The following is a 236548-nucleotide window of genomic DNA, read 5'->3' as shown; positions in this document are numbered from 1 at the left end:
CTTGCTTGCTGGCTTGCTGGCTTGCTGGCCGGCTGGCTCGCTGGCTCGCTCGCTCGGTCTGGCCCGGCCTGGCCCGGCCTGGCTTGCTTGCTTGCTTGCTGGCCGGCTGGCTCGCTGGCTCGGTCTGGCCCGGCCTGGCCTGGCCTGGCTTGCTTGCTTGCTTGCTGGCCGGCCGGCCTCGCTGGCTCGCTCGCTCGGTCTGGCCCGGCCTGGCCCGGCCTGGCTTGCTTGCTTGCTTGCTGGCCGGCTGGCTCGCTGGCTCGCTGGCTCGGTCTGGCCCGGCCTGGCCTGGCCTGGCTTGCTTGCTTGCTTGCTGGCCGGCCGGCTCGCTGGCTCGCTCGCTCGGTCTGGCCCGGCCTGGCCCGGCCTGGCTTGCTTGCTGGCTTGCTGGCCGGCAGGCTCGCTGGCTCGCTCGCTCGGCCTGGCCCGGCCTGCTTGCTTGCTTTCTCGCTTGCCCTCACTTGGCCTTGCTCGCTCGCTCGCCCTCGCCTGGTGGTATATTAAATCCCCATGTAATTTCTGTGTGGTAGTGGGTACAAGGGCCCGTGTAATTTCTGTGTGGTAGTGGAACCAGTTTTCACGTAATTCCTGTGTGGTAGTGGAACCAGTTTTCACGTAATTCCTGTGTGGTAGTGGAACTAATAATGTAGGAAAAAGAAAACAGAAAAAAAAGTAGAAAAGGAAAAAAATAAAACTTAATGTAACTATATTAAAGAAACAAATTCAAAACCCTGACACCTGCCTACAAAACAGCAACTAAAACTGCACCCCCTTACCTGAACTCCCTCATCCAGGTCTACCCCCCGTCCTGCTCACTACACTCCACCAATGTAAGATGCCTGATTCGCCCACCACAACGCGGCCTGCGGTCGTTAGCTAGAATTTTCCAGTTAGTGGTGGAACGAGTTACCAAACTCTGTTCAATGGGCAAAGTCCCTTTCAGTCTTTAAGAGAAGCCTGAATTTTACTTACTCTCACTGTGTGAAAAATGATTTTCTGAAAAATAGCTGGTAGATTCAACTATTCTTTTTAGTGCAGTTATTATGTAAGATGTACATTCACACAGCTAAAACACATGACAATGTATCAACCTGTTGCTGCTCTGATGGTTGTTTTCACCCTTTGAACAGTGGTGCTGAAGCCCATTGTAGAAGCATCTTTATTTAGCTGTATGTGTTGTTTGCTCGCTCTTTTCTCTTTGCTTGTTAAAGGTGCACTGAGGTATTTTAGGGGGACAGTATCCAGCTCATTGTTGTGAGGTGAGAGGCGCGGATGTGGCCTACCCACCATTCACCTTCTTAGGCAGGGGTCTGGGAATAGCATTGTATGGCTGTTTTATATGGTTAGGGAGAGGAGGGGGGGGCTTTGTACTGTGTAGTCGATGGCCCCACATCAGTGTATGATAGGATTTCAAGCTGCACAGATTCAGTTGGATGTTTTTTGGCGTAGTTTCAGAGGTTTCCTGAATTAATTAATGCTTCTTTTCCAGTGATTAATGACGTGTTTTGCAGCTCTGTTTGCTTTGGGAAGAAGCTGTGGAAGAGCGAGAGGAGGGGAGAGGTCATTTTCATAAATTCAATTGTTAAATGAGGGAAACAAAAACAGACGGCACCGTGGGTGTGGTACTGGATACAAACAGAACACTTCTGATTGTTTTACCTTTGCACTCTGTGACTTCGATCCTGACTGATCATATCCTGCAGAGGAGATCCCTCCGCTGATGCTTTCCCTGAGTTTTTTTTTTTTCCTATTGAAGTTTATTTTTTGTGCAGTTTTTTTTCTATGGATACAGGTACATGAAGCCCTGGCAAATTTATGATTTTTGACTTTAGCCTATATAATTAAAAACAGACTTCACTAAAGTCTTATATAAACCAGTAAAAATAACTTACTTTAAACCAAACACAAAATTTGTCACATTCCTCGTTGACGCACATCCTGTTCTCGCCTCTCCTGGCAACACATTTATATCTTCACATGTTTCATTAGTAATCCTTCTGATCACAGAACAATGATGAGAAGGTATCTTGGTCATGTCATTGCAATTTTCTTTAAACTTCTTTGTTCAGTGGTGTTTATTTCCCATTTGGTGACTTGTTTTATTTATTTATCACACGGACACAATTAGAGGATAGACTCACAGGTTTTTTGTCTTTTTTTTTTTTTTTTTTTTATTTGAAGAGATGGTGTGAATTTTTTTTTTTTTTAAGTGAGGTTGTATGAGGTACTTATCAATTCCCAGTATATTAACTACAGTGGATGCTGGTCAACACACCCCTAGTTTTGAGAAGTGTGGAAGATGAACAAATTTGATGAATAATCAATGTACTAATTTAAAGGAATGATTGAATCAGCACTGTTACGGAATCAGCAACTGTTGGTTTTGTATATATGGCAAGACGCTTTGTAACCTTTGTGACCTTCAGGAGAACACTGTGCTCGAGTCTTCTCTCCATGCTGCATGAAGTAAAGAGATCTGATTCATCACACCGTCTTGGTAATTCTTCAGAGAACTAGCAACTCTTACTCTGTAGACAAAGAATTTTTTCCATATTTTTGGTGACGAAGATGGGATGGACGTTCCGCTGATCAGCTCCTGGATCTGTACTGAAGGTTAATGCCGGCAGGGAAAGTTCCGCTCCGACAAACGGAGGACAGGATCCCGCCTGACGTCGGGAACGGGAGGTGAACAGCGGACGCTCCATCTATTTGATAAGTAAGTACGGTGTTATGAATCATTTGCTCTATTGAACCTAGGTCATGTCATGTAATTCCTGTGTGGTGGTGAATATTAAGTCCCCATGTAATTCCTGCGTGGTAGTGGAACCAGTTTTCACATAATTCCTGTGTGGTAGTGAAACTAAGTTTCATGGTGGTATTGGAACTAATAATGTAGGAAAAAAAACAGAAAAAAAAGTAGAAAAGGAAAAAAATAAAACTTAATGTAACTATATTATAGAAAAAAGGTCAAGGGGACCTAAAATGTGTGTGTGTGTGTGTGTGTGTGTGTGTGAGAGAGAGAGAGAGAGAGAGAGAGTATGTAAGGCGCCAGTCAGATGTAGCAAAAAGGGTTAACTGTAGACCTATCAAGGTGTTTAGTATTTTCGTTGATGTCTAGTATATGTGGTAAACATTACAAATGTGTGTTGCTGAGAGTGAATGTGTCATAGAAACCACGTGGTTGTAATCAAAAGTAGAGGGTGCATGATGAAACAATTCGAGTATGTGTTAGTATGGTAAAATAATAGTGTCTTTAGAATTTGAATGTGTGGTAAAAAAAAAAAAAAAAACATCGAAAGTTAAAGCACACCTATACCAATAGCTCAGTAGAAAATATGGGGAACAAAACGGGGAAGTTAAAACCCTTACCAGACCCACTTACAGGCCCTGCTAAAATAATGGCAGCAAAATGGGGTAAAAGTGTGGTTGAGGATGTTCCACTTTGGCACAATATAACACAGGAAGTTTTTCCCTTAATAGGTACACTGAGCACAGATTGTTTAAAGCGATGTAGAATAATGTTGGAAGAATCTAATGTAAAGAAAGTAGGGGCAAAATCTATGGCAGGTTTGATGGTAAAACAGGAAATAGAAGAAGAAGAAGAAGCATGTATGAATGAGAAAAATACGGAAAGGAAACAACGTAGGGCCAGAGATAGGGCTCTACCTCCTCCATATGCTGTCCCTATGCCTTCAACCCTTCATCCACCAAAGACTCTTCCTCCACATCCAGCAGATACCACCTCTGAAGCTAACCAACCCCAGAAAGACTCTGACAGCGGGGAGGAGGGGAAATCACTGTACCACGACCTGTCCAGTATCTCTCAGACTATCATAACAGAGACTGTGAAAAAGATCCCAAGTAACCTTGCTTCTCCCAGACATTCTTTGTCTCCAATAGCAGCTTCTTTTGACTACTGGTTAAGGAGCCAAGGGGAAAGGAAGGATGTGCACCATATGCCCATGATGACGTTTCCCAATCCCCAGCCACGACCGACGGGTGAACATGCACATGCCCACTGGGATCCAGAGGTGTCTGTGTACAGACCGTGGCAGCCTGATGAATTAAGGGAGGTTTGAAAGCATTCCTTTATAGCATTTCTTCACACCTGCCTAAAACTTTTGCACAGTCCTGTATACATATTTGCTGCAGCTTTACTCACTATCATTTAACTTTTAGACTGTACTGCATTCAGCTTAAATTTGTGTATGTTGCTTGACATTTGAATTTTACTTGAATAGTTAAAGTTTAGCTTCCCTTATATATTATTATTTTCTATTCTTAACCACCTCTGATTTCAAGCTTGCTTGCTCGGCCTTGCTTGGTCGTGCGCGCGCTCGCTCGCTCGGTCTGGCTTGGTCGTGCGCGCTCGCTCGCTCGGTCTGGCTTGGTCGCGCGCGCTCGCTCGCTCGGTCTGGCTTGGTCGCGCGCGCTCGCTCGCTCGGTCTGGCTTGGTCGCGCGCGCTCGGTCGTTCGGTCTGGCTCAGTCGCGCTCGGTCTGGCTCGGTCCGGCTCGGTCCGGCTCGGTCCGGCTTGCTCGCTCGCTCGCTCTGGCTCGGTCCAGCTCGCTCGCTCGCTCGCTCTGGCTCGGTCCTGCTCGCTCGGTCTCGCCTGGCCCTGCTGGCTCGCTCGCTCGGTCTCGCCTGGCCCTGCTGGCTCGCTCGCTCGGTCTCGCCTGACCCTGCTCGCTCGCTCGCTCGCCCTCGCCTGGCCCTGCTGACTAGTGATAATGGTTCTCACTTTGTAAATAATGTAATTCAAAACCTTTCAGAAAGCCTGCAGATAAACCTAAAAACACACTGTGCCTACCACCCAGCAAGTGGAGGGGCAGTGGAAAGGGCTAACCAGACCTTGAAGACCAAACTAATAAAGTTAATGGCTGAAACAAACCTGACATGGGTTGAGGTTTTGCCCCTTGCATTGATGTTTATGAGAGGTCGCCCACATAAGACAACTGGACTTTCTCCTTATGAGATAATTACTGGGCGCCCCATGCAAATGATTAACACCCCTTTTCCTCAAAATAGGTTAACTTTGACAGGGATGGATGATGACATGTTAAGATATTGTTGTGCACTTAACCATGCTTTGAAGCTTATCTTCCCTAAGGTAAAAGCTGTCCTTCCTGAGCCTGCGTCAGCACAACTCCACACCATCCAGCCTGGCGACTGGGTAGTGATCAAGGACCTCAGAAGGAAGCACTGGCATCATCCACAGTGGACAGGACCATACCAGGTGCTGCTGACGACTCCAACTGCCATCCGCATAGCTGAGAGGGACACATGGATCCATGCATCCCAGTGCAAACCTTTCCCCGGTGATGCTTCTTCTAAAAGATAGACGACCTAAGGCAGGAAGACTGGCTGAGGAATTCTGTTGCAAGGTCTTGATTCCCATCTTCATCATTGGATTGATCAACACAGTTGTTGGAGTTCAATACTGGCCATCAGGTCAGCAACAAGATGACAGTGCTTACAGAACCAACAGCTGTCAACACATGGACTCACCGAGGGCGCAAGAAGACACAGAGGGGAGAAGTGGCATTGGCATGCCACCAACGCAGGGTGGAGAAGCCCCAGAAGAGGATGACATCAGAAGTGGCATTGGCATGCCACTTACACAGAGTCAAATGGCCCCAAGAGAAGATGCCACCACAACAGCCACAACCAAGCTGTTAATGAGGAAAAAAAGACAGTTGTTTGAACAAAATGAATGGAAGCTTTGGGGATTTGAAAAATGGGGTATTGGCTTATTCCCTTGGTATGGTGTTACATTATTGGCTGATCACATTGACAACATTACCTATTCAATGTCGGCTTTTGCTAATGAAACTATAAAAGGTTTTCAGTATTTGGCTGCTAATGATACGTCCCATAGACTAACTCTGCTGAGACATGAAATGGCCCTTGACTATATTTTGGCAAAAACTGGAGGTCTGTGTAAAAGACTTAAACTTAACGGGTGAAGCGTGTGTTACTCTTTTCCCTGACAACGCAGACAATATTACAAGTGTGATCACAACACTGGGAAAGATTCATGATGCATTTGGCCCTTCTGATTCAGCAGGTTTCAGTTTCAATGACTGGTTAACTGACCAGTTTGGCCCTTGGGGTGCTATGATCCTGCATATATTTATACCCGTTCTGACTGTATTTGGTATTACTTTATGTTTTTGTACTTGTGCTCTTACTTGTATGCGAGCTTTTCTTTAGGGATGGATAACTGGAATAGTTGGAGAAGAGAAAACACCATTTTATGTTAAAATACCACTGCATAGATACAATGATAGTCTGTCAGAGTTACAGATGTTGGAATGGGCTCCTGGAAACGCATACAACGAAAGCAATTCATATGGGGATGGGGAAATGGTATGATTAAATTTTCTTTGGTAAAAAAAACTCATATAATTTGTGTAGATAAAAACAGTGTACTAAGTATTATGTTGTAATATGCTAAAAGTCACTATCAGTAATCAATATTGTTTTGTTAATCACTGAAAGTTTAAGAAATTATGATGAGAAATTCCCAATATAGTGTGTTGACACTTGGTGTCAAAAATGTGGAAGATGAACAAATTTGATGAATAATCAATGTACTAATTTTGTGAGCCTCTGTATTTAAGTTGTGAAATAGGAAGGTGACTGTAAGCCTGAGTGAACAATCAATCAATCAAATCAGTGGAACAGTTTACTCAGGAAGACTAGTGTGCCTACACATTGTTAAAGGAATGATTGAATCAGCAACTGTTGGTTTTGTATATATGGCAAGACGCTTTGTAACCTTTGTGACCTTCAGAGAACACTGTGCTCGAGTCTTCTCTCCATGCTGCATGAAGTAAAGAGATCTGATTCATCACACCGTCTTGGTAATTCTTCAGAGAACTAGCAACTCTTACTCTGTAGACAAAGAATTTTTTCCACAGAAGCAGCAGCTGTCTCAGTGTAGGAAGCTGACAATGTACAGTTTTGCTGCAGGACAGGATCAGCAGAAAAAAAAACATTTTAGCTACCTCAAAAATCAGTTAGTTTTTGTCTGTGTTATTGTTTGACTTTGGAGAATCCAAAGAAACCCTTTAAAACACCACACTCAGAAAATGTGTTTATGTGCAAATGGAAGAAATGGATTACCTATGACAAAAAGGAAAATGTGCATGGACTTATTGATACCTAAACCTTAAGATGATGAACTATGCCCTTTTTAGACTACAGACACCTATAACCGTGACTGTTATGGTTTTATTTTTGTTTATTGTGTTTCTATTTTTCTGTAAGTGTTACTTATTTTCTTTCTCTTTGTGAAAAAGTCAGTAGTTGACATTCTCAATTTGTGGGGTTGACTGTTCAAACAACAACAAAAACCAATAAACACTAAAGTTTCAAAAATAAAACACCACACTCACACAATAACACAAACTAGCTAACCGATCGAGGCAGCGGTGGACCAGCAGTTCCTGTATTCAGCAAGATAAACTTAAGTAAAGTACCTCCAAATTGTACTTGAGTATTTCCTTTTTATGCCACTATATACTTCACTACATGTAAGGGAGAAATATTGTACTTTTTACTCTTTGCTACTTTAATAAACTCTCAGCAGAGCTTTCACTCACTATCATCAGTGTTGATGTCAGGCACTGTGGCCCCTCAGGAAAGGATCATGCCAGACCTCACTCTTCTGCCCGTGTGGAAAAATACTGTGTGTCGGTGTAGTCACACAAACCTGTTTGTTACCAAAAGAAAAAAAAAAAAAACATGACAGTCAAGAATACCCTCCCCCTCCAACATCCTTCCCCTGTTTGTTTGTATCTCATATTCTGGAAATAGGCGGAGGTTGTTGGTGCGGGTGTAATGTTGTGCCCTGCGCTCACCTTACAGTAAACAGAGTAAATCCTATGAGGACAAGCGGAGACAGTCCAGGACCCAACCTGTCTTGTGGGTGCGTGTGGTCCCCTCTGACACACCCAGTGCTGGTAAGCAGGGCCACCGCGCTCCCATAGGAAGCCGTGTGTGTGGCGTCCTCCGGTCGTGACCAGGATGATTAAGAGTTCCTTCCTTTCCTGCTCAGAGGCCATTGTCAGACAGGCTGCCGACACCTTGTCCTGGAGAAGGAAGTGAGTCTCTCACAGTCCAAGGAGCAACAGACGGGCTGGACACTGAAGCTCAGTCCAAAACAGACTTCTTCATTCAGGTTCAATAATTCAAATGGGAATTTGATTCTGTGAATCAACTCATTTGGTTAAGAATAGTTTGAAGCCTCCAGTCAAACTTGCTTGTGCCAGAGGTTCCCAAAATGAGGGTTGGGGACCTTCTATGAGGCTGCGGGATAAATCTGTGGGACCAAGGGATGATTTAACCTCTGCAGACCCAAGCTTTTGTTTGGTATGCATTTTTAATTTCTATGAGCTATTTGGGATTTATAGGACCTGATAAGTATGAAAACTAAGCATTGTCTTTGAAGAGAAAGTAGTTTTTGCAAGAAATGACATCCTCATATGAACAATGGGTTTATTTTACTGTATAACACAGAAGGTTGTGACAAAGTATAAACTGTTTTTTTTTTTTCAATGCCTCGCTTTTACAAGAACAAAAGGATTACAAACAGTTCTACACATCTAAAAACCTTGTGATGTTGTCAGTTTTGTAACTTTCTTGCTCCATGCTCCAAATTATTGTTGCATTTCGCAATGTTTCTGCCCTGGACAGAAAAATGCCTTGAAAATGTATCACATAAAAAAAGAAATCAATGTCGCACCACATGGAAAATCTGTTTAAAGCCTAAAGTGCCCTTCACCTCTCGGTTACTTCCCAAATATGTTTCTTGAATTTTACTTTGCAGGATCAGTTAGCATTATAAAGTCCTCAAATGAGGACTTCTGAATTAGCAGTGTCCTAGCTTTTTACTATTCCTAAAATTTGTCAGATATGTATGACACAATACAAATGTTACTAAGCACAAATAACCAAGTTTCCACCATAAAATCTGATGAGGTTTTGTTCCTGTTCCACTTTTATCTTTGTCTCGACTGTACGCTGTTTTCAAAGAGATCAGCGCCATCTTGTTTTTACACTGATAAATGTATTGTGCTTTGGCTCCCACTAGATGGTACAACAGAGTCCTCCAATGAGGTCAACAGGTCAAAGTTAAACAGAATGAAGCCTGTGGTTTAGAAAGCTCAAACACATGGTCTCAGGAGGTTAAAGGACAGGAAGGGAAAAAATTCAACACATTCTGTTTTACTTATTTTTTGATCGTAAACAACTGGATAAATCTACCATTTAAAACGTCTAAAAACAGTTCAAATACAAAAACTTGTCAAAGGAGGATAATTTTTTGGTTGTACTGCTGGAAATGTAACGTGATAAGGGACCACTGGTTTGCATTTCAAGTATAACATCAGTCATATTGTGGCTTTTACTTTATGGCCAACATAATATGTTATATATTCTACATTACACAGTTGAGTGCTGTTACATGCCAGTCTTGTTTATCCCTCCTGTCTAGCCCCCCCCCCCCCCCCCCCTTTGTCTCCAGGTGATTAAGGCTTCATGAGGGATCACCTGTGAAGACGTGGACAGGCTCCCCATTGGTCCCCTAAACTTGGAGCTGTCCAATAAGGAGTTAGAGCAGGCAATAAGGAGGACCAGCCTGAGAAGCTCAGGTCTCTTCTTTCTCTGCTGCACTGAGCCTGCCTGCTGCTGCCTGTGGCCTTGTTGAGGAGATTAGTCTGTGTGTTTGTAACAAGGTATGTGGTGGGAGTCTGTGGACATTAGGTGAGTTGGGGTACCCCTGTACATTTTTACACGTAGCTGTTGCTTGTTAGAAAACACTAGGTTTAGTGGTTGGTGCCACCCTTGTTGTTTTGATGAAGCCATTTTATTAGACTAGATAGTTAGGACTTTTGTTTGTTTGTTTTTGGAGGTAGCAAAGAGCTAGGCCTAGTTTTGTTATATTTCTTTGTTTTGTTTGGCACAACCCTCCTGTCCCAGCTCCCCCACATTTTTGAAAACCTTGTCTATGTAAATACTAAAAACATGATGTAAATAAACCCCTCTAAGTTTGCCACTTCTATTCTGACTCATCAAATTCTTGGTTGTTGTGTTACTGTCTTTCTCTGGCAAGGGTATGTAACAAGTGCATTTGCAAAAACAGATAAACGCCATTCTTAAACTGAATAAACGGCACAGCTTTGATTGATAATCCCCAGACTTCACAAAATCAGAGTGACAACGGAGCGACAACATGGTTATATCCTAACAAGACTCTACAGCTGTGTTATCAGCTTTGTGTGATGCTTAAGAAAACCAGGCTGGTTTGTATTGTAACTTTTTTTGAAAACACAATTTATTGTGTTTAAAACTTTATAAAACATAACTGAGTACTTCTACTGTGTCTTATGTGTGTAACAGGATTATGTCGTGCGTATACAAAAAAGGTAACTAACCCATTACAGTAATAACAGTAAATACAGTAAATGGGGATTATTAGTAGGATTACAATTTTAAAATAAAGAATTGTACACTACAATGCACAGTGTGCACACAGCTGCAAATACATTATCACGGCCACTCATGAAAAAATGCTTAATTGGGTGAAAATTTGTCTTTCAATCAATCAGTCCATCAGTAAAAGTAAGTAAAGTAACAGAGTGTAGTACCTGTTAAGAATTACCATGTTTTCCTCATAAGTTTTTTAATCAATTATAAGCCAGACTGCAAGTAATGTATAAATATATAGATCTTTATTCATTTATTTACTTCATACGCTCAGTTAACAGTGTTGGGGTACAATACTTTCATCAAAACTAACTTGTTACACTACATGAACAAAACAGAAAAATCTCAGAGGATGTTTTAGCTGCTGCAGGTCTTATTACTCATTGTTATCTCAGAAGACTTGAAATAAAATCCAAACACATTTGTCTTTGCACTCAGGTTTAAACCGTTGAATGTAAGTGTGAATGCAGTAACTAAAATGACATTTAAATATAAGAAATATAAGAAGTGAAGATACTCTGTTATGATGTTAGATTGGCATGAAATAATATAACAAATACTGTAAATGTTAATTTCCTACTATGTAAAGAGTTAAATAAAAAACAAATCAGAAATCTTTTTAACATGTGACCCTCAACACTGTTTTATAATGATATACCTTAAGAATACAAAAATTATACTTGATATAAAGTATCAGTGCATAATCACTTCCTCTCCACATAAACAAAACAAAGTGGTCACAAACAAAACAACATTTGGAAAAACACAGGACTTCAAAATATCCACTTAATACTGTAGTTTAATCACTGAGAGTCTGTTCAGACCTGGTGTTAAATGTGTGATCTGATCATAAGTGGACAGCTCTGAGTACAGGTGTGAACAAAGCCAGGACGCATTTGAGATATGGTCCGACCACATTCTGAGGTGTCCTCGGCTGTACGTCTGTCCAGGGTTTCTGCAGGTTTCAACACGTTAAATTTAAAACTTTTTACAACCACTATGAATGCAATTTAATTTTAATTTCAAGCCAGTACTGGCAATTTATAAGACCTGACAAAGTCATATTTATAATGTTTTAATACATGTTAGGTCTTAAAAGACAGATTATTGGATTTTAGACTTTCTAAGACTTTTTAAGGACCCGCAGAAACCCTGGTGTCCTGGGCCACATCGAAGGAACGCCTAATCAAATGACAGCCTGTAAGAAACATTTGGTTCACTCTAATGCAAATTAAATGTTTGGGCTATTTACCTGCTGGGATTAGCAGCAGATATTTGCACACTTGTAACTGCAATATCCCCCAGAATCCCTTTTAAAAGTACAATTTTGAGAGTTGCTGAGCGAGGAGAAACCTCATAAACTTTGTGAAACATTGTCTATGACAAATTCTTATTTATTTAGGCCTTCTCCATGTAAAAAAGATTGTGGCCGTTTGTCCCAGCATGTTAACAGCTACTAATGTAGTTCCCTTAAAAACAATGCATTTTGCAGACATGTTTATTTGCATAAAGAGCGGGAAGTGAAACAGTTATAGCAAATTTAAAATAATTAGTGCCTTTTTGTAACTCTGATTATGCTTCAGGGTGCAATGGGACGCACAGTTTTACTTTATCTCTCTGTCATTAATGCCTTTCTTTGTCATGTCAGATGTGGAAACAGCTTTCCACACAGTCAGAAGAAATAAAAGTGTGCATCGTCCTAATCATAGTTTAGTCATAAAATCCAAGAGCATCTCTCCTGTCAGGTTGCTGACAGCACCGGTAAAACGAGAGGCTCATGTAGGCTGATATAGGAGTTTAGGGTAGCGCTTACCTAAAATAAAAAAAAAAAAAAAAAAAAAAAAAAAAGGAACGGAACTAGTAGACATTCAACCGACCTTATTTGCATATAGAGCAGGGACGTGAGATCACATAAGATGCACATTAATAACAGGTCTGAACAGCCTCTGACAAATACTGGTTTCTTTAGTGGTCAACAAGTACAATCTAGCCACATTTCTACAGGGAGTGTGTACAATAACACAAGTGTGAACAAACGTTTGGTCCACAGTACTTTCAATACATCTGGTAAGACAGATAAGATGCTGTTAAAACAAGCAGATTTTACATGTTAACAAATAATATAACAATGAACCAGAGCAGACTGGTGCTAAGTTTTTTGTTGCCTGCCCTGCAAGCTTTATTAACACTTAGCACGAGACGAAGGACTGGAGAATATCCACATAGGTGTGTCCACGGGAGCACACTCCCTCAGCTTTTACTATACGTGAATACAGCAGCACAAACAGCATATACACCTGGAGTGAAATGATGGGATATTACATGTTGACATCAAAAAGACTGAGCTGGAAAATCCTTTGGTTAATGTTTAAATATGCATCTAGATGAACAAACAGAAGTGGATTACTAAGTAACAGTGTTTACAATCTAAATAAATACACAATCTATTTTACTAGTGCTTTTTGAATAAACTGTTCCTATGAAGTATTGTTCTAATCTCATGTTTCTAACTCAACAAGATGGTTCTTGCCTCACTTTGTTTTCTCTTTGACCAAAGAAAAATAAATCAGTTTCTTTAATACAAGGCTGGGGCAGGAGGAGGACTCTACAGTACATGTTCGGTAACTTCTCGTTTAAATGCTTTCATGGTCGAGCTGTAATGTTAAATCTGAAGCCGTCTGCTCTTACTCTCAGCTCTACCCTGTTTCCTCCATTAACCTCCATTAACATGTGATTTTCCATAGGCAGGAGAGCTTAAAACAACCATCCGACAGAGCACTTCTCTCCTCTGGTTCAACCTGAGTTAGCTGAGTTAATCTTTTTATGAAATTTCAAGAGCAAGGACATCTCAAATAAGAGACTTTTCATGACAAATAATCATTGTTATATTGTTTCCATCTGCAAAGCTGAACTTTAGCTGACCTTCATATAAGCAGACGTCACCACATTACAACTTCAAACTCTAACTTTTTTGATTTCCAGTTTTCACTTTTTGAATAAAATTAAAACAGATATAGAAATTCTCATTATAAACTTGGCTATCTCTTTTTTTCTGCATGTTTATTATCTTCAGAGGCTGTAGTTTATTCAGATCTGTGGTGAAAGCTGGAATCATTGTGGTTTGTTTTCACAGTAGATGAAAGAAATACCTGAGCCTATTTTCAGCTGTTTGATATATCACAGTGAATGTGGAACGAACCAGCAGCATTAACGTCAGCCTATGTCTGAACACTGGAAAGGAAGCAACAGTTTGCAGGTTTCCTTCTTGTTGCACAGTAGAGGCCCTGGTAGTCAGAAGATGTAGAGGTTACAGTCGAGTAGATTCATGATTGAACACTTTACGAGGGAATGTCACGTGTTTTCCTCTCAAACTTTGCTACAGAACAGTCCAGAGATAAGAGTCAAAACAGAGGAAAACAAAAGCAAAAGGCCTCAAGGCTGCCAGTCAGGTTTTCCTCCAGGGTCGGAGCAGGAGGTTACACAGGTGGGGTGGAGTAGCGCACCACATAGTTGTAGTCAGGCGGGGGGCTGTGACACTCAAGACCGGCGTCCAGTGCCGAGTCGTCCAGACTGAAGTCCAGAGAGGGGACTGTGGGTGGGAACTTCTCCTTCTCTGAGTCACTCAGCACAGACTCTTTACTCTTACTCACTGCCTTCATCCTGAAAACACAAAGAGACGCAAAATGAATACAACGGTGCAATACCACCACACTAAGGCTGCTACACAACTCAATTCATAATCAAACATACTCCCTCAAGAACCAACAAAGAGAGGAAAAAAAACAGCAATAAAGAAAATCAAATTCCATTTAAGGCAACGATATCTGAGATAAGCTGGCATTGTGGTCCCCACCGTTCCTCCAGGACTTTGAAGTAATCTTATCAAAGTATTTATCCTGTTGAACTGGAGGAAAAAGAAGATCGGGCCTTTTTGCTTCCAGTGACAAAATGAATTATTAACCCAGATATTCTCTGACATTTTTGTAACATTTTGTCTTGTTTGTAAAGCTTTAGTTATAGGTTGGTTTTCTATTTGACTTGCTTCTGTTGATCTCAACTGGACAGCTCAACTTCCTTGCATCCAAGTTCTAACAGACTGAGCTTATGCTGCCAAATAATAATTGGTCCAGAATTTAATGAACACATTTTTCTTAAGACAGGGAATTTGGCAACTACTTTGATAAACAAATAATGTTTTTTCAAGTAATTGTTAAGCAAAAACAGAATATTCTCTGGTTTCAGCTTCTCAAATGTGACAATGAAAAGTTTTCTTCTGCTTTATATAATTGGAAATGGAATATTCTTTGGGTTGGTTGGACATTTGAAGACATCTTTAGATTGTGACGGCTATTTTCAAGCTTTTCTCACATTTTATAGATGAAAAATTAATTGATAATGAAAATAACCATTACTTAGAGCTCTAATATCCATGAGTTCCAGCTACTGCTTCATTCTCTCCATGAAAACAACAATGCTGCAATATAAGTGGATAATGGCCACATTCTCACCAGCCTTGTACAATAAACAGACTTTCCTAATTGCAACAACAGACACAACAAATCAGTGTGGCGTGACAGGATGATCAGTTAACATCCTGACCAAGAAATGACACAGGACCCAAATGCTCCTCAGGGCTTTTCTCTCAGGGAGGAAATATGAGCAGTTAATGGGTAAATAACCAGCTACACATAATATCAAGCTCTTATTTCTTTTTACAAGTTTTTTTTTTTAAGACAGCTTGATTCACAACAGAGGCCTGTTTTTATACTCTTTGATTAAAAAAAGCCCCCTGTGAAGCTGTACAACATGACAAACCTCTGCTTATTCGAATATGATGTAATCAATCATCTTGAGTCTTTCTGCTTCAGTTGATGCTCTGAATATGAGTAATTGCCTTTTATTGTCTTTGGAAGTTGCTAAGGGTTTCCAGAGCTCTTCTCTCGAGGCCAAAAGGTCAGCACCCAGCGGGGGTAAGTGACGCCGCTGTACTGGAATGTTGCCCCGATGAATAAACTACCTGCTAAACCAGGGATCAAAAATAGTCAACAATAGAACAGGGTTGCCTTGCCAATACCAGGCCACGGGTACCTTTGGCAATTGAGCAACAGGAAAAATAATGAGTCAGGGCAGGTTTTTTACTTTTCATAGTCTTTTATGATAGTAAAATAAGTACCTTTGAAATTTAGACTCTTCCTATTACAAACCAGTACAAGCTTTTGCAGTTTTATCTATGTCAGCTTCCTTTGCCACATTGTTCCATCAAAGTTGTGCTGTTTGTTCCTGGCAAAAAAGAAAAAGTTAGGCTAGAAGAGTGGTGAAGGCCAAGGGAGCAACAGGTGGACCTCAGCTAAACAAAGGGAGCACAGCGCTAAAGCTAACAGGGGAGGCCCTTGTAAACCCTCCTAAGTTCAAAGGTGGCAGTGATTGAGTGGTTGCCCAGCAAGGAAGTCCTCCCCTCAAAATACAGATCATTCCCTGCACGCCAGGGCTGATTCTTTCTTCCACGCCGAGGCCCTGATGACATGAGCAGGCCTGTAAATGAGTCTCAGCAGCTTTGACTTGGACTGGGTTCTAATCAGTGCCTTGTTAACTTTTTCATAGCTGCAATTCTAAGTATTCTCAGTAGGATTCGGCCTCTTTCTAAATGTGAGTTCAGCTGGTGATATACCTGGAGCAGAGCCTCTCAAAAGGCCAGTTTCTGACTGTTAAAACATTTCCAATAACAAAAAATTGGGAAAAAACAATTATGCCATCATGAATCCAAATTTAATCTATCCAGGGTTGTGATTGGCGTGGGGATAATCCAAGTAACTGCCCATTGAAATAGATTTCATTTGTTTCATTTGTAAATTTTTCATAATAGAGGATATAATTAGTTGCCAGAATATTTCTCATGACAGACAGAAAAAGAATATATGTGAGTGATTTGCTTTCTTTTTGCCACAGCTTGCCTGTTTTGATGTATTTTTGTTGTTGTAATGAGTCTTGTGTAAATCATCCATGAGTTATCCCTCCAGTAGTTTTAGAATTTATTGTTTTATGTATGCCTTCATATGTGTTTTCCCAGTCTTCCTCTTTTAACTGTACACCTTTGATCTTATTATATCTTGTAGCCTAATATTATCCTCTTGTATTTAAGATACTTTAAGAAGTGTATTCTTGCTGTCCATATTATAGTTTTTTATTATAAATTGATGGGGGTGCTGTTCTTGGTTGCCTTCTTTTGTACATATTTATACAAGTAAAAAAAAATAATAATGGGCTGGATCAAATCTATGTGATATGCCTTTGTAGGTATTAACCTCATTCTGAGTATTTGTGAAGATAAAGTCCTTCTGATAACCAAACTTTTAACACATTGTCCATTTTGTTTGGTTTTAATTGAGGGTCCCGTGTCATTTCTGGCATTTTATTCCTTGATTTTTTTTACAACTTTGCATCCAACTATACAGAAAGTTTTGAGATCTTAAAGACATTGTGAGTGGGTGTGGTTGTTTGCAGAAGTGAGCTTGAGTTTGAGCTGTGAATTAATTACAGTAAATTAAGTTGTTTACCATCTTCCCTCTTAATTTATATGAGCTTTAATATTGTTTTACACTCTTTCCTCTTCAATTTAACAGAGATTTGGGAAACATTTGAAGATTTGCTTTAGGACAATTTACTTTACTGCTGTTTCTCCTTTAATTCTTTTAATTGGATGCCACAATGCTTTGAAAGAGTATTAATAGTTGCTACTGTGAAGCGAACAGCAAAATAATACCACATGGTTTAAAGTGTAATTACTGAGTTCAGAGGTTTGACCCTGTAAATTAACCCTGCCACTGAGCTGCTGTAAATTTAGTATGTAAGCCTTAAGACACCTGCAGAGACCCTCATAAGAAATAGATTTACAGAAATTTGACTCCGATTTGACTTTATCCTTAAATAACTCCTAAAGTGAGAACATATTGTCACAGTGTTTTTCTTCTTTATGACAGTTTTAATATACTTGCACTGGCAGGATCCACATCTTAAAGTCATCAAACAATCCAAAGAATTTTGGAGTACAGACTTTAACCCAAGGTCACTCCTCTGAGATCATGTGTGTTTGTTACTTAGCATCGACAGCCATGACTCATACGTTAAATCCATCTGGGAGGTATCTCATTCAGGACGATTTAGTGAAAACAAAGGGGTTTTAGTGTGCGCTCTTAAACCAGCCAAACCTCAAATTACGCAGCCACTCTGCTTTTGTGCTCAGCCCTTCAGTTTGTCACCTTAAAGCTTTTTCCCTCCCACTTCTTCTTTGTGCCCACGTCCCTCCTGCACGGCTTCTCCAGACAAAAGGGGAAAACTAGCTGCTGATGGTCTTTTAAAGCAGAAGAAACCTGTGTCTATGACAGTTATAGCGTCTACATTCCAGCACAGTGGGGAGGTTTCCAAGCAGGTATTATGCAGTCTCTTCCAGTGTGTTTGTGTGTGCTGATTTGTCACTTGTGTGTGTAGGGGCGCTGCATGTGTGTGCAGTGTACATACGCCAGAGCCATGATGCTCAGAGGTCGGCCTGCCAATGATTCAAGGCGCTTCAGAGTCTGCATGTTGTCGGACGACAGGCCCATCCCACTGTCTGACTGGCCGCCCTGTTGATGATGCAAAGACAGACAGAAAGTGAATAATTAAAACCCCAAATGTGATCTTTCCTTCTTTCCATGTGATAAGTTAAAAATCCCTATACAGGTGTTTTTAGGGGTCATTTTCACGTTTATTTGATACATAACCATTTAGCTATGAGGATGTTCCTTAAATATGGACTCAGCTGATCAGCTGAGTGAGGGAGACTTTGTTCCACAGTGTTGGAGCTAAAACAGCACGATGAGTTAAAAGATCAGAAACATGTAGAAATGTGAAGCCAAACCACTGAGGTCTTTAAGAGTAATCAACAAAATCTAAATTGGAATCTAAAATGAATACAGAGACAGTGTAATTCAGCCAGGACTGTAGAGATCCGTTTTCTGTGTTGAGTGTTTATCAGAAGTCTTGCTGCTACATTTTGTTCCAATTGCTGCATCAGTGCCTCTGGCAATATATCTGATTTGAAGATAATAAAATTGAACAAAACTCTAAATATTATGATTGAAATTGAAGCATTACTGAAAACCAACACCTAGATTTCTGAATGTTAGCCAGCAGTGGTCCGGGGGGGATTGGTTCTGTTAAAAACATGAGTAGGACCGATCAGAATTCAGCTGGAAATAGCTGCAAAAAAAGGACAGCCAGTCTTTCATGGTAGCAGTGCAGAGAACCCAGATTTTTAAGATTTTCATGACTGAATGAGACATTTCATTGGAAGAAAATAGTAGGTGACAGTGTTGAAGTACCATTTAATATGGCCAAATGGTAGCAGATACAAACTGATTAAAATCGCGCCAAGTATAGAGCCTTGTGGGACTCGATACGACATGACAGCCAAGAAATAAATAAAGTTATCACCTCTGAATACTCTGTTTGATAGATAATTTTAAAATTCACTCTGCATGAAAATTTGTTAAATTGTTAAATCCTCTCATAGAGTTTAATTGGGCCAGTACAAATAAAGACGTGTTTCAGGGTGACATTTCTAGCTAACTGTCAAATATCTGTCATCTAAATAATTGCCTGGCTTAGGATAAGTCGGATCTAGCTTTAGTTTTCTTGGGACAAGTTCGATTGCAGTGTTTGTCTCTGATTTAGTTCCAGAATTAATAACTCACCCCGTGGTTCTCATTCGTTCCATTCTCCATGGTAACCTCGTCGAAGGTTTTCACACTAGCAGGGCGGATCTTGATGTTCCTGGCAAGGAAATATTTCCAGCGTAAGTCCTCAGAATACGTTAAAATATTCTTTGATTACACTGGAGCCAAGAGGCAAAGTTCAGCAGCAAAACCGCAGGAACTTAATCACTTAAATCAACAATGTGCAGCATCTATGACATTGTACTTTGAAAACACACCTTGTTTACTTTGCATTTCAACACTCAGAGGCTAAAACGACTGCTTAATTTTGCTCAGGGGCTAACTGTCATGACTGCTTTTCAACACCTCCTCAATAAACACACTTGAAGGACCTGTGAAAACCCAAGAGCTCAACAAATATTATCTTAAGTGGACAGAAATCTGGACGCTGGCTTTATGGTTTTTGTTGAAATTCCTCACAGGAGCCACCATACTGAAAGCCCTCTGTCCAGCAAGCTTCTGTGTGTACATTTCTTATCATGTAGCAATCAGGTCCTTCATTGTCCTCAGGTCAGAGCTTAATGTTCTCCTGGTCGAGTTTAGTCTGAGCGCTACAGGAACACTAATTGTTTTGGATATTATTCAGTGCAAAGTGGGAAAATGATTTGGGCATTTCCTTTGAAAAACAGACTCAGCACTGCTGGCCTTTAACAACCTGAGTATAAGCTTACATGTCTTTAAGATAAGGTGATTTATTTCCTTTGAATGCCTTAAGTTCAAAGCAGAGTGAAACAGAATTGAACCAACAAGGTTAAGAGTCCACAGCCAAGCTGGCGGCTCTGCGATGCTGTACGCACAGCAGTGATTTGGGTTAAATGCTAACATCAGCATGGTTAACATGCTGACTTTGGCAGGTGTAATATTTACCAACTTATCTGATGGAGAGGGTCACAAAACAAAGTATTAGAAAAGTTAGAATTTTGACAAGATGATGGTGCTAGATGAAAAGTTAAGGGATCACCAAAATTATTACAATTCATCCTGAGAGCAACATGAATGTATGTGCCAGATTTCATGGCAACACATCAAATCGGAGTTGAGTTGAGTATTTCACTCAAAACCACAAATGCCAAACTCATGGTGGCGCTAGAGGAAAAGTCAGAGGATCATTAGACCAGTGGTTCTCAAACTTTTTCTAGAATTCAGCAAAAAAAAAAAAAAAAAAGACACCGCACATTTCTTTTTAAAATCAATTATTAACAACAATAGAGGCAGCAACTAATAAAAAAAGAATCCAAGTTGAATTGAAGAGTTCATTTTCAAATAGAAGCCTTGATGACGTTCCCTTGAGTGCACAAAAATGTTGTCATGTATTAAAAAAATAGCTAAAATGAAAACTGTCTGTGGACTACTTGATTTCTACTAATATTTGTATAAGAATGATTCTATTCAAATCATTTTGTTCACAACATGCAGTTTGCACTCAATCTTTTTTTTTTTTGTAAATGAACTCTTCCGTTTTATTGAAATAAAGGTCAGCACTGTTGTAACATGGCTCCTGTGGCTAAAAAACAATTCAGGACTAGGGGGAATAATTATAATAGCAACGTCTGTCCAAGTACAGAAGAGGTTTGTATGTATATTGATCTGTGTTCTCACCAGGTGCTCCCTGAGTCTCGGTGTGAGACGGGTCGGGTGGGCGTCTCCTCTGACAGCACAGTGTTGGACGGGTCTCCCACCTTAGCCAGCAGGGCTGTGTTGATAGGTATGTAGTGCTTCCCCTCCTAAATCAACCAAACAGAGATTTAAGACTACAATCTTATACGTCCATGATGCAAAGTATGAGGAAGCTGAAGTAAGTCGATGCCGTGTGCATGTTATACAAACACACACATCTACAGGTTGAGGCGAGCAGCCAAAGAAAGTAAAGTCATGCCTAATAAATCCAATACAATGCTTAAGAAGTTGACGGAGGTGGCAGAGACCGTGACGAGCTTTCCTGCACTGTAACAATAGCTTTATTAATAAGAGTCAAACTCTTCCATTGTTTTTTTTTGTTCAGTCTGAACTGGTTCTCATGGAGATAACTTTCACAGACTCATTTGTAATGCAACGTTCTGTAGTTTTCATTTGACCTCTTATCATTTTACTAGATAATCTACAGTCCTGTGTAGTCTCTGCAGAAGTGGTGAAACACAACTCTCTTTCTGCATATGTGTGTCTGTCTGCAGTAATGTACAATCTGGACAAGAAGCCTGCTCTCTTTAGGGGCTGGAAGTGAAAACATGACTATGGGCATCTGGTAGATCCTGGTGATGGAAAATTATTTCTTCTTCGGCCTCTGGCAAATTTCCTGTCACTGATAGTTATTGCTACAGTAAGTGCCCCATTTTCCATCCACATTTTTCAAAAAGATTGTTTCAGCATTGTTTAAAATTTCAGTGGCTCATTAAAGCTGCATTTCCACTGATGTGAGCAGTGTGACCAACTTGACTCAACTCGCTTTTTTTTGGTTGTCCATTACAGATAGTGTAGGATTGTTTCATCATGGTCCAGTTCCAAGCGAAGTGAGCTGATAGTACAAGACACAAGATGTCCTGCACAAACCCAACATTTTAAAATAGTCAAGCTACAATCAATTAAACCGCATTTTTTTAGAGACCAAAGCACCTGTGTGTTATATTTCCCAACTGCTGAAATAGCGTTACTATGACGATCAGCTCTGCCTATGCTGAGGAAGTACTATATGCAGTGGAAGAACAAGGTAGAAGAACCAAAAGCGAGTAGAATTGAGAGTTGAGTGCAGCTTACATTGCACTGTACAGAATACAGTACTTACATACTTAACTTATTTTTTGCTACAGGGAGATGATGATGAGAGTGTCAAATACAGTGTTCACATTTATTTGAATGGAGAATAGCACTATAGGTGTCAAGGCTCCACCTGATCTAAAACAAAAACCCTGAAAAACTTAGCCATACCAAGGTTTACTTGCACTTCAAACCTCCATTTAGTTTCAAAAACATTTTTCTTCTATGATAATAATGACACACAATGTGATTAGAGCACAGATTAGCACAGTGGATCCACTTGTATTAGACATACTGACACACAGACCCAAGACTAGGCTTGGAACTGCATGAGATTTTCAATGTATGATAAACATCTCAGAAAGTATCATAATTTTTTGGTTGAGCAAAGACTTTATTAGAATTTCACAAAATATTATGTCCTGACAGACATGAAACTTGACATAAACTTGAAATATGATATGATAACTGTCAATTTTCAAACCACAATATACCATGATATTGGTATATATACCAGAGACCCTATCTGACCACATTAGGACAAGGATATTGTTGCTTGATTTTCATCCCCACGTTAAACATGAAAGAATGAGATGAGGTACTCAGGTTCTGGGCTAGAAAATAGCATCAACATTATGCACGAATTCACAGATAAGTGAATATAATTTGGACCGAGCCTGACTTAGGTCAGGGATCAAATCTCACTTAGCCATGAAGATCTCTAAAAATCAGAATGGTCTACTGGCCTCCGTCAGGTGTAAACATAATATTCAAATACTGATTTTCCTCTTGTGCATATTTGTTAGCCTGATTAGAACAAAGAGCTGTTAAACTTTCTGACAGTCTTGTAAAATCTACAAACATCCAGCGGGTTGTGACATTTCACCGCATTCATGCCAGACAATGTTATGCTGCATCACATTGACAATTACACTGCTTTTCCATGTGTTTTGAAGTGTGGTTCCTCTTACGAGACTGATGGTGCCATTTCAAAGGCAGGCCAAGTGTTTGTGTTGAGTGTTACTTCCCCTCTCAGTTACTCTGAGCACCCCCCTGGGCGAGACGGCACTCTTCTTTTGCCTGCTTCCTGAATATTTGCAGTATTTGTCACTCATTCTGCAGAGTGAGTGAGTAATATTGTTAAAAGTCTGCTGTTAAAACCACAATATGGTCATGATTCCCAAAGTATGTGGGGATTGAAATATTGAAATATAAATTTAGTTTGTCAGTTGCTGTGAAAACATTTCCATAAATCTCTTTAGTGTATCACTTTAAGTTTGAATCTATACCAGAGCTCAACAGATGCTGATCATAAACTATCCAGTCCTGCTTCTCACACTGAAGCTTGACTTCTATCATATGCAGTGTTCTTTATTGTCAATCTTACCTGTTGCACACTGGCCTGAAGCAGGTCTCCAAGCCTTTCCACCAGCTCAGTGAAGGTCGGTCGCTCCAGCGGCTCCCCCTGCCAGCAGTCTAACATGGTCTGATATCTAAAAGCAAAGAATACTCCACTTAACACAAACTGCAAGATGAAAGCCTTCAGCATACTGGATGAACACTCCTAATGCTATATTTTAAAGCAACACTGTGTAACACTTTTACTTTAAAATAACAGCTTCAAAATCATTTTGACAGTATACTGACTTGTAATAGGGAGACTGGTGCCTCATTCACTCCCACTCTGCATCCTGAATGTCTGTTTCTATGTAACTTGGGTTGCTAGGTCAGAAGAGCTGCATCACGCTTTACGACACTTATGTCACACACCGCCAACTATGTCACTTGTTTATGTAGAAAAGGTTTTCTGGTTTCCCCTCTGACGTCCTCTGGCTGCTTTGTTCAGCTCTCAGTGATTTAAAAAAGTTGCCTGGTGACAGATAGCTTTATTTGTTGCTAAAGTCACTGCTAACTGATGCTAACTGTAGTTGTCATTAGCTAATTAGCTCAGAGGGCAATGGGCTTAGTAGCCTCCATGGTTGTGGCAAAGAGACTGAAGAGGATGTTTATGGTTAGGCCTAAGAAGAGAAAAAGAGAGTGACTGAGCATCACGCTGGACAAGAATAATGGTGTGTTCACTTTGAATTGGGAAGTTCCCAGTTGGTGTCTCATTAAATCAGTACACACAGTACTGTCCGACTTCTATCTCTGGACATGTTGCTGTGGTGTTTGTAGGCACGAAATACCACATAAAGCATTGTTATCAAGCACAGAAAATTCCTATTGGAATGCAGTCAACACTGGTGTGACATAATTCGCAGCTCCAACATCCCACCTCCAAGGTGAATGCAACACATCATCAATCTCAAACTGGTTTTTTTTATTTTTTGGTGAGAGCTTTGTGAAATACAACGCTGCAAGACAGCCGGGCCTTCTTGATGTTGGACTATGAAGTCTATGAAGTAATCATAACTGGCTCGATGTCTAGTGTTGTTGCACTTGCTTGATGTTTGGCTGTGTTAGCTAAGTTTTTAAACTCACTAGTTTGTTTTTGTCTATATATATAACAGTGGTCACCCAGTGATATTTAAATCCACAAAGGAGTTGCCAATTTGCAAAAAAATACCAATTTTTGCATTATGTTGTTTTAACACTAAAATTGGGGTTATTGTTGGTCTTTGCCTTTTCATCTTTAATCCATTGACTTTTTTGGCATTAAGCCTCTAAATTGAATGTCACCGAGACATTCATACATGCCCTGTTTTCTATTTTCAGGTGCTCCTAAGCCTCTCTGGTTGTATCTGATTCTCTCTAGGTTTTGGGTGTGAAGACCAGTGAGAGCATACAGCCTCGATCAGGTCTCTGACAAGCTGTCAGCGTCTCTGTCCATGTGGGAAGACTCAGAACCTTCGTGTGAGTTTCCATCACAGAGGCCTGTCTCATTTTATGAAGGAATTCCGAAACAGAGCACCATGGCTATGTTCACAGCATGTTACTGATTGGGACTGGCCGGTGATGGATCCCTATCCTGTTTCTGTTGCAACAGCCACCACTCTCCCCCTGAAACTTTATGTAACTAGAACTATTATGACTCCCATTTGGCATCATTTAGTCAATCTTAAGTTTAAGGATTTGGGAGATCAGAGCATTGCTTCTCATGCTTCTGCATGCTTCTCTCAGTAGCGTCGGCTCCAGCTGAAAGAAGCTGAGCGGCTGTGATTCCCACGTTAATGAACGTAGAGTACAGGTGGTAGCCCTCTAAATGGGGACAGGATGTGGAGAGCATGATCACAGCCTTTATGCATTTTATTGAAGGGGGGGTCAGACACATTGTATGACTTCACAATTTAAACCACATTTCCTGCCTGTTCCGCAATGAGAATAAATAGCTTGCCCCCGCATGTTTTGGGTCTTGAGGGAGTGTGGTGTTTCTGCGGGGGCAGGGGGGATTCTGTAGAACTGAGCTACTCTGTCCGGTTGGGCAAGTGTGGTAGGATGGGAAGTAAGCATCCTTTTTATTGTCCTCCCACTCTCTGAGCAGCATCCGCTAAATTCCTCTGCAATGCATAAGGACAGCGGATCTTATTAGCAGACATTCCTGATGAATCAGCGGGGAGGTGGCACAGATTAATTTCTAACCGCAGCCTGCGACCTCATGTGCTTTTCATCATTTATATATTAAGAGTTTGGGAATAGGGTCAAGGTGTCAAAACCTGGGCTTACAGACACATGTGATCAACTGCAGACCTCTGCGGGGGATCACCCCACTGACTTTCAGTGCATTACTGTGCATCCCATTTGAACTGATATCAGCAGGTTTTATCTCAGCTTTAAATTAGTGACAGGCCTCACATAAGCATGCAAATATATATAATGTGGCAGTTCTGTTTCCATCAAAGCACTGCCTGGAACGAGATGGAAAGTACAAGAGATTCTTGGCACCAGCAGGTCTGCATCTACAGCTCCTCTGCTCCGACTGAAAACTACAGTCTGGATTAGATTTTATGTATCATTTCCAATCACTGTCTCCTTTAGCAAAGCTGATGAATTCATTCAGTTAGCTTTACTTGGCACAAGCTGCTGTAAAACTCTGGACCTTTTGATATCACATCATTATTAAGCAGAAGTGCAGCATTATGCTTTCAAAACAAATATGATTTCTGGACTATATGAGTCATTTTTAAATCAAAACCAGACACAACGTATGCACACATGCTAAAGTGAGACTGCAGACTGTGTTCGCTTGGTCTGGGTCAGCTGCACGTTGGATTGAAGTCTCAAAGTGTTCTTATGACAAAAAAAAAACAAAGTTGGTATAGCTGCATCACTGACTGACAGCTCTGATACCAAAGAAGAGGACTCTCTGTTCTCCCACAGATATTTATGTCCTGCACCATCCATGAGTACCCTGGGCAAAAAAAATCTACAGTCTCTGGCTCTCATCATTGGAGGGAACTTGGACTCCAGACATTGCATTTAATTGTTGCGCTCGGTTACATCTGTGCCACTGTCAGCCACAAAATGCTATCAGAAGCTAGTGTTTCTCCCTGAAACATTCAGAGCAGGATTACCCATGATTCTTATCAGGCACCCCTGACCTGCTGGTGCAACCACAAAGAGGGAGAAAGACACAGTGTCTCCTCTTAGTAGTATATCGATATGGGAACCTTTTACTTGCTGGTTTTATTTTCTTGGCATCAGGCTGGCTGGGAAAAACAAGACTTTTCTAGCTGGACAAAAGTCATAAAATAGAATGACAGTTCAGTAGCAAATCAGGCCTTGTTCTCATTGCTTAAAGTAACTGATATATTTGTGTTTTCTCACAACTAAGTGCAAACAATAAGAAATAACTGCAAGATATATAAAGTCAAGATAATACTATCAAAACCAGTTCCCTGTTTTCTTGAGGTGGAAGGTATGTGGGTACTTAAATTTGTTGTTTACTGAGGAATAGTTAAAAGGAATTCTCACATTTCAGAGGAAGAGTATTCTGGTGCTCTCATTCTGGTCCCCTCTTTCAGCCTGCAGCAAAATTCTTCGTCAATTTGGACACCAGGGTACGGGGAGGCACCTGGAGGAGGAAAGAGGGGAGAGCTTCATTACAGAGATATTTGTTGAGCACAAAAATGCCATGCACGGTCCAGTTGTATCTTAACATGATGAGAAACATGGAGGGCCTGAATGATGCATGTTACCATTTGCATTATTATTTGAGTTTAAAATTCAAAGATTTCTTTTGAGAAATTTAAATTTGCAGTCTGTGTTCAGTCACTTAATTACTACATTTTTTCCATACATAGATAAAGAGTTGAGGTAAGGCTGCAGTAAATCCTTAGGGTGCCATTATTCATAAAGCTCAATCTAAATAAAGTACATTTCAAACAGCTGACTTATAAAGGATGAAAAAGTGTTGGCAGAATGGAGAAAACTACTCTGAAAAAACAAAAGCTGCCACTCTTTACTCATATTCTTTACAATGATATCAATATGATCAGCATACTCTGAGTGATTGAGACGTTACAGTTTTAAAGGATTATTATGCACAATGTGCAGTTACAAAGACAACATCTGCCCAGTCTCATTAAACACCCTTCACTGGTGTGAGCAAGCAGTTGTCCAACTCCAATAAACTTCATGAAAATATCTCGCAGATTTGTTTACAAGCTCTTGCAGATTGCGTAACAGTCTCTGTATATGTACATACATGTTTACCAAACAAATTGCTACAAAAAATTAAATATGAGGGCTTATTGATTAGATGTGGTTGTATTATGTAATTATGCTCCACTCAAGACATGCCGTAAATATGTAACGTTGTTATATTTAGATTGCTGAGTCATGAACCTGTCAATTGTATTACTCAATAACCAAAACCAACACTAACTTTATTTGCTTTTGAACCGTTGTGATGATAATAAAATTTGAATTTGGAGCCAAAAACTTCTCCATGCTCAGTCCTCTGTGAAAACATACGGTCGTACACTGAACGGACATGTATCCAATATCCAATTTTGTTGTTTTTGGAAAGTAAAGCCAGTTCCATGTTATCAAAACAATTTCCTGAGTCATTAAAAATTATTTTTATTTTCTTGAATCCCCACACACTATAAAATATCATCTTTGTGGCTGCACAAATTTGCAGGGAAACTGCAGATTCAGCTGGACAAAGTGTTCAAACACTTCTAAGGAAATAAGGCTTACATAAGTAAAAGACACGATGGGTGATTTGTGTTGGAAAAACATTTTAAATCCTAACTCTCACTCTCATAGGGTCTATAGTCTATAGTAGTTGAGTCTAGCCTCACATTAACTGACATTAACCTGAGCACTAAGGGTTAACTAGGGATGGGAATCAAGAATGATCCATTGGAATTGTATGCCTCCAAACTTATCAGTTCCTTTTATTCATGTTTTTGCAAAGCAATGATGCAGCTGGACAGTTACAATGAGAAGCAGTCATGGCATAGAGCCTTTTTTCTAAACTGTTGTGTTCAGAGATAATGCAACACTTGTATTGATGGAACTGTAGCACCTATGTAGGATTGTAATTTTTTCCACACAGAAGACTGATCAGGAATCAGTGTGGGAATCGATAAAGAATTGGACCGATTAGCAGAATCGATAATGGTATTGGTTTTGATAAAATCTTAAACATTCCCATCACTATAGTTAGTATTTTACTTTTTAGTACTTTTAAAGTCCCAAAATCAATCTAAAATTTGCATATACATCTATGAGAGTATGTTCCCTAATCTGAAAGCTTTACGTGACTTTTTTTTATCATCTAATTGTAGCATTCCCTTTTCTGTGTTATTATATCTCTTTCTTTATTCTTGAAATTGACAGTGTTATTGTAAATGAGTGCTTCAATTCAATGATGTCTAAAGTACAAATAAAGGTTGAATGAAATAGTCTTTTTCAACATGTTGTACTGACAATGACGCACATCTTGTATGACAAACACCCTGCAGGCGTGGTTCAACACTACACTAACAAGCTTTGGATATTTAAACCCACAAAACGGAACTGACACACTTTTGGTTCACAGAGAAACAGAACAACACGCTTGGGTTACACTGAAACTTTTGACCTCCCAACATGATCGGGTTGCAAAGCTCACTTCTTTGCCATTTTTCTTGGTCATTTTGTATCCTTGTTTCCTGATTTATTTTTCTGAAGCCCAGCCGCTAACACCACCCAGATGTGTAAGTGTTTCTTCAACGGAAAATGTGGTGAGAATGTGTCAAGAGTGAAGAAGAGGGTGAAAGAGAACAAGAGAAAGAAGAAAAGACAAAGGAGAAAGTGTCATAATGACGTCAGTGTGCTGTGCTTTACATTTAAAAGAATATGCAATTTGACACACTTTTCTTTCAACAGCAGTGGGTGACGACACGGTATGGCAATGATTCAACAGCAGCACAGTCAAAAAGTACAGAATAGCTATACATCCATCTTTGGTTCTCTGCTTTTTAACACCTACTCTTAAGTTTCCAATGCTTCCCATGGTGACATTTAAACATACAATATTTCACCTTGAGTCTCACTATAGAAACGTGTGGGGAGCTCTGTGCCACGGTGCACAGGCAATCATGGACCGACACACAATGCTTTCTTAAAGGCTGCAGTGGTTTCACAGCAGGAGCACACTTTTACACTGCTTGGTTACAGTGAGTTTGTGTTACCCGCTGGGAAGAAAAGGATAACTTAAATAGGAGGTGTTCTCTCGTTTTGGTGTCCCATGCCCGCACTAAAAATCATAGTCTAACTTCACTTTAACACACACTTTAACGTTTTTTTTTTTTTTGCATGAGTGGCATGAAAATAGTTCTCTCAGGCTGACAATGTGGGCCTGGGCTCTTTGTCCCACAGGCACAGTTACACAGTAAAAGAAGACAGTTATTACCCAGTGCATCTGGTGAGGCTGTAGAGCCGAGGGGCACCGAGCGGGTCCTCCAAACTCTCACTGAACATCTCTGATAGCAGAAGCTCATGTTTGAGATGCCAGGCTTTATGCATATGTGGAGATATGGAGAATAAATACACACTACCAGTACATATGAATTGGGAATCCTTCAGTTAGAGGCACCTTATATGTGTGTTGTACTTAAGGTATGCAAAATACTGCATGTGGGAGAAAATATTTGCACACTTGCGGCCATGATGCAAAGGAACATATTCATTATTTTATTTTATTTTATTTATTTTATTGAAGGACAAAACTTTGGGGCCCAGACCCAGAGGCTACCCTGAAGAATTTTAGTGAATATCCTCCCTCTGACTAATCATGAAAAACTTTGAAGAAAATAAATAACCTCTGCAACACTGCTATAAAAAGGGGTAATGTTTACCTTTTTATTTGTCCAAACCTTATACAGTATGCTATTGTATGTCTATGTGCTTGTTTCAGTAAGGCATTGTGATGGGCCCAACCCTATCGGTTTGAGTAATTTTATAGGAAAAAAATTCTAAATTCTCTGATTCCAGCGATCAAATGTGAATATCTTCTGGTTTCTTTACTCCTCTATGAGAGTAAATTGAATATCTTTGGGTTATGGACAAAAGAAGACCTTTCAGGATGTTGTCTTGGTAATGGTCTTGCTAAATAGTGTGAACTATAAAAAATAAGGTGCTCAAGCTTGAGCCATGACACTTACCCAGAGAGAAGATCTCCCACATGAGAACACCAAAGGACCAAACATCACTCTGGGTTGTGTAGATTTTGTCAAAAATGGCCTCAGGTGCCATCCACTTGAGTGGCAGTCTAGCCTGTACAAGTAAAGAAAATCATTTACTTCTTTATCTCACTTGTGTGGACATCTCACTAATTGCACTGTCACATCTGTAGAGAGCCAACAGTTTAAACTGTGTCAGCAGGTGCTGCTTTTGACTGTCTCCCTTTGTGTCTCTTTATCTCGTATTAAAACAAACACACTGATCTCATTTATTTGTTGAGACATTTTCAAGAACTGCTGAGTTTGTTCCTCCTTTTTTATTCCAAGTCAGTGGCAGATTACTGTTTTGCATGTGTTGTATTAATGAAACTGCTTTTGAGATGTTTTTTTCTGTAAGACAATAAATACCAGACAGCTGAAAAACAATTCTAGAGTTCAATTAACTTACATCTCCTTTGCGCACATAATCTGGGTCTTTGTAGATATCTCTGGCAAGTCCGAAGTCACAAATCTTCACAACATTATTCTCAGAAAGCAGGATGTTTCGTGCAGCCAAATCACGATGTATGCACTAATAAAAAAAAAAAAAAGGGCAGAAATGAAACCATATTCATTGCGACATAAGTTCAAGTTTTCTGCATGCAATTGACTTCACCATGGTACTCTGTGTGCTGTAGAGAATGTCTGCTGGCAGAGAAACACATGGTCAAGTCATCAGTGATATTACAATAGGAGGTGATTTGTTCCATACCCAGGCTAAGAAACGGTCTGCAACAGGCTATTTACAACAATGGTTTCATTCTCTAATCAGTCCCATCCGGCCCCTCCAAAATTATGAATGACTTGAAAAATGAATGAGTTTAAGACTGTTTTAAAAAACACCGGAGAAACAGGGTCAAGATATGAAAACAAACCAATTAATGGCTGAGTAAAGTGGGTTATAGTAGAAGCAAAATGGTTCACACTTAAATTTAAGAGAAGCCCTCTTCGTCTTTGAAGTTGTTGTTTGCTGCACATTTATTCATTTACAGAGCTGTGTGCACACAACTTTAAAAGGCCTGACCTCTCTTAAGAGTACTTGGCATGTAAATCAGTTTGCTCCCACTTGGACATTGTTGATTTTTCTGGTTTAAACACACCAGTTAAAGCAGGGTGAGCACACTGATCCTTCACCATACTAAGTAAAACGTGTCCAAATTTAAATCAAAATAACACAGTCTTTAAATAAAAAACAGAACATCTCCAACATAAATTTAAAAAAAAGTACCTTGCGTGAAGCCAAGAACTCCATGCCTTTTGCGACTTGGAAACTGTAGCAAATTAAATCTTCCAACGTCAGGACTCTCTTATATAAATCCTCAGATTCTGTGAAACAAAAGAACATAAAGCTTTCCCAGTGAGACTCATTTTTCAAATTGGATGGATGTATATGGCCTTTAAATTATGGACAATTATCTTGCTGATGTATTTTTTTAATGCAGTGAGTGTAATCAGCCACTCTCTGCACCTGTCAGATAAATCAGACAGGATGAAACAGGAACAATCCTCATGGGGGAAACTGTAGATGAAAAGCCCCAGACTAAAACACCCCATCTCATCAATCCGTCCTGTCACGTGTGCGTCTCGTCCTACACACTCTGACTTTAAAACATCCTTAACACACAAGAGATAAAAACAAATTACAATTCCTCCTACGTTTCAGATGTCAGGTGAAACGTGTAGTTATGGGAGCACTGTGCTGGTCGGGGGTATCAGAGAGGAACTCAAAAAGAATCCTTCCAGTGGCCCACCTGAGTAAACAGCTAATCAAACCAGAAATAACAAATCGGGAACAACATGGCCGCCAAGAGCAGAGCAACACGCAGGTCAGGACAGGAAATAAACAGACGCCTCCCCAGACTCAGTGGGGTGACGGTGGCTCCTGCTGCAGTGATTGTACTGCTGAACGGGAGGAGGAAACGTCCCATCAGTCTCGGAGCTAGAGAACAATCTGAGGGGAGCTTTCATTCCTGAGCGGGAGGGGTGGAGCAGAGGTGAGAGGGGAGGGAGACAGCAGGAGGGACAAACAGAAGGGGGGGAGGGGTGCGGCGGGGGTTGAAGGGAAGCAAGACGTGCTTGGCCTTTACCTTCTTCCTCTTCCTCTGAGTCGCAGTAGCTCTTATCTTCGATGAAGCCGGAGCTGGCTGAGCTTCCGGTGCTGGCCACACTCTCCAGGCGGCGCTTCATCAGCTCGCTCAGCTCGCAGCCCGATCCTGATGACACCACCTTACCATCCTGGCTCTGACAGGCACACAAATATCCAGTTAAATGAGATGAGGTTAAATGCTGCTGCTGACATGCATGGGGCTTTCCTATATGGTTGTCAAAACAGTCACTCCCTCCTCACACTGCTGACCAGGTTGTAGCCAGAATGAGAAAGTTTAAATCATGCAACTTGTCGTGACTCACCTTGTAGACAATGAAGTCGTCTCTCTTGCCCCTCAAATAGTTGGACAAGTTGCCATATTTGCAGAACTCCACTATCATCATCAATGGGCCTGTTAAGATGGTATATTTCTTATGATTATTCTTACTGCAAGTGATAGTTCACAATAGAGAAAGCCCAGAACGACAGAGATATTTGACTTCAAAGGGATAGTCTGGATTATTTGAAGTGGGGTTGTATGAGGTACTTATTGATAGTCAGTGTATTACCTACAGTAGATGGCTGTCGGCATACCCCCCGTTTGGAGAAGTAGCAAGAGTACCAGCACAGAGGCTAAGCTGATCTACCGCTGCCTCAATATGTGACTTGGGTGTTTTCAAAGCATAGTTTGGATTAATCAAACTCACACAATAACACAAACAAACAAATTGAGACAGTGGAGGACCACCGACTTTATGCGTCGTAAAATGACTGATTTTCCTTATGGAGTTTGGTTGGTTTGGAGAAAACGGTATTTGGCTTGTGAAGAGTAAATCTGATTTCCTGTCTGAAAACAAGGTAAAGCTCTGAAAAATATTCTAAATATAGCATACCCTCACACCCTCAAAATGATATGGATTTTTTTTAGATGGGCCTTTTTTAGTGGCTAAAATACCTATTGTTTCTGACCCCATCCACAGTAGCTCATTGCTTAGCTGCCCTGCTGATACTCCTCTCTGCTTCTCTTAACTGGCGGTGTGCCGACTGCCATCAACACACTATTGATAAGTACCTCACACAACACCACATCAAATACTCTGAACTATCCCTTTAAACTTAAACTGTCAATTTCATGGCAAATGAACAGTAATTTAACATCTGATCTTATAAATTATATTTTCTATACCCAAAATATCAATCAAGGATTATATCTTTTAACTCCTTCAGTAATAAAGCTCACCTCCAGGCTTTGTGCAGGCTCCCAGCAGGTTGACCACGTTCAGGTGATGGCCAATGTGGATTAGGATCTTTAGCTCTGACATCAGAGCTTTCCGCTCGTTTGACGTAGCACCCCCTGTAATAATGTAAACGCATGTCAAACTTGTTTAGCGTTGGTTAATCATTAAACATCCTAAATAGAACGATATACATTTTTACACTAAATTAGATCATCATGTGAGGTAGTTTTAATTTTGTTTTTAGATCATTCCGATGTTACATTCATGTATGCTTGGAATCCAAACTCCTTTAAAAAATAATAAGAAACAGATTTCCTCTTAATACAGTAAAGATGGAAGACAAGACCTTTTCATTAAACAAAATAAACCCCCCCTCACAAGAAAACTCAGTTAAGATCACATACAAAGATAATGGTATGAAAAAGAAACAAGCGTACGTGGCTCTGATCTCATGTTGAAAACGTACTTTCATACACAGGAGGGAACAAACTTCAGATCTCACACTCAAACACACGACATGGAATCAATATTGTGGTGAACATGAATACAGTGGTGAACATTTTGACAGTTTCCTGAAATCCTTTTTACCTGTATCAGGATTGTTTTCCAATAATACAAAATCCCCAATGAAAATCTCAATATAAAAATGGCATCTGCAGTGAAACACTCAACTATCTGTTCTTTTTACTTTGGGAGACATTTGGTGCATAATACTACTCTTAAAATGTTTTATTCTTGGGTCTACCATGTAAAGCACTTTGCAAGATTGTTTTGAAAGTGCCGTGTGAATAAAGTGTATTATTATTATATTATTAAAAATGTTTGTATTAGATTATTGTTTAAATTACCAACCCTAAAAACTCATATGTTTCATACAGTATGACAACAACAGAACGTTATAGTAAAATGTGAACATATAAAACCTGAGGATCCAGATAATGAAATTCTTTCAGCCTTGCTTTACATTTCAAACAGATTTTTGTCTTTGCAGTTTGCAAATATAGACAGAAACTCGTATTAAAGCCTGAATACTGGTGGCTGAATTATTGGGGAAATTTCATTCTGAGAGTTCATTACACATGATAGAAAAATTATATTGCTTTTAGGCCCAAAATAAAATGGGAGATGCTAACATTACATACCTAATCTTCACCTTGAATTATGAAAATCAAGATTTAGAGGTTGCTTTATGTTGCTTCAACCGACTAGATATTTATGAGTTAGAAGGTAAAGCAGCCAGGGAGTCTCGAGCTAAACCACGGTCAATTTGAGGAGACCTGCTGCTTTCCATTAAGTTTGACCTACAACTAACAACAGCCAAAGAGCCTGTTCCTCTCAGACAGCCTGTGATTTATGCTGAGACATGATAAATGGTATGACAGTGACTACTACGTCGAACCAACAGGCCTATTTTTCATCCTCGCTGATACATCATCCTCATATCATCATTCACTGATAGGTCTGCTTCTCTAGTGATGCAAACAAAGCTGGATTTTTTTGAGAATTAGATGTTTTTTCACACATAAAGCTGTGGTGAATGAAATATTTGCACATCTGCAGTCAAACCTCTTTTTAGCTTGTTGGTTTTCCTGTTTTAGCTTTGATCCATTTATGGTTTTAATGTAAATATTTGGAATAACTTTGTAATGGGATTGTAAATAATTCATGTTAAAAATCAAGACTGGAGACAGAGGATAGTTTACAGATGTTAGAATCTCTACAATGTGTTAAAACAGATTTTTATTGTTCATCTTGAACTTGAAGCTTACACTTTTGAACTCATCTTCACCTATAGATTTTGGACATTGTGATCCGAGCTGTCAGCTCTGCATACTCTCAATCTCTTCATCAAGGACAGGGTTAGAGGTCTTAGCCTCTACCTCTGACTGCACTTTGTGAGGAACAGACATTGCATGCTTTGCTTTGAACAAACATTAATTGCAGTCACATGTGGTGCTGTAGCTCATGAGTCTGTAATGTGCTCAAGAAATAAATCCTCTGCAGAAATGACAGAGAGCTGTTACTCATCTGATACCCACACAACAGCAGATACTGTGTTAATGCTGGCCTAGAGTGGCACCTCTAGGATGAACCAGAGGGGCTACACTTCTGTAAAAAAAAGGGATTTTTGTATACAAAAGCCCATTTTTAATATTATTAAATATTAATCACAATTTGAAAATTAATATAATTTTTCACATCCTACCTTTCAGCATTTTGACAGCAACAGTCTTGCAGGTTGAGAGCTTGTCGATCCCAAAGGCAGAGGCCTCCACCACTTTTCCAAAAGCTCCGTGGCCAAGAGTTTTGCCTGGCAAAGGAAGAAGGTATTTGATAAGTGGGACGACATTAGCATTTCCTGTCCCCCAGGCAGAAAATCGGACTGGATTCCCTGTCAGTCAGGCAATGGGTCTGTGATTAAAACAACATGCTGCGGCTCTGATAACCGGGCAGTTTTTCTAGCGATTGTATAGTACACTCAAGACTGGATTCCCTGCACTAATGTGGCTCTGTATATCCTTACCATGAATCACTGTTAAAATGAGCTTTTAACCAAAAACAAAACATTTTTTGTCATTTGCAAACTGTCATGTCTGGTTTGGCTTGATAAGTTAGATATAAAACACAAATTAGTTACAAGTTATTTTTGTTTTGAAAAATCTGGCATTAATTCTTCACCACAAATAGCATATCATCAAGGATATTATAAACCTAGGGTTGGTAAGGTAGGGCTGCACAATTAGTTGAAATATTATCAGAATCACAATATGGGCAAGTGTAATATCCAAACTACAGAAGCTGCAATATTTGGATGAATTAAAAAAAATGTGATAAGTGTGACAAAAACAGCATTATAATGAATTACTGTAGAGAATGCTAAATTTTGTTCTGCAGAAGAAAACATGCTTGGTTGGTACAGACCTCTACAAATGTTACATCATCATTATTTTAATAGGTGTTTTCAGTGAAAATGGAAATTGTGATGAAAAAATTATGAATCATATTGCTATATTTGTCAGAATAATCACAGAAACCAGCAAGATTAAACTAGATTTAGAAAGTATCCATGATATCCAATCTGAGTCACTGATCGCCTACTTCAAACTACCTCTTGTCTCATTCATATTAAAGAAAACACCAAACTTTGTCATAATGAATCTAAGCAAAGCTATTCTTAGTACTTTCTTAGAGCATTTTATTTTTTGATTGCTGTCGGGATGTAAAAAGAATTTCGACAATCCTAACAAAAAATGCAACTCTAGCTTTAATAATATTTCTCTAACAGTGTGAGCAAGCATGCCTCTGGATGTTCTGTTGTTATTTAATAACTACATGTGGACAGTTATGGATTTCAGTTTAATGTGAATTATGCATTAAACCTCCAGAAAACATACTGTCCTAATTAAACTGATTGTGTCAAAAAGAAACATTTGGTTTGGTAGGATTGCACAGTGCTCACCTAGTCGCAGGCGGTCACGGGGAAACTCCCACTTGCTGCTGTCATACTGAAGAAGATCATTCTGCTCCTCGAGGGGACACTCATCAGGGTCAATGATGATAGACGGACCCATCTTATAGTGTGCAGGTTGCTGAAGGTAAAACACAGTGTTGAACTCATTGTTCATTTTAAGTGATCAGTAAGTAGTGAAAATGTAATTATACATACTTAAAAAAGTTCTTTTTTTAGCCTGAGCACACTGTGTTCCCTACACACAAACATGATCTTTGCACTCTCCAATTGTCAGGAAATGTGGAAATCATAAACACCCGCTAAATTTACCCTCCCATTAAACTGTTTCACAAGAGACATGAGTCAGCCGCTTCCATAAAGTCCCTGGAGTCGAATTCGTAGAAACAGATCCACCAAAATTTCACAGATGCAATGTCGCTTTTTGGACAGTTTGAACTTTCCACATCCTGACAAAATGCTAATTTTATGTGGTTTCTGAGAATAAGAAGTAATGAAACTTCTTACCTTCCTTAGCTTGCGGATGAACAGGATAAGCATGAGCCAGAGGAACGTGGCTGCAGCTCCTGTGCACACCAAAATGATTACCTCAACGTTTGGCTTCCCTTCATCCCCTGGAATGAGAAGAACTGTTGTAAACTACCGGATCACAAAATATCACTGTGTACTTTTCATGATCTCATAAGTTGTCACATTATTTTGACAAAGCTTTGTGAAGAATTGTGATCAAAAGGAAGCAATCTGTTACAAATTTGCAAATGAGCCTGTTTTTGACTAGAGAGACATTCATTACTTTTTATTTCTTTGAGACACTGTATACAAAAAGGAAGTGGAAACACACATATGTGTTTATTTCTGGTTTGTTTGGGACATGAATACCGTGCTTTTTCCTATAGTGTTTTCTTCCAAACACTGTTCTTCTAACCATCCATGTCGACACTCTGAAAGCTAATATCCTTTGAATCTGCAGAAAGTTTTTCTGGCTCTTATTTCATGTGATCTTTAACTAAAAAGTCAAAGCAGAACATGTGTTTAGCTGGTTGTTGGAATATCTTTTTGGTGAAGATGGAATGGATAATAATAACTTAAAAGTCAGAGAACATCAAGTTCAGCGTAATAAGAGTCTATTTAAGTGCGTAGACATGGACAAAACTTACTTACACTGCCATCCTCAGCTTCACATGTCAACGTGCAATTCATTTTTACATGTTAAGTACACAGGCACACATGCGTTAAGAGACTCCAATTATCTACAGTGTGTTTCCAGTCCCTTGGCTGTTGTAGCAGTCAATCTCTTTGCACTCATTAGTGGACCTCTTAACACTTCACTGAGGTCATGTCCTCAAGGTAAGGACCCTCAGCCAGAGCCTTGATCATAAAACCCAAGAAGGAATTCACTTGGCATTCCTGGCAGCCACAGATTTTCTGTTAGGGGAAACATTTCATACTGAAGTCTGACCAGAGCCAAGAGGGTCTCTGAGACATTTTGATTGGACATGCAGAAAATGCACTGATGATAAATGTTTATGATGTGATTTGTAGCCACATACAAATGGCTCAATAGTAAGAAAACAGTAGTGTAGATGCATCAGGTTGGAGTGTTGATCTTTCTTGATGGTTAGGTATTTTATACCTTCAGATGTCTAAATGACTTACCGAGCACAGTAACAACAGCACTTGTTTTCACAAAACCGTCAGCATTGCTGGCGACACACTCGTACAGACCCTCATCATCTTTCTTCACCCTCTCAATGGTCAGAACCCCGTCCTCTCCCAGTGTGATACCTGCAACACACAACCTCTCAGTCAAACCGATGTGGCATTTTCTCAGCAGAAGAAATGCTGTTTTTTTTTGTTTCTTTTCAGGCACTTGAGCTTGTAAAAACTATGGCAACTAGAACAATTTCTCTGCAATGTTTGAGCAAAACTTCAAACACCATTAGCCAGAAATAATACTTTCTATGGGAGGGAGTTAGCATGTTTATTTTCTCACAGTATTTAGAGTTGTGGGATTAATATGTGCATTTAAATTTTCATTTATTTATTTATTAATTTATTGGTTTATTTAACAGTGTACACTGTACAATAAATGTAATGCAATAGATTTAGCAAAAGGCTAATTTCCGTCTGTTGTGCCTGGGTTTGTATACAATATACAAACATACTGAATTAAAATATAAAAATTGACTTCATATGGCATACATAAATACTCCTGAAGGACAAGCCAGTTTATATTCAGAGAGGTATTACCAAACTTAAATGACAGCATGACTCTCTTTCAACCAATTTTGATTAGTTTTAGTTTTAGTTAGAGCGAATGTAAATACTAACTACTTGAATGCAGCTTTGTTTATGCAACAGGCCATAATAATGTAAATAATTCTACGGTAATAAAAGCAATTACATGTAACTGACAAATGTCTTTTAAAATACATAAAGTCACTGGAGCCAAATCTGTTGAAACAGATCCACAAAGATTTTATAAACAAAATGTTTGACTTTTTTGACTGCACAAATGTCTGTTATAATAACTTTGTGCTAATTACTATACAAAGGACCCCTGGTGTCTCAGAAATGTATATTCACCTTAAAGAGGGGAAATGACAAATTGTTTTCTCTGAAGAAACATTGCAGTGACCTTTGAATCACTGGAGAGCTGATAGCAGCTTTCAGAATGAATGATAGTTCCATGTGCTGATTATGTGTTTCCACTAATAATGAAACTTACTCCTTTCTTCCAGCCCGTAACCCACTGTGTAAAGCTTCAGGATTGCATTTGATCAAGTCATTAGCAAAACTGCAAAAAGTATGAGAATCACTTATTATCATAGCACGGAATAGTATTCTCAAGTTACCTGGGCCTTCTTCCACTGGAACGTAATTTTTGTACCATGTGATGTTGGGACGAGGAACTCCCTGGGCAAAGCAAGTCAGCGTCAGGGTGCTGCTACTGTTCACCTCTTGATTAGTCAGATTTTGACTCAGCCAGGGACGTTTTCTTGCTGCAGCAGATAAAAAAAAAAAGAGTTTCAACAAGAGGTGCTGTTGCTGCTCTGTCACTTTCATGTTTAGTAAGAAACTCATCAGATGTTGAAATATTTTTTTCTGTTTTACTGTGTGAGTCAATCCTACATGACATCACTACACTTCTACAGAAAGACTAATTTTATTTCAGTACATCAGCTGACTGCTTAGTAACAGATATAATTTGTGGAAATTGTGTTGCAATCAGTAACAATTATAGCAGGAATTATTGCCATATCTTCCTCTAACTTACCCTCCACAATAAGAGCAGCTCTCTTGAGTTCAACCCTCTTGAGGAGCTTGTATGCTTGGCACTTGTAACCTGTCGTGCTGTTTTGGGACACATTATGCAGACGGAGGGAACGAGAAATGGAGTAGTTGCTGAGCTGGAGACTGGACACGTTGGAAGTGATTGTTTGATTGAAAGAATCCAACCACTGTAGGTCTGTGTAGAGGTAGCGAACTGCGCGACAGGTCAGAATGACGTTGTCCCCCTCGATGGCGGCTCGAGGTTCGGTGGTAATTTCCTCAGTGTGATCTAGGGTGACAAAGTACAGGCCATATTATTTGTTTTACACATACGGAGAGAGACACGTATCCTGCTGGCCCAAGATAGTATTTTGGACAATAGTTTTGGACACAAAGCTGCTCATCGCAAGGCCAGGAATGTCAAATTTGCAGTTATTTCCTGTTTCATCACTGCTAATTGGAAGCACGTTGCCGGTGGACTGCATCGCTGATGGCACTCCTGCACTCATCCAATTGGAGAGAAGCTGAGTCTGAGCCCCAGGGGAACCAGACTGTGCTTGTTTATTCAGATTGCTGGAAAGCATTCTGTGTTCCGTAAGAGAGGACAGCTGTTATTACAATTCTGTCCTCTTTTCTAGCAACATTCCTTCATTCTCCGTTTTCCTCACCTCTGGAAGAGAGCATGATTCCTCTTGGGAATTTTCCCACTCTGGGAGGCTAATTTTTGATACTTGGCATCTGTTCACTTAAAGGTTCACCTACATTCGGCAGATGTGATTCACTCAGTTTTTAAAGAAATGTGATTCACTTTGTTGCAAAGTGAACTGTGCTCATATGCAGTGACACCTCATCCCCACTATTATTACATAACTGTCTCAATGGATATTCATTATGGGAACATTTGGAAATGCTCAGCGGCACATAAAAAGTAAATTCTCATAGCAGAAGGCTCACTGAGAAAGAGGAATGACCTGCTGGCACCGGAGCAGGAATGCAGTTATTCATAGCTGTTTTTAAACGCGTGCCATTATAGCACTCCATATGGCTCAGGACATGTTTGCCTCTCTTCCGCCCTGAAGCCGCTCAGCTACAGTGGAAGATGGTTTCAATTAATGCCCCCCTCTGGTTTCTTTATTGCACAATACAATCTGCACATTCCTTTGCTGTTCTTGCAATTCATTACAGCGTGTACTGTACGTGTAGATCATTTGAAAAAATCCACTGTATGGTATAGCGCTCTCTGCAGTTATTGCAATAAAACTCAACAGAGAATTTCTGCGTGCATACAGTTACAGAGACAGTTTAGATTATCTGATATACCTATCAATAGTGTATTACCTGCCGTAGATGGTGGTCAGCATACCTCCATTTTGAAGAAGCGGGAGAGGAGTACAAGCACGGAAACCAATCAGACTCAATGGGCAAAATCAGACATCTTACCTTGAACATGGCAGTTGCTGTTCTACCATTTCCTCAATCTGTTAGTTCGTTTGTGTTATTGTGGAACTTTGGTGTTTTAAATGGATAGTTTGGATTCACAGAAGAAATAAGAAATCGGGGCAATAGTAGACCAGCATCTCCCATATTCTGCAAGGTCCAATTACTGACTTTCAGCTACGGAGTTTGACTGGTGAGGAAAGAATGATATTTGCCTTGTCTACTACTAAATGTTGTGTACACTTCAACTGATGGTGATTTTTTTTAGGTGAACCTTTTTTAAGTGGTTATAATCTATTTTTGCAGACCCTGTCCACAGCTGTACATTGCTTAGCTTCTGCATAGGTGCTCTCTGCTTCTCTTAATTGGGGGTGTGTCAACCAGCATCTACTGTACATAATACACTGACTATTAATAGATAGATAAAAAATTAAAACATTGAAATTTCAGCAGTCATATGGTGGTGACCCACTTACCGTCAACATAGAAAGGGATCGTCATTGCGCTGTTGCCATTTTCGTTCCTGGCCTCACAGGAGTACTTTCCTGATACGGTAGCCTCTCTGATCACCAGGGTACTCGCGGTCTAAATGAGATCAGTAAGGAAATTATTACTGATTATTAAAAGCAGAAAAGAACAAATCACAATGTTTGTTCACAATAACATCTGGGTAGAATACCCCTGTCACATATATACACTTTAATGGCAGCAAGATGTTGAATGTTTTCTTTTTTCATGATGTTATTTCTAAGTGTATACATCTCATTCATCTAAAATGTATGCTTTATGCTGTCATATTTCATTAATAAAAACACTTTCACTAATGTTTGGTTGGAGGCCTAACTGTTGGGTCACAAACTAAAGAAAACAACATATTTTGTTTACCCTAAACTAGCAAAACTGTCAATGTTGGGTGGTTTACCAAAGATGCTAGTAAAGTAACACAGTACATAAAATAAACACAGCAGACATGTCAGATAGGTCCAACTAACTATATATTTACTTGGTTACATTTTCAGATTTTACACATATCAGTTCAAATTAACTGGCAGTAGTTTACCCAGAAGTGAGGGTTATTAGTGTTTCCATCTATAAATCAGGGTGAGATAAACAACAAATGCTAAATATCACGACTCACTTCCCTGTGACTTTCAGTGTGATTTATCCTTGGAATTTCAATCACCATCAGAGCAGCGAGTCGCTGTTAACAGGCAGGTGAGAGGCCTGGACTGAGCCTGGTCTGTTTTTTACTCTCGAGTTCGTCACATTAATGAAAGGATACATCTGGGTTTAAAGCCCACTGAGTCTCCCTCAGACCTGCGCTATAGATCTAGTGCCGCAGCTCTATGTCCATTTCCTGGAAAGCACTTCTAATGCCACACTTGATTCTGTCACCGCACCGGTTAAACATTTTAATGGCTTAAATAGACAAAATAATAAGTGAGACTTGGCTGAGGGCCAGACTGTGTGGGGTTCTGTTTAGTGTTCGTAGTGACATCTGTTTTTTTGGGGGGCAGTCAGCTCCATCAAAGAGAGTGAATGATGTGGGTGTATTGTCTGGGTGTATATTGGACTAAACTTCCTGGGCTTATAGAAGCTATTGTGTGGACTCTGAGAACACACAGCTGTAGCCATGACACAGTTTCAGTCTCTCTTACAATACTTACAATGTTCGCCACTCAAACATTCAACTAGTAAAATAGTAAGTGTTAAAAAGTTATATCATATTGTCCATTTCATGCTGCTCTGATATTTGTCAAAACACTGATGGCGTGGCCTTATGGTATTATGTTACAGCTATTACTCTCCATAATGTAACCCGAGCTCAAAAACAGTCATTTAAACGATTACACACAGTCCCAAAGAGGTGACCTGACCAGACGCACTGTGACCTCTGTGCCCACGTCTTCCCCCTGTGTTTTCCCTATATCATGACCCCAGCCAGTGTCCCTCTCAACTGGGCCTTCTGGGGAGCCGCTCAGAGGCCCGGCCCTGACTACTTTCTTATTCACGGGCCAACACGATTTATGTGGGGTGACAGAGAGGAATTTACTTCCAACAAATCCCTCTTCTTTTAAATTGCTGCTTGTTATCATTGACCCTTAGTCCTAACCCCAATAAAGTACCAGCGTTCAGCCACAAGTACTTGTAAATAAGTGGTGCCTCCCTATTTATGTCAAAGACATATTAGAACTGATGCCCTGTGAAAATGGCCAAATTTACAGTTACTTGGTCAGCAAAGAGTTGATGTGATTATGTGTTTCTTTCTGTGTTTAATCAGACAGCAGAAGGAGTCAATAAATCACCCAGTTATGCAGCAGAAACACAGGTGAAAACAGTGAACAAAACAGGTTTGGCTTGAGAATGATCACTGCACATCAATGAATTTGTGCCCTAATTTGACCCAGATTGCATGCTGTAATGGGTTTCTTTAGCCTAATACTAGAGACAAACTGTCGCAATGCAGCAGAGGCCTGCTTTTAATTATGTTTGGGGTGAACAGTTTTAGTAACAGGCTCCCACAGGACATTTGAAGAAATGTCTACAATTCCACATTGAGTGGCATGTTTTGGGGTTTGCATGGTAATATGTGTTTGACGTTTTCTATGAAAAGCTGCTGGACTGATAGATCCCACAGTAATGGCTTAGTGTTCATTTTTCAGACAATATTTTGAGACGTAGGCCAACTAAAACTGCTTAAATTCATAGGCGTGATGAAGATTATCTCTTCCTTCTCTCTTGACTTTTTTTGTTACTGAATATTTTATTTTCAAATTTCAGATTTAAAAAGACATACAGAACGCACACATGAAAAAAAAAAGTGGCTCCAAATCCTCTCACTGCCCCACTCACATACAAACTAAAAGAGGACTATGCTGAAAAGGAGAGGGTAGTAGTCAAATTAAAATTGAAAAGAAAGGAAAGAAAAAATTAAATAAAAACATAAATAAATCAAATATAAGATAACCAGAATCAATGTTAAAAGCTTATTCAAATGACTAATAGTGTATCAGTTCTGGTAACATTATATCAAATCTTGATCTTTTCTATAACTACATTATGTACAATTACAGCAGCATAAGCTTATATAACAAAAGCACAATTCCAACTTTTTAGTATGTATTGTGGCTCATCTTGACAGGTAATGGTGTTGGGTAGAATCTGTAAAAGTGTTCTCAGTTCTTGGCATATGCATGGCGAAAGATATATAGCTTTGTACCATTTATGAGGATAAGCTCAAAGAGTCTCAACAGCCGAAAAGATGAACTGGTGTCAGAATAAATGATGCGAATTTGGCAAGGCCCAGCATGAAGCTACAGCTGCTTTATTTACAGGTGTTTTTCATATGAAAAGGCTGTGAAATTGAGGGTGTATTTCACTCCAGTAAGGACAAATAAATGTCAGTTATGGGTGCAACATATCAGAAGAGTGGGCCCCATAGGGCAGGAATGCTCTGTAGAGATCGTGCTCCTTATAGGAAGGCCTTTGTACTAAGGGAAAATAAAATATGTTAGCTCTTCAAACTGTGTAGCAAATGTCCAGTATTGATCAATGTAGAATCTTCTTTTTCAGATGTGGCGCATCATAAGCATGACAACAAGTGATTTTCCCATATTTTCCTGGTTGCTTATTCCAAGACATCCTTCAATCCATTTTGTGTGCAGCATTGAAGAACAAAACTGATTTGTTTAAAGGGACTGCTGAGGGTCTATTCATGAGTTTCGGTCACAGTTACACAAATCAAAGCTAATGCAGACAAAATGAATCATTTTCAGCTAAGAGAAGTACTGCATCACTGCCAATTGGAGGAAAATTGTCAGATTTATGGATTTCAGATGTTGAATCTGACTTTCAAGCCCCAGTCACAGGAGATTTCTACTCTAATCTGACCGAGCTATTGGCTACTCTGTGGATCTCTAGACATCTTTTTGATCCAATGCTCATAAATCCTGCTGTTGAGTTGATCACTGCTATTTGTCAAGCACATTTCATGGTGAACAAAGCATGCTGCAAGTGCACTGTTTAAAAGACACAAAATGAAACCACATACCTTGTTTTTTCCTTTAACCAGTTCAGGCTTGATGTTTATGCTCTTAATCCAATTTTGGGAGTTTCCCTGATCACCAACATTGACCTGGACCGGCTTGCTGTCAACAATGCAACTGCAGGACAGAAAAAATGCAATAAGACTGACCATGTAGTCATGCTGACAGTATGAGAGAGAGATGGTCATAAGTTGGCACTTTGATAATATAACATAGAAGAAGAAAAACTTTCATGTGTTTTTAATTGGGAATCTTTGTGTTCATATCACACAATTATGGTGTACAACTTGCTTTCCTAATTCTAAAAGACTGAAGTTATTTTAACAGACGACTGAGTGATCTGGGTAGAGTCCAGGTCTAGACCAGCCTGTCTGGCTTATAAAACCTAAAGAAAGCCTTGATTTGACTCCCACCCCCAAACCCTTCACCGCCCATGGTGGGGAACAATCAGCCTGATGAGAGGAGAGGCAGAGGAGGAAACAGCAACAGCGACAGGAAGGGCTGTGCTGTGCGTCACCTCGTACAGGAAACCCCCCCTCACGTTCTGGCCAGAGGAGATAAGGTTGATCCTAAGACCTTGACGGTCAACAAGGGACAGCTGATAACTTCTCAACCTGGTGATAAAGACACCCCCATATTTCTGCCCCCTTCACTATCAGCCTTATTGAGTAAGTTTCCCCTCACCTCTACACCCTCCCCACACTCCGCGTTTCCCCTCCTCTCCAAACTCCCAAAGATTTAGATGAGATATGATCTTGAAGGGTTACGTGTTGGATTTACAGTGACAGGTACTTTACAGGGTCAGGGCTGTATAAAACAAACATTTTGCACAATTGGCCTCCCACCAGGCTATAGCTGTTTCTCTGTCTCATTAGCTGCCTGCCACTGTTCCTAGTGCCAGCCCTGATTATCTTTAGGCCTGCAGAAAGAGTTGCTTTGACCTAACTAATTATTTATCATAAATCTGACAAGTAGAACTAGGTGTCAGTGTGATAATTCAATGAATAAAATAATAGTGAATTAACACCATTGAACACGTAGTCTCCTTTCTTGCGCAGCAGTCCACACAGTGTTGTTTTTGTTAGTGGTGTTGGGGCCTGATAACCCAAGGGTAATGGCCCATTGTTTTCCTGATCTTACGACTCGCAGGTCTCCTGCTGTCATTGACGAGCCAGGATCTCAGGGAATGTTCATCTTGTTTGTGGGTTCACTAACAGGCCGGTATTCCTGCACAGTCACTCATACATTCACTTCTATTTGGCTCTGTAACAGCTTGGGGAATCTGAGATTAATATATCTCCCCTGTGTTTCCCTGTCAGTCTATACAGCCACTGACCACAAATGAGAGGGCAGTTCTCGAGGGCTGCGTATCTTTGATTAATGTGTTACATTCTGGGCCAGAGTCAATTCAGTCAAAAAAGATCTGTTTTATAGTGGGATCCCCAGGATGGACTGGTGCCTCTGAACCAAACACTTTTTCACTCTTAAGTAAGTGTGTGCATTTGTGAGTGTAACTCTAGTACTGAGGCAGTACTTAAAAGGAAAATTCACCATATTTTACATGGATGTTCAGTTAGTGTTGATGGTAAATGTATGACAGATAACAGCGGTACTGTCAAATGGTTAGATTAAAATTATTAATATTATTTTTTGTAATTTACAAAGCTAGATATTTTTATATCTAAATTTGCTTAAGAATGCAAATAAATAAAATAAAAATTGTCAAATTAAAATGCATAACTTCAATGACCAGTTGCTTTTAAATATCACGATTTCCCACTGTTAGCTAGCTAATGTTCCCCTGATGCAGTGGCAACAAATGGAACATTTTTTAAGATCAAAAAGTGATGTGGGAACCAGTAAAAGCTCCAAGATGTGTGGTGAGGAAATATGACTGTGAATAAATTAAATCTGGATTCATAATGGCAGCAGTGATGCTGAGCTAAAAGCACAGTGTGTTGAATATGTTGAAATTCTGTCACAGCCCAGTTTATTCTTTTTTAATCCTTTATTGTCTTTTTTTTTTTATTTATTAGGGAACGAGCACCTTGGAAATTTAAAAAAAAATCTGATGTGGGCCTGAAGTTACAAAACACTGAGAACCCCTCTATTAACCTACAGCTATTGTCTATAAGTCTATATTGCCCCCTGGCTACCTAGAGATGGAGACAGGAAACTCAAGCTGAAAGAGCCTGTAGTTCTTCTTTAACACCAACAACATCACTGTGACATCACTGGATGCAGGAGGAACAACAAATTTTGCAGCAGGAGAACTTAGCTTTTTCTGTCAAAATAGCATACACTGAGGAATTTATTGCTTCTATTGTATTGAGTACATTTATCATCAACACTGGACACCAACATAAAACTCTGACACATTTGTACAATTAGTGCAAATGCTGTGCAATAAAAAAAAAATCATAGATAAATTTACATGATTTAATTTTTTTAAGCAGATAATAAACATGAAAATCTATGTAAACAGTTGTCTGGACAAAGAGAAACTTCAGGAGTAACCTGAATAGTTCCATCTTCATCAGGTAACTGAGTTAAATACCGCACTCATTACAGGAAGACAACATGGTGACATGTAACTGATTCTGAATCAAGTTATATTGGGTATAAGATCAGGAAAAGTTTCCCTGATATGCTTTCAATTCTTCAAGATTAAAGGAAGTTAACATAGCATGAATGCAGAATATCTAGTTTAAACATTTTGATGGTTGGAACACAGCATGATGGTGACTCACTCTTTAAGCGTGGGGTCTGAGTGACACGGCTGCCAGAACCAATTGATGGTTGGCAAGGGCAACCCGTAAGCTGTGCAGGTTAGCTGATGCTGCTTGCCAAACGTGTAGGGCTGCACGTCCACAGAGGCGAGCTCCGCCTCCGAAATAGTTGGCTTCACTGTGACAGGGAAGTGTACATGAACACACACAAACACATGTGCACACACACACACACACACAAAATACAGGAGGAGGGATAGAGAGATAAAGAGAGAGACAAAGACAACAGGTTAGATCAACCATTTGCCAGCCCCATCGACTGTGGAATCTCATAATGTGTTTATAATGAGGGGTGACACTCATGATGGATAGCCATGAAAAGGGTGCCACTGACACCGGTTATCCTTTAGATACTGTGTACGAGAAGTATGGCAAGATGATTGGCTAGCTCAGGGCTGGAGGTCAAAGAATGACCCCAGTATGGCCCATGCCCAGGTCAACAAATCAACCACGTCAACAGATCCTTGTGCCACCTCAGGAGGTAGTCTACATCACTTTGCCTTTCCTCTCCACTTTGAACAGCTGAAATAGTTGAGCTACACACAGGCACACAGCACACCACAAAAACTGCAACCCAACACCAGCACTCAAAATTAAGGATAGTCCTGGGGTTAACGAAAATACCACTTGGGACACAAAGATACAGTTTCTGGGACAGTACAGACAAATTAAATTATTATGTTAATGCATCATGGGATACAGGCTTATTTCATTTGAATTTTTAGATGTTCAAATTAGAAAAAGACTGTACATTGTCACATGTACACTTGGCTTACCTTGCTGTATATCAATCAGATGCAGGTTTACATTTTTACTGCAGTTTATAGTGATGTGTGATCAAACTGCAGGGATCAGATGATTGATCACGTTATCTTTTGAGGTTTTTCCAATGGCAGAGAACCAAATAGCAATGACTTCTAGCTGTTTACTAGCTAGGTTTGAGTTCAGTGGAGAGGACACTCCCACAGAGTTGTGTAATTGTGACCTCATGACATTTCATAAAATTTTGAAAACAGTATAAACTTAATATTAACAGAGACAGTGGCCAGTTTTAGGCAGCTGGAGGAACATTATAAGCCAAAATCAAGACAGCTGCTCGTTAGTCCACTGTGCAGCAAGTTTGAGATCAGAACTGCCACACGGTCAGAAACATGGAAAGCAGATAAAGACATCACATTTATTTTTCACTTGCATGATCAGATAGTTGAATGAGGCATTCCCGAACACACAGTTTACTTGTAATGGGCAAGTGGAAAAGAGTTAATGTTGAACCCTGTATTAGAATAATGAAAATGATGAAATAATTGTGGCTAAACACCTAGGTTAATTTCATGTTTTTTATTCAGTGCAGGGAAGACTAGCAGAACTTTCATGGCAAACCAGAATGAGTAAATGAAGTAAATGAAGTTACTAAAACAAGGTTATTAAAATAGATTTATGTAGAATGAATAAAATAATTTCAATTTGGGACACTTGAGAGTAGAATTCAAGACAGTTTTGGGAAACTGAGGAAAAAAGTTAATTTTTAAGCCCTGTTTGACACACACACACACACACACACACACACACACACACACACACACACACACCATCACGTAGAACACATTCATAATCTAGTGCACCATGACAGCTCTAAACAACTGATGTACAAAGTTTAAAATAGTTCCCTAATTGATACCAGAATTCTCTCTTTATTTTGTTTGTTTGTGTCTGTAAGTTTTGTGAAGTGGGACAGTCAAGGGCCATAAATAAAGCTTAAACAACTCTGAAGGGGGTAGGTTTTTCCACTTTTTGGCACACTATTAGGATTCCTAGATAATGTTTAAAGAATGCACTGAAAATAGCTCTGCCCCCTGTGGTAAGCTGACACACTCCTCTGTTCTTGATAGCAAGCAGACTTCATTAAAGTTTACACCTAAAAACTTTATAACCTCAAATGTTAAAAGTTATCAGTATTATTTTCAAACTCACCATAACAATGAATTGCATGTTCAGTCCTTATTTTCCTCAAGCTCTGCACATATTGTATAGAACACGTTGTTTACATGGGCTGCACTGTATAAACACATGGTGAGGATGCAAATAAATGGGAACTAGGGGGGGGTCTGAAGCGGCTGGAGTCTGCGTGCAGAATAGAGCCCAGGCCATTTACACACTGCGCCAAGCCCCTTCAAAAGAGCCCCAATAATCAACAACAGCTGCCCCTGCTACGTCAATCCAGCCCTGGAATCAACAAGCCCCCAAATTCCTCTCATACTAGAGCTGCTACCTGCCGTCCAGTGAACTGTACTGAAAGCAGCCACAGCGCTGAGGCAGCCTCTGTCCACAGCCTACGCACTGCTTCATTTCCTCTGGATCAGCAGTCATTATCAGGTTCATGGCAACAGCTTACCGTGTACGACCAGAGTGTAGCTCAGATTCTTGTACAAGCCCTTCGCTTGGTTGCCCAGGCTTATGGTGTAGACCCCAGCATGCTTCTCCTCCACATCTGTGATGATCAAGCTGTGTCCAGACATCTTGTAACAGGTGGAATTCTTCTGGATAGGAACCCTGTCTTTGTACCTAAAAATTGGAGGTGTGGAAAGTTTTTTTTTACCCACAGATAAATTATCAGTGAAAAAAAAGTAAATGGAAAATCGACTTCCAAAGTTACTAATTAAGTTAGTAATTCAGGGTTTACCACAGAATTTTATGGAGGAGTTCATTAGTGTAGTGGTACTCTCAAGACCACTTTTTAAAGGTCCTTTTCTCGTCTTTGAATCAACCACAATTTTACTGAGTCTTGTCTCTGTCTTGGACAAAGAGGACTCCAGATTTTATTTCAAACCCAGTCAAGACACCAACTGCAGGGATATCACTGAACTGCCTGTTCATTGTTTGATTTATTTGTTCACATCATTACTTTGATAGGATGTAAAACGTTCTACTTCAGATGTCACCAATAACTTGACTCATTCAAAATTTTGAAATTCCAGGTGCTCCCATAGCTCAGTTGGTAGAGTGTTTGCCCCATGTACTAAGGCTGTTGGTCCTCTGCAGCGGTCGCTGGTTCAGTTCCTGCCTGTGGCCCATTTGCCCCTCTCTCTATCCCCTTTCCTGTCATATCTTCAGCTGCCCCTATCCAAATAAAGCCCAAAAAATAATCTTAAAAAAATAAATAAATAAATAAATAAAATGAAATTACAGTTACAAGCTGCCACTCCTCTGCTCCTCAGCTGCCCCCCTTCACATACACCCCAAGAAAGTGAATGTGGGAGACAGGAGAAGAAGCCATGGATGTTTGGGAGGAGATGTCATCCAAATCTTCTGTAATAAAATTTGGCTGTCTAAACTAAAAAGAATAAAAATATAATAGCATCCAAAAGAAAACACACAGCAGTGTGTAATTTCTGCAATGCAACACTTAACAAGATGGCTGAGACTAGATCAAACATTTATCTGCACTTGGAAAGGAACCATAAAGAAAGCTGGCCTAAGTGATGCTGGCAAATCTAGCAAGGTAAGGTATGTTTTTGCTTATGATAAACAATGGTGAGACAGACCACTTAAAGGTGTGTAGCTAATATAATAACATTGCATCAGTGTTAAGTAATGTCAGGTCCAACGTAAATGCTACCTGCCACAGTACCTCTCTCTCTCTCTCTCTCTTACTTCGATAACAGAACTACAGATATGACAGCACTAGGTCTTGACCATTGACGTACAGTATAGAGATGGACAACATGAGAGCACCCAAAAACAGAGGCCAAATCAACTGTAGCCCCTCCATTTTAGTAGACAGGACATGGGCCAAACTAAAACACCACAGTCCATGTCAAGTTTTCCACCTTTACTGATGTAAATGTCTTAACTCAGTCTGCTGACGTCTTTATCTTGACTTGATCTCTCTTTTTTTCTGTTTTACTTGATATTTTTTTCAGATACATACAACTATTGTACAAATTCTTTTCCTTACAGACTGTTCCTTTGTCAGCAAAACAGTGAGAAACACAAAAAAGAAAGAAAACATGACCAGACACATAGACTTAGTATCATAATTAATAACTACAGAGATGTGTGCAAACATAAACAGGACAACATAAAAGCAATCCACACACACACACACACACAAAAAAAATAAAAACAATAAAACAAAACTCATTCTTGATAGACTCTGGTGTTGGTCATGACTTGGCCTTGGTTAGATGGTCTTGACTACAACACTAGTGCTGGTGCACCCAATACTCAGTACATAATGTAAACCATTACTTACCATACTGTGATGTCTGGTCGTGGCAGAGCGTTGACCTTGGGTTCAAACACAAGCTTCTTTCTACCTTCTATTACAATCACTGTACTGGACCACTCATCCTTATAGGAGACATTGAGGAATGGATCTGGAACAAAACATTAATGACAGCCATTAATATTGATATAAAGTTACCATCATCTTGCTATAAAATTACCACAGTGACACAATTATTTAGATGTTAAAATGCTTCCTTTGTGTCATCATTTAGTTGCAGTTTTATAGTTTGTGAACCGAAGTATACTCACCAAAGACCACCGAGACTTTAACTGAGGCGCTCTTCTGTTTTGTGGGCTCAATCTCAGCTTTGCAGCGATACACCCCCTTATCCGCCATGGTAATGTTTGGCAAGGTTAAAGCGTTGCTCATCCCAAGAATCTTAGCAGGGGCATCTCTGGTCTTGTTTGTTTGATGCCGATTTTCCTGAAGACAAAGGAAATACCATAAACCAGGGTTTCCGCAGCAATTTTTAAGACCTTTTAAAAATGCAATTTAAGACTTATTTAATGTTTTTACTGGCAAAAAGTACATACACAATTAATAAGTGGTTATCGGCTCAATGTTTCATTTCTTTTCATTTTGTAGCTGTCACAGCATGATCAATAACCTATAATCTTTTCCCAAAAGCACACTTAAGTTGCATCCAACTACAACATCAAAAATATATTTTTTAGACATGTTAAAATTACATTTAAAATATTTTAAGACATTTTAAGGTCTAAAACCCACATTATTGGATTTCAGTATTTTTAAGGACCCATAAAAACGCTGATAATCTCCACTGCTACTACCTACCACTACAATGTCAACCTTAACTTACTTTCTTCCTCGGAAATTCCCATGTGAAGTTGATTCTTCCATTAAAGGTGGTCTCACCAGTACAGGTAAGGACAAGGGTGTCTCCAACCAACACTTTGACACGATCAGGGGTGATCTTTACATTTTTAAGAACATTTGCTGCAAATTAAGAAAACAGATATAATGAAACTGAAATGCTCAAGGAAACAGAGAAATCAGCACTTTTATTTGTCAGTGAGCAAGCTTGGCCAGAAAGACAACAAACTCACTCTGTCTGTTAGGGATGAACATTGATTCGAACTCCTGGTCATTGACCACGGTCTTACAGGTGAGCAGATTATATGCAGTGTAGGGCCCATAGGGAATCCTGAACCCCACCTTTGAATCCCATACCATTTCCTTGAGAATCTTGTCTGATAAACGAGGGAGCTGCAATGAAAGAGAGTAGAGCAGAGATGTTTTATCAGCACTCATAGATATTTTTAGTGACACTTGTGGTGTTCATTAGCCAGGCCGACTGAAGTGTAATGCACTCAACTTCATTTAACATGTATCTCATGCTCTGCTGGGCTCAGCTGGGGACAGACATCTGTTAGAGTGAAAGTCTACTCAGATTTTTTTTATTGTTTTGTGGAGTGTAATCTCTGCAATTATTTAAGCAATGGAGCACAAAACATTGCGAACTCGGAAAAGGATGTACGTGTGTGCTGATGTTTGTTCTCATGCCAGAAGTGGCATGACTGGGAGAGGAGGGAAGGGAAGGGAAGGAAGGAAGGGGAGCAGGAAGGAGGAGTGCATTGAATTACCAATAGCAGGAAGGTCACACAACCACTATCTATGCCATCTGAGTCAGAAGTGTGGGCACTATGTCACATGGTTGTATATCAATGCCACAGTTATGACAAAAAGCACCCTCCTTTGTGGTTGGCATGGGAACACAAATACTGTGCAACAACATGACTGAAGGAGCTCTTCTCCACTGACATCTTTTACTGCATTCTGGTATCAGATGTTACACTCCTCATGATAAGTTACCTGTTGTTTCCTGAGACTGGACACAGTGTGCACTGTTTTTCTACTGCATTTCCTGATGTTTGTAAGAGTAGGGAAACTAAATTTAGTCTGCGAGTCTATTCTGAGAAAACCACTCTTGGAGCACCTTCCTGCTCTTACAGGAAGCAGACAGAGTGACTCCCTTCGCCGCCCCTGAGCTTCCCTCTGACACGCCACTGTCCCTGGTCTGTCTCTGTGCTATAGCGATTTAACACACAAAGGGTGTGAGAACCAGCAAAATGCCTAAAGCACAGAGTGGAAACACTTTTTTTCAAAGACAACACATAAGGACACTCTGCTGTGGTATTAATAGAAATCTCGCTTTCTTAGATGATGTGTGTGGTAATTTCCTTCAAAGTCCACATCCAACCAGGTCTATGGAACAAATACGGTGTATAATTATATGTTAAAATGGTTAATTACATTTATTTGTCATATATACAGTCATACAAGAACAATATGAATAAAGCACATTCTCTGCATTTGACCTATCCCCTCAGGGTTTCTGCAGGTTTCACCAAGTTAAATTTACAGTACGACTTTTTAGATCCTTTTACCCTTGTAATTTAAGATCTATTTCACGTCCATACATACAAAAAAGTACTGTTGATTTGTTTTGTATTTGTTACAGTATGACCACGTCGATTTTTTTTCCCAAAAAAGCAGTTTAACAGACTTGACAATAAAACTTTATAAAAGTTAATTTCATTAGTCCAATTAAATTCTAAGACCTGTCAGAATTATATAAGGCATTTTAACACATTTCAAGGCCTACAACTCAGATAATTGGACTTTAGACATTTTAAGACATCCTCTAAGTATTAGGAGCTGTGTAGACTCATAAGACAGTCTCTAAACACTTGTTGTTAAATCTGGGTGGCAACAGTTAAAAGTTAAAAAAAAAGAAGAAAAGAAAAAAAGAAAAAAAATTGAGGCCAACCATTTTGGAAATCAATTCATCTTTTCAGTCATTATTAAAGCAAAAATGTCAAACATCTGGTGATCCAGCTTCTTAAATGTGAGGATTTTCCTTGTCCCCTATGATACAGTTTTTTGGGTTATGGACTGTTGGTTGGACAAAAGAAGCAACATGAAGATGCCATGTTTTTGACATTTTATACACTAAACAATTAAGCGTAAAAATAATCAGATTAATTGATAATGAAAATAATTGATAGTTGCAGTCCTATTGTGGAACTAATCCAGAGTCTTTAGATGAGCCCTTTATAATGGGCAATGACAGGCAGCTGTTGTGTGCTTACTGAGGAGAAAGGCGGGAGAGCATCGTTTCTGTTGAGGCGTATCCTTGAAAAAAATGTAAAGGTCATAAGTTTGTTGGTTTGTCAAAATCCTCCAGATAAGAGCTCAGATTGTCTGGTATCTGACTAGGAGCAGTGGGTGCAGGCCAACTCCTTGCCAGTGCAAGGGGTGGGTCCTTGACCAAGGCATTGGTCAAGGGCACTGACAGGAGAAATGAACCCAACATACATGTTTTAGATATATAGTACAATAAAACAACTCAACCTACAGATGAAAGGCACAAGCAGAAGGTGTGAAATGATTGCCTTTGGGAGGTCTTACCCCTGTCAGTGTTACACGAGTATCAGGAGCGGATGTTCTGCAGGGGACCACAAGGCTTGACTCATGCCTATGGATGCCCAGGATTTTAGGTGTATGAGAATGGGGCTCCACAAAAGGTTGCTCGGGATCTGGGGAACGAAAAAAAACAAACAAACTCCAAAATGAGTGAGATCTGAAATGCAGGTTGTTTCAAAGCAAATGTGGCCCCTTATATTTGTCCATTGGGTGAACAATGTTTTGTATCAAATTTACAGCTGTTATGCACAGACCGAAATTAGAAACGCAATTGAATCAGGGCGATGTGAGTGCATCAAAACAAAGAACACATCTCGGATCAGTTCACTCTGACCGGATAAGACAGCAGAGCACAGACACAGCAATCCAGCTAGTGGTGTGTTCCTACTGGGCTACCAGGAATCACATGGCTGCTGTGGGAACTTCAGGGTTCCACAAATAGTCTACAATTGGTGTGAGGTCAAGCAGTAGTGGTGTGGTAAAGGACAATTATTTGAAAAGTAAGCGTGGAAAATTATGTAATAAACAGCTGAGGGGCTTTGAAAAGAGAGCGTCAGACTAAACACAGGCACAGCAGGCTGCCTGATAGTCAGACAAACTGGGAATCACATTCACAGAAGCATCAAGAGAAGTGCAAGTATATATTTTGTGATTTTATATTTACTTAAACCAACTGTTTCAATGTCTAAAAACATACACATCTAGGAGGAGTTTAGGTGAAATGGCTGAGGCTGACTTAGTGCTCGAAGTTTGCCCTCATTATACTGCCCAGCACAATCTGGAATGATACTGGAACTGCAACTGGTGCCATGTGACACTTTAGGGGAGACTTAGGAAAACAGTAGCCGGAGCAGGAAATCACAGTCAATGACCAGAGCTTCCCGTGCAATCACGCTCACCCTTCCACCTCCAAAAGAAACCACAGTACCAAAGAAACCACTTCCCCTTTCTGTCTCTCCCTGAGAAGGAGCGCTGTGGCTCTTGAAGCCAAAGAGATTAAAGTCAGCTTCCTATATGTAGGAAACGACTGTAGTCAAACATAATGCATACAATTGCAAAATTCAGTCTTTTTATTTTTCTCCTTCCCCCTTTCTGACTTACTGTCTTCCTTTTTTCAGTGTTTTTCTTTCGCTTTTCTTCCATTTTTGCTGACTAAATCAGTGCTTTCCAGCTTTTAAAATATCAGATTGCTCTTTAAGCATTTTATTCTGTCCATTAAGTGCCACTTTTTGTGAGCACTGGTGTCAGCAGATAAAATCACCTTGTGAAAACTTTTTTTTTCATATTGCTCCCATAAGTTTATGCCAAATTAATCAGAGCACAAACTGCCTTTTAAGTTTCCATATGACGGGTTGCTGACAAGCAAAATGGCCTCCGGCGCAGTGCTTATTCCACATAAACCACACTGGGCTACATTATATCCCTTCCAGCAAACTTTATGGAGAACAACAAGGCCAAAACAGCATCACTGATCTGTTTTAACTTAGCAAAAAACACCAGAACATCAAATTCTTCACTGCATTAGCATGTCGCTTATAATGTTGTTTAACTCAAACTCTTTAAGAAGTAAATATTCTACACTGGCATGTTAGCAAAGTGTCAAATTTGAATCATAGAGGTCTCACCTTTGACATAGACGTAGGTCGAGGTGATGTGTTCTGACTCATCTTTTGAGTAGTTACAGCTGTACCTTCCTGTGTCATTGGCAGTCAAAGATGTAACGGTCAGTCTACTACAGTGTGAGTGAGGATGACGTCTGGAATCACACTGCTCCACCTTCACCCCCTCTGATGAGATCGATCGACGGGGATCACCAAGTGTCCAGTGCAGCAGGCCGTGTCCTCTGACAGAAGACAGAGAGGGACAATATTAGATGAACCCTAAGACAATATTGCTTAACCAAATTACTGTTAATCTGTTTTTTCCAGGAAAAAAAATGTACTGGATTCAATACATGGATCTATTTTGAGGAAAAGTGTCACAGCTGGCAATGAGCTCACAATCTTTTTTAGTTTAGGATGGCAGCCGCTGCTTCTCCCCTTGGGACTTTTTTACTTGATGTTCATTTTAAGTTTATTTTGAGTTAATCTCAAGTCATCCAATAACTTGAACTTTCGCATGGGAACATGTTTCTGTTGAATGATGCGCTCAGCTAACACATTCTTTCCACACAACATCCATTTTAAAACTCTCATTAAAGAGATCCCAGAGGAGCATCAAACATGTCTTGCATACCACTGCCTTTGCCTGCAGAATTTTGGGTCAAGCAACCTCCAGCTCTCATCCAGTGACAGAAAACAAGACAGTGCTGTATGTGCTCAGCGTCTTAGCATATGGCCTTGTAGGGAAGCATTACATTAGATAGACACGAGTTCCTGAACATTCCTTACAGTCCAACAAAATGATGCAAGACTCTCTAAATTCTTAACAAATGAGAATGCGGCACACTTGGGTCCCACCATCCCTAAAGGAAAACGCAAGAGGCTGATAAATGTGGACCACCATCACTGGTTCCTGTTCAGGATTGTCCCAGCTTCTTTGTAGCCAGCCAGCAAGTGTCCTGAGGCACAGGCAGGCATGTCCCATTTATTTTCCCCCTGGCCTTTGTGTCATGTAGTTAGAGCAGAGTTTAAACTTTACGGCTACAGTGACAGCTCAGAAACAGACTCCTCCTCTCTTGACTGACCTCTGACAATTAAGGAAGAGAGAAATTGTGGCCACAAACTTGGTTAATTATCAGAAAAGCTGATGTTAAGGAGTTCCTGCGCAACAAACTTACCTTTGCCATTATGATTAGGAATTTACACAGTCATGTCATGTCTTTATAACTGTATAGAGCAAGACAGATATATCGGTTGACTGATATTGACCCAGCACAGCTATAGCAATAAAGCAATTTTTATTTTACAGGAAACATTTTATATAAATTTGATCCTTTCTGTGTTTTTGAAATTTATAGTTATTTATAATTATTAGAAATTATAATTAAAATCTTCTGTTTCAGTGCCTCGATGTCGTTCTGAGTTTGATTTATTATTTTATAATTTTTTTTATACAAATAAAGAATATCAGATGATATAATGATATTGGATTTTTTTTCCCCCTCTCTAAGATCTATATATGTATTGGCATTGCCCCAAAAAAACATCAGTTAGGCTCTACTACTGAACTTAAGGTCCAGATAAAACTACACTTCAAGAGTACAGTCTCCATAATGTGACATTTCCAAATGAAACACGACAAGCACGCAGGACAAAATGTTGGAAGGAATTTGATTTTAATGTTACAAAGCTTAGCTCTGTGCTGCTAAAAAGTTGAAGATTGATTAATGGGTGGATTTCATGATGTTTTTGGTTGGAATTGGTTGGTTCTAGCCTATGTAAACACATGTCAGGTTTTGCTTTATGGGAAGAAAATGTCAGATTTTGATATATGAATACAAACATGTTTTTTTAGGTTTTTCTTGGCATATATTGTTAAAAACGTGCACAATATTACTGAGGCTGTGATCTACAAGAATTAAAAAAGCATTTTTCATTTAATCTCGACTCAAAAGTAAGTACTCAACACAGTTTTATACAATCATGTTATATTGTTGGAGTGTTGTTATTGATGCATTAACATGTAAGGAGGATTTCAATTTAGTAGCTAGTTCAGGTGGAGCCACCTTTAATATTTTATATACTGTTGGGTAGTTTAATCTGTAACAAGGCATTATATTTTGTAAGTTTGTCATGTTATGTAAATATATATATATATATAAAGTAACTAGTGACTAGCTGTCAAATAAAGGAAGTAAAAAGAAAAGGTTCCTCTTGTGACCAGTTCCACTACTGGCTACGTGTAAGGGATAATGTGGGTGAGCCATTATAATAATATATTAGTCATAGTAAAGGTGACTCAAGACAAGCTCTGTTCCACTGAGTCAGGGTTTTACATTATCCCACTTATCACATGGCTACTTCCTTAAAGAAATCAATAATATTAAATAGAAAATAATTAAAAAATATTAATTTAGAAACTATTTCATTTATCTAAAAATTACTCATTCTTCCCTCTCAGACCTTAGAACGTTGTACTTGACAAATCAGAACTGAGTGTCTTAAAAAGCCATGCAATAAGTTACATTTAACACTGATTGTATTTAAATGTTGTTATGGTTAACTAGGCTTGACACAGATAAATGTGTTACATACCTGCATGTGAGGTTTAACAAATCACCCTTATGGAGAATCTGGGTATTCCCAGATGGCAGAATCTTAGGTGAGTGCTCTCTTGCCACATGTCCTGCTGAATATACAGACACACACAAACAGGCAATTAGAGACAAAGGCCAACAAACCTGCACATTTACTGTATCTCATTAATGGTGTTTGTCAGCCACTATCACACAAAACAACAGAAACAACATTGTTGGAATTACTTCAGTGCTTGGCATCATTATGAAAGTGAGAGTGCTGTGAGAGCACTGGGGGTGCTTCCGGTGCCGGGAGGGGCAGGTTGTTGAATGAATAGTGGTCTGGGATGAGCAGAAAGAAAGAAAGTGAGAAGGTTGAATAGAGGGAGGAAGGGGACGATATGGGGAGCAGCTGTGCCACTTTGCAGGAAAGGTCAGACCTGTCAGAATCACAGAGAACCGAGGCAGACCACGATGAGTGTCTTTGCATGCATAATGGTTACTCCCTTCCTCTCTTTTAGTAACAAGTACTTTTTTCATTTACCATTGACCTTGCACTCTAAATGTTATTGTTACATTATCACGGGGGAAAATATGAGGTTTGATGCAAAGGTGGCCTCTACTTGGTGCACAGCCAACTGCATCTGTTGAGAGGTCCCTTTAGCAAGTGATCAACATAGGAAACACTATGAATCTCCCTGCTGTCCTGGAGGTGTCACGGTCCCATATGTGGTTTCCTTCTTTTCACTGAGCTCCCAGAACAGCTTGTCACTGTGGTCAGAAAACAAGTGTATAAAGTTGACCCTCCACATGTTACAGTCTTCAGGGAAACCTTTATTTGCAGCACATAATCAAGAAAGACAATGGAGGAGTTACACAACAGCTCACTGGCAGGCTGGCATGCTGACACATGATGAATATATGCACACATACACATGGAAACCCACACACATACACATGTACACCTGCACTTTGAAATGCAAACACATACACAGAAAAACACACGCTCACACACAGTCTACTAGAATTTGTTGTATTATTCAGAACAGCTGTTGTGCGAAGAATGAGCTGACGGTGCCAGTGTTGGCAGCGGGACTCAATATTGACTTCCTCACAAAATATTAGAACATCATTGTTTAATTGTCCAAGGTTATGCAGAGGGGAAGGGATGTGGCTCATGCTCCTTCATGTGGTGATACCCTGTGCTTTCAGCTGTATAAGAATCAAGGTTCCTGACCTTAAAGGGACAGTGTGGATTTTTTGAAGAAGAGTTGTTTGAGATACTTAGCCATAGTGTGTGTGTTAGCTAGACTAGTTGGCGGTCAGCACACCTCTGTTTTGGAGAAGCAGAGACGGCATGGAAGCTAAGCAATGTACTGTTGTGGACAGGGTCAGAAACAAAATGTATTTTTTTATCTAAAAACATCAAAATCACTTTGATAGCATGCTATATTTAGAATATTTTAAAGATATTATAACAGGAGTCTACAACATGTTTCAAACTATGAATCCAATAGCTGATAGAAAGATGGAGCAAGGACCTCTGACTACATATATTGCATTGAATATTTTCAGGTCTTCTCTCATCTGCGCTTACTTGTAGCTGCTGAGTCAGCAGCAGTTGTACATGGCTAATGTTAGGTACGTTAATCTCACCTTCTGCACTTTCCGGTGGTTTTTGAGGTGAAGGATATGTCATAGTCTCTTGGTTGTGAAGTTAGAAAACAATCCATTGTGGCTCAAGAGTCACTCACTCACTACTTTGTATAGTATTACAACTAAATGGCCAAAATATTTCAATAATATGTAGCTCACTAATTTACTGTTATGGGTAGATGCCAGAGATTAATTTAACAGTGACTTATCAAACAATAATTTGGAGCAGTAACTCTGAGGACCCCCACTGGTGTTCTGTGAGGTAAAATTACTGTTTTTGCTGTTTTTGCTAGCTTGATATTTGGCTCAGAAAAAGGCTGTTTGATGGCAAGGTAAATCAGTGAAAATATTGTAAATATAGCATACATTTAAACTGATATCAATTTTGTTAAGCAGGCCTTTTTAAGGTGGCTGAAATACATTTCATTCCAGACCCTGCCCACAGCAGTACATTGCTTAGATTTCATGCTGGTACTCCTCTCTGCTTCTCTAAACTAGGGGCGTGTCAAGCGCCATCTACTGTAGGTAATACTCTGACTATGGAAAAGTACTTCATACAATCCCACTACAAAGAATCCAAAAAACAATCACAGAATCTAAAATTCTCAAGTGAATAACTATCTGTTCATTTCTCCTTGGCTGTGACACAAATTTCCCTAAGACTGTTCTAATTTGGGTTCTTTTTGCGTCACATCTGTATATTGGCAACACACCATCCAACTGAATTGCTGGAAATGAGAACTTTGCAAATAATCCAACAGAATTTGGCCCTTAGGACTCGTCAAATACAAAGGGCAAAATAAAATGTAGTATAACCATGTGCTGTCTGCAAGACATATTTTTGCATGTTCAACTTGTCAGTTTTTTGACTTATGTGCTGACAAAAAAGCAAGACTTTATGAATGCTGGCGTCTACTTGCACACATAACACCAATAACAACAACTGAAAACATAAGCCTGACCTTGAAATGCACTGGTAGGCAGTTTATGTCTTAAAACTAGTCAATTTTCCCCCATTCTTCCCAGTAACACACTACAGATGGATGAATCAGCAGGGGCCCAAAGCAGCTCACAAAAAAAAAGAGCGAGAGAGAGAAAATCCATGGTTGTCTCTCTACACCCACACCCTCAAAACTCCCACCTGCCCCAGTGCCTGCCTGACGCTGACCTCAGCAAGCGTCCCAACACCCCTAACCCCCTGTAACAGCTGTGTGCTGCATTCCTCCAGCAGAGTGCCTGAAAAATCCCTGAAATTGTGCTTATTGTGTTGGTTCAAAGAGCCCTGAAGCTGGTTCTTATTAAGAGCCATTAAGAAGAGGACAGGCATGGAACAAACAGAGTCAGGGAGAGGGAGAGGGAAGCTAGGAAGTGGCTTCTGGTTCAGTTTCTCAAACAACAGATGATGGGTTCTTGAGCCAGTAACACAGTGTCAAACTGATCACTGACATACGACCAGGTTAACTAAGATGAGACCAGTATCACATTTGTACGTCCTTGTCCTCACTTGGCATTGATGAAGGGAAGTGGCACAGGACATAGTGTTTGGAAAACATTTGTGGAAGGTTCACTAGCAGTCAGGAAATAAAGACTAAAGATTCAAACACTGCTGGATTCCAGGATCTACTCTACAATATCCTGAAATGTTTGTGGTCCAGAAAATGCTATTTAAATATTTAGTCTGAAAGAACAGCCAAACAATGACAAAAACTGAAAAAAGTTTTTAAATTAATCTAAGCCAGAGGTTCAGCAATGTAACTGAAATTGTTCACCCCAGATAACCTGAATATCTTACCAAATCCTTTTAAACATCCATTATGTAAGATCTACAGGGTTTATTTATTGACAGAATATGTCGGAATGGAAAATAATATACATATGAACGCCCACCTCCCATTTTGAAAACTTCTGCCTTAGAATGAGCAGTTACAGACTGAGCAGGTCCTCTTCCACAGAGGTCACTATGTTTCACTGCCATGTTTCTGTCGTAGTCCAGAATGGACAAACCTAATACTGGCTCTAAATTCAGCCTTTCAAATTTTGCACAAGTTTCGCAGCAGCCATAGATTCTCAGGAAAAGGGAAGGGGAGAGTGCAGTATTTTGGTACTAATCCAATAACTGCCACTTTACAACAACTTTACAAAACAGAAGGTTGAGGATACAACAATCTGTTATAGACAAGAGTAATGTGTGAACAACAATAAAGCATCTGAGAGGAAAGTGTGACAGGAAAGTTCTGTAGCAGCACGGCGCCTCTAGCTCGTGCTTGATGTTGCATAATAAAAATCACTATTACTGTATGAGATGACTGTACTATGACTGAATTAAACGGGAAACCCCTAGTCACAGCCCTTTAAGTGCGGGAAATAATATGCGGAATTCCCTTCTCTTTTGCCGAGGGTACACTTCAACTCCCTGTACTTCCCGTCCCGTCACGAAACAACGTGCCTATCTTGAGAGTCAGAGAAAGGACGTCTTTTTTGGATGTTTTCAAGGCAAAAGTAACAATGCAGACTGACGATGAGCCTGGTTTAACCTTGCCACTTTATTCCTTGTACTTCTGTGCCAACAATGGCAACAAAGACAGAACGGGTGGAGAGTGAATTATTGTTTAACGAAAGAGTGCAGGGTCACTCTTTGTGAGTCATCTTCATGTATCTGCTGCAGCCACTGAGATGAGAGATGGCACACAACCTGTTCAGCCTGTTAATAGTCTAATAATTGAAAACCATTGCAACATATTACACATAAAGTTGTTTTATATATAATTCTCTCTCAATGATTGTTCAGAGTTATTATCTCAAATGGAGATACACTACCATGCCACTATCTGTTAAGGAACTGGACTGAAACTTAGAATTTATATCCATTAGTGTTGTAGTACTCAAGACCGGTCTTGGTCTCGAGACTGGTCTCATGACCACTCTTTGAAGTTGTCTTGGTCTCTGTCTTGGTCTGCACCACCTTTTTAGTCACACAAGACCACAATTGCAGGGATATCACTTCATGGCTGGTGCAATGTCTGATTTCTTTTTTAACATCATTGATTGGATGCAAAACTTCCTGCTTCAAATGTATCGAATAACTTGACTCTTCCCTGATTTGAAATTTTTGTGACAGTCGCCGGCTGTCACTGCTAACAGCTGTCCCTCCCTGTTTAGTCTGGGTCATGTCTTGGTTTTGCCCTGCCTTGGTCTTGACTTGGTCTCAACCCCTTAAAGTCTTGGTATTGGCTTGGTCTTGATACACTCTGATCTTGCCTGTGCAAGAAATTATTTTTTTAAGATCATTGATTGGATGTAAAATGTCCTGTCATTGCCAACAGCTGTCCCTCCTATCCGGTCTTGGTCTTGTCTTGGTCTTGCCCTCTCTTTGTCTCAACCCCTTAAAGTCTTGTTCTTGTGTTGGTCTCCATACATTCTAGTCTTGGTTATGTCTTGGTCTCAGTTTAGGTGCTCTTGCATGCAACACTTATATTGACTACATCCAAGTTTAGCAAGTTAAAGAATTACTCCCTTGCACAGTGTCTTTGCTTCATTGTGGGGCAGTGCAGCTTTAATACCTTGTGTTTTGTGTCAGTGACATTTCATGGTAAGTTGCCTTTAGGTTAAGATTCTCAAGACAAACAAGGAGGCAAATTCACAAAAGGCTCAACACTGTGGGGGAAGACTTTTGACACAAAGTTGAAACCCTGACAAAACACCTGCCAAAATACGGAGTAGCTACCACTACTCTGACTGTGTTACATGGTATGTGTGTCCTGGAGTATTCTCTCCCATAAAGCCCTCCTGAAATCCCTCCACTTTGCCAACTGCAAGGTTAAGACAACAGTTAGGGAGAGTGCCTTTTTTATTAGCCGTATATTAGCCTTTGGAGATTTGGAGGCAAGATGCCCCAGACTCCTCTTAAAAAAGCAAAATAGTGGAACATCTGGCCATGATGGGTGGCCATTCTAGGTTATATAAAGTTGAAAAGAGCCAACAAACAGGAATCGCCTGCATGAGAGCCCAAAATAGCAAACCTAGAGGATTCCTGTTCCATAATGTGTGATTAAAACTAGCAGGCAGACAGAAGCTCCTCGAAATTGAAATCTCATGCAGGATTTAAACAAAATATATTGCTGGCTCAGGATGGATATGCCTAGTATGGACCAGATGCTGCAATCATCCTATAAGAACAGCTACACAGAGCAATTTGCAAAGTTAAATATCCCTGTGTAAGGGAATTACTGCTTCTGCTTTGCTGGTAAGTCTCCCGATTGAGGTGAGTGTGTGCGTATGGATGTGTTTTTTGACCCAGACGTACTGCCGGTGAGCAACGAGCCCCCGCTGCACTGGGCTGACCTCTCATCACTCCCATTTTCCACTCCATCTCAAGTGTCTCAGCAGGAAAGAAAAAATGACTCAAAAACAAATTAGACACAACATCAACCCCCTCTCTGCTAGAAAGAAAAAAAAAATCATTGTGGAACAAGAGAGGTTTGACCAATACAGCAAATTGTAACAGAGATAACAGAGAAGAAAGTAACAAATAACAAGGCAGCTTCCAGGTTCAACATCAGTCATTTTATCTTTCAATTATCACTTTGCTTCACTTGGTTCTCCACAAATTGGCCTGTGACCTAAAAAAACACTGACTAAAATAATGTAAATCTACACACAGTACTTGTTCTCTTGGTTTTGTCTCACATTTCCACTACAAATTCACCTGAACAACACAAGACACTATTTTAGTGAACTACCAGAAACAGTGATCAAAAAGCCTGAAGAATCATTCCTATACAAACGCTGTTAATAATTTGCTCAAAATAATCAATCAGTCCACTTTCACACATGATAACATGTGGAAAAAACATGATAATTCTACTCCCATGATGCTTTGTCTTGCATCTAACCTGTAATCCTGTAACCTGTAAAATGTAGTGTTCTTGAAGTTTATGGCAAACTGCCATAAACAAGTCAAGGAGATGCAGCAGAGAAACTTGATGTTCCTTTGGTTACCTTGTGCAGTCTGCTCAAACAAAGAGAAACAGTCTGCTAGTGATGGAGACAGAAAATATAATGTGCATGGGGAAAGCACCTTTGGTTGAATCTCGGTCACATAATACCTTCATATTCATGTGATAAATATACAGATGTCAATTGGATGGTTAATATCTTCATGAGAAATAAAGAGAAAGAAGCAATTTGTTTATTTGCACAAACAATAAAATAACGGTGGAATTGTTTTGCCAGTTTTCATGACATGGCTTTATTTTTTGCACCAACTTATGGAGAGTAGTATCAATAAGTTTCATATTGACAAGAACTATCTGTAACAGCATCAGTATCAATAAAATCCAAATAATTACTAACACTAACAATTACTCAGACCTACTGAAATAGATCTGAAATGCAGAAAGCTGCAAAAAGCTTCTCTCCTTCTGTCTGAGCAGTTATGCTGCATTTAAACTGGTGTCATAAGGTCACGAATCAATGCACGCCACCAGTGCTCATTTTTGAATAAATAGTAGCTACAAATTTAATATTAGCAAATTACCAAATAAGTCTAATCTTTTAGCAAGAGCGTTTACCTTTCAGTTACTGATAAAATCACAGTAAAAGTCTCTAAATGCCTCTCTGTGACATAATTATAATCTTAGGTTTTTGACACTGACAGTATGCAACATGAATCTGAATTTTGGTGGTTAAGCGTGAATTCACTGCATCTGTGCCTTTTTTCCCTGTTACACACCTCAGCATGAATAGAAAGAACTTGATGCACAATTGATAACTAATGGCTCTACCAGTCAGTGGCTCCTATGCAGAAACAATACCCTCCCTTCCTCCCTGCCATTGTCCTGTGGATGGAGCTTGACATAGCTCAACATGAGCACAAGGAGCTCCGGGAAGAAATCTTTGCTCAGGTAGCGTGTCACATTTCCGTGACCTTTACTGGCCAGAACAATTCCAGGCCGCCTCTTGCCCCTACGTCCGCTTCCTCCTTGTGTCTTTCCCACGCTTTGTGTGTGGACAGTGAAGGAAATCTACTCAAAAACATCGTAGACAAAGCTCATTGGGCTGAAAGTCTGTATAAGTGTGTGTGTGTGTGTGTGTGTGTGTGTGTGTGTGTGTGTGTGTGTGTGTGTGTGTGTGTGTGTGTGTGTACGTGTGTGTGTGTGTCTGTGTGTATGATGGGGGTGAACATGAACAGTATTTCCTTTGTTTGGATGGGCTGTTTATTTGGAAATGGTGAGGAAGGACCACTGTGTATCTCTGTGGCACACTAGACCTGGCACAAGGTGGAGGAACATCCACTTTTTATACACTATCTTGTTTTCGTGGAGTGACACTGAGACAATGAAGCTGATTGTACTGTCAGGAGAAACACGCACTCTCTCCCCAAAATGTTTAATCCTGTTCACTCACTGATAACAATTGCTGGAATAAACGTTGTTCATAATAAAGAACAAAAGGCTCATTTGTAATATCTCCAGACTATCTAGGAAAGCAAATCCCAAAACAAAATTTCATCACTAAAATCAGTCTTATACTAAAACATAAATTCTATCCATCTGTTTCAATCACCTGTTAGAGTCAACACATTTTATTAACTTGTTAATAATCACCCAATTACAACGGGACAAGGCTACCTCTAGTGGTGTAAATGAGAACTACAAATCCAATGACAGCCTTAAACTTAACTGCTGGCACATAATTTTACTAAAACATGCAAATTGAAACCTCTCCTGTTGTATCCATGCTCCGTAAAAATGTTCCACAAAAGTTAAAAGATAAAAACGTGGCCAAAAAGCCAACAGTTCGTTTCAGCTCAATTAAAAATAGGAAGCATACGATTATTCTTTTATTAAGAAAATAAAAGAAAGCCGGTCTCAGCACTTCCACTTACTAACAGATACATTCAAAGCAATATGCATTCAGCCATTCATTGAAACCAATCGGACTGTGAGATGTTTAAAGTCTGATCTCTCATGCATAAAACTCCACTACGCGTAAATAACGGATCTGTATGAGCATGAATGATTTCTTACCATTTGTGAGTGATGAACAGCACAATATGACAACGACCAATTTGAAGCAGTCGGGTGACACCATCCTGCCAACTCTCAGCGAGATCCAAAGCGTGCGTAAGAAATAAAGTAATAGTCCCGGGGAGAGGAAATAATTCCGTGTGACTGACAAAAGTTTCTTCTAAAAGCGAGTCAATCAAAGAAAAGTCTTATTTTTCTTTGCAGTAAATCCACAAAAGCCCTCAGGTGTGCATGCAAAAAGCGGCAGTGATTCTCCCGTATCCCATGACGCGTTTCGCAGGGGAGCTCTCCTGCGCAGCTGGCTACTCCAACTCCCGATCCCGCACTGAGGACACGGATGTACCGCTGTATCCTCGGGGCAGGTGCTCTCCAACAAAAAAGTTAGATTAATTAAGTTTAATGAATGGAGGAAGATAAAAGTTTAATGAGTGGTGTATCAGTCTCTAACTGGTGTCTCTTATAGCTCTAAAGAACACTAGATCAGTCAGCTCCTGCCTTTCATGCGCGCCTTGGACAATCTCTCCTCCCTCTCGCCTCCTCTGTGTAAAGCCTCCATGCGTGAGGCACGTTTTATGGAGACAGAGGAAGGACGCAACGTCACTTTTTTGGGGGGGGAACAAACTTCTTACTTGAGGCTACTGAGGAGGCGATCACTTCTGAGAAAAAAATATTGCGCATATCTATGGGAATCCTGCAGACCAACATGATGGATAACTGCTCGGGCTCGGTGGTATATCAATATTATTATATGAGACTTAATATCATCTTAGATTTTGTATGTCATTACATCATAATATGGCATAAGTGTTGCCTTTCTCTTGTTTTAAAGGCTACATTACAGTAAATTATATTTTCTGAACTTACCAGAAAGTTCTAGCTCAGTCAATAATTTGCCTTTACTCACTTAGTCATTATATCTACATTACTGATGATTATTTATTAACATTGAGTTAATGTTTTGTAAAAGCACCAATGTCTATATCGTCCAGCCCTAACCAACGGGTGTATGAAAATATCGATACAGTTGAGTATTGCGATATTATGTTTTGTGATACTTTATTGATTCTCAAAAACACTGTATCGTGATGTTGTGACACATGTAAAGGTTTGTGGCTATATTCATTTAGTCTTGTGTTTAAATCTCCAACTGCTAGACAGCAGTGTTATCTGTCTTCAGACAGCAATAAAACACGTCACTTACAGTATAGAAATATATTGCAATATAGTGAATTTTAGCCCCTGTAACTTAATATATATCGTATCGTGGGATTCTTGCCAATACACAGCACTATTATATACTGCTGGGTAGTTTACCTTACAGCAAATGCATCATATCCTATAAGAGCACCACATGGTTGCTCATTTGAGAATTCACACTTTATTCTTTTAGAGACAAAATGTATATTTCAAGATATATATCATATATCCAAGAATAGCCTAAAAAAAATCAAGATATTATTTAAAAGATATATTTCTCAGCCTTATTAACTGCTACAAATGATACAGGTGTGTGTTTTAGATGTTTTAATGCCAGCGTTTAATAAAACCAAACATTCTGAATCAAAACATTGTCAGTACAAAATTACAAGTAAGGCAAAAGGACAATAACTGGTTGAGTTAAAGAAAATTATATATCTGTCAGACGATATTATTGGCCGACATTATATTGATATTAGCCTATCATAACAATATCAGTCCTATATCAGTATCAGCATATGTTGTATGTTATGTGCAAACATGGAAAACATAACACAGATTGTTTTTCATTTGTTAAGTTTATAGGCAGCATGTTATGTTTATTTGATCCTTTCTCTCAATTAAAGTTTAATATAATTATTAAAAATATTGGGGAAAGTTTACGGTTTCACTACCCTGATATAATTTTGGAAGTTTATTGTTAAACTGCAAAATATCCATTACATATCTTTGTCACAAGTGATTGATAAACACAGGGATCTCTGCAAAAAAATGTGTGTTAATGTATATATTCTATATTCTGTATGTTATATTCTGTATTAAGAATTTTGGCCACTATATCAATATCTGAATTTTTACTTCCTAATATCAGTATCCCCTATAGTCCAAATACATTTATCAGTGGGAAAAAATAGATTTGAAAATATGCAAAATATACATTTCAATCATGGTAAAAGGACTGATAAGTCTGATTAATATCAACAATACCTTACAGATCTGTGGTCAGAGAACATTTCTAAATAGCAGGTTTGAAGTTACATGATAAAGTAGATCATTAAACTGACCTTTGCGTGTAACAGAGTCTTTGATAAAATCAACCTACTGTGTAACTGAGGTTAAAGGTAACAGCAGTTATCTTGTCTCAGGAGGAAAATGAGTAAAACGTAAACAATCACTGTGATATCAGATCAAATCTATCTGCCTAAGTGCTTCAGATAAATATTTGCTGGATTTATTTTTAACTTCAGAAACAGGATACACTGCTTTTTATATCAATGTAAATAATCCTCTTTTGTCTAGCAGTACCCTGCAGTGCGTGGATGTGCTACAGACTGTTTTTTTTTATCACTACAACAATTACACTGCTGCTGCAGGTCACAGTAGCAGGCACTGTAAATAAGAACATCCTGCCCTCACCTTTCCGCCCACATCAGGACTGAATGGCCACCACCTTGGAGACTGGATCTTGAGTGGTGGTATGTCCTAGGTGAGGCACAGCACAAGTGGAGAATCACTCTTCCATCCATATAGTGGGAAAACAGTAAAAAAAAAAAAAAAAAAAAAAAAGGGGACAAGAGAACATGGGAAAAAATTTGTAACATCCCAGTCATGGACAAGGAAGCTTAACTCTTATTTTAGTTTCTTTGATTATGGGCGCCTTTTTTTGCTTTCTGCCATTCTGAGACCAAACAGTCACAGCTCAAGAATTCAAAGATTTCACTAGTAGTTTAGTTTCACGGTTTATTTGTATGTTGTTGTTTTTTTCATGAAATCAGTCATGGAAATCACAAAGTAATGCCTATATTTGGGTGGCTAGAAAGAATGTACACAAAAAGTTGTTTCTCTTCAGCACAATTTATTCCAAAAAAGGATACATTATAGGCTTATAGGCCATTGGGCTACTTCACTTCTTTTCCAGCACCTTACAGCTGTTGTAAATGACACATTTATATAAATACTCAAAATGATTATTTTATTTATCAAAAATTAGCTTTTGGGAAACATAAGGAAAACACAGTTTAATGTTTTAAAATGCTTCACTCGTCTATATTCTATGTAACATGGCCAAATTTATTTCTTTATCTAAAAAGTGAATGTGTCCGTAAGGTAACATTTTATCATGAAAGTGATGCAATTAAAAATTTCAAGCAATTTCAAGCACTTTATCCAAAATCTTTCCAATTCCAAACTTGAATTTTAACATAGTGTTTTCAAGGATTACGAGCACCCTGAGAAGTGCTGCGCTGCAGAGACACCCTGGCCTACAAATCTTGCTCTCCAGATATGAGAAAACATGTTTGTTTGGTACAAACAGACCCCAACAGATGTCACATCATAACAATTTAAATAGTTTTTTTTCTTTCAGTTAAAATTATGCAAAATGATCATTTCTATTAATCATGAATCATGTCACAACTGCAGTATCTTTTTTTTTTAACATATTGTGCAGCAATATTTGGGAATGAACTCTACTTAATGTTAACACTGACAAGACTCTCAAATAGCAATAATCTAAAGAAACTGGCTACAAGACGGGCTATATGTCTGACTGGTGACACGTTTGTAAAGATGATATACTATAGGTTTACATTTTTTAAGTGAACTATAGCAGCTCACTTAATGAGCAAGGAAGAGTTAAGATTTGCAGAAACTGTCTTGTCTACTATAACAGTTTCCTTAGCGTGTGTTCACATTCAAGTCTTCAGTAAAGGAGACATTCCTCTTGGGCCAAGAGGGCAGCAGATAAGTCTCTTGATGAACAATTGCTGGAAGTTGCTAGCCGAGTGGGGTGGATTTTAGGTGTTTTATTTTAGAATCTGGTGTTCAAAACACACTATGGGGGACTAACTGGTTCTACACACACAGCATGCACTCTTCCTTTTGCCTCAACCACAAAGTCTTCTTGGGTAAATGAACCAGTAGAAATAAAGTCTTTCTTCAGCAGAGGAGTGGAGGGGGTCTGACTGCCTGCCCTGTTTATCAAATAACTGTAGTCAGTCTGAAGTGGAAACAATGCCACAGTCTCCAGACCCCACTCATCCTGCTGCTCTGGACACACGGAATATAATTTTATGGAGAAACTTTTGGTGGGCAAAATAAGATTTATGGTGCACAATGTTAACAAAACATTTATTGCAAGACAGCCACATTATAAATTGTAGTTTTGCATGCCAGGATCATGGACAGAAATCTGAACTAGTCGGAAAAACTAAAGATTTCTGGAAACCAATCATGCATCAAATCTGACATACAAGTATCTGGCCCATGGTTCAAGATTTAGGCTTTCTGCAATAGACTGTAAAATTATCTGATATAATAGATTCTTATTAAATATTTCCTGATCTATCTTCCCATTGTTGGATGACGAACAAAATTATATAAAATCGACAATATGAAAATATTGTGATTTGGATTATTGTATTGATGATTCAGAACTAACCCTTTAAAACACAGAGGTCATACAATAACACAAAATAACTGATCAAGGCAGCAGTAGTCAAGCAACTCTCACGTTCCATGAGATAAAATTACTATTTTGACCAAAGGAGTCTGGTGGCTTTGGAGAGAGTGACATTTGACATATAATAATGGTTGATTCCCATCAGAAACAGCAGTCTCACAACAAGGTAAAGGGCTAAAAATCTAAATATAGCGTACGCTTAAACTGATATTTTTTTGAGGTGGCTAAAATATGTCCACAGCTAACCCTGTCCACAGCTGTACATTGCTTAGCTTCCTACACCGGTACTCCTGCTGCATCTCCAAACAGAGGGTGTGTTAACTGCCATCTACAGTAGGTGACACACTGACTATGAATACGTACCTCATACAACCCTACTTAAAAAAATCTGAAATATCCCTTTAAGGTACATCTGAGAGTCCTGTTTTAGAGCAGAGGTTTTTCTTAACAGATTAAATGTGGATGCCTGCTGTGACTACTCGGCTGTTTGTGGGAGTGGAAAGTTCTCAGGTTAAGTCATGCTGATCACACTATCTGGTTACTTTTGTTAAATGGGCCTGTAACGGCTGAATAAAAATAGGGTATTGGTTTCCAAAAGTAGTGGAGCACAAGTAGTACATGTTGTAAATGTAGACCCACAGTACAATGAAATGCACCAAAGACAGAGATGGTGTATAAGAAATTAACACTTACCGGTAGGTCTTTAGTTTTTGTTTGTTTGATGCTGCATTGTAATGTTAAAAGTGAGATTGAGAGATGAGATTTTCTGACATTTCATAGGCAAACAACTATTGATCGATTAACTGAGAAAATAATCCAATTAATCGACTATGAAAATAATCGTTAGTTGCAATCCTAATGTCACCAGAAATGATATTCTGGTTCTTTTAACTTCATTTTACAGAAAAAAGTAAAGGTATAACTAATACAGTTAACAATGACAGTTGCCTCCATACCACCAGGATACTGACACTAAATGTAGTGCATCCATAATAAGATTATTTGCTGCAGCTCTGTTTATCAAGACAACATGAACTATGTGTACGTTAAACTCTATTTCTGTAATCCATGAAAATTAAAAAAAAGAAAATCAATATGTCATAGTTACATTTAAGTAGTTTATGGCATAATGAAACATACCTAAGCTAACAGCAAAATAAACTAGGAAAATTAAATTGTTGCATAACTTAGCTTAATGCTAACTGTAACTTAGGTTAACTCACCCAAATATTAGAACCAACATTCAACACCAATATTAAACATTCACGAACAGGTAACTACACGACGTTTTTAAGATTGATCTCTAATCCAGTTTAGATTTTTTTTTTTTTTTTGTTACCTTCAAGGTCTTCCTCCTGGACAAATTTCGCGGGCATTTGTGACAGCTGTCAATCAAGCCCGATGCCTGCTGCGTTGAAGAGAAGCTATCCTGAGTCTTTTTTCAGTGGTGAAACCGAAAACATGGAACGATTTGTTTTAACTGTTAAATGTGAGTAAAAAAATATCCTGTTCACTTACTCTAACTACTATTTGTTAGATCGAGTATTGGATAAACGTACTCTTTCGGCTACAAAAGGTGGTGGCAGTAAAGTTAGCAAACGGTTACTAAACTTCCAACCTAGCTAGGTCTCTAACCGTTGCTAGGCAACCTAAGCGGAGAGGTTAACTGGCTAACGAGGTTTTAGTTAGTAACGTTAATGCAGCTTCTGCGTTAACTTCTTCTGATTCATGTCCTTTACCTGCTTACCATATGACAAAATTAATTGAAGTGGATTCTTTTTCTTTCTGAGTAAAGCCATATCTAGTATAACGTATACTATTATGGTAAGCCAATATATCTTACTTGACGTCACTAACAGCTAGCGTGAACCTGAATTTCGACTCTAATGAGTAATAAACTCAAGGAAGGCGCAACTTACTGAAGAAATAATTGCTCTTTGTACACAAAATTGGCTATTTAAGGAGAATATTTATTAAGTAATCTTCATATATAAACCATTACTGATTACAATGGATGCACGATAAATATCTGGGTTGATAAATTATTGGCAGATAATCGGAAATGTAGCTCAATAAATATTTTACAGATTATGTCAAAGCATGCAATTTGAACTCTGGCAAAAGTCTCTACCTCTGGTTATGTAAGAGCTGTGGAATATTAAATCATGCATCTTTTTTTCACAACACCTTAACCTGTCTTACCCTCAGGTGTTCATAAACTACAAATTACAAACACTTCTTTCAAAATACAAAAAAAGTGAAATTATCAGTTTCTTATTGGTATCAGCCTTGAGAGACAGGTAATTACTGGTTATTGATATCAGCTGGAAAAAAAAACACATTTTGCATCCCTACATGTTATAGCTTATAAACTTTTGAAAAACTGTTAACTTTACATGTTGTTGAATACTTTGGGAATTGAGAACTTGTGTTGCAAATGTGATGTTAGACTAATTGAAGAATCATAAGTCAGCATTAACGTAACATAATGTTTTGTAAATGTGTGTCAGCGTAACAATGAGCTACAGCAAAATATCAAATGATCTTAACAAATTTCCACAAAGGATGCAAAATGCTTAGGGGTTATGTTAATTGCTTTGTGTTATTTTTGAATGTAACCAAAAGCTAATGATGAGATAACAGATTATGTTCTCTCATATTGAAAGGACGGTTTGCTATCAATGTAGCCGGCAAAACAATACTGTGACGTGTGCTTTGTTGTGCCAGACATCACTGACCACCAGCGTAAATGATGTGCCTTGTTCGTGTCCTGTTAACTGAATTTGCCTTTGTACATACACAGGTCTCACAGAGAACCTGCTGGAGAAAGAGTCGACAGATTATGATGAGGTGATAGACAAACTCTACTCTGAAGTCTCCAGCCTGGAGAATTTCCCCAAAATACCAGAACCACAGGTAGATACAAGTGTATTTGAGAGTTTCACTATAGTTTTGCTGTAGCAACAAAAAAAATCAACAGCCAGCATTTATTAATCAGCAAACAATCAGAGATTAAAATACAATTTCACATAGCTATCACTCTTGTAATGCAGGACTTAACATATGTGATACCAAAATCTCTACTTGGCTTGGCTTGTCTTTTGTTTTTGTTTTGTTTTTTTACTTGAAAAGTGAGATAATTTAAGTCATCATCACCTTTATGACTACAAAGTTGTCAGAATTTGTAACGTGCATGCACATTTCTTTTCTTGCTAATATTGCAGCTTGAGGAGTGTGCCATCCAGCTGTGGAACTGGGCAGTTACTAAAAATGTTGACACGACTATGAGTAAAAATCAGAAAGCCAAAGGTACGCTTCTAGTTGAATTATCCAATTATGTGATCATTTTACTGATGATTGTGATACTTGAAAATACTCAGACACATCATCTGAAATGTTGACACGATGTAGGGATTGCAAGCAGAGGTAGTCATGGTCACGTCACGTCACATTCACATGTTCTCACCATCCTCACAGTGCGCCATGTCGCATGCAATCTGCTGTACTGCTGTGAGCCTGAGAGTCCAACAGAGGGCATCCTCCGCAAGCAAATCCTGGTAAGAAATACTGTACCCTCTGTACTCTCTGTGAGTGTGTTCAGCATTTCAGGTGGAAAGGGTCTGTTTGTCAGTGTCTAATCTTTACAGATGGCCAGCAAAACAGGAAGAATCTGGCTGGACTGCAAAAATCCCCAGATGGCAGATGACTTCTTAAAACTTGCAGTCAAGGTGAAGAAAAAAACAAACACTCAAACTAAAGAGAAATATGGTGTCTTTACAAATTATTCAACATACAATATCCCCAGAGTCTGGAGACCCTCTATGGCCACCTAATGTCCAGAGGTGACGGAGGAGCTGACATCACTTCCTCCAAGGGGGATGTAGAGAAGGATCTGCTTCGAATCCTCTCATGGAAGGCAGAATCGGTGAGCTGTGGCGCATGTGATGTTCAACACCTTCAATGTGAATATTTGTTCTTGTGATATTTGGCAGCTGAGGAAGTGCTATTTTGACAGACTTGCAGTGTGAAGTGTGAGACAGATAAAATGTGAACTGAGAAACAATGACAAGGGGAAATTTTATTCTGTGCTAATAGGCAATGTTATATTGTTTGCTGACATTTGATGCGAAGTCTCTTTTTTGCAGGCCTTAAATCAGGGGAATAACGATGAGGCTGTGGCCTATATGCAGCGCTGTAAAGACATGCTGCTTCGCCTACCAAAAGATGTAAATAATTATCACTACAACACTATATATTGTTGTTTCACATTTACAGCACATATTGTTATTGAAAGTGTGTAGGATGTTAACTGCGAATATGTATTTTATTTTATTTTTTATGCAGACTTTGTACCTCTCTCTTATGTGCTACAACTTTGGAACAGATACTTACAGTGTAAGAAAGTTTGAGGATAGTGCATTCTGGTTGAGGTAAATATAATATTTACAGTAATTTCCACAGAATTTCTTTGAAACAATTCAGAGGGAACTGATGTTCTTCTTCTTTTTTCAGCCAAAGCTATGACATTGGAAAAATGAATGTGAAATATGCCCCTACAGCTGAAGTTCAGGTAAGACAGTGCAATGCAATTTTAGTACAAGCACCGGGTACAAATTCAAATCGTAATTTTTTATTTATTGTACTGTCTTCAATTTCCCTCACAATAGGCCAGGATTTTGAGGCTCCTTGCCACCGTTTATTTGGAGTGGGACTGTCAGAGGTTTCAGGAGAAAGCTCTTCATGCTGTCAGCTTAGCCAACAAGGTGGGATATAAGAAATTGTTTTCACATGGTAATTTACACATTAGTCTACTGGAAACTCCTATATGGTCTATATAAAACCTAGCATCGTTGTTTCCTGTGAACGTTTATGATTAAAATATAAAACATATGATATTGAGCTCGGTTTCCAAGACTTGCATGTTGGGCAGTTTTAGTATTTAGCATAATGAGGCAATAAAGCTAGAGATTACTTCAGTTTTGCTTTAAGTTAACTTAGAATGGAAATCTAAGAATCTAAGTCCGTGTTTGTGATGTCCAGAAATCACAGTGCTCAGAATGTGTCATAAAATGTTGGAAATTTTATTTTATGGTTATATGGTTATATTTAATGTGGTGTTAGTAATGATTAATATACCAATAAAGGCATGACCATGGGGATAGAAATGTTTTCTTATATTTTACATGCTCTGTGCAGTTCATTAACATTAAAATAATCTCACCTCATAATGGGCTAATTACTGATATTGCCCAACATGCAACTCTTAACAGCCAAGTCGAATTTCATCTGCTAGGCCTAGAGATGACATTTCAATCATTAAAATTTCAGAGGAAACACCCGTACTGGGTCCGAGAAATTTCCCGTAGACCGTATGCATTTTGAAGCATTAACTTACCAAAAAAAGCTGCTCTGTACCTAATGGCACTGTGCAATTTTCCAGGAATGTGTGAGTGACTCTGGGCTGTACTTAAAGATCAGAATACTCGTGAGATGTGGGGCCTCAGATGATCATATCAGAGCAGGTTAGTCATTACCCAACCTCATTCAATTATTTATACAGAACTTCATTAACATAGGCAGCAGTGGGGTGTCAGTGGCTGAGGGGTTAGAGAAATTGATTCAAGAATGAGATGTCTCAAAAATGTCTGCTGATGAGTTTAATTGCTCCAGAAATATTACTGTAACTACTCCCTAGGCTTTTACAAGTTAGGTCAGGTGTTCCAGTAGAGCTGCTCACTTTTGGAAGGTTTCCAAAAGTACTGACACTTCAATATTTTTTCTGTTCCACATGTTGAAAATGATACAGTATCTGTTAATTATAGTATTGAAAGTACCAAAGCTATGAAAAATGATAAGTGCTTGTTCAAAACCTCAGTTCCTGAAATTTATCTTGTAGGAAAACCAGTGACTTTCAATGTCTGCCTCTGAACCAATACTGTGTGCAGGTTGTGAATTTAAAAAAAAAGGAAAACATATTTTATTTTGTGTGCCTATGACTTTTTTCTTTTTGCTGTGGTATTATAAGAGGTATCAAATATTTTTTTTCTCCAAGTTTAAAAGTCTGGTATCGTGACAACTCTATAAGTTTGTGTACTGGCACAGTCCGAAGTGTTACTGTGTGTGTTAAATGCACATTTTAAAGCATTAGCATATGTTTTCAGAACTTAATGAGATGCTGGAAGCCAAAGTTTCTCTTGAAGTGTGTCTGAGGACAGTGAAACTACTCATGTCTGAAGACAGGTAAAAGCGTCTTACTTAGTTGTTGTAAAAAAATCCGTCAGATACACACATAACTTCACATTAACATAATAGACACATTTTCTTTGGATTTTCTTTCAATGATTGCCCAGTCACGCACTTGTCAACTCTGAATAATATCTGTTTTGAATTTTCTAGAGAAGTGCTGGCATTTGAGTATTTGAGATGTGTGTGTCAGCACTTTGAGTCGTCCCCTGACCTGGGAACTGCACTCGTCTTGCACGTTGAGCTACTGCTGCAAAGAGGCAAGGAGCTGCTGGGCAAACAGAAGATCGAGGATATCATCACTGGTACTTTATTTTGCCTTCCTGTCCTAAAAGTTTGATTTTAATTGAAATGACATGATCAGTCTTTTTGCATTGCACTGTATGTTTGCCTCTGCATAAGTATTTCTATTTTTAGTATTATTATTTTGCACCCACACAGGCCACTATACAGGAAAACAGCTGACTCCACAGGCCCTCACATGTCTGAATGTCATGCTGTGGGATAGAGCGTCCAAACACTTTGAGGTATGCCAAACACAGCCTTATTTAACCATAATTCACAAGTTATTTTATAGCATATATACATGTGCAGTTATCAGCAGTGTTTCTTCATAGCAGGATGGCTGGTGGGCCGTTGTTGGTCCACCTACCTCTGTGAACCGTGCATGTTTTCTCTGTGTTTGTGTGGGTTTGCTTTGGGTGCTATGGTTTCCTTTAGGGATGGCTCAGTACCACTTTTTATATCTCATAACAGCAATCTTGAGTATCTGCCAGCCATCTCAATACTGTCTTCCCCTCTCTTAAACAACTAAGCTATTATTAATACATTTGTATGGATGCATTTTCTATAACCTAACCATCTAACAAACAACATGCTCAAACTGTGAAACAAATATTCTATTCCTATGAAGTATGAAGGATGAAGCACACAACATGACAAAGTCGTACAATACAGCTGCTTCTTTTTATTTAAACTTCTTCACAAACACACACAACTTTTAGCAAATTTTTGAATAGTCAGCACCATTCAATTTATTTAACCAATTTATTAACCAATTAGTTCTAGACTGTTAATAAATTAATTGCCAGCTGCTTTGATAATCAGTCAATAGGCTTGAGTGATTTTTTAAGAAAAACTTTCCAATTCCTTGATTCCGGCTTCCTAAATGTGAATATTTTATGGTTTCTTCACTTCTCATGGACAGTAAATTAAATATCTTTGGGTTGTGGGCAAAAGAAGACATTTGAGGACTTAATCTTGGGCTTTGGGGAATAATGATCTGCATTTTTTATCACTTTCTGACATTTTAAACACCAAATAAGTAATTATTAATCGAGAAAATGATCAACAGATTAATTAACAACGAAAATAATTGTTAGTTGCAGCCCTAGCTCCACACAGCTGACACTCACTCACGTTCTAGGTACTGTTTATGTGACACATGCTGTCCACCTGTGTTACTCATGACACAACTTCTTTATGTTAGGCTAACCTATGTTTTAGGCTAATGGATTGTACCAGATTACACTCTTCCCCCTGATTTCCGATCCAGTAATTTTGGCCCCTATCAAACTGATAAAGAGTATCAGATCAGCATATCTATAGTTTCCTTAAAACCCAAAGACACACATGTCAGGAAAACTCCTGTTCTGCTTTTGAACAAGGTACTAGCCTCTGAACTAGAGGTAGTTGCTGATCAATGCGTTGTGGCTGTCCACTGCCCCTAAATAGTTATGATAGGTACAATGCAGAGGTTTAATTTCACCACAGGGAGAAATAAAGGATAACCTAATGTTCCATCTTTACTCCCAGGCCAGGAACTACTCTGAGGCTCTTCAGTGGTATAACTACTCCCTGAGTTTCTTTAAGGCGGGTCAGATGGAGCCCAACTCAGCCAAACTGCAGAGGAACAGAGCTTCCTGTTTCTTGCAACTGAAGCAACTGGAAAAGGTGAGACAGCTTGAACTGTAACAGCATGTCAGGGAAATAAATGTGTTGTCCAGTGGCTGCAGTGGGTGGTGTGTGTGTCACAACTCACCAGGTAGTTTGTCTGTCACCTGCTCTTGCCACAGCTTATGTATGCATGTATGAAAATGTTTGTGTTTATCAGGCAAAAGAAGCCATTAAGGAAGCAGAGAGATGTGATGCTGACAGCATTTTCACTCAGTTCAGCATTTACAAGATTGCTGTGCAGGAGAACAATGTGGAGAAAGGTATTTACAAAACATTAGCTGTGCGATAAATACGAAAAAAATAAAAGGATGTGTGGTTATAGTGTTGCAATTTGATTTTCAGCATATTCTTTGTTGTGATGATGACACTGTTTATTTGCACCAGCTGCAGAGGCAGTGAATGCGATGGGACTTCTGTCCAAGAGTCCTGTGGCCAGTGAGGACAGACTGCTGGTGTCTGAGAATGCTGCTTCCAATCTCCTCAGTCTGGCTGCTCAGATCGCTTTAGAGGTGGGACTCATCACAGGACTCGTTAATTGGTTCCGTACACCATTCGTAAAATTTGTGCAATGTATGAGAAAAGTCTGGTGGAATAATTGCTGTATTTTCCAGTCCTGTGGAATTGTTGTGTGGGTATAGAGCATCAAAAATCTGGGTTTAGCCCTGAACAATACTTGCAGCTTGGACAGATGCTCAGTTTAACACATTTGGCAGAGTTTGCGCTTGGAAAGCTGATGCAGGATCATGTCCTTGTCACTGTAGTCATACTGGTTGGTGAGGGCGCCTGTGCAGGAGGGGCTGGGATCAGCAGAGAATAGCATGATGCAGCAGATGTTTGGGCATGTTACAATTTTCCAGGAAAAATCCACACTTTCACTGTTGGGTAAAAAGCAGAGATGCACCATCTGCAATTTTCTTGGCCAATTCAGATTTTTTTTTTTTAAGTGTGACCTCTCAATTCCAAATTCTTTCAAATAACTAGAATTGAATGGAAAATGGAAAATTAAATAGCATGTTTATAATAAAATATTGACTTTTCTCTCTCCCTCTCCTTTTACTTTTTCCAACCTTTGTTTTCCCCTCTCCTCTCTTCCTGTCTTCTCTCACATTTTCTTACCCTCTCTACTCATGTCCTCCTGTATTTCTCCCTCTCCTTTCCCTAACTCATCTCTTTATCCTGTTCTTGGAGTCTATCATTCCTGTTAACACTGACAACATGTGCGTGTGTCAGGCTGTGACCAGCGCCGTTGAATAAAGCTGTGACATTACCGCACGTGTCGCTATGAGGTGACTCATCGTGTGGCGCAGGCATGTAAATTTGACCTGCACAAAATCGGATTCTAACACTGATTGGCTGGTCAACCAAGCTGAAAACCGACAAATTTATCGGTGCATCTTTAATAAAAAGAATAGATGTATCGGATCAGAAATAAAGCATTACTGTCGGCCACTGCCCCAGGTTTATTGCAGATAAAAATATAAATAAGTATAGACCTGTTCAGCTTTAATATTTACATCATATTGTTTTACAAATAGACAGGGTTTCTTGTAATTGTGATCTTTATGAGATATAAAAATAAATAAAAACAACTTAGTGGACATTGCCATTCCCAAGCTGCAATCAGCAAACATACTGGACAGCAAGTACCTATTATGTGAGGGTAAGGTCTAGAAAATGTTTTCATATTAATAGAAAATGTGTGGGAATCCTATCTTTAGTATACTGTGTGATTGTGATGAATATGACTGGTGGGTGGTGGTATTAAGGATGATGAGGATGTTTGTTCCCCTGTGACAGAATGAACAGCAGGAAACTGCCATGAAGGCACTGGAGAGTTTGTGCGAAACTTCCAAAGATGAAGCTCAGGTTCTGACTGCTCTCAGGTCTGTGCCAGCTGGAATATTAAAATGAAAAGTTTAAAGGTCCAGTGTGTAAGATTTATGGGGACCTAATGGCAGAATATGGCAGAAACAGAATATAATCTTCACAAGTATGTTTTCATTAGTGTACACCAAGTGGCAACCACTGGGGTTGAAAAATTAAGACAATGCATGATTGCAAAAACCTGTGGTTCCTTGAATGGCCACTTGAGGTTGGCTCCAAAAGTGAATCAATACTAATAGACCCCCATATTCAAATGTCCAAATTAACAGAGGAAGTAAACATGTTCACAGCCTGGTACAGAAAACGATTTTGGTCTGTATAGTTGATTACACCTGCTTTGAGTAAGAGGTGGGTGCCATTACAGGTGGCTAGCCGGGAGGAGGCCACTTCCTTCTGTTCGCCTCAGCTCCACGTCTTTGTCCATTTTTTGATTAGCCGGGAGATAAACGTGGTCAGGCACTGCCAAGACAGGGTTTTTGTGGCTCCTTAAAAAGTTAAAAATCCAAAAATCTGAATTTTAGGCCTTAAAATATCTTAAAATGTGTTAAATATGTGTTTTTTGGGGAAAAATTACATTGATCACGCTGTTCCAACTACAAAAGAAATCAGCATGGATTCTTCATGACTCCTCGATTTTCCTTCATATCCTTCATAGTTTTTTGCCGGTATGGATGTGAAGTAGGTCTTAAATTGCATTCATAATGGCCTTAAAAAGTCTTACATTTAACTTGTGGAAACCTGCAGAACTCTGAGCACACTGAGCTTCAGAATGGACAAACCAAACACTGACTTTAGTTATGGCCTTTCACCTTTTGTACAAGTTTCGTAGCCACCACAGGTTCTCCTAAATGCTTGGAAAAGGAGAGTGAGATTGAGGTATTAGATGCCATTAAATTCTACACACTGGTCCGTTAATACCAAAACAAAATAATTTATTCGTCAATTCGGATAAAATATATCTGACATCAAAGCTATAAAGGAGTGGGAAACAAGCAAAATGCATTGCTTTGAGAAGTCCCTGATTTTTAGAAAGCATAACAGACAGGGCTGTGAGGGACATGGACACATGAACATTGTAGTGATCAATGTTTTTACCAATTAGGCTTTTTCATCTACAGGTTGGTTACCTTATCCTTCGTAGCTTTGTAGGCCTTTTTAGGGCAACCACTAAATTTGCTTACAATTACAATACTGCACTTTTATTTCACTTATTTCGAAGCATTCAGCGTTCGTGTGTTGAGTGTAAACAAAACATGATGGTGGCGTTTCACACATAAAGTGACAACATTTAGTAGAGATGGCTTATGTGCTGAGAGATTGTAGCGAGTCTGTTAGTTTTCCATACACCTCTATGATCCACTGACCTATATTCCCCTGCTTCTCCACTGAAAGTGTGTCTCTGTATAATACAGTTTAGTAGGTGAAATAAAGGAGGTCAACACCAGTTTCTCCATTCATCTTTTTGTAGGTGTTTGGTTCGACTTGTGCTCTCCACAGTAGAGAAATTGAGTGATGAGAAGAGGTGAGGGGAAGGGAAAGTACCTAATAAAGTTATATAGTGTGACTCTAAACAACAATTTAAATTTACACTCTTACATCACCACATGCAGGAATGTGAATCTTGATGTCTTGCTGCCGTATCTGAAAATGGGTGAGTAGATATGCAACAGGCTTTTTCTCAGAATTGCATTTTGAGAAGAAATGTCTCAGCTACAGTATCTGTTTTGTTTGTCATCACTGCAGCTCTGCAGAAAGTTTCACACTCGTCTGGCATGACTGTTGAGCAACGCACTCAAGAAGCTAACTGGTTCAGAAAGATTGGTACTAAGACTCTTCCTTTCCTTGTCACTTCAATAAGACACGGTATGCTATCACTTAAAATCTTGCAGCACTTTCATTTTGTCTGTGTCTGTGTTGTGTGGGCATGCGTGTGTGTGTGTGTGTGTGTGTGTGTGTCCTTGTTACAGCTTGGAACTCGGCTCTGCAGTGTGAGAGCTGCCCTGACAGCATGAGGGATTTCTTTGTGCTCTCTTACCAGGCAAGTGTCCTTATTATCTTTGTCAGGTGAATTCATCAATATGTTTGTGGGTGTCAATAACACCTGAACATGGATTCAACGTTACTTCAAACGTTAAACATATCATTTTAAGATAAATGATCACAGTAATAATCCTGATAGTTACCTCTGACTTTCTGACATATCATAAACACAATACTTGTAACTTTATTTCCACATGAGATGTTGACTGAGTGCACATATTTGATTTAAAGGTCCAGTGGGTAAAATTCAAGGAAGTCTTTTGGCAAAATATGGCAGGAATGGAATATAATATTCATAAGCATGATTTCTTTTGTGTATAATCACTTGAAAATAAACATGTTAGTGTTTTTGTTACCTTAGAATGAGCTGTTTATATTGACAGAGGGTGCAGGTCCTCCTCCATGAAGTCTACTATGTTGCAACTAGGGATGGGTCATGATATTTGAATTTTTGAACAGTCATTAAATTATAAAAAAGAATAGTGTATGCAATGATCTTGTCTTAAAAAGTGTACTTTCCTTCATTTTTACTGGCAGCTGTTTGTAATGCCAGTAAAATGTGTTTGGCATGTCAGTTTGGCTCTTTTCTGCACGAGCGCAGTAGAGCTTTTGTGACAACACTGTGACTGTCAGATGAGACAGACGCTCAGGTTGGAGTTGGAGAGTCATGTAGTGGGTTTGCTGCTGAAAAGTTCCGGTTTATGAATGCCACCACAACATCTGGTTACCCTTATCAGCAGAGTGGTTCAGCCCACTAAAGGCTAGTTACCAACTGTGAACCAGGCTAACATACTCACATTTTCAAAGAATAGTTCCCAGTGAATATTGAATAAAAGTTTTGCTTTAAATGCCCATCCCTAGTTGCAACGCCTTGTTTCTTCAGTAGCCTAGCACAGACAAACCAAATGCTGGCTCTAGAGAGGGCCGTTTGTGTTCTGTGGCCACTGCAGGTTCTCCTACATACTTGGAGGAGGAGACTGAGACATGTTGGGTACAATCTGAAACCTCACAGCTCGTTGTCTCTAAATCCTACACACTGGTCCTTTAAATACATGCATTCATGCCTGAGAACAATCCCATTATATTAGATGCCTCTGCTGTTGGATGTTGAGTAGATGTTTCAAACAAATTGGGATGGACTACTTTATTTTAGAGGGGATCATGAAAAGTACATGTTTCCGCCAACAGTACCTAGTTGTTTTAGTCTGAAGAGTTTGTTTTTTCAAAAAATTTCTAGAAAGGGTGGCTGAAATAAAATGCTATGAGTACTTGGCCAATCAGAATTATTCAGTGCTGCAAGCTCCACCCCCAAAGTTCCTGTCTCTTTGGAAAGTACTCTGTGCTGAGCAGTGACTTTTTGGGAGGTAAAATAATGTCCCTGGGACTAAATTTAGATCCTGGTCCCTGCAGTGGAAACACACAAAGTTCCTCCGAAGCTTGCTGGTCTTTGCCGAACCTTTGGTTTATTGCAGTCTACATAGAAATACAGCATTTAAGAAATGCTTCACTCTCACACATTAATTCCTTCATCATTCGTGTGTGCATCTGCATGAACCCTGTAGCTCTCCCAGCTGTGCCCCCCTGATCGCACACTGCTCATGGGCCAGAAGACGTGTCTGCTCATGGCCGCTGCTGCCTCTTTGGAGCTCTGCAGGAAGTCTCTTCTCTGTAGCCAGGTGTGCCACCCACTCCCTCTGCCCATCTCCTACATTTAGCACGCTTTCCATCCACATGGATGGAAATTTACCAAGACCAGTGGAGAAGAGAGGTGACTAACCACATTACTGGTGCTGGCGTAGGTGTTTCATTTTAATCCTTCTGCCTTTGAACAGGGAGGCACCACTAGATGGCGATGATGAATCCAGAATGCTTGTGTGTTTCTGTTTTGTTCACAGACTGAGGAGCTCGCTCAGGTTCTGGAGCACCTTCAGATCTGTGGGGAGGTCTGGAAAACCCTGAAAGCATCAGGTATTTCAAGCAGCTACACTCTGGATTTACAGCCACGTCTTCACATGAATAAAAAAGGAGCTAAAGAGACAATTTATCCATCTAGAGTTTTTTTTCCAGTGTGTGTGAACTACTGCAGTAGTTCCTACATGACACTGCTCACAACAATGACTGTGGATTATCTTGAATAACTGGGTCTTGATTTCCAGAAAGACATTGCTTTTGAGTTTTTCAGATTTATTTTTTTGGTGCTTTGAGCACCACAAGGCAAGTGCTATCTAGTTCCATTTTATGTGAGAGAAGGCAGACGGCAGAGAAGGTATATCTCTCCGGCTGATATCTCTACAACTCTGCAACTCACACAGAAACTATGAAGATGGATAAATAACCCTACAGGCCAGAGGAACAATATGTATTTTTGATTTTGGGATGAACTGTCCCTTTAAAGAAATGTATTCTCAACATGTACTTACAGGAAACTTCCCAATGGACCCCACAGACACACTGCTGCTGCTGTATGAATTTGAAGCTCGTGCTAAGCTGAATGACCCCAAGGTTGAGACAGTACTGGAATCTGTCTTGGAGCTTGAAAATGTTGAAACCAAGGTGCTAGAGACCATTGCAGGTATAAAACAAACCCATGCTGTACTGTTAAAGGGAGAGTTTGGATTATTTGAAGTGGGGCTGTATGAGGTACTTATCCATAGTCAGTGTATTACTAACAGTAGATGGCGATTAGTACGCCCTCAGTTTGGAGAAGCACAGAGAAGAACCAGAAGCTCAGCGATGTACTGCTGTGGATGGGGTCAGAAACAAGTATTTTAGTCACTTAAACCTAAAAAAACTGTAAATATCTGTTGACGTTTAAGCTATATTTAGAGTATTTTCACCACTTTACTTTTCCAGCAGACAGATACTCAAGTGTTCTGTGAGGTAAAATTACTGATTTCGCCTACGGAGTTTGGTTGGCTTGGAAAGACTAATAAGTTAAGATAAATTTTGCTGATCCCACACTGGGGAAATTTACATGTTACAACAACTCAAGGTTCAAAAATACAGGTAGAATAGAGAGAGTGTTGAATAGAAACAGAAAAAAATAGAACAACACAACTACATACACATGTTCCATCATACAGACGAATAGACAATTTTGCAGGATAATTGCATGTGTGGAATTTTACTAAGAGGAAAACAAGGGTTTCCAGTGAGAAAAAGCAGTCTGATGGCAAAGTAAAGCCATGAAAATATTCTAAATATGGCGCACACTTTTAAGTAGCAAATATACCTTTTGTTGCTGACCCTGTTCATAGCAGTACATTGTACATCTAATAATCTGAAGTATCCCTTTAATGTTATCTCTGCTGAACTGCACAAGCGACATCTTTTCTCTCCGACATGTAGCCTTAGCCATGGAGCCTCCTGCCCACTTCCCTCTGCTGTGTAAGAAGGCCTTGAGGGTTGCTCTCGCTCTGCACAAGAAACAACCGCAGGCTGACCTGGCCCGCTGCAGGCAAACCCATCACTACTCTGCATGAAAATACCCTTGACATTTCATTAACGATCCACTCCCACAAATGTTCTTAATAGGATGAAAGGGTTTCTGATTGTCTGACTGTTTTTGTGTCCCTGTCTCAGCAAGTGCGTTCACAGCCTGATCAAGCTGTCCCTCCCGAGCGGCGTGTCAGAGGTGGAGGCCCATGTGCTCGAGGAGGTGTGGGACTACTACGAGGAGGCCCTGTCAATCATCTCAGCCGCAGTGAGTCAGCACCAATCGTACACTGCCATCCCTTTGGCTCCCACCTCCTGTTCCCTCTAGCAGAACTTCTCCCCTGCTATATAATTAACCCCCTCTCTTCCACTCCATGCCTGCCTGCTGTTCTAGAAGCCTCTTTTTATCAATGGGCTTTCAGCCGCACTTCAATTAGCAGATGCTTCCATTCACCACCCCCTTCCTGCCAATTTGAATGTTAATGTGCTGTACAAGTCATCACACTGCCGGTGAGCTGCAGCTCTGAAAGAGGCATCAAATTATTGAGACATTACAGAGCTTTAGAGGCAGTGCATATTTCCCCTTTCAGATTGAGTTATCACTCGAAAGCTGTGGAATTCTTTGGATCAAAGTGAAAGCCCGAGATTAAAGTGTGGTGAAAAACGAATGAAACTTTAGAAATGGTAGACCTTCGAGTTTGTTTACGGTCTGTTTAAGACTCCTAAACATTAGTAAAGGTTAACATTAGAGTAGAACAGGATTGGATGAAAGTTACTCACAGGCTTTTTCCGCTAAAAACACAGATTTCCTTCCATAAGTGAGTTACCCAGGTGGCCTCCGTTAAATGGCCTTTTTGAACATCTTCCTGCTCTTCTCTGTAGCCGGACGACTTCCCAGAGATGGAGACCCTGTGGCTGCTGACTCGGGCCTGGAACACAGGGGTACTGCTGTACAGCCTGGCTCAGTACCACGAGGCTGAGAAGTGGTGCGGCCTCGCCATGAGCTTCATCCGCCACCTGGGATCCCTGCGGGAGAGCTACGAGATACAGGTACAGAGCTGATGGAGAGGAGGGGAGGGGATGAAGCAGACTGGGGTGGTTGTAGCAGAGGATGTGACATGTGACAAAAGCTTTGGACCAAGAAACACACAGGCCTCATGCTAAATTAAATACACAATCATCACTGTAGACATTTTGAAGTGCAGTTGTTTCTTGCGTTCCCGCAGATGTCTGGTCTCTACAGTGAAATCCTGGACAGGCTGGACAAAGCCAAGAAGAACCTCATCCTGGAGGAATAATCCAGCCCAGTGTTCACTGCCTCTCCTGAGGGTCAACTTCAGTGGACTCAGTTTGTTGCAATGTTATTAATGTTCTGTTAAAATGTTGATCAAATATTCCAGTTTGATGAATTGTTAATCTGTTTAATTGTGGGGAATTCCAGTAGATCACTGGTTAAAGTGCAACTTAGGTAGTTTTCAACCCTATGTTCCCTAAGTTTTTGAAATTGTTCCAGTATTGAGCAAGAGTGCTGCAGCCAGGAGAAGCAATAGTAAACTGCAGTGTAATCCATCCGGGCACCTGTGCCCAGTCAAAGTACGTCCACTAACAGTGCTTGCTTTTGTCACTGAGAGGCTCAGATTTCTTCTAAGTGTCTGACAACATTATGAAAAGAATCACGACAGGGATAGACTTTTTTGAAGAGTAACATGCATTTTGTTTAACCAGAAACAAATGTTTTATTGCTCTTTCCAAACTAACCAAACTCTCTTTGCAAAACTGTGATGTTAACATCAACAGTGTCATCTTCATTCAAATTGGACAGAAACAAAATAAAACTCACCAAAAACAACTTGGCTCATCTTTCCACTGTTCCAGTAATCACCAACTTCGATTGTTTGGTCAAGATAAATCCTTTAGCTATCTGAGGTAGATGTGAAAACATTCTGGCTGTACACACCATTTCCCTCTGCTGCTTCTCTGATGTCCAACTTCCTTCCTGTTCCTCTCCTGATATTTTCACATCTAATGCGGTGAATTGAAGGTTTATTTTGACCAAACAAACAGAGTTGCTGATTGTTGGAACAGTGTTAAGACGAGCCATGACGGTTTTGGTGAGTTTTATTTTGTTTCTGTTGAGTTTGAATGAAGTTGACAGTGTTAAAAATTTGTTTTGCTTATGGAGTTTGATTAGTTGATCAAACATTTTATTTTACGGCACATTTTGACATAAAGATTTATTTCAGACCTCCGTCGGTGCTGCCATTGTTGTGTGACATCAGACAACTGCTTCATCATGAAGCCTGGGGTTGATGCATTTGCCTCGAGTAGGAATTCTGACTGAGTGACCTTCTGTAGCACTACTTCACAGCATTAATTATTAAAAAAAAGATCTCTCTCTTTTGCGTTCCTCCCCATAATGTTGTCCAACAATTAGAATAACAGTCTGAGCCTGTCAGTGGCAAAAACAGGTACTTTTAGTTGACGTGCTACGATGGCGTCCAGTTACCTGGAAGTATTTTGTTGTAGATCAGTTTTGCTTCTGACGGCTGCAGCGCTCTCCCTTAATACTGGACAGATGTCAGAAATTGTTATCCTCATTAGTCAACTGGACACAAAAACATGGGAAAACAGGCTGCAGGTTGAAAAATACCAAAGTTACCCTTAAGACATACACTGCATTTGTTCCTAGTTTGATTTTGGCTAAGGACTTTTGATACCCCACCCCCCGATGTTTCCTGTCTTTCTGTGCAGTCTCCTGTCAGCAGAGGCTAAAACACCAACAACTAATTTTAAAAAAATCTGTATAATTTTAATAAATTTGTGTCAAAGCCACTGAATCACTTAAAGCAGAATAACAAGCACATCAAAATCATAACTGAGTCACATATTTTATTTTCAAACAAATAAACTCTTGTCAAGTCCCAAAATAAAACCCAAACAAAAGTTGCAGGACTGTGTTCCCTCATGACTAGGACAGGGAAGACCATGAGGCCAAGTGTCCTGATAGGCTGTACCACCTGCAGTGACAGGAAGGAAACTACTGTACAATCAAAGGGTTCATGTTTGCAAGCACTTACTGCACAGATGTGCTATAACATAAACATCATCACCCAAAAGTACAAACAAGAACCCTGAACTCCCCCCCCCCAACCCGAAAAATAAAAGCATATATGTCATCATTTCTCTCATCAGAACAAAGACCCTCATCAATTATACACACACAGAGGCATTCAGGTTCCATCTCGTTATATACCACAACCTCAATGGAAAGAGTAAAATGAAATCAAGTTCTTTGGGCTTTGACATGGCTGACTGAGGTATGAATACCACACACATTGTTAACAGTCAGCTGTATTTCAACTAAACACCAGAGAGGACCAATTCTAAACTTCTAATGATGTATTGATCAATGCTCCTGGTTATTCTGTGATATTGTGTAGGTTTCTGCCTGCATCTCTTTTTAATTATTTTACAATATATTTTTTTTTTAATCTATACACCCAGACACGTTCCACAAGAAATCACATGTAGACAGGCCCTACTTGAGGGAATTGAATTCCCGACTGACTAGTTAAGTTTTCCAATAGGCATTTTGAAGAGAAATACCAACAATACAGCACATTTGTATGGAAATTATATCTCAAGAGTAGCTCAAACTTTTACTTACCTGACATTTGTGGTCTATAAAACATGTTTGTCCCAGTTTTGATTCACACATGCATGAAGCACAGGTGAGGGGGATCTGCTGGGGGCTTATTTACATTGTACAGCTACCACACCCTTTGAAACAGTCTGCAAGCAGTTTATAAATGGCTCTGTTCCCTTCGGTTATTCCCTGAACTCTGGTTTTGACACAGGTAATGACAGCTGGTTTAGCAGTGGTGCCTGGCAGGTGACACACCTGTTCAGAAAATGCCTGCAGGTACAGGTGCTCTGTGGGTGGGAGAGAGCGCAGGGGGACCCCAGAGGTCTAGGTTACCACTTCCTGGTGGGTCTGGCTCTCTGCGAAGAAAAAAAAAAAAAATCCCTTCGCACTCGGCAAAAAAAAAAAGCTGAGGAGGAAAGCATTCACGATCAGCGCTCCATCTTCTTCAGATGTGCTCTCTCGACATGCACACGATAACATCAACCAAGAGCTGCATGAGAGGGTGGAGGAGCGGGTCATTTCAATCCCGGTGATGTCAAAGTTACCACACTGATGGCCTCGAAAGACCTCCCCGCCTCACGATAAAGAGAAGACACATAATAGAAGACGCCTTTAACTGAGCAACGGTACCATTTGTACTTGTTCGTTCACATTTGACAGCTATGTCATCGCCCAAACTTTCAGTCGCAGGGGAAATGGTATCTGTACGTTAAAGATTCCTGAGCTCAGGCACACTTTAAGAGCTCAACACAGTGGTTCAGCACCTGCCAACGACAGATTCATTAAGAATTTATAGATACACAAAGCATATAGGTTTAATCAAACCCAACTTTAGTGTTATTTTTGGTAGGGGGGACAGGGGGACAATCCAAAAACAGGTTATATTGACTCTTTAATTGTTAGGACATCCAATACAATTATTGTCTTGTTCTACCCGTTTTAAGGCCACCGTCACTGGCGGCGAGATAGGACAGTACCATGTGACCATTCAATCAGAAGAGAATCCTCTTGGAAGGCAGAGAGTGTAATAGGGTGGTCTGCTGCTCAACATGAAGTTAGGAGGCTCTGGCTGTCCAAATTGTAAATCCGATGGCCAAATTCTTCTTTAAGGAAGAAAGGTTGAAATACGGGGGAGAAAAGGCGCCCACAGAGGTGAGACTTCGTTTTTATCTATTGCACTCAAGTCAGGCCCCCTGGCAGTTTGGAGGACACAAAAACGTTAAGAAAAGACGAGAATGTTTCCCTCTCTTTTCCCTGTCAATTGTGTGCAGCCTCCCTCACAGACAACAGGTAGTCACAAAACAGAATTTGTATTTGATGTAAGGCAGTTTGGTGTTTTGCAGAGAGCCCAGTTACACGTCTCTACCCCCGTCCTTTACACAGAGCAGCTAAAAACCACAAGCAAAAAATCCCACAAAGAAAGAAAGAAAGAAATAGAAACTAAAATGAAATCTAACAGCCCTCCAAATTGACAATTCTAGTGAAGTGTAAAATGTGTAGTTTTTAATATGTAGTAAAATCTCAGTGGGATTTTATCATTTATCTTGTGATTTCATAATATAAATGTAGAGATTCACAACGCATTTTCTTCCTCTTGATCTGCCTCCCAAGATGTCTTTATCAGCTGCAGCACAGACAACTGGCAGACGACCAAACAGCAAGCTGGTTTGTGATAAATAGATCACCAGTTTGTAGGCTCCACTAATTTCCTCAGTCATTATAAACAAGAGAGATGACTCCTTGAACAGTACCATCAGCAGGGCTCGATTTTATCCAGTCTTTTTAGAAAAGAAAAAACAACCTTTAATTGGTCTTCACTTCTCATCTTGTGTGTCTTTTTAAATGTGATTTGATGAACATTTACAAAGTGTTCCAACTTGGTAATGATTTGTCTCTGTTTCCCTGCGACTTCTTTTTGAATCCCAACTCCGCTCTCCAGATTTCTGTAAAACATTCTGATCTTCAGTCAGTCCCAGTTCACAAAAGGATTTATTCCTTTTCCCTTTTGTTTTCATTTTGACAAATTCCTTTGGAATGGCATTTCCAGTCTTGAATGGATTTGTTGAGAAACTCATGCAGGGGTGTGCACAGTCACAGTAATGGTGATAAGACTTCTTTTTCATTTAGAGAGTAACATAATGATGACACTAAAACTTGATATGAAACATATCTGCAAAAAGGAGGTGAGGAGGGGGGGCTATTTGGGCTCGGGTGGGGTCTCTGGGAGGCAGGAGGGGAGCTCTGCACCGATGCAGAGGGGACGGCAGGGAGCTCAGAGCTTCTCTGAGGAGGGGATCCAGATGTAGGGACCAGACTGCTCCTCGATGATTAGCTTGATTTTGTTGTAGATCTCCTCTAGTGAGTCACCCTGTACAATAGCTGCAGACACAAACACAGACATATTTTACTGTTGGCTGCATCAGAACAAGAGTTCAAGCAATATAGAAATCACATAATATCATATCATACATATACGTACATGTCAATGAGTCAAAAAGAGGTGGGGCTGGACAATATGACTTATTAATAACACCTTAATATTTTATAGGCTATTCTGTGATATACGTCTTCATATACACGTTTCTCCAAATGTAAATTCTCAAATAGTGGTGATCTAATAGAATATGCGGCATCGCATTTAAGTACCAGCACAGTATTGAAATTAATTAAATTGGCAAAACCTTCCAGAGGGGTTTGTTGTGAAAGATTCAAGCTAAAGACAATTACTACTAAAACTGGAGGTCTCCCAGATACATTTCAGAGCTACAGAGCTGGCAGCCACACGACCAGATGACTGATTACATTTTCTCTTGTGATTTTTTTTTCCACCATGGCAAAAAAAATCCTCAATTACTTGTGGCTGCTAAGTAGCTGATGTTACCTTTCACAATCTGGACCAACTTTTTTGTTTCTTTTGTGTCAGCAAACAACACACACTGATAAATATTATACTGCAACCTGAGCTTATCAACACACTTTAAGACTGTCTGAAATACAGTAACCAACCCCTCAGTGGCCAACAGCGGAAACACTGAAAACTCTAATATGACAATATGGTCATCTGCTATATACCACATTAATTCATACACAAAGATATTGCCCAGACCTATTCAGAGGGTTGACTGTTGACTGGACTACCCTCAAGTTCTGAACTGTTGGTCGGGTAAAACGAGCAATTTGAAGATGTCAGTTGGGGGTTTAGGAACATTTTCCCAACGCCAGTTACAATAAACAACAAGTTTATTAACCACACAGAAAACATAATTCGTTAATCTACAGTTTAAAAATCATTAGCCACAGCCACAAACAGAACTGTAAATAATCATCACTGAAAAAGGCAGAGCTTCAAAAAAAAAAAAAGCAGACGAACCTGTGAAATACTCTCCAAAATCTTGCTCCAGCTTAACTGCCTTGTCAAAGACTTTATTGGCCTGCTCGTACGTCTGCCTCTTATTCATTTCCCTGAAAAACACAAGTAGTTTTGGTTAGTATGACAGACACACTTGCAGTCACTGATATCTTCAATATCGTATGTAAAAAAAAAAGATCAAACTTACATTAGGGCTTCAATGGATTTTGGTTTAATAAAGATGGCAATCGGATAAAGTTGTGCTTGCTGCAGTCGTTTTATGGCATTCCCAGACACATCCAGGATGCAGTGTTTCCCCTGCAAGCGGTAGAGAGAAATTTGATTAAAAACATTACAAACTTTTACATATAGGTCACATTTTCATAAGGAAATGACTGCGGTTCTTAATACTGCAAGAATGACTACTGGAAACTAACAATTTTTTTTAAGTTGAAGTTGGAACATTAATTACAAATGTCTGCTTTCCGATTTAGTGGGCAACCTAACATGCTTCTAATTACACCCCGTCTGGTAACCCGATCCTGCTGAGTAACACAAGTGTGGGTTCCTACCCTCTCAGCCACAGTTCTGACGGACAAGATGCTCGTCCCGTAGAGGTTCTCGTTGAACTGGCCAGCCTCGATGAATTTATTATCCTGAATGTCCTTCTCCATTTGCTCTCGCGAGCCCACAAAGTGGTAGTCCTGGCCGTCCATCTCGTTCTCTCGCCTGGGACGAGTCGTATCTGCAGAGGAGGGAGTGGAACAAGTCTATTTTTGTTGCTGCTGTTATGTTTAGCGTTCGCTGTCTGGAGCGAAATGTTGCGGTGAACTCACGGGGTACACAGGAGCCAAACTTGTGGGGGAACTCAGAGATGAGGTCATCATTTACTCTGTCCTTCATTGGACCCAGTATGATCACAGGCCTTGTGTAGTGGACTGCGTTAGAAAGACAGAAGACAGGTGAGGACACGCAGAATTTTTTTTTTTTTAAAAATCCATGCTTAATATTTTTCAATTGACCCTTCACTAAACCACACCCTCCTTAGTTACTGTTGCTACATCTGTCAAACTTTCCACTCTTGCAGTTAACAGTGATGAACAGTGGCAGATTTAACATTTGATGTTTCTGTCACATTTTACAAGAACCTTGTAAAAGGATCTTAAATATGTAAAGCTTTTTATAAGTTGTTTTCTGTTATTGTGGTATTATTTTGTCTTTGTCAATATTTTGATTGTCCTGTTAGTTTCCACTGTACTTTTTTGTTTCATGTTTTTTTGTTTGACCTCACCTTGATAAATACGATGTGTTGTTAAAAGGACAGGCGTTAAGCTGTAGCTTCAGCCTACAGCTTAACTGGGCTGCAGAAGTGTCTAAGTTATATTATGTCATTGCAATGTTTTTGACTACATTATTTAAGTGTCTGCCATTTTTTAAAAGTATGCAGTGGTGTCTAACACAGTTTGACTAGAGGTAACTTTACTGCAGTTAGTATGCTACATTGCTGTCCACGCTAATGTTCACAGCTTACGTTTGAGCAGATAAAGAAAAAGTTTCATCTATTCCCTCACGTTTGCTCATGAGGGGTGTAAATCAGGAGTGTCATCACAAAACCTGCCACGATACGATTTCAAATCGATTTAATTCAGGGGCCTGCGATCAATGTCACAGAATATCATATGTACATTTAACGCATTCGGTTATATTTCTGTCAACTCACAAAAAGCAAATAAATTATGATTTGACAATTTTATGATTGAACTGCTCCAGACATTTATGACACAGACATATAGTAGTAATTTCAAAATAAAGGCATATCTTCAAGTTGATTATGTAGATCAATATTTTCACTTTGCATCATGTTGGGTCATTGAATTTCAATCAATATATTGAACCAGATCAATGTATCGTTACACCCTTAGTGCTTTTGTGTTTTAGGTTTTTCAGAGTTTACAGAAAGATGCCACCCTCAAAACTCATGAGGCACCAATTATGGCTCATCTTAGAGCCCCATAAACAACATTTCAATATGTAGAAAAATACAAAGCCTGACAGGCCTGCAGAGCCCAGTTATGGTTGATAATCTATGATTGGACAGTTGCTGTGTGAAGGAGAGGCTTATCAGAGGGTCAACTGTGAAGACGTGATTCACTCACTTTCCTGTCGAATGACTGGCTCATAGGAAAGAATCGTGTCCTCTTGTCCCTCTGTAATAACACAAAACAAAATCATCATCATTGAAAGAAATACAGTAAAATCATGTTGGCTGATTAAACACCAGGAGGAATATTAATTTACAGATGTCATTTCACAAGTTAATTTAAGGACTATCTACCATATTATTCATCTATGTGGGCAGAGTAAAGCAGAAAAGAAAGACCATGAGAAATTAAGGTGACTCACTCGAACTGCTTTCACTGTCACTTGTGTTGGATGTCAGGCATTCTGCAAAAGCACGAGAGAGGGAGTTACAGAAAAAACAGTATATCCACAGCAAAATTCAAACTTATTATTATGGGTGAAAATGATTTTCACCTGCCTCAACAGGAAAAAAAAAGAGCAATCTGTTTCTCTAGGCCATTGAAAAGAAGGGGAAATAAAGAAAGCAGAAGTCTTGTCTGGTGCAGCAGCCATGCTCTCACAATATTAGGGAAGTGGTTTTTAGGTGCAAGCAATAGGAAATTAAGTGTTTCCTGTGACAATATCCCAAATGACCCGCAATTCCCCACGCCAATGTTTCCTATTGCTAGATATGTGCCTGTGGCAGCGGATCTCATATCAGGGAAAAGACAAAGAAAACATATAGGCGTTACGCCATCCGCGGGAGGGAGGCGGGAGCTGGCTGACTCAGGGGAACTGGAGGGAAAAAGTGTTTCCAACCAGGCCTGCTCTGGTGACAGATATACTCCAGCTCCGCCTGACCTTATCTGACAAAACTCTGCTAAACATTTATTGTAAAGACCCCATGAGACATTCAGAAGAAGTGTAACGCTTACTCACCCTCCCTTGGGAATGCATATTTTATATGTACTATGAATCTGAGTAGGCATGCCTGTGTGTGTTGTGAGCGCGCACATAGGTCTTTCTGTGTGTGTGTGTGTGTGTGTGTGTGTGTGTGTGTATATATGTCACTCTAAATGTGTGTGGTTTTAGCATTCCCAGCTGGGTCTGCAGTGACAAAGCATTTCTCTCTGAGCTCAGGGGACAGCTGCTTGACACAGTACAACCACACACTTACTCAAACTCTTTGATCCATAAAAGTCATCGCTTAACCCTGGGAAGTCCTAGGTGTCCCGACAGGTGAGAGCAGAAACCAAGAGAAGAGAGCAGACAGGAAGAAGAAGAGGTTAGTGAGAGTCGGGGCAGAGAGGGAGAGGAGGAGTGCTGCGTGGTGCTCGCCAGGCAGGCCCACTGACACATGGCTGTGCTGTGCTGCTGTACTCATTAAGCCTGAGCCCCACTTTGTTCATAGTAAGCCACGGCCTTTCAATTACACAAACCCAATCCCATTAAAATGGGATTTTGACCTGTTAAGTGTTAAAGCTTCAGTCCAGTTAATGAGATTCTTCTTGTTGTGGGTCAGTGACTGACTGGAGAATTGATCAGGACTTATGCAAGGAGTAGCATCACAGTGTTAGACAGCCTGTGCGTTAAAGGGATAGTTCACATTATTTGGAGTGGGGTTGTAAGAGGTACTTGGTGATGGTCAGTGTATTACCTATGGTAGAAGGGAATCGGTTCACTGCCAGTTTGGGGAAGCAGCGGGAGCACAAGCAGCAAAATGTACTTTAGCCACCTAAAAATATTAATGTCAGTTTAAGTGTACACTATATTAATAATATATTAACAGCTTTACCTTGCCATTAGACAACCGTTATATAAAAGCCAGGTACACACTGTGTGACTCTGACCCAGAGGAAAAGTGGGCAATGCAAAAGAAACGTAGTGATGTCTTTAACAGTGATCCTACATCACATTATGAGAGAGGTTCAGAGACAACCCATCTCCCAGTGTGATTACTGCTAAGACCAAGGTCTGCTAACCAACAAACAGGAATGGACAAACATTAAAGGTGTCATTATTCTCCAAATCAAAGATTCAATACAACTTTGGTTTTTAAAGGTCATGATTCGATTCAATTTTTCAATTTGAACTTTTTTTTTTTTTTTTGCACTAAAACTAAACTAAAACATTTCAATGGTTTTATGCCATTTATTACAACTGTCATTTACATTTTCAGATGCCACAAGTAGACACGAAAAACAAATATGGGAAGAATCATTCAAAATTGAGAGCTCATTTCGATTAATTTTCAATATACAAATTATGAGACGCTAAATGAACATAAGTTAATCTATCTGTATGTGCTTTCTTTGCAAAACTGCCATTCTAAGTTTTGCCCTCTCTTCCAGAGCCACAACTGGACCCACATTCTCCTCCTCCTCTCTGGATTTTTTTTTCCACACTCACACTCACAAATATTACTAGTCTAGGATTAGATCTGTGGCACACACTGTGACTAGCAATAATTTAGTAAGATTGCTGAAATCTCAGTTTTATCAGTAATTTTACCTTCCAAAGCATGGCAGTTGTTCAGCTAACTCTGCCTCCATCAGTTAATTTGTTTGTTACTGTGTGACTGGTGTTTTAAAAGGTTAGTCCAGATTCACTGAAGTCACACAATAGACAAACTCACAGTTCAAGGCAGCAGTAGACTGGCGACTTCTGTTTTCTGTGGAGTTTAATTAATGTTTTTGCCAGTTGGGTTTGTAGCAGTTTCCCTTTGAAAATATTCTAAATACAGTATACGCTTAAATTGATTGATATTTTTGCGTGGATGTATTTTTAAGTGGCTTAAATACGTTTGGCTGCTGATCCTATCTACATTGGTGGTTTTGAAGTTTTAATCTGATTGATTGTCAGACTCAATTGTGCAATTACTCTTTGCAGGACATTTGCAATACTTTGGTTTAGCGCACTGTGCAGTATTCCTGTTGCGTTTGCTTTTGATGTATATGGATTGAGTGTGACACTGTATGTTAATTGTAGCCAAGTTAGCTTGTGTTCTCTCCGTTGTCCAAGACAAATTTCTCCTAGGACAGACCATAAAGGCTAATATAATCACGGACACTGCTTAGCTCCTGTGTTGGTGCTGTTGTTGCTTCTCCAAACATGGGCCGTGCTGACCGCCATCTACTGCAGATGACGCACCGACTGTTTTTAAGAACATTATACTACCCCAATTCAAATAATTCAAACTATCCCTTCAATGCAAGCACACACACACACACACATGCACACAGCTGGCAGCACACACAGCTGGACACTCCTCTGGAGCCCATAGACAGATGCACAGACACACCAGAGAGAACCGCACACCTCGAGCCTGATGCCGGCTCTGCGTGTGGGGCATCTCTCTGGGACAGTGAGAGAGGGATGAGAGTGGTGCCATGACACACACCATCCCTGGAGGTGAGCGGAGAGATGAAAGTTGAGAGACAGAACTGAAGCATGAAGGGGAAAGGATGAAGGAAAAAAAAAAAGCACACACCCCCAACCCCACCCCTTGATCACACAGCTGGTACTCACGTTCAGACTCCACCAACTCCTGCACAATATTCTCCTTGCTCTTGTAAAACGGGAACTTGCGTGAGAGGTTGAAGCTTTTTTTGCGCTTTACTTTGACTGGCTGCTTGTTGATGTGTGGGTGAGAAGGAAGGGGGAGAGGAGGGAGGCAATGAGAGGGTGAAAACAAAAACAGAATGGGTTTCAATGAAGGTACTCGACAACCATGCGAAAAAACAAATGAAATGTAAACAAACAATACACGTCAAATAATGAAAATGAGAGGCAGGTAATGGGTGGAAATGAATGGCACATCAATGTGAAGGAAAACAGGCTTCTGTTTACCAACTTAAACATGTACCATTTTCATTCAATTGACACATTACAGCTGATTTACACTGCAAATTACATTCGACAGATCAGTGTCTGACAAACGTGCAGACATTTTGTAGGTGCACACTTCTTAATATCACTGAGTATACGAGCTGTGGAGGTTACAGAGAGAGCTCTCATCTCCACAGAGCTTCTGTGTAATCTATACAGTAATATGAGCGCTTTTTGTGCTCGCATCAGTGAGCAGGTGCTGGTCTCTTTCCCACACTCAGGGGGGAAGTAGGCCATCTCCCTGGGAGCGCAGCAGCAGCTCTGAAGACAGCCTCTCTGGCACCACGGCAGGGAGCAGCTGGCCCTCTACACTTACCCTGTTAGACTCAATCATGCCTGTCCTGGCGTGGAACTTGACTGTTTTTAACCTGGCCCGCTCCTTCTTCTCCACTCTGGAGAGGAAAAGGGAAATAAATTTAGGCTGGGCATGAATGGTAGTAGTCACATCTGCTTTGTCTGGCATTCGTGCACCGCAAATGAAGAGCGAGTGTACCTTTTCTTGCTCGGAATGACCCCGATCTGCTCACTCTCTCCATGTGGCGTGACCAGCCTCGCCTGCCACCACTCGTCGTCAGAGGCATTTATGACATGGAGGATGTCCCCGTAAGAGAAGCTGAGGCCTTGGCTGGGCAGGCAGCTGTCCCTCGTTCGATCGTAGTCAAACAAAGCTCTAAAATAAAAGCAAAGGCTTTGGTTACTCTCTTTCCTTCCTTTTATCTTGATTTTGGAAACAAAGGTTCCACATGCACAAAGATCAAATTACCCTGTGTGCACTATTGGCACAAAATGGCAGCTATGAATTTCCTGCATGACATTGTGGGTCTTTGTTTCCTTTTCTAATATTGCACATTGGTTCCAGAGACCATGCCCTCTTCCTGTATTCACTTAGCTTCTCATCATTTAGCTGTACTCAGAATGATTTACTGACCTACAATGTCAATACTTGATGACTAAACAATCAAATATCTGCCTGGTGTGTTTACAAACAGCAACTGACAAATCCTGCATATTCTACCTTAAAGATGACAATGTAACACCTGGTGACGTGTCACGTATTGTACTTTTGTGTTATATTGAAACGGTGACGTGAAACATGTAAACATAAGGTGGGATGTCTAAGACTGTACTGAATGTTGGGTTTTTTTTTTTATTCAAAGCTTCTATTGAGTTTTTTTGAATGAAGCTTTTAATGTCTGTCGTCATATAACATCATCATTGTAAAAACAATCCTTGAACAAAATCCTCAATAGAATAAAGTGATTCATCGCATCAAATGAGTGAAGGGCTTGTGTCAAAGCATTTTTCTCTGGCAGGGCGCTGGGGAGCGCTGCGTTGTACTGCGAGACCAAAAAAAAAAAAAAAAAGGCTGCACATGGGTTTTGTTTTTATGACCATTTGTAACATCTCACTACCAGCTCAAACACTATGGTTGTAGAAAACAATAAGAGTGGTCAAAGCAGGGACAAACATAATTTTTCTACTTCTCTGCCTCTTTGCTGCGCTGTCCACTGTGTATGTGTGTGTGTGTGTGTGTGTGTGTGTGGGCGCGGAGCCATGCCCTCGGTCAAACACACTGAGTAGAGGACAGAGAAGCTAGCATGACCATATATAACTGCAAGAAAGTGGTAGAGAACTCGCAGCATATTTTTTTCCTTTTCATTTGTTTCTTTTCTGTCTCTTGTTATAATACTGTTTATCTGACATATCAAAGTGGATACGTTTTTTCCGCAACTGTGCAAAAATCCAACAAACAGAATGTACAGACAACAATAAGGATGGGTCGTGAGTATGCAACTATTGTCTTGTCTACAAAAATTATTTTCTTATATATTTCTTATGTTCAGAGCAACAACACGATGGATGCTCAGGTTGCAGCCTAAAAGTTAGAAAGCTGTGTATTGGGTTCACTGCTGTAGAGCAAAACTGCGAGTGGGTCGGTGCGCATGTCGACCTTCAAAGAATGGTTGAATACTTCCCAGTGAATATCAAATTTTTTTTTTTGCTTTAAATGTCCATCCCTTGACAAAAATCAGCATTTAAATGTTGGATTTAGAATTTGAATGTGAACAAAGCTCCAAACTATTCAGTACAGTTCCTGTGTAATGTCACTTATTCTCCCCGACAACCTGTATGTTTAAGCATGCCAGTCACACATTTCCACTTGACATTTCTAACTGTTGTTGCCGCATACTTGTAACCACAAACATACAGTGTTTATTGTCTGTCTGAGTGCGTCACCATCTTGTCAGACGGGTAAGCCCACAGCCATTTCTTAAAGGTATTAAGACCTGCTTTACAGGTTTATACTTAGCTTGACCTACAAGCCTATATCTACAGGCTATACACCATGGTCCAGTGGACAGACATGTTGTGGCCAAAATACATTTTCTCCTCTGGTTAAAGATTTTTTTTTTTGCTGAAGTACTCTAGCAAACTGAAACTACAGCTGGCAATAAGTAAACAGTTCTGCTGAAACTGTCATGATGCAATCTAGTAGAAGATTATCTGCTCAGGTAGCTTTACAGAGAGACAAGTGCACTTTTAATACAGGTTGACAAATGAGTGATAGGCAAATTCCAAGCTTTAATGATGTTATAGCACCTTATAATACTTGCAGAGTGCTTCAGAGAGTGCATAAGCACATATGACACTGTTTTTTGATTTTTTTTTTTTTTCCTGAGAACACCTTACAGGCTTAACGCCTCCGCATTCCTGAGGCTGGGCTGGGAGGCCATGGCGGCTCCTGCATCAGCCGGCTAACTAGACAGCTTTTCCAACATAACTGTGGGCTTAGTCACCCGCACAGGAGCAGGCTAGGCTCTACATGCCTCATAGGAGTCGGTCTATAAGAGAGGCATGAGTCAGACTGGTTAACACTCCTCTTTCTATAGCTGGCGTCCAATGAGATAACACCTATATACTTCTGATATATCCGACTGAGGTCCGTTGCTTTTGAACTTAGGCTAAATCAATCTCGTAATGTAGCCATTAGGCTGTGAGTGAGGCGCATTAGTGCCTCAGTATAAATATGGTGAAGCACTTGAACTATGGAGTTACATCACACAGTCCATTCACCTTGACCCCTGTGAGTCCTTTGTGACTCGCTGCATTTGTGTGAGCAGAAGGATGCCACCTGTTTTAATTCCTAAATGAGGCTCCATCCATTTTGGCACATGGCCCAAAGTGTCATAACACAGGTCACTTCGACAAGCCCCACTGTCAATCTACGTTACACAAAGTAGAGTCAATGTCTTCACAACAACAGGGGATGCCTGTCCATCAGCTTTTAGATGGTGATGAACTGTATCAGCTCAGTACCCTAAATTAAATGCTAGCCTACCCATAGCTCAGTGTGAAGTATTGGGTTTTATCATATGATCTATGTGATATACGTCATGCTGCCGCTCTCTGACAGTGTGGCTGCTTCTAACAAAATGTGCTTTCAGGCTTTATTCCACCCCACAGGCAGGTAAAGGTTTATTATGCAAGAGTGTCTATTTTGACGACAGAACTCAGAATTTGACGTTGTGAGTGCAATCATGACCGTGTGCGAGTGTGCGCTCCAGCTTTACCTGACGTAGAGGGAGCGTTTCTCACTGGTGCGCAGGGAGCCTGATCCTGAGCTCATGCTGCTATTCATCATCTGCTCCCTCAGGTCGTGGATCTTGGACTCAAAGCGGCTGTACTCTGCAACGGATGAAACAAACAAACTGTGTCAACATCACCCCAAAAATAGACCCTCGAGCATTACTAACGCTTTGGACTTTAAAGTTGATACCCCCGAGGTTAAAGCAGTAGTTCGGATTATCTGAAGTAGGATTGAATGAGGCATTACCTACAGTAGACGCCAGTCGACATGCCCCCAGTTTGGAGATGCAGAGCAGACTACCAGCGCAGATGCTAAGTAGTCGTGTGAACAGGGAGTCTTTGGTCCGTACAGATCACCACCACAGTTTGACACACGTGAAGTGCAGACTACATTCAACCATCAGTTTTACTGCCACTTTTCAATATAATAATTCTCTAAATCTCTGTTGCATTGACATTAGACAAGACTGGGGTGCACTGTGTTTTACCATGAAGAAAAACACTGTGGGGTGCAGAGTTAAAAAAAAAAGTGGTGAAAAAAGGAGGAGCAACTGATTTAAAAGTCGTTGCTTTTGCATCTATTGAGTGAAACCCCATAGGCTGTGACCTCAGACATTTTCAGTTGTGTAGCTGGTAAACTGCGCATGCTTGTCATCACAGAACTACATCATTGTGTATTGTTTATTGTTACTTTGTCAGGATCGGCTGCTTTCATGTCTACAAGCAGCCTGTCTCACTCAGTGAGCAGCAGAAAAAACGTATTTTAGTCACTTAAAAAAAAAGGCCCAACCAAAAAGATTTCTCAGTTAATTGCACACTATGTTTAGAATATTTTCACTGCTTAATTTTGCCATCATGGGAAACCGCCATTACATAAACCAAACAGTTCTCTCTCTTGCTCAACCAGACTTCATTGGTGATAAATGATTTTAAATTGCAGAAAAAGGGAGTTGCTGGTCTACAACTGCCTTGATCGTTTTTTTTTATTTGCACTATTGTGTGACTTTTTATTGAATCTTTTTTAAAGTGGCTTAAATGGGTTTTGTTGCTGATTCTGTCCAAATCGGCACATTGCTTGTCTTCTGTGCCAGTGCCCCTTTGTGCTCCTGCAAACCTGGGGCATATTGACCAGCATCTACTGTATGTAATACACTTGCATGTAAAACCCCACTTCAAATAATCCGAACTATCCCTTTAAGGTTGTAACAAGTCAAATAAAAGAGGCCAAATCAGTGTTGGACCCTGCTCTCCTGCTTCACTCGAACATTGTTGGAGATCTGTGTCTCAACGCTGCAGTGCGCTGGAGTGAATAGAGGAGAGGTTCAGTGAATCCTTAGGCTGATTAATGACCCCAGGAACAGATGGTTTATCACAGATCTGCCTTACACATCCAGTAATGTCTCATGTCAGGTAATTAATTATACAGATTAATTAAGTTCAACATGGGCTCTTTAGTGTGGTTAAAAAAAGGGAAGGCCTCCAACAATTTCCAATGCATGACCATTTGTCATAGGTGTGTAAATCCAGTTGCTGCTCAGGAGCCCAGGGATGATATATGAATCCACCTGGACCTCCTCATTAAGAATGCTCTCATTAGCCTGCCGTGCACAGTGTGCTCTGTGCCCAGGCTGCTGGAACAAGCTAGGCCACCGCACCACACAGCACACAGATAGATAAACAGACTGGCAGATGCAGCTAGAAAAACAAGAAGGCTTGGTCGCTCCTGTGATCACACAAAGGAGGCGCTGGGACCACAACAAAAAGTTAAAACTGTGAGCAGTGCTGGGAAATAGATCAATATCATATTGATAATGTGATATGAGACTAGATGTCATCGTAGATTTTGGATATCGTTGTATCGTGATATGGCAGAAGCCCTGTCCTTTCCTTTTAAAGGCTAAGTTACAATAAAGTGAAGTAAATTTCTGAACTTACCAGACTGTTCTAGCCGTTTTATTATTTGGCTTTAACCACTTAGTCATTAAATACACATTACTTACTTATCAAAAAACTCATTATGCTATATATTTTCACAAACCACCAATACCCATCCCTACCAGAGCCAGATCGATTCCTCGGTTGGCCAGTATTGGCTTCGCACAGCTATAACGGCCTATATCAGTATTTATTATGTCAGATTTTTTTTTCTTAAAGCAATATTATGCAAACTATTTTTATTTTTATTATTAGGCAGGATTTGATGTATATTCCTCTTTTCTTATTTTAAGCTGTTGTATGTGTGTTTTTTTTTTTTTTTTAATTATTTATTTATAGCAGAGCTTCTCAACCTTTTTTAACTTAAAGCCCCCTAATGATTGTTAAAAAAAGGTTTCCATGGACCACTTTCTCAAATAAATTGTCATAAGATGACAAAAAGGTGGAGAGAAAAAACACACTGCTTTCAGCTAAGTATCACAGGCTGCCATTATGTATCTAATCCAAATTAGAGGTATTAAGGGTTATATTTCCACAAGACACACTTTGGAGCTTTTACTGACACATTGCTGTCTTTATTTATTTCTTTTCATTTTAAAAAAACGGATCCATTTTGTGTCACTGCAACAAAGGGAACGTCAGCTAGCCAACGGCAAACATACCAGAACAAAATAGTTAAAGTTTACTTTTTCACTGCTCTAAAGTCATTTTGGATTTTATATATTTAAATAAAGAATATCTGCTGATACAACAGTATTGACATTTTTAGTCCTTGATATCAGTATTGATCCAGCCTCAAAAATCCAATATCAGTCAGGCTCTAGTCCCTACAATATCGTTGCAATATCAATTAAGTCAAAAACATTGTGATATTTGATTTTGTCTATATCGCCCAGCCCAACTGTAACTGTGAGCAACCAATTTTCTCACACATCTAAATAATTTTACACTTCTATACTTTACATGGTTAACTAAAGAAATGTAACTGCAGTTTGACTGAACAACTTTTCATGTTGAACAGTCATACTCAGGAATTTAGCTGTATACTAAGGCTATAACTAACAATTTTCATTGCCCATTAATCACTTGATTATTTTCTTGATTAATCTCTTAGTTTTTTGTCTATAAAATGTCAGAAAATGGTACAAAAAGGTCAACGTTTTTCAAAGCCCATGTAGATGTCCTCAAATATCTTGTTTTATTCCACAACCTAAAGAATCTTCAAAAATTACTCAAACAGATTAATCTATCACCAAAGTAGTTGGCAATTAATAAGTTAATAAGTAATCAATTAACTGTTGAAGCTCTACTGCATACCACTAGAGTCACATCATTAACTGGGTGCTGTGATAATGTACACTGTTGTTCTAAACACTCACAACATATCAATGTCTTGATAATAATTAGCCTATAAAAGAACAAGTGCCAGAGAATTTCGTCCACATATCTCTTTTACTGCCATGCCTTCAGGGGTTGACTCTTTACACACAGTTTAATCATCCATAGCTGGCGATGTTTCCTCTAAGGTGAACAACCAGAGATCAAAGTCCAGTCTCTGTCGAACAAGCCTAGAAGTAGCCTTGAAAAACAAACACGCATGCCTACAAAGAAAATTTCTTCGAAGTTAGTCCAAGCTCCCGGAAAAAAATCCCGGGCAGGTGCAAAAACAAGCTTCAGGTCGCTGAACTCTAACCCCGCCGCTGAAACCTAAAGGGGATTCAAAGCAAACAGAGAACCTGCCCCGGGCCTGGTTCCAGCTCTCCACCCTGCTCTCGGCTCAAAGGGTTAACAATACAACTGAGTGACGCTGCAAGGTGAGGTAACCAGACACCGCCTGACTGACTGCTTGTAACCAAGAGCAACGTCCCAGCACTCCTCAAACAGGGACAGCACATGCGGAAACAGCCATTCAGACTAGACCACTTGGCTCTCAGGCACAGGAGACACGGGGGAATGGCAGTTCGGAAAAGGGGGGTGGAGGGACAAGACAAAGAGCGAGCAGTCTTAATGCCCTGCTTCACAATACCACGACCTGAAGAGCTGGCTGAGAGCTGTGCCGGTGACACGGCACTACAAGTAGCACAGGTGGTGGAGCTAAATGCTTTGCTTGTTCACATGATTCATCTAAATACCGTCAACATTCAGGAGGAGCAGGAAGACAACCTGAACTACAACCGGCTTTAAGCCTCTCTGGGGTTGGAATCATAAAGTAAACCATAAATTGCTGCCGCACCTTATTTTCGACAATGATACCACGGTACAGGTAAATGATAGGAAAACACGCCATTAATCAAAATCTCAAAAAATACTTATCGGTCTGCACTTACTCCTTTTATAATGAAGTGCTTACGGGTTCCAGTACTTTTATAGTCAGATGATCTGAAACAATAAAGGAAGTACACACCTGTGTTGCAAAGAAAAGGAAGGATACTCCCAGTACTTAAATAGACACATGCTGATCCTGGTGAGTGTCAAATGTCAGTATCAAATCTACATCGATATCAAAGCAGAGCAGATTCTTTCCAAAATTTGAAAAATACTGCCCCGAATTCCACAGTTTAAAAGAATTCTGGGGTAAGAAAGATTGTGCAATGTTGGTTGCCAGATATGTCACTTTCTGCCACAACAAAAGAAACCACTGGGACACAGGTACAGAAATTTTAAAATAAACATTGGGCTACACTGAATACCACCACCATCTCCACTTGTGTTTGTTTTTTCAATTTTAAGTTTAATGATTATGACTAATATTTTTATGTATATATATATATATATATACATATATATATATATATATATTAATTCTTATTGTTGAGGTCACATTTTAATCTTACTTAATTACTTCATTTGACTAAATAATAGCTTGATTACTTATGACTTAAATTAATTCTATATTGTACATTTTACTCAACTGTATCTTTTTATGTCTTTATTTGATCAACTATTGAGATTTAAATTATTATTGTAAACTTTATTTGTTAATTGTCTTTAACACTGTGATGGTGCTTTGAGAATAAAGCCTTACTGAAATGACTAATTACTGAAATTTAAGAGAAAAAAACAAAAAAACAAGCAAGTAGCATAACAGTACCACAGGAGAAAGGCTCATTATACTGAAGCGGAAATTCAGTACCGACTGTCCCACCTAAACAATAAAGCACATGGAGCAACAGAAGTACAGCCAAACTGTAAGGAAAGCAGGTAGAACCTGATAGAAATAAGTGAAAAATCAAAGTCACAACTGTAACAGCAGCAACAGCATTCTGTCCTCAGATCACTCAAAAGTAGATACACAAATTTAAGCATTTTCCTTAACTGACTGCAGGTTACATTAAAAGGGATAATACAGGTAAGAGTCTGGTTAGTTTGAGGAGAGCAGCATTTGACTTATAGTGGCAGTTTTCTGTCAGAAAAGTCTGTCTGAAGGCAAGGTAAAGCGGTGAAAATATTCCAAACACAGCCTACACTTAAACCGATGTTGTTTTTTTAGGTGGACCTTGTTTTTAGTGGTTAAAATGTGTGATCTTGTTCACAGCAGTATGTTTAACCTAAATGCTTAACCTCTCCCTCTCATCTCCAAACTGGGGGCATGCTGACCGCAATCTACTGTAGTCAATACACAATCGATAAGTGCCTCATACAACCCCAGTTCAAAAAATCTGAACCATCCCTTTAACTGATTGCAGTGCACAGTAATGATCAGGAATTGATCAACGACTAAAAGCCCCTAAAACAGGGTGCTCTGGTAGCCCAGGGGTTAGGGCGCTCAATGTCCATGAACTGCACTGTCTCTGGATTGCATCCGGCCCGAGAACTTTGTTGTACGACAGTCTCCTCCTCCCTTCATTTCCTCTCATCTGAGGACCTATCTAATCAAAATACACATTAATTTTAAAAAAGCCTCTAAAATTTAAAACTCTAAAAGTTTTTACTGGAAATTTTGAAATGACCTGGGTGTATTTTTGCGGACGAGCCCAAGTTAATTGGGTATTTGACTCGGTGATTAAATAAACACCTGGAAATTATTTGAGTTATAAAATAAAACGGTAATGTCATCACTCAAAATTACTGCTCCTGCTCCAAATCAGCCTACCAATATTTAAGAAACGGCCAAAGTGGAATGATAAAAAAAAATTCTGCACAACTTGCCATTTGTACTGGACATGCAGGGAACTTAGACTTAACCCATTCTTGTATGATTGACTATATTTACGTGCACAGTAATGTCCGATTATTATTCCCAATATGGCAATATTCCAAATTTGATACATGTAAAAGGCATATTCGTTTGGATAGTCCCAGTTAGGCCTCACTCCTAATGTAGCATTTTCCAGTTAAGATATGAGATATGCCAGTGCCATTTCAGTTTCATTTGGACGTGTATGCAGCTTACTCGGCATATGTATCTGAACTGGGTTTATTTACCGTAGTTTGTGACACACGTCCTCTTGCCTAATTATGATCAGTTCTGTGTGCTATAAACGAACCAACGCACCAACAATTTGCAAGGCTGTGGTTGACATGCATGCACTCTCTCTCCCCCTTTTTCAGAATAAGAGCAAAAACTGGTGTCTATAAAGTCTATAAACTGATCCGATACTACATAATTTGTTAACCCCAAAATGGGACTGTGCTACTTCCCAGCAGCATCATGCATGTCATTTTTTCCTCAGGGGTCATATTCTACAGCATTCATTCACTGTATGCATTTGTTCACGTTTCACACAGGCTTTAACCTGAGCTAGCAATCATATCACATTCATAGAGGATTAGTAGTATACAACTGTTAAAAAATAACAATAAATAAAAAATAACAATAATATGTTTTTTAATGCACTGGTATCAGATTGGTAGTCAGTATCAGCCAATACGCAAAATCCAGGTATTAAAATCATATCAGTGAGGAAAAAATTGTATCTGAACATCTCTATTATCACTAAGGCTACCCAAAATATCATTCACAGTCAGCCTATGTGTTTTTGATTAAGAACATAATTTCAACCAGTCCAACTCGTTAAGAGTGACCACCCAAACATCAGTTATTCATCAATATTCCTACTAACAAGCACACCTTTTAAATGCCGGGTGTCTACAATTATTAAAACGCTGTCCCTTAAAGCACTTAATACACAAGAGCTAGCCTATATTTTTAGGAGTGACCCACAGGAAGAAAAGACAGCTAATAGAAACTGGGACTATTCTGTATCTCTCACTCCCACTGCGTGTCCTCATTAGTCGTACAGCTTTTTTATTTTGGGGGACGGTCGCTTCTCTTTTGATCCAGTTATGCAACACAGCAGGCATGTACTTGTAATGTGAGAGTGTGTTATGTTCTCAAGCCAGCAAAGGCACACACCCCCTCCCCAATATTATACTGCAGAGGGAACATGTAGACCCCGGCTTTACTGTTTCTACAAACTCCTGTAATGCACGCTGGTTCGAGTTTGATGCGGGTGCACTGAGTTTAACATTTCCTCCATGGCCCTCCTCCCATTTCCTACATGCAAAGATTTTAGTATAATTACACTCCTTGATAGTGGCCAACATGTCTATATACACCCCTCACTTCCTTTCTTTCAAGCTGAATGTGAGTTAAGGAGTCTGTGATGCTGCAGTAAGCCACTGACAGTCGGGGGGGGGGGGGGTTTCCTGCTGCAGCCTGTGTGCTCTGTTGTGGCTTCTTGTAGTCTTCAGTGCTGGCCTTCCATCAGAGGTCTGTGGTCGCTTGGGTCCCAGCCTCTGCCCCTGAGAATACTCTCCAGGCAGTTTGCCCTGCATAAACTAGCATTCACCCTCCTCTTCCTCCCCCTGACTGACTATCCTCCTTGTACAGCTCACTGGGGGTTCCTCCTGCTCCAAACTCAACGAACTACTGCTTTAGGATGCCAGCAGAATTACTGCTGACAGATCTCAGGTCACCAGAGGGGATGCAGGAAGTCAATCATTTGCCAGCACTCGACTTGTGTGTTTAGAGTAGTTAAGCATTGCGCACAAACAGATAACTGTCCTACACTGGGTTACAAAGGGGGCGCATAACTGAAAGCATGATTTGGTATGGAAAACAAAGGTTCCCTTCAACCAACCACATCGTTATTCAAGATGCTGCCTGATTGGTCCGGCACGCGAGACAACATGAACTCACATGGACAAGAATGAAGCTTTATAATCAGCAGACGGAGAACATATTGTCGGTTTTGATCTCAGCCTCTGCGTCTCTTGTTAGCTTAGCACCATGCCATTTCACTGATCCCGTTCCACTTCAATTTCACTGACCTTGGAGAGTTATTGGACAGTCAAGGCTTGTGTTTTATTGAAAGAGAAAGGAATATGGCGTGAGAGCATGCTACAACTTATGCCCTTTCACATTCCTGTCATAGTCCAACCTGAGAAGCGAGCCTAGATCTAAAGCTCACAATATCCTTCCCATTGTTGTTACAGCATTACTGCAGCATGCTCAAATATACATGCACAGAATTACAGAAACACTGAGAAAAATGCAACTACCAAAATAGCCATAAAGCATCACTAATCTATAATGTATTGTTTAGAGCTGCAGTGTTTAGATGATGGATTGATTAGATGTCAACTATTACATTTATCACTATTTTAATTAGGATTGTAAGACAATAGTTTAACACACTTGACTACGGTGATATTAGTTTTCTGATACTGTAATGATTCTCAAAACGCTATATCATGATTTATGACAAATGCAAGGATTTGTGGCAGTGGTTCATTTGAGTTTAAATGCTAGATAGTAAATTCAGTAATTCGGTAAACTCAATATCATTGGGTTGTGAATAAAATAAGACATTTAAGTAGAAAGAGTGAGAAGCGTTTTTCACAATTTTCTGGCACGTGGCAGGCGAAACAACTAGAGCTTCAACTAAATCAGTTAGTTGTCAACTTAAATTTACCAACAACTATTTCGATAATCAACTGAGCACTCTGAGTCTTTTCTTTTTTTAAGGTCAAAGTTCTCTGATTTCAGCCTGTCAAATATTAACATTTTCTGTTTTCTTAAGTCCTCAATGACAGTAAACTGAGTATCTTTTAAGTGTGGACAAAACAAGATATTTGAGAATGTCACCTTCAGCTTTGGGAAACAGAAGTCAACATTTTTCAGTTTTCTTACATTTTAAAAACAAAACAACTTGCGATTCAACTATTAATCAATTAACAGACTTGCTGTCATCTATTATATCAATGACAAACTGTTCTGATAATCAATTTATTGTTTTCAGACACTTTTTTGAGTTCAGCTTCTCAGTTCATGGCCAAATTATCTGATTATAGCTTCTCAAATGTCAGTATATTCTAGTTTATTCCACTGTGGCATTAAAATCAATATCTTTGGGTTGTGAACAAGGCATTCAAGGGCTTTAACTTTGTAATCAACATTTTTCTTTACATTTAAATGATCAACAGATTAATCAATGATGAAAATAATCATCAGTTGCAGCCTTAGCACTGCTGTTTTGTGAAATAAGCTCTGTCTAAGTTGGAACAACTTACAGGCCAGCTAGCAAATAAATACCGCTTTAGTCAGCATGAAGATGGACTTGTGGTCTGATAGCTGTGTCCAAAGTCTGGTGTGGCAGTGACGCGATGCAGACATGATGGAAACGTGAAGAGGTGAGTTCACAGGTGAGGTCACTGTTAAAAACCACCACCACCACCACCAGGCTGACACACACCTGTTTGACCACACCTCTGTATGTCCCCACCTAAAGGTTTAGGTTACATAAGAACAGTAAAGCTTGAAGGGATCCTAGTGTACATACATTACAACATACGGCTATTTTAACTGGCTTACAAGTATTATTAAATAAAAAATAATAATAATAATAAAGCGTCAAAAGCAAAGAATGCAGATTCAAGGTAATGGCAGGGGTTGTATTAACTACAGTAGGGGTGAGGCTATCACATGTCTGCAATGTTAATATATGAATATCAAAGCTGGTTAAAATAATCAGCATTTACGTTTAAGTTGAGTTCAGTGTCTTAGTCACAAACTTACTTTTCTATACTGTACTACAGGAGTGAAACTACAGGTTAGAGATAGGAAGAGCAACACACCACCTCGGTACAGTAGCATTCAAGATAAACCTGTTCCACAAAGCCAAGACTCACGCAGTTTGTTCCCGTTTCAGTGTGTCAATATTTTCCTCGATGTTCCTTCCTCGTGTCACCTCAAATTAAATGAAACTGTGGCTTTTATTTCGCCGTCGCAGCCGGTAGTTTCTTCATCCAGCCATTAGGGAGTTCATGCGGCTTCTGCTCGGCTGCTGCTGCTGTTGTATTCGAGCCCATCCCCCATCCGCTCAGGCTGGTAGACAGATAAAAAGTTTTTGTTTTTTTTCTTCTTCTCTCCCCCCCCCCACCGGGTTTCCACCTTCAGTTTCAGCGCTTTTAAACTTTTCCTCTGTCGTCGTAATGGAAGAAGAGCCCAGCGCTGTCCTCCTTTTAGTCTCGTCTTTCCAGCGCTGTCCGGGTTTGAGTGCGCGAACAGCCGCGGCTCGCAGGCAGGAGCTCGGAGTTTGAACAGGGAAGGACAACAGACAGCGGTTGGTTTGCCCGCCTTGCAGTTGGCTCAACACTTCAGCCTGCTGAACACACGAGCCGCCCCTGAACATGAATACTTCTTAACGCCAGCCCTTCAGGAGCGCTGCCCTCATTAGACAGCCAGTTTATCATGGATCCGCCAGGTAGATCTAACGTCTCGATACGACGTTAAAGGGTCACTCCAGTGATTTTCTAGAGCACTTTAATGAAGTTAGCAAACTTATGAGGAACAGGTTAAAACACGGCCTAAATCAAAGCAACAAGGGTATTTCGACATTTATTGCCTTGTATGAGCCAAAGCGCTAGATCCTACAATTCCCACAATGCAACTTGGCACTGCCTTTAGACCTTCACTGTTGGGTAAATGCCCACATTTTGTTAAAGGAATAGTCATATATTTTGAGGATTGCTTGTTTGATTTCTGGCTGAGAGTTAAATGAGAAGATTTATATCACTCTAACTGGTAAATGACACAACCGCCAGCATCCGGTTAGCTTAGCTTAGCTTAGCAGACAGACTGGGAACCATAGATCAGAGCAACCACTTGTCACTTCCCTCAACCAAGCTGCATTTTGGGTGAAAACAAACAATGTTTAAGAGCCAGCGCCAAACAGAGAAGACTAGTGTCATTTATGTGCATGTTAATGTTGGTAATGTAATTAGTTACCATGGTGCTATGGTGTACAGACTACTAAAACAGCAAAATAGTGTCTTAAAAAGGGTCAGGTGTCAGAAATGACCTGGAGATTCAATAACGTACTTGTATATGTCATGAGCTATCACTTCTGACCACTCAGTGGTGTCGTTCTTCCACTCACCATCCCCTATTTATTTAACATTTTGTATGTAATGACACCAATCGTTGATCGGCAAATACATAGCATTATTGTTCACCTGACTTCCCACAGGATTTGGGCTCCTAATAGCTCAACAGTAATGCGGTTTTCTTATTTTATGCATTTAAACTGGCAAAGACATCTGAATGGACTTTGTGTCCAGTATCCTGTGTGTAATACGTCCATGAGCAAACAGCTAGCCTGGCCGTCAACTAGCTTCTCTAAAGCTAACATGTGATCTTGTAGGATTGCCAGTTCCTGCAAAACATAAAAATGCATATAACATTTACTGTATATAAAGATGGATGATATGAAAGCTCCCCAAACGTGAAGTCAAAACATCTCCATTGCCCCCTAGTGGGTGGCTGCAGTATAGGTCATAAACCCCATCCTTTCCATGTTAGCGGATGGGGCTAAACTAAAAAAATCAATGTACTGTACATGTCATCATTTTTTCTCAAAGATGGTTTCTGTCATTTTAGCAATGCTCATCACGCTGATGTATGTCCAGGTTGTTCATCTTTATTTACAGTCTATGATGTAAACCAACATGTTGTGGTTTTACAGGGGATTATGTGCAAGACTGTTTCCTCTTGACTTGTTTTGTTGTCAATGTGAGGTTGCTGGGCAACCAGCTGAGATTCCAAAGTGAATCAGGGTGTAATTTTCACATCCTGACTTTTGTATGAAACAAACAATATGGAACATGTTAATTAGTGAGCTCTAGAGGTGCTGAAAGGCAGATTTTGTTACCTCTGGAGATACACTGGCTGTTTCCCATCTCTGTGCTTAGATAAGCTAACCATCTGCTAGTGGTGCTTTTATACTTACTATACAAACACAAACGTGTTATAAGTGCTCTCATCTAACCTTAGGTAAGAAAGCATAATCTTTTCCCAAAATATCAAACTATTCCTTTAAACTTGAAGCCTCTGATTTGTAATGCAGGTTTTCTATTATAAATGTATAGACTCCAAGCATAAACTGAGATAATCATGATGACCTGGGTGATTTTAGAGAGCTACTTCCAGAGCCACCGAAGACATTTTGGATATGTAAAATCTGGGGGTGCACCTAACAATTATTTTTTTAACAAGAATTATTTTTTATTATTCGATTAATATAAGAATTAATTTACCTCAAATTAATAACAAACTTGTCTCATCAATATTTCAATATTTTATCCAATCATAATCGTAAAAATAAACACATAAAGCACTTAAGAATGATGATAATGGTGGCATATTTAAATTTTTTCCACCCTATTAAATAGGCTAAATGCCAGATACCTGATCAGAAAAATACTGGACCTCAAATAAAAAAGGACATGTGATGCACATTAATTTAATCACTAATCACTGTGTCAACATTTTCTCTTAACTGGGCAATCAGTATTTTTATGCTAGTATTTCACTTAAAACTTCAACTTCATGACTGGAGTCATATGTAGATAAGCGGCAATGTAATTTTGCATCAATGTGGGCCGAAGAAAATAATTGGAACAAATTACAGACTGTCTGTTATGTTAGTTTTAGCCATTTTGACTCACACATGGTCGTTAAAGCAAACATAGAGTATAAAATGGCTCAATAACACTGTAAGATGATGCAAGGTGGTATATTAACAACAGCGGTGCAGACATCACTTTTATCATGGGCGCAATGTTGAATGATCTAGAAAATCTATCTTAAGTGACTGCTACAAACAGAAACATGTTCCATATGTTGATTATCCTGATGTATCAGTCTGGATGCTGACGTAGAGCAAACAGGACAATGCTACTGTCTTGCTCCTGCTGCGGGAGGACAGGTCGCTCGATGCTTCGGAACAGTTGCACTGCTGTGTTAACACACTTCCGGTTTGTGGAGCTCATAGAGAGTCGTACAGTTGCATCTCTGTCTAAAATACTGCTACACTTAAAGATGATCGATTATCACGATGAGCCTGGCTCTCTGCAGCTCGTCTTCTGCGTGAATCCGTGCTCACTTCATAGTGATGCGTCGACGCACGTCATGCAAATCGATGTATTTCTGTAATTGATGATGATTTCCTCAACCAATCACCTCACCCCTTGTAAAATCAGCCTTGTGTCCCTTTAATATACCTCAAGAACCAAACTGGATTACCAACCTGGCGAAGCAGTCAACTGCATACTTTTACTTATTAACTTTTTTTAGGTTTGCACCATTAAAGTAAAATGTCATACTGTTCTGTACTGTTCTTTTTATCTAACAAATACTTAAAGGTTGTTGATGAAAACTCTTTCTGATACAGCCCATCAAACTGTGAGTTCACAGTATCACAAAGTATGTATGCGTGATATGAGACAGTATGACCTCACCTTCAGGCCTGTACTGAGCTATGATGGTGACGGTCTGTCCGGCCCTCTTCAGTGCTGCAGCCGCCTGCTCATGTGTGGCGTTCCTTAGATTCACACCGTTCACCTGCACCAAGCCAGGGAGACAAAACTCAAAAATCTTTTCTCAAGAAAATGCAGATTAGATCGTAAAGCTGCAGCGGAAACAAGTCTAGCTGGAAGGAGCAAAGTTTATCCTCAAGCTGGATGGTTTCCTTTTCAGCCTGTGGAGATAAGATCTGCCCTCATCATGTAAATATGACCAGAATGATGTATGAAATGATATGATATGACAAAACACCACTGATTTCACAATCATTTTACTAGATTTATCCTTTTATAATGTGCCAGATACATTTTCAGACAACATGCAGTATTGAAGTAAAACAGGCACATATTTGGAGCAAAACTGGGTTCTGAAAAGGTTAAGAGTTATGAAATACAAGTCATGGGATTTAAATATGTAATTTATTGGATACTTTATTGATTCACAAATTTATCTTGTCTGGCAGAGTACAGTTGAGCTCGCTCAGAGTTGTTATGGATTTAATGTCTTCCTCAAAGAAATTTCAGCAGTGCAGATTTTTGCTGGCTTCCTAAACACTACACCACCTTAATCCTATCATCATTATTCTGACAATGGGAGTTGCTGATCTCTGACAGCCACTGCCTCAAACTTGTTACAGTTGTTAATGTGGACAAATGGAGATCCTGAGGTTGAGATACTGACCGAGAGAATTCTGTCGCCCCTCCTCAGCTCGCCGCTCAGGTCAGCCGGCCCTCCTGCCAGGATGAAGGAGACGAAGATGCCTTCTCCATCCTCCCCGCCGACGATGTTGAAACCCAGGCCTGTGGAGCCCTTGTGCAGCAACACCTTCCTCGGCTCCCTGCCAAAGAGAGCGACAGCGTCAGGGTGAAGGGCAGCACAGAGAGCAGAGAAGAGGTGGACAGACAGAGAGATATGATCAAAACTGAAACAGAAAGGGCATAAGCAGAGGGGTACACGGAGGCTGTTTGAGACAACAGCCATCTTCTATTGGTTTATGATCCCAAAATACTGAGTGTATTTGGTTTAGGCAGCTGCAAGCGGTAAGCCTGCAGATTGTTTTGTTATATATTTGAAAGTTACTGATTTAAATGGAACATTTAAATGTAGGGATGTAACAGTATATCAAATATCACAATAAAAATGATCTCAATACCCAACTAGACAGTGGCAATATCTACTATGACATTATATTGTTAATTGTTTTATTTTATTTTATTTTATTTTTAGAGCTGTTGCTGACTGCTGCATTGTTTTGCAGCTGACTCTTCCTAAGTCCCGCCCCTTTTGGTCTGCGTTCCAATAATTAAGTAAGCTTGGTACCTGGCGGAACCTCAGGCAACTTTCTCCTTTCCTGTTTCATGTGCATAGACATGCTATGTGCCAGACTTGTATATGTTGAAAAGAAAACCAAATTTGAAGATGTAAAAGCCACATACAGTCACATCTTAAGTTAGCTAATATTAGCAAAATACTGGTAACAATTGATGTAGATTATCTAGCTGGTCAACTAGCATTTTAACATTAGCTATCAACTGTAACTAGCTAGCTAACGATTGATGTAGATTAGTTAGATAGTGTTTTGCTACATAGTAAAGCACTAGCTAACTAGATGTACATTAGCCAATTAGTTAGCTAGTATTCTGGAAACATTAGGAACTTAAGATGTGACTATATACGCTTTTACATTTTCCCCAGCTACATCTTTTAACCATCTTCAAATCTGGTTTTCTTGTCAACATAGATGAGCCTAGTATGTAGCATAATATAGCATATTTAAGTTCAGGAAACAGGAAAGGAGAAAGTTGACTGAGGTTCCAAAAGGGGCAGGGCTAAGGAATGGTCAATTGTGCAAACGTAATTCAAATATTCATTGCCAAAGACAATTCATACCACTTTTTTGCTCATGCTTGGGTCATGGCCGGCTACCTTAGGCACTAGCAGTTTAATTTAAAAGGAAAAATAAATTGCATACAAACAAAAAATGTGCACACATCAGATTTATTATTTAATAAAGGATTTTTTTTTCTAGTCAGTTTCTTTATTATTGAAATAAATATTGTATTGTAGACTTTTTATTGTGGCTTTATCATACCTTAAGTCTTTGGTATCGTTACATCCATATTTAAATGATAAATCTGCAGGACTACTCACCAGTAGAATGCAGTGATTAACGATATAGTAATCATGTGCTGATCATATTGCTACTAAAGATAATTTGGATTGCACTGATAACACTGGAAACAGTTCTGCAAGATATACAGTGAATGCAATAAAACAAGCAGCAACATGACTGGATCCCAATGGCTATTATCTATTGGCTATAGAACTTTCTGCTTTGCATGGCAATCTCATGGACACGTGTACACATTTAAACACCCACTCGTATTAATGTACGCAGACACAATGAGCCACCTCCTGTTCGACAGACCCGCTGAAGCTCTGCTTTAGCTTTAGCCACTATGACTCATCCTCCAGCAGGCTATTCAGACTGCCTCAGTTTTAAGATGCTAGAGAGGCCAAACCGCTGCTATGGTCCAGAGAAAGCCCTCTGAGAACACACTTCACACACACACACAGACACACTCTAGGAAGCCCTTACACACACAAACACACATGCACGTACTTTAAATACAAATGCACACATAAACATACATTCATGCACGTACGTCGGCATATGCACACACACACAGACACACAGTTTCCTCTCTTAACAGAAAACACTGCATGGTTCCCATTAGTGGTCTTCTTTTGCAGTACTCAGCCTGCGGTCTACAGGAACAATTCCTACTCAATCCCTAATGGCTGCGCTCTAACTTGCTGTTAAGACCATTTTCCCATCGATGGCAGCCGAGGCAGCATTCCAGACTTTCAAAACCATGCCCATGACTGCCTGGAAAAAGCGTTGATTACTCTACTCAAGGAAAATTAAGAGCATTGGAAAAGTCCTAAATAGTAAAACGTTGCCTACAGAGAAACTTCAGAAAGTTTAACCAGACTGTTAAACTGTAAATTAACTGAACTGAGATACAGTTTTTTGTAAGACCACTAAATCAGAAGATCAGTGGGAATGTCATGATTCTGGTTTCCACAGGATTCCTTACAACAGGGTTCCTACATCATTTCAATTTTTCAAGAATTTTCAAGGTGCATTTTCAAGCTTTTTCAGCACCTTACAGCAGTGGCAAATTACATATTTATATAAAGATACTTAAAATGTTTGATGACACAACAGTTTTTTAGTTTCAAAATGTGTCACCTGTCTGTAAGTAGCCATCATATACCTACCCAACCTGGATGATCCAGTGACACGCATTTTTATTTCTTCATCTAAAAATCCAACTATTCAGTCAGGTGATGATTTATTATGAAAGTAATGCAATTACAATTTGAAGGACTTTATTCAAAATCCGAACACCTTTCAAACCTTGAAAACCCTACATTAAAATTCAAGTGTTCAAGGATTTCCAGCACCTGTATGAACCCTATTACAAGCACTACAGGAATCAGGGACAGATTCAATCTGATTGCACTGACAAAGCTCAAACTCCATTTATGCTCTTGTTTTTTTCCTTATCCTTTTACATCTTTTGAATACAACAGATGAAAAGCTAAAAAAAAAAAAATCAAGAGGCAAATGCCTTTAAATATGCTGAAACAACTGACTTGTCTTCAAAACAAGTCAGGCTTAAAATAACCTTGCTTTCCATCTTGAGCTTTTCATCCCAGCTCGACGCAGCACACACATCTCCATGGTTACCTTAGGATCCGGAACCGGTGCTTGCTTCTGAAAGAGCATTTCCTAACAGTGCGTTCAGGCAGGCTCCTCACCAGCGACATGGAAGATGAGACGTTGACTGTGAACATGGTGGCTATGGCACATCGCTCAGCTCTATTTCCTCGACCCCTCTTCCTATCTTTGAAAGAGGGGCTACAGTTTTAGAAGCTCCTGTGCTTGGGGCCTGGTGTTCGCTATCTCATCCTTGTGTGCCGTGATGGGAAACAGCTCCGCTTTGGGCTGTCACAGACGCTCTCTCCCCATCATCACCAGCAAGGCGAGACTTAACACTTAACCCTAACGCTCCCACGCAAATCATCTTCATTCAGTTCTGCAAGAGGAGGCCGAAATCTGCCTCACTCACATCTGGAATGACCAGGGCTCACATCAAGAGCACCGGGACTCAGCAGATGTGTTGAACTGGAGGTTATCCATGTTTGATCCCCTTTCACGCTGTGCTGTCCCCTCATCTCTGCTCTGATAGTGCTTTTGGTCCAGTTCCCCCCCCTCTCTAATACAGCACACCAACATTCCTGTCTGTCAGCCAGGCCCTCTGGAGACTCTGCAGGCAGATTCCCAGAAGCTCCTTGCTAATTTGTCGAGAGTGTAAACAAACTGAGGAGCTCATGAACTGACTTTCACAACTTTCAGGCCTTTGATTTGACGCCCTCATAGTCTGTGACCTGGCTGCACGCTGGAAGCTAGATCTCCTCACTGGGAAATAATGTGCAGACTAGTGTGGAACATTCGACACATACAATAAGGCCAGCTTCTGTTTATTATCCTGGGCTGGCTGCACACTGTGAAACTTTAACACAACTTTAGTCGGTCGGTTGGAAGGAGATTATCCTCATAGATTTCATGCAAGGCTGTCAACAAACAAATGTGAGCAAAGCAAAATTTGTTTATATTGCAGTCAGTTACTGCTAGCTTAGTTGACATTAAAATGACAGTTGTTTTAACATTTTTCTAATGTCTGTTGCCTGTTTTGTTAGCTAATCTGCTGCTGTTATTGCAATCCATATAATGTTATTTTTTTGGGACCACTGAGATGAAAAAGACCCAAGAGATGAAAAAGCGATACAACATGTCCAAAACGGTATGACCCAGGAAGACAACCATACAATATAAGTTGAAAATGTAGTCACAATAGCATTTCCTACTTGATATAATCTAGCAAAAAAAAAAAAAGTCAAACTATTTTGATAACTGATTAATGGTTAAAATAATTTTTCACGCAAAAATGTCAGAAAATGCTGTTTTCAGTCTCTCAAAGTTGGCGATTTACTGCTTTTCTCTGTTTCTCTGTTATAATATCTATTAATGAATATCTTTGGGTTTTGGACTGACAAAACAAGACAGTTAAAGACATCACCTTGGAATCTGAGAAAATGTGAGGGGCAGTTTTCACAATTTTCAGATCAATTAGATAATGGCCAATACTTAAAACAATTTGCACATGGGCAAGTAAAAAAAAAGTTGAACCCTGCTAGTTGAGTGAAAGGTTCACTGTGTAAAACCAGCGTTACAGTTGGTACTGTTCTCCAAAGGAGCTGTATGCACATGTGTTTTTCTGCATGTACTGTTTGTCCATAGGATTTGTGGCTTGTCTGGCCATTTTCACAGAAAATGGGAGTGAATTCCTACAGTTGTAAATACCGGGATCAAGCCCTCCCTCCCTATCACAAGACCTGCCTCCCCTCCGTTCCCCCTTTGCCTTTTCATCCATGCCAGGAATGTAAACAGTTATAGAGCGGTAAAAAAAAACCCTTTCTCTCTGCCCAGCCATTTCTCCTGCGACTCTTTTCTCTAATTCAACCCTCCTCCCCTCCCCTCCCAACGCTATATTTTCCCTGTCTGCTTCAGTGTTTTGGCTGAGGCGGCCGCAGCTCAATCCTAAAGCTGTGAATGGATATCTGGGCTGTGGGGTTCAGCGGGTCATGCTGCCCTGGACTCAGCCCAGTAATTGGCTCTGCTTGGCTGATTAATGGCGGACACTGCAGATGGACGCCATTTTCCACAGACAGAAACTACCTCTCTCGCAGCACTTTATCTCTCCCTTTCCCCCCGAATGGATCACATCAGGTTATGTATAGAGGCATATACTGATAAAATTAAAATGCTGCTTTATCACTGCTTAAATTTCACCCATACATTTTCTGCGTCTGTCTCTACTTCATGGCCTGCTATTTCCTCTAATATGACATGGGGAGAAATTTATTCACTGCTAAGGTGATAGACAGTTTAAAAGATATTTCATGCCTGTCTCTGTAACTAAGAATAAAATCGGGGTGATGAATGATTAACACCTAAGACGAGTACTCAGCTGAATCTGCTATGATTACTTTTATTTTAAACTCGCCTTTGCTTTTAAAAACGCCAACCAAAGGTCAAAGCGCTACTCATCGTTAATGACTGAATTCTTGCGCTGACCAGTCAAAGGTTTTGTGGTTGTGCACGTGTGAGAGACACACAAAGTTACTGATTAGCTCACCTGCTGCTGCAGTCCACAGGCATCTGTATACACAAGCTTGGCCTGAACAAAGCAGCATTAGCTAGAAGCATTGTTGTGTATATGTAATGGATGGGAGCTGCTTGTTTAGTGATAGTGCACACTGTCACCAATGCACACACGCATGTTTACACCAAACATGCATATCTAAACACAGGTTTTATCTCTTATCGAGCCCTATGTGGGCAAAGACAAGAGAGCTGTGTACAGTACTGTCATATCTCCAGAAGAAGGGGGTAATATCAGATGGAGAAGGGGGGAGGGGGTGTTGGGGGATGTGTCTGCGATGACACCACTGAGGGGGATGTGCAGATGGGCAGAGGGCCGATACAAGCTCTGACTCACCCCTCACAACCAGCCTGCTCCACTTCTGCGGATGCCTGTGCTTACTACAGCATCAAAGCTAAAATAACCCCCACGCAGTCGGAGCCAATGGGGAGGCTGCTGGGACGGGACGGAGGTGTCTGATGGAGCTGGACACTCATCTGCAGTGATTGGGAGTCAAGTCGGCCATGATGTCCTCTGAGACAATGACACTCTTTTCTGATTATACAGCGGACATGACACAGAAACCCACTAGGGGCGAACAGGTGCACGCGTGGTCACAGTATGTAGGCCATTCTCATTTGCGCTGCTGATTTAATAGTTGTCTGTGTGCAGGATATATACCCACAGGTATACCCCTGTATCATAACTGTGCATTGCACTTAAAGCGTGTCTATGAGCGTAGGGCTGGGCAATATGTCTGCGGCATGTGTTGTAATCCCTCTAATATAGCCTATATTTTAGGGTTTCCACCAATATATGATAAATATCTCAATATTCAGGCTGCAACTAATGATTGCTCTGATTATCGATTAATCTGCTGATTATTTTCACAATGAACTGATTTATAATTTAGTCTTTATAGTAAGTGACAAATGCTCATTACAATTGCCCAAAGGCCAAAGTGACATCTTCAAATTGTCCAAATCTTGGTGGATAAATAGAACTACAGGTAGGATGAAAAATGTACATTTTTGATTCTGGGGTTACCTGTCCCTTTAAGAAGTTAGAAGTATTTTTTTTTTTTTTTTTTGAAAAATGACTGAAATGATTTATCAGTTATCAAAATAGTTGCAAATAGTTGCAGTTCTACTGGATATATAAATAATTTCTCTTAAATAACTAACTATTATTATTAATTCTCAAATAGTGCAAAGACGTGATGATCATGACAGTATGATGCGATGCACAGCTGTAGATTAAACTACCTACTAGAAAGTATTGTTATTGCAAAATAGGCTTCTAACACAATGAGATTTTTGATCATGAATCAGTAATGTGGATATATTGACTAAGTGGGAAAAGACAAATGATATCTAGAGCAGTTTAGTGTTGCAGTTTGCTTTAACGATATAACAATATCCAAAATCTAAGACAATATCACGTTATCAAAAAATATCTATATATATTGCCCAGCCCTAATCTGCGTGTGTGCTCGTATGTGTCAGCACATAATGAGCGGTGGTGTCAGTGTACAGTACGTGTGCGTGATTGGTGCTGGCAGCATGGGTGACGAGAGGGGTAAGACCTGAGTGCATGGCCTGGTTTTTTTTCCCAGTGTGCAGATGAATCATGACAGCTGCAGGACTGTCTGCTGCTACTGGTCTGCTGGCCCGTACCAGATCAGGCTCTTACTCCCTGCATTACATTTATGGTAACAGCAACGCTCAGTGTTTATATTTACATACGTAGACCAGCAGGCGAAACATTCCAACGCTGCAGAGCAGAATGTTTGTGTTGGTTGGGCGGCTGCAGTCGCCCTCCCATCCTCCTGTGCTGTCTTTGCTTTTTAACACCACAACCTGGCTTTAGTTAGAGCCAAACGGCACGACCGGAATCTGTTCTTTTCTCTCTCTCTCTCACAGACGAATACACACACACACACACACACACTCACAAGAAAACACATAGTGGCAGTGCGTGGCATATATGGTACACAAACACATTACATAAAAGCAATGGTTCACACACACAGAAGCATCAGGGCATCCATCCATGACATGATGCACAACAGACAAGACTGTGGATATAATGTAATAACTAAATGAAACAAAATCAAACAGGAGGCCTTTTGCACATTTGGTAACGCCAAACAGTGAAAAAAAACAACACATTGCCATAAATATCACGCATATTATTGTCTTCGGCAGTAACCACCAGTGAAAGTAGCTTGGCCCGAGATGGAGGCTGAGTTTTATCGATGCCTCCTGACAGATGGAATTGAGCAGCTTGTGGGAGCGTGAAGCCCTTTCGGCTGCACTCCTGCGGAGATGTGTTTGTGAAGAGCAGGTACGACTCCATTTTAAACGGCGATAAACAGAGCCCTATTGTTTTTAGATTCATAGATGTGAGCAGATTAGTAGGAAATTGATGGACATATAATGACTGTGGGGGTGGACCTTTTAAAATATGAAAAGTAGAGCAAATAACAAACAAAACACAACACACAAAGGGCAAGAAATAATAAGCTAATGTCTTAAAAAAAAACATTTCAGCTCTACAGTCAATATCCTGTTATAGTATTTAGTTTTTCAGCAAAATTCATGTGAAATTATGAAAGATGAAGTAGCATATGATTCAAATAGTGCAGATTTTGAGCAATTTGTTTAACCAGTTAGGAATGCCCAGATAACTTTTTTTTTTCTTTTTTTGCTGATGATCCTGATTGCTGAATGTCTACGAGCCATACAATCGTTTCTGTGTTTTGTTATAGCAGCTGGTATGGCAGCATTATAACTTCAGGGCTCGCTGCCAGATTTCACTGGCAATGTTTTTTGGAAGTATTGAGCGTACGGCCAGAAAAACAAGACTTGGATTATACTGTGTGAGTTGTGTGAGAGTTTTTAAGATGGATGTTTTGATATAGTTTTGCTATTTTAAAGTCGGGAGTGCCATCATCTTCAACACGACTGTGTGACTAGTGTTTTGGATTTGTTCCAGTAGAACATGTCAGAAAACAATGGCAAACACTGCCATGAAAAGCCTTGTTGTGCTTGATCACGCATATTACATACATCATATGTATTTTGCACACACAAACACCACAGCAACATGTCCACAGATGTAAGTGGGACAGTACTGTGTCTGTACAACTGTACAAACTTGCTAATAAATATAACATTAATACTAGGGTTGGGCCAAATTAACAACAACGTCTAACAGTCTTGACCACTGATTCTTCTACCATTCTTGCGTTATGATTTAAAAGTGCCTTAGAAATGATGACTATGTATTTTAAGAAAGAAGGATGAGTTAATTACAATATGTAGCACTTTGCAACTGATTTACAAAAGGAAGTACAGACTAGTTTGTAATTAATATCCAACATATATACACATAAAAAAATATAAAAGGAAGTTTATGAAAATTACTAATTATTATAGCTTGGAACTTAGAAATTCTGAATTTCCAGTTTAACTGAAATGCACCATGAATTCCCATCTCCCAATCACATACTATTACTTTATAACGTCAGGTAGCATTCTGCAGGCTGATCAATCTGGGCATCCCTTTAAAAGTAAATGTCAAATGGGAGACTAGACTAGACTAACATTGCAGACAAAAAAAATCGTGAGTAAACCTGTGAGCTCCAGAGAAATGGTGCACAAAACACACATTGCTGTTTAATACATTTTTAATTGGTTAGATTCTTAAGAATGATGAATTGATTAATGATTAACATCCCTTCTGAGTATATAAACATAAAAAGCGGCAACATACTTAAAGCGACAACATACAAAGCAGTTCAGTAGCCATGAGGTGGGGAAACATTTACATGCAAACATAGAGACAGAAGGATAAAAGAAAGGTCTGCTTGGAATTAAGAAATCTATCAACATGTAGTTTCAACCCGCCACCCCCTCCCTCCACTTCATCTACCTCTCCTCTTGTCGTTCAGTCTACTTCTTCTGCCTGTGTAATTTGTGCACAAATGTGGCGCAACACACCACAGCTGAGGCAGGTGGCCTCTGTCCCTCTCTGTCCCTACTCCTGTCTGATGCCAGATCCAGATGCTGAGCTACACAGAGGAGGGTTAGCTAAGCAAGGCGTGATGGACTAGGTTAGTACCTGCCAGAGAAGGGGAGAGGACCTTGGCACAAGGGAGCAGGGGAAGGACAGAAGCCTCTGTAGAGGGCCTGGGGCACCTTGCTGTCCCCAGGTTTGTGGATGACACTGTAAATAGGTTCAGCCCTGCTGTGGGGTACAGGAATCACAGTGAATGGGACAAGTGTAGGACACAAAGAAAGCACACATACCAACAAAGATGCGACAAATGCACATACAAGTCATGTAGACAGCTTGTACAAGGACATTACAGGGGCCACATAACGAACACTCATCCGGTAACACATTCACGCCACGCAACACGCATAAACGCCTGCATGCAGTCACGCATACACACACAGGGGGAATACAGCCTCCTCCCCAGAGCTGTGGGTTAAGATGACTCAAGGCCTTGTGGGACACTCCAATCAAGCCTCTATGAATGCTACTTCTGATCCAGTACTTGGATAGGAGGTCAAAGGTTAAAATACAGTCATAACAAGTACGAGAAGTGACAAGCGGCCTCTCTGCAAAGTATTTGGTCAGCACACAGCCACCACACACACACACACTGTCAGGCTATAATACAGTAAACACCACCAGGGCCCTGATAAGCTGAAAAATTGTAAACAAAGCGTTGTTTTGCTTTATAAGATCAATTTAAATTGCTGTCCGCACATGTATCATTAAAGTAAACCACGCCATGACAACATCTTTAAAAAAAAGCAACAAAATGGAGGCTGCGAGGAACAAAGAGAAACCCATACAAAACAAATTTTAAGTTATTCAATTTTATATAATTTGGCTCCACAGCAATGTTCCTTCACTTAATACTGCAACGGCAAAAACATACAAGGCCCCGATATCCACAAACAGTCTAGTGTATGGGCTCTGATTATCACATCATAGAGGCTGTATGAGTGTAATGTACCAGGGGAAAATCTGTCATGAAGGAGCCGGTCTGTAACCTACCTCGTGAAGTCTTCCTCCCCCAGCATGTGGCGGGGAACTGGCGAGTACCTGGACGGGGTGACCTGGGGCGGCGGGTACACTGGCTTAGGCTCCATTGCCCCCATGTAGTTGTGGCTGACGTGGTTGTCCACCATGGTGGGGAAGGCTGGAGGGAGGGCCAGGCCAGTAGGGGGAAAGAAAGAATGATTACAACACAGGCACAACAAGAACACTGCATAAGAATGGCAACGTCCCTACGCAAAAAAAATGGAAACGCAAAAAAAAAAAAAAATCTGATGCATAGGTTTTGTTTGTTTCCATTTCCATTTCCATTAGCATCAGTGTGTTTACTGCTTATTAGAAAATGTTACAATAAAACTTGATGGTAAACATGGTAAACACTATGACATCAATATGTTGCAAGCACTGTAGATGTGAGCATGTTAGCATGCCGACATTAGCATTTAGCTCAAAGCACTGCCTTAGTACAACTTCACAGGGCTGCTGCTAGCATGGGTCTTGTTAAAGTACCTTATTGCAGGTAAAGGAAATTAGTTTTCTAACAACTCAGTTCTCATTTTCAGAGTTTTAGACGTTATTGCTATATACCAAAGTAGTTGCTAAGATGTGAGAATGCAGTGACAGTGATAAAGCCAAGTCAGATAAAATGATTGTCAGATGACACAGTTTAGCCAAATTATCTGGCTATGACTAGTGTTAAAAAGGCTTTGTGGCAGACAGCCCTGACGGTTTTTGCCACGAATCAGAGAAGTCGGCTTGTAAACTGTAGACAGGTTGGCTAATGATTTTAACATTTCCTTTCATTCCCTTCTCCCAAACAAGTTTGCCCATTCTGCGTGTTTGTTTAAAACTGCTTGTTTCTTACCCCATCTAACTTCTTTTTTAGCAATGTCTTCTCCATGTTCCAAATCTTAGCAATTAACTCAGTGAGAACAACGATATTATTAGCAATAGGAATTGTGGCCAAAACTACAAAAATAAGACCCAGGTTGTATGAAACCAGAACTTCCCTCTGAGGAACCAAAATGACATTTAGGAAATTGGCGAGGCTATTTATACACATAAAATCATCTCTTGTCTCTGTTCTATGTTTGTGCTAATCTTTAATAGGCAACTAGCCCTGACTAATAACAGAGATGTTTCTGTAATCTACACCTGATGTTGTCTGTCAATCCTCTTATTACCTAGGAGGAAAACAGTTTTCTAAAAAGGTTCTTAAAAAGACAGATCACAAGTGTAAAAAACACCTCTTTTTTCTCTGAATTAACATTCTTGATGGAGGCAGCTGAGCATGATAAAACAAGCCTTTCAAATCCAGATCATCTGACCACGGGTTATACTGTCAGAGCGGGGTTAAGTCTGCATTACGGGCTCGTTTAAACCCCGACAACTGCAAACATTTCAAATGTACAAAAAGCCCTCAGTAGCCCCCTCTAATACTAAATCATTGTTGTGTGGAAATCTGAGATGCTGCAGCTCAAGATCGTGGGCCCTCATGAGCAGGTGGGATGTGAGAAACCGTCCACACTCAGTGGGAGGCAGAGAACTGCGCTTGTTGTTGCTGTGGGTAGGATTGTGTGTGTGTGTGTGTGTGTGTGTGTGCAAGCCTTCACTACATTCACTATGTGGGTGTCTGGGCATAGCAGTTTTGGGGAGAGAACAGTGATCCAACACTGAAAATCATGCAGGCCCACTGAAACATCTGATAAAGATAAAAAGCTGATTCCCTGTGCAAAATGCTCTAACATGGACCTTGACTTCTAAATCACCCTTTAACTTACATCAAACACTTCATATAAATAAACCTGCTCTAGTTGTGGAGCTGGCTGCTTATGGATTAGTGAATATAAAATGTAGTTTCTGACTGGAGTATCAAGAAGAGGTAGATACGTACTGCTGGAGTAGTCTGGAGGGGCGTACATGTCGTTGAGATGCACCGGTCCTGGCTTGGCCACTTTCAGATAAACCATATCAGAGGTGTTCTTCAGCGCGGCCACTGCCTCCTCATGACGCACATCCTGTAGCACGATGTTGTTCACCTGAATGTGATGATTGTTCGAGAGAAGAGGAAGGAGGGGAGGAAAAAAAGATCCCTGTATCAACACCTGAACACCTCGTGTCTTCGCTGCACTGTGACAACAGCAGACATCACAGCAGCCATCACACCAGCCAACACAATAATGAATCATAGCTTGAAGGTATTATGAGATTTCAGTACATTTCAACAGCAGAGTGAAAGGTTGGTGTGCTGTGCAGCGTTAACACAGGTCAAAAGCAGTAGGTAGAGAGGTTCTAAAAATGAGCTGAATTTCTTCAGTTTCTCTGGAAATACACTGTCAGTCAAAAGTTTTTGAACATCATATATTTTAGCAGTTTTGTGTGAATGTCAAGCGACATGTTCTGTGTAAATAACTTACAGCACTGTATATGTGAACCATCAGTGGGTTAAAATTTTGTATTATTGCAAACTGTCTAGATTTTGATCACTCCAACTAAGTGTTTCCCAAACTTAGGACTGCAACTCAGAATACTCCACGGACATGTTACTGACTCTTAATTCTTTGACTCTCCTTTTTAAAATGTCATTATATAATGTCTTAAACCGTGACAAACTATTTAAACTGTATGTACATGTGTACAGTATGCTCTTTTGTTTAACTATGGCCTGCTGAAAAATCCAATGAACAATAAAAAAAATTGTCATGGACCCATTTTTATTGGGTCACCAACTGTCAGATGAAAATGCATCTATTTTGCTACGCTGATCTGACCAGAAGGGGACAAATCAAAAGAATTGTTCCTGTATAAAGAAGAGACTTTTAAGTAACATCGTCTTAACAGTGGAGAAGTAAGTCAGTCATGTGTTTGCTTGCGTAATATTTGAACTGTTTGCTTTGTGTGTCTGTCAGTTGGTGGTGACTAGCGTGTTGCAGGCTAACATTTTTTCCCAGTATTTGCTGATGTTTTCCTGCAAGCTGCAACAGACTTTCCATCCTTGACTGGCAGGCTTGTTTGGGTTGCCGAGAGACACCAAATTTCACTTCTGGGTCACAAGCTGAACGAGTTTAGGAACCCCTGCTCTAACTAGAAACCTTGAGCAGTACAGTTGATACACTATACTGTAAATTTATGTTTTAAATGATCCAGTCTGCATGTTTACACCACACAGTAGGATTGCCAACCTTCTGTCTGTGGTCTCTTCTTGTATCTAGATAACTTTTGAAAATGTTAGAAGCAAAAAAATATGCCTTTAAATGGTTTTCAGCTTGTTGTTCATATTTAATCAACTGTCAAGTTCCTACTGGGATTATCTAATTATTGTGTTTATTTTACTTGTTTAGTTCTTTTTATTTATTTTTAGTGTGTTGCAAAAATTATCTTATGAAAACAGCTGCAAAAATTCTATAAAACAAACAAAAAGAGCATGAAAAACAAAAAAGGGTGAGTAAATAATAACTGTAGATGGATTTGTAATAGTAAAACATCATTATGACACAGTGTTCCTGTGTAATTTGTTTCATGGGCCTCTAATGAGTTTTGCTTTTTTACCTGCCTCACCCATTGCTATGTTTAAAATCCACCACATTATAATGTTCTTTAGCAGTCTTATACAAATGTAATATTTCTTACTCTGATGTCCAGCTGATGGGCCTTTTTATTGTCATGGCCCAAATGGTGCAATGGGTGTTTCTAATCAGCACGAACGACTATTGCTGAATTTTTGTTTAACTCGCGAGTGGACTACATTAACACCTAAAATGAGCTCATTTCGATTTGTACACTCAATATGTGACTGAGTCAGAAGGAGGCTCATACAGCTAGCAGGCGGTCTCCAGTCTGCAGCCGTCCATCTTTTTGGGCAGCTCCTCCTTCTATGATCTTGGTAATATAGATGCTGTTGTCTCCTGGGATATGTTGGTTGCCGATGCCTCCGGCGATGCTGAATCCAAGCCCTGGTCGAATAATACACACAGTCATATAGTCAATATGTGCACATAGAATCACCTCTGATCTGACATATTTTTAGATATATACCATGTTAGATGCTGCCTCCCCTATCCTGAATATTTCAGTTCTTGCTAAATGTTGCATTAAAAGTTCTGTCTTTGTCTATAAATTAACCCCATCTACAAAATGTCTTTAAAGGGATAGATTGGATTATTTGAAGTCGAGTTGTCTGAGGTACTTTTCCATAATCAGTGTATTACCTACAGTACATGGAAGTCAGCGCACCCCGTGTCTGCATGGGAGCTAAGCAATGAACTGCTGTTGACAGGATCAGCAACAAAATGTATTTTAGCCACATAAAAAAGGTCCACCTAAAAAAAACTGGTATCGCTTTAAGTGCAAGTTATATTTGGAATAATTTCATTGCTTCACTTTGCAGTCAGACAGCCTTTTTTGATGGGAAACCACTGTTAAATAAGCCAAACATTACTCTCTCCAAACCAGCCAAACTCCATAGATGAAATCAGTACTTTTATCTCATGGAAAACAGGAGTTGCTGGTCTACTGCTGCCTTGATCTGTTAGTTTGTTCTTATGAATGAATCCAAACTATTCTTTTAAAACAGCAAAGTTACACAATAATACAAACAAATTAAGAGATTGAGGCAGCAGTACACCAAAAACTCCCATGTTCTGTGAGGTAAAATTACTGATTTAGTCAATGGAGTCTGATTGATTTTGAGATAGAGATATTTGGTTTATATAACGGCAGCTTCTCATCAGAAAAGGCTACAAAGTAAAGAGATGAAAATACTGATTTCCTGGGTTCTTGGGTGGACCTTTTTTAAGTGGCTAAAACACCTTTTGTTTCTGACAATGTCCACAGCAATACAAGGCACAGCTTCCATTCTAGTGCCCCCCTCTGTCTTTGTCTGTATTTCCTATTTTAATGTGCATTTCACCTGAAAAACCTCACACCTATCTATAAACGTGTCCTTAATAAATCTACAAATTATACAATAGTAAATCAGCATGAGTGCAATTATCTTCATTAAGTTTGCACGACAATGAGCTCATATATTTTTGTTTTAGTGTGTGATAAGTGGGATGTGTCCATACCTTTGGGCCCTTTCAGCAGGTTGACCTCCAGAATCGTCTCAGGTGGGGCCTGCCTCCGTCGGACCAGCAGCCGCACCACTGGCCCCGCCTCCTTCAGGGCCTCCACCGCCCGGCTGTGAACCACCTCAGACACATCCACGTCGTTCACACGCAGCACACAGTCATTCACCCTGTGGAGGGAAAGGTTTTAATACACATCACCCAGGCTGCCATGTCAGTCAACACATAACAGATGGAATTAATTCACTACACAAAGGCGGGGAGAGACCCTTGCATGTACTAAGAAACCTCCACAGCACATAAAAAAGCACTCCATATCATGATTTTTGCATGTTTCAGGCTTTGGTTTTTTCCAGTGAATCATAACTTTGAGGAAACACACAGAGCCTGGGGGCATAGGGCTGTAGAAACTCTGCCTCCCACACAGAACTGCCTGGCGGGACACACAGTGATGGTGGTGAGCATTAAAGAAGAGAGTAGAGAAAGGACGAAGAGTGCAGAGAACCTAAGGAAGGAACAAGGTGAGGAGGAGGAGGAGGAAGACGGGAACTTACCCCAGCCTCCCATCCATAGCAGCTGCTCCTCCTGGGATGATCTTGGTGATGAAGATCCCCGGATCATCAGGAATGTGGGGATTGTCTATTCCTCCAGCGATGCTGAAGCCCAGGCCAGAGTTCCCCTGCACACACACAGGTTATGATTGGCATTTTCACTAGGGTACAATAAACAACAACAACACACATACACTTGGATGTAAGTGATGGACCCAATGTGAGCTCAAGGTCAGTACAATATGGCTCTTAAGTGTATTGGTATCTCAGAGGAACACGTGATCCATGCAAACTGCTCTGGGGATTTCTCCAGGCATTTCTGATGTCCATTTTTGTGGACACGTGTGTGCGTGTGTGTCCTTGCATGTGACGAATGATAATGGCATGTATTCCATTAGAGGAGGGCACTTCATTCAAAATGTCACGCTTATTCCGTCAAAGCCACAGTGAGGCGTCAGTGTTAGAAATGCCCCATGTGTCCACGGAAAAGTGGATTTATGATGTAAAGCAGCGTTTATCAACAGAGGTGGTGCCAACCCCAGGGGGGGCATTCAGAGATTGTCGGGGGGCACTGCGAGCAATACTTTTGAAAGGGGGGGGGGGCGTTAAGGTGTTCTTGGGGGGTGTTTGTGGTGAGTTTACACCAAAGATTCAGGACAAGACAAACTGAAACTTGAAACTATGCCTACTTGCAAAATAATGTGGTCGGCAACATTCAAAAAAAGTCATTTTACTGAAATCATCAAAGGATCAATATGTGGCAATTGCACGTCCAAAAATGAGCACAAAAGTCCAAATAGTGAGTTGAAGCCAAAGACTGTATATTAAATAGGTTATAGGTTGTTGCCTATTTAATAAATACGATCTATGGTTGAAGTGAGTCGTGTAACCCCGTCCCCTCCTCTCCAGACCCGAAGAAGCTCAGACAGGCTGCAGGAGTGCAAGATGAGCCCAACTGTGTAAATTTACAATAACAAACGACAACCAGTCCTACACTATAAGTTGATCCGCTGTTTGTATCTGCCAGTTGTTTGTTGATGAAAAACTAAGACCTGAAAACGAAAGCACATTGATTTGAAAATGCACTCTGGAGTTACAGTTCAGTCACTGCCTGCTAGACTTTGTTTACAAATTGCTAAGTTTAATAGTGAGAATCATCTATTCCTCGAAAAGATTATTAATGATTTGTTACAACTCATAAACAGATACTTACTCATTCGGTGAACATTCAACATTAATTTAAACTCAAATTAGTGTGAAAAAGGGAAGCTAAAACAGTTATTTTGCCCCGTAATATAAATTTCAAAGGGGGACACTGTGGCTGTAGTGTTGTTGTCAGAGAAGCGAGTATTTCAACTCAAGCATGTTTCCTTAATCTCTGATAATTTATCATGGTCACTTCATGATAAATAGATTACAGATTTCTCCTTGAAGAACACTGTGACATGTCCTGTTGACACTCTATTTACTTTTCGACATAAAAGATACAGATTATTATGCACATGCACACAATTTCCTGATTTATTTGCCAAATTATGATATAGGAGACGATGAACAAAGAATGTACCATCTGTGGTTGAAATAATTCCACTCATATCTGCATCAAATAAAAGACTTACAGTAATTTGCCAGTTTAATTTCTTAAATTATTCGCCAGTCATTTTTTTAGCAAATACTTTTGCACTGTATCTCAAGTAGTTGTTTTGATGCCAAAGTTTACTTCTACTTGAGTACTTGTTTTTTCAAAGTAACGATATTTTTACTTGAGTACAGTTTTTTGGTAGTCTTAATAGGATAGCCTACGTATCCTTTTGCTTTTTTTCCCCAGTAGCCTCAGACGCTTTCCTTGATAGACTGCTCTTGTTTTCCACTAGCAATTAATAAAAAATAGTTTTGTTTGGTATTTCTGATTGGCTGATCTTTGTGATCAAAACTGAGATCTAATTAAAGCTCAAAAGTCAAATTTGTAACTGTTGCATTTGTTTAACACTTACAAATATAATTTCTATTCACATGGCTTTTTTTTTGCTCACTGTGAAGTGATAATAATTATACAGAAACTTTCCAGTTTAAGCTACTACAAGGAGTTTTTAAGAGGTTATAAAACAGAATTTATTACCGATGCCTCATATGACCTACATGAGTTAACAAGACCATCAGTGAGAAGATCAGTTATTTCTGTATAGTTATTCTTAATGCCTGCCACAGGGTCAGATTCTCCTTGAAATGAAATGAAACAAGCCTGTGTTTACATTTGTATAATCAGTAGTATGTTATCGAGTTAAAAAGAAGCAGGAGATTTTTATTTAGATAAAAAAATTGATGCTCTATTTTGTGGTTATCATGGTTGAAACACTACTGCTTTTGAACACAGAGTCCTCCAAAATCACAAAATATAAAAGCTCCTGTAGCCACCTTAAATAAGATCTGTTATTTGGCTGTTATTTGCTATTTGGTTATTTTTAATGATATAATACAGAATACTAATCAACATTAATATTCAGGGAGGACAATACGCCTACATTTTATTTGATAGGGGGCGGTAAGAGACCTGGCTAATGGATAAGGGGGCACTGGCGCAAAGAAGGTTGAAAAGCACTGATCTAAAGTAAAGATGAGATGAGAAGCGTCATTTCTATTGCATGATACAGAGCTTCTCACTCTCTGCAGGGGACAGACACCACCACCTCCCATCTTCTCTGGCCCTGAACTGACAAGAGGACCCATTTGGATCCAGCGGGTCCGGGCGCGCTGCTGCATCTGACAGCCGTGGCCACAGAGACAGGCAGCAAACAAGACAGCTGAGAAAAGACCTCACTTTATTATTTTCTATAATTAATGAGCAACAGTCGAAACAAATTAGGACAGAGGGAGGCTGAGGCCTCCCAGTGTGCTGCTCTGGAGCCAAGAGGAGTACACTGGGCCTCACCACCAAATGTTACACACCCACAGACCTTTTAAAGTGTGACTTCGCATAGCTTATTTAAGCTTCCTGCATGAAGAAATGCCACTTAGAGTGGAAGGGGCAAAGAGATACTGTGCATCTATCGTGGGTTCGGAGGTGCATCTATATGTGGGTGGAATAATGAGAGCAGAGACGTATAGCTCTGCCACTACAAGCTGAACCGGCGCTGACAAGTGCAGCGGTGCCTGCTGAACAATTGAACAGGAGAGCACTTTACATTTCTGGCGTCTGCTGATGACATGTGCATCAGGATTATGTAAAAAGCTATGCCTCGCTGGCGTTTATTCTGTGCTCATACTCACATGATACACCATAAGACATTCTTACAGCGGTGATGTAACGGCTATAACTTCACAGCATCACATATGATTCTCAAGCATTTACAGAAATGAAGATTTTTCTCTGCTTTTATGTTCTTTGAGCTCAATGAGTGAAGACTGAGCTGCTTACTACCACCTAGTGGGGAGAAATCCATCCATCATGCAGAAAATACAGTAAAGGAGCAATATGTAACAATTGCACATCCAGAAATGAGCACTGCAGTTCAAATAGCAAGTTGAAGCCCTGGACTGTATGTTAAATAGGTTGAATCCCTAGCTGACACATGATCTTTGGCTGAAGCGAGTTATATCCCCTCGACCTCTCCTCCCCAGATGTGAAGAAGCTCAGGCAGGCTGCATGAGCACATGAGTGCAACACACGTGCTACACTGTAAACTGACAATAACAAACAACAGAAGTTCCTCCACTGTAAGTTGATCAGCTGATCAGTTGATGATCAAACTGTCAATTGCCTGTCAATGTAAAGTTCAGCCTATTATCCTGGAAACAAAAGCCCACTGCTGACCAGACCCCATTCATATAACAGTTATAAACATCTAATACTTCTAAAGATATTAATAATTTCTTACAGCTCATATGCAGACACTTACTCATTCAGCAAACATTCTGCATTACTTTTAACTTTAATTAACATGAAACAAGAAAACAAAAACGGTTATTTTCCAGCCCAGAAGAGAAATGTAAAAGGAGGACACTGTGGGTATAACCTTGTTGTCAGAGAAGTCAGTATTTCAACTCATGTTTCCTTAATCTCTCATTTGATGATAAATTACAGTAACTGATTTCTCTTTTATATGTTTAAACTGTGAGAAAAAATGGGCAAAGCTTACCCTCTCTAAGATGATCTCTTCATATTTATACATCCCATCACTGCCATTTACCTGTCAGGACAAAAGAAATTATAGTTAGATACACCTTTAAAAAAATACAGTAAGAAAAAAAGAAGCATGCAAATGTTTCAGCTAAATCCTTGGGAACATAATACACAGTAGACCTATGTACAGACTGAACACAGAGAACCGTGGCGAATAGGATTATTGACAAAATATACAGAAGATACATTCACCAGATTGTTTTACTAACTAAAAATACCACCATGAATTTCCGATTTGCTGCAATCAAAAGGGTCTTTATTTCTCAAAAATACACTGTGGCACTAAATGTGCAACTGCAGAATGCACATTCCCCACAAACAGGCAGGGTCAATGGGATAATGGATGTCGGCCCACATGGCAAACAGCATGTCGCTACCAGGAGGCGGCCTTTTCATCCACACACACACACACACACACACACGCTCATGCACCGACACAGAGGGAGTGTGAATGCGAGAGATGTATACTGTACAGAGAGAGAGAGAGAGAGAGAGAGAGAACAGATACTTACATAAGGGCCCGCATCTAGTGAGTCTGCGTTGACGATGATGGGGGGAGGGTTGGCCTGTGAATATGAAGAGATACACATTATCTCAGTGTGTGAGGCTGGCAGCACACAGACGTAATGCGGTACACACACTATCACTTGGGAGCAAAGTGAACGGATGCCATGGGAACAGTCAGTGAATCTCCTTGGGGCTGAGAATGTGTGTGTGTGTGTGTGTGTGTGTGTGTGTGTGTGTGTGTATGTTGGGGGGAGGTGTTGGAAAGGTGTGAGGACTGAGAATGAGGAATGGGGCAGAGAGACCGCTGCTTATTAACTGCCACAGCCAGACGTCCTGTGGTCACCTCATAAAACAAACCGGCTTGTGTTCCAGCCGTTGGGACAATACGTTTATCCCGCATCAGCCCCTCCTCTCCCACTTTCATTTCACACGCTGAAATAACAAACACCATGTAGTATCACATGCAGCAATATGCAGGATTTTATGGTTCAGTAGCCATTTAGTTAACATGACAGGCTACATGCATGAATACTAATGGAAAGGTCTAAATTAGGCCTGGGCAGTGAAACAACAGTGAATCGACAACAGACTCTTCATCAATAAAAATAAGAAAATTGTTCAATAAAATGTTCAATAGTTTCACTTAAATGCAATAAACGTAAACCACCAAGACGGCGCAGTAGCAAATACGCCCTGACTCATAAACAGCCAATCGTGGTACGAGTGACACTCAAACAGCCAATCATTTAACAGGTGTGTTGTTCAGCTGCACCATCGATATGCGACAGAACAACAGAAACAGCGCGGTGTGAGGAAATTAGTGCCGACAATGCAATTTTTTTTTAAATTGTGTTAAATAAAATTTTAAGCTATACTGCTCTAGTCTAAATGATCTTTTTTATTCTAGAATTTAAGGGATTAGGGTTATTTTATGTGTGTAATGCTGAAATTAATAGTTGATTAATCGATTATATGACTGACAACAATTTTGATAATCCCTTGATTGTTTTAGCCATGGATCAACCAAAACTACCAAACATTCCTAAATCAAATATAAGGCTTTTTTCCTCATGAATATCATGACAAATTGAATACCTTTGCTCTTTGTTTCTTTGTTTTGGTTGAACAAAAAAAATATTTTAAAGATGTTCTATCTGGAAAATCTCTGGAAAATGTAAACAGGAATTTTTCAGTATTTTCTGATATTTAGATTGAACTGGTTAATCAATTAATAAAAATGATCTTTAGTTGCAGTAAGGACTGGGTATCGACACTTGATACCAAACAACCAAAGTAACAAACACAAATATCTAAGTAGTATTGAAACTTCTCTGGTCAAATGATACCTGTATTCGATCCTTTTCGTACCCCGACCTAGAAAAAAAAAATCACTATTTGCATGGTTTTGCTTGCAGCCAATCATCACAACTGTGATGAATGTGCATTGTTTGATCATAAGTGTGACAAAGTCTGATAAGCAGGAAGCTTATATACTCAGTGAGAGTAGCTTTTTTGTCTCCAAGAGATGTTTCATTTTGAAGACTGTCCTGTGATTGTCCCACTACCACAGCAGCTGCCGTCCATACAGTCTGTGGTGTGATGAAGTCAGATGTGGTGCATTTAAAGGACATGGCAGCTCAGTGTGCCAAGATGACACCAAAATGTTCAAAAGTATGGCTACACTAAACAGCAGTAGCATCTAATAAACATTATTGTACAGAATGAGGAAGGATTATTTCAGGAGTCTTTCCATCACATGATCGATATCAAATTAAATAGAAAAAAAAGCATCCAATAAAGTACTCTATCATCATCGGTATCACTTTAAGGGTATCAGAAATGGTAATGGTAAAATAATTCTTTCAATAAAACCAGGCCGTTCTTGAAGCCTGATGTATAATCTGTTTAATCTGGAATCAAGTTTTTATTTTGGCAGATAGGGCGGAAACAATTTGCAGATCAATTATTTACTCAACTCAAAATTAACTTTCAACTATTTTTGCTGTTGCGTATTTTCACTGTTGGCTGACTGTTTTTTTCTCTAAACCATTTTCATTTTTAAGTAATCACCAGATCAATTGATGATGGTTGTTTGATGTTTGCTAAGAATTCAGAATTTTTAGACTAAAATATTCTGATCTTTATTCTGCTATTTAATAGTTCAGTTCTCAACTAAAAAACATAATACACCTTTTTCACAGCAGCCATATTAATATGAAATACAGTAAACACATGAGTTACCAGTGACATTAATTAAGGTTCAGTTCCATTCAGGTCAAACAGAGTCAGGGTGCTGCTATTGTGCATGTTTGCTCACTTAATTAGCATCATTGGTAACACCTGTGTTTACCAAACTATTTCATATTAAATGTGACTGCCGTGAAAAAGATTTCAGATCAGCCTCTTTAGTTTCAGTTCAGCTTTTCTTTTTTTTAATTTTCCTTTGTTTGTTTTGTGCACATGAAAAGGATCAAATATAAAATGCAATTATCAATTGACAATATTGATGCATATTGTCAGTATCGGCCTTTAAACCCCACTTGAAGTGTCACATATTAACTTTAACAGCTCAATTAACTTTCCATCTCAGCTCTATTGTGCCCCCTGGTGTTTCTTTTTCCACGTCAGGCCTGCAGAGTGACCGACGGAGGTATCATACCTCAGAGGAAAGCAGCCAGAGTGGAGTGTGAAGGAGGAGGCGCCAGTCAGGTTTGGGAGCTGCTTGATGACCGTCCTCTGGTTCAGCACACTGACGGTCTACTTTTTATTGATTTGATTGAGCTGTGTGGGTGAGGGGATGCTGACGGAGCTGCTCGGGGACCTTACACTTCCTCAGGTCCGACACTTAAGAGAAAATCACTAGCTGCCTGTCTTACCTCAACCCTCCCCCACCTCACCCCCTCTCACCTCTGTCTTAATGTATGCAGATGCTGCTGTGTCTGAACAGCTGATTCTGATCTTCCTCCTCAATCATCACATTTTACAGATTACTTTTGATGCTATTTTTGTGTAAACTGGGCTGTTTGCTTGTACATTGTAGAACTGCCTGCAGTGATATCTGTAAATATACATATATATATCCAAAGCTGGAGAATAAATCAATATAATACGATATTGTGATATATTGTGAAGAGTCAAAATGATCTGGGATTTGCTTATAGATATGTCACAATATATCTTCAGCTTTAAGGCTATTTAACAGTTTGGTGATTGAATTTTCTCACATTATTTGAGTGTTCTTGCTTAATTAAATTTGACACTTTAATTACAGTAACATTACATATCAATGTGAAATTATTTCAAAAGCTCCAGTCAGGAGCCCCATGTTAGATTGATATTTATATTAAGGTATTTGATTTAGAATATCACAATAACTAAGTTTGTCGTCTATCATCCTCCGTGTGCTCATTTCCATCTGGTTATTTTATTTGTAGATGTAAAATTCTCAACTGAATTCCCGGAAAATGTACCATATCGCACGGGGTTTCTGCAAGTTTCAACAAATATAATACTTTTTAGACCTTTTAAGACCATTATAAACGCAATTTAAGACCTATTTTGTGTCCTTACTGGCAAAAAAGTACAAAGGATATGAAGGAAAATTGGAGTCCCAGAATTACAGCATTCAGCTGAACAGATCCATGTGTATGCAACAGTGATAGTAACCGGGGTTGTTGGTTCCATGCTGGTTTCATTTTGTTGTCGTTAAAGCAGGATCAATACAATTTTTTCTGAAAAAGAATCCGAGACTGAAGTTAATGCACCATTATAAAATTAACGTCAACTTAATAGTCCGATCAATTTTTAAGATCTGGCAAAATCATATCTAAGACATTTTGAGGCCTAAAATTCACTGATGCCTTTATATGAATTACATAAATTAACAAGAACATTTGCAAGAACATTGGCTGTTTCTATATATTTATTCCTAATGCCTCCTACCAGGCGGAGTCTTCTTGAAATCAGATATAAGAGCCTGTGTTTACATTTTCCTTGACAAAGTTACAGTGAGTAGTACATAACACAGTTAAAATGAAGCAGGAGGAGATTTTTCTTTAGATAATTTAATTTTTGACATTATATATGATGGTTATGGCTGTGGAACACTAGTGCTTTTGTCAATACGCGCCACTAAAATCAATACAATATGAAAATTCCTTCTAGCTGCTTCAAAATAAAAATACTGGAACATGTACAACATAATAATACAATATTCACATTTGAGATGCTGAAATGAGAGAATCTGGACATTTTTTCTTTAAAAAATTACTCACATCAATTAATTGATTATCAAAATAGTTGGCATTAACTTAATAGCTGACAACTAATTGATAAGCTTGATCAACATTGCCAACCTCTACCCAGATGTTCCAGGTACAATTTACCCTATGTATAAGATTTTACTACTTCAGCAGTATTTAAAAACCCCTGAACAGTTTTCAATCAAGTTGCAAAAGGATGCTATACTCCTGTAGCAGCTTGAAACACACTCTTAAAAAGATCTGATGCTTTGATCCAAATCATTCATCACCTCACAAGCTGTGCAGGTGTCACTTCATTTCTCCTGGTGGTGACGGTTTGCTCTCCAGATACACAGAAGCTGTAGATTTGACCCACTCCAGTCGGTGGTGATGTGCTATGACTCTGGACAGCTGTGGCTGCAACCCTCCGTCTCCTCCCTCCCTCCTCTCCTCCCTCCCTCCCTCCCTCCCAGTCAGCACAATCAGGCCTTCGTTGTAATCTGCATATGGGCTAACAGATGCTCACGTCTGTGCTTGTGTTTGCACATTTCTCAGGAAAGCTTTGCACTTTTTTTTTTTCACCCCCTTCATCTTAGACCCCAACTCATAACAGATGCCCCAAAGCCAGCGGAGGGTTTGATAGTAAAGGCATCGGCCTGCAGCAGCCATGTTAGTGTGAATGAAACGCCTGAAACTGAAGCCCAAACAGCAAGAAGTGATGAAACACAGCCTGAGGGCAACACATGGGAATACACTGGCTACTACCGTCCCCTGGTGACTGACAGACTAAGCTACTGAATCCACTACATGTGACAAAACACACCTGTTACAGTAATAATGCCTGCAGTGCTTATCATAAGTATGATAGTGAACCAGTGCTGCCCTATGGGATCAGTGAACCTACAAGTCCAGCTGGAAGACAATAAACCCATCAGTGGTAGAAAACAGCAGTATTATCCTGGCCTGGGATTGCTGCGTAATCCCTCTATCTGAATCTCATATAACAAGCAAACAAAAAGGAATAATGGAAGATAATCTCAACATGAGTAATCTCAACATGAGTTTGTTTAACATTTAGCAATTTACTCAGGTAACTCGGATTAGGTTGGATTACCCCTCCCCTCCTTGGGACTACGTTAACCTGCTGTCCAGAGGAAGAAGACAGCTGATTAAAGACCATAAGATCAGACCACCACTGAAGTGAGGTTGGATCTGTCTGTGCCATATATATATAATGGGTCCTCAGAGGACACGCGGGGGACAAATGCTAACTTACAGTATCTGGATTTCCTCTACCATGGGAGGCAGGTTGAGGATCACAGAGGTGAAGACAAAAGCGGTCTCTTACAGATTGATGTCAACCCGGGAGGGGATGGGAATGTCTGTCAGTGTGTTGCGGGTGAATGTGGGTCAGATAACTTGGAGAGATTCAATAGGTGAGGCAGCAGAGGCCTTGTGGATGTGGTGCAGAGCCAGAGCTGTAGACTTGAGCCCGGAGACTTGGACTTGAATCAGACTAAAGTTCTAAAAGTGAGGACTTGATACTTGACTTGAACTTGACTACTCTGAGACTTGGCTTGGCCAAATCTTGGAACAACCAAAGATGAATAAGACAGCGACAGGCTGTACATTGCCACACAGCATGACATTTAAATTATTATCCCACTGTATTAAAAAGACAAGGTTTCTGCTGAATAAATTTAGCACTATTACCAATTTTGAAAGGCAAATGTTCAAATGCCATAATAATCAGCATTCAGAGACCTGTCACTAGACTTGGATTAATCCTCAAAGACATTGAGGATTTGATAAGATTACCTCATTTACACTCAAAACTTTTCGATACCGGTATTGATGCGATAACTTGATAGTAATATCAGTTCCTGAATGATACTTTTTTCAATACTGATTTTATAAAATCATTTCTAACAATGAGAAAATTACACTACACATAATGGTACAAGAAAGGGAGCTGTCTGAAGATGTGGGAGCAGCTGCAGAAATGGTTTTTACTCTGTACACTTTACTCATGGATAACTGGACTAAAATGAAGAAACTGATAGAATATGCACAGGATTGGACTATACAAAAAATAGGTGTCAAAAGGAGGAGAGGATGCACCTGGGACGATGTCATGAACAGTATCACAGACGAGCTAACAGGTTGGCTGCACTGGCAACAAGCAACACAAAGTTCACTTTGTTACTGCTGCAGATAAGTAGCTGCTGGTAAAAAGAACCTCAAAGATCGCTGTCTCTGAGCTCAACGTGGTGTTTGTCCTGCCAAGTCAAAGACAGCAGTAACATGGACACGTGTCATTTCTTTTTGAATCCCTTTTTGTGAGAGAAGACTTGCTAGTTATTGGTACTACTTGTAGCTTTTGTCAGATCTGTTCAAGCTAGCATGAGGACGAGCGCAGTGGCCACACTGTATGGATGGCATTTACACCAGGCTGAGCTCATCATCATTATGTGAGACGACGGATCCAATCCCTGATCAAAATGAGCATTCACACCTGGCATTACAAAGTGATTTTCATAATCAGAATAAGAATCAGGTTTACTGCCAAGTAGGTTTTCACATACAAGGAATGTGCCTTTGTGTTTTGCTGCATTACAATAATGTAAGTAGAAAAAGTAAAAAAATACAAATGTATGCACAATATGTTATGTAAATGACAGGACTGTACAGATTGTGTGCAGGAATGTGCAAGAGTTCACAGTATACAAACAAAACAGGACAAAAAAACGCACACTAACACACCGAGCCAGCCATCCGTGGTGCCATCTCGAGGTTGAACCTTATCCAGGTGTAAATGGGTTGTCTTGAGAGTCCCAAAGGATTTAAAAACAGCGCTGTGTACTGCGTGCTACATAGTGCATATAATTACTACAAAAATCCATTTATTTGCTTTTAATTCAAAGCATTAATCATTAAAGTCTGTTTTCACAGACAGTTGTTTTTTACTTCTGCCCACCTGCAATGCAGCGTTCAGGGTTACAGGAGCTTTGGCACTACATGAACACCCATACACATGGAAGCAAGTGGGCACACTGGACACAAAGGCCTCATGTCCACACAATGACAATGAGTCCAGACTGCTTCCCCAGCATGAGATCATTACAACAAGTCCCTGCTGACCACCAGGAGTGATGAAAATTCACCCGCTACAGTGCTTTCTTCCTCTCACTCCCTCGTCTCATTCACCCATCTGTTCATAATAGTCTCTTATTCATAAATCTATCATCTTGCTCTTCTGTCAGTTGAGACTGTGGGTCTGTCTCTTGTCTCTCAGCATCATGGTGGACGTGTATCAATGTCCCGGCGGCATTGCACCACACAACATTCACTTGGCTGCAGACCCTCGGGACAGTAAAGCCATAAAGACTCCCACTGAACCTTGGCAAGTGCAGGGCACAGTCTCCATCCAAATTGTTAAATAATCAATGTGTTCCCATGGTAACCAGTGCTTGCACGGTATTGGTCGGCAAGCCCGCTTAGTCACCTCCCCCTGCTTCACCTCTCAGGGCTCTCACTGCAGTTTATGCGGCGCTGCGCTCGCACATGCATGGCCATGGGCTGGATGTGCCTGACTGCCTTCAGTGCTGCACACACACACCCCCACACACACAGACACACACACACACACACACACACACTCTCTCTGTCTAAAATCCATACGTCATGAGTTAAATGGAAAGAAGCTCTGTTCAAAAATAACATTATAGCTGCAATGGAGTCAGGAGGAGAGATCTGAATAAATATCAAACATCCCTATGATGTGACTCTTGACCATTTGACACACACACGTTTATCAGCTGACAGTCCTTTTGATCTTACCACCCTGGATTTAATAGCACATGGTTTGTCATCTAAATTAAAGTAAAAGGTTTACATATTGGGAAATATGCTTGTTTGCTTTCTTGCCTTGAGTTGATGATGAGGAGATTGATATAAATTTCATATCTGTATGGTAAATATGAGGCTATTGCCAGCAGGTGATTTCTTAGCTTAGCATGATAACTGGAAGCAAAAATGCTCTATGCAACACGATAATGCCATGGGCAGTCTTTCAAGTGGGCAGACTATTAAACCAAACTCTCATTTATGGTAGGAACATATTTTTTCAAAATAATAAGTTAGTTAAAATAGTAAAATCTTTAGTTACACCATCACTAGGACTCTTTTCTGATTCACTTCAATCTACAGGCACAATAAGCACACATGTCATTAACTCAGTAACATCATTAATTAACCTGTGATGAAGTGTTTGCCACAGACCCACACAGCATGTATTGAATGTCTAGCACTTGTTTTCACCAGATGGAAGTGACATATGCATTCATATCACAGAGTGAAATACATAGAAAGGGACATAAACAAAAACTTCACAAAATGTTGTGTTTATGTGTGTATTACTTAAAAGTGGAGTCAGCTTCTCTTAGATATACGTTTCAGTTGCATATATATATATATATTTTTTTTTTTTTCAAACGTACTGTTCTGGAATAACATCGGACACAAGTCTTGAACAAATTAAATTTCCTCTGTATTCTCTGTTCGGAAGATATATAGCCTGCGAAAAATATTTACTTTGATGACTATAGAGAGAAAGAATTACTTATAATCTGTGCTCTCATTCACTTCTCCCATTGGTTCAAATAAATTCAGGACCTGCCACTGGTCTCCTAAAGTGGCGGGGCAATAGTGCAACCAACAAGACACAGATACAGGGAATGATTCTAAAATGCACCTTCCCCTTTCTGAGCTGTCTCTGCTGGAAGCAGCAGGAAACAGCTAGCTTGACTCTGTGCAAAGGTAACAAAATACGTCCCACCAGCATCTTTAAAGCTGCTGTATGTTATATCTTGTGATTTGCTGTTGGGAGGATTTTGATGCCTTCATGCTAAGCTAGGTTAGCTGGCTGCAGGGGATAGTATTACTGTATAGACATGTGCATGGCATCAATAATCACATTCAACTTTCGGCAAGAAGGCAACTAAGCATATTGCATAAAGTGTAGAATCGTCTTTCCTTAAACTGTATAATTAGACATTCACAATACAACTTAGAAGTCTAAATATGGTTGCACACTGCCTCTCTATAAGGTGTGTTTCCCACTGATGTAATGCAGTAAACAAATGAAAAAAAAACATGCTGCAGTTGGCCGTCAAAACAAAATATGGGACTACACAATTAATCAAAATGTTATCAAAATCACAATACGCACAAGTGCAATATCTAAATCGCAATAGCTGCAATTTTTTGAAAAATATGTGACAAAGTAGCATTATAATAAAGTACTGCAGAGCTGCAGAAATACCTTGGTCGACAAATTTTGTTCTCCAGACGTAAGAAAACATGTTTGTTTGGTACAGAACCCAGAAGCAACGAGACAATGAGAATAATTTAGTTGCAGCCCTGCATCACAATGAAAAAAAATCAGAATTTAAAAATGTGGATCTAATTTTTAAAAGTCCTGCTTGTCCTGCTTGTACACAAACGGATGAATTCCTGCTGATGACATTAATTTCACAGCTTGGCAAAGTAAAACCCTGGCTTTCTTCTACACATGTCAGCATTGCTCGTGTTCTCAAACCCTCCTCTTCATCGCAGGTAGGAGTGGAGGAGCAGAAGAGGAGGGTTCGGCGTGCGCACAGTGACGGCATGCTGACAGGGCAGTAACCCCTCCCTTCTTAGCAAACATTTCCACATCAGTGCCTCTCTCGCCAAGCACACCGACATGGCAGCTCAGTCTCCGGTGGTGACATCGCAGTGAAATATGACAGTCAGCCCCACTCAGATGATGCACCCAGTCAGTCAAATGATACAGCCAATGCTGAAGGAAGCTCTTCCTGGGTCTACAGTCACAGCTAATAGAAGACAGAACAACGAGGCAGTGCTATGACATGCTTATGTTATCTAAAAACGTAATGTTCCTCCGTTTTCTGATGCCTCTAAGTGGTGCTGCGTTCATGTTTTCCTGCAGAATGTGGGATGAGAGATGCAGTCAGTGGTGCCGCTCTGATCCCCTGGCTCTCATTGGCCTCTCGTAGGCCACGCTGCAGTCCAATCAATACCTACTCAATTACCATGCACCCAACATCTCATTCACGCTGTGGCCCCTGTGCCGGAGGGAAGAGGGAAGGAGAGAGGCAAGGTGAGAGAAGAAGTGACAGATGGATGGAGCTGAGAAAGGACGGACACATGACAGCGAGAGACGGTGTACTCGCAGACGCCGGCGAACATCAATGTTGCATTCTTTGTCAGAGACAAAGGCGGAATAACGAGATGTAATAAAGAAAATCCCATTGCGGTAAAGGTCAACTGCTCCTTCTCTCCTGCTACAACGCTGGCTGAATTCACTTCAATAAGGCAGCCACAAGGAAATTAATTACTTCACCCATAAAACGGCCCCATTAAAGCTCAAAGTTTTCTGATTTGATGGCTATGATTGAGCATTGTGACTATGTTGCCCCCCCACCCCCACCCCTCCGCCTCCCAGCACACATCACACCACAGACTCACATTCATGAAACCATAATTAATAGCCCCGTCACAGCTGTCAGCAGCGCTCCCTCCTCATCTTTATGTAATATTACAAAAGCATGCTCTGGCTTACCTCTCTGTCATGCTGAGCAGCTCCAAATGAGAGCCAGCTAGTTTGACCTTCACAAGTGCAGCCACACAGGGAAAAGTACTTAGTGTAACGAATATTCATAACAGTGTTGCTGCTCGAGAAGGCCGTCTACAAGTCTGCTGACAACTGATCACGTTTGAACATGACGGTGTCTGACAGTGTGTGTCTGCTTGCATTCATGCTTTAACTTTCATGCATATACAGTTTGTGAATAAAAGGAGTGTATACATGTGTAAAATTAAGAGTATGAGGTATTTGTATTTTCAGTTATTTCCGTCTTTTGCTACTTTATATTCTATTTCACTACATTTCAATGGTTAATATTGTACTTTTTATTCCATTACGTTTATATGACAGCTTTAGTTGCAGAGTTCAATTATTAATACACAATGATTAACAAATAAATTATGATGCATTGTTATTAATTAAATGCACAGTGTGTAATAAATGACGCTAGAGGTCTTTCACTCAAGATGGCTGACGAAAAGGACTTTGAATGACATAAAGTGAGATCATGGAAGTTTTTGTGTTTTTACTAAACAATAACCATTGCCAGTGAAAATCTATCTGACATGACTCTGGCTGAAATTATGTCACAGATGAGGTAATGTATTAAATTTTTATTTAGGGTTACATTTAGTCACATCTGACAACTTCCTTCTTCCTTCTGACATTCTGTTTCCCCAGGAGTTATAGCAACTACAGGGGGTGACGGAGATAACCATTAAAAAAAAAGACCATTAAAGTGAATAAAATTACAGATTTATTGCATACATCTAGTCTTTTTAGACATTTTAATGTGGAAATGTTTCATATTACGCCTTTAAGCTACATGGCTCTATATGAAGTCATTAAAACCAACTCTACCTTTAACCAGCTCCAACATCAAAGTGATGCTTACACATCAATGCATCAATAATTAACATCCAACAATAAAATATACGTTTTATCTGTAATGGACCATTCAGTTCAATTCATTTGGTACTTTGCATGATTTTTATTTGTTCTGGAGTATTTTTACAATGTGGTATTACTAGTTTTACTTAAGTAAAAGATCTGAGTACTTCGTCCACCACTGTTACTGCCCACTACCAGATGACATATTCAGATATTCACCATTTTTAACATTACTGGAATCTATGTTTTTTGCTGCTGTTGTTGTTTCTTTTATCCAATTGTTTATGAGATAGATTGATTTAATATCAAAAGTTTACGAGTTCTACTTACTTTTACTTTTTTTTGTTTATTTACAGTATTTATTAAAAATATGATTTTTTAAAAATGCTTCTAGCAGCTCCCTGCACTTTTTGTTTCATGATAATGTTAGTGAAACATATGCTTAGAGGAGTTTCAACAAAGTTTTGTGTTGGAGTTTGTGTTATTTTCACTGGAAAAGTTTACACATGGCACTAAATATTGGTTATCAGTTTCCGTGATTACTAATAATCTGTATCAGCACTGAAAAAAAAAACTGCCAGTCAGCCCCTAGTTGACAAGATCAACACTATTCTCTGCTATGAAGTACATGTATGTGAAGAAACATCATAAGTAAGTAAGTCATGCCTGCCTTTCCAGTGTGGGCCACTGAGGTACAGGTCCATTATGTCAGTTACTGTACTGCTAATTTACATCAGTTACTGGTCTCTCTCAATCAAACAGCCAACACCACACAGGTCAATCACAAAGTAACAGCAACAGTGAAAGTTACCAGTCGTGCTGTGGCGAGGATCCATAATGAAGGAAACCTGTCATGTGCGAGTGCCACCAGTATGCTTCATATAATCCCGCCCCCACTGCTTCCTCTACATCAGAGGTCACTGCAGCGTGTTACCTCACAGCTCTTGACTAGTTGCTACCCCTTGTTGCTAAGCTGAGAGAGCTGCTAAGCTTGTTCCTCTCTGGTGTTTTGGATCCTGCATTCGCTGAGTACCGGTGACAGTGCACAACCACACACAACTGAGAGCTGCCATTTTGATGCTCTCACCACTGTCACGTTGCCTTCCTCAGTCAACAAGGCTGCATTATTATTCATCTGCTGTGGTGTCATTACAGAGAAAAGTGGATTCTTCAGATTTATTTATGTGCTACAGTGTGTATGTTGTGTGGTCTGTGTGATGCTGTGAAGATGCTGATGTCTTATTTTGATATAACAAGGTGAGACATTTCACTGTACAAACAGCCAGTGACGGGTTAGAAAAGCACTGAGCAATTAATCTATATGTTTTCACATTATTCACACCCTTACTGAGGCCACTAGTATCAATTCTGGAGATGGGCAAGAAGCAACTACTGTAGGCAGCAGGCCTAAGTGGAGGACTGCATGAGTGCAGTGAGTTAGAAATTAAAGTTGCACACTGTGTTTCTGAGTTTTTCTCTATTCAAACCAAAACTGTAAATGTAGAGATATTATTTACTGTTCAGATTATAAAGCCTTCTGGGGGATTTGTGATTTGTGATTTTTGAGCAATACAAATACTGTATAATTGACTTGACTTGAATATATCATTACTCACTGAGGAACTGCTTTACAAGTTTTCATAACTAGTGTCTCAATTGTGCATCACTTTATACCTTTGTCTCTTGAAATCTAAAAAATATCACATTTACAACCTGTAATCATAATGATAACCTTAACTTATTAAATTAATCACATTTGTTTTAGAGAGTTAGATGAGGGGATTGATGTCATAGCCAGCAGATAGTTAGCTTAGCTTAGTTTAGCTCAGCATGAAGACTTATGCTGGGGCTCTTGGCTGGGAGCAGTTGCTTGGCAACCAGCAGTGAGATCCCAGAAAGTTGCTGTTCCCAGAAAAATATGCTACCTTCAAATACCTTGTTTACCATGTTTATAAGAAGGATCTGTGTTATACACTGCCCCAGAAGGTAAATTTTTTCTGCAAGTTTACGAGTTCTAAAGTGTTGATGTTTTCAGAAATGGTAGAGGTCATGGAAGTTCATCTTTCAGAGGATGGTCAGTTAATATATTGTGATTTTTGACATATAGGGTTTTTCTTCGCAATTTTTCTTGCGCTATGTTTTTTTTTTTCTTTTTTTTAATTATTTCTAAAAATGTGTTCATTTAACAGGGACCATGGACAGTCACTGACTGTCCCAGAGTTAGCTAGAGAGCTAAATGTCATCCAGTAGTCCCTGGGCAGGCAAATCCACAAAGAGTTATGGCATGAAAACAATTGAGACAAGGTTAGAGAGATTCAAACATTACATTATACAAAGCTAAACATACTTTCCATTTAAAACCTTATGCCTTTGTATTTCCTGCATTACTTTACTCACTGGCTAGCTGGCTAAACTGTTAGCATCAGTGTCTTCTAGACGCAGACAATTATGGTTATGGTTATTATGGTCAATGTTGCCGTTGCCAAGCAGCATTGTTCTCATGATTTAACCACACTAATGTCAAGCATATAGTGTACACGACTTCCCATGTTGTAACCACAAGCTCACAAGTTCTGTTTGAAGGCAGTAATAGTGCAGCACACTGCCCCCCGTGAGAGCACAAATTGTCATTTTTACACTTTGTTTTTGTAGGATTAAACAAACAAGATGTAATGTTATAATTAATAAGCTTTAGAGATGCTAATAAGATGATTTTATTGATGTACAGAGGTAGGCTAGCCGTTTCCCCATGTTTTCCACTCTTTGTGCTAAGCTAAGCTAGCCACCTCCTGGCTGTAGCTTTATATTGACAGACATGAGAAAGGTATCAATCATCTCAGCTAACTCTTTGACAGAAAGCCAATGAGTGAATTTTGAAAAATTATGTTAAGCCTTCTGCCTCCATTAGTCTTAACTCTCCCCTTTCATCCCAAACCTATTGACTACAGGAACTCTCAGGAAAGAATCTCACTGCAGCTAAAAGGGAGCCACATAAAACTTAACAATCTGAAACAAGTTACTACCAGAAAACACACCGGATGGTCCACAGTGCTCTGTACTTTTTCATTGAGAGCTCTCTGCTCTGTTTCACTTTGCTCTGATTCACTTTTGTCACCTTCATTTTCCTCATTTGTTTCCTGAACACCCCAGAACACAATCTTCTTCTGAGCTGCAATTAGACCCTTCCAATTTTAGACTTATTCATTTCTTTTAATTTGGAACATTGGACTGTGATTCTGCTTCATGAACCCAGAGCGATGTAACAAACACTCTCCCCCTAAGGCCACAATGATCCTTAAACCCATCTGATGCATTTCACTGGGGGAAAAAAAATTAGAGTGGACTTCATCAATCAAAATAAAAGCTCCAAAAGGGTTCTTCCTGAAGGGCTGAAGTTCTACCCTGAACCATTTACTTCTAAAGAAACTTTTTTTGAGGAAAGGGTTCATCCAAAAACCCTTTCAAGAGAAAATAATTTTTCAAATCTTGGTGAAATCTTTGAAAAACTAATTTGTCAAGGGTTCTTTGTATCATAATAGAGAGGGGTTATCAGCAGCACCCCATGGGTGGGTTCTAGTTAAAACCTTTGGAAAACAAAAGGGTTCACAGTAAAACTCCCAGGATGTGTTCTAGATAAAACCCTTGGAATATAAAAGATTATCAGTAGAACCCCATGGGTGGGTTCTTGTTAGCACCCTTAGAAGGTGACAAGGTTCTGGCTAGAATCCTCAGAGAGGGTTTTGCTTGGAACCATTACACAATAGAGGGGTTCTCAGTAGATCCTCTCATTGGGGATTCTGGGAGAAACCTTTCACAGATGGTTCTATGTATAACCCTTTATTTTGGGTTCTAGATTGAACCCACTGGGTTTCTATTGGCTCTACCAGGAACCAAAAAGGGTTCTCCAATGGCGACAAGGCAAAGAACCCTTTAAGGTTCTAGTTATCACCTTTATTTCTATTGGCTTGATCCCACCAGGCATGGCTGTAGCCTACTTTCCCATGTTAGAAGCACAAAAAGCAAGGAAAGAGGACCAGATCAATAAAATGTAAGCAAGTCACAATAATCAGTCAGTCAAAATACAGCTGTGTGGAGGATGGATCAAAACAGTGGTGCAGACATGCTGTGCCCAGTGGAATCAACGGATAAGAGTTTGTTTTTTCTGTTTCTTCAAATGTTTCTGTAATATTTTGGGATAGAATAAATGGAAACTACAGCCCCTCCGCTGGTTCTCAAATCAAAATCATGAGACAGCGATAAAATTACTGACGGCAAATACAGACAACTTAAAGCTCCACTGTAAAAAAAAAAAAAAAGTACTACAGAAAAAATAATGCTAACTTTGACCCGAAGCCCAATGAAAACCATTCATCCTCACCTCCCAGAGGCCTCAGCCTGTGTCTACATAGAGCAGCAGAGATCCTCCTGTCATGGTTGAGGTTTCATGCTGTTCTATAAGCTCCACTCGGAAACGCCCACATGTTCACATATCTCCATTCACTAACCGTGCCTGAGTTTTGGCTCACAATACGTGTAGGTGTTGGAAGTGATGAAGAATTACAGTAAGTAGGACAACGGGCGAGGCAACAGAAACAAGAGCCGTGCCTCTAGTTTCCCTGTGATAGTTATGAATACATGAGCACATTTATCCATATGCTGATGTATTTAGCGCCAAACAGCAGAGGGGAAAAAAAAAACAGGGCATTGTTTTAAACGTTTGTAGCACTTTGGCGATTGCCAAATCAATCTGCCTCCTGTCGAGGGTCCAGATTTGCCCTTCTTCTGTGCCCACCTCGGGTTGTGTTCAGGCACGACACACACCGTTCCCTACGGAACGCATCTTGGCCAAGATTAGAGCTGCCGCCTTATTGGAGTGGAGAGATGACAAAATCACTGATCTGAAAACAGTCAAAACTTTAAGGCTGGAAAACTTTTAGGTTAGCAGAGGTTCATGTGATGATACCCTTCATACCAGCTGGTTGTGAAAACACAACTTGCATAAAATCCACCTTGAAACTGAAGCTTAAAGCGTCGTACTCCTGAACGTTGATTCCACTGCATAGTATGATTCAGCTCTACTCGACTTAACTTCAGGTATCAAATTCAATCTCAATTTCCACAACAGACAGTACACCCTGAATGCAGGCAGGTTTCTTAGATGACCGTCATAGCGAGGAGACCAAATTTGTTCCAGAAAAGGCTGAATAGAGGCAAGACAAAATACTGCTGACAAACATCAGAACACTTGCGATGAGAAGACTGTGATCCAGTTTCAGGTTGCTTGGAATCTTAACTCAGGAATACCCAAAGAAGTACCAGCTACTATCCACAACAACGAGCTGAGCTGTAATATGCAGCGGGAACACGGCAACAGACAGCGGCAGAGTTTAAACTAATAGTTAATTTATCAATTAACTGACTGACAGAAAAGTATTTGAATTTGAAGTACAATTTTGTTGATTCCAAATGATCAAATGTGCTTTTTAATCAGTGTCAACTGAATATCTTTTGGTTTATTTTATTTTTTTCCAGTTGGACTCCAATGAGTCCAGGTTGGCTGTGTGCAAGTGTTTTATCTGAGCATTTTAATATTCAAAGATGTGTTTGTGTTTGTCTGTGTATGTACATGTGTGACTGAAATTTACTGTCAAAGCTCTATTGCTGCTATTCTCGCCCAGGTTTCCCTTGAAAAAAAAAAATCCTTGATCTCAGTGGGACAAACATGGTTATATAAAGATTAAATTAAAAACAAAAAACCATGAAAAACAAGCAAGCACTTTTTTCATAATTAATTCATTATTTACTATCATGGAAAACTTAGCCTTGCTCTGACAGATACATCTGGCCTCCCTCCTGTTCAGAAAGACTTCCACCCGTCCCGGATCTCTTCAGGCCAATCACAGCCATATGTGGCGGGTTTGATATGATAACAGACAGAGGAGCGTTACCGGGCCAGATTTGAAACGTCATACATCACATTTCAAGTGCAATGCACCAGGCTCACGAAACTCAGATGAAACTGTCAAGATAGGCAGTGCTGCTTAAATATGAATCAAGATTCTGTTATTGCATTGCCTATTTCTCACTTCTAAAGGTTTTCAGAAAAACAGTTTAGTGACTGTTCAGTTTTAATTTGAGAAAGTTTGTCACCAGGTCCCATTTTTTTCCTGCTTGAAACTGGACCAAGCACTGCCCCAACTTGCATGTTTCACTCAGCGCTATATTACATGATTTCTTGCTCTGATTGCTCGTAGGTCTGTCCAACTGGCAGAAGCATTTTGGTCTGCACGCGTTGATTTATAGATTGGAAACTGAAAATGAACAGTGAGATTCCAGACTAATTCACGAGTGATGCCAGGCTCTGGAAGACTACGAAAAACAGTAAATATTCACATTTGAGAAGTGGAACAAGTGAATATTTGCTAATTTTTGTATAAAAAAAAAAGTCTAACAGCTATTTTATTATCAAGCTTATCTGTTGTTCAATTAATTTACAAATCATTTCAGCCCTAAAAAATCATCAGTTGTAGGCTTCATTTAGTATTTTTCAGATGAAACAGTTGTTTAACCAAAGAGAAACAAGTATTTACAAGAGTGTTTTTATAATGGTATATTCCAGTCTATGACTGTCCTTCACTCTATGTTTCTTTAAACTTTACAAATTTGAATTTTGCAGCTCTTTGACAATGAAATCAAAAGCACTATAAGCACTGTGTTGAGATTTGTTTTAAACAAACAGCACCCTGAGATTGAAATGGGATTGAAGTTTCAGGGAGGATTTGCCTGCGCTGTTAACAATCAAAATTTCTTATCACTTAGTCAAATTGTTCCACGGGATAAAAAAAAGGGAACATGAACATAATATTTTAGCACATAATCAGACACAATGGATGCTTTGACAAGGAGTGCGTCAGCGTTTGTATAAAAAAAATACTGCAACATACTAAAAGACAGAAAAGTTATAATTATTATTTGATTTGCCAAGTTCTTGGCATCTACTGAGAGATACACCTCACTTCTGAATTTTAGAAGCTCCGAAAAGACCAAACCTTTATATTTATATTTTTATTTGAAGCTGGTTATACTAAACTTTATTGTGGTAAGAATGATAGGCCCAGTTTCTTCAACATCTTTGCTCAAACTAAAACACTAAATTTCTTGAATTCTAGGTGCAGGGACTGATGTTGCATCATTCCTCTCATTCAGACAACCCCCTCCCCCCTCTGCTCCCTCATTCCTGCCTGCTGAGATAGTCTAGTGAGCATATGCAGGGCTTGGATTTGGCTGATTACATAATTGGAAATTTTAATGGTGAATATTAATCCACAATGGCCCATATTGGGTTTTATAAGCAGGCTGATCAGGATCTGCAGGCTCTCAGTAAGCAGCGACAGTCTACGGACAATGAAGCTCTGGGCTGGAAGAGCTCTTTATATTACACAAGTGGCACGGCTGACGCAGCAGAGCACCACTACATTGTTCAATAACGCTGCTCACCACATACCTGCAAGACATTTTTTTGGATTGCATTTTTAGCTGGTGTCGTCACAGATGCATTTTACCACATATAAACAGATGAACTGTTCCTTGACTTGTGCTCGTGTGTCAGTGCGGCAACCAAAAAAAGCTCTTGGAAATCCAGAAGGCTTCGGCCGCCTGTGTATCAACATTGCAGTCTGTGGGTAATTAGCTAGCTGAGCAGCAAAGCTACTGTGCAGCTCTGACTGAGCCTGCACCATGGCAACACACAGGGCTGTGTCTGAGCACATGCTCCTATCCTACCCCCCCTTCCTTTTCATTTTTTTTCATTCCTCTTCCTCTTACTGCCTTCGACCCCTCTCATCCTTTTCTTTACGCCACACCTCTCATTTCTTCACCTCTTTCTCCCTCCTTCCCATCCCTCTTTCTCTGTCCTCCTCTCTTAATCCCCCCCTCTTCCCCTCCTCTCTTGCATCATCACAGCCCAAACTGACAACTGAAAAGGCACTCACTGGTTCACATTCGGGGAGGGCTTGACGCCGCTGCTTTCCTCGACATTCTGAACACAGAGCTGAGCATTTTTATGACATAGGGCAATCGATGTGACACCGATCAGAGGGCAACATGTATACAATCCAGTCTCCTGAAATTTATATTTATACACAACTAATTAAAATGCACATATTTCTAGGAAACATAAAGCTAGCTAGCTCAATCTGTTTTTCTTAATTAATCGATTTGGCTGTTTGGGCCATAAAATGTCAGAAAATGTCTTGTTTTGTCCAAAACCCATTGATATTCAGTTTCTTGTCCCAGAGGAACAAAGAAAACAGAAAATATTCAAATGTGAGAAGCTTAGATCAGAGAGTTTGAACCTTTTTCCTTAACAAATGACTCAAATTGTTAATCAATTATCAAAATAGTTGGTGATCAATTTAATAGACGACAACTAATCAATTAATTCAGTAGTCACTGCAGCTCTAGTGTGTATTTAATGCATCAGCAAGCTGTTCACTGCCAATGAGAATGTTCACACTGAACAATCATACTGTCAACATACTGTATTCCTGATTGTTTCCCCAACTACATACTCCTGACAACTACAGTGTGATTAAAGAGGTAGTTTGAAATCTTAGGAAACAGTTATCTGTCTTCTTGCCAAGAGTTAGATAAAAAAACTGATACCACTCTCATGTCTGTATGCTAAATATGTACCAACATGCAGGACCTAAAACGCACTGCAAGAAATTTTCAACTGGTCATGAGGCAGTTTCAGTTTAAAACTGATGAATCTACATGAGCTACATAAGCAAACAAGACGACAGCAAGAAAATCTATTTCTGCTTAGTATTTCTTAATGCCTGATACTCCTTGAATTCAGATGAAATGATTTTTGGATGCAGACCAGAAGAGCCTATGTTTAGAGGAAACAATGGATCTATCCAAAACCATTAGCCTACCTTTGGTCAGGAGAGCAAGTATACAGTATAGATCTCCCAAATATCCAACTATTCCTTTAACATTCATATAGTAGGGTTATGTTTAGACAACAGAAGCAAGTTTAGGAAAAGATGTAACTAAAATCACATGGTCTCTCCAACCTAACCAGGTGTTTTAGTACATTCATCCACAACATTATCTCTATTATTGTTGTGCAATATAAGAACATTATATTTATTTCATTGGATAAATGTTGCCAAGAAGGTTTATTTGGCAAAGCAAGTAATTTCTGAACTACCCAATTTTCTGTATACATTAACAATGCCTTCACTATAGATTCATCTTCTGTATCAGCTTATAAAAACCGCCCCCAATGGCACTGTACAATGCTGCTAAAACTGCATTTTCTGTCTTCAAAATATGAATACATGTTTGTCATGTGGATGCTCATATCACTCAGCATTTAACATTTATTTATAAGGTTCAATGGTATTAACCTGTCAATGATCATGAAGAAACATTTGGGTTTTTCGTGTGTATACTGTTATAGTACCAACTGAATCGACCTCATCCTCCCCAGTTACACCTTGAACAGTGCAGGGAAAAAAGGATCTTGTAGCTTTAAAAGCATATATGAGAGAGCAAGTCCTCATCCTATATGCTAAAGCAGACATGATGCTGGCATTTCATAACAATAATGTTCTGATTTATTCCCAGCTGCTGAAGCACATTAGTGTCTGCTTTGTTCTCTCTTCACATGTCTCAGCTTGTGGAGCTTCAGCTTAAAAGAAACACATACCTGCGATTGTTCAATGGTAACAGTAGGCTATTCACGCCAAACATTAAAAGAATCTCAGATTAGAAATGCATTTATGAATCTTACATAATATTAAAGGAGCTATAGATATAAAAAAAAATGGTTTAAAGCATTAGTTTAGCATTAGTGAACTAAAATTATCGACAGAAAGTCAAGGCATAACAGTTTTGACATTATGTCAAAGATGTCTATGTGTTGCTTTGCAGAGACATCTACTGAAGTTAGCATGCTAACCAGCTAGTCTCAGCTGGCCCTGTCTTCAATGTACCACCATAATACCACCCTGCACCTCAAGAGGTGTTAGTGTTGCTTTCCATTTGGAAAAGGAATGAAGTTTGATGCTGAATTTGAAACATTTCTGTTAGACTGATTAATAAACAGCTGTTAACAGCTGTTAACCAAAATGGGAAAAAAGACTTGAGTTTGTTCCTTTGTTTTTTTAATTGTTACAAGAGACTTTTGAGTGTAAATCCAGCACTTTGATATATTACGTCTGTTTAAAACCCTGTCTAGACAGCAAGTGTCTCAGATGCATAATTCTGCTTGAGCGTCTCAGACTGCAAGAAATGTTTATGCTGAAAAAAAAAAATTGTCTGAGAGAATCGTGATTGGGGAGTTCTTGGGGAGAAAATGGTGATTCACTTTTCAGCAAGAATCATGTAGCCCTATTGCAAACAGAATGAGTAAACAGAAATATATTTGACATACATGTTATATCAAGCAGCAGTTACAAAACCAGTGTGGAGTTTCTGCGAGATGATCTCAGAAAAGAGAAAACTGATTTAAATGAATTTACAGTAAATATTTTCTCCATTAGATTCTAAAAAGCTAACAGCATGCCACCAGTATTAGCATATGTGTCCTGTTTGAGAATTATTGCTCCACTAAGAGGCTGCTTTCCAAACCACTGGAAAAACGGGCAGCAAACCATGAACCTCCAACCACAAAAAAAGTTTAAGGTGACGTCACTCACACAATGTCCATATTGCTCCACAAATAAGCCCATTTGTCATCTGCACGTGTAAAGGCAATTATACAAGGAAGAATTTGGATTTGGCTTGTACTGGGAAAGTTGTGTTACATTGTGGAGAAATATTAACACAAATGCACAGACACACAGAGGGAAACAAAAAGTAATAAATCCATAAAAGCAATTTCAAGGCAGAGATGTACTCAACAGTGTAATAAGATGTATGATATTAAGCTGGGATTGCTTGTATTGTTTATATCTGTAACAGGATGAGGGCATGCTCTCTCTTTATCTCTCTCTCTGAGATTGAGATGCGTGCTTCTGTTTTTACAAATTCGGTGGGTAGAAGAAGTCGATTTTCACTAATAGAAAACAATAATGACTGATAATAAACAGAAGAACATGTTTGAGGGGTCATCTGTGGGCCTGTGCAAATATAACAGACATATGTGTGGAAAATGTAAGCGGGCCTCTCGTCTTGTCAGCTTAGCAGGGGGGAGAAAACAGGAAGTCCATGTGAGCCAAACATATGTTGTTACAATATACTGTGTATCTATACTGTTCACATAGCAAAGGGCTGCATAGGTCCTACAGGAGGAACAAAATGTCTTTCTTAAACATAAGAGAAAACAGATTTTAAAAGACTTTAGAAACAAATATCAGCTCAAAATGGTTGATCGTTGCTTCATTTTCCCCACAATATTTTGGTCAAATTTTAATAATGACATTTTGTTTTGGATCTATCAAATCACCATGAATGCCATTAATCCAGTTTATGTATGCACAAATACATACAATAACACAGCAAGATTTATACTGACCAAGAGCAGTACATAGTTGATCCATGACCACCTCTCACGGTTTGGCATGCAGGTGAACCACAGATTAAATGCAAAATTCAACCATCATAGCGTTAAAATACAGTTTCACTTCCAATGTTACTTTTAAAAGTCATAATTCCCTAAATCCCGTTGCAGACTTGCAAGTGACAAGACAAGACTGATGCATTCTGTCTTATCTTTCTCTGAAATGCAGTGACTGGGTTAAGAGTGTCATTATCGCCTCCACTGAGTGAAATCCTGTAGGCTGTAGTGGTGTAACTGGGAAATTGGGCATGCTTGTTGTCATAGAGATAGATCATAAGATTGTGATGTTGACTGCAACTTTGGCAATATCTGTTGGCATCCCTTCGACACACAGCTCAGTAGAGCTGCAACGGCTAATCGATCATGAATAGATTATTAAATTAATCTGCAACTATTTTGAATAATTGATTTAATTGGTTGAGTCATTTTTTGATAAAAGAGAGGCAGAATTTTCTTCTTAAATGTGAATACTTTATGGTTTCTGTTTTTTTTTAATCCTTTAAAACAGTAAACTAAATGTCTTTGGGTAGTGGACAAAACAAGACATTTTTCTCTTTACCAAACGGTGCTGTGGGCGGGGCACTGAGCAAGACTTCAGAGTGATGACCACCACAGACTGTAAAAAGTCTACAGTGACTACAAACAGAGAGCAGCAGCTACATCAGAGCCAAAGAAGCATATTTTTAAAATTGATGTAACCCAAACCCTAGCCCTTTATTTTGCTGATCCGAAAAACAGTTCCAATCCAAGGCTGAAAAAATCATGATACAATTTGAACTGTGAGTTTTGTGACTCACCGCACCCCTACTGATCAATAAGAACCAGACAAAGAAAAACAAGAATCTGATATTTAGCCACCTCAGAGTACAACTACACGGCATCAAATGAAAGCATGACAAATTTATATATTTTTTTCACAACCTGGCTCTTATTTTTAGTTTAGTTTAGTATTTTGCCATCATTCCTACTGGCAATGCAGAAAATTAGCACCAGCCATCAGCCAAATGCTGGCGAAATATGCAAGTGACTGCCATTATTATTTTTTGGCTGGTGAGTGAAGCAAATCTACCAGTCTATTGAATGGCTGATAAAATTTGAAGATTCAATAGCCATTTGGCTGGTGGACAACAAAGTTAGGCTAATTTTACACCCTGCCTATTGGATAAGATAACATATTACTTACAAACATAACTGCTGAGATGTGGGCCATGAAGACTTTTTGGTTGCGTGTAGCTTTCTTTTCACTAATAGTGAAAAATGTGATTTGACAGTTTTGGTAAAAAGAAAAATCTGGGACTGCGCATGCATGTTTTACACTCAACTGTAAAGACACCATGTGTCGAGCAAAATTGCCAAATATGAGCTGGCAAATAAAATGTTGTCATAAACAGATGCTAATCAAAAGTTTGAACATAACGACCAGACTGCAAAAAATAAAACAAGATTTAAGGTACTGTAGAAGACTGAGTTAGATATATATTGTGTATCAAAGTCACATGAGCTGTTAAAGGTTGCTTTGTTAAGAATTAGAAAAGATTTTGATCTCATATACTTTATACTGTACATTGTGTTTCAACAAATATAGAGATCCTACTGCTGCACTGCAACATACAGTTTTTACCAAACAGTCAGCTTTCAACATTGAGTGACAAGGCATAGATGGTGGTATTTTTGAAAAGCACTGCATGTGCATAACATATTAAACTACACTAATCATACTGAAGCACAGGTCTGGAGTTGTTTGCTGCTGCAGCATCCTCTCCGAAAATGAAGCCTTTGATTCGTACTATGTATGAAAAAAGAAAGAGCGGAGGAGGAGAAGGGCAGTGGAAGACAGGAGGGGGATGATAGAAATGAAGAACACTGAAAAACAACACACACACACACACACACACACACACACAAAAATGAGAGGCCAGACCAAATGGCTGAAGGGCTGCTTGGATAATGCATTAGACAGAGATGGCACTCAGAGCAGCTACACATGGTAAGAAATGCACTGCTTCGCCAAATGTCCTCCACAGACACACACACACACACACATACAGATATATATATATATAAACACACATGTTCCCAGAAAATGGATGAAAGAACAACAAATATTCTGTTTACCGTATCATGATGTACCCCCCAAAAATGTGAAGCTCAAAAGACTTTCAGGATCTGAACTACCTGTGTTCTAAAGAGCCATCCACACCAAGAACGGTAACTATAACTATAATTCTAACGAAAACGTATGTATGTATGTATCCACATTTATGAATGACAATGTTCTGTAAACAGCAGTGCCAAGAACGTGCTGCACGCTCCAACTGTGTCGGCAGCATGGGAAAATGGCTAATGATGACCTGTTACTGCTGCACACTGTGCAGAGAAACAAAGAGACCAGAAGGAAACGGGTTCACAAAACTTTAAAAGATGAGAGAAGTTGTCGTCTTCTCAGGCCAAATTTGTACATAAACTTTCATGAGTCAACTTGAATTTGTTGGTATCCTGGTGATTGTCAAAGAGGACATTTGCAAGGAACTTCAGACACCCCATCAGCACCAAAGACTGTTTGACATTGTGTCTCTGGTAAAATGGAGTTTTCTTTTGTGCAATCTGCTGCCTAATATGACATTATATAAGCGTAATAAGTTGTAAGCTATACCCTGTAAATTATGGTGGATATTGATTGGCTGTCAGAGTTTAAATTGTTCATCAAATTGCTCTGAAAATGATCCCAGTGATCTTGTTCTTCACTGTTGTTGTAATTATAGTTGTGGTGTAGACTCTACCATCCACCTCAACGATTTTTAAAACAATACATTAGTCCTAGTTATTAGTTACTGTTACAGTAATCGTTCTTGATGTGGATGTGGTTTGGGATGTGGTAAGTTGCCATTTTCAGTGTGCAGGCTGCTAGCTCAGAGGTTGTTGTTGTTGGTTCCCATTGTGACAGCAATTTTGAAAATGGTACCATGCAAATAGTGGAAGGGCAGGAGAATGCTGCCTGAAATAGGTGGCCGATGGAAGGCTTATCCCCACAGTCTGTATCTGGTCAGACTATCAACCAGGTTAGCTTTGCGAGAGCAAGAAGACAGTTGTCATGAACATTTGAGACTGACTGGCCTTAAAACTCACAACCAGGCCTGAGTATCAAACCTTAATACTTTTTTGGTACAGACAGAAAGGTATCTATATCTAATGGTCAGGACAGGTAGCTAAGCTTTTGGAATTCATCAAATGCCTGGTCAGGTTTGTAGTCAAGTTCACGTATAGCTTACTTTGATAAGAATCATTATATATAACATCTGTAGGATAACAGACGCTAGATCAACCTCAGCGAACTTCATCAGACACCGGGCAACACAGCTGGATGGAGAGTCACTTTGTAAGTTAATGCGAAAGTTAATGTCAGCGCCTGTGGATGGTTAGCAAACATGTTTGGCTCAGTATGATCAACTATGTGACATTAGCTTGATATTTTGCAAAGTTGACTGAGTGTTTATTTGTTTAGCACACTTGTGCGCAGAGAGCGCTGCTTCAGTGTGACTGTAAAATAATTAAATTTTTCCAGATTTTGCACAGAGGAATGATGGCAGCTTCTTGGTCTTCTCTTGCTGTTTTGTTAACTTTTATTTGTGAGATGACTACGTTTTCTGTGACTCAATCTGTACTCTGTACTCTAATCTGAGTGTTTTGTGATATCAGGTCATTTAGTTGTGCGCGTTCTCCCTCTGTTTTATCGGCGCATGGAGAGCTGCATTTTTACTTTGCTCTTCACTGGACTGTCTGTTCTTTCTCAGCACAGTCGGCTTTAGTTGCTCCCAGCCCTCATCCTCTCATGGAGAATGTTTGATTTTCTACTGAGCCGCACAACCGGGACGCATATGAAATCCTGTGATGCGTCATTACGCGTGACACTGTGGCTGAATATCATACTGCACGGCAATAGCATGTTGAAAGTGATCATACACCAAACAGCTAATCAATGCTGCACAATACAGCACATGCTCTGAATTTCTTAGATAGGGGAGACTCGGGTAAGATGACTAGTGGGTAAGTTGACCCACCTGTTTATAGGCAGCTGTGATTTCTATCTGGCTGTGATGGATAGATATCAGCTACAACAACTGTTAAGTCAAACCAAAATTTTCCTGGTCTAAAAATTTTTATTATACATGTTGGTGATTTGCTAATGTATAAAACAATGTGAATCATTTAGCTAAAGAGTAGTCTTAATTGCTAAGCCATGCAGTTTTTAGATAAGCCTGTTCCAGCCAAAATAAATGTACCAAAAATATCTAAAGCTTTAAAACCTGTCTATTGTGTTTTATTGGTCCACAACTTTCTTTTCATGGCACAATGGCAATAAAGATATAATAAAATTAGAGTTGTTTTGTCTGGCACTGTGTCACAGCAACACTAAAATAATATGTGCATTATTAAGAGTATTAAAGCATAAAATTTACACAAATTACTTGTCCTAGTAACTAATTACGTGTTGCTTTTAGAGAGCAGCAACTACTAACTATAATTAGTTATCAATTTTCAGTAATTTGCCCAACGCTCTTCACTAGTTAGCTAGCTTGCATCTGGTGTGGCTGTACTGTCTAATATGACGTGGATAAGAATTATTAATTAATGAAAATATGCTCAGAATATACTGTTAATTCTTTAAAAAAAAAAAAAGCCAGTATTCAAACAACAGTCAAGTCTTATATAAGAGCAGCCCAGGCTGGGTAAAAAACATTGAAGAGGCGTGAAAATAGTCGTACTCTGATAACTCACATGGTAAATTCAGCATAATGTACATTTCCAGTCCATCTGTACAGCAACAGATTACCACTCTACTGCTCAGTCTGAAATGCTCTTTTCATTCATTCATTCCAATCATTTCTACTCTGTCATATTCTATCAAGCCATGTTAAGTAACTATAAATAAAACTAAACACTTCCTGCAGATGTTTTAAATTAAAAGCCCACCCTAGAATGGGAGAAATTAAGCCCTTTGAGCCCAAGGAAGGCTCTTAATGTGAAACATCTGAGCAGGAAGTGTTGGGATTCATTGACAGCATCTCTAAAAGCAATTTAACAACTGCAAAATGGAAGCGACTGGAAATAATTAGTGAATGAAAACAGTGTTTCTGTCAGAGAAGAGGGGTGGGTTATGACATGACTGTATTGCTGTGCTGATTTGTGCTGAATTAGTGCTGTGGAAATGCTTAATTCATCAAGTCAACATGTAAACATGGAGGAAGATCAGAAAACTCTGAAGGTTTCTGATGAAAATATGATAAGATTTACTGATAAAACAGGGAATAATCATAAATAAAGATGCTTAATTTAAGTAAAGGCACTATTTGACATTTTTTACATTAGCGCTGTGGAAGTTAACATAATGAAGAATTTATCAAGACAACATGCAAACATCGAGGACCATCAGGAAACAGGAAGACCAAAATATAAGATGTAATTATAAAACAGAGATCTAGACAAGAGTATCTCTTCACTTTAGACTTTAACTAGCTATCACTTCCTTTGTACTGGCCTACGACAAAGGGTGCTCTGCATTTTGCTTTGCACTTTGCACTGTTGCACTTCTTTTAAGATGTTGTACATTTGTTGATTTTATGTATTGTACATACTTAATATCTTTAATATATTTATAATTTCATCATTATTCAGGGGTCCATCTTATGAGACTAGTATTATCAGGTGGGTTTTATCCATGTGAAGATGTATTCTATTCTCATTTTATTTTATTTTTATAAGTAAGTTTAACTGTTCATCTATTTTACATTAATTATAGCATTCTATTCCTGTTTTTATGTTGATTCTGTCTTTTTTAAGAGAAGCATTGCTTGTGATTTCTTTGTTATAAAGCATTTTGGGCTGCTTTTCTTGCATGAATGATGCTATGCAAATCATTATTATTATTATTATTATTAATAGTAGTATTTGGAACCTAATTATGAGGTTTTTATATTCATTATTCAGACGTTAGCTGCTGTTTCTTCTTTCTGGTACTGTAACTACTACTGTGTACCTTATTGTAAAGTGTTACCAAAATAACAGCTGATATGATGGTTGAATAAAAGCAATAAAAGCACAAGCGCTGTTGAAAGCACCCACACACCCCCACAAAAATGAAGAGGAGTCAGAAGGCTTAGGGACCAGCTCTTCTCCGTTATTGATTGGATATACACACATTCCAACGGCAGCATGTGGGTGATGGAGCTGCTGTACCTTGCTGAGAGAATGCTAGCACATTCTTGCTAAAACGAGTCTGGCAGAGCAGGAAAAAAAGCCTTTTTATCTGCACATACAGCCTATCACACACTAACGACTGATTCTTTTAATTGACAGCTACAGTGGTACACCATTTAACATCTCATTCCATCAAAGGCCCCCGTGTCCCTCGCTTCTCTTTTGCTCACAGAAAATCTGACGCTTCCATCGCTGAATCAGGAGTCCACTCTGCCCTGCACACAGCACAGTCACATTTCTAGGCCAGTCGCTACTGTGATCAGCAAAAACCCCCTAAATAAAACAAAGCAGGCAAGCAAACAAACAAACAGCGTTCCCCTCCCTTCTCCTTTCTTCTCTCCTCTCCTCCCCTGGCTGGCAGCGAGAGCCAGAGAGGGGAACAGGCGAGCTGATACGGGGCTGAGCTCTGGCAGGGCCTCTGACAATGACCATATGGATCACAGGGGCATGGCAGCCTCAGCTTCCAGCAGGACACACACCTCCACATGCACACGATCTGCAGCTTGAGGCGACTGCACCTGTAAACTGTGCAAAAGCCTATATATATATCACAAAGCTGTAGCCAAAGTGCAGTAATGAGTAAAGCACTTTGCATTGGCAGAGAACACAACACATTCCTGCATTTCACAGAGGACCTCCATGTTGAAACAATATGAGCAGAGCCAGCCTGTGAGCGCGATGCAAAGGTAAAGAACAATAGAGCAACTGAGTGGAGGCTTTTAAGAGAAGTGTAGGAGGAGGTGGGATTGAATGCAGCTCACAGGTCGTGGGTCACAGCTACAGCAGCAGCTCCCCATCACAGATCAAGCTCTGCAACTCCCATAATGGTGGCTCAGCTGTCAAAGTCTCCCCTGCACGCTCACGTCAACATCCGACTGGCCTTTTTTCTCAGGCGCTCCATCCCTGCCCCCCCGTCTTACAGCGTATAAAAAGCAAACTTTTGTCAAAGTGCACATAAATATTGCAGCGCACCTTGTCTCCCTTGTTTCGTCGTGCATTTCCCATGATTCACCACCTTCTCTTTACCTTCAAATTTCCAAGGGTAAGGAACACTTTGTTTTTGGGCAAAGGTCTGTGTCGGGCATGGGTGTGTGTGCTTAAACTGTATGCGTGTTTGAGAGAGACAGGCAAGTGCAGAAGGGAAGATATGATGTAGGAGGTTTGCTAGCAGACACCTGAAATTAAATTATGTGCTCTGAATTTATATGAAATCATTAAAATGGAATATTGGCATTTTTTGTAGCAGTTTGACAAGATGAAATACAGTTTCAGTGTTATCGAAAAATGATTCACATTTAGTGTTTTATACAGTACAGATTTGCAAATACCAAATCACTTAGTGCAAAGACATAAAATGATTTTAAAAATCTACACTGCAATAAATCTCCTTTTCTTTCCCAAGTTTACTGGAACACATTGGGTTAACCTACAAGTGAATTTCACTCACAAAATATTTTTTTTCCACCATTTGTGTGGGCATGCTAGTAGGGCTGCAACTAACCATTACTTTCATTATCAATTAACTTATCAGTCACACGGCTGATTAATCAATTAGTTGATTAATCCATAAAATTTCAAAAAATGGTGAAAAATGTTGTTCACTGTTTCAAAACGCAGAGGTAAAGTTCTCCAATGTCTTATTTTGTCCGTAACTCAAAGATATTCAGTTTACTGCTGTAGAGGACCAAAGAAATCAGAAAATATTCACATTTGAGAGGCTGAAATCGTAAAATTTGGTAATTTTTTCTTTAAAAAGTGACTCAAAATGATTTAATTGACTATTAAAATAGTTGGTGATTAATTTTAATGGTTGATGACTAATCAATTAATCAACTACTAGAAGCTCTACAAGCCATGGTGTAGGGTACTGAATGTTTTTTATTTACTTTCAAAGGTTCTACTGAGGTTTTCAAAGCGCTTCGAATGTCTGTCATCATATCTTATGATGTCATCACCCTAAAAAAGTTATAAATTCTTGAATAAAATATTAAATTTGAATAAAGTGATTCATTGGATTAAATGAGTCTTTTCTTATTAAGTCAACTTTCTTTAAAGAACATAAATCATCAGTTTTGTAAACATAAATGTAATCTGTGGTGTCGCTGGGCTTGGTTCACTCAGTCAGACACAATCCTATCTGTCCACAACCAACACTGAAATCTAATTCTTCAAATAATATAATATTAATAATATTAGTGTAACCTAATCTTTATCTGCAACTGTGCAGAAACTCTGGGTTTAGACAGAATAAATAGGCATGTAAAAGAAAAAAAAAAACCTATGCAGCATTTGAATGTGGATCTAAAATTTGAATGTCAAAGTTATGAACAAGTCTTTGAACTATTTGAGACAAGCCTACTGATGTGACAAACTAAATGGCAAAAACACTGATAAGGAACAGTAGCTGGTGCTCCATGTAGTCCTTGTAACCAAATGTAGCACCAAAGTGTAAGTATTATGCAACAAATTGTGGACTGCTGAATTTGCAAATTTGCATCACATAAAACAGCCATTTCAAACTATTTTCAGTTAAAGAAGATTGTCCGATATTACGGGCTCCTTGTTGAAAGCCTGGAAGCTCTTCAACATGTTCGAAAACTGTCGAAGCTCATTAAGATTATGGAGAAAGAAACTACACTGAACTGGATCTTATTGCCTGAATCTTTTCTTTGTGGGAAATACAGGTCGCACAAGAGTAAAGGTTTACAAAATCCATTTACACTCAGATGACTGTAGCTGTTCTACATTCAGACTGGAACAACTTGAGTTCCTTAAAGGTCCGTAGAGCTGCTCATGTTGTTACTATCAGTGCTCATTGTGGTGAAACAGTGGTGAGGTATGTTTAAAGTTACACTATAAGATTTTTAATGTAAAACTGCACCTGCTGGCAAGAGTTGTAGATGACAAGAGCATCTTTTGTAAACAGATTTGCCCTGTTTGCTCAAAATTAAATTGTGTAAATTGTGTTGGTTAAGTCCATTTTTTGTGACAACTCACAACATGAGAACTAAACACAAAAGTTGAAGGCACCGTTTCCCTTATTCTGAAATGATCAATGTTTGGCTTGGTGGCTGAACACGAGTACACTGTGTGCAGCTAACTGGCATCACATGTTTTCTTGGTGCTGAAATTCTTCAAACGTTTACACCTCGCTGGTGGTTAAAGCAGACATTATGTAAGTTCGAGGCAGATGTAATAATGCACGACAAAATCATAAGAAATTTGGAGCGGTACTCTGTAGCAGGTTTCAAAACATTTCACATTGTTTGGTTGAACACAGGCTTTGAGCTGCAGTGCAGACAGATTTCAAAGAGTAATTACACTGTTTCAGCTTGTTTTTGCCTCCTACTGAATTTAAAAAATGCTTGTTGGGGTGAGTGTGGGAGAGAGGGAGGGGCAGCACAGGGGAGCAGGGTCCTCAGATGAAATGTAATCTGATGCCAACATAATGCTGGAGCTTAAAACTGATGTCAGAGGTGGTATGACATCACAGCTGCTCTGACATCACCAATAGGGTGATACTACACAATAAAATTATTTGGCTTTTTATTGTTTTTGCTGCTGTGTAATATTCTTTCAGGCTTACTAAAATTATAGTAAAGAATATAATATTTAATTAAAAACAAGGCTTGAAAATGAATGTATGATTTTGAGTTTATATTTTCTCAGAAAGAAACCGTCCTCTTATTTCCATTTAATGCTAAGATGCTACAAGCTCCAGCTTAAATACCATATCATGAATAGAGTTGGACAGTTGGGTGAATATATCAACTATCAGGGATTGGCTGAGCCGAATGCCATTTGGGGTTTTTTGGGTGATTGTTTGGGGATAAATGATTAATGGCTGCACACCCGCTGACCTGGAGGACGACGGAGGGGAAAACAGCCTGTAGAGCCAGAATATTTTCACATTTAGCACACTGAATTAAGGATTTATTTCAGAAAACTAGGGATGGTGATTGTTGAAACAGTAAAAAGACTAACCAAGATGGTTTTGGTGAGTCTGAGTTGAGCTGAGTTTGAATGAAGTGTGATTTACAGAGTTAATAAGGCAATTAATGTTCATGTTAGTTGTGTAAAAAGTCAGAAGTTTGTACCCCTATCACAGCTAATCAAACCAATGAATACATGATAAACTCAAATACAAAGACAGCAACAAAGATTTTGGAGCCAAAAGAAAAATAACAAACCAATCTTGGAAACAAGGGGGCCAGAACTGTCATATGAACAGCAACAAACACCAGTGCTCCATCAAAGAGGCAGAAAAATGCACCAAGTGGACAGAAATCTGGGGTGAGGAGGCCTACCAACCATCCCTTTAATGTGATGGTGTCCTCCTCCTCCTCGTCCTCCTCCTCGTCCTCCTCCTCCTCCTCCTCCTCCTCATCATCATCATCATCATCATCATCATCATCATCATCATCATCATCATCATCATCATCATCACCTCAACAGTCAGAAGTAGGACCAAATGGCAGCGAACATCACACCACAACTGTGACGTCATTAGGGATGGTTATTGATACGATTTTATCATTATAAAGACATGACACGAAAAGATTCAAGGTTTTTTTGTTTGTCTCACATGTTCAATTGTTTTCCAGTTTATTTTCATCAAATTTGGTAAAGTGAGCCCACACCTCACTGCACATTTTCCCCTGTCAGCTGTTCATGTAACTTCACACAATCACTGACAGCAGTAAAGTTTTTCCAGGAACTTCCAGGATATTTTGGTACTAACCAGTCAGGAACCAGTACCAGTTTAGTTCAACAATCGAAATTGTGAAAGTAAACAAACAGGTGTTGTAAATTTGGGATTAATCAATGATCGAATAATCGGTCTCTGAAGAATTTGATCGATGAAGTAAAATTTCATTGATCCACAATCAAATAATAATCTGAAATATCACAGAAATTATTTTTATGAGCGTATGTTTCATGTAATGCTGTCAGAGTATGCAACATGTTGCTGTGGAGATAAATCGTTTGTAATTGTTTAGTATAAGCAACATTTTTGTTTTTTAATCAAGTAATTGATTGTAATGTTACCAATAATCAATCAAGGAAAGTGCTTACAACTTGCTTAGAGTTCATTAATAAGAGGTTCACAACAAAGATCTGCTTCCTGTTGTCCTTACTGCTCGAGGTCAAGGTTGCCTGGCTTCATGAAGTGTCCTCCTTTCAAGAAGAGTCAGGGAAGACGGAGAAATGCTTCGTATTATTCAGAAAATTCTTACTGGATCATATTAAGGGTCCATAATATACCACTACTGTACCTCTCATAGTTTCTTTCCATTCTTAAATTTCGTTGGAATGCAGCTCTCATCTGTAGAAGTGGGGTTTAAGGGCATTTATCCTGTTATTGAACTCAAATGTGTTTTATATCAGTGTTTCTCTCCTCTATTCCTACTTTACTAGTCGTCATAAAGGCAACCTGAAATTGGGGATCTGACACTTGATACTTAAAAGACAATTGTGCAGTAATTATGTGTCACATTGGGCTGAATGTATCGACAGGAACTGCACCTGCAGGTGTAATGAAAACGCCATCCATCTTGGCCCTTATCACTCACGCTAGATTTTTAAAGATAATGTATGGATATGCTGAGTGCACTTTCATTCAGGTCACATTTCTTGCCTTTTTTTTTTTAGTCTAAGACAAGCTCATAGATAAATCTCTCTTGATCTGATGAGAATATTCCAGGTTTTAGATGGAGCCTTTCAAGATCACAGTAGGGGATCCAGCTCGAGACATTTGGACATGGAGCACATGTAAATCCCGTCCGTTAATGCTCTCTGGGTTGCTGTTACAGGACTGGCAAATCAAATCCGAGCGAACGAAAATCTCATCAGACAGATGTACAAACCAATGACACCGATAAATCAATGCGACTGTAAGACACACACACACACTTACGCACACATGCACAAACACTTCTGATCAAGGCCTGAAGGCTTTCAAGTCGTAATCACCTATGGGAGTGTTCGACATGGAACGCCCACCGTGCCTGTGCATTCATTTAAAACACCACTGTCACTACAGAGGCCTCTTATAAACAATGGGTCTGGCAAAGCATTTTTGGACCAAATCTTGATGCTAATAAATAAAGTAAAATCCAATTAATATTTAAAGCTAATCATAGCCACAGAGCTGGAGAACACACAAAGACAGATTGGAGCCCGCAGGGGGAAATGAGGGAGCTTTCTGACTGGAGCTCCCAGTAGACTCGAGGTCTCTACTTTTCTCAGATTTAAATTCAAAAGCTCTTGTTTTAAAGAATGTTCTTATAATCCCGACTGGAATCATCCACAATTATCCAAGCAAGCTCCTGACAAAAGCAGCACAAGCGTTTTAGTAAATAGATGACAGAGGGGAGAAAAAATTAACATCATCATGTGTTGGGGTGTCTAATGATTTCCTCACACGTACATGAGATGTTCATGGCTACAAAGGCCATTTGAAAATGTCAATGATCCAGCTATAAACAGCCGGCTCGGATAATTCTGAATGACTGTGCAAGGTTATTGCTTCTGATCGTGCTAGCATCCAAAAACACGAGTTGTTATGAAAGCTATAAGATAATAGACGCGTGTGTTTGGGGCGTGTGTGATTACTGCCCTGCTCTCCGGCTGTGTATAGGTAGTGGGGGAGGGGTAGCGTTCACATTTCCCACCCAAGGATGAGCAACGGTGACTGAGGAGAGCTGGGAGGGATGATGGGGGTGGATGGTGGGTGTGCATCTCCATCTCCATCCATGCCGTACTCCAGCATACAGCCCGTTCATGGGGAAGGGGATCATCCACATGCCCGTTTTAGGAGATGGAGGGACAGATGCTTGTCCACAGTGTCAGGGCCTCGCTTGCTTTCTCTCTCTGACAGCACCACCAACTGCCTCCTCTTACATAACCCCCTCCCCCTCTCCAGGCCCACTGCCTGCCTTTATTGGCTTATTTCTCTCTTTTTCAACCTTAGCATTTTCACCCCACTGACTGCTGCCTTTTCCCCCCTCTTCCATCATCATCCATCTCTGATTCTTCGTCCTCTGTGATTCCAGCTCTTTTTTTTTTTAAATTCCAGTGTAGATACTCCTGGACTGAAGCCATAGATGCCAGGTTGGATATTTTCTCTACAGAGTTTTTCTGTGGGGCAAAAGGGAGCAAGGATCCTTCTAAAAGACAGGACCAGAGAGGATTCTACAGAGTGGTTCATGCATTAACAGTGCTGTTTAGACAACATAAGATCCCTACACGAAGTACGATACAGTCCATTAAACATATTTCATCAAGTAGATACTAATTTGTTTCATTGTAAGTTCACTGTAGCATAAATAAGAGGGACATGGGCAGTAGAAAAATTAGGTGGTAATACTGACGGAGACCAAAATCTCCATGTAAGCAATAAATGCTTACATAATCACATCTGCAAATGTGTGAAATAAGCCTGATCGGTCTGGACGTAGCTGATAAAAAAAAACGGCTTTGCAACACGAACCTAAAGACAAAATGTCAATCTCTTAAACCTCTCCTTCTTGGCTGTAGTAATCTGCTAATATCAGCCAGGTTGCGGCTCATATGTGGGCTCAGCTCAGGGGGATTTCTTCCACTCTGCCTCGGAAATTTCAGCCTCCATTTTACCCTAGTGCTTCTTCTTCTCACCTTCCCTTCTTCCCACTCCCTCACATTTCTTGCCAAAAAACGCAATCAGACACGAACGGAGGGGCTACAAACAATGCAGCGACTTCCACTTGCAGCAAATACGAGGCTACATAGATACATACTCATGCACAGCGAGAGAACCGTTCCTTGAATCTCTCATGCTCTCACCGAGCTACCCTTCCCCCACCCGAGCTCACTCTCATGCTCACATACATGCACCTTGCTTAATTAAAGACTGTGCTTCTGAAGCTGCTGTGACCTTTTTATCAACTGTGATTTATAAATAAGTGTAAATAAAAGGGAGATAATAGAAACAAAATGGAGCACATGTAAAGAGGTGGTTTCATTCAAACTGTGCAGCATGTATGACAGGCACAGACTGCTGCTGAATCTCTTATTTTTCTGACAACACATTCATTATTTTGTGATGCTTTGGAGCAAATTACCATGCTGGAAAAAAAAAACGGAGGCCAAATATGGAAATACCAACTGGTATCACAGATCGATTTCATCTTCTCTTCCTCTGCTTTGGGCTAATAAGAGACAATCCTACAATTAGTTGATCTATGAGAAATCTATTTCTTACATGTTATTTCATTGTCTTAAGGCAGAACTTAAAATAATTGCAAACTGCATCTCAGTGCTGCTTCCATGAATGAAAATGCAGCATTTTTTGGCCTGTGTTAACTGCATCAGCGTGAGCCTTTGACGACACACACTAGGTGTGTTAAATCTATAAGCATTAGTCATCTGCATCAAATCCAAACATGAAGATCATCTCCATGTGTGTGTGCAGTGGAACTGGATCAGTCCTGTTCTGTTCTTCCTCACACAGCTTCCAATAGAGGAACCACAGTCAACAAATGGGAAACGGAGGACTTGAGATGAATACTAAATATGAATTCTCTTCCATAAAGCAGCTGACAGCTGATACATGATGGTTTTACTACAGCAAACAGCTCATCTGTTCCCAGTCTCCCCTGCCAGGCCCCACATGCAGGCCTGAGATATTTAAAAGAGTGAGGAAGAGGAGTTACCTGGTCATACCACTCCCGGTTGGTACAGGTGCACTCAGGCCACCATCCACCTTGTCCACTGGAGTTGTTGCCGTTTACTTTGGGGCCACCCTTGGATTGGCCCTTTGGGTTTGGGCCTCCAGGGCCCCCACCAGACATTATCTTGCCCTTACTTCTCCCCAAAGTGCCCCCTCCTCCTCCCATGCCTCCACCTCCCCCTGAGGCTGGAGGGGGTAAGGTTTGGCCTCCCCCGTACCCAGGCGGGTATCCATAGGGCTCGGCCTGCCAGTCTCCTCCATATGCCGGGGCGTCCATCCTGCGCAGGGCAGCCATACGGGTCACCTCATAACATTCTGGGCACTTGCAGCAGTGGTGGTGTTTGTGCATGCTGGCTGTGCTGGCTGGACTGACGCTGAGCTGAGCGGCGTGGCACTCTGTCTCTGCTGCCTCCTCAGATCTCACACAGCACGCTGTGATCGGCTCACAGAGCGCTAATACCGACGGAAATAACACTAATCACAGGAATTTCTACAGATTTTCCCTTTTTCGTCAAATCCTGTCACTCTCTCCTCTTTTATTCCTCTCGCATGTAGAAAAAAAGAAAAGATCGAGAGGGATGGGAAGCAGCAACAGGAAAACAAAAATTATAAAATGGGCACGTAGTCTTTGTCCTCTTGACGTAGAAGATCAAAGGAAATATTCAAAATATTGTAGACGACCACACAATCAGAGACCAGCCCCGATGATAGAAATTTCCTCTTGCCTCTCTTGGTTCACAGTGATGCGCATATAAATTCATAGATATATATATTCTTTTGTTTATATATCATATATATTTACACACACAAATACATATAAAAATATTAATATAAACAGACGAGCACAAATACAGATATGTACAGGGATAAATGTATATATATATATAAATATCTATATGCGTGTGTACAAATATATATATAGATATATAAACAATATGTATAAATAAATGATATCCGCAGATGAAAATCTTCCTCTGTTAATTCTTGATGTCTTCCCGTTCTGTCCAAATTTCACGTTTTTCCTCCTGCGTTGGAAATCGTTGTCTTCTCTCTGTCTCTCTGTCTCTTTTCTCAGCCTGCAGAGAGGAGCTGAGCTCTGGATCGCCTCTCAGCCAGCTTGCCCTAGATGTGGATTATTCAGAGGGATGCGAGCAAGCAAGAGGGAGATGGTGAGCAAGAGAGAGGAGAGAGAGAGAGAGAGAGGCAGGCAGGCAGGGAGGGAGGAGGGGGGATACGTAGCAGCATCCCTCCAGCATCTCAGCCCTGACAGCCACAGCCAATCAACTGGCAGCACTGCCATCAGCAGCAGCAGCACCAACAGGACTGAGTGCTTCACTAGCTGCTCTTAAAGGGGCCGCAACGCCTAAAACCATCCCTGCTGCCTGCACTTGGGTAAAAAGGTGTTGCTTCACAAATCAAGGCACAGTGAAAACATTGTATTTGTGTTTTTTCTCAATAAAAAAAAAGGTCACGGAGTCGTAGTCTGCAAGCTGCCGATGCCTGCCCTCGATCCTGATCCTCTAATTGTGAGTCTAATCCACATTTTTCATCAGACCAATGCAGCCAAAATCCAACTTACAGCGAGCACCTCTGTCCCTCCGACTGGTCACTGGTCACCTCCACGGTCATCTCTAGTTCAGCTGCAGCTTTCTTGTGCTAAGTGATTGGCAACCTCGGGCTCTGTGTCACAGCAGCACGCATCTGTAAATAATCTCACAATGGAAGCAGGTGCAGCACATGAAAATCCCTTTTCTCCCGAGACCAGCCTCTCAACACAGGATGTCTTTGAATCACCATGCATTACTTTACATCATTCTCTATCTCCTCTTCCCTTTTTTTAGCATTACTACAGGCATAGCAGCACTGCTGTTGAATCATTTTATTGTTCTAAGTCCTGCCCACGTGCAGGATTGGGTCAAAATAAACACGGCGAGAGGAAAAACTGCACTCCTGAAGCCTCGTTTGAGAACCATAGGGGAAATATTTTATGTTCACAATGATGACATCAACACATGTGTACAAAACCAACAAGATTACACGCTTGGGCTTTTCGAGTGGGTGGAGGAAGAGATTGAGAGTGAGAATGTGTGAGGGGAAAAAAAGAGAGAAGAAGCAGAGACTACATGGCTTTCATGTATCTGTGGCAGTTATATTTTCAGTAATGCGATAGGACTGCCTGTGAACCATTTTGCATGCTTATGAATTTGTGGGTTGATCACAGCAAGATATAAAACATCCTGACACTGAGGGTGAGGGTTTAGTTTTTAGAGAACTAAGAGAGAATGTTACAGTGTCGCCATTAAAGCCCTGCATATATGCATTATTAATGAAATGTGACGGGGAAAGGAGCTGGGTGTGTCTGCATGGGGGAGAGAGTGTATTTGTACATAGTCTGCATGTTACAGTGCTCATACATGAATGCAGGTGCCTTTTCAGTCCTTTAACTAACATATAAGACACAGTGCCTTTAAATGACATGGATGTTAATGTGTATTTATGCAACCTTCCTGTTAAATTGAGCAGGATTTTAGGGCGAGGGCACTCTGCATTGTGTTGCACCCCTACCAGGAGGCACACACAGCAGGCTCAGCCACACTGAATTACATGCAACAGTAACTATCTTCATTATAATGATATTCTTTCTAGCAGAGAGCAAAAAATAGGAAAGATTTGGGTATTTTTCAAACATAGACTAGAAACCACTGAATGTCTCAAGTTATATTGTCAGATGCAGCCACAAACCCTGCTGAAGCCAATCAGAGTGGCGAGGCGGAGCTTCCAGGCAGCGGCTTGAAAGGACGATGTAAGCATATCGATCACAGCACACATGACCGAGCACATGTTGCAAGCATCCTTCCCCAGCCCTCGCTCTCTGTCTCTCTTATAAATTGTCCACATTGCATTTACCACTCAGCGCTGTCAAGAGGGTCTGCAGCACAGAAATACACACACGCACCGACTGTATGGCACACAAAATGAGAGAAGCAGGAGGAAACACATAACACAGGCAGGAGAGACGGACACAGAAAGATCCTCAGCACTGAATGAACACAGTGATGCCATCTGTATGGGTGGGCGTGCACATACACACATCTGCGATATGAACTGTGTATGTAGACATATTTAGTACCTCAAGGGGAAATAAAACCTCTCCCTTTAAATATTACATAATATGAAATATATAAAAAATGGTAGGTCTTTTTTAGAGCCAATCAATTGCTGGTTTTCTGTATCAGGAGGATAGCAGGAAGAGCAATACAGGAAGTTAATATGCAGTAATCAAATTAGAGCCATTACAGAGGACAGAAAAGGTCCTGAAGGTTAATGTAGTGTTGGTGTACATGTCTTATAAGTAGGGCTGCACAGAAGCTGCAATTCTTTGATAATGTGAAAAATGTGTGACAAAAGGGCATTTTAATAAAGTACTGTAGTGCTGCACAGATGCACTGAACTTGCAGGAAAACATGTTTGTTTGGTACAGACCTCAACCAGTGTCACATCATTATGATTTTTATAGCTTTTCTTTTCAAAATGGAACTTCTAATGAAAAAATGACCACTCACACTAAACATGAATCATACTGCAATCACAATATCTGCCAAAAATAATCGCAATATAATTTTTCTAACACGACTGTGCACTCCTATTTTAAATATATAAAAATTTTCAATGTCATTTTGAGAATACGAAGGTCTAAATGCCTCTCAACTTCTCCCTTTTTTAAAGGTAACCATTGCAGAAGACTGCTGATCATGTAAAATTTAGGCAAGTGCTAGCTTGTGCCGGTGGAATAAAAGTAGAACTAGAAGGATAGCAATCTTGTTCAAGTCACAGCAATCTTTAAAAAAACACACACACTTTAATCTAAGACATATCAATGTACGAATATAACAATATGTCAAATATCACAATATCGTGGGGCTGGGCAATATGTTGATATCATATTGATATCATGATATGAGAGAAGATATCATCATAGATTTTGGATATCGTAATTTTTTTTAAGGCTGCATGACCGTAAAGTGACGTAATTTTCTTAACTTATCAGACTGTTCTAGCTGTTCTATTATTTGACTTTACCCACTTAGTCATTTACTTCTTACTCAGTGATGGTTATTTCTCAAAAATCTCAGAGTGTTAATATTTTGTAAAAGCACTAATAGCCATCCCTACAATTGTCATAATATAAATGAATATCTTCATTGAGGTATTCAGTCAAAAACAGAATTTACAGTATATAAATTTAGAAAAAAAATGTATATTGAGATGTATATTGTATATTGCAGAATAGTCTAAAAATATTGGGAAGTTATTTGTAAGCCATATCACCCAGCCCTACCATATTGCAATAAAAATGTCTTGATACCGGACTGTGACAGTATCTACTATGATATTAAATAGTTAATCCTTATCTGATTATTTTTATTTTATTTTACAAAAGGACAGCTACTGACTGCTGCATTGCTTGTGTTTTGCAGTTGTACATAATTCAGACAACTGTCAGTTCAGTCATTGCCAAAGAAAATTCATACCAATATTTCGCACATGTTTAAGTCCTGGCTGGCTACTTTTATTTTATATTACTAAAGAAGGAAAGCAGAAGCACTTTCAGTCAAAAGAAAATGCATCAGATTTATTTTTTAACAAAGGACATTTTTTTTCTTTATTATAAACATTGTAATAAATATCGTATTGTGGACTTTTTATTGTGATATTATCATACTTTTTTTGGTATCATTACATCCCGACTGCTTTGGCTTCTAATTGCCTTGAATTTCCAGCAGAGATCTTAACATGCTCTCCACACCAGACATAGGCATTTTTTTTACAGACATGGAACGGCCCCATTCTGGTTCAAGCACCTAATTTTGAAACATTTGGAGCATTTTCAACAAAAATAAATTGGTTCAGAACACAAAAGTTGGTTCCCAGCTGGAACTAAACAATAGCAGGTTTGGTGTGTCGTATTCTACAGATCAGTGTGTGTCTTCCATGACTGCAATGGTCCTGCTTAAAACTGGTGGAAAAGTGGGCTGGTTTGATAATACCAAGGAAGTAAGACTCTTGAACAGAACTAGTTCAACAACCAGAGCTAATTTGGTGGAAAAGACCTATAGGGATACATGAGTGGTGGGTTATTTACCAAGTTCAAATGTTGCTTGTGGCAGATTGATTATCAACAGTGCAGGCTGGTATTATCCATGATAATGATCCAAGAATATTTACAGGTAAGAAAAAGAAACACAAAACAATCAAGTGCGTGAAAAGCTGTGTTCTGGCATCTTCTTGTGTTAACTAACAAATGAAAAGAAAAAATAAACCGCGATGCCCACATAATTATCAATAAGTCAGGTGAGTCAAGGCTTCAAAATAAGATCCACTCACAACATGAAAAAATAAAATAATCTAATTCTAACTAAACATGTACAAGAGTTGCAACAATATAAGAATTTTAAACTGTTTTACAATACATGTATAAAAAACAATACTCAACATCTCTTCATACGATGGCAAAAAGAAAAAAAAACATCCTCGGAACAATAAACAGGATAATTTTTTGATATCATTACTATCAGATGATAGTGTTGTATTGTTTTTAAACATGTGGTGTTTTACTTCCATGTACACAACTAAATAAGGCATTATCAAATATTAGATGGCTCCTACACCTAATACACATACATGCATGTGTGAGTAGTGTTTGTGCATGTGTGTGCACAGTCCTCAATAAATGTTGTGTCCAATTAAACAGCCTGGACTGGAAAGATGTGGATCAACAGCGTTAGGTGATTTATCTTGTGAAATGAAAGCAGTAACCTCTGACCTTCTGTTGACAAATGAAAAAGAGGGACCTGTGATTTATGGCATAAATGGGCAAATTATCCTGTGCTTTTGAACAGAGATGCTCCTCTGCATCCCACCTTGCAGCTCCCCCAACGCTCAGCATCAGCTCAGCATCAGCCTGCACAGCCCTTATTACATAAACCCACCTGGACACCCTGTAACAAACAATCACACACACACACACACACACACACACACACACACACACACACACACACATACACACACACACACACACACACACACACACACACACACACACACATGCGATCGTAATGAGCGTTACAACCCCCCAACCACTGCACAGACCATGTATTGAGCTTTTCAGTCATTTCTAGGCATTTCTCCGAGAAGCTATGTGACTACTCCTTCGTCACCTGACCGGATGCAGCGCCATAAAAGGACAGTCGGTAGTGAGGCAGTCTTAAAGAGGCAGCTCCATATCAACATGTACTGAGCTGCTGCTCTACTGTAGCCTTAACTAACTGCAAGAGGGGGTGAGGAAGCAAGTCTTATAAGTCTCTCTCAGGAATCATCTCATCTTAGCACAATCCACCTCTTGTTTCTTCCATAAATAGTGGACATGAAAAGGAATAAATCCCAGAATATGAGAGAATCTTTACAGTTAGTTAATGCTTTCAGTGCCTCAGTGAATCATAGCTTTGTAAAGTGTGAATGTGCAGGAGAAGCATGGGGAGAATGTGCATGGCAAAGGACAGAAAGCAAGTCAGGCCCAGAGAATGAGAAGATTCTCCTCAGTTTTGTACTTAAAGCATATGTAACCTGCCGAGGAGCCGTCACAATGCTCTCCCAGCGATGCAGATGCAGAAAACAAAGACTACACAGCGACTAAGACTCCTATTAATAGGCCTCAGTGGCAGAGAACAGCTGCTCCTCCACCACACACACCAAACACAGCACCTCCAACTGATGGAATAATGAGAGAGAGGAGCAAAATGAAAGGAGTAGAGGAAAAGAGAAATGCAGGATGGCAAGAGATTGTATCCAATGTGCATGGCATAGATTTTGTATATGCATAAAAACACAAAAGCAGAAAGAAAGAGAGCTAAGAAACGGGGTGCAAGCAGGAGGTTGAAATATGACAGGAAGGTAAAATATGATGAAGGTGCTGTAGGTCCACGACAGACGCCATCTCTGTGGAGAAACGAAGCTAAGGTGCCCTGTGTGTGGGCAGAAATGCAATGACTAGAGGGGGCATTACTGAAGCATGGTGCTGAACAGAAGGAGGAGTAAAAATAGAGAAGAAGAAAATAGAGAGATGCAGAGAAAACAACACAAGTGCTTGCTTATGTGAGTGTATTGGAATGCAAATTAAACTCTGTGTAATTACCCATTCACCTTGCCACAGAGAGTAACGCATCTGAAATCAGTGTGCTTGCTGAGTGTGCATCAACACGAATGTGCTCGATGCGTGTGTGGCGTAAAAACACAGAGCAGGGAGGAAAAAAACAAAACAAAGACACGAATTAAAAGAGGAATGAAAAAGACAGGATGAAAAACAGAAGCAAGGAGAGAGATAGATAGAGAGTAAAGGAGAGAGTCAGAGCAGTCTGTAGGGATGCAGGCGGGGGAGGAATGTGGTTTCCATGGCAACCCGAGGAAGGCTGAGCTCTGGGTGTCCGTTCCAGCTCTGCACTGCACCGGCCCTCGCCTCTCAGCCGCCTTGCTCTCTTCTCTCTTTCTCTCTCCAGCCTCCCCCACTATATCTTTCTCTCCACACACACCCCCCCTCTTCTCTCCCTTTCACTGCCTCCCTCCTGCTCCCTGCGCCTCCTCAGCTCCCTCACCTCCCCTCCTTCATGTGTTAGAGGGAGTCACACACACACACATAGCCAGCTCCATATTATCCACACCAGAGTCAACCTGTACTGTCACAGTATTCTTATGCAGTCATTATCATACAAGCACAATGAATCCATGTGCTTACAGCCATCATCTCCCTCTCTGTTGCCCCGTCCAAGCCCCCTGATCATCACGCCTCCACTGCCCCCCCCCCCACCCACCCACTGCACTAGTTCTGTGCTCAGCTGAAAAGCCAACGCCTGTGGCCACTGTGCTGCCATGTGCCACTGGCCGTGTTGTAATGGGGAAGGCATGTGAACGCAATACTGAGGAACACGGCTAGCCTATGAGACATATCTCTGTCATGGAATATGTGAACGGCGCTTGTTGCTCATGTAAGCAGCAGTGACCACAGTTCTTAAAAAAAAAACTGAGGCAATATTTGGAAATACGCTTATTCTCAATCTTGCCAAGAGTTAGATGAGACGATCGATATCTCTCTCATGTCCCTGCGCTAAATATAAAGCTACAGCCAACAGGCGGTTAGCTTAACTTAGCTTAGCATACAGACAAGAATCAAGGGGAAACAACTAGTTTGTCTTTGTCCAAAAGTAATAAAGGTAATAAAATCCAAAATACAAGCACCTCTAAAGCTCATTAAAGGAATAGTTCAGAGTATCTGAAGTGGGGTTGTATAATGTGCTTAGCAATAGTCAGTGTATTAGCTACAGCAGATGGCAGTTGGCACGTCCCCAGTTTGTAGAAGCAGCAGGAGTACTGGTGGAAAGCTAGGTAATACACTGCTCTGGACAAAATATATTTTAGACACCTAAAAAATTAATATCAGTTTAAGTATACATTATATTAAGAATATTTTCACTGCTTTACAGTGACGTCACACAGTCTTTCACAACAGGAATATACCATTATATAAGCCTAATATTGCTCACTCCAAGCCAACCAGAGTCCACTGGCAAAATCAGTAATTTTACCTCACAGAGCACACGAGTTGCTGGCCTACCGCTCTCAATCTGTTTCTTTAATTGTGTTATTGTGTGACTTCAGTGGAAAAAACAGTTCGGATTTACTGAGCTCACCCTCAGTCAACAAAATAAGCAAACTAACAAACTGAGGCAGTGGTAGAGGCAACTCCACTGTTGGTTTGGACAGAGCGATATTTGGCTTATGCTGTATAATGGCAGCAGTGGCTAAAGTTAGTGGCTAAAAGTTGCTGACCCTGTCTGCAGCAATAGATTGCTTAGCTTCTGTGCTGGTGTCTCTGGTCTCTGTTTCTCCAAACTGTAAGTAATAAACTGACTATTGATAAGTACCTGATACAGCCCTACATCAAATAATTTGATCAAAGAAACTATAGGGCACTACCTTAATGCCGCCATCAGTTTGCCGCTGGCCCATGCCGGGTCCCCGTCAAAAAAAGACACTTGGCCGCTGGCCCCCCTGTCAAATGATACTTGTAAATGTGCCTAACAACTTTGCTGGGGGAGACCCTGTCATCTGTGTTTCAGTGGCCAACTGGGTCCCGCCCAACACACCATGGGAATCTGATTTTATGGTCTGCATATTTGATTTTGCATAGACTATTTATGCAGGATGCCCTTCCTGATGCAAACTTTCCCTTTTTTTTTTTTTTTTATTGAGGCAACTCTGGGTTCAGTGCCTTGCCCAAGGATACTTTGACATGTGGACAGGAGGAGGAGGGGATCAAACCAATCTAAATCTAAATCTAAATCTAAATCTAAGACAATAAATTTTACAAAATGTTGAATTATTCCTTTAAATTGTAGCAACAGTAAAAGCCTCAAACATGATAAAAAGCATTAATGATACTTCAGGATATAAGTGTTTTACAGCTGTGAAGAAAAGTGACAAAATATTCACCAAATGAACATGTCACATAATTACAAGCTAAGTATAATTAAATCAAATTTATTAATATTATTAATCACTACGATCTGTATGAGGCATGATACATGCAAACTATCATTGTAGATGTTGAAGTAATTAATTATTTAATCTACTGTGAGCTGGACACATTAATAACATTCAATCAAAACACATTATTAGAAGGCCAGATGACCTAAATCTGGCCTTCTAATAATGTGTTTGATTGATTAGATATATTCAAACATATCCCTAGAGATCAACTCCCAGACTATTTGGACTGCCTTGAGAGTTAGCAGTCATGTGTCATCATTAATAAAACCGTTATGAACAGAAACAAATGTTCAAATGGTCATGATACTTGGACATTTCTGTGATACCTCCATAAACCGTGATCAGGAGCAGCTGTCTTTCTGGTGCCTGAACAGAATCACTAAGGAGACGGTGTGTTCAGGAGAACTGTGGAAAACTCCTTTACTCACCTTTGGCATGTCCACACGAGAGCGAGTCACCAAGCCAGACACTCGCTCCACTTTGTGAGGGCTCCTCCTGCTGGTCACTCGTACCCGAGACACACCCTCCTCCTCCTCCTGATCCTGTGGGACAAGAGTGAGTAAAGATTAAAAACACTCCCCCAGCAATGATCAGTACATATTTGTGAATATCCAAGATGACAATCATCACCAACAATTTAAAAGGATAGTTCAACATTTTGGGAAATACACTCTTTCATTTTCTTGCACAGATTCAAGTCAGTACAGTCAAGATTAGACATTTTAGGGGACATAAACATAAGAAAAACAACTTTTTTGATTCTGGAAATACCTTCATTTCAGTGATAAGTGTGAGGAGATGAGTGCAAAACCAAATGTTTAGCTTTGTGACAATAACATAATAGAACTACATGAGAAACACAAACTGAGGTCAGTCTGCATGTTTAAGATGAAGCTAGCACCAGCAGATGGTTAGCTTAGATCACCATAAAGGCTGGAAGGAGGAAGAAACAGCTAGCTTGGCTCTGTCTTAAAGGTATAGCCTCAAATGTGCTTACCAATACTTTTAAACCCAATTAATTAACATATATTTTGTGGGTTTAAAACACTCAAAATAGGGCGTTTAACATGATCGTTTGTGGTTCTGGGGGTTACATACTGGAATTATGTCTTGGTCTGTGACAGTGAGTTCCTGGTTCTTGCCTTGATTCTAAAGCCCCTTTACAATCGGCCAAAAAACCCACTAAAACCCACTAACATCTGTCTTCTGTCTTCAGTGGGAAAGGGTACAATCGCCATTCATTCCCGGGTCAAATGACTCTGCAGTGGTCATAAGAATTTATCAGCTCCAGCTCTGCAATAATGGAAACATCACACCCAGGTGGACACCCTGAACTGTGCCAGGCTAGCTGTCCCCGTTTCCAGCCTTCATGCTAAGCTAAGCTGATCAGCTGCTGGCTCTAGATTCATATTTAATGAATGGAAATCAGAGTGGTATCTCCCGCTTTCTCAAGAAAGTGAGTAAGCTTATTTCTCAAATGTTAAAATATGCTGTTTAAGTGTTGTTAATAATCAGCAAATTTTCAGCACTAAAGAATAGAGAGAAGCTGTTTCAAAAACTCTAAACTGTTCTGTGCTGAAAGGTCACCTTTGCAACCAAAAAATTAAAAATCTTAGTTAAGACATACAACACTGTGCTATTTGTTGTGCAAACAGTCACCTGCCAGAGCAGCACAGAACTGGACAGTCCATATCTCATACCTTATGACAAATGAAACTCCAATACATATATGTAAAATATAAACAATACCCGAATAGGCACATCATAAAATATAGCAGAAAACAAAACCAAAGTGACCAAAACCTCTAATTTCTGTACACATGGATGGAGAGTTTACAGTACCTGAAATTCACTGAGACCATTCCCACAGTTTAGACCACACAGACCCTTAACAGACAGCAGAGGGCAGCCTTTAGAGGAGGCCATCACTGGTGCAAAGGTTTTTAAAAAGTTACCACAAAACAGTCTCAATATTTTTTTTTATCAAACAAGCAGCACCCTCTCTTTCTGTCTCTCAGCTGATAGCTCCAAATAAAATGAAAGCCGCTCCTCAGCTCAAGTTGAATAGACAAGTGTTTATATAAATACACACACACAGCCTTGAACATGCAGGCTGCTGTACCTGGCATCACTGCAACTAACAGGAAGTGAGCTGGAAAGCAAAAACAATCTTCAAAATTACATTAAAGGGAGAGTTTGGATTATGTGAAGAGGGGTTGTATGAGGTGTTTTTTCGACAGTCAGTGTATTACCTCCGGTAGATGCCAGCTCCCAGTTTGAAGAAGCAGAGAGGGGTGTCACAATTTAGAATATTTTCACTGCTTTACTTTGCTGTCAGAAAGCCTTTTCTGACAAGAGACTGCTGTTATAAAGACCATATGTCACTCTGACGAAACCAACCACACGTCATGGGTGAAAACTGGAATTTTTGTTATGTACTCTGCTAGAGCTTCCTGCTCCTCTTAAAACCCACCTTCCTGCTGCTCCTCCTGCACAAACCCCACTGTCTCATTCTCTAGTCCACACCTGCCAGCTTTTCCCGCCAGTTCACAGTCCACACCCTGTTCTGAACCTTTGCCTGCTGCCTCTGTACCTCTGCCTGGTTGTCTTGATTTTTGGTTCTGACCTCTGGAATCTTACTCCTGCCTCTGCCCTGTGATTCTGTGTCGGTCCTCACCGATTCATACGACGAATTTTACCTCACAGAACACAGGAGTTGCTGGTCTGCTGCTGCCTTGGTGTGTTAGTCTGTGGTATTGTGTGACTTCGGTGTTTTAAAAGGATTGTTTGGATTCACTGAAGTCACACAAAAGCACAAACACACTAACAGATCGAGGCAGAAGCAGACTATGAAATCTTGTGTTCTGTGAGGTAAAATTAATGATTTAACCCATGGAGTTTGGTTGGTTTGGTGAGAGTGATATTTGGCCGGTTTCCTGCCAGAATACACTGTTTTCAGGTGGACCTTTTTTAAGTAGCTAATGCTGATGCTGATCCCATCCACAGCAGTTCATTCCTTGCTGGTGTCCCTCTCTGCCTCTCTCTAATATCAATTTTGCAGTATTTTTCTTCATTTTTGTGCTGGTATAGATCAGATATACTATGTGTTATTTCAGGGATGCTAAGTGAGTTTCTCTTTGACGGCTCCATTCCCACACGGCAGCACTGACAGGAAGGTCAACTGACACTGCCAGAGCCGGAGCTGCCTGCTCTGTCTAATAGTGGCAGCTAAGAGCAGGCCCTTTGCTCTGTGCACACACACACACACTCTTACACACTCGCATATACAAAATTGTGCAGACGTATTTGAAATGAGTCCATCAATTAATAATGTTAAGTCATACAATATTCAAAATGTATGAAATGTTTCAGTTTCAGTTGGCCATTACTGTCTTAGGTATTCCATAATTATTTATAAAACTGAACATAATACATCAAAGGGTTCTTGCAACTAAAACACTAATTACTTTCTAATTATGAAATCAATTAGACTAATAAAAAACGCTTCTTCTCGCATGGTTTCTTTCATTTCTTTTCCAAAGGAGCTATTCTCTCCACTCTCACCTGCTACTCTGCACCAAATCAGGGAATTTGCAGACTCATTTATTTTCCCTCCCATCCTCCACTCAGGTGACAGCACGCCTGGAATACTGATGAGCACCTCACTGGGTGTCCATTAAGCATCTCCCTCTTTCTCTCAAACTTCCCCTTTCCCTCTCTCCAGGACTGTGCCTGGGCCCCACAAGCAGCTGGGATCCAGAGAGGGAAGGATGGAGGAATAAGCAGGAGCCCCGCTGCACTGAATTAGAGGCTGCACAGGGTGGATCACAGAATACACTGAGAGGAGCAAGTTCAGGCCACAGTCATAGTTTGTGGTTTGGTCTTCTACTATGGGAGTGACAGATTCTGAGCGCGTAGCACGGCAAATGACCTCGTGTGTTTTTAGCAACAAGGAAGTCATGTGGTGTTCATTGACATCTGCTGCTTGTAATCACCTTCACCTACATGTTATCAAATATATGACCCATTTTCTAGTATAACATAAGATGTGAAGGACTGGCGGAGCTGGAAAAACATGACAAACCTGAACCAATTATTACATAGAGGTGATAATTAGATCAGTTCTTTAGTCTTTAAAGGTAAATTAGCAGCAACGCATACAGCCTTCGACTGACTAATTTAGTGATTCCCAACCGAGGGCTTGCTTTTGCATTTGTATGTGGACAGATTCTATAGTAGTTCAACTAAACAGACCTTTTTCACAGCAGCCATATTGATATGCAATAGCAGCATAAACACAGATGTTACCAATGATGCTAATTAAGGTCTTGTTACATTTAGTGTAGCAGAGCCTTTCCGGTGAGCAAACATGCACAACAGCAGCAGACTCTATTTGACCTGAGTGGAACTAAATAAATTAATTCACATTAACACAGTTGGAACATGAAGGCTGGTGCTGATGAGAGGGTGATCTGGTAGCAAATAGAAACCACTGTACTAGTCAAACATGTTAGAGGTCACAATTCTTGCAAATACTTGCCGTTATTTTTTAAACCTTGCGAGATCACAAAATACTTTGTTCTCCACAGTGTCCTTTGCGCAATGTTACAAATGAACGAGAATCCTTTCTGTTGAAAATAATGTCACTTGTTAAAGCTTGAGGATCAGTAATAAACTGGGCAACATACTCTTCTGCACTACAGTGTCCATTTAATACAGTCTAGTAAATGACAAGTTTATTGTTGCTCCTGTGTTCAACTGACCGCACATAATCCAGTTCAGACTTAGCACATGAATTTCAAAAACATGTTGCCATTAAGTGATTGACTGGAGGGAGGGGCTGTGGAGCATGAAGGAATAATGTTAGATTAAAGTTTTTATCTCATGAGAATTGAATTGTGTCATTTCACTATCACCTTTAAAAAGGCTTTGCAATACAGACAAATTAAAAACACATGTACATATATACAGTATATGCACACACACGCACAAGAATTGATTTATCGATGCCATCAAACAAACATGCAGGGAGGCTCAATGAAATCCACAGCCACCATCAGAAATTCCCAAATGACCAGACAGGCAATGGACGACCCCTGGAGCATAGTTTTAATGGAGCCAACTTTGAATTTGTAACAGAAAAGGATTGAGAAAGATCACACACAAGAGAGACAAACAAAAGAAATCTACTGAGGATGAGGCTGAAGAAAGCATTCATAACACCCAGCGGACCGTGTCATGTTTACAATGTTTTGGCTCCATACTACATGACTTTTAAAGGCGTCATATGGTGGTTTTTGCTGAACTTGAAGTCATGGTTTGTGAACTACATGACTGATCAGGGACACTCAGAGGGCCACACATTACGGGACCCTTCACCGGTGTCTGTTTGGTCTCCAAACCATGATTTATCACAAAAACACACTAGAAGTGACATTAGATTATTTACAGTGGAACCACTGGTGTGTAGCATGTCACTGTTGTAGCTGCTGGAGGTGGGGCTAAACTTAACTATTTTATAACTTTATAATTACTACTACTGATTTAGATTGCTTTTTACTATTTTTTTTCTATAGTTCAGTTTTTCTCCTTCTCGACTCCTCTCCTCCCCCAGCCCACGTCTGCTCTCATTAGCTGTAGCTCTTTGCATGGCTCCCTGACCCTTCCCCTACATGACCTGCTTGATTCTTTTGGGCATCTGCAAGGCATCGTCGAGTGTGTTTAAACAATGCAATCTGCAATCTTAAAAAACTGTCACCAAGCGGAAAATCAGGGCTACAATTCTGTAGTGTGGTCTCTACATTACTTTAACAAACAGAACCACCTGTGGGGTCCTGGTGGCCCCTTCGTCTAAGATGTGTGCCATATAACTGCAGGAGACCGGGGCCAGGAAACTTTATGGCCCATCATATGTCAATAACAGCCAAATGTGAAAAATGCTTAAATAACAACTTCTGCTCCTGTTCTTGCTGTACACTTCTTTTGTTACCCAATTTTTTTAGAGCCTTGATCAGCATGCTGAATGTCTCGAGATAGATTTATACTCACTGAAGAGGTTTTATGACATATTCAAAACTGAGAAAAGCTTTAAACATAATTTCTAGTGGGCTCTTTTCATCTCTGAAGTATTTTGGAGTTGACAGTGAATAGTAGTCTACCAATACTACCAAACTCAAACTGTCTAAAGGCGAGGTAAGTGCCCGTTCCCATTGTATGGGGCAGGTAAAATGCTATATTGAGCTAGTAAACCTAGCAACTCATGTAGAAAAGAATTAAACACATACATTTTTCCAGAACTGATGATGAAAGCTAAGCTAGGTGTGACCCATCTCGCTTCAAAATGGCGGCAGATAAAAACAACAATTATGAGCTAAAGAGCAAGTAAGCAATTCAATTATCCTGGAAAAAGAAATTACATTGGGTGCTGTTTAGTGTTGTGATTTCTGATGTGATTATTTGATAACCACTCATAAAAAAAACATTTTGTATAGGTGAGATTAAGATAAAGATGAAACGGTATGAAAGTTTCACAACATGATTATAATGACCAAAATGATCACATTTATCTGTATTATTGTCCATTGCAAAAATATGTGTAAACTGATACACACACTGAAATCATTTCACAAAAAAAATGTTTCATCCATAATACGGACAGGTCAAAGTTGACTTTGGGCAAGTATATTTCACATTTACCTTGAACCATGTAAACTGCTGCATGCTTGCACACCTCTAAATAAAATGAATACGGACCTACACACTAGGTTTTATTGTAAATAGGTAATATGGTTGGATTACGTTTGTTTCCGTCTGGATAATAAATTAGAAAAAGTAAGCACGACAAAATGGGATGTTGCACTTCCTGTTATGGAATAAGGGTCTTTGAAGCCTCTTTCAGACAAAAATTACTTGATAAAATTAGTCTGATGTTTGAGTGGGAGAATCCAGTTTGGTTCAAAGTGATCAAAGCTGGCTGTAAATTCAATTTTAAAAATTACATTTTTAAATTACATACAGGTTTACAATTACATTACTAAAATTGAAATCACGTTCTTAATTTCTGGCATCACTGTCAATCTGTGCCTCCACGTACTGCACGTATACTGAGGTTACATCACTGTGAGTGCAGACAAATAACCCGACGCACACATATATATATACACACACATACACACACATTAAGCAAAAGCTATAGTGTTTTGCTAAACTTTGCTAAAGAACAGGCCAAAGATCATTCAGTTAATGGCTATAGAAGTCAGCCAAAGATCAATTTCATTAACATTTTGGCATAGCTGAAGGAAAGTTATGAGGCAATATTAAATCATGCAAGTGATGTGAAGTCAGGGGTTCTTCCCCATCCAAAGGCTATTAGAAGATCAGTGACATGGAACTACAAACAAAATCATCCATATTTTTAACCACTTACTGATATTTCACTTGCTGTAACATGTAGCCACAGCTTTGTGATGCTCCTCAGTAACCATCTGAATAGAGATGCACCGATGATCCACTTTTTCTCAGTACTGATCTGATTCCAGTGCTTGAATTTGTATATCTCTAATACAGATACAGCACAGATCCACTCTGTTTTTTCTTGATTTTTATTATTATTATTGGTTTTATGTGAAAGATTACATGAGGCTGAAACTGGACTTTAGTGGGGAAAAGTTCTGTTGATAAATTAATGCTCCAGAAACTTGGACTCAATCCAGTTTAATCAAACTCTGTAGGATTGTGGCTTGTAGCATTCACGTGTGCTGCAGATGGTGCTGAGAGATGGTCCTCTTTCCCATGATGCACTTCTGAGTTTGTTAAGTCTGCTACTTTATGTTCCAAATTGCAAATATTACTTTTTGTTAGTGCTTGTAGTAAAACGTATTTGTTCAGAACATGGTAGTTTATGGTGGTGGTGGTTTTAGTCTAGTTTATTCCTTTAATGAGTGACATGGCGAGTATATTTCTTCACTCCATCTGTATATTGAAGCTTACTTCAGTTTAAAGTAGGGCTGTCCCCAACTAAGATTTGTTTTAGTTGAATCAGATTTGACATCCAATACAAATATTTGATGATTCATTGTTTTTCACATTTAAGTGCGCCACACTAAATTTCCATATTAGCCTACATGAGTACATTTTACTACTAACTCTGACAGCTTTCTTCATAATCTGTGATGTGAAAACATCAGATTTTCACACAGTCAGAGAAAGTTAAAGTGTGTGTCCTCCTATAGTTCAGTTATAAAATCAGCTAACTTGAGGAGCTTCTCTCCCCAGGTTGCGGCCCCCGCCTGGCGTCACTTGGCCTGCACGCTCCGCACTCCTTTCACCATGAATAAAGGATTTATTTCAACCAAACCAGAGCTGATGATTGTTTGAACAGTGGAAAGAAAAACCAAGGCATTTTAATTTTGTTTCTGCTGAGTTTGAATGAAGCTGACGATAATGATGTGGGAGTCTGGTTCAATCACAGTTAGTTTTGTGGTTTTTGGTGATTTTGAGACTTGGTTTGTAAAGTTTACAGCCTACGATGCTGTTGCATCGCTCTGTGCACTATGACTCAGCTAAAAAAAACAAGACCTGAAGCATGTTTTCCAACTACTTGTTTTATCAGCTCTCATCAGTCAACCACCAGTGCGTGTTGCTGTTGCATGTTGTCATGCGGGTTTTTAATAAGTGTGCCAGCTAATATGATAAAACTACATGAATTCTTCACTGAAATGTTCTCCCTGTGCATTTTTGTAAGCTTCTATTTGTTTTATTCTGAAACTGTATGCGCATTGACTGACAGGAAAAAAACATTACAGCTCCACTGGAAGAATCTCAGTTGACTGAGGGGTTGCTGACCAATGATTCAATCCTCAACAATCAGGGGGCAGTCCTACTCGAGTTGATATGAAAAGTGGTATTCAGATCTGAATGCAAATCAGCGAAGTGAGTCTGATATCTGAAGAAGGAATTACACCAATATCAGGCCTCAATACCAATATTACACCAGATCAGTCCCATCTCTATATTTGAATAAGGTTTAAGTCAATGCAAATGCAGCTTTTCTCCCTTCAATTCAGGTGTTGTTCTACACTGAAAATGTTTTAAATACCCACGAGACTGCAAACACTCGTTCTAATGAAAGGACTGGCTGACTTCACGAGAGCAGCCCACTGATGAGCAAATGTTAATCAGCGCTCTTTTGACTCGGTCTAATTTCCTCTTCTCCCTCCACCTGCGTGTCCCTCACTCCAACTTCTTCTCCGTCTGACACTCACTCGCTCACCAGGTTGGAGTCATAGCCACCATGACTCATGATAACATTTTATCCATGTAGGAGTGTGAGGGACACAGGTAGTGGCACCTTGCGCCGGCTGCTGAGCAACCTTTTTGAGCAGTGAGGAGGCAGAGCATGGCACACAACAGCACGCGTGAGACCATACAATGTAAACATTAGCATATTTTCTCCAATCTATAATGTGAAGAAGGAAAATTACCTCCCACGCATCCTGCCTGCTGTCTTCTTTCACAACTGTTTGTTCCTTGTTCAGTTGCAAGGTCACCTCGTAACACTCTTGAATATCTGTGAGAAAAAGGAACAATGATGAGCATTTTTTTTTTCTTTACTTGGATAATTACAAACATTAGATGTGAGCACCGTTTTTACTCTGTAGTCTTTTCTAGTCATTTCTTGTTCATAACTCGAGCCTCCTAAAGTACACCACTTTGGTTGTGTAAAAGAATCCGCCAATCAATCATGGACACATTGGGAGATGTCTGTTTTCCTCGCTGGTGCTGTGGGTGAAAATGTGGGGGTGGGAGTCGTCTGTTTACATGGAAGATATGTCTCCACATTTGCAAGCGCTCTTCTCATCTTGTTGTTGAACTATATGACTCAGGTACTGACTGAGTAAATCATCTAGTCGGTGTCTAAGAGGCCTGCACTATGATATCTCATACTATCTGAACAACATGCAGCACAAACAACAACATTTCTCTACTTTTTGCCTCATTTAGTTCAACATCATCAAACAGTTTCACTGAGGGTCATTTCAAGTCTCACTGCTTTGAAACTCCATTTTAGGGTGAGGGGACATGAGGTCCTATACATGTTGAATAAACGTAGACACTGCCCTCTAGTTGAATTGTGGGACATTCATACCCTGATACATGATTTAATTTGAGTGCAGTAGAAACTGAAGTTGGTTTTTACTGCAAAAACATTAATTTCTGAACTTTCATATTAAGAGATGTAAGATGATGCTTCCTTGTAAAAGCAGTAGAAAGGAATGAGCCTTTCAACATTTTTAATAACGTGGCACCTGGTGGGCAAGAATCTAAGGGTGTGAAAGCATAAAGAACATCAACAAGAAAAACAAGAGTCTACAGCCTTGCTAGAAGGTCCATGAGACTCTACTTAAGCACAGCAGTACTTTGAGAAAAATGCTAATGTCAGCCTGCTAACGTGCTCCCTAAGGTAAAGCTAACATGCTAACATGTTAATGCAGCAGGTATAACATTCACCATGGTCGTCATCTTAGTTTACCATGTTAGCATGCTAACATTTGCTGATAAGTGCGAAACACAAAGCTGACAGGATGCAACTCACAAGCCTCCAGCAGGACAAGAAGAGGCAGGACTGTGTTTACATCGATGATGCCTTGTGCACAAACACAGTCAAAGTTGATGGACAATGTTTCTAAGACGTCAAACTTTTGTATATGAAGATGTCGACCATATTATCAAAACTATCTTGTTGCTGCTGTTTACATTCAACCACACGCAAATTTAAAAAAATAACTACTGATTATTTCCTGGTTTTCCTTTTTTGTTTTGTTTTAGTTTATCTTTCATCCTTATGTATTCTGTTTTATATTATCAATTTTGTCACATGTTATATGTGTGTGTAACTCTTTCTTTTCGTTGCGCTAACCTTTGTTGTATAATGATAATAAATTGCCTTGATACCTTGATAAAGTAACTGATAAAATTGTTAGATGGAGGGATTAAGAGATAACTCAACCAGGAATAGATACTGATATTTTTAAGCAAAGGCCCCATGGGCCACCAAAGTACATTTTTGGTGGTACAAATGTAAACTTATGTAAAACTATACTGAAAGGTAATTTAACACAGCCTTCCTTAACTGTTGCACTTGTGTTTTCCACTTTTTCCATCAATTGTGATGTGGTGTTATCAGAAGGGATTGTTTCCAATGAAAAACGAGCTGAATTTCATGGCTAGCTGAAGAAACTGGCAGCACACACTGCAACACATTACATCCATCGATGTGTCGTATTCTACCCACTTAAACTCCTGCTTCCAATCCCTCCTAAATTTTTGTGGGCACTTAGTGTTTTCATAGACCGCCTTTTGTGTTTCTGGTTCTTCTGTAAGGATGGCGTTAACAGTTTAAATAGGCTTACTAAACCCATACTTCAGTTGCCCCGATGTATCAGTAGCTAGCTGGCAACGAATAAGGCATGAAGGAATCTGGATGTTGGTGGAACTTTAGCATTGCATTGGCAAAGGCCCACAGCATGCGGGTAAAACTTGGTTGCCACGGGAGGCCACTTACATGTAATATTTGGTGGCCACAGGCCATAGGGCCATGGCTAATGTCGAACTCTGCAAACTTATTACAAATCATCCTGAGTAGAGCATCAATGTCTGTACTAAATTTCAACAAACAACAATCCATACAATAGTTTAACTCCTAACCAAAAATGTTAGCCTGCTGATGGTGCTGGAGGAAAAGTCTGGGATCGCCAAACTCAGATTTACACTCTAAACAACATGAATGACATTATCATCCCTGGAGCCACACAGCTAGCATGGCAAATAAAATGATAAGCGATATTTAATTTTGAAGACTCATAGGAAACCACAATCAGTATGCTGGTCTTTCATTCTGTACATGTTGTAAAGTAATAATAGTAATAGTTGCAGGGGTACTCAAAGATACATTACTCTGACTCAAGTACCACAAAATACTATGAGAGTAACATTATTAGAACAGACACCTCAGCATTTTTCTCAACTTCTGTCTTCTTTTAAAAGTTTTACTTTTCTTTTTAGAAAGAACTGACTGTACTTTCAGTACTTCTAATCTCCACTCATCACCTCTTGGCTCATTACACGCCCATGTCCTGTGGTCACCTATTGAGTGGCAGCCATTTGATGAGAATGCACTGGGACAATTTTGCTGATGTCACACACACAGGCCTGTTCACTGTACTGTTGACATAAAGAGGTTGCTGGAGAGTTCATTAACTTCCCAGAGTTCAAAGTCAGGATGAGATGGGCTAGAGAGACAGATCTGAGAAGGACGTCAGGGGAAACATAATACATTTAAAACATGTCTTTTCTGTTAACAATGTGTATCTTTTGTTGAAGACTCAAAGAATGTTCTGCACTCGGTGTGTATGTGTGTGAGACAGAGAGATACGAGTCAGTATGTCCCAACAAGACACTGTGAGAACAAAAGTGTAAGAATGGAGCATGTGACTCATCACTGTGTCTGAATGTGGAGGAGTGAAGCCATGTGTGGGCAGAGGAGTTTGTTGCACAGCTGACTAAAGAGCAACCTCACTTACACAAACTCTTATATACATACAGACACACAGCCTGCAAAAGCACACTTACAAATACCCACAATGACAATAGTAAGCATCCTTATAGCTAGTATACATAACTATTTCACTGGGAATTAATGGCAAACTATGCATGTTTTTCCTAAAAACAATGTATAAACTCATAGAAGTAATCACTCTGTATCTACAGAGACTCTGCCCTCTGTCTGAATTTTCTTATTTTCTCATTATTTTTGCTGCACTCAGGATGTTTCTGGGCGTCAGCCTTTGGGCAGTGGTGTGTAGCCCAGCATGCACATTTGTGAGGTCGAACTCTATAAAAATGCAATGATCAACAGTTTCATTGCCGTCTCTGTCTCCTTCCTCTGCTCTCTGCCTGTGAGAGCTGTAGAGAGAGATACACACACACACACACACACACACACACACACATACTCACAGGCAGAGCAGACTGAGAACACATTGACAGTTCACTATAAAGTGCAGCGTTGTGAAGAGGTGTGGAGATGTTTATTTTTGCTTTATTATTACTAACAATCTTAAAATAACATTTTACCTCTCTGATTCACTGCTTTGCTCTCACTAATGCCGGCCCCTCACTTCATTCACGCCAGCTCTCTTGACCAATGCTGCTATTTCTTTCTCCCTCTGTTGTTAATTGAGGTGGGGAGGAGGGCCAACTTTGAATGTTACATACATACTACCTTAAGTGTTGGTGGTAACTTTTTATCCTTTAAGTTCACCTCCAGTCATGTTTTAAACAATATAAAATGCTTGGCAAGGAGTAATGAATGGTGTCTGATAAGTTTTTTTGAAAAATGAATTCAAAGGGCTTACAGCTCACCATCATTTAGTATTCAAGGATTCGTGAACATGCTAGTAATCCCCACCCTCTCCAGACCCACCACACCCCCAACCCCCACCCCTACCCCTTAGTAGCTGCATGTGGCTGGCCTCTGTTTTGCAAGCTAATCACGGTAACTAGCTACATCCAGCTTCTCCTGTGGGCTGTGCATCACTACTAATGATATGTATAGCGCCACCCCCTTCATTTACGGGATGAGTTCCTTAGATTTATGACACCATATACCCAGCGTGACTGAATGAGTTTTTTTGAGACTGCCCTTACTCACTGCAGTTTCAAAGCAAGAAATGCTCAGACATGGCGTTTACTGGTTATTTCGCTCCAGATATGTCTATGTATGTAAGTAACACTTGCAAAATGGACATGTTGACAAGGTTAAAAACGTGATTTTCACTGGAGGGGGTGTTTAAACTCCCATTAATTGATTCATCGCCTCTCAGGAACAGCAGAACACACTATAAACACATTAACATATCACATTGCAAAGTGAACGTGTTAGCAAACCCTTTTACAATTCAAGCAGGCAAGGAGCAACAGTAGCATTCTTTAGAAGTTGTGTTTCTGGCCACCTGACAAATGTTATTGGAGATCCACAGATTGTAATTTTCTTGGCCAATTCTAGTTTCTAATTTTTTTAAAAGTCTGACCTGCCAATTCCAATTTTGGTTGATTATGATTTTCTTTCTTTTGTTCTAAGAACTGTAATTAACAACATAACACAAACATTTTTGTAACATTTTTAGAAGAAAATTAAATTATACATTCATAACAAAACAGTGACCACAAGATTTGAAAATAACAGCACATCACACAGTACAGGATATCATTATGATTATCGTGCCAGAAGGAGCACGATCTCACGTGATCTCATGCTGAAGCAGATATAAACAGAACAGAGGCTGGTATGGTGCAACAACTTGCTCTAGTAATGCTTTTCAGCGAGAAAAAAACAAAAGCATAAGTTAGACAAGTCTGGATGAGAAAAAGTTTGTGAAGACACAATCAACAAGGGTTGTCAGTTCTTCAGCTAGAAGTGGAAGTGAGATTTAACTTTCAGTCTTAATGTGTCAAAGTCGTATGCTATCTAACTTAAGTTTTAAGAGTTAGAATGTTTACTGTGTGGTTTAGCAACATCGCCAGGGTAAATACTCTTATTTTAGGTCTTGTTTAGTAAAATATTTTGTGATTTAGCTGCTAAATGGTACATAGTGTTCACCAGCTAGGCACTAACTTTGTCTGTCTGTCACAAGTGTGGCTATTGTGGGTTTACCAGAGCCAGCCAGCAGCAGTAGCTGGACATGAGGTTTATGAGCACTGAGAGTGAAGCTGTATAACCAAACCAGTGAGCTAAAATATACCAAAAAGCTCCAAAACACTGAAGAGACCTGTAGAGTCGGGTGATAATTTTCTGTGGGTTCATCAATACTAATGCCACCACAAACATTTACTTATTTGACCCTGTGTTCATATAAAAATACTGGTTAGCTCAGCTTTAATTAAGCCTTGAAAATGTTGCATCTGTTAAGTCTTACAGCATTTGCTCTTCAGATGCATCCTGGACACCTGGCTTGTTTTCACACAACTAACACTTCTAATTACATCGCTCATCTATTCCTGGCAGAGGTAACAAAACAGAAAAGTGCTCAATCAGGTCTTGAAGTGTTTTGAGATCAGGATTCACAGTCACACAAAGTACAGAGAGTTTCTTTTACATCTCTGACTTTCCAAAAAATCTCTGAACTGTTCCAACCCTCACAGACCACATAAATTCCTGGCCATGGAACAAAATACATAATCCAAGCCAGAAGTCTCTTTCACAGGACTTGTATGCAGATCTCTTTTTGATGTTGGGACTATTTTGGGATGGTCTGGTCGGAGCGCTGAGCCTTTTTGTCACAGTCATAGGGGGTTTCCTGCACTTTCTCCCTATCCTACAAAGACTGTGCATGCAGGGTCAGCGTGTTTGTATGTGTTGTAGGCCTCTTCTATTTGTCATGCACCTATTCAATTGGACTGAAGTCATCTCTGTATTGCCTTCCTGGGTGAATCATACAAAAAAACAAAAAAACAAAAAAAAGAATGTGCCCTTGGTTCTTTACATGATGATGAGCAACCCAGAGCTCACTAGAATAACACATTCACAGGAAACTAGGTCACAATTTCAAGGCAGGGCAAACAATTCAACCCCTTGTCACTGCCTCGATAAAATATTCCCCAGGCATTTAGGCTCCTCTGTAATTTAACGTGTGTCTGTCTGTATGTGTGCCCCAACTCCCTGCAAATACCCCCCCCCCCCTCCCAATGCTTCCCACTGCATGTTTGTATGTTGGAACAAAAGGATGGATGCACAGTTAAGGCAACCTTTGTTCGTGACTGTGCAACCATGCAGACATCCAATCAAGTGGCCTGTAGTGAACCTTCCCACACTGCATCAAACACCTCTATACTTCCCACAGTGCATCAAAGTTAGAAGAGATATCTTAAAGACAAATACTGTAATGCAGACAGTTGTCTTAAGATTGAGAAAACAGCAGCTTTTTAATCATAAAACTTTCTTATTTGGTAAATTTTTCATTTGAACAGCCCAACGCCACGGTGACAAAAGCTACACAAAAAAGTCCAAGCTATCCGTTCACATGGCCCTGCGCATGTGAAGGCAAACACAACAGGAGATGATAAGAGGATGAGTAATGTTTATACTGCACTGTATTCCTATTAGTGCTGTGAACCGGCTGCTCCTCTGCTCTGCCTTTCCTGATGAGAACCACATGTTGAATGAAAGGGCGAAGCTTCATCAACCCTGCACCTGAGTCCTACTAACCATAACCCTCTCCTGCTCCTTCTTCTTCTTCTTCTTCCTCTTCTACCCTCACACTCTGGGCAGATGAGCCAGGGGAGTTGTGGAAGAGGCTTGGCATGGCAGCCAAGAGCAGTTTATTTTCCTGTCTGCCTCAGGCTCGGCCTTGATTGAACATTCTTTGTGAGGAATGTTTGGAATCCTGATTTGGAAAGTTAATTCTCCCCGAGTCTCCCTCACTTCACTAAATAACAAGGTATATTACATCTGATGTCAGTGAGTTACTATTAAAATTGTACAGACCATCAAGCCATTACACAGATACATTATTTAAACCGTTAATGTATGCTGCAGAAGTGCATGAGTATTTCTTAATGCAAATGTCTAAGAAATGTTTTCTCAACATATAACAGTCTGATATCAGACTGAATTGTCAAGTCGTTACACTCCATTTCCATATCCAAGGAATCAGTCAACTTGGTGGAGTGGGTGGATTTGAAGGTCTGGACCCATGCAACAAAACAGTGCCAATGCTGGCAGAAACTGACAAACTTCACTGTATTTTTTATGGCTTTCTCCCTTCAGTGACACACGCAAGTTTAAGTCTCTGGAGTTACAAGATAACTGGCGATGACACCTCGGTCATGGTGAAAGTACTGATTAAATTGGTAGAGATGGTGAGCATTAGGTTCTTGTATTGATCTTTGTTAAACTGTAGCTTTTAGAGTGAGAGAACAGGTCAGTATATACTGTAGGTATACATAAGTGGCCTATAACAAGACTGAGAGTTTACAGCCATGCTAGCAGAAGCTCGACTTAGGCATGGTGGTGATGTGAACTAAATGCTAACATGCTCACCATGACAATGGTAACATGCTTATGTTTAGCATGTATTATATTTTTCACATTCACCATCTTAGTTTAGCATGTTAGCATACTAATATTTTCTAATTAGCTAACCAAACACAATGGGAAAGTTTTGGCCAAAAGAAGCCTTTGAAATAAGACTTGGTGGCCCATTAAAGGACCAATGTGTAGGATTTAATGGCAGATTGCAAACACCTCATTTGACTCTCCCCCTCCAAGCATGTAGGAGAACCTACGGTGACAGTGAAACCCGAAAGACTATTTCTAGAATCAGCAGCTCCTTAAACACATACTGTTCAAGACAGGAATATTGAGCCTTTATTCTGCCCTGCCGCTTGTGTAAAAGGTACGAAAGCATAATGGGCAGTTCAGTTTTATTCTGCCTCTGATCCACCAAAGGCAGTAGCAATAGAGCCATTACTGAGCCAGATTGACACACTCGCTGCAGCTGTTTTAAGCAGAGAGACGAGCAGGAACTTTTTACAGCGCTGACAAAGTGTTACATGCAGTAAGCAGACACATAGAAAGTCAGGAGGAGAGAAATCCTCCCCACAGATCAAGACAAGCCAGAATCACTTGTGTTACATGACACCTCTTTTGATTACATGATGCTGGCATGCTGTGTAAAAGGACAAACTGAAACAACTTTATGCCAGTGCTGATTGGTTCAGTGTAAATACACAAAGTCACCTTAAGGGGGAGCTCTCATTGCAGCAATATGGCGGGATCTGTAAATGAATGTGTAAAAAAATCATGGTTTGGGTAAAAATAACCCACCCTCTCACCCGGGTCTCCTGTGTGAAAGTCCTTTTGTTTGACCCTTGCATCAACCCCATCTTCCTCCTAACACTGTCTTTATACTTTAAATTTAACATTTGATCTTTGCTTACTGATATTTATTTTAAGACAAACCATGATCAGATCAGTTTATCATGTTCAACATCTTAGTTTAGCAAGGTGGCATGCTAATATTTGTTTATCGGGGATTTAAAAAATGAACAGCTAAGGCTGATGGCAATGTTGTTACTTTTGCAGATATTTGGCCAAAAAGGCTGCCTTGCTTCAGATAAATCACTAGTAAAAACCAACACACTGTACTTCTTTTACTGCTGCCTGAGCAGCCCCTCCCCTGCAGCTCCCCAGCAGTGGGTCAACAGTAACAACAGCAGACCCAGGGGCAGGCATCATTATAACATGGCTGTGGTAATTAGCAGGACCACTCAACCATTGGTTAAAATGAAGTAATGTGTTTTATCTGCTTTAAAAAGAACTGAGGTTAAGATTCCCATTGGCTTCCTTAATCTCTAATCCAAAACGTCAAACTTGTCATGACGGTGTAGCTCGTTACACATTTGGATGAGTAACAGTAGAAACTATGCACATGTCAGAACACTTTCAGGATTAGTAATATCAGCGTTGCCAGCAGCAACTTTATTTAATTGCACAATACCTTTTTGGTGGTTAACGGTGAATCAACTGTTTCAGTTTTGCTGAGCAATGATCTATATCATGTTGACATAAATTCATAGAGTATATGGTACAAATAAGAGCCCATTTTTGTCAAAGTCAAGGGAAGAATTGTGCTTTCACAGTGTGACAAGTCTGGGCTTATAACAACTCAGTCCATAGATAGACTGTGTTGTGCGTGGTTTTATTGGTCTTTCATTACAATCTGAGTATGTTAGAGAGGGGAGTATACAGCAAACCTTTGTGAGACAAGCTGAAAGGCCTCTTTCATAAGACTTAATTGGGAAACATTTTGACTCAGTTAACTTCCCATACAAATTAATACAACCTGACCCTGGCTACATCCTGTGTCTGTCTGCAGCCAATTACCTGACAACACAATCAGAGTAGGCTATATAAGCTGCACTTAATAAAAGGCTATGACAACTGTGTAGCAAACTGAAAAAAAAAAACAAGCTGTAAATCATCTCCCTTCCTCAAAAACAGCAGGAAACATTATTTAGAAAGTCAATCTTCAGAAAGCAGTGATGTAATTGCAGTTTTGAAACACTACTTTCTGAAAAACAAGCAGTTGTACAGTGTTTTTCTTACCAAGAAGGGCTTGGAACAGCTGGCTGCCCAAGATGGAAGACACTTTGCCAACGCTGTTCTTCAGGCTCTGCTCCTCTGGACTGGTCAGGTTGGCCTGGTAGCGTCTGAGCAGCCCCACTGCTCTCTCTGTGTCTGCCTCACAAAATAAAGACATGTCTCAGGACAACTCCAGAAGAAACCCTGCATGTGTTAGCAGTCATTAGACAGGGTCAGTGACATTCTTATGAACTGCGATTAAAATGACTATTTATCGCATTGCTCTTAAAGGTGCGGTGGCTGATTCTTGAGAAAGATGGCTGATTGTTGGGTCTTATTCCCAGGTGGTCAGTTTTTACCAACGCTTTGATATGGGTGGCTCGATGATAGCTGATTCTTGAGTCTCATTCTGAGGTTGTCAAACACAAATGTTTTGAGTATGACACACAACAATCAACTATCTTACAGACCTGCCATTGATCAAAGTCTCAGACTAGATTTTCTAAAGCCTGAAAAAGCCAAGAGGAGGAGCAGAAGTCTAGTTTTCCCTCAGACCACCTGAATTTCATAATGCTTAAAGGTTATCATGGACCTTTTGAAACCAAAAATAAACTGCCTATATAAGGCAGCAAACCCAGGAATAGAATATTACAACATGGCAAAATACGTCATCAAGTCTGTCAGGGTTGCAACACAGGATTATTTATATTATAAATTACTGTGCAGATAATTTGTTTTCTTTGCTCTATTAAATGTCAGAAATGATCTCAATCACAAGTTCCCAGAGCCCTTGGCGATATCTTTAAACATCTTGTTTTGTCAAGCTAACAGTCTAAAATCTAAAAATATTCAGTTTGCTTTTGCCTAATGGAAGATTAAAATAAAAATAAAATTCCCAGTAAATTTAACCATAAACCATTGTTGGCTCTAAAATTGGAAGGTTAATCATTTGACACAATCACTGCTGATGGTTTTTCTGTCAGTCCACTGATCCATTATTCATTTCAGCTTTAAAATCAATCAGTATCAATTTCAATCAGTAATCTAATGAGAAAATTTTGAGCTGCAAGGATTAGTTGATTACTTTTATTACTTCTCATCTACTGAAATAACTGCCAACTGTTTTGATATCATTTTGATTCCTTTTTCTAATAAAAAATGCCTAAATTATCTGATTTCAGCTTCAGAATTGGGAATATTTTCTGGTTTCTTTACTACTACTTATGGCATTTAATTGAATATTAAGACGTTTGAGGTTATGATCTTGGGCTTCAGGAGACAGTGATCAACATTTTTCACAATTTTGTGGCATTTGATGGACCAAACAACTGAGTGATTAATTGAGAAAAATAACTGACAGATTAATCGATATTGAAAAGAACTGTTAGTTGCAGCCCTTCAAAAAAAGGTATGTCACTGAAGACAAAGTACCATGACACATGAAGCAGGTAAGAAAGCTACAACTTCCTTTATGATTATCACAGACACTGTGTGAAGTACAAATATAGGATTTTATAGGAAATATCATGTAATAATACCGGTTTATATTTGACTTATACTCAAACACAGCACTGCTGTTTGTTATATTCCCTTGTAGAGCACATTAAAGGTATTTTTCTCTTGCAACACGACTGTACAGCTGGTTGTTGAACCCGGTGGGTGGTGAGGAGCACAGCACAGAGATGATGCACATCACGGAGGTAAATCTACTACTTCACAGTTTCCTACCTGATCCTGAACATTTTGATCGAGAAAAACCTCGGAAAAAGAAGTAAACTGCAGCCCGAACAGGAAGTTGCACAATTCACAGTTACTGCATTTTACCCTTTTTTTTTTCATTCCCTTGGGACAAAAATAAAACGTGTTTCTCGAGGGATTATAACTGAGGTCAGTGGAGCAGTGAAAAGCCCCGTCTTAGCTTGAATTAAATAATGAGCTGGCATTTACCTAAAAGCTTCAACTTTAACCGAGATTTACTTCTAAATTTTGACACGTGAGGGAGATGAAGACGTAGCGTTGCGTCAACGGTACTCACCGTATTTATGCACCATGGTGTGGCCGACACGAAAAGTCATGTAAATTACAGTTTTGGGCTGTTTTTAACCACAACTGTCGCTCCTTCTTCACAAACAACTGAGATATTGAGTTTTAAATCCCGTCGCCTGACACTCCCCTTCTGTTATTGATCCACGCCCACAGACGGGGGTTAGTTATGTTGTGACAAGAACAGATTGTTTACTTCAATGTCAACTTTCCGAAAGTTTTGGGTGAAACGGCCCCAGAACGTGACATGTTTCTCCTCCCCTCTCACGCATGCCTCGCCTTCCCCTCATGGAAAACGGCTCAGCCTCACCGGGACACTGTAATACCCGTATTACTTCATTTAAACTATGCCACCTTCAGTTAGCTTTGATTATCTGTTGCATGACATCATAATTAGTGCTCAATAAGTTAGTGGATCATCTTATCCGTGGTTAAATTTATCTCTGATCAGCCTCATCTCGGCCAATTTTTTTGCGTCGTGTGCCATCTAGCGGTGCGTTAAGGCGATGCTAGGAAATCACAGATTTACAGTAAAAGGGAACTGTTTACAGGTTACAGGTCTTGTGGGAGAACTAGCGTACTGACTAGATGAAAAAAAAAGTTGTATAAAGCCTTTTTTGGCTCCAGAGGGAGCTATTCGACGTCTGGGCTGAAGACTACAGGTTTGAAATTGGAAAAAAAATATCTGAGGGTGTGGAGTGGAGGAAAAGAAATGAGCTTACCGGACCGCGGCAGCCCGCTGCTCATCTCTGCTTCAGGCTAACGGCTCCAGGCAACATTAGCAGCTACTAGCATAACCGAACCGAATCCCCAACCGAACTCTCGCCGGTCGAGATGTATTATGGGTAATGTAGGCGCCAGGTTGTGACAAGAGAAAAGAACGCATAAGATAACTGAAATAATCATAATCTTGATTTCAACAATCACAATTAGATATTGCCACGATTCATTGCTTGATCATATCTACCCTCACTTTATACTACATTGGAAAAATGCATTATTTGAGTAACTGCATATAATCACAGTCCTATTTGATCAATTTGTTCAATTTGTTCACTCACAATCCTTTACACGAAAGTAAGAGCAGCTATACCACAATACAAAAGTACACCATTACAAGTTAAAAAAAAAAAACTGCATTCAAAATTACTCAAGTAAAAATACTATCAGTTAAATGTATTTACTATCCTCAATATGGAGGCAAGATGGGCTCTGTCAGTGTTACGTTATTATTTATATTACAATATTGGATTAATATTACTGACGCATTAACATATAAGCACGTTTAATACATATGAGCATTTTCATGAGGTAGCTGGCTGCCATAGAGCCAATTGTACCCACTTAATATGCGGTTTGCTGATTTAACATATGCATACAGTTAATAAAATGTTGTATTCTAAATTGTAACTATAGCTGCCAAATAAACGTGGTGCAGTAAAAGTAAAAGTTTCCCTCTGAAATATAGTGGAATAAAAGTATAAAGTAGTAAAGCAGTACTTGTAAATGTAAATGCACTTAGTTTCTTTGCACAGCTGTAACACATTTAAAATCATAAATAACTTGTAAACATACAAGCATGTATATCAGTCTCTAAATAATAACTGACTGATTGAATGTCATGTTTTATATTTATGCTTATTCCTAAGTTGTCATTCCTTTTCTCAAGTGTGATTGTTTTGCTTCAAGGATATACAAAGGTCTTTATGAAATGTCAGAAAGAAGAAAATGTGCATGAATGAAGACTAAGTTGAAAAATAACACTTAAATAAACAGGAAACTATATGTATGTATGTATGTATGTTGCAATGCAGCTTCACTTATGTATATGTTGCTTCTTTTCACCTGTGACTGTTTTTAATTAAGTCATGCAGTAGAGGATTAAATACACAGACACAGGGCGGTGTATAAAATGGTTGTAGTGTTTCTGGCTCAGGTTACAGTATACACATCTTTTCTGAAGTTCAGACATCATGAAAAATAGTTTTGTATCAAACAATAATAACGGAAAACAACAATGACATACAGTTAAGTGCAAAGAGGAAATCCAGTGCAGTTCTACAGTGCATGTTGCAGTGATACAATCAGAGAAAAGCTTCATATTTCCTGTAGCAACAAAAGAATATTCAAAACCCTGTAAAAGATCAAATAAGGTAACCCAGTTAACCAGCTAGACATATAGGAAGATTAAAAGCGCCATCCAGTGGCTTAGCGATGATATTTGATTCAGGTTTTATAATATCTGAAAAAACTTAGGATGTGTATGGTTATTCACATTAACTTGCTCTGTTCCTGATCTACAGTACGTCCAAAGCATTCTTGCAGTGCAGATGTCAGTTTTGGGGCTGAAAAATCTCCTGCTGGAGTTGGGTGAACTACTTGGGTAAGAACAGGTCCAACTCTGTCTTATTGCAGGCTGAAGTATTGTGTGTTTGCTTCTCTGTCCCTGTGCAGAATGACAAAAAAAATATATATATAAAAACAGAGCAATTAATACATTTAGAAATAATAACACATTCATTTCAGGAAAGAAAAGTTGGTACCGCTTTCTAATAGGGCACCATTTATAACTAATTGTTTTTTATGGATAATAAAATGTTTTCATATGATTTATTGATCACTTATTAACTATAAATTAGAAAAATGTTTGTGTTACCAGGTTGTAAAGGAATTCTTAACAAACCCATCATGCTGACGTTATGATGTTAATAATATTTTTATACATTTTCATTTGTTCCTCATTTTCTGCAAACCTGTGTTAATTAGTCAATCTGTAGATTTGAATCTTAACAAGTTATTAATAAATGGATCCAAGGAAGTGGTCAATCGAGCCAAGTAAAAATGTATTTTATGTAGTTTTTAAAAAATATCTTTGAATGTTTATGAACTAGCAATGCACAATTTGTTGGTATTGATGGCCTAACTGATGAATAAAGCTATTTATTAACTGTTAATTTAGCCATTAGTTATAAACCCCTTGTAAAGGGTGACTTATTATAAAGCGGCACCAATGAGAAGAGTGTAGATCTTCACCAGGAAACCTGAAAAGACTATTCACTGGTTACTTCTCAGCATTGTTTGTAGGTATGCCTTATTTAAGCCTCGCAGTTGTTAATGACTTGCACCTGTACCGTTGGTTATGAGTCCTGAGATTATATATAGGATTTATAAAGGTCAGTAATAAAGACTGTTCATTTGAAGAGCACATTTCAGTGTCTGGTTCATAAAGTTTACAAAGCAGTTGGTTAAACAAACTGATTGTATGATCACCAACACATTAAAAAGTTACTTGATGTCCATTTGTTTGCATTATAACATTCTCTATACTCATATTCATCATTGCCAGCACAAATTTTGCCATTGTAGTTACTTTATTCTACAGTTATTAATTTAATTTCAAAACAAAAATAATAGCTTGGATTAATAGCACCCATTTATTAGCCACCTCTGTGTAGTGTCATGGATTCATGTTAATTCAAGCCACCAAACCCACTTTAATCAAGATATAAGATATTATCTGTAACACACAAATATTAACAATGTAAATACCCATAAGCAGTCATTTTCAGTATCATTAGTATCAGAGTTGGAACAGTTAGTTGGTTAATAAGTTAGTCCATCAACAGAAAATTCATATGCAACTGATTTTCATAATCAATTAATCACTTAAGTCATTTTTCAAGAAAATCAATCAATCAGTCATTAATTTTATATGATAATGAATTGAAATAATTTGATTAATACATTAATTGGGCATAGGCCTTATGGAAATACTGATAAAAATGTTATAGACTTTGAAGGGATACTTCACCCAAAAATGAAAATTCGGTCACTATCTACTCCCTCTCATGCTGACCACAAACTATTGCTGGAGTTTCATAGGAAAATAGAGTTGCAGAGTCTCCCTAACAATGGAAGTGAATAGTGACCAGTTTTGAAACAAAAACAAAAATCAACAGAATAAAACCATGAAATGCTTCCATACTGCTCATCTGGTGTAATCCAAGTCTCCTAAAGCCCCAACATGCCAAGCTAACCATTAAAATGTTATTTACACATTTTTTTAGCCTGAATCTTCACTGTAGATCTTTAGCTTAGAGCCACATACACATGAAATGGGTGTGTGTGGTGTGACGGTGTGCAAACGGCACGTCCTGACTTGAGGAGACTTGGATTGTGCCAGACAAGCAGTATGGAGGCATTTTATGTTTTGTTTTTTTTTCAGTTGTGTTTTTATGTTGGTAAACTGGTCACCATTCACCTTCCATTGTTTGGGAGATTCTGCAACACTGTTTTCCTGTGAAACTCCAGCAGTGTTTTGTGGACTAACACAATAAACCCGACCCTCAATCAGCATGAGGATGAGTTAATTTCTGGGTCAACTATCCCTTTAATGATTAATACATTAATTGAGAAAATAATCTTCAGATTAATCAATAATGAAAGCAATCATTAGTTGAGGCCCTTATGTCAACATTAATATCTAAACATACAGTACCTTCTCTGTGACAGAAACAGTGTGTTTTCCTGGCAAAGACAGTGGGGTGGATGAGTCAATTGAGTCACTTTCATAGACATTTTCATACAACAGACACAAACATATGCAGCAAAAATCTGCTGATCTTACCACTGACAGATGTAGAGTCCAATTATTATCACTACAGATACAATGTCCACTGTGATCCATATTATTCTGTATGTCCAAGGATCCTGAAACACACAAACATGCCCAGAGCGTGAAGACGTGACTCATATTTTGGAAAGCACCTGTGCAAACTTGTCAGCTCCAAAACACATATTTCAGCTGATGGAATTTAATGCTGGATAGTGATACAGACAGAAAAAGAACTACAGAAGTATCTACTTAAGCTGTGTGTATTGCTTACCATGACCCAGTCAGGCCGCTTCATGTCCTTTAGGAGGTGGCAGGAGTTGGTGGTAACAGAGCTCACCCCTGCACACCACAGCAGAGAGAACAGCCAGCGCTCATTAACCACCCACATGTTCACTGTAATGTTCATGCTGCGAAGATTCCTGTCAGATACAAACACAGAGTTTGAAGTGTAACACACAGGACAAGTGATAAGTATAAGATAATATAAGATAATATAAGATAAGATAAGATAAGATAAGATAAGATAAGATAAGAAAGAGATACCTAGAGATAGAAAGAGATAAAGAAGGGACGAAATAAATGAAATATACAGCATAAAATGGCCAGTGCTGACATCAAAATATACAACATATACACAGATATGTAAATATACAGAGTGAAAATGTCCACTGTTGAGAGTAATATTGTAATATTGGAGAAATATTGCATAATACAGATTATTGCACTCGAGCACTATTAGATAGAAAACAGAAAACTGCACTTGAGGGAAATTGTTTAGATTACATTGGAGGTAAATTAAGTCATAGGTAGTATACTGGAAGACAGTTATTGGACAATGTGAGGAACAGAACAGTAAATATTTGTACATACAGGTATGTATCCACATATTTGTATCCGTGTTTGTGTATACGTAAGTGGATGCATTTACATTTGTACACATACTGTAATGTGCATGCAAATATTAGAAACTACTCTCCTGTGGATTATGTACTTTCTTCCTTTTTTATGTATATATTGATTATTATGATTTGCTTTCTGGATCTTTGGATCGCTTGATTGTTTAAAGGACCAGTGTGCAGAATTTGTGTTTGTATTTGAATGTATCTAGCAGAGATCTTGCTGGTTGTTAACACCTCATTTCACTCTCCGTTCTGGGCTATTGTAGAAAAATGGCGGTGCAACATGGCAGCCTCCGTGGAAGAGGACCCGCTCCCTCTGTACATTTGAACAGCTCATTCTAATCCCCTGTCTCATCCGTGAGCGAGTCAGACACACTTTTCACTCATGTCTCATGCAATAGAAATGCTCTCTTTTCATCCATGCAGCTGTCTGCACCAGCTCCATGTATCTTGCTTCTCAGCTGTGTTTGATGGGTGTAAACATGATCTGAAACCTTTACTTAGACTTCATGTCTAATTTTTCATTAATATGTCTGTAAATGCAAGGGTGGTGCTGGTGTTTTTGTCCACATTTGTAACCTTGGCAAAGCTGGTTTGTAATCACAGGCATAGGGACTTTTTGAACTTCTTCTGCAGTGTTAAGTCATTGGCAAACTGTACATTTACTGCCACTAGACAACTTAACTACTAAACTGTAAACCCTCTGCTCCAATTGCCAGCTCCGCCAACCACACGTTCTTTTTTCCCTTCTCAACAACAGTGTGCATACACATTGCTTAAGACACAATCATATACACTGTATTCATGGAAAATATATCTAGGATATTCACACATATCGAAGGACAACTGCACACTGCACAGAAAGTTTGACTGCTCATTTGCTGCGGCCGAGACAAATGCTATGTAAACAGATGCTTCAGTGTGGCATGAGCGCTGTCATCTCACAAATTTGATGCTGACATGATGTTTGTAGTCTAGACAAGGGGTAACGTCGCAAAAACACAACAATTCTTATTCTCGGGTGATTATACAATAATGAAAACATATTTATGTGTATTATATCCCTTTCTGCTAATATTCTGCTGATAAATTTTCATAAATCTTAAACACTGGACCTTTCAATACCAAAATCAACACATTAATTTCACTGAACAAATGCATGTGATCAAAAGTGTAAGATTACATCATGTTTATGTATAAACAGTGCTAACCTGTGCTGGCCAGTGATTACTTCTACATCACTTGCCAGTGATAAAGAGTGTCATAAAACAACAACAGTCGATGTAGAGTAAGTTCACTCAACAGTGAATGCAGCACTTCAACACTTTCTCAACATGTTGCTACACTGCATTTCATTCTTTAGTAATGTTTTTTAAGATTGGTTTGCATTCATGAAACAACTCTCCTGGTTTGGGACACTACTTCAATCTCATTCCCTGGAGGCCGCGCGTCTGCGCGTCTATATTCAGTGCCAGCACTGTGTCTCAGCATGCAACAGACACATTTAATTAGCACGACTGTGCACAGCCCCTGGCACTACCACATAGATAATATGGGTGTATTTTGTGTCTTTTTTTTTTTTTACCTGATTTCTTCCATACTCAATTTACTGTATTTCACATTCAGGTAGTTTCCACCCTCTTTTTGAAGTGAACTGTTGTTATAGACCTGGATGAAGCCGGGAGCAATCTTCTTTACATATGTTCTGTTTTTTGGGGGAAGCCAGAGAATCTATCAAAAGGAAAATGCAAAAAGAAATGTGTTAATCGTGATACATCTCAATCAAATTCCATAAATGGGATTAGAATTAGACTCACCAGGCTTGGGTCAATGTCAGAACTCAAGATCGTGTCGACTATGTCCTCTGTGGCATTTTCCATGTCCGAACCATATAGGTCAAATATCACTGAGATGTTCTGCTCCTTGGCGAGGTTGAGGAGCTGAAGTAAGGAGGGAATAGTCTGATTCCTGGCGGTTTCCTTCTCTTCCTCCGAGAGGCTGGACACTGAGAGGAAAGGATCTGTCTGGAGAGCGACATAAATACTTCCTGTGACTGCAGCATGTTGCATGATAACAGGTGAACCTTTGTAAGTGAGTGTGTGGACGGGCAGGCATCACAGCTCAGCTCTCACCTTTAGGAACCATTCACCTGCATTCAGACTCTGTAATTCCTCCCAGGTCCAGCTGGTGCTGTGGCTTCGGTTTGAGTTAGGGAATTTCTCTTCAACATTTGTTGTTCTCCGCAAGAACTCATGTGCCATGTGGTCATGCAACAAGAAGGGAATTCTATCTTTGCTAAATTAGACAAATAGTAAAAACAAACAAACAAAAAAAACAGCATTATTCAGTATGCATTAAGTAATTTATGACTCTTGTTGACCTCTGACCTCTTGACTAGCTATGACAAAAACATTGTCTTTTCAGGCAGCAAAACTGGTGGTTGCTTGCTATAATTGAAGAAGCCAGCTTTTGTTCACTTCCATCAGAAATCAAGGAACCAATGTTTCAAAAAAAATCCTCCTACAGCTATTGTAAACTGTAAATGAGCCAGGCACAAACGAGAAGAGAGGGCCTAATTCCTAATGGGAACAGGGCTTAGCAAATGGTCAATAATTGGTATGTAGAAATATGTGTACTATCAGTTAAAAACATGTTTTGTTGTTATGCTACTAGCCACTAAAATCCATTAAGATCTGTGCCATTTTCACTGTACCTGAGCTGCACGTCTGTCTCAAAGGCCTTCACGCCGCACGCAATGCTCCTGTTGAACGACATCATGGTGTTCTCCGGGGCCAGCTGAACACAGAGAGGACAGATGGGTGAGACACACTTATGTGCTTAAAACCAACAAACTACCCTAAAGCTGTGTGAACACACACAACCCCGTACACAGTGTTTAATTGAGCTTATTGGTGACCCAGCAGCAAAGCAAACTAACAGGGGCAAAGCAGCACGGCATATGGGACCCTCACATGACTGGACATTTGTTCACACCTGAGCCAGTTGTAGAGAACTTGAACACATGAAAGTGTAATTTAACATATTACATCACTAACATAATAATATTGTAAACCAAATACATCGCCTTATATAACTTGCACTAAATGACAGGATATAGTGATGTTTACATGGACTGTAGAATTTGATTTTCCTGTTTGGGTGGCTTACGAATTAAAGGGATTGTTTGTCATGTTGTAAAACACACATTCCCTTTTCTTGCCAAGAATTAGATGAGACTATTGGCACTCTCACATCTGTCCATTAAATATGAAGCTACAGTAAAAATAGCCAGTGGAGAATATCAAACTGTGGACAATTCATCATTGAAAGGCAAGCTGGACGTTTGGAAGAAATTTGGTGTGATCAGAGACTTGCTGTTTATAAAAAGTGCCAAAAATTATTAGCCTTTAACAGCCACGAGATAAGCACGTCATCACTGAGGAAACACACCAACAGCTGCAGGAGAACAGCCACTGCGCCGATTGAGAACACGAGTGAGTGACTGTGTATCTGTGTTTAATTGCGGGTGCGGGTTGGGTCATGAAACTTGTATTAACAGTTACAGGTGGGTGTGGATTTGACCTGGATAAATGCAGATAACGGGTTGGCTCTGGTACTTAGCATTGCGGGTGAGGGCATGTCTCGGTTTGCAAAGCTGGACCCGTACAGGACTCTAGGTCAGTGATTCCTAACCTTTTTTCCACAGAGTACTATCTAAGGAAAGCTGAGCTTAACATTTTTTTCTTTTAACACTCCAACAGAGCAGTTTATGCACACTCATCCTTACCAAAGGAACAGTATTGATTCATCATCAGAGTTTGAGAGGTCACAGAGTTGTGGCCTACTAAGTAGTCCATAAAGTAGCCTATTACATTTAATTGAGGACAAAGAAACATATCTCTTTAAACAGTTTTGTGTACAGATTTTTGTAGAAATTGTAATTATAGTGAACATGTGAAAATTTAATTTTGACAACCTCAGTGCAGACAAAGCCTTGGAGACCCCCTGGGATTTCTGGCACCCCCTAAGGGGGGCTCTGACTAATGCTGGGAACCAATGCTCTAGGACATGCATCTGTGATGTCCGCATCTGTCCATGTACACTTGCATTTGGGAGGTTTATTCAGGGTGCATGCTCTGTGCGGCTCCATGTGCACATTTTATTTTGGTTCAAGTATTTGCAGCAGCAGAACATGCATAAGGGCTGGTGACAGTGAATATCTAGATCAGCAGGTCTGGTGATTATTAAATACTCTCTCAGCCAGTCACATCTTTGGTCTCAAGGCTCTGAAACAGCTGAGCCAATCACAGTTAAACATGATAAAGAGAGAGCGAATGCAACAACATCTGGAATGTTCAGAGTGTTACTACATGAACACAAATCACCACAAATCAGATGGAGCATCTGTTTCACCAGGTAGTGTTGTGGCAGATGATAGAAAGAAAAAAATAAAGAAATAGATTTGGTGATGCCGATGCTATTTTTACAATAATTCCTATGTGGTCATATAGTTTAGTAATTAATGTTACACAACAGGGTTTGTACTACAACGGGTTTCAAAGATAAAGCATGAGCAAAAAATAAAGTTATAAGTTATAATGACCGGACTGGTGTGTGAAGAGGTCTGTATGGTTATACTGTAGCAGTCTGGTGTTGGTTTGTGGTGATTCAGTGAAGGTGAAGGAAGGTGCCATGTGGAACAGGCACTACAGTCTTGCACGTCACTTCTTAGAAGTTTATCAACAAAAAACAATGTTGCCTAAGGGGAACGACATGCTGGATTAACTAAAGACTGTTTTAAACTTTTTCCAGCTGTGTTGCAGCATAATCTGTTCATCAGAGACCACACTCGAAACTTATTTTAATTGCTGTCACTGTTCCACAGTTTAGATACTAATGTACCCCTACGAATTTCAGATAGACCCCAGGCATTTTGTCCTGGAACTGGGCCTGGGAAAAACAACTCACTTTGAATCACCAGGTATGGGACTTCATGTGCCTTCCAACATCTTTTAATCACACAGGCATGCCTTCTTTTGGTATATTTCTGGACCACATGGAAGAAGTTTGGCTTCAGAACATCCTGCTAATATGTAATTGATAACATCACTTCAGATAGACCCCAGTCATTTTGTCCTGGAACTGGGCCTAGTAAAAACAAGTCTTGCCTACATAAACTACAAAATCTTACTTATAACCGTTACACCAACTGTGACTGTATCTCTCAGGTGTTGTCAGGTAAAACAGGATGCTCACCATTGGTGCGCCTCGGTGGCCAATCAGCTCTGGTTTTCTAGGTAATTCCTCCATCTCTATCAGACAAGGAGACTGGATGTAAAGGGGACACAAAAAGATGGCTGCTGACACTGCAACGAACACCACTGCAATGAGCAGTTTAGAGCCTGGAGAGAACAAAAATCAAACAGTAAGATAATCCTGTTTAGCTATTTACACTGCTGTGAGTCAACAGAGGACCTGTACATAAGTCCCTTCAGAAGTGTAAAGTAAATACTGAGTATTATTTGGACTGTGGGAGTGAATATCAATGGCGCTTTTCAAGTACTTGCATCCTTTTTTGTTCTTTTTCTCCCTTGCAACACACCAAATGCAGATCAAATGAAGCAATAGACATTTGTTAAAAGTACTTTTAACATGACATTTAACATATCTTTTCATGAAAATTAAATATTAAGTGGTTAAGACATTTGCACAGAGGACAAAAACTTTAGTGTGTTATAATTTAGAGTGTTTGAGGTCCTGACATCCAGGTTGTAAATCAGTACATTATTAAATGGTAAGGAAAAAAGGCCATGACATATGGTGACTATTACTGAAAACCAGCTGTACTCCATCTTCCTATTGTTGTTTTTACATTATTTTTATGTGCAACCACTGAATATGTTGTTGTATATTTTGTTGTTTACATATTTTAACACCTTTTTTTCAATTTTTTTCTATATTGTTGTATACAGTAAGATAATTCACAGATTTTTTTGTACTTATTTTTACATATTTGCAATTTCTATTTCCCTAGGAATCAATGAACTATTTCTGTCAGATAATAGTTGCATGGATAATCAACTGTACATTATTGTAATAAATTCTAAACATAACACAAGACTCTGAATTACTGATCAGTAGTAATTTTTAATTTTGTTTGTATATATTTGTCCTTTATCTATTATTTATCATATCTTTATATACTCTTTGTGTCAACCTGTAGTAATCTTAATTTCTAGTCTGGGAGATAGTTCAGCTTTTGCTTATCTTGTAGAAACTTTCCTGGTTAAAGATAAGTGAACCACATCTTCAAAATCTACTCAGTGATGATATTTATGTCTACAGGAATGTTGTGTCTGTGCACAGTGGTTAACTGCTTGTCATTCATGCAAATGGGTGCTCTTAAATGGTATCTGAAACTTACACAGTCCCTTGGCAATGTGGATGCCCCTGAAGACAAAAGGGCTCAGCAGGGTCAATGCCCCAACAGCACCAAACTGCAAGAAAGGACCCGTGGCCTGCCAAGAAGACGACATGCTCATCAAAATCACATGATGTGCACAGAGAAATAAGAGCCGTGCTGTTTAAAAAACACTTCATCCCAGAGAATGAAACTCTTACTGTACCAGGAGTGAGAGAGGAACAGTTGGCCATTCCTGTTGCCACTGGAGACTAATTACTGCGACCCCAAAAGTGATAAATATCGCACCGAAAAATAAGAAGATCTGTGTAACAAAGAAAAAAAAACAATGTGGTAGATCAATGGATGACACGTAGGACTTCCACCAGGGAGACTGGGATTCAAATCCTCTGTGAAGCTTGTTGCCTCATTATTTTCAGAATTCGCTTACTTATTATGTTCATTATTTTAAAAAATACTATCTTTTGTTTTCTTTCACAATTTGGTTATATTTAGGCAAAAGAACTGCTTGTTTGGGTTTAAGAAAAGATCATGATTTGGTTTAAAATAGACCATGGTTAGAAAGCCCTTCCTTCTGCCATGTACAACAGCTCCGGTGAGCAAAGCCGCTGGGAAAAATTGGAACATTGTTCTAGATTGGTTCTCTTGTTTGAATTTGCACCACCTCCCATCTGCCAGTCAAATCAATGCACAATGTAATAAGTAACAACACTTCAATGAAGTACTTGAAAAATATGAAAACTAGTTAGATTACTCATTACATGTTTAACAGGGTAACCATTAATCTGTAACCTATTACAAGTATCAAAAGTAACCGTCCATACGCCGTCAACTGATGATGCATATTTGAAAAAAGTGAGATGTTTATGTTACCTTGTGTAGCCAATGTAAGTTGAGTGGTTCTTGTAAGGCAACTTGGACAAGCGCAAAGAGCTGTAATGAAGGGTGTTCATGTTAATTCCTTTTTTTAAACCTGCCCTGATATCTGGTTTCATGCCACAAGGCCAAACAATGATCATTTGATGTTCTTTTTATTTATTTAGCTAAGATTCTAAACATCCAGTCTCATGCCAGTAATTAACCACTCCCATAACGTATAATATCCTGCAGCTACTACATCATTTCAACACCACAGTATGAACACTATAATCTCACCAGCAGCAGAACGCAGTAGCCGGTTAACATTGCAGAAGTGATGATCACTACCATGAACCAGTTCATCCACAGCTTCAGTTTTGTGAAGCCTTGCCTGATAATAGAACAATAGAGGGCAGCACAAGGTTAGCAGAATAAAGGTCACCAATAAAGAAAGAAAAGAAAAGAGAGCATTCTGGGCTTTTGTGTCAGGTTCAATGTAGGTCGTGTGTGTGTTTGTGATCACTCACCAGTTAACATCCTCTTGGTCATTAAAAGTAACCAGACAAATGTACATCCAGCAAAGGGACAACACAGAGACCAGAGAGACAACTGAGAACCAGAGGCATGCACCCTATAATAAAAAGAACAGGTGAAACATTAATCATTTTCCCTTTCTGATACTTTAAAGCTTTTAGTTCATTAGGGGTAAGACAATAAACTCTTTTGTAAGCTGTATGTGTGTTTAAGAGAAAGTATGCAGGTATGGGTTGCAATGGGAATTTGATCTTAGAGGGCAATGGAACAAGTCCAACATTTTTTCATAGTTGGTTTTGTGCCCTGAAATGAGCCATGACACCAAACAACTTCACGCTCTTTCACCATCAACACACCTCCTCCACCCTCCAAAATGACAGACCTTCAACCCCCCTCCCTCGTTCCAGATAAGTGAATAACAAGCCTGTTAGGGCCTGTGGGCTTACTTATTTTACTTGGCACAACTGTTTGTGCATTAACTCATTTGAAAAGTTTTCCTCTTATAAAATTACGCAATAATTTTCTCTTAACAATGTTAACTACTTTATTTTACAATGCATTTATAGCACGTATAGCAAATCGGTTTATTGGGAATATTTTATACTTTTGAAATCAGTGTGGTGGAATGTTAATCCCTGATTAGAGGGATTTGTTCAGGTTATGTTCAGTAAGTACAAGGAACTTGAAAACTGAAATTGATGTCATGTAGCATGGATTATTTAAAGAACCAGTGTGTCAGAGTTATGGGGATCTATTGGCAGAATAAGACAGAAACTGAATATGTGACATTCAATTTGTTTTTATTACTCATTACTGTCATCACTTGATAATAAGAATCATCTTGTTTTCATTTCCTTTGAATTTTTCTTTTGTTTATGTCTAGAGGGGCTGCGGGTGCTGTGTTGCACCATCATGTTCCCACAGTAGCCTAAAGAAGGCAAACCAAACACTGGTTCTAGACATGGCCTTACACATGTTGCACGAATTTTGCAGCCACCATAGGTTCTCCTACACCAGGGGTCAGCCTTGACTTGACTTGACTTGCTGAGAAGCGGTGACAAATCGTCTGTATCTGATAAAGCTGGGAATGACATCAGGCTGCGTAGGCACCTTTGAGATAATTATAATGTTATGGCTCGTTTTTTTTTTTTTAACGCTTTTAATGTTAGGACAGCTAAAGATATGACAGGAAAGGGGAGAGTGGCTGAATGACATGCAGCAAAGTGCCATAGGCGGGAGTCAAACCCACAGCTGCTGCAGAGGACTCACAGCCTCAGTACGTGGGGCAAACGCTGTACCAACCGAGCTAACAGGCCACTCCAAAACTTTTTATTTAAAAAAAACGGCATATACTCAATTGGCATAAGAGTCACAGGTTGCTGATCTCTGTCCTACACGCTAGGAACGGGAAAGTGAGAGGAAGTATTTACAATCTTCAAGCTCACCACTAGATGCCAGTAAATCCTACACACCAGTCCGTTAATAAACAGAAATGGAACATCTGAGATTTATCTGAACTCCTTAATGATCATATAAAAAATATATCTATATTTATAAACTTAAATATAGCTACTCACTTTTCCCTTGTTTTCATTCTGGGTCTTCCAGTGGCAGCTGTATAAGCCCCTGCTGCAAAATCTGCAGCAGCTTTCGTATTCAGACATCACTTCTCCTCCTCATTCACAGTGCAGAAGGTACCAGTTCTCCTCAGTGCAAGGTGGACAGCTGATAGATGATGCAGCCTGGAGAGCGATGGAGGGAGCCCGGATAACACTTTCTCTGGATGCCAAGAGGAGGCCTGACCTCGTTCACCTCTGTAGATCTATGGAGGGATGAGGGAAAAAAAAGATGACTGCCACGGAAAGCAAATGAGGGAAGGGAAAAAAGAGTTTCTTTGAGTATTAAGGCAATCCCTGCCCAATAAAGCCCCTCAATGGAGACTGTGTGCAGAGGGGGTATAGCAACTGGGGGTACTTACAATGGCCAGCACCATGGGCTATTGAGAGGAGTGCACAGACTGTCCTGAGAGTGAAGTCACACCATTGAGCAGCACAATCAGCCACAGTGACAGGCACATCCACGCACAGAGAGAGTGCAAGGGAAGAATAAATAGTTTGCATTCGGGCAGAGTGAAGCACATGGGTAACTGGAGTTTATAGGGGTTCAGGTATTTCATGGTGATACGGAGTAGCCTGGGAATGGGAGATTTTAGCGAACATGTTAGGGCACATTTAACGGTTGTGCCAGGTTTCCAGTCTATTAACAAAAGCATGGGAAAATACCACATGTTATTTGTCACCCACCATTGAGGAATATTGAGTAATCAGACTTTATGTTCTGAAAAGGCTTTATGTGACCAGCAGTTTCTTGTCAGACTTGATTTGAGTTGGGCAGTTTCCAGGAGTCATCTCACCTGGATTGTTGGTTTTGTTTCCTTGTAGTAAAAGCCTTCAGGGTAACGAGCAAGTTCGAGGTTAGGGCATCAAACAGGACAACACTGTAAAAATAAAGCATTTAAAGTTTTAAGGTGACTGAATTTGAAAAGATATGTCAAGGTAATTTTGTAATGATTAAAAAGAAAAAACTTTTCTTGTTAAATAAACTCCATATTGACTCCATTGTACTTGAGAAAACAAGCTTTACATATTAAATGAGCCAACAACTCTGCAGTCACACTGACTAGGATTTTAAGCTTTGATATAATAGTGTAAATAAAATTATACCTGTTTCTCAATACCTCTTTCAATACCACAGCAAAAAAAAGTGAAAGAAGTCCAAGACACACAAAATATGCAATACACACAGTGCTGTCACAGAAAACGACACTGAACACAGTCTGGTTTTGTTACAAGGCAAAATTTCAGCCAGAAAACCTGTTCTGAGGTCTTGAACAAGACTAACTTTTCTTCTTCTTCTTTTCTTCTTCTTTTTTTTACAGCTTTGGTACTATTGATACTATCAGATTTAAATATTGTATTGTTTTAAACAATGACAAACAAATTTCAACAAGCAGGAAGTTTTCATCACATTTCAAGTCAAAAGACTTGAGGTTAGACGGACTCATGTTCATAAGATCTAAAGTTAAATGCTACCAAATTTAAGTGCAATTGACTTAATAAATAAAACTTGCATATTAACGCTAAGTTAATGAGAAAAGATTAGTTGATTCCACTAAAATCCTGATTTGTTTTTTACAGTGAAGTTCAATAGGTAGTAAATAGGCTGTCACAAATTATTCAACAGCATAGAATAAAATGACATCCTAAGTAACATCTCTGTCTGAGACTTCGGGGATTATTATCCACTGAGAGCGTGTTTGGACGGGCTGACATGTCTAAATGTCACTGCCATGAAACACAAGATGCCCTGTCTCACTTATGAGGAAGTTTTACACCTGAACTGAATGTTGGGTAATAACTGTGATATGTGTGATCAACCACACGTCCAACCAGTGACAAGATGACTAATGGGAGTCAACTGAAATGTCCCCATTGCAAACAAAGGACAATTAAACAGTTCTTTGTGGTTGGGTGTCTTACAACTGTGCCCTATTCATGTCATAGTCTAACATAATATAGCTGGAAGGCATCACTGTTTATTTATTTAATGATACTTTAATTGTCGCTCTCATTTCCAAGCCCAAACACGAGCACACTGACACTTAAAGGTACAAGGATATAATTCCACACAATCATTGACCCTAAAAGAAAAGCACATAGTGCCACCTGCAGTGGCATTCTTAAGTGGATTTAGAGACCAAAATAAGACACACCTCTGCAAATTATTAAGCCGTGTTGCTTTTTATCACCTCACGCTGGCAATGTAAACTGTAATTAGGCACAAAAATTTAGAGGGTGCACTAAAACGTGATGAGAGATAAAATATGCAATCAGATTGTCTTGGATGATTGACATGCGGTGACAAATAAAGGGAGAAGAGCACAAACAAAAAACTCAAGCATCTCTCACTCTCACTGCAGTGGTGCTTTGAGAGGTGAGTATACCTTTGGTTTAGCCCCAATTTTTTAAAAGGCAACCTAGCAAAGGATTAATTAATTTGAATTTGTTTTAATGTAAAGGGACAATTTCCCCCAAAATCAAAATGACAAATTTCCCCCCTGGTTTATAGTGTTATTTATCCATCTAGAATTTTTTGGTGTGAGTTGCCAGGTTTTGGAGATATGAGCTGTAGAGATTTCTGCCTTCTCTCCAGTATAATGGGACTAATTCACTCTCTGCTGGTGGTTCCTAAAGCACTTAAAATACATTTGAAAAATTCAAAACCTTTGTCTCTTTCCAAAGAATTGGGATTAGGATTACTGGAATTATAGAATCTACTGGAAATACTTTATTTTCTACTTGAAAGAAAGTAGTTCCTACATGAAACTGCTCACAACAAATTCTGTGTATTCTTCTTCTTCTTCTTCTTCTTCTTCTTCTTCTTCTTTCTTCTTTTTATTTTTTTATTTTTTTATTTTTTTTTGTGCGTGTGTGTCTATCTTGATCACCACAAGCTGAGTGCCATTTAGTCCCATTACATTGGAGAAAAGGCTGACATCTCTATGGCCAATATTTCTAAAACCGTAACTGACACCAAAAGAATCTAGATGGATAAATAACCCTACAGGTCAGCGAAAAAAAAATGCATAGTTCTGATTTTGGGGGGAACTGTCCCTTTAGGATTTCTTGTCTTTATGGGATCAGAAGAGAAAACTGAAAGTAAATCTCAGAAATGTTTAATAAACTTGAATAAATAACTTGTATATTTACATCAGAAAAGATAAGTTGATTCCACTAAATATCTTTGTGATTTTCTTTACAGTGTGGTGACCCACAGACTATAAGATGCAACAAATAATCATGCATTATGACTGTCCCTCACTCCTTTGTCCATCCACACATGAAAATGAATTGGACACATATTCTTTCCTCTTTCAAGTAGTCTATGGGCCAATAATATCTTGTGTAAACTGTCTCTTGGAACAGTTTATTTGCAACACATAATGTGGGCCAGAGTGTGCCACCGTTATGAAATTAACTTAATTTGTCAAGAGTAAAGTCAGCAAATATTACTGGTCATATATAAGATAATATATGCAAGATGAGGCAAACATGGTGCTTCAGTCACAGATTAATTTCAATTATTTATCATATTTTGTTTTGTTTTTTGTTTTTCCTGGTGGATTTATCAGTGGGTATATGCAATCTTGCATGAAAAATAAATGTCCATACCTGTGCATACAGTCTCAACATCCATGGTGCAGCTTCAATCAGTCAAAGCAGCTCACCTTCCTAGGAAGAATCGTCTTGCCGCTGTACTTTCCTTTATGACAAATTGTTTTGCTGTCAACATTTACTGTCAACTTCAGAAAACCCCCTACCTGCAACCATTCTACCATCAGTTATCAAGTATAAATTAAAATAAACACTAAAACCAGTTCAGTCAGTCAGTTTCACAGGCTCATATCCCGCATACAGCTGTTTCACCAGTGAAACGATCCTTTTCTCTACACTTAAAGCTCCCATGGTTGTTTCCTGCAATCATCTCATCCGTGTACATCATGTCTTATCTTGTGTGGTTTTTTTAAACTTACCCTGTGATGCTATCTCGGTTCCTGGCACTACAAACAATACAATGCTTGATGTTCTCTGTTTTTCCCCCTTTCTTTTTTCCTCTTAATATTTCTTCCGTTTGTGCTTTACATTCACAAACAACTGGCAAAAAAAAAAAACCCCAAAAAAACCGCGTGTACCACACGGTAATCTTGAACCCGCTTTAAATCAAATAAAGCGCACCGATAGTTACGTTTTGATAAAACGGTAACATTAGGATGTGAAGACGAGATGCTGAGCAGAAATCTGTGCTGTGATCAGACTGACACCAGACCGTTTAGCTTCCACCTGCCAGCTTTAAGCCGAGAGATCCAAGCAGAAAATCAGATGTCAACCAGGATTTCTTCAATCGTTTAATCCTCAGCATCAAAGGCACAAAACCTGACATGTATTTAAGTGTTTAATCATATCAAGAGACTGAGGTGGAACATCTATCTATCTATCTATCTATCTATCTATCTATCTATCTATCTATCTATCTATCTATCTATCTATCTATCGAATCTTATCGTATCTTATCTTATTTTATCTTATCTTATCTGCAGAATCCAGCAAATCAACATGAAGTTACCACAAATCGCACAGTTGAATTTTCTTTATACTCACTCCGGTTCAGACCTGCTCCGTTTGAATCCTCTCTGCTCCTCTCTCTCATTCACTCTGTGTGAACTCACTCCCTGAACTAAATGCGAATGTGGTTTCACATGAATGGATCCGAATTGAAGGGGTGTAGCCCAAACAGAGAGGGAGGATCTAACCATTCCCCTGCAGGTACGGACTGATATCACGTGGAATTTGCATTTTATTGCATCCTGCAGAGTCCTTTGTCAGTTTATCAGCAACAGATGCAGAGAGAAAAATGTCACTTTTACTGAAGCGAAGCCCATAAAAAAAGACCAAAATGTAGTTTATGATGTTAACGGAAGTAAAGGTTGGTTTGCACCAACGAAGATACATTTAATTTAAGACTAGTTCTAATCAGAGTTTAGTAAAGATAGAATTTAAATTAGAGGTGGAGCTGGACAAGCATGTTTCCTCCTCCTACTCCTTTTCGGACATAAAATGTTCATTTATGTTTCTTATTGAAAGTATGTTCATTATTTATTGTTTGTTTCTGTTTTTTTTCACCACATATTTTATTTCTTCAAGTCTCTGAAATAAATCAAATCAAATTTGTTTAAATCCAAATTTTAAAAATGATCAGAGCTCTTTTGCACAATTAAAAACTAACCTTAAAAAAAATCCAAGTTTGTTGATGTAAACAAGATAAAATAGCGTTTAATCGACATGATGCTTGCTTGCTCACATAAATATATAGAGGGGATGTATGTTAACCTTTGTCTGCTCTGTATTCCCTAACAAAACATTCTTTGTTAACAAAATGTTGCATTGTTTGCCAGCAAATTTAGCTAGAAACAACAAAAAGTTATATTGTTTGCTAGCTAATGTAGCTAAAAACTTAACAAAACATTACATTATTTGCTTGCCAGCTAAAAAATTAATGACAAGTTTCATTGTTTGCTAGCTCACAAGTCATGATGGCTCAGCAGAGAAGCTCTAATTTCTCCTGCTTTGATCAGAAGAAACTTTTGCGTCAAATTAATGGAGCAATATGGTCAAACAATAGCAATTTTAAAAACAGACAACAGTAAAGACTGTTTTATTTGATCAACTGGAGCAGAACTGGATTATTTGCCTTAAACCATCTAAAAAAAAAAAAGAAAAGAAAAAAAAGGACAGCCATTTCAAAAGTTAAACATCCTCCATCCAAAAGTTTGGTGCAACATTATTTAAAGTGATGCCATGATTTAATCTGGTTTAAAAATTAATCCTTGTTTGTGAAGCACTTTCTTGAGGAAAATATCCTTACATAGCCTATCGGATTCAAAATTCTTTTAATTGGTGAATTGTATCGAGGATAAATATTCCTGCAGAAAACATTTATGGTGTCTTTCAAAAGTACAACCTGGTGAGTCAAACATCCACGTGATTCATTGACTATTACACCAACATTAAGCCTTCAATCTTCCACTAAGTAGTCACAGTGAGGTCTTGAATTAATGAAAACAGTATTTTACTTTGATGTGTGTTACAATGATGGCCTGAGATGAGCCTTGATGCCTTTGATGTGGTGCACCACCATTATACAGTCTATGGGTGAACGCAGTGCTTTCTTCTGCAGCAGCTGGTGAGCTCTGCTGGAGTTTACAGTAACAGACCCTTTTTTCACAGCAGGAATAATGATATAAAATAGTCAGGTGAGCACAGGTGTTACCAGTATTTAAGGTTCAGTTCCATTTAGGTCAAACAGAGTCAGAGTGCTGCTACTGTGCATGTTAGCTCACTGGGAAAGGCTCTGATTCACTAAATGAAAAGGGACCTTACTTAATATCATTGGAAACACCTGTGTTTACTCTATTTCATATCAATATGGCTGCCATGAAAAAGGTCTATTGTTGCTTAATCCTGTCATGTTTTTTTTTTAAATGACTCCTTCACAAACTAACAGTCAACAGAGGTGGAAAGTAACGAAGTACATTAACTTAAGTACTGCACTCATGTAAGTAGCTACAATTTCAATACTGTACTCTAGTATTTCCATTTCCTACTACTTTGTAATACAAATTAAACAAATAAATTATTGTTATCATAGATTAGAATAAGACTATTGATCCCATAAGATACCTAGCAGCGTATAAAGTAAAACAAGCCCATAATGCATCAGTAATTATAATCAAGTAATATACGTTATTCTGAAATGGACTTTTCTGCATAATGAATACTTTCACTCTTGTTACTTTAAGTGTATTTTGGCATTAATTCTTTTGTGCTTAAAATTTTTGATGTATGACTTTTACTGGCAACAAAGTGCTTCTAGACCACACTGCAGTACTTCCTCCATCACTGATACTCAGAATGAAAGTGTTAAATACCATAACACTTAAAATCACAGTAGCACTAAGTGGTTTTAGAAGAATGCATGCTGCTCATGTGATAATAAATGCACAATTCACTTGGTGCTAATTTTCTGTCTCTCAGGAGAGTTTTAGATGCGTTAGGTATGCAACTTCCATGCGAGTCAGTCAGCAGTAGGGTTTATTTGCGGTGTAAAACCTAAAAGTATAAAACCTGCAGAAACTTGAAATCTGCTCGATAAATTTCCATCGCACTAAACATCATGTCTGATTGTGTCTGTGGTGAAGCAGTGCAGATGTGTCACATCAATCAGTCTGCACTTCTAATTGAATTAAATCCAACAACAATGTAACTTTGAAAGTTATAATAGCAGACATATGAGGCTTTAATGTCATCATGCACAGATCAAGTCTTGCATTGTGTAAAGGAATGAGTTATAACCAAAGAGGAACATTTGGCTGCACACAAGTGTTTTAACTGAGAACTCGAGCTGTACTCAGCTGTCAGCTGAAGTTGCAAAAAATATGTAAATGAGAAAAGTTAGCAGTAGAACTGAAACTACAATGAGTCAGTTATTTGGAAATGTCTTAATTTTGAAACTGGATTAACTTTGCACCACACAGACTTCTGAAAATGTGTGAGGATGTGATTACTTTACTGAAATGAAATGTGTCATAATACAGAAATGGTGAGCTAATCAGTCACCATAAGATACATTATGTGACAATAAATAGTTAGACCTCTGAAGAGGGGCATGCAAGTGTGCAAGGGTGGTGGAAATATTCAGATCCTTTACTTAAGTAAAGGTAGCCCTGTACCACAGTGTAAAAATACTCTGTTACCAGTACAGTCTTACACTGAAAATGTTACTTAAGTAAAAGTATGCAAGTATAAACAGGAAAAGTACTATTAAATTAAGTAGTCAGTGGCTCCTGTGTCACACTATTACATATTACAGGATATCAGTAGATTATTATCACTCATACATCAATAGCAGGATTTTATCTTTTGTTTTTAGTTGGCTCAGGTGGAGATAACATTTAACTTTTTACTAATGACTATGGTTTAATTGGCTGATTATTTTCTTAATTAATCGATTGTTTGGTTTATTAGAATTCAGAAAATGGTGAGACATTCCAGTCTCAGAGCTAAAAGTTACATTTTCACAATGCTTGTTTTGTCCAGCCATCAGCAAACAATTCAAAACTATGAATAATAAAAATAATTAAAAGTAGAAGTAGCAAATCTTCACATTTCAGAAGCTGACCCTGTATGAAAAAAGAATCCATTTTTGTCAGAGGACTTACTGATGAATCGATTAATCCTTTCAGCTGCACTTGTACATGCTGTTCATAACAAATCATAATTTTAACATTTTATGAGCTGTCTCCCCGAGAGACAAGTGAGAACAATAATTCTGGTGATCAGTTTTCTAAATATGATTCATCTAATATTGCTGTCATGTCTTTGTTTTGGCTTGTAGCTACTGACAGCAGGATAGAGCCAATTAAAACACATATTTCAGCCAAACGAAACTACCTGCAACACACAGTATAGAGTACGTACCTTGTGGTTAGAGTGCATGAAAAAATTAAAACTCACCAGGAAGAAAACACAGACACAAATGAACATGGAGTATTGGTGAATCTCAGCCTCTTGTGGCCAAGATTAGCATTACAAGCAACAACAACAACAAAACATTTCACCTTCTTTTTTTTACCTGTTTTCACAGATAAAAAAAAGACTTGAATTTAGAAAGATTATCCTCATGAAACATTTTTTTTTTTTTACCATGAACACAGAAGAGAAAACAATTTAGATCAGATTTAGAAAACTGATCACCAGAGTTCTGTTCTCACTTGTCTCTCAAGGCATCAGAGGGCTGTACTACGAAACAAGCTCAACACAGCCAGGCTTTCTTTGCATGATCTGGATCGGCACAGCCTAAAACCGCGATCAGAGATAACTGGTATCACGATGGTGGTTATCAACTTGCTTTGTTAATCCAGGCTTTCGTCTTCAGACTCTGTGCACGCTCACATAAAAGGGGCGTCTTCTTTCTTAATATTATTGACATTCGTCTTTTTTTTTGGTCATCATCATCAATAAAACCTTAAACATACAAAAATCATTAATGTTGTTATTAGTTAAAAGATAAAGGGAGTTGGGAAAAAGGGGACTGAAAGTGTCTCTGTCAAAGGAGCTTTACTGTGGATTTGGGATATACAAGAGTAAACTCATGAGGTGTTTTAATTGCCAAGAATCTGGGCATGTTGCTCAGGTGTTCAAAGTAAATAGAAAAGGTTAATCTAGGTGTGGTGGGGATAAGTGTTGAGGAGTAAGAGCAAAGTGTTGTAACTGTGGACGTGCTTTCTGTGTCAACTGTGTTGACACGAGAGGCGGAGGTGCAACAGATAAGAGTGAAGGAAAAAGTTTCTTACTGTATGAAGAGTAGAGAAAAAAAACTGACAAAAGAGGGAGAATTTAACAAGCGCAGCAAAAGAACAGCAGGAACAGAGAAAAGTATGGATTGCGAAGAAAAAGTTGGTGTCCTTTATTTAGATTATTGTTAAAGCATCAGTGCACCAGTTGGCTATAACTTATAGTTAGTAGAAGAGAGAAACCAGACAGTTGTGTATTCAAATGACCTGGGTCATAAACTAAAGAGGGTGTGTCACTTTCAGAAATCCCCTACGCAACAGGAGTATGATGTAAAGACATTTTAGGTGAGAAGAAAATAATACTGGTCAGGGAGCGGAGGACATGCTTGATGAAAAGAATTTAGTGGACGATGGATATCAAACAAGGATAGATGTTAGTAACATAAAGGAATCTGTGCTTGATTGTATGCTAGTTTCCAATAATATTTCACCAGTATGCGATTAGAAGTTGTACCAATAAGGGAGTGGTCATTATGGTAAGTAAATATTTCTACATCTCTGACCACAGAAGACAGGGGTGAGGAATGAGTATTTGAGAATGCCAGCTGGGACAAAGCTCAGAAAAAAATTATCATCTAGAGATAATCGGGGTCAGATTGATTATAAAGTGGAGGTATGAACATTTGAAAACAAAATAAAACAAGGTATAAAATCAGCTGAGTCAGAGTCCGTTACTAAAAATAAAGGCAAAATAAAGAGGGAAGCTGTGGTGGGATGAGAAATATTAAGTAGCAGTGAGAAATAGAAATAAAGCATTAAAATTAATGAAAAGCAGCATGTTTTTCCCCCATTGAGATCTGGTGTGTTTTCAAAGTGTTCCTTTAATTTTTTTTGAGCAGTGTATATTATGAACATCTTGATTTGGAGATCCAGACAGAAAGAGTGAGAGAAGCTCACACTTTGAGAAGATCCAACCCACAGAAGGTTTCACAGTGTCAGAGAGCATCACTGTAACCGTACAAATTCACACACACACACACACACACACACACACTATTGATTTTCAGTCCATGTTATCCTATATTTCCCATAGAAATAAAGCAAAAAGCAAGATGGTTCTGATTTCTGCTAACTGTTTATTTTCCATATACTGCAGTTTTAGATGCTGTTACTTATTGTAGATAAGGCACATGCACCTCTACACATTTCCTATTGTATATATTTGTTAATATTGTTATTATTACCTCTTTTATGTATCGTAGTAGAATGTAAATATGTTTACATGCTTCTTATTTTCTATTCTTATAATTCTCTATTCTTGAATGGGAGCACCTGTGACGTCACCAATTTCCCTCCATTGATCAATAAAATATTTCTGATTCTGATTTTGAGTGAAAACAATAGGAAACTCCAGAGAGAAAACAATCATATCAAAACATACAAGATTAAACAAAACAATACACGCAATTATTTGTGGCTTACAAAGAGAAACGG

The 236548-nt window shown here is 39.6% G+C and overlaps 4 protein-coding genes and 1 long non-coding RNA gene across 13 annotated transcripts; 2 read left to right on the top strand and 3 right to left on the bottom strand.

Annotated features, from left to right (window-relative positions):
* Positions 1 to 7261: 7261 nt before the first annotated feature.
* LOC146326630 (uncharacterized) lies at positions 7262 to 11530 on the top strand. Its single transcript, XR_014770611.1, has 2 exons — positions 7262 to 8375; positions 9529 to 11530. It is a non-coding gene; the product is annotated as an uncharacterized LOC146326630 (long non-coding RNA).
* Positions 11531 to 12437: 907 nt separating this feature from the next.
* On the bottom strand, positions 12438 to 70069 carry kdrl (kinase insert domain receptor like). The gene is made up of 30 exons (XM_084718936.1): positions 69577 to 70069; positions 60912 to 61002; positions 58341 to 58558; positions 56701 to 56828; positions 54336 to 54495; positions 54089 to 54225; positions 53517 to 53691; positions 53233 to 53356; positions 51373 to 51542; positions 48942 to 49098; positions 46197 to 46308; positions 42622 to 42730; positions 40713 to 40997; positions 40291 to 40437; positions 39092 to 39220; positions 37943 to 38049; positions 37427 to 37556; positions 36173 to 36277; positions 33969 to 34082; positions 33052 to 33140; positions 32730 to 32883; positions 31871 to 31968; positions 31052 to 31174; positions 30586 to 30697; positions 26903 to 27002; positions 23379 to 23484; positions 20840 to 20964; positions 19220 to 19298; positions 18006 to 18109; positions 12438 to 14150 (listed from the first exon to the last, which is right to left on the bottom strand). The coding sequence occupies exons 1-30, from the start codon at positions 69638 to 69640 to the stop codon at positions 13967 to 13969; spliced, it is 3936 nt and encodes a 1311-aa protein (XP_084575062.1). The 5' UTR covers positions 69641 to 70069; the 3' UTR covers positions 12438 to 13966.
* A 5625-nt stretch (positions 70070 to 75694) lies between these two features.
* On the top strand, positions 75695 to 91089 carry tex11 (testis expressed 11). Its single transcript, XM_084718383.1, has 29 exons — positions 75695 to 75722; positions 77037 to 77149; positions 77458 to 77542; positions 77711 to 77790; positions 77881 to 77961; positions 78039 to 78158; positions 78379 to 78459; positions 78578 to 78663; positions 78746 to 78803; positions 78901 to 78996; positions 79674 to 79755; positions 80395 to 80473; positions 80630 to 80781; positions 80918 to 81003; positions 82292 to 82429; positions 82590 to 82692; positions 82817 to 82941; positions 84230 to 84315; positions 85785 to 85838; positions 85927 to 85967; positions 86060 to 86137; positions 86284 to 86354; positions 87919 to 88032; positions 88252 to 88324; positions 88779 to 88928; positions 89705 to 89813; positions 89939 to 90059; positions 90674 to 90841; positions 91018 to 91089. Exons 1-29 carry the CDS (start codon positions 75695 to 75697, stop codon positions 91087 to 91089), a joined length of 2730 nt encoding a protein of 909 aa, XP_084574509.1.
* Positions 91090 to 92660: 1571 nt separating this feature from the next.
* dlg3 (discs, large homolog 3 (Drosophila)) lies at positions 92661 to 211007 on the bottom strand. Of its 8 annotated transcripts, none has more exons than XM_084718931.1 (25): positions 210811 to 211007; positions 208800 to 208931; positions 199117 to 199202; positions 190063 to 190176; positions 141722 to 141775; positions 141166 to 141216; positions 137033 to 137157; positions 136479 to 136648; positions 135229 to 135365; positions 133307 to 133451; positions 131413 to 131575; positions 130465 to 130590; positions 120746 to 120902; positions 120001 to 120103; positions 106308 to 106422; positions 103229 to 103405; positions 103052 to 103127; positions 100025 to 100070; positions 99190 to 99231; positions 98943 to 98993; positions 97623 to 97724; positions 97359 to 97531; positions 96995 to 97104; positions 96808 to 96899; positions 92661 to 95816 (listed from the first exon to the last, which is right to left on the bottom strand). In XM_084718931.1, exons 1-25 carry the CDS (start codon positions 210848 to 210850, stop codon positions 95710 to 95712), a joined length of 2694 nt encoding a protein of 897 aa, XP_084575057.1. In that variant the 5' UTR covers positions 210851 to 211007; the 3' UTR covers positions 92661 to 95709. The 8 variants fall into 8 exon arrangements, with proteins under 8 accessions (XP_084575057.1, XP_084575053.1, XP_084575054.1 ...); XM_084718927.1 differs by lacking the exon at positions 100025 to 100070 and adding an exon at positions 102376 to 102475 and having other exon boundaries at positions 210811 to 211003; XM_084718928.1 differs by lacking the exon at positions 100025 to 100070 and adding an exon at positions 102376 to 102475 and having other exon boundaries at positions 130465 to 130587; positions 210811 to 211003.
* Positions 211008 to 212988: 1981 nt separating this feature from the next.
* On the bottom strand, positions 212989 to 229467 carry gdpd2 (glycerophosphodiester phosphodiesterase domain containing 2). Of its 2 annotated transcripts, XM_084718381.1 has the most exons (17): positions 229377 to 229467; positions 226559 to 226642; positions 225723 to 225967; positions 224139 to 224242; positions 223909 to 224002; positions 223627 to 223686; positions 222959 to 223057; positions 222757 to 222850; positions 221589 to 221734; positions 219046 to 219128; positions 218465 to 218627; positions 218150 to 218356; positions 217918 to 218063; positions 215705 to 215852; positions 215446 to 215528; positions 215317 to 215345; positions 212989 to 213264 (listed from the first exon to the last, which is right to left on the bottom strand). In XM_084718381.1, exons 3-17 carry the CDS (start codon positions 225807 to 225809, stop codon positions 213194 to 213196), a joined length of 1614 nt encoding a protein of 537 aa, XP_084574507.1. In that variant the 5' UTR covers positions 225810 to 225967; positions 226559 to 226642; positions 229377 to 229467; the 3' UTR covers positions 212989 to 213193. The 2 variants fall into 2 exon arrangements, with proteins under 2 accessions (XP_084574507.1, XP_084574508.1); XM_084718382.1 differs by lacking the exon at positions 215317 to 215345.
* Positions 229468 to 236548: the final 7081 nt, after the last annotated feature.

This window comes from Lutjanus erythropterus, chromosome 5, assembly GCF_056507025.1.
Source record: "Lutjanus erythropterus isolate fLutEry1 chromosome 5, fLutEry1.hap2, whole genome shotgun sequence".
Taxonomy (NCBI): domain Eukaryota; kingdom Metazoa; phylum Chordata; class Actinopteri; order Lutjaniformes; family Lutjanidae; genus Lutjanus; species Lutjanus erythropterus.
Note: the sequence above shows the minus strand (reverse complement) of the source record. Positions and strands in the feature narration are given on the sequence as shown.

What these genes read in the sequence shown, in the direction of transcription:
- kdrl (XM_084718936.1), bottom strand. Translation starts at nt 69,640, where the DNA reads ATGGTGTCACCCGACTGCTTCAAATTGGTCGTTGTCATATTGTGCTGT. An exon ending in CTCAGAGGAAGAGGAAGAAG is followed by an intron (nt 31,969 to 32,729) that starts GTAAAGGCCAAG and finishes TTTGTTTCACAG; the next exon opens with AATCTGAGGATTTATATAAG. An exon ending in GTGGGAGATCTTCTCTCTGG is followed by an intron (nt 27,003 to 30,585) that starts GTAAGTGTCATG and finishes TTCCTCCTCCAG; the next exon opens with GTGCCTCCCCGTACCCTGGT.
- tex11 (XM_084718383.1), top strand. Translation starts at nt 75,695, where the DNA reads ATGGAACGATTTGTTTTAACTGTTAAAT. An exon ending in TCCTCCGCAAGCAAATCCTG is followed by an intron (nt 77,791 to 77,880) that starts GTAAGAAATACT and finishes TAATCTTTACAG; the next exon opens with ATGGCCAGCAAAACAGGAAG. An exon ending in GCTGCCGTATCTGAAAATGG is followed by an intron (nt 85,968 to 86,059) that starts GTGAGTAGATAT and finishes TCATCACTGCAG; the next exon opens with CTCTGCAGAAAGTTTCACAC.
- dlg3 (XM_084718927.1), bottom strand. Translation starts at nt 210,850, where the DNA reads ATGACTTTTCGTGTCGGCCACACCATGGTGCATAAATACG. An exon ending in CTCGTGTGGACATGCCAAAG is followed by an intron (nt 141,776 to 190,062) that starts GTGAGTAAAGGA and finishes TCATATTCACAG; the next exon opens with GCCAACCCTCCCCCCATCAT. An exon ending in AGCTCAGTACAGGCCTGAAG is followed by an intron (nt 106,423 to 120,000) that starts GTGAGGTCATAC and finishes CATCCGTTGCAG; the next exon opens with AGTACAGCCGCTTTGAGTCC.
- gdpd2 (XM_084718381.1), bottom strand. Translation starts at nt 225,809, where the DNA reads ATGTCTGAATACGAAAGCTGCTGCAGATTTTGCAGCAGGGGCTTATAC. An exon ending in CCACATTGCCAAGGGACTGT is followed by an intron (nt 221,735 to 222,756) that starts GTAAGTTTCAGA and finishes TGTTCTCTCCAG; the next exon opens with GCTCTAAACTGCTCATTGCA. An exon ending in CTGACATTGACCCAAGCCTG is followed by an intron (nt 218,064 to 218,149) that starts GTGAGTCTAATT and finishes TCCTTTTGATAG; the next exon opens with ATTCTCTGGCTTCCCCCAAA.